Consider the following 215,258-nt stretch of genomic DNA (forward strand, 5'->3'; position numbering starts at 1 on the left):
GTATCCACTTCCAAGATTTTAGATTTGTCATGGGTGACATGTTCCCAAATTCATAAATTCTTCAATTATAGTCCCTTCTTTGACAAATGGCTAAGAAATTCTTAAAGAATATCATGATAAAGATTTAGCTATCTATATATAACATTATGTTTTCTTTTCAAAAAAAAAAAAATTCCAGTCTTGATCGAAATGGACTTTACGCACAATTTATTGTATCCCTACCTTTCCAAGATTGGTTTGAAGAAGTGATAAAAAAAAATGGGTCTGGAAGGAAAAGGGTGCATTTCGAGAAAAGAAAAGAGGACCCTCTTTTTCTCGCAATGCACCCGTTTCCTTCCAGACCCATTTCTTTTGCCTCCTCAGAACTCTCTTTCTTTTCTCCTCCCTCTCTCTCTTAAGAGGGATTGAAAGAAAGAGGCTAGATGGAAAAGTTTTTTTTTTCTTTCGAGAAGATAAAAAAAAATTTGGAGGAGGAGCAAATTTATTTTGGGTGGTGGTGGTTGTTTTTTTTAGAAGGTGATAACTTTAGTGACATTTAAAGAGACCACCAGAGGATCCGTTTGAGTCTCGACGACCTTTTCTTGACGGGGGTCTGTCTGGCAATAAGCGCTGGCATATTGTTTAGGGTAAGTAGAAGAATCCGTCATGCCTGGATGAGGCGGTATGTAGCGCACTCCCAGATTAAAGAGGGTGATGAAGGGAAATTTCTCCCCCGGATAGAGCAGTCGGTAAACGGGTTGATTGGGTACAACTCGAACCAGCGGCTGAGTTAAAATGCTATACACCCAGGCCAGAAGCTGATTATTTTTAGGATTATTTTCGGCCAGATGTAACATTTCTTCGCTGGAGAGGACATATCCCTCTTGAGAACTGCCGAGACTCTCAAGATCTTTTATTTTCCTGAAGACGTGGTGTTCGTCGAAAAACACGGAGAGAATGTCCCAGGTTCTTTTACTGGAAGTATGAATCAGAGGCAAAATGTCCGTAGCGTTCCAAAACAATCTTCCGTCATCCACATAACAGCGAATGCTCACAAACTCATTATATAAGACGCGGATCATCATCTTGAGTAGAAATATGGATACGCACAGCAGTCTCACTCTCTCTGGGAAATAGAGTCTGTCTTCCACTCGCCTCTCTATATATACGAGAAGACCACGTGATGGGCTACGTGACGGTTGACTTCTAGAAAAAAAAATCATCTTTGTCTATCTCTCTCTCTCTATGACCTTCTATTTTTTTTCCTAAAGGACACCCCGTCACCTTTTCAAAGGTCATGGGATTGAGAGGAACGAAAGAAAAAAAAACAACCATCCTTTGTATACTACCTATGACCTTCTCCTAGAGACCCCTGTCATTTTCTTCTCGAGAGCTACGTGATGAAAGCTTTTTTTTTATTCTAAAGTTTATCAACTTTGTAGACACATGACCCCGTCACCTTCTCAAAGGCCATGTCGTATGGAATGGGACCCTTTTGGTTTTTTCTTTTGAGAAAATAAAAAATAAAACAACTCTATAATCATCTCTCTATGACCTTCACAAACACTCATGTTTTATCATTTTTTTTTATTTTAGAATTCATCAACCTTGTTCCTCCTCCCCTCTCCCTCTCTCTCTCTCTGAGGAGTCTATATAAACGGATCGCCAGCGAGCTCATGTTCATATCAGACGAGTGTTTCGCCTTGAGAACGGAAAAAAAAATACAAAAGCCATGCTGCTCAAACTGGAATATAACGATGACTATTACGTGCACGCGTATGTGGATCTAGGATTCCTGTACTGGAATGCCAAAGATATCTTGACTCTCTTGCCTTCGAACGTCTCGCATACGACGAGTGTTCTCCAAGTCTTTTTTCCTAATCGACACCATTTTCTTCGACTAGGCGATTTGGACAACTACTCCAAAGAACGGGGTCAACCGAACCAGATTGTCCTCACTTCAAATGAAGCGGCCTTCGTCGCTTCGAAATCCCTGCATAACAAGTCGCTCTTCCCTTGGATGTGTAAAATATTCATGAGACCTCTGACGAAAATTGAGGAGGACGGGGAAACCTTTATCACCCTCCTAGAGACTGTGCAAGACGAACAAGAAAGGAAAAAGAGTCCTCTCTTTTTCATCACTCAATTCGGGATCCATCATCTCCCCAAAATAATCCAGAGACATCAAGCCTTCGTTGAAAAGTATCAGAAAGAGGACGATGGTGATGATGATGATGATGATGATGCGATATGGTCTCCAGTCGCTTAGAGAACGGGAAACGTTCTCCGCTTTCCCTATTCCATAGACTGGAGAGTTGAATCAGGAGACCAAAAAAATGGGTCTTGGAAGGAATGAGTGCATTTCAAAATGCATTCGATTCCTTCCGAGACCCATTTGTTTGGGCCACTCTCTCCTCCAATATTGGGAGAGAGAGAGAGAAAAGAAATTTATCATCTCCTGTCCACCCAAAAAGAAACGATGTATTTTTGTTTTTCTGGATGCGGCCGAATTTGTAGAGGAATCGTCCAGAAACCGGCCCTCAAGCCCATTTTCAGACTATTTCTATACATATTCGGTCATCAAGATGGTCCGGGGACGACTTTGTTTGGACATCATCTCTATATAGATGGTGAAATTTGTATAGCCATTTCTAAAGAATCTCAGAGAAAACTAAAAGCGAGATTGCAAAAAAAGAAATAGCCTCCAGTGAACACAATTCCAACGACAGTGGATAGGAAAAGTGAAGAGTTGAAAGTGAAAGTCGAAAAACGAAATGGGATCGGCTAGGAAAAATTTCTCAGAGCTCAGAAAAAAATTCTGAAATGTAAAAAAAAAAAAAAAAAAAAAAAAAAAAAAAAAAAAAAAAAACCACTTTTTGTTAATTTTTATCATGTCTTTTAGACATGATAAATCTTTTTGTTAATTTTTATCATGTCTTCTAGACATGATAAAAATTAACTCACCCCCCTTTTGTCTGGGAGTGTTGTCTCCCACTTTCTAAAAATAGACCATGACTCATCCTTTTAAAGAATAGAATTCAAAGAAAAGACTGGGTTCTGGTCTATTTTTAGAAACGGTGAGACAACATACCCAGACAAAAGGGGGATGAGTTAATTTTTATCATGTCTAGAAGACATGATAAAAATTAACAAAAAGTTTTTTGTCCATCAAAAAGACATTCTTTTTGTTTCTGAATGCAACCGAATGTATATAGGAATATACTAGAAAGCGCCCTCCCCTCCAAACCCATTTTAAGTATATCTCTATACAAATTCGGTATAAAATTGTCCGGGACGACTTTGTCCGGAGACGACTCTGTCCGGGGACGACTCTGTTTGGACTCAACCATGACGTCATTTTAATATAGTGGAATGTGTGTAGAAATAGTCGGAAAAAGGACTCGAACGCCCGTTTTCAGTATATTCCAATACAAAATTGATTGACCACAACATAAAAAGGACATCATTTTTTTCTTGGATAGAGCTCCATTTGTATTTGAATATACTGAAAACCGTCTCGAACGTCCGTTTTCAGTATATTCCAATACAAAATCGGGCAGGCCACAACATAAAAAAAAGACATCATTTTTTTCTTGGATGGAGCTCCATTTGTATTAGAATATACTGAAAACCAACGTGAACGCCCGTTTTCAGTATATTCTAATACAAAATAGGGCAGTCCCCAACATAAAAAAAGACATCATTTTTTTCTTGGATGGAGCTCCATTTGTATTGAAATATACTGAAAACCGACGTGAACGCCCGTTTTCAGTATATTCCAATACAAAATTGGCAGTCCACAAAATAAAAAAAAGACATAATTTTTTTCTTCGATCGAGCTCCACTTGTATTGAAATATACTGAAAACCGACGTGAACGCCCGTTTTCAGTATATTCCAATACAAAATTGGCTGTCCACAAAATAAAAAAAAGACATCATTTTTTTTCTTGGATCGAGCTCCATTTGTATTGGAATATACTGAAAACCGACTCGAACGCCCGTTTTCAGTATATTCCAATACAAAATTGGCTGTCCACAAAATAAAAAAAAGACATCATTCTTTTCTTGGATGGAGCTCCATTTGTATTGGAATATACTGAAAACCGACGTGAACGCCCGTTTTCAGTATATTCCAATACAAATAGGGCAGTCCACAAAATAAAAAAAAGACATCATTTCTTTCTTGGATCGAGCTCCATTTGTATTGAAATATACTGAAAACCGACGTGAACGCCCGTTTTCAGTATATTCCAATACAAAATAGGGCAGTCCACAACATAAAAAAAAGACATCATTTTTTTCTTGGATCCAACTCCATTTGTATTGGAATATACTGAAAACCAACGTGAACGCCCGTTTTCAGTACATTCCAATACAAAATTGGCTGTCCACAACATAAAAAAAAGACATCCTTTTTTTCTTGGATCCAGGTGGGCCCACAGCACGGCCGGAACTCAAGCGAAACTCGATAGGTTGAAATCGATCCATTAAATAACATTCTTAAAAAACAGTAAAGTTTTATTCACATCTAAAACTCAAGCGAAACTCGATAGGTTGAAATCGATCCATTAAATAACATTCTTAAAAAACAGTAAAGTTTTATTCTATTCCAAAAGGGGAAAACTTGTATCCAGGTGGGCCCACAGCACGGCCGGAACTCAAGCGAAACTCGATAGGTTGAAATCGATCCATTAAATAACATTCTTAACAAACAGTAAAGTTTTATTCACATCGAGTCGGCTGGGAAAAGTTTCTGAAAAATAAATTACCCCCCTTTTTAGTCTGAAAATTTGAAAATTGATGTCTTCAATTTTCGAAAAATTGAAGACATCAATTTTCAGACTAAAAGGCGGGTATTTTTTTTTTTTCTTTTTTTTTTTTTTTTTAAAGCTAGAGAAATTTTTCTCCGGCTCTCAGAAATTTTTCCGCACTCAACTGGATAAATAAAACATCCCCGTTTCTTTAAGAATGGGCTCACTGTTAACTATTTCAGCATTCGACGTTTCGCGTCCAATAATAACTGCCGGGTGTTCAAGAATGCAGATGCACTTATTAGATTTTCTACAGAGAAGCTTGACTGGATGGAGAGTGGATGACTTTTTCCAAGATTCTCGACTTTGGACCGTCAAGAGGTAAAGGATCTTTTTGTTTTTTTTTTTCTTTTAAGAAAATTTATGGATAGATTCATTTCTTTTTGAATGGACCTAGAAAAATAGGACAAAGTTCTTTTCCAAGATTGGATGAGAGAGGGACCCAAAAAAAATGGGTCTTGGAAGGAATCGAATGCATTTGCACTCATTCCTTCCAAGACCCATTTTTTTTGGTCTCCTGATTCGTCTCTCTTTCTCTCTCCTCAGTCCATTTCCATAAATATAGGGAAAGCGGAGAACCTTTCTCTACTTATTTCTAAAAATCTTTTCTTTATTTTTTTTTTCTCCTGAGTTTATGTATATATCAATTCAAATACTTTTGAGAACGGTCATCCCAATTCTCTGTCGTCTTTTCGGTTTCATCGTCCCAACATTCAGTGGACATAGTCTCAGTAGATTTTGGAGCATGAGTCGTCTGTTCATTGTCCCAACACTCAGTGGACATAGTCTTAGTGGATTTTGGATCATGAATCGTCCGTTCATTGTCCCAACGCTCAGTGGATTTTGTCTTTGGATCCTCTGAAGATATTTTGGGGGTCTCATGAGATTCTTTGGAAGGTTCGTCCCAACAGGCTGCTGGATCGTAATGGGGAATATTTTCAGGTATGTCTCCCCAACCCTCCGTCTTCCTCGAGTTATTGGAGGAAGTTGACGACAAAGAAGAAGTAGAAGAGCCCATCAAGTTTAAAGGCGTATGCTCATCCGGATGTTCCATCACTTGGAAACAGGACAGATTATCCCATTTCTGGATGAGGTTATCGTACGCTTGTGGGGACGGATCCTTCTCTAACTGATCGTAGGCCTTATCAAAAGCTTGCAGAGGATTGTCTGCTTCCTCCTGGATCCTCTCCTCTTTCTCCGTTCCGTCTGGATAGACGTGATTGATATGAAAATCTCCTTCCGTAATATGCCATCGATAGTTGCGCACTTTGTTTTCGGCACAATGGAAATATTTCATCCTTTGATGATGTCGGGCACATTTTTCCCGATACTTCCAAATGATTCCATCTGGCACATAAATTTCCGTCACGGGTTTTTGATAATCCAAGGCTTTAGCAAAGAATTTAGCTTTCTGACATTCCACCACATAAATCGTGGAGAAGCTGTGAGTGAGCGATTGGAGAATGCGTCCTAAATGGTTGTAGGGAATATGACCCTCGTTCCAACGAAGTCCGTGCCGGTTTCTCGTCAGCCAGGCATTCGTCTTTTGGTTTTTTTCATTCAGTTGGTGGAAGGGGTGAGGAGGAGCAAACGTCAACGATCCCACGGTCAAAAAATCTTTTGTCGCATAGCCCAATTCTTTTAAAACGTAGGTAAATTCACCCTTCTTGTGGTTGTAGGACTGGAAACCCTCTAGATCGAGCACGATAAAGTTTTCTGAACACGCCATGGCGATGAATACGGTGATGTCTTCCACAAACAGGAGCAAAAAGGAGAATCGAAAAGGTATATATGTATAACAGGGAAGATCTAGAAAGGGGGGGAAAAAACAATAAAACGTTTTAGAGTCGTCGTCTTGAAAGAGACATTTTTCTTTTCAAAGGGTTAAGAAGTTTCAAAGTTTCAAAGGTCTTTTTAAATGAAGTTATGATTAAACCATATTCATAGGACCAAAGGGACTTACCACCTCAGTTTACGTCTTCTTCTGTTCTCTGAAGAAATCTCGCGGAGGATACACATTTTTATACTCGCGCGACATCTGTCGGGATCGCGACCCCATCTAAATGTCAGGGTCATTCCAACCTCTTAAAAGGATCGGAATGAAAGAAACACTTTGATAAAAAATATATTTATGAAAAGATATGTGAGGGTCGTGAGAACATTTTCTCTCCCCACCCCCCGCCTATTTCAAAAAAAATAAATAAAAAGTCTTTCTTGGATCGTGTCAAGATTACAAAACAACTCACAGGACTTGTTTATCTCGATCTTGTCAGGGTCACCGTTTCACATAAGAAGATGGATGGACCCTGAACTTTAGACATGATAAAAATTAACTCTACCCGCCTTTTGTCTGGAAATAGGGTCTCACCGTTTCTAAAAATAGACCAGATCCCATTCTTGGAATTCTATTCTTTAGGAAAGGAGGAGTGATAGTCTATTTTTAGAAAGTGTGAGACAACATTCCCAGACAAAAGGGGGGTAGAGTTAATTTTTATCATGTCTAAGACATGATAAAAATTAACAAAAAGTTTTTTTTTTTTTTTTTTTTTAAGGCTTAAAAATTTTTCTGAGAGAGCTGAGAAAGATTTTTCCTCCCAATCTTTTTCGACGATGAAAAGGGAAAAACTACTGATCCGATCTCCCTACGCTTTAGGGAAAAAATATAAAAAGTACTTATGAAATATTCATGTGTTGAAATTGGCTATTCAAATAAGTGACACTTTGTTTCTCATTGGAACTGTTCAACGGCGAGTCCATTCGTCTCATTCTTTGGGGTAGGGGATGAAAGTACAGCGGTTTGTTGAAATCGATGATAGTTTCCTCTTTAGTCGGCGGAACTGTAAATCTATCCCGTCTTAACTCTTCTAATCTCTTTGAAAGTCTTTCCACTTGCTCTGCTAAGGTTTCTTCGGTACTCATGATCTCTCTTAGTTTAGGGAAGTCTTGACGTATTGGCTAGAGAACAGAGGGTTTTTTTCTCTCTATACATATATCATGTGGGAGCGTGTAATTTATAAATCCTTGTGAAATATTTCTACGTCTTGTGTAACTTGGAAAATTCTTCTTCTTCTCGTCGATTGGGGTGGAGTTATGGAAAAGAAATGGGATTGGAAAGAAATCAACATATTACAAAAAAAAGGAACTTTTTTTTTCTATTTTTTTTCTCTAGGGATTTACATACCATTTCATTCATGAACATTCAAGGGTTCTCTCCAAGACCAAATTTTAGAAGAGGACCACAAAGAGTACACTTGAGGATCCTCTTTCAGGTCTAGGTGAGATAAGGGTTGAGACCAATATTCTTGGGTCTCTAAAGCATCCCAACTTAGACATTTATTATTATTATTAGAAAGTTCATCCTCCTCCTACTCCTCATCGTCGCACGAGTTCTCCTGGGGAGATTCTTCCGCCTCCTCTTCGTCTTCGACAGCTTTGCTCTCGGAGGGGTAACAATGTAATTTCCGGAAAACGTAACTACCCTCCATCAAATGGTATCGAAAATTTCTCACCTTGTTCTCGGCACAATGAATCATCTTTTGGAAATATTGGTGTCGCGTGCATTTCGACTTGTTCTGCCACTCGGTTTTCCCTGGGATGTAAAACTCATAAACGGATCGCTGGCAGAGCTTGCTGAAAAATTCGGCTTTATCGTATCCATTGACGTAGATCACCTCCACATTTTCGGTCAGTATTTTCAGGATTGTAGGAAGATGCTCGTAGGAAAGACGACCCTCGGTCCATTGCAGGCCGTGTCGGTTATTTGTAGTCTGGTTGACCACAGCTTGATTGCGGGACGATAAGTCATCGTAATGGACAGGAGGGAGAAAAATCATGGATCCGCATAAGGTTAAATCGCAAGTGATGTAGCCCAGTTCTTTCAAGATGAAACATATATCTCCCGTCTTTGGATCATAACAGTGAAAGTATTCCATGTCCAGCACAATGTAGGAATCTTTGAGAGGTTTGGCACTCAAAATGTCCATCTTCTTCAATTGAGGAAAAAAAGAAAACAAAATTCTCTCTCTCTCTCGCTGTGTGTCCTGAAGGAAAAAATGGATAGCTTTCTCTCGCCGTCTCCTCTTTTATATATATAGAGAGAGAAGGTTGCACGTGACAGGTCGTATGAATTCTGGGAAAGGTCACATTCGTATATATATTTGTTTTTTGAATAATATCGTGCGTATCTCAATAAACATCCATCATAATAATAATAATAATAATAAAGGTCACCTTGGAAAGAAAAAGAAATAAAAAACATGGAACTCGTGCTCGACTTTGAAGGTTTCTACGATTCTCAAGGAGCCTTTATTGTGAAAGAATTGGCTTACGTCACATTGGACGGTACTTCTCGAGGGGTATTTGTTTTTAAACCCCCGTTTCCATGGCAAATGCTCACCGAGAAAGAAAAACGAACCGCTGTGTGGGCGAGTGATTATTATCACGGCTTGTCGTGGTACGAAGGAGAAATTCCGTACAGTTATTTTCCATGGGTGTTAACGATGTTGACGGAACCTTTTTCCATGATTTGGGTGCGAGGAGAAATGAAACGGCGGTTTTTAGAGAAATGGTTGCAAAGACACATTTATTGCATTTCGGGATCGACGCAAGAGATTCTCAAATACAATGGGATCGAACACATGAATTGTCCTAACCATACAAAAGGTTTTTTCCATTGCGCTCTACAAAAAGCAGTTCGGTATCATTATTATTTAAAGACACAGAGAAGAAATTCGCAAGGTCAATCCTGCACAATTCAATATTGACAGAACTCATTAAAAAAAATACATATATCACGTTACTTCTTCAACAGCATAGATGGTTCTGAAGCGAAACTTGGAATTTTGAAATAATAGATCAGAGAGAAATCATTCTTAAAAAAAATGGTAAAGTCTCGAATCGGCTGGGAGAAAAAAAATTTCTCAGAGCTGAAAAAAAAAAAAAAAACTTTTGGTTAATTTTTATCATGTCTTTAGACATGATAAAAATTAATGACCCTCCCTTTTTGTCTGGGAAGGATGTCTCACCCTTTTTAAAATAGATCATGACTCATCCTTTCTCTAATGGTAATCATTCCATGAATGAATCACGATTTGTTTTTCAAAAGAGTGAGACAACATTCCCAGACGAAAAGGGAAGGGGGGTCGTTAATTTTTATCATGTCTAAGACATGATAAAAATTAACAAAAAGTTTTTTTTTTTTTTTTTTTTTTTTTTTTTTGAGTTGTAGAATTTTTTTCAGCTCTGAAAATTTTTTTCCAGCCGACTCAAGACTTTACCATTTATATTTACGAATAGTCTTTGGATTATTTATTTATTTTCTTTTAAAAAGAAAAATTCTGAGCTAGACCTATCTATTGGCTTAACAGTCTGGTCATAGAAACAGTCTAGAATCTCATTTTATTTTTCGAGGCTAATGCACGGGTTCTCCAATCAAAAGGGTTACTATAAAGGGATTGGTTTGAATGCATTTATCTGCAAATGTTGTAGGATTCTGTTGTTGAGAAGGGGGTATATTATTATTATTATTATGATGATGATGATGATGATTGTGGCAGATTCGTTTTCTACATGGAAGTCTAATCTCCTCCGAAGACCTTTTCTGGGGATCGTCGATAGATGGTTTTTCAATAGGAATCGTTTCCCTCGGATCCTCAAGAGATAGAGGGGGGTCCTGTCTTGAGACATGGAGCGGTCTCTCCTCCTCCTCGAGAAGTCTTGAGAAAGGGAGAGGATTTTCGGTTCCCTTATTCTTGAGGGGTCTTGACAAATTGAGAGGTCCCTCCTCTTCGAAAGAGAGAGAAGTTTTGGTTCCCTTATCCTCGAGGGGTTTTGACAAATCGAGAGGTCCCTCATTTTCGAGGGGTCTTGATAAATGGAGAGGTTTTTCATCTTCGAGGGGGTTTGATAAAGGAAGAGGTCCCTCCTTCTCGAGGGGTCTTGATAAATGGAGAGGTTTTTCATCTTCGAGGAGGTTTGACAATGGGAGAGATTTCTCCTTCTCGAGGGGTCTCTCTTCTTCAAGGGTTTTTGAGGAAGGGAGAGGTTTTTCATCCTCGACGGGTTTTGACAAACTGAGAGGAATCTGAACAGGCTTCTCCTCATCCCTATCATTATCGAGGAGGATGAGGATAGGCTTTTGGAAAGGTTTTTTCTTTTTCTTCTGAACAGGCTCCTCTTGATGCTCGGGGAGAGGGATGGGGTAGTTGTTCCACCATTCTATTTTTTCTTGCTCGAGGATTTTTTCAAAAGTCGTGGCCTCTCTATGATGAGACAAAGGAGGAGAGTCCTCGAGAAGAATATAATATGTATTCTTCCCAGTCTTCTCGATCGAGAGAGGTTCGTGCAAACATTTGTGCAACCATTCACTAAAATGAACGAGAATCCCTTTTGTCTTCTCAAGACGATCCATAATCCTATTCATTTGCGAAACGGTTAGAAAGTGGGACGTGTAAAAATATTTGGCTCGTTTCATTAACAAAATTTGTGCATCCAAAGGTGGAATGTCACGAGCCATCAACACGTTTTCGTCGGACAAAAATTCGTCCCGCATCTTTTGATAACTCCCCACGGTATAATAACCCGCACATTTTGAAAAATCGGAGGCTTTCAGGTAAACGACTCCTTGGATGATATAAAAGGAAAGATCAACATATTTATATTTGAAAGGAATACACGTAGTGAGCTGGGGATGCCTCCTCATGATCCACTTGGACAAAAATACGACTTTGGGGCTCTCCCCTTTTATTTATAGAGAGAAAGAGAGTGTGACCTTCCCTTCCCTCCTCCTCCTCTCTCCCTGCTTCCTCTATCTCTGGACGTCCTTGGATTGGAAAGGTTGACTTTGAAAAAAAAGAAGGTCATGGTTGGATAATTTTTTGTTTATTAAATTATTACTTTCACTTCCTCATTCCCACACACATTCATCTTTTAAGAAAAGAAAAAGAGGTCATGGAGATAAGATTTCTTGGAAAGAAGAGAGAGAGAAACAAAAAAAAAACAAATAAAACGGACGTCATAGAGCCTCTATGTGTGTCTGTGTGTGTCTATATAGATATATAAAAACGCGAGAGTACTGGGCGAGATCATTTCTTTTCCATTGGGAGCCATGTCGCTATTAGACGTTTTTCCGACTCAACGGATTTCGAACGGGGAGGATTTGAAGACGCTAAAGCAAATCTCCAACTTGAAAATTTTTTGGCGTGTCATTGTGCGACATTTATTCCGCATTTACCACCTCATCAAGCGATCGTTTCTTTCAACCAAGATGTCGAATCCTCCAACCTGCTCGTTCAGAATATATACAGAAATTTATTCGAATCGCAACAAACGAAAGAGGAATCTCCCTTCTCTTGGAATCGGATGGATCGAGCTTTGAGACGGCCCATTCAAACAGACCGGCGATATACAGATCCGCGCACGAGTTTTCGGTGGAAGAATATTTTTCTCACGAAACGATATTTTACGTTTGGAGTGAGAACGACGGCTGAGGACGAAGTTCATATTGTTCAGACCACAGCCGCTCCTCTCGCCTATTACGAATCATCGTCCCCCAATCTGAAGGAAAGAAGTTTTAAAGTCAGCGACAGGATGAAATATAAGAAATATATTCTAAGACCTTTTCAAAACTATGTCGTTCCCCCGAAAACGCAATATCTCATCGTCACAACCCAGAAGAGTCTCTTTCTCGTCGATCGGTGCTCGTACTCGCTTTGGAAACAATTGAAAGAGGAGATTTCTTTCCAATCGCCGATGATGTTTCAAGAAAAAGAAGAAGAAAACCCTCCGCCACCTCTACCCATCCCTTCCTTAGATGATAAGAGGAGCTGGACCAAACCGTCGTCATGGCCCGAAACAAAATCGACCCGGCAACGGAATAAAATTGAAGTCATCACAATTGAAGATGAGGAGGAAGAAAAAAATTACCTCTTAAAAAACGGTCGACTTACCGGAACCTACCTGGCGTGCAAGTTCCGCTTCAGAATCCAGAAGCTTCTTCTTCTTCTTCTTCCCCGACTTGTTCAAACAGGCAACCTCTTTCGGACTCCTCACAGACAGAACCTCTTCCAGTATCCTCTTCTTCTTCTTCTTCTTCTCCTCCAACCTGTCCCGACATCGTAGAGGTAGAATGTCAGACGGGTCCACAAGCTTCAAAAAGTCCCGACATCGTAGAGGTAGAATGTCAGCCGGGACCACAAGTTCCAACAGGTCCAGAAATCATGGAGGCAGAATCACAGCCGGGTTCACAAGTTCCAACGGGTCCAGAAATCATGGAGGTAGAATCGCAGCCGGGTCCAGAGATCCTAGATCCCTCCACTCATCCCAAAGAGACTCCAAGTGTTTCAAGACAGCCTTGTGAGGATCCAGCCATTCCCGTATGGAATGATTATATGGACTTACAAAATTTGGTGCAACAGGAAGGAGAAGAAAATAATCATACGGATGGGTGGGTCAAAGACTGTTTAGATCATTTAACCTCGAATGAAATTGAACTGTTATGGAATTGCATTTCTGAAATCACATCGGAAATGGGATAAAAACCAAAACAAAAAAAAACAATTTTTTTAATAACAAATTGGAGGAGGGTCATGATGTCAATTTAAAAAAAATATTATATAGAGTCCAATCTTGGTGGTTCACTTCAGTTTTCCAGCATGAGGTGATCCACGTTTCCCGAAATATGGATCCCATTCCAAGAGAGATTGTGTAGAGCCTTCACTTCAGTTCTTTTTTTTATATACCAAGAGGAGAGGGTCCCCAAAGGGCTACCCATGTCCAAAGAGAGAAAGTGTAGAGCGTTCATTTCAGTTTTTTTTTCCAAGTTTAGGGGAGGGAGGTCTCAAAATGACACCCCCCCCCCATTTTCAAAGAGAGATGGTGAAGAGCGTTCATTTCTGTTTTTTCCAAAGTTAGGGAGTTTTCAAATGGCTACCCATTTCAGAGAGAGAGAGAGAAGGTGTAGAGCGTTCATTTCAGTTTTCCAAGGTTAGGATGGTGGTGGAGAATCCTCCAAAATGGCTACTCATCTCAAAGAGAGAGAGAGAGAAAATGCGTAGAGCGTTCATTTCAGTTTTCCAACATTAGAAGGTCCCAAAATACCTTTTGAATTCAAAGAGAGATCGTGTAGAGCGTTCATTTCCAGTTCTTCAAGATCAGAAGAAGAGGGTCCGCTTTTCAGAGACAGCGAAGTGCAGACTTCAGTTTTCTCCCTCCCCAAGAATAGAGGGTCCCAAAATGGCTTTCCATTTCAAAGAGAGAGGGAGAGGCGTTCATTTCCATTCTCCAAGATAGGATCGTCTGCTTTTTCCCAAAATGGCTTCCCAATTCAAAGAGAGAGAGAGAGAGAGAGAGAAAGGGTGTGTAGAGCGGTCATGTTCATTCTCCAAGATAGGGTCGTCAGCTTTTTCTCAAAATGGCATCTCCCAATTCAAAGAGATCGTAACCAATTTTTTCCAGTTTTTTCCAAGATGGGGGGAGAAGAAAACCTAGGATGGAATAACACGACACACAGAGAGAAAGAGAAAAAAAACGCCATCTTGTCATTTTCTGATAGGGTACCGGTGTTCGAATACTTTTGTGACCGACTGTACTCGACTGACAGGGTGTCATTAGCCAGGCGTGCAAGTGGTGGCACCTGTACCTACGTGAAGCGTTCGATTAAGCATCACACGACAATACCCCTTGATATGAGTATTTTGGAAGCGACAATTATTAAAATTTTCCTCCAAACTTCTCCCCTACTAACAGTCATTTCGGCATACTTACCTCCATTTTCAGCTGCGCGTGGAAGTAGTACTTTTCCTGTCAGTGATTTTGATAAACTTTTAGCAATATCAAATCACCTAATTATTGCCGGCGATCTAAATTCACGTCATACCGCTTGGTTTTGCCCTAACAGGAACAGGTATGGCATTAGTCTATATTCATTGTGCCAGAGTAACCATGTACAGATCATAGCTCCTACCCTCCCGACTTACTACCCTGTTAGAGGGTCCCCTGTAGTTCTTGATCTGGCTGCCTTTTATAATGTCAATTTTAGGCACGAAATAAAAGTGATTCAAGACCTTGACTCACTATCCAGTTTTGATCACCCTAGATTATCCAAAATCGTTACTCAAAATTACAGGAGCAAGTCTCTACAAATTGGGACAACTTTAGATTTATCTTGGAACGTACTGCTGCCCCTTATCAAAATTTCCAGCAATTCGGTTTTTGACAGGTGTTTACTAAATTTGGAATCCCTTCTTAAAGGAGCGAGAACTGCGGCTTCAAAACCAATTTTCTATCCGTGTGTCAGATTCCCAGAGACTAAATCCAAAATTAAGCAGCGAAACGTTTTGCGAAAACTTTGGCAAAGGTCGCGCGATCCCAGTATCTGCGCCCAATTTCGCAAAATACAGAATGAGATAAGGACTGAAACCCGTCTTTTCAAACAGACGGAGTAGAAACACTACATTGAGTCCTTAACGACTGAAGATAATTCGATTTAGCAGGCAGCCGCTGGAATACAAAAACAATCCAGACACATTCCGCCCCTGCAAACGACCGATGATGCACAGATGACTTACACAGACACTGAAAAGGCTGAATTCTTAGCTGACAGCCTTGCCACTCAATTCACTCCTAATAACGACGACTACTGTAACCGCCCGGTTACTCAAGGGTGCATACATTCAGGTGTTGAAGAGATTTTAACACAACCTATCATGCCTGAACTCAGGCCCACTGATCCTAAAGAGGTGATGGAATACAGCAATAGACTGAAACCTAACAAGGCTCCAGGCACAGATTCTATCTCTAATCGCATAATTAAAAATTTCCCTGTTATGTTTATTGTTTGGACTACGGTCTTTGTTAATTTTATGCTAAGGAGAAGCTACTTCCCCGACCGTTGGAAAATTGCAGCGGTCGTCCCCATTCCAAAACCGGGACAACATTTAAATTTAACCGTCAACTACAGACCAAGTAGTCTGCTTTCTTCACTCTCAAAAGTATATGAATAGTCTTACTTAATTGCCTGAATGAATTCTGTCGAGATCGAAAATTAATCATCCCGGAACAATTCGGTTTCAGACCTAAACACTCCACGGTACACCAGTTACTACGTGTAGGAGAATTCATTCACGAAGGCTTTCGTAAGCGAGAGAAAACTGGAATTGTCTATCTTAACATAGACAAAGCCTTTAACAGGGTTTGGCATGACGGACTTATTTACAAGCTCATGTGACTTGGCTTTCCGGTTCACATCATTAAAATTATTAGCTCGCACTTAGCCGGACGAAACTTCCGCGTAGGAATTAACCACGAATCCTCCTCTCCCCGTCCGATCTATGCTGGATGTCCTCAGAGCAGTCTCGTCTCACCTCGGCTCTTCAACATCTATATTAACGACGTGTCTAAGGCACCTAGTATCGATATAGCTTTATATGCAGACGATACGGCCATTCTAACTCAACATACCAACATCACCACGGTAATCTCTACATTACAGAGTTACCTTTCAGCCTTAGAACTCTGGCTTGGACTGTATAAAATCAAACTTAATGTCCCTAAATATGCTTCCACTTTATTCATACGAAGAAACATCCTTCGTTTAGATAATCTAATTTTCTTCGGTGCACCTATTCCCTGGGTTACTGCTTACAAATATCTTGGTGTTTTACTAGACTCAAAATTAACATGGCAACTTCACATTCAAAAAATCACTGCGAATGCGAAAGCTGTCAAAGCCAACCTGCCCCCCTTTTCCGCTAAAAGTAGCAACCTGCCACATGACAACAAGATCTTGCTTTACAAATCTATGATAAGGTCTATTCGCAAGTCCCATCTGGGGCTCAACTGCTCTGATTAACCGTAAACACGTTCAAAGTTTTCAATCAAAATTTTTTACGGCAGATATTAAGCGCTCAATGGTTCATAAGGAAAAATGACATTCATAAAGACCTCAAAATTATGCCCATTAATCGCTTTATACAGCGACTTTCGGGAAAAAAAAATTAAAAAACAGCCATCTTGTTGGAAATCCAGTATCACATACCCTGCCGCTATACGATTCTGCGGTTGCCTCTTCAAAAAAGCGACCCAGAGCTATCTTACAACCTGAATATGCTCAACGGTCTTTTAAACGGTGCCGTATGTGCACACAGACACCCAAGTGGATGCTTACTTCACGTTCCTAAACCTCAACCGCCCCCGCTTTAACAATGTGTAAGGGCATTGACCGGAGGAGCCCTGTTCTTTAACTCTTTAAGAAGAGTCTTTTAACGGCGCTTTAACAAGGGACAACTTATCTCCGCAGCAGCACGCGACTGCATTTAATTTCTTAATCGCTTCTTATGAGCTCCTTTTCACCGGCTAAACGGGTTGCTTTCGAACCCCCCAAGACGCGCTCTTATCTGGCCTTTAAACGTCGCACAGAATAGCGACCAAAATTTCCTCTCCTCCATCAGCTGTATACTCTGATCTGCTCCTAGAACCTCTCTCAGTTCGCCAGCTACTCCGAGTGAGTGCGAGTTCACTGAACCCGCGCTAGCTCCTTCCATCCAGAATGCTTGTTCTGAGGATTTTATTTTACTGTTGATATCAAGAATCAAGGAAATGTATTGTACCTTTTATTATTGTTTTCAAAATTTTATGAATAATGACTGCCCTATCAAAATTGAAATCTGGCCCCTTTTAGACAAATAAATTAATTCAAAATACCTTCTATGAGTTTTTACCTTTTTATCATGCGGAAGCATTATTTGAAAAGCTTTTATTTTTATGATTTAGGCTTCAAAATTTTATGAAATATGATTAGGCATAAAAAATATGATTTAGGCATTATCTGAAAAGCTTTTATTTTTATGATTTAGGCTTCAAAATTTTCTTTTATTAGATGAACCCCACTTTTGACGTAATTATTTTTATCTTTGATGATGTGAAGTTAAAGGCCTAGCCTTAGCACACTCCGTAAAATAACTTCCTTGATTGAAAATATCGCCAACTTGCAAAAGAACTTAGCTGTAAAGTGCTACAAACCGTATCAGTCTTCCTATTTTTGAAGTGCACATTGATTAATATTTATTTGCGAAATGAGTCGCGCATTATTCACACATCAGCACCATTCAGTATTGCACGTTAACGCAGGAAGAAGAATACTGAAGAACTGATAAGTTGATGGAATAGAAACAAATTTTAAGAACTAAGGTAAAACATAAATATCTTAATTACAAAATAAGCATCTTTTCGAAAATCTTTGGCATTTCACTACACACACACACACACACACACACAAAAAAAAAAAAAAAAAAAAAAAAATAAATAAATAAAAAAAAAATAAGGAATTAAAAAATAAAATACATCCGAAGATTGTAAATTGCTTATAAAAGAAGTGTACAACTTCCCTTTTAGCATTAGATGTTATCAAATTAAGAAAATTGTTATCACAAGTATTGAAAGTATACTGTAGATATGGACTAAGATTTAGTTTATGAATACATGTAAAACAAATGCACGAAGTCTTCCCTATTCAACCATTAACTTTTGAAACTGAACTATTTTTTATGTTAAAAATATCAATATATTTATTTTAATATAGTAGTGTGTGATTTCTTGTACACATGTATTAACATGAATGCAGGAATGATTCCTTTCCCATTAAAATGCATTTTTGAAAATCTTAACCTATTTTGGTTAATCTTTGGATTATGGTAACTTCGCGATTTTTTGGCGAAAATTTGGCGACCACCCCTGCTACAGGAACCTGCTACTTTTTTTTTTTTGGACACCATTTTGTTTTCATGAAATAAAGGCATTTTTTTTTTTTTTTTACTCAACATTTTTTTTTCAATAATCTGCTAGCCGAGCAATAATCTGCTAGCTGCAAAAGTTCTAGCATAAGCGTAATCGCTTATGCTAGAACTTTTATGGAACAAAAGTGCTTAATCATGACGAAGATTAGGTGGAAATTGGGAGAAAGTGCAGAATCGCCCACTGCTTGCCGCGTTTTTAAGAATTGCACATACACGGTATCATCCATGTACACGTTGACCTATTTTCACTTAAAAAACCATCCCAGAATTGCACAAGAATGGCATTGCGCACATTCTTGACTTTATCCATGTACACTGCTAAAGTCCTAGCTAGTAACCTTTATCACCTTGCAAAAATGTCGCCAAACTACCTGTTACCATATTCCAAAGATTAGCCCCTATTTTATATACATAGTCAAACATTTTAAAAATATGTTACATTAGTTTTACATTTTCTCGAATCTTATATACTAAGCAAAAACATTTTATTTGATTATGCATCAGCTATTTAATTTTTTTTTTTCTTTTTAAAATTTATAGACCCTATGCATTGTTTATGTATATGAAGCATGTATCTTTAAGTTTTTAAAAGAATTGTGTTAGGCATTAAGCTGTCTTATATTCAGGTTAATATGTTATTCCTACAACTGGGGGATAACAACATCACTTGAATATGAAACTTAATTGTTGATGTTCTAAAAAGTGAATAAAACTTTGAATGTATTTTACCTTGCAAAATGGTTTTAATCGAGATTTCTATGCTATGACAGTAAAAAATAGTTATTTATTGTTATTATGTTCAAATTAATGACTCAGTATAAAAGTGACTCGCAGACTTCAGGATACCACGTTAAAAAAAACCCACAAGCTTCCACAAACTTGTCAGTGTGGGCTGCTAATATTAGCAGCACCAGATCTGCACAAAATAAAATTGCTTCAATCATTACATATTGTGCTACTGCCTTCTCAGCCGTGTCAAAGCATATGCAGCCTGCCTTATACATGTCGACAACGTAAGTTTCCTGCAACAATAGAAGTACAGTGGCACACGCACGCTACCCCCTATACGCAAAGCTGTTGACTATATTTAACTCTGTATATAATTCAGCATTAATATCTATATTTCTAATTTGATTGTCTGTTTATCAACTGGCCATATGTTTAGCTTTTGCCCAGCTGCAATTTAAATTTGTATATTCAATGCAGTTACAGTTTTGCCTCACCCTGATTGTTCATTAGTGACTCGTGTGCTCAAGTCTTCTGCAAAACAGAACAGAATGTACTGTTATCTTTTAATAAGTTCCAAGCTACATATGGTCTATTTATCAGTCCTCATATCACTGTTATAGCTCTATTATCTTCTGACATTTTAACTCCATATGCCTAACATCCCAGTCAGAGGCCAACTCGAGCTTCAACCAGTTTAAAAGTGCTTTGTTCAATTTATCAGTTGGCATTATTATTATTATATTCATGTCACCATAAGTATAATATCCAAGTAAACATGAAAATAATCCATAAAAGTTGTCAGAATGACACTTTTAAAAGGGCATTATTTTAGTGTACACTTTGAAATTATTGTTAAAAGAAATAAAATGAGCCGATCTCAAGTTTAGCTATTGATATAAGTTTTTATTCTTTTTTTTACATCAATAGCTTAGTTTTCTAACTGCCACTGTATCAAAAAAAAAAAAAAAAAAAAAAAAAAAAAAACTGAAAGGTTTCAGATTCTAAATTAAGTCCAAACGGGCGTTTTTTTAACATTTTATGTGTTACCTTTATTTATTAAATATCATGTTCTTCGCACTTAAAACATAAAATTAAGTTCAAGAACAATATCGCAAAATAATTTTAAATTCAGCATATGTTTAGAATTTCCCATACGCAGTCTCGCGTGTTGGAGATAAAATGCTTTTTCTGTAAAATGTTGCCATTGCTCGCTTTGAAATCCTTGAGTTTGTTAATTAAAATTCGTTAAAGTTTTACAAAATATGAAATCGATAATAAAGCAAATTTCAAATTTGGGCTTCCAAAGGCCCATATTCACAGTAGAATTGTGTCATTCAAAATTTGATGGCTTTATATACTGTTGTTTTATCACAATGTAAGAAACATACATAAAACATACATACATTTATGCATATTCTTCATTATTTAATTTCTTCAAATATAATAAAAGGTGATAATATTTGGTGGCAACGGTTTGAAAAGTGAAATTGACATTCAGGGAGATTCGACACAAAATCGCAAAACGAAAACAATAGTTCCTCAGGGACAAAGCCCCTTTGGACTAAAAATATATACAGTCAAAAGTCTTTAATCCGGACACCCATAATCTGGAATGATCTATAATCCGGTCCTCAAAGCTACAAACTTTCTGCGCATGTGTCAACACATAATGCATTCACGCACGTGCGTAATAATTTTATGCATGCGCATAATACGTTTACGCATGTGCGTTTAATGTATAATGGACGGTATAAGCTAAGCTAAAATTATCTAATTATCTATTTCAGTTAATGTTGCAGATTGTGCTGTTCCTTAATTTTCGAATTGGATCCGGCTTATTATTTTTTGCAGACTGTTACAGCAATTTTATAAACGTAAGCTTGAACTTTCGATTATGTCAAAGAGAATTTCCAATGCTGGAGCTGCTGAAGGATCTACAAAGCGAAAGTATGTTTCGATGTCCATCAAACAAAAAGTGGAATTGCTGCAAAAAATGGATAAAGGCATTTCCTTTGCTTCTCTAACCATTCCGAAATCTGTTTATCAATTTCACGCTGCTCTGCAGGGGAGGAGGGGGATGTCGTGGTGCGCAATGAATTGTCAGTTGATCTGTCAGCACTATCCTTATCTTCAGGGCAGATGTTTTTATTTTATTTGGCTTATAATTCCTTACTAAATGTAGTATTTCATCTCAATGTACTCCGTTTTTGATATGATTTAAATCAAATTCCTCATCATTAAAATTTGCTTCCGATAGTGAAGAAATTACGGTTATTGAAAACGAAGAACACAGAGGTTATTGAAAACGAAAAAATTTTGATTGACAAATTAGTTGGTATTCTCGACACAGCAATTATAGGACTTGAACAGTGGAACTTTGTAATTGAACAAGAAATTATGTCTGTTTATAGAATTAAAGAGAAAGTATTATCACATAAAACGAAGCAACTTAAACAACTTACATTGAAAGATATGTTTAATAAAGTAAACAAATAAATATTAAGCTTTCTTTTTTTATAAATTTTGCTACCCTTTAGATCATAATTTTTCTGTATTTCATAAATTACGGTTTCATATTTTTAATTTTATAATTTCTGCATGCCATCTTACCAGATTTAAACTGATGATCCGAAAAAATCGATAATCCGGAATCGCCGAAGTCCCGACGAGGCTGGACTAAAGGCTTTTGACTGTATATATAAAACAGCTGTTTGGACTATCAGAAATATTTTCAGGAAAAGAATGCATGCAGAAAAAAGGAGAAGAGCAGCACAGTCACGGGTGTGTTCTCAGACTGCCAACTAAACATCCTGCATATCTGCTGTGCCAACTTAATAGAGGCAGACTTATTTGTAATTTATCTTATTCAAAATATCTATATTTTTCTGTACTAATACAGCCAAAAGTCTTTAATCCGGACTCGTCGGGACTTCGGCGATTCCGGATTATAGATCATCCGTTTAAATCTGGTAAGATGGCATGCAGAAATTATAAAATTAAAAATATGAAACCGTAATTTATAAAATAATGAGCAATTATGATCTAATGGGTATCAAAATTTACAAAAAAAGAAGCTTAATATTTATTTGTTTACTTTATTAAACATATCTTTCAACGCACGCATGCGTAAAGCATACATTACGCATAGCTGAAATTAGAAAATTGCAACCAGAAAACTATTTGATTTGTATTCATGATATTTATAATGACAAGGACTTTGATTTAAATCATATCAAAGACGGAGTACATCGAGGTGAAATACAACATTTAGTAAGGAATTATAAGTCGAATAAAATAAAAATATCTGCCCTGAAGATAGCGATAGTGCTGACAGATCAACTTCCAGTTCATTGCGCGCCACGACGTCCCCCCCCCCCCCCGCGTAGAGCAGTGCGAAATTGATAAACAGATTTCGGAACGGTTAGATAAACAAAGGATATGCCTTTATCCATTTTTTATAGCAATTCCACTTTTTATTTGATAGATATCAAAACATACTTTCGTTTTGTAGATCCTTTGGGAGCTCCAGCATTGGAAATTCTATTTGACATAATTTGTTCAAGCTTACTTTTATAAAATTGCTCTTACAGTTTGCAAAAAATAATAAGCTGGATCTAATTCAAAGATTAAGGAACAACGCAATCATCAACATTTACTGAAATAGATAATTTTAGCTTATACCGTCCATTATGCATTAAACGCGCACGCGAAAACGTATTCTGCGCTTGCGCACACGCATATGTGCAGTCGTAAGGGTCTTGCACGCACGCGTAAATGCCTATGCGCATGCGTCAACGCGGTGCATGCGCAGAAAGATTTTAGTTTTGAGGTCCGGATTATGGGTGTCCGAATTAACAACTTTTGACTGTACTAAATTTTTGCATCATCTTGCATTTAATGTTGGGGTTCTGTATGAAACAAATTTGAAGACAAGATTATTTATTTATTTCCAGTTTCTGCTGTAGCTATGAATATAAAATTTCTTGCATTTTCACAAAATAGGAAAAGATTCAATTCCATGTAACTGCCCTATTTTCGTCATATATATGTAGGAAGCAAGACAATATTTTGTGTGAAATTTCAAGGTAAAGATAAATTTGAGCTAAAGCAGCGTTAAAATATTAATATTCTCCCTCCCCACATAAAACGTTTTTATACAAAAATGCATTGTATATGTATGTAGTGTACTCTTGATTAGCCATGCATGGCATTTTATTACTCTTGCTGAAGAAGATGATAATTTAATGAAGTTCTGAAAAAGTTGACTGCATTTGATGTTGTACATAGAGCAGCAAAACCTTGGTCAAAAGTAAAATCACTTACACTGGTTCAGTCATGAAAAAAGACTCTTTGTAATACAGCCACTGGAGATTTAGCTGATTGTAAAGAAGTTGAGACAATAACCGAAGCCATATGCCTAAAAATTGGAACTCTAAAATTCTGTACAAATGTCTATTGGACAAACATCAGGGAACGCTTCAATAACTGTCGACTGAGACATGTTTTCAAGGTTTGTATTATGCAGATATTGGAACTACTCTGATATGCGCCCTCAAGTCGCCAAATATTTTTGGCGAGAAACTCCACGCTGCCATATTGCTATCTAAATTTTTTGTCTACATTTCGAACTTTAAGCCTAAAATGTCTCCAAAAACACGGTTTTCGCGAATGTAAAAACCACGTTTTGAACACATGATTTAAGCTAAAAATCCAAAACAAAAACAAAAAATTTAGGTAGCAAAATCGTGAAGTTTCTAACCAAAATTTGACAAGAGTCCATGTACACAGCGATATGTTTTAACTTAAAAAAAAATCTATGAATGGCACAATCTAGGCAATGAACGAATCTACGAACTATGCACAACTCACTTTAATAAATTAACATAACAACAATAAATTTCAAAGAATACCATGTACACAGCATCCTGTTTCAACTTAAAAAAACATCTACGAATTGCACAATTTAGGCAACAAACGAATCTACGAACTACGCACACCTCACTTTAATAAATTAACATAACAACAATAAATTTCAAAGAATACCATGCACACAGCGTTCTGTTTCAACTTTAAAAAACATCTACGAATTGCACAATTTAGACGGTACGCACTAATCAACAAAATAACTAAAATAAATTTCAAACAATTCAAAAAAACAGCAATAATGTCAGAAATTCATACTAAAAAAACAATGAACATAACATTCTACAAAATAAGAACAAGAATAAAATAAAATGCACTTACCATGAATGCTTTTTCGAACAGCAGAAATACCAATTTCATACCACCTTTAACATGCTACCACGTAATAACTATCGTATATTAGTATAATTATATATATGACAGCCAGACACACTATCCAGAAAATTCATACTATGGTTCACAAATAAAATAAAATAACAAATAATCACAAATCCCTACTTCTATCATGCACAGCCACTAAAAATAATCTCCCATACCCTCTTTCCACACCTCCAAATACCCATTGCCCTCAACAGGATGGCCACAACGATATTTCCTTTTGCCGAACTTCAACAACTTTCACCTATCTTTCCCTCCTAGCTTATCAGACACAAAGCACGGCGCGAACAAACGAACTCCAGCGAAAGATTTTTCAATGTCAACAGGGTGCCATACAACACGCAATCGTGCCAAAAACCAGCACAGAACACATATCGCCACATTTGGTGAAATTAGGGCGTATATCAGAGTTGTACCCAGATATTATTTCAAATGTCACAACAGACAGAAGAGGCAGAGAATGGTACTGGAAATATAAGTAAAGCTATTGACAAGACAGCAATGTCTTCTATGGAAACTCGTTGGACCTTGGGAATTCAAATACAATGATAAAATAGCACTTACATTGATTCTTTGATGTTAAAATAGCACTTACCTGGATTCTTTTCCCTCTAATATATATCCAACCTGAAACTGGATACATTAAAACGTTGCAGAAATTTTTGTGTGTAATGAATGAGAAAGCCACATTTCTATATGAAATATATGTTAAGGAATCTGAAAAATAAATTTAAATCATAATTATTTCTTTAATTTTATATATTATGAAGATATATATAAATTTCTTTTAAAAGAAGAAATTCAGGGCTCATATATTTAGTCCGAGCCCTCATACATTAAAATCATACTTATTCAGCATTATATTATTTTTTGGGGGTGAATGACATTACAGGAGAAAAAATAATCTTTCTTTATCTATATTACTTATTTTTCTGTATCTATATTCTTTATCTTTGTGTATCTATTCTTATTATCTTTTATCGTTCTAAAAATATTTTTTATTTCACTAAAAGGAAAATTGTACAGGTCAGAATAAATGTTTGTATCATACTCCCTGTCTGTTGTCTTTAATTTTTATTGCTTCTGTGTTCTAAATTAATTTTGGAATGTCTGTTGATCTGTATTTACATGTCAAGAATCATAATTGCTGTGCATTATTTGGGTGACAATGCAATATAAAAAAAATGTGAATGTCTTCATCTTATTAAAAAGGAAATTTAATACGAAAATACTCTTGTATCATACCATTTTTTTAATCTGTTATTTTTTAGTTTAATTTGTATTTATTTATTTATTTTTTTAAGGTCTTTTTGGAATTTAACTGCTTTTTTTTCTGTTTGCCTTTTGGTTTTCCTATTGTAATCTTTAGGTAAAAATATTTACGGGTACACCTTGGCCATTTTTGGCGGTACATGGATATCGAATTAGTGCCATTCTTTGACTTGTTATTTTGGCTTGTGTAGCACCGATTTTTGCGCCAAACATCACCGCTACACAAAGCCAAAATAACAATACAAAGAATTCCACAAACTCAGTATCCATGTACACATCGACCTATTTTCACTTAAAAAATAATCCTAGAATTGCACAAACTTGGCATTGCACACTTCCTCGACTTTATCCATGTACACATCGACCTATTTTCACTTAAAAAAACATCAGAGAACAGCACAAACTAGGCATTGCACACTCCCTTGACTTTGTCCATGTACAAATCAAACTATATTCATTTAAAAAGTCAAAGGAGCATCCAACAAAAATATATATATATAAATCAATAAACTATATTTTAAATCAAATAAATGAATAACATAAAAAAGGAAATTCATCTTTGCACTACACAAAAGAAATATCCACTTACCTTATTTATGAATTAACACGTCTTCAGTTAACAAAATTCGTTAACAGCATCCAAAAACTTTCTAAAATTATCTGAACTAGAATCTATATACTGAAGTCGTCACATAAATTCACAAAATAAGAGTCATTCATATCCTCCATAGCGGTGTATCGTCCGACCATACACATTTCCTTCCTACAAACAGGACACTTAATAATGGCTACTAAGTAAACCTTCATTTACACACCAGTCGAGTAATGCTCTTTTCCCCTTTATTTCAAAATCGTACAGAAACTTCAAATTAATCTTACCACATTCAGCCATTTTAATGTCTAAACCAGAAAACAAGCAATGTACTTTCTAACCAACACACACGACAAGCCCTTGCAAATTCACCACAATCTTGCAACCGATTACGTCATAATAGGGTTTCCATAACATTCAACTAGTCAGGCTACTGTAAATAAACCACCAATTGGCGATAAATGAAACAACAACTTTGGGATAATGCAAGGGGCACCCTTCTCTCTACTCTAACCAAGCTTTATTATTAGTATTAGTTAGTTTTAATTTGCTCTCTTTCAAATGTAATGTTTTTATACTGAATGTACATATATACATGTGTGTGTGTGTAATTTTCAAAATATTATGCTTATTCTCTCTGAGAAAATGAAAAAAGACAAATGTAAAGGACTGTTATAATGATTAAAAATATTAAGTAAAAAAAAATATAAATTAATTAATAGATTAAGCAATTTTAGATAGATTACAAAATACATTGAGGCAATATAGATACATTACAAAAATAAAATACATTAAGTTTTCTAATATTTTTTTAATTGAAAAACAATTGAACAATATTTTTTTCATAATATTAATGACAAACTGCAATTTGATTATGTTTAATATTTGAGATAGACTCACCAGGGGATAAGTATTTCAAAAATTAAGGAGTTCTGAAAATGAATTTCATTCTTGTCTATTTAAGAGAACTAAATCACTTCTGTAAAGAAAAATTAAAAATAAAATTATATGCAAAAATTTTTAAACATCTTATTCTCAAAACATCAGGAATATACCCCAGTGACCTAAAAAAAAACTAAATATGTATATACAGTCAAAAGTCGTTAATCCGGACTCGTCGGGACTTCGGTTATTCCGGATTATCGATTTTTCCGGATTATAGATCATCAGTTTAAATCGCGTAAGATGGCATACAGAAATTATAAAATTAAAAATATGAAACCATAATTTATGAAATAAAGAACAATTATGATCTAAAGGGTATCAAAATTTACAAAAAAAAAGCTTAATATTTATTTGTTTACTTTATTAAACATTTCTTTCAATGTAAGTTGTTTAAGTTGCTTCGTTTTATGTGATAATACTTTCTCTTTAATTCTATAAACAGACATAATTTTTTGTTCAGTTACAAAGTTCCACTGTTCAAGTCCTGTTAATTGCTGTGCCGAGAATACCGACTAACTTGTCAATCGAAATTTTTTCGTTTTCACTAACCTCTCTGTGACATTCTTCATGTCTTTATCCATTTTTTGCGGCAATTCCACTTTTTGTTTGATGGGCATCGAAACATACTTCGGTGCCCATCAAACAAAATGATCCTTTGGGAGCTACAGAATCTAAAATTCTATTTGACATAATCGAAAGTTCAAGTTTACTTTTATAGTATTGATCTTACAGTCTGCAAAAAATAATAAGCCGGATCCAATTCGAAAATTAAGGAACAACGCAATCATCAACATTATTTGATTTAGATAATTAGATAATTTTAGCTTATACCGTCCGTTATACATAAAACGCGCACGCAAAAACGTATTCTGCGCTTGCGCACACGCAAATGTGCAGTCGTAAGAGGTCTTACTCGCACGCGTAAACGCCTATGCGCATGTGTCAACGCGGCGCATGAGCAGAAAGTTTTTAGCTTTGAGGTCCGGATTATAGATCATTCCGAAGTATGGGTGTCCGGATTAACGACTTTTGACTGTATAATGAAACCAGAAATTACATTCGATGACAGAACATGAATGATTTGAGTATGAATGCGGCACAAACTTGCATTATTAAAATTTTCGGTGAAACAGGACTTTTCCCATGATCCACTGTGAACATAGAATAACAAAGCAGTGTAGATTCCTTCATAATTAAAACTGGCTGAATAAATGTTTCCAGATATGAATGATGAACGTGCAGATGCAAAAATCCAACTTAGAAATAAATGTTCCGTTAAGGTTAGTAGCACGTAATCCAATCCTCTATGACTAAAAATGTAATAAAAGCCCAATTTCGGAAGCACTGATGTAAGAACACTGAGATGTAGATGCGTAGAAATGCTGATTGCGAAGATACTTGATGCTTCAAACTTCCATCCATTTTGAAGAAGAACCAGTCGAGCCAGGTTTAATTCCAAATTTATTTAAATTCTCATTTGTGGTCACAATTCACTTGGGACTCTAATCATGCCTATTTCCAGAACAATTTAGATATTATTGTGATAGAAGCGAACATAGCAGCACATAGATGATTGCAGCGAAGTGTCTGGCCAAAAGGGAAGCACAAGCAAAAGTGATGCATCAGTTCAGAGGAAGAAGGGGGAGTCAAAAGTTTCAGTTTTAAGTTTTGGTGTACAATTACTTTGAGTGGGCAAGAGGTATCTCCATTAAGCGTTACATAAAATCGCATGATTACTTTGAATGATGCACTTATGGTGCTGTTTTAGACTTTAGACTTATGGTGCTGTTTTTAGACAGAGAGATGACGTACCCAAATTAAATGAAAAATAAAAGAGATTATCGCCTATTAAATTTAGAAGTTTCATATTTTTTATCTTACACACGTGTGTGTATAAGATAAAAAATGTGTGTGTGCATGTGTATCTGTATATATTACTGTATCACAATTTTTTAAAGAACATAATTATTTAAAGTATTTTTGCACAATATGCTAATGAAAATTGAACAGTAAAGACAAAAAGTAAGAAATTTAGAACCTGTTTTACTCAAAAGACCCAAAAAAGTGAAATTCAATACCAATAAGTTTCAAAATGTACTATAACTATACAAAATAAGAATTAAAAGTGAATAATAATAATTAAAAGTGAATAATTAATAATTAAAAGTGAATAATTAATAATTAAAAGTGAAATTCAATACCAATAAGTTTCAAAATGTACTATAACTATACAAAATAAGAATTAAAGAAATGTGAAATTAAAGCCTAAAAATTATGAAGATCTGAAAATATGTACTAAAACTAGAAAAATAAATAAAGCAAAGGAACTTGATTAAATCGATGTAACGTTGTCAAGAGGATGATGCATCAGAATCAATTACAATCTCCCTCCTACTGAAAATCCTTGTGTTCCCGGTATTGAATTTTTCTTTTTCGGGGTTTTTGTATAAAGCAGTGCTTTATTAAGTCTTATGTAAAGAAAAAATTAAATGTTATGCTAACTGTAGCAATTAATTGTCATTCTATCAAAAATATGCTAACTGTAGCAATTAATTGTCATTCTATCAAAAATATGATGAAATAAATTGTATCACTTAAGAATGCAGAAAGTGTTTAAAAAGTGTCACTAGTTTAAAGAGTGTCACATTAAATTGCTATTTAAAATTTGGGTTTTTTATTTCCAGTATTGAAGAATTTTAACAATTATTACATTCATAATTAGCATATATTTCTATAACCAGAAAATATGTATTACATTTTAAATACATTTTAGCATTAAATATATTTCTGTTTCTATTCCAGATGAGTTATCACTTGAAATACGTTTCATTGTCTGTACTAGTTTTGCAGACTACTGCCATGGTTTTAGTGCTCAGATATTCTAGAACAGTGCCACAGTCTGGGCCTAGGTATCTTGCTTCCACTACAATTGTTATTTCTGAAGTACTAAAGATTACATCTTGTTTAATTGTATTATTGTGTGAATGTGGTAAGTAAAATTTTTCTTCTCAAGCTTTTGAACTCGGCAGTAAATACGATATGTAAAACAGGTTAATTCTTGTTTTACTCATCATTGAAATAATTTCATTTCTTAATATTCCATTTCATATAACTGAACCTTTCTTATTGTACTAAAGATAAGCTTTCAAGCGTGAACATTCATACATTGGAGGTTACAGTTCTGCAGTTGATGCTGTTATTATGAAGCTATTTTTCTAGGAAATATTTCATTACTCTCTTTTTTTCTTCCATAAATTCCATAGCTTAAATATATAATATCTGCTCTGTTTCAGGAACTTACAGTTACTGTGTCATGGAAATGCAATTAAAACACAGAGCTGGAATAAAAGTGCTTGAAAGTAATTATCCAGCCTGTTGTATATGCTTAAAATAAAAGTTCTAGTCTGAAAATAGTGAAAGTTCTATTAAAGAATTTCTTTGTTATGTCAGAAATGATATGAATTGATTGGAAAATACATCACTTGCAAGGTATTCAAGAAAGGTGCCTATTTACTTTATTTCTGATTTATTTACATATGGACCATAGATATAAATTCTTAATGCAAAATTTCTAAAAATTAACAAGTAATAAAAACTGCAATCTGAAACCTTCAAATTGAAGTTTTACACCTTGAACAGGTCCACCAGAGCGGCCGAGCGGTAAAGTTACTGAACACTGGTAGTTTGGTCCGAGGTTCGAATCCTGTGAACGTGCTGGCTGCATGGGCGTTTTTGTGGTTTTTCCCATGTGTGACGTGTATACAAGCCAGTTTCCCTTAGAAAGTCCTCCATGAAGGCATCCCTCCCCTTAGACAGATAGCCCTCGAACAGCCTCGAACAGCTTCACTCACACACCTCGAACAGCTTAGCATTAAAGTTTCAAATTTAAAACAAAAATTTATGCATGAATATTAAATATATTAAAAAAACATAAGATAAAAAAATGATATCTAGATTTCAGTTTAACACTTGAAACAATTTTGATCCAGGTAGTTAAGTTAGGCCTCCAAATTTAGGAATTAGTTTTACTTAAATAATACATTTACTTATATTGCTTATAAATTTAGGAATTAATTGTACTTAAAACTATTTACAACATAAAACCTTATGTTTAAAATCAGCTGTTAAAAATAGCAAAGCTAAATAATAGAAAAAAATTCACTTTGATTTTCCATTATGAATTAACACCACTGGAAGAAAGTTGTGCTTATTTTATAAAAAAAAAGGTATACTTTTTTTTAATAAAATAAGTGTAACATTCTTAAAGAATTATAAAGAAATGACTGCACATTTATTTCACTAGATTGCTTGTGCATAAGGCTTACAATAAGTATTTCCTTCAAATGGCAATACTTTTTAATTTTGTTAAAAGACAAAGAAAATTCATTTTCTGGAAACCATAAACATTCTATAATGTGTTTAAAAAGAGGGGGGAAATGCTTTTTAAATGGCCGTCAAAAAGTGAAAATTACAAATAATAAACTATTTAATATGTTTTAATTAGTTAATAATTGCTGTTTCATGCCTCACTGAACCTCTTAAAGCACAAGTTTTTTTTTTTTTTTTTTTTTTTTTTTTTTTCAGAAATACTGGTAAAAAATAACTGAGTTTTTTTATTTTACAGGTGAATATATAGGTATAGTGCACATTATTTTTTGTATTGTACTAATTATTATTTGATTTGTACTAATTTCTTGCTACAGGCATTTCCAGAAGACAAGAGGCAAATTTAATATAGAATTAATTATTGCCTTTGTTTTGTAGCCTTTTTTTTTTTTTTTAAGATTGAATTATCTTCACTTACAATGTTTAGACTGTTTTCATAATATTCTGCTTCTTATTTAATTGGAAGCATATATCTGGGATCAATATTTAAGCAAGTAAGCCTAGGATCACTTTTTTTCAAACATTTTATTTAGAGGTACTAGTATAAAGATGGTAGTTGAGCTACCATCTTTGAAATGTTATTAAGATTTTTCTCTATGCTTATTATTTTGAATTCTTTTTCTTCATACTTTTTTGCAGCTTATATTAAAGGATGAAATTTTGTATCTAGTATTTTGATTAAGTAGATATTAAGATCAGGCTAATTTAAGTTATTTAGATCAGGTTTTTAAAGCTGTCTTTTTTTTATTACTATTATTATTATTTTTTTTAATCTAATACTTGCTCCAGTCAAAGCATTAGTCTCTTACGAAGAAGTAAAGATATAGTGTTAGTAATTAAAGTTTATCTATTTAATAGAAATTGTCTCTGCTTTTGATGACATTCTCTGAAAAACAGATTTGCAATCAAGATAATTTTTAAATAGAAAAATGATCTGAGTATGTAGAAAGGGAATGTGGTGCATTTTGATGATTTGCTATAATATTGATACTTGTGTATTATTCTGTTTAACCTAAAACTTTCCAAGCAGAGCTATTTAGTGCCAGTTGTAGATTAGCGGGACATATCAATGCATTCATAACATCTGCACTTTTGTTTAATATAACTTCGACTGAATCTAGATAAGCTAGGTTATGTTTTTATTGAACAAGGATACAAACTAACTGTTATTGCTGTATTTGTCCCCTTACATTTTGAAAAAAAAAAAAAAAAAAAAAGAGTAAATAAATAAACGTTGGGACTTGCCTTTTGCAGAATAACAAGCGGTGGATTATTTTTTAGTGCAATGGAAGTTATGGTATCATAATATTTAAAAAAAAAAGTGTGTATTGATAGACATAATATTGTCAACTGAAAATGGCCAACAAAACTGGATCAGAACAATTACCTGTGGAAAGTTTGTATTTATAGCATTTATAGCAGAGCTTCTATTAAATTCAGAATACCTAATAAAATAGTAGAAATAGACAAAAACCTTTTTATAAAGTGCAAAAATGAAGTGAGTCAAATACTTATTAAGAGATGTCAATTCCTTCAGAATTCCACAGGAATTAATAGCTCAACTTTAGCAGAATGTCTGCCAACATCCACAGTTCACAGGATAATATTTAAGTACTAAAATAGTTTATTTTATTACAACTTATGCAAAGTATTCAATTTAAGATAGCATACATTTTTGGAAACATGTCACATTATTTGTAGTAATATGATTTCTGTCATGTTTTAAGAACATATATAATCTGTAATCTGATAAAATATTGTCATATATTTATGAATTTTTAAAATACAATAAATGTAGTAAAAGAAATAAAGTTATGATTTAATTTTCAATTGACATTTTCAGTGTCCATATAAAGTACTTCCTTGATATATGATGTTACATTTTTCTGTTTTAATGGTCTTTCCCAGCCCTTTTTAATTAGTAATTGTTTTCTTTTCTTAATTGTTGTAGGATGGTCATTATCAGATTTAAGAAAACACCTAGTCCAGGAAATATGGAACAAGCCTGTAGAAACATTAAAACTCATTGTTCCTGCTGGGTTATATACCATACAAAATAATTTATTGTTCCTTGCTCTCTCAATTTTAGATGCTGCAACATATCAAGTGAGTTTGCTATTTTGTAAAGAACTAAATAGTTATAAATGTTAAAAAGGCTGGTTGGCTTTTAAAAGATTTTCCTGTACACTGATATATATTTTGTAAATGTGAAACTTTTGTTAAATTATAGTCAGTTCTTATTACCAGTTATTCAATTGTAAGTAAAATATTTAGATAGGATTTGGTATTAAACTAGGACACAGTTGAAATTCAGTAACACAATATTTTTTTTTAACAGAAAAACACTAACTGAAATTGAAAGGATTATTCAGGGTTTTCCATAGAAATTTACAATCTTGTAGATTGAATAGCATTATTTCTATGGTTGACAAGGCTTTTGATATCTCATGCTTATATACAACCACATAATACTGCTGAATATTATGCTTGAATATTTATTAAACACGAGGAATCATAGCTGATTTCCTGTGTTAATTATATCTGGTTTTATTTGCTTTTGTTAGTGCAAAACACTTTAACTTTACTTAGAATGTTCTTATGTATGTGCATCCAATAGTTAATGGTATTAGTTTATTTTTATAAAGTTGTCATTTGATTTTGTATTTCAGTTTAAAACTTATGTGTTTAGTGATTTATGAGACTATACTTACATGGCATCCATGTAACTTTCTCAGAGACTTTGAATAATGTTTCACAGATTTTACTGTTTGTAATATTTATTATTTGATTTTAAATTTTGTAAAATGTAGTTGAATCATTTTAGAGAATTATATATAGATTTAGTTTTTTCACTTTTTTAGTGAAATAAATTATTATTAGAACCAAATTTAGGACATACTGATGTTATTAAGAAAGCTTAACAAATGTTCAAAGTAGATTATACATATCAATCACGCACTGAAGTCCTGATTCCTAGAATTAGCTTATACACTTTGATATACTGATACGATTAAGAACATTTTCCGAAATAAGTGGTGTCTGGCTGTTTGCATTATTTGTTCACATTTTATGTACTAAATATGATTTAGGTTGTTTTATAATTGGTATTTTTATTGATTTAATTGTGTTACCAAAACCTGGTACAAAAAAAGAAATCTAATAGAAGCATAATAATATTTTTTTGCCAAAAAAGGGGGTGGTGAGCAAGAATAGGGGGGAATCTGACAGTATAGTATATTTTTTTACTTCTCTGCTGTAATTCAGTTTGGTGTTAAAAAAACATTTCTGAAATGTTCTGAGATTTTTTCTGAAATGTTTTTAAATTTTAGTAAAGAGAATTAACCGTGGAAAAAGTATTAAGCTAACAATTTTTCATCTGGGCTGTAAAAAATCTTGATTTTGTATAATGTTTATTCTGCAAAAAAAATATGGATATATACAGAGCATTGACAAAAGTGGTTACAGACTTAAATTTTGATCATAGGCATGTCTTTTCAGTTGCCTAGTTCACTTCAGCAAAAATAATTTACAAAATTTTTTGAAAACAGTTTCATTTTTTTGAATGGGAACTTTGTGTAAAATTGCAGGTATGTCGAGATGTGTCCATTTCATGACATGAGAACTACATCACTTTGTACTCATTTTTTCCTTGTAAGAATGCTGTTTGACTGTTGGTATGGAAATATAAAAATATGTGAAATAACAAGACATGAATTCATGTTATGTATCAGCAATAATTTTTACATTTGCTTATGTATTTTCTTGTTTCTAAAGGGAAGCATTTTTGGTTCTAAAAACAAATAGTCAAATTCATAAATATTAAAAACTGTTTTTAGCACCAAACCAGATATTATGAAATAAGTATATTAAGAACTAGGGAGAAAAAGTAAGCTTTTATTACTCATTTTTTATATTTTTATGACTATTTCTTAAATATTAAATTATTTATAAAGCTGGAAACCTAAATTAGTAAAAACTAATAAAAGCATATTAATTCTTTTATTATATTTTCCAAGTATGCATCATGTATTTTTACTGTGTATCAAATACTTGAAATAGTAAAGTTCTGCAGACAGATTGGGGTATTATATTAATAATATATACAGGGTTGCGACCCTCCCTGGAAAACCTGAAAAACCAGGGTCAGGGAGTTCGAAAATTGTCTAAAAAAGTAAGGGAATTTAAATAATTTAGTCAAAATCTGGAAAACTCAGAAAATTTCATACGGTGATCCCCCCCCAAAAAGTGATTTTTATGTCAACGTTAGAAGCGATCACTTTGTTAGTGAATTATGTATCGCATGAGTATCATTTGGGCAGCTGGCATAGAGCTAAATTTTGCATCTCCAATCAGATTGCCTTTTAGCAACTTTGGTATCCAGCAACCTCAAGAATCCACAGATTCACATGCACATGTGCAGTGCATGTTGAACTAAAGAAAATACCTTCCCATTTTCATATAAAACAAAATTGGTTTAATCCTGGTATACAGTACACACGGGATTTGGCAACATTATGATAAGCAGTAAAACAGACATTTATGATGAGCTGTAAACGGCTCATTTTCGTGTTGGTGACAGTTTTCAAAATCGTACCATATATTATGATTTTACAACAAAATCTTTTAAACCTTTTTTTTTTTTCTTTTTAATAAATGCCTTATTTGCCATTTTGTAATAAAATAAAAAAAAATAATGATCCGTCATCTAGACTAACCATTTAATATAATTATATTCACCAAAATATCATTGATTACTGTAATTCAGTTTTTAATCTTTAAATAATTAACTTTATTTTAATGTTATTCATATAATTTAATGTGGCTTCCTTTTAAATTTATTCATTTTCAAATTTCAGTCAATTTTCTCTGGCATACTCCTGAAACTAATTCTAGCAGTATGATGACATACCATCACAAAATTTAATGCACATATTTTTTGTTTATGGATGCTGCTAAATGAATATAAAATACCTGAATTTATTTTAAAATATCATTAAATAGATTTCTTTCTTCCATTTAGCTGCAAGATGTCTGACAAAAAAATAATAATTACCGTAATTTCCGGAAGAAACGCCGCGGCGTTTACGTGTTTAAAACATAAATTTTCAGCGGGTGCGGCGTTTCTACCCATGCGACGTTTAGGTGCACTAAAAATAAAATATTTCCTATGATGGTCATTGTACATAGTTTGGATGGCCTTGTCATTGTGCATAGATTGGTGCTGTTCCCACACAAAAGACCACTCAGTTGCTTTTTACGAACATTATTTTGTTTACGTTCTTTCCCTTGAACGGACCTACATGCCTTATTCACCCTAAACGAGATTTCAGAATAATAACATTCTTCCCCCTTTCAATTCAACATTCTCATCAGTTTGAATAGTCTCTCTCCTCTGCCATTCGATGAATCTTCCAGGACCCATCCTCTTTCCACCCCTGCCTTTTCTGCAATTTTTTTCAAAGGCGGACACGAGTCCACCTGCCTCGCAATAACGAACTCTGACGTATTTCCCCTTCAGCATGAATGGATTTTTCTTGGCATTCTGCCAAATACAGATCCCATCAGTTAGGGTACAAGTACTTGTTGGATAGTTTTTAATTAGGGAGCGGAAAATTTTTGAAAATGTCTCTAAACGGCACAGAAGCTATACATTTCTTACCTTTAATTTATTTTTGAGTTATGGTTTCATTTCATGCATTTTTCTTAGCTGGTATGTCATATATCAGGACTTAGGTTGAGTTTTTGCATCTATACAGCCCACGACGATGTCACACGCAATTTAATCTATTGCGGCGTTTATGCTCATGCGGCGTTTCTGTGTAATTTAAATTTTTTTCCCGCCATTTTTCTCGAGTGCGGCATTTACGCTGATGCGGCCTTTCTTCTGGAAATTACGGTAATCTAGATTGGGCAGATTCTAATCTCAATCTTCAGTGTAGAAAAGAACTATTATATTTATAGTAGTAAAGCTTTGGGAATAAGCTACATGTAATTGGCAAATTTTTGTGTTTTTAAGTGGTACCTCTCAGCACAGCCAATATGCATTACGTGCATGCGTGGAAAAGTCAGGGAATTTTATTCTCCTGTTTGAGTGGGTAACCCTGCATACATATAAATGTATATATATATAAAGACATAAAGTAAGAAATTTAGAACTAATATTTCACAAAGACCAGAAATTTCAAGTCGCTTATACAAGATCATTACAGTACAAAATGCCAAATAAGAAGGCATTTTTTAATGCTAAAAAACACTATTGCGGAAAAATAAAACAGAAACAGTAGAATAAAATGTATGTGAAAGCTAATGTGCACTACTGTGGAAAAATAAAAGCAAAATAGTAGACTAAAACAGAAGAATCATTGTTGGTTCCATAGAAAGATCCCAACTTTTCAAGGGGACTTGGAATCTCTCCATACATATGCTCATACATAAATTAACATTTCTCTTCTTGTATTTTAGGTAACGTATCAGTTAAAAATTCTTACTACTGCCATGTTTTCCGTGATGATTCTTCATAAAAGATTAGCTATCACTCAGTGGCTAGCTCTAGTCCTACTAATGATTGGAGTAGCTCTTGTACAGGTATATTAATAATACTGTTTGTTCTGCAATATATGTTCATCTACTTTAATTGCTTTTGAATTATTTTTATTGTAATTCTCTTAGGAATGTTGCAATGAGGAAAGGAGCTGAGGAAATAGGAATCTCGCGTTTTTGTGTTTTATGTTTATAATTAATCATTGATAATAAATTTAGATAAACTTTATATAAATTGTTTAATTAAAAATAATTAAATGTTTAAAATAAAAAAAAATAATCTTTTAATCATGTTAACATGTAGAGATGGTTCAGTTATCACAATGAGTATCAGTCATTTCATGAGAATTATTAAAATCAGTACATCATTATTAAAAAAAAACATTCATTGTATAAGAATGAGAATTTGAGTATTTTAAGTTATGTAAAAATCTTCTTATTTTGCAACAATTAAAACAAATGAGTTATGCCAGTTTGATTCACATAAGTAAATCTTTGCTTCATATGAATAAATGATTAATAGCTTGAAAATAAATGTTATTATATCAACGAGATCGTTAATTGATTTAGTTGATGAGATGGCATTCATTGTTATTTATTATATGAAGACGAGAAGCATATTAAGAGAAAGGTTAATAAATATTAACATGAACATTACTTTTATTTATATAAGAGTAATCATTCCATTATTTGGTTTTAGCACAAAGTAAAAATTTTATTATATATCTGAAAAATTGTGTTAACAGCTGTATAACATATTCCATGAACTATGTTTTAGTAAATGTTTGTCATTCAAGAAAAATACTTCATAAAAATAAAATTTTATTCATCATGTTTTTTTGTTTAAGTGGCCAGCCTGCCCTATTTTTGTTAGTTTTAAAGCTTGATATGAAAGGTTCTGAGCTTTAAGTAAATAAACACTGAACTATCTCTAAATTAAAAAAAAATAGAAGGAATAATCTGATGAACATCAAAATCACATGAAAGGAAGAAAAAGTTGGGATATGCAAATGATTAGTATTTCAGCCCATTTAAACAATGCAGGAGGGAGAAACGACATCTGAAGCACTGCATAAAAAAGAAAGTTGTGTAGTAGATTTCTCATTTGGAAAGTGCCTTGTAAGGTCAGGGTTTACTCAGAATATTGTATGATGCTTCGACTAAGAAGAAGAAATGCTTACCAACAAGTGTCGGAATTTGATAGAGGCAGGATCGTTTCATATAGAGAATGTGGATTATCATTCCTTGATATGGCTGGTCGCATTGGTTGACATTCAACCACTATCATACGAATATAGAATCAATGGAATGCTGAGGATCGTACTGAATGCCATGCAGAATCTCAATGGCCTCCCATGACTATAGCCCGAGAGGACAGACATATTGTGAGGTCATCCCTGCAAAACAGTACAACCACATCACAGACCATTAGTCAGAAAATGTTATTTTATCATGTTTTCAGCAAGCCCAGTATCCACTCATACGGTGCTTTGATGTTTGCAACAGCATAGCATAGAGAGAGACAGCGGCTCTGGTGTGCCAAACGACAAAGCTGGATACAGGAGTGGCACAATATCATGTTTTCAGAAGAGTCTCGGTTCTACATGCAGTATTTTGATAGTCGTACATGAATGTGGAGGCTCCGAGGAGACCACACGTTGCCTGTTTGCATTCGGTATCAACATAGGGGCCCTGCACCTGGTGTGATGGTTTGGGCAGCCATTCGGTACATGCCACGCACATCTCTGGTTCGGATTTATGGTAATATGAGTGCAGATTGGTACACTTCTGACATCTTATGTCCAGTGGTTGTGTCCTATCTTCGAAGCCTGCCAAATGCCATCTTCCAACAAGATAATGCAAGACTACATGTTGCAAGTTGTGTTGTGACCTTCCTCGATACACAGGGTGTAGTTTGTACCATCATTAAATTCACGAAACAGGAGTTTCTGTAGTAGCTCTTGATACACAGGGTATTCAATTGCTGCCCTGGCCTGCACGGTCTCCTGATCTGTCACCCATTGAAAACATCTGGCCATGGGTTGCTGAGAGATTGTTCCACCACCCGTCTCCAGCTAATATGGTCCGTTACACATAAACAAAAAACAAACAATAAAGTGTGGCATAGACTTGAAGCAGCATGGAATATGTTTCCCGTTTTGTTATCCAAGCCCAGTTTGACTCCAGACCTAACTGGGTATCAAAATTTACAAAAAAAAAAAAAAAAAAAAAAAGCTTAATATTTTTTTGTTTACTTTATTAAACATTTCTTTCAATGTAAGTTGTTTAAATCGCTTTGTTTTTTGCGCTAATACGTTCTCTTTAATTCTCTCTTCTCTTTATGTGCATGCGTAGCAGACACGTGCATTAAACGTGCGTGCATAAACATATTATGCACATGCGTATGCGTTTACACATGTGCATAAAGTTTGTAGCTTTGAGGTCCGGATTATAAATCATTTCGGATTATGGATGTCCGGATTAAAGACTTTGTACTGTATATAACAATATTAGGTTAATCATATGTTTTTCAAAATTTTAAGCATTCATGTTGATTAGGATTCCCCCCACTCCGTCCTGTAAAATTTACATTTAAGTACATAGTACTTTTAGCAAAGGCTAATTCAGGAATAAATTTAATGATAAGTACAGTTACAATATACATTTCAGTAATATTAAAAATATAATTTTATATAAAATAAGCATAAAAAATTAAAATATAAAAGTTAAACAATTGCAAGATGCGTGTTTACTGAAATAATTACCTGGAAAATTGCAGTTAACATTTTTGAATTAGGAAATTCTAATATCTTTTTTGTAGTAGAACTTAGAAGAGTTCATTAAATTCAAATATTTTTATTAAAGTGTATGCCTTAAGATAGTGTAATCTTTGCAAATAAGTGCCCAATTTATATTAAAATATAATATTGTTCATTGACTCTTATAAAAAACTGTGTTGTGATTTTACAGCTGCTGTGTGATAATGGTAAATATCAACTTTGTTGATCTGTTTATAATATCTTTTAACAGTGACTATGTTTAAACTGTAGCAGATTTGACTCTTTTGTAACTCATTTTATGGAAATTTATCCATATATTTTTATCTATCATTTTTAAAAATTGATTTGAGAAGAAAGTATGTAACTTCTTCCTTGAATAAATATATATTATGATATATAAATTCATTTATGTAATAACATTAAGCTTAAAGAAGAAAGTATATTCTGTGCATATACAGTCAAAAGTCGTTAATTCAGACACCCATAATCCGGACCTCAAAGCTACAAACTTTCTGCGCATGCGTCAAAGTGACGCACACCTTTACGGCTGCTTATGTGAGTGCGCAAGCACATAATACACTTATGCATGCACGTTTAATGTGTAACGGACGGTATAAGCTAAAATTATCTAATTATCTATTTCAGTTAATGTTGCAGATTGGGTTGTTCCTTAATCTTCGAATTGAATCCGGCTTATTATTTTTTGGAGACAGTTAGAGCAATTTTATAAAAGTGAGCTTGAACTTTCGATTATGTCAAATAGAATTTCTGATGCTGGAGCTCCCAAAGGATCCACAAAACGAAAGTATGTTTCGATGTCCATCAAAGAAAAAGTGGAATTGCTGCAAAAAATGGATAAAGGCATGAATAAAGTGACAGAGAGGTTAGTGAAAACAAAAAAATTTCGATTGACGAGTTAGTCGGTATTCTCGGCACAGCAATTACAGGACTTGAACAGTGGAACTTGTAACTGAACAAGAATTTATGTCTGTTTATATAGAATTAAAGAGAAAGTATTAGCACATAAAACAAAGCAACTTAAACAACTTACATTGAAAGAAATGTATAATAAAGTAAACAAATAAATATTAAGCTTTTTTTTTTTTTTTTTTTTTTTTGTAAATGATCCCTTTAGATCATAATTGTTCTTTATTTCATAAATTACAGTTTCATATTTTTAATTTTATAATTTCTGCATGCCATCTTACCAGATTAAACTGATGATCTATAATCCAGAAAAATCGATAATCCGGAATCGCTGAAGTCCAGACGAATCCGGATTAACGACTTTTGACTGTAGTATTAATATAATTATATAGTATAATGTATTATAATAAAAATTGTTTCTATTATTCTTATGCCAACAGTAGAAATGTTATCATCTTTTATGATCATTATCTCAAGTACCCCAAGCTGCATTAGCTAAGACTTTTCAGTTAAATAAGCATTAATTACTACTAAATATATAGTGAGAATGTTATAAAAATCCATTTTCAGATGCCAGCCTCTGTATCTGCTGTAGAAGAGAATGTTGATCATAGTTTCTCCTCAAAATTCTTGGGACTTTTTGTTGTATTGATTGCATGCTTTTCTAGTGGATTTAGTGGTGTATACTTTGAAAAACTTGTCAAAAGTTCTGCGCAGTCATTATGGATCAGAAACATACAATTAGGTTAGTTTTGGTTCTGAATTTACATTTGAGTTTCTTATTATATTTTAATATGAAATGTTAATTAGAAATTAAATTTTCACTAAGATCAGGAAAGTTTCACATTTGATTTTTCTTTTTTTTTCTAGAGTAGTTTTAAAATCGTCACGGACACTTAACTGACAGCAATTAGCTGAAAGACACTTAGTTGACAAGGACATTTATCCAATAAAACTTTACCCAAATTGAACAGTTAGCCAACAAGACATTCAGCCAACAGAACATTTAACCAACAGAACATTTAACCAATAGAACATTTAACCAACATTGACATTTAGCCAACAAGACATTTAGCTGATAATACATATATGTAAACAAAACAATATGCAATAATTTTTTAGTAAACAGAGTGGTAGTTTTTGTCCATACAGATGGAATTTACAAATTTTTAGAATGATTTTGGAGCTATTGAATTAATGTTTAAAAGAAAAACAATTTTTTTTAATGCTTGGTCTGATAACCTTTCTTTTGGATTGTAAGTCTGTATCATGATTTCCACAATAGAGAGGCTTTTCATAAAATTTGCAAAGAATTTCCATTCCTGTTCCACTACTTTCCAGAGCCCATCAGTCGTGATGGGTTTGTGCTTAGAAAGATGTCTTTTCAAGAGACCTAAGGCACATTAGTCCATAGGTGAAACCTTAGGGAACTTCACAGGAATATATTAAAAAGATATGTATGCAATATGTGCATCAGTCTTCAATTTTTCAAAGAATGCAGTGGTACTTTCTGAAGTAGGACTATTTGTTTTGTCTTGAAGTTCCACTGTTTGAATGTCATTGGGATTTAAAAATGGAATCTCTTCTGTAAATATTGTATGTAAGACTTTCTTTTGATTATAAGTTTTTATTTTAACATTTGAACAAATTATTTTAACACTTTTTCCCCCACTCTCCTTATTTTCGATATCTTATTGCAAGAGAATCCTGTGACAATCATACATCCCTTACTGAAACATTTTTTACACCGATAGAATCAAGTTTTGCTTTTGTTTCTCTTCATTTTCAGTAATAAGTAAACCTTTTTTTTTTTTTTTTTTTTTTGTTGCAGTCATCTAGGTAAACCCGTGCTTCATCAGGGGTCACAATGTTATACCATTTACCTCCTGCTAAAGAGTTTTCATACAGAATTCTACAAATTTTTCCTCATTGAGCCATATGTTTCAGCAAAAACTGATGCACATTCTAATTTTTAGCTTTTTTAAGTGTCAAAACTTGGTTTATTATTTTATTTATTGTGCTACAGATGTATTTAAAGGCTTTGAAATTGATTTCTGTGTTGGTGGATTTTCTGTTGTTACCAACGATTTAACTTTAGAAGCTTTAGAAACAGCACATACCTTTTTCAAGTACGCATGTGGAATCTTCTTTCCATGTGGAAGTAATGATTGATAGTTTTTTCCTTTCCTATTAAAAAGTATTGCTTATTTTGTACTTTTAAAATTTTAATACCACACATTTTGCAATGTTTCTGGATTATGGAATAGGAATATTTCTCTTCAGAAAGTGTAAAAACATATCATTCAATCTTCAGCTTGTCTATATATGCAACGTGTTGAAAGAGGAATAAATTAAAAAATAACAGATGGTATTTCTCATTTAAAAAAATAAGCTGTTTCTAGAAATTTTTATTCCAAAGCATTTGCCTTTACCCCCTTAATTTTTTTAGTGAAATGTTCAAAAATTGTGTAAACACTCTGTGTATTTATCTGGCAAAAAGCTGTTTCCAGAATATACAACAAGGTGGAATGAACTATACAGGAATTCTACTACTGCCTCTTTGACTAAACTATATTTTCCTTCCATTCCTCACAGACTCAATAATAAACACTTTTTCTGCAATTTTGAAGTTACTCAATTTCTAACTGGACATGGTAAATTCAATTCATATCTGTAGAGATTTAGATTATCTAGTACAGACTTGTGTTCATGCAGTTTTGTGGGAGGGCAAAATGTCGAACATTTGTTGTTCTATAGTTCAAAGCTCAAGGAAGAACAAAAGGAAGTCATTTCTAGGTTAAACTCTGTGAATATTACATTTCCTCCCCTTCTTCACGTATTTGTCCAACATAAAATGGCTTTCCCTTTCTTCTGTAAATTTATCTCTTATGTGTCATCTGTGAATTTGTAAGTTTATTTTATTGTGTGTTGTGTCATTGTATTTTTTTTTTTCACTTACCTCTGTAAGACTTGTGTAATAATACTATGTGAACATGGTAAATTCAATTCATATCTGAAGAGATTTAGATTATCTAGTACAGACTTGTGTTCATGCAGTTTCGGGGGAGTGCAAAATGTCGAACATTTGTTGTTCTATTGTTCAAAGCTCAAGGAAGAACGAAAGGACCTCATTTCTAAGTTAAACTCTGTGAATATTACATTTCCTCCCCTTCTTCACGTATTTGTCCAACATAAAATGGCTTTCCCTTTCTTCTGTAAATTTGTAAATTTATCTTTTACGTGTCATCTGTGAATTTATAAGTTTATTTTATTGTGTGTTGTGTCATTGTATTTTTTTTTTTTTTTTACTTACCTCTGTAAGACTTGTGTAATACTATGTGGCACACAAGGATTTAAAATTTTCAATTAGAAAAAAGTTTTATGGATAAGTAGCATATTTTTTCTTTAATTAAAGCTTAAGAAACAATAGACTTTAAAATTAGGCAGACAAGCAATCTTGTTTTGGTGTAGATTTTGAAATCAATTTCGACAGGTGCAAAACGATTTTATATGGAAAGAAATGAGTGAAAACAAATGTAATTTAATCTGTCGAGAAAAATAACATTGAAACAAGAAAAAACTAAGATACTAGAAATTTGAAAGAGCTGAAAATTTAATCTCATTAACTGGCTAAGAAAATTTTTGTTAATGTGGATCGGTTCAAAGAAGTCTAATTTTTCTAGCTGGAGAAGGTGTATGGATAATTTTTGAAGATCTGAAGTCAGAATTATGATTAAATGTCCATTTGTGATTAGCTATCAAAATTTTGCTTTTCGAACACATGATTCATGTTCCCTGATGAGAAATTTCAACACTTTTTCAGGTGGGCCAATATATATGAAACCATACTGACATGATAAGCTTTCATAAGAATTAAAATTATCTTATCTTTAAGAACTGGACAACAAATTTTTTTGATACTTGCAAAAACAGCCTCAATTGAATTTGTTAAGAATCCAAGCAACTTTGTAACTCTTAGAGAGATGAAATATTATGAAAATGTGTTGGGGAATTATTTTTAATATCTGAGAGTCATTCATAATGGGAGAAGGAACATTTTTGAAATCTGAGAGTCATTCATAATGGGAGAAGGAACATTTTTGAAAGACTTCCTCACTGTCAATGGCAGAAAATACTCTCTCAATGGAAACTAATTTCAAACAATTAGTTTCTCAGAAAGCAAGTATTCTGAGAAGCAAATTTTGGGAGTACAATATATGAAATAGTAAAAAGAGGATACTTTTTAGTTAGCAGAAGGACATGATTTTACAAGGAGAGGCAAACGAGCAGGAAGAGATTTAAGGTAAACTATTTCAGCTCTAGACCAAGAATTATGATCAATATATGAAATTTTATAATTCAGATTGGCAATTTCTACTACCCAAAAATGAAACCAGTCTTAACAAATGCTGACCATATTTGTGAGATAGAACCATGCTTATAATCTGATGAAATGTAATGTTCCTATGGCATTACATTTCATCAGATTATAAGTATATATTTATTAAGTTATAAAAAATTTTATTGTATAAATTTAAGTTATAAAAAATTTTAATGAAATATGAGGTCAGCCCTCCCTATGATGAATTCAGTTAAATACAAAACATGTGAAAATATGAAACACAGTATGTAGGAAATATTGTGAAGTAAGGTGTTTAACATTGAAGAATTTCAAGTGATATTTATGAGTGTTTTTTAGAAAAGGTGTTTTCCTTTTACTTTGCTGTTATTCATTATGTTTTGCTGCTAAGGCAGAGTAAATTAAAAAAAAAGTCAATAACTTCATTGTGTAGCTACCAGCCTTCTAACAAACTGAAAATGTGTTAACTGTAAAATTACAGGTTGTATAAATTTAATAATTTTATTTTATTCTTATTGTTATAAATGTAAAAAATTTGATTAAAATATTTATCTTAAAATCAAGTTTGATTATGCATTTATGTAGTTTGGGATATAGCTGTTCCAAATGCCAAATTTTGATAAATATTATTTTAATTTTTAAATTGTTTATATAGTTTTGAATCTTTAGCATACAATAAGAAGTAAATTTCTTAAAACATGTTTAAAAATGCATTGCAAATAACAAAAGAAAGTGTAGCACATAACAATACTTAATAGGCAACTAAAAATTCCTTTTTGTCATTATAAAACACATTCACAATTAAAAATAATTGTAATAGCACTGCCGTAATACTGTTTAGTCTTTCTATCAATTGTGGAATTGCTTGAATTTTCTGTAAGTTTCCAACCAGTTCTTCATTCAAGAAATGAACCAACCATTCAAGTCATATTTTGTCACTAATCGGCAAAACTGTTGTTCATATCATGGCTGTGTGATTTGACATCTATTGGCAGAACTGAAAGAATGTTGAAATTTTTCATCAGGAAAGGTAGAACTGCATGTCTGAAAGAAGAAATAAACTAATTTTTCATAACTAATCACAATTGGACACTAATTATAATTTTGACTTCCAGTGTACAAAAATTGTATATAAAGATTCTTCAGTTAATAAACTGGATTTCTTTAAGCCCTTTTACATTAACAAAAATTTTTCTTCTTTCGTTAATGACATAAATTCTAATATCTGAGCTTTTCCACTATTCATTATTGTTTTCCTTGACAAGTCATGTTACTTTTCTTCACTCAGTTCTTTCCATATAAAATGATTTGCTCCACCAATTGCCAAACTTTTCTTTTTCCCCTTTGAAATAGAGAAATTTATATGTACTTGACCTTGAAACTGATGTAATCTAGGTCAAAATAAAGCTGCTTTTCTGTCTAATTTTAAAAATCTGTAGTCTCGTTATCATTAAATAAACATAAAAATGTGATATTTATCCATAAACATTCTCGTTGTGTACCCCAGAAATGTCTTTTTACCATATAATATGAACTGATTGTCCCTTTTTTTTTTTTACATGTAGGCATTATTAGCTAAACATGCTGTCAGGTAAATAATGTACATGTTGGCTAAATGCCGTATCAGCTAAATGTCTGCACTGGCTAATTATCCTGCTGTCTAAATGTCCATGTTGGTTAAATGTCCTTTTTGGCTAATTGTCCATGTTGACTAAATGCACATGTCAGCTAAGTATCATGGACCCATTTTAAAACATATGGAATGAGCTTTATAAATTAATTTTGATTTAATTGTTATAGAAATATTGAATTTTTACTTTGGTTAGATTAAAATGTCAATATCTGTCATTAGGAGTAGTTGTCTGTATCACTGATTTTTTTCAGACTGAAGGTTCATAACTAAAAGTCTCTTTTTGAAAGACAATGTCCTCATTTATAACAATGGCTGTTACTTGTATCTTTCCTAAAAAAATGAATATAGCTTCACAAGTAATTCAAGCTTTGCTCCTTATTTGTGAAATATTTTCTTATACAATTTTTTTAAACTTAAAATGTTTGAAAGTGAAATTAAGACAAAGCTTATTTTATAATGAATGGTAATGAAGTTTATACTCTAAAATTTATTTTTAATATTTGATCATCTGGATAGTTTTTATTTAATTAGTATAGAATTACATTAATTTTACTTTATATTCTAATTAAAATATCAACAGTCATAATTAGGAAAGAATATAGATCAACTTCGTCAGGTTAAGCGACCAAAGTTTGCATCTTTTGAAGCAGTAATGGCCTTACTTATATGTATATAAGTAAATATGTCTTTGCAACCAATGTGATAGAAAGAATATGTGGGTCTTGATCGTGATTGTTTTGTGGGTCCTGGTAGTGATTATATTGTGGGCATTTAAGTATGGTATAAAAAGTAAGAAAATCAACTTAATGAGCAATTACTTTATTAGAACTTAGTACTGCTTTAAGAAATATTAGAGAAGATAAATAAAGATTGATGGCAAAATGCCCCATTACTGGTATATTTCATCATAAAAGCAAATTTTATTGCCAAAATAGTTTTCTTATTTGTTAACTGTTTCAGCTTAATTTTCTTTTTTATTTTCTTACTTGTTAATTATTTTAACTTTTGAACTTTACACTAAAAAAGAACACTTTGTTGGCCTGGAGAGTATCTTACTATGGGCCTTAAAAAATATTCTTAACACCTTGACTTATTTAATTCTTAATATGCATTAATTTTTTTATCAAATTTTAAAGTTTTATCATTTTCCCTATGTATATATTCTGCTAGCATACTTTATTGTGTTCCCTATGTATCTATTATGTTAGAATGTCTAACATTTTGTGTTTCTTATTCTGTTAGCATACTTTATTTTGAACTAAGTCTGATTTTGTTGATTTAGTTTCTATATTATATCTTTAATGTAACAAAAGAAAACATTTCTTTTATTAATTACAGCCTTATTTAGTATAATACTTGGGTCTCTGGCTGTAATTATTCAAGATCTGCATGCAGTTACAAATCATGGATATTTTCAAGGATATTATACTACAACCTGGATAGTAGTACTTCTTCAGGTATTTTTTTTATACATATGAATAAGTTTTTCTATACAGGGTGATTCTAAATTGTTTTTACAAGTTTAGAGGGGTGATAGTACTCATCCAGATGAGCAATAATTACCATGGAACATAGGATAACATTCCACTCGGAGAGGCAGAAAAGAGTAATATTAGAATTCCAACCTGAACATACAACAGTGTTGGGAGAAAGAATGAATGAGACAAAAAATTGCACAATCAGTTTAGTGAAAAACTCACAGAGAGTGTGCACAACGGATAAAACCGAAACTTGGCGTTTGAGTGTTAATTCGAGCTCAGACTTTGATGGCAAACTCTCAAATTCACATCTTTGGTTTGGAAAGTCTCAACCCTTGCAAACGATTTCAACAAGTTAATTATCTAAACAAGGCCTGAATGTTATCAACTAACTCCAATTCAAAGTTGGTTTGATACTATCAAGGTAGCAGTTTCCCCCCCTTCACTATCTTCTATCCTGCCCTCCTGGACTTACTGTGCTGCAATCATTCTACTTGAAGTGCCCTTCTACGGCACACAAAGTTCTGACAGCCGGAACATAGCCTGAACTTTTCATTATAATCTCGGCATACAGTGGAAGTTCGAGTTAGTCGATAATAGTCATCCCTTGATTAGATAGTTAACTTGTTGCAATTGTTTGCTAGGTTGAGACCTTGCAAACCAAAGATGTGAATTTGAAAGTTTGCCATCAAAGTCTGAGCTCAAATTAACACTTGAACGCCAAGTTTTCGGTTTTATCCGTTGTGTGCACTCTCTGTGAGTTTTTCACTAAACTGACTGCACAGTTTTTCATCTCATTCATTCGCTCTCCCAACACTGTTGTAAGTTCAGATTGGATTCTAATATTACTCTTTTCTGCCTCTCAGAGTGGAATGTGACCCTATGTTCTATGGTAATTATTGCTCATCTATATGAGTACTATCACCCCTCTTAATTTGTAAAAACAATTTAGAATCACCCTGTATATACATTATACCAAGAGTAATCCATAGCCCTTTTTTTTAATCTTGTTTTATTTGCTCAAGGAATCTATTGAGAATTCAGACCCTTCAGTATTTATTTGAATGGCTGAAGGTACAAAACACTGCTAGTTAATCCTAAATTCAGTTTTTAATATCTGAGCAAACTGGTTTCAAAAGAATTTCCTTTTAAACTAAAATTTATGTTTATCAAAATAAAGAAAAATGAATTAAGACCTATACAAGGCAAAAATACACCAAGGTTTGAAAAGCTTTTTGATACTGATTTCAGTATGAAAGAGCTGAAAACAATTTTGGAATTTTAGTGAAGGATAAGAGTGCAGGCTCTGATGTAATCTTACCTGAATTTCTTACTAACCTTAGAGATTCTGCAAAACTTGTATTATTGAAGTTTATAAACCAAACTTGGAGAAATGGTTTGTCAAGTGCCTGGAGAAAAAGCTGTGATAATACCATTCTCAAACGTAACAAAACTGTAGAGAATTTGGACAGTTATTGCTCATTTCTCAGTCTTTCTTGCAAACATTATATGTAAATTAAATGAGAAATTAGTTGCAAAACAGATTGTTTGTGTTGGACGAAGCTGGTGTGATATCTGAAAGGCAGGTGAGTTTTCAGAGACAAAGATGTACTGCTGAACAAATAGTCTGCTTATAAAGAGATAAAGGATGGCTTTCAGAGAAAGCAAGGTACCCTTACTATATACATTGATTTCAAAAATACTTTTGATAAAATTTGGAGAGCCGATTACTTAAAAGGTTGATGTTCTGTGGCATTTCTGGCAACTTTTATAAATGGATTAAAAGTTTTCTTGACCAGTTATTTATAAGTATGGTCAAAATGTGTTTGTTATTGACAAATAAACAGGGTTACCACAGGGAATGGTACTGAGTCCTATTATTTTTAATATCATGATTTATGATTTAATTGCCAGTATTTCTAGATCTATCCTAGGCATTAATATCTTGTTATTTGCTGATGATGAGTGCTATGGGATCTTACTTTGTTGGCCTGGAGAGTGTCTATCAGTGAGCCTTAAACGTTCTTAACACTTTTACTCATGAAAATAATATGGTAGTAAATATTGAAAAAACTACCTTCCGATTGTTCTTCCTGAGTACTAAATGCTATGTCTTTCATAATAATAATAAAGATCCAAACAAAACATATGATACTATTTACTTGGGCACTCATTTAGACCCAAAATTATGTTGGAAAAAGCAAATGAATGCAGTCATTGTTTGAGGCTGTTTGTGATCTATAATACTGAAAAGTCTGTCAGGTATTACTTGGGACTCGACCCAAGATGTTTTGTGTACAGTGTATACAAGTTATGTTCATCTGTTGTTGAATATGGTAGTGAGGTTATGATTACTGTCTCAGATTCTGTTAGAAACAAGCTTGATATTTTCCAAAACAACATATTGTGATTGATCACTGGTGGCACAAAATTGACTCCTATTGATGCTATGGAATTACATATGGAGCCTTTAAGTGAAAGTTACCAAAAGAATGCTATGAATCTTGTTGAAAAACTCCTAAGAAGAATAGACTTTTTTTTTAAATTGCTAGAGCCAGCGAGTGAAAGACTAAAGACTCATAGATTCTTCCTTTTGACTCTATATTATCTTTATGATACTTACAATATTCATACAGCCATATCAGGCTTTCTCACAGGAATGGAATCTTGTTTTAAATTTAGATAAGCTGGAAAAGCACCAGGATCTTGTTTGGAATGTCAGCAAACACCTTTCCACTCTGAATGAGTTAAAAGATGCTGCTCTGGTTACTATCTATTACAGGTACCCTCCAGACAACTAGTTCCATGTTTACACAGATGATTCAGCAGAAAATGTGATAAAATTGTCAATGCTGGCACTTCTTCAAGTCATTTTAGTGTTAGCTGTTCTGCTGGGAAGCACTGTGATAATTTTGATGGAGAGACAGCAGCTACAACATATGCAATTGATAAATTAAAATAGCCTAGATCAAAATATTTATTTTTTATTGATTCACAAGCTGCTATTTTCTCACTTAACAATTCTGACTATAATGAAAATACCCAAATTCGTTCTTGTAAAATTAAACTTTTTGAGCTAAGGGAAAACAGAAGGAGCATTGCCCTTCAGTTGATTCCGAGTCATTGTGATATTTTTGGAAATGAGCAAGCAGACAAAATTGCTAAGGCCGGATGCTTTATGGCCCAAGCTGATTCCCATTTACCCTGGTAATAGTAAAAGGTTATATATGATCAAATCAAAAATAGCAGAATATCCTTATATGTTGGTGCAGCAGTGGATAAGAAGTAGAATATCCGGATCAACAAAAGAAATAAAATCCCCTATTCCTTACGCCAGGATATTGAAGTTGCTTGCTTTCATTTGACAACTGGCCTTGATTATTTACAGCAACATTTACATCGAATTTCATATTGAGTTTGTTGCCCTTTGTGACATCAGGTAATATAGATGGGGACCACCTCAAGAACTGCCCTATTAATGTTTATTATAGGTTAATTTTCACCCTTGCTTTTTTACGGTCTCATTATTTTATTAGGCTGCTCTTCGATGAATGGCAGATGTGCCTAAGATGGGTGTAGGATTTAAAAACGAATATGTTAGAATTTGGCATTAGTGAATTAGTGAATATAGTCTGTTTGGATCTTTTTTTTTTTTTTTTTTTCTTTATAATTATATTATTATTTTAATAATATAATTATAAAGAAAAAAAATCTTTTCTTTATAATTATATTATTATTTATAATTATATTATTATTTTTTCTTTATAATGTACAGGAAACAACTGTAAGCATGTATATGCATGCACACATTATGTGTGTGTGTGCGTGCCATGCATATACGGAGAAAGAGCTTTTGTAATGTAGCAGCAAATTTGTTAAAAGAAAGAGAGCAAATATTAAAAAATAAATAAATAAAATAGGAGTGAAAAAGAACATCTAAATTCATTATTTTAGAAGATATAAAAAATTGTTGATTGAATTTTATCTTCTGTATTTTTCAGTATTTATTTGTTTTAAAAAATATAATTTCTGTGGATCTTTTTTGAATTCCATAGAAAACATTAGATTTAATTTCTCTGTTTAAAAATATATGCATATATACTTCTATGATTTAATTTTTAAAATCAATCTTTTTTGTTGTGAGAATTAAATCACTGAGAAAAGATCCATGGAAAAAGTATCCTTCACCTATACATTAATATCTGTTAATTGTACATTTATACATTTAAACTGTGAGTCTATTATATTCTTATCTGGTATTTTTTATTCTCATACAGGCATTTGGAGGTTTAGTTATTTCAACTGTAATCAAATATGCTGATAATATTTTAAAAGGATTTGCTACTTCAGTTTCAATTGTATTATCAACAGTTTGCTCATACTATTTATTAGATGACTTCACGCCAACAAAGTAAGCATTAGTATTAAAATTATGGTTCAAAACATATGTTCGCATGTTTTTGAGTGGAAGGTCAATTAAAATTTATGCAACTTAAATGCGTGTACTATCTATTTGCTCTTATGTAAAGTTTGGATACCTGTTCTGTCCTTTGTACATTCTGTAATATTCAAAAAAATTATACTGTAATAAAGGTAGGGTACAAAGTATGGGATCTGGAATCATTAAGACATTGGTGATTCTGGATTTCAGAAATTTGTAGATTTTAAATCGTGTTTAAATATAGTAAGGTAACTTTTAGACATGGAAACTTTGGGACTTATTTATTGTTTAGGTCAGAGGAAAAAAATGATCCCTTTCCCACAGGGCCAGAGCAGGAGTCTGAATTTAATGATGGTAAAAAATTTAGAATTTAGAGAAGCACCAAGCAGCAAAATTTAAGGATGGCTGAATGTATAGAATTTAGGATAGGCACTGGTACGGGCCCAGCCCCTGCCCAACAACCGCTGAAGAACTTAATTGCGATTCTAGACATTATTAATACAGCATTAATCAGCCCATTGTTATTGGACACCATGTAACTTGCTAAAAATGACATATAGGAATCTCTGTAACAAAAGAGGCCACTTTTGTTATTATACTCTCCCTTCCTAGACTTATTAAGGATGGATATTATTATTATTATTATTATATTATTATTTTGATTTTGACTGGTGCCTGCTAATAGATATATGGATTTGGGATTTTGTGCTGTATATTAAATTCTAGTGGTCCTTTAGTTAATTGGGCTGGCTATATCTTTAGAAAAGTCTCAAATAACAAATTGTAAATCCGCTTATTTAGGACAAATGCTATTTAATTAAGTGCCTCATTCTAAGTATCTGATGGTTTTGGAGTTTGAAAGAAATTGTAGCGTCTAAAAGGTTAGTTAACCAATATTAACTATAAATATTAAAAAGTAAAATTAATTAAAATTTTTGATAAGGTAATTTTAACCACTTCATGTCGAAATGATGATGATGATGATGCATGAATGAATGGCTTAAGATGGTGCTCTGAAAAGCATTATATTATTAGCAATGCTTCATATCAGAAGATAATTTTTTTCTATATTAACTGTTTTTATTATTGTTATTTTTTCGCCGTCAGTTAAAAGGAAATGGCAAAATAAATGCTTCAGAAGTTTATCTAGTAATCATTCTTCTAAACAATAATGATTAGTTTGTGTTATTTTTTCGTTTCTTTTTCCCCTCCCCCCTTTTTCTGTTACATTAAATGTTTGAATGAAACTTTTTCTTAAATTTTTTTTATTTTTTATTTTTATGAAAACTATATTTAAACATTTAGGAGCAATGAATATACATTTGTGTAAGTTGCTACATTGTATGGAACTGCTGAAAAAGAAGGAAAATAAAAATACAGCAACAGAAGCATATTTTTTCCTACTGAATGCATACATTAATTTGAAAAGTGAGTCACTGTAACTAGAATGCCATATTATTGGATTACAATTTTAAAATCTTGGTATGTCACATTATACAAGAATCAATTGTATTACATTCTAGTGAACATTGTTTTTATCTTCTTCATGTCATTCATGCCAAAAATTTTCTAAAAAATAATTGTTTGAGGAATTTTTTTTTGGGGGGGGGGGAAACTATTATTTCTATATCTTGATTTGTCTGAGATAGCATGCACTTTAACTGGAACAACATTCTCAAAGAGCAAACCACAAATTCATTTATTTGGGGCAAAAGTTATTTAATTACAAAAAAAAAAAAAAAAAAGTCTGTAAATATATGATAATTTCAGAGTTTGAAAGAAATTCTAGCATTTAAAGCTTAGTTAGCGTATCTTAGCTATATCTTGATTTATTTGAAATAGCATGCGCTTTAACTGGAACAAAATTCTCAAAGAGCAAATCACAAATTCATTTATTTGGTGCAAATGTTATTTAATTACGAAAAAATTCATTCTAAGTATCTGAAAAGAAGTTCTAGCATTTAAAGCTTAGTTAGCAGACATGTAGTGTCTCGCAAAAATGATAGGCCACTATAATTTTTTTATTTTTTTAAGTAATAGGAAAAAAAAAAAAAAAGCTTTGAAATAAAATAATAAAGAATACTTTCCTTTTGAATAGATATTTTCTTAGCTCTCTTTTTGAAGTAAATAAAATTGAAAAAATTAAATAATAAATTTAAAAAGTAGCATTTTATGCTAAAATGGGGAAAAAATATATATACCACAAAATTAATATGACATTTTCATAATTTCTAATTAAAATCATCTGCAATAAATACAAAACAAAATTTTATGGAATTAGTTTGGATAAAGAAGCTAGGCAAAATATAAAAATCATTTGCTTTTACAGTTCAAATTTTCTTTTTAGAAAATATTCCTTATTTTAATGTTTTCTTGCAATGGCTTGGTCATGAAAGGGAAACATCATTAGAACCTCGCAGTTTAGTTATTGATTTACATCAAAAGAAAAGGAAATCTATTAGAAAAATGCCCTATTTACATAATTTAAGTAATTCTACAGTTTTTTTTATTATTAAGTGTTATAAGAAACAGAATCATATTCGAAAGAAAAGAAGATCTGGAAGACAATCCAAGTTACTTGATGGAATGAAACACTTTATTCTAAGGAATATTAAAAAGAATCCAAGATTGAATGCTCTTAAACTTGTTGCAGAAATTCATGAATTATATGGAATATGTGTAAATCCAGAAACTGTGAGAACAGTAAGGTGATCTGTAGTATATCAAGAAAATTTTTTGTCAGTAAAGAAAACTGAAAACTTTGCCTCGCTTTCACAAAATCAATGAAACAAAGGACACCCAACTACTGAAAAAAAGCATTGTTTGCTGATGAAAGCAAATTTAACATCTTTGCCTCATATGGACGAATGCTGGTGTGGAGAAAACCCAAAGAAGAATTTTGGAAACAAAACTTAGTACCAAGTGTTAAACGCATCTGAGGAGAAGTTACGGTATGGGGATATGTGACACATTCCAGTGTTGGTAATATAGAGTTTATAGATGGCATTATGGATCAGTTTAAGTACCTTGACATCTTGAAGCAAAATTTGCCATCATCAGCACAAACCAGGATAATGATCCAAAGCATACTGTGCACAATGTTAGACTCTGGCTGTTATATAAGTGTCCAGAAGTAGTTAAGGCACTATTCCAATTGCCAGATCATAATCCTATGGAACATATTTGGCAGCAGCTAGAATCGAAAATTTGAAAACAGAGCATATCTTTGTGCAGCAACTGAAAGCAATGATTCATGAAGAGTGGTATAAAATAAGTCCAAAAATAACAAGCAAACAAAAAAAAAAAAAAAAAAAAAAAAAAAAAAAAAAAAAAAAAAACCTTGTGGAGATAATGCCTGAAAGATTAAATGAAGCGATCAAGTGTAAAGGTAATCCATGGAATAATAAGATGGAAATGTATTTACTATCAAAAATTTTTGAATTTGTATATAATCAAAATAAAAGCCTTTCTTTTTGTTTTGATTTATTTTAGTTTTTATGTTCATTAAAAAAAAATTTCAAAGTGTTCAATCATTTTTATGGGTCACTGTATACTATAGATTTGGAACAAAAGTCTTCTTTGACTTTTAAATAAAAGCTTATTGTATAGAAACTTTTTTAAATTTCTTATCATTTTAAACTTAAGAACACATTATCAATCAAATTATTCAGTAGAAAAATCATTTTGGGATTCTTCAGTTATGAATTTTTTATAATATAATGTTTCCCACTAAATCTACATGGACTTCTGTTTGAATTCAAAAAATGAATATATATATATATAATATATATATGTATATCTTTTTTTTTTAAATTTTGGCTTTAAATTTACTTTTTTACTTTTATATGTGTTTGTTAAAATTTAAATTTAATTTGTTTAAATTTAATATATATATATATATATATATGAGACATCTTACAGAAAAAAACAAAGTATAGAATATTATTTCCCTTTGTTACATGTGAAAAAATTCATTGAATAAAAAATAATCTAATCATCATCTACAACTTATATCATAAATAAAATTACAAACATAAGGTATCCTTCATAAATCTATGAAGGTGTAGAGTCATTAGGATATTTTGATTCAGGAGACATGAAAAATGAACAATGCCGTCGCCGGGAATCGAACCTGGACCTCTCGAATTTGTGCCGAGTGTGCTAACGATTACACCACAAAGACATGCTAGAAGGAGGGAGAAAATACCTTATAAGGTAATGGCTTATTATTTAAACAATGCAATTCAGTTAATAGATTTTATTGTGTAGGAACTCAGGCTTTTATCGTACATGATATGAAATTGTAGATGAATTTTGTAAAGAAGATTATTTAATGTTTTTTTCCCATTAAACTATAAGATAAATTATTTTTTTAATTTTAATTCGTTATTTTATAAGTAAAAGCTTATTTTACACAAACGTTTTTAAATTTTTATCTTTCATCTTTCTAATCTCTAGGACAAGGATTCTTGAGTAGAAAAACATTTTTTTCTGCAGTGAATAATCAGTTTTTTATTTTTTCTGTTATGTCAAATGCTCAAAAATATCCAGTGGTTTTACCAAAAAATTAAGTTAAAATTCCTTTTGAAAAAAAAAAATTCCCATTTCTATATCTGATGGTGTTGTTTGTTCATTAAACAAAGATTTACATTTTTGTTTTCATTAAATGAATATATGTGTAGCACATTGTTATTAAATTTTAAATAATTTGAATCTAATTTTGAAAAAAAAATTGCTTCACATTATATTGCTTCCACACTGAGTATGCGTGCAGAATTTGAGCTTATTAGCTTATTGGGGAAAGCTGATCGTGACAAGCACCATGAGTGAGTTAAATGAAAGCTTTTAAAAAGGCAGCTAACTGAAAAAAAGAAGGCTAATTCATCTAATTCAGTGGTCTCAGATTCAAATTGCATGGGTGCCGAATGCATGATCTGAAAACAGCTAATGGGTCAGATTTTTTTCCTCCAAAAATTAACCAAAAAAATTTTTTTATAACAAAGAAAATATTTTAGCTAAATTCAAAATTTTAGTTACTAAATACTATATATCAAAACATACATAAACAGTAATTATAATTAAATATATAAATAAAAATAAAAAATGAATTAAATAAATAAATGAAAATGATTGGCAAGAACATCTAGGAATTCTGGAAAAGGAATCTCAAGTAATATACAATGTATTATTTAATGATAGCTGATATTCAGACATATAACTAGATGCATGGAATGTCTTTAAATGATATAGGACTTAATGTTAAGCTGATTTAGTATGATATAGGCGGTTTTGGATTATGAAGATAAGAATCTTATCGTTTGTATCATGCTGGTGGATAATTTGCAGCAGATAGTGTGCAGCAACTTCATATTTCATAAACTTCATTTTCATGGTAACTCACTTTATTTAGCCTACTGATTTTTTAGTGGTATGGTTCTATATCACTAATTAACTAAATAAACTAGCAATATTGTATATGGATTGGTTCATATCACTGTATCTCTTTTAAAAGTGCAGGAGTTTATTTACTTACATAATCATTTTTATTGCTCTTTTATAAGTTTATGAGAGTTTAAGTTTTAGGATAAGTTTTTTTTTAACCTTTTTATAGATACCATGCCAATTGTATACATACATTATGTAAGCATGGAGTGCATATATGTTCATACATACATATGTTTTGTTTTAATTAATCCATTCATTTTATTTCTTTGGCTTTTCTATAACTTCTATCAGAATGCAAATTAATTTAATGTGTGCATATGTTTCTGTTTGCTAGGTTTTTCAAAGAGCATTTGGCAGAGTTAGACTGGCCATTATTCTGCTTTAGATTTTCTGCTTGTTCAGTTAAATGTCTCAGCAAATGCTTTTGCTTGCTGGGATTTGTTTAGTTGGATGAGCCAAGGTTTAGTCTAGGCTTATTAATTTTCTACACTGTCTTTGAACATATATTTTTTACAGCAAGCTAGAAGAATTTAGTTTCTGTTAAAATTTCAATCAACATGTTAGTAAATAGCTATACTTAAATTTGTTTTGTGGTACTTCTGATTAGTGAACATATGGAAGAAAAGTCATCTGGTAGTCTATTATGGTTACGCTTGTGATTTTGTAGTTTGAAGTTAATAGTGTAACTGTACACAGTGGCAGTATAAAATAACATACAAAACATAAAACAGCATTGCAGTTTCTCATAGCTGTTGTTTCACATACTGAAAAATTTTTGTAAATAGTTAATAAATTGCAATAAGATATTAAGAAAAAAGGAATCTGTATTTGTACGAAAGTCACAAAAATTTGTTAATTTGTTTTTATTAGTTATGTGATTGAGGTTACTTATTAAAGTTGGCTTCACTAAAGCAGTTTTATTCAACTACTGTATTATAATTTTAATCTCAAGTAAAAAATGATATTCATTATATCATATACATTGTGTTATTTTATCTCTGCATAAGACTGTTTGTATTTAGTTTATTAATTACAAATTTGTATTTGAGATGAATTATTAAATATGAATTTTTTCCAGCACATTTTTCATGGGAGCTACAATTGTCATAATTGCAACGATGTTATATGGGTATCCTGTGAAAAAACCAGACAGATATTCATCTAATATGAAAAACTCAGAGAAAACAATAGAGAGATAATTCAAATTTTAATTAATCCTGGTGAATTAATATTTTAAAATATTCTTATTTATAAAAATGAATACTTAATTTATATTTTTCTTTTGAGCTTTTTTTTTACTGTTATTAAAAACATTTATCTGGACATTATGTTCCAAGCCATTCTGTATTATATCTTATATTGAAATTTTCTTAGCATTTTAAAATTGAAAACATTAGTGTCAATTGTTCTTTTATTCATCTGTGTGTAAATTTAGCATGATCACTTAATTTCCAAAAAACTTTAATGTTTGGAAAATGTTGTGATTTATAAATAATCATATATGTGAAAAGAATAATTATGAATATATAATCAGAATCTGTCTCTTGATGAAGAATGTCCATATGCTTATTTTAAAATATCTGTGTTCTTTTTATAGTAATAATAAAATAAACAAAATATTAAGTAATTTATTTTGATGAATTATGCTACTTTGTATGTATATGTGTTTATACATATATGCAGAAAATTTTAAATTGCATTTTTTGTCGTTACTTATCCCATTCATATTGCTGTCGTCTTTTAAGAGTATCAAAATTCTAAAAAAGGCAGAATTTTCCCATTTTTCTGTCTGACTACTCTAGAATAAAATGGAGCCCTTTTCTCCTTATCTAGTTTGTAGCTAACTGCAAAGCAATAAGTGTTAAAGTTATATATTATTAATAAGGGGAGAATGTGATCTTGGTCATACCATTTTCATCCAATTTCTACATAATTTGGAAGACCTTAAAGTGTATATATCTATGAACAGTAAATGCACATTTCTCTGAAATAGTGAGAAAATCAAGGCTAAAGTTGTAGGTTACATTCATCTTATTTAAATTCCTCTCTTATTTGCAAATATAAATAATATAGACAGTATTGCACAGAGTTACTAACAAAAAGTCCTCATTTCAAATTCAACTCCATCAGTGTTTTTTGTATTGGTATTATTAATTATTTTAATTTACTTTTAAATGAAAATTAATTTGAAAATATTATTTGAAAATAAAAAAAAAAAAAAAAAAGAAAAAAAAAAAAAAAGAAAAAAACAAGAAAAAAATATACTACAAAAATTGCTCATTTATTTTTATCCTGCTTGTAATTTTCAACAAATTTACTTCCAGTTCAAATATACAGTACTGACAAATATACAGTACTGACTTTATTTAAGTGCATTAAGTAAATAATGGCTTATCACAATTTAAATTTGTATTTATGATATGTGCTTATGAAATATAAAATTGTAGTGGAGAGAAGTATGAAATTATTAATACTGTAAATGATATATGGAAGAAATTTTGGGAAAAGTTACTATAAAAGAAATTTGAATTGTAATAAAGCATCATTTTTTTATGAGTTCAATGTCTGTGTATTTTGAATGTTTTTATGATAAATACCATCTATCAAGTACAGTAAATTAGAACAAATGAAAAATTGGGTTTTGTAAAAAAAAAAAAAAAAAAAAAAAAAATGACAAAAAAACAAAATCTGAAATATTTCAGATTTTAAATTACGTCCAAAGGGGCGTTTTTTAACATTTTGTGTGTTACCTTTCTTTATTAAATATCATGTTCCTCGCACTTAAACCATAAGATCCAGTGCAACAGCAATATCGCAAAATAGTTTTAAAACGAGCATATCTTTAGAATTTCCGATACAGAGACTCACGCGCTGGAGATAAAAATGTTTTTTCTGCACAACGTTGCCATTGCTCGCTTTGAAATCCTTGAGTTTGTTAATCAAAAATTCGTCAAAGTTTTAAAAAATAGGAAATCGATCATAAAACAAATTTCAAATTTCAAATTTGGTCTTCCACATGCTCATATTCGTTGGAGGATTACGTTATTCAAAATTCGATGACTCTATGTACCGTTGTTTTATCACAACACGAGAAATATACATACATTTATGCAGATTTTTCATTATTTAATTTCTTCAAATATAATGCAGGACTCTAACATTTTGTGGCAACAGTTTGAAAAGTGAACCGACATTTATGAGTCCGACGCAAAATGCCAAAACGAAACTAATAGTCCTTCGGGATTCAAATCCCTTTGGACTAAAAAAAAAAAAAAGGGGGGGTATTAATTTTCTAAAAGTGTTTTCATGACTAAGTATTCTTTCAGAATAAAATAATGTTAAAGAACTAATGACATCAATGGACATCATGACATCATGGGAGGTGGCATTTGGATTAAAATAAAGGACTTCTTGTTTATAGCTTCATCTGATACCATCCAGACTATTAGTGCTCACTTGTAAGATAAAATTTAAATGATAGAACATTGTTTAGAAAATGTAGCCTTTATTTTTTTCACTTCTTTTTGAAAGATATGTGCTGTCTCTTCATATATATATAAATTGTTTGAGATCAGTAGATGTCTAAAATTTGAGCCAAATCAGTAAGACCAAGATTGTGTACTCTCCATGTAAATCTAAAATAGGAGATTAAAGATAAGTACAGTCAAAAGCCGTTAATTTGAACACCCATAATCCGGACCTCAAAGCTACAAACTTTCTGCGCATGTGTCACTTTGGCGCATGCGCGTAAGACCTTTACGGCTGCGAATATGCGTGTGCTCTTTAATGTATAACGGACAGTATAACCTAAGCTAAAATTATCTAATTCAGTTAATGTTCCAGATTGCGCTATTCCTTTATATTCAAATTGGATCTGGCTTATTATTTTTTGCAGACTGTTAGAGCAATTTTATAAAAGTAAGCTTGAACTTTCGATTATGTCAAATAGAATTTCTGATATATATTTACTAATATGTAAAGGATCTACAAAGCGAAAGTATGTTTCGAAGTCCATTAAACAAAAGTGGAATTGCTGCAAAAAATGACCTAACCATTCCGAAATCTGTTTATCAATTTCACGCTGCTCTGCGGTGGGGAGAGGGAAGCCGCGGCACGCAATGAATTGATTGTCAAAGTTGATCTGTCAGCACTAACCTTATCCTCAGGGCAGTTGTTTTCATTTTATTTGGCTTATAATTCCTTACTAAATGTAGTATTTCATCTCGATGTATTCCGTCTTTGATATGATTTAAATCAAATTCTTCGCCATTATAATTTGCTTCCGATAGTGAAGAAAGTGACACAGAAGTTATTGAAAATGAAAAAATTTTGATTGACAAATCAATCGGTATTCTCGACACAGCAATTATAGGACTTGAGCAGCGGAACTCTATAACTAAACAAGAAATTATGTCTGTTTATAGAATTAAAGAGAAAGTATTATCACATAAAACGAAGCAACTTAAACAACTTACATTGAAAGAAATGTTTAATAAAGTAAACAAATAAATATCGAGCTTTCTTTCTTTTGTAAATTTTGATACCCTTTAGATCATAATTGTTCTTTATTTCATAAATTACGGTTTCATATTTTTAATTTTATAATTTATGCATGCCATCTTACCAGATTTAAACTGATGATCTTTAATCCGGAAAAACCGATAATCCGGAATGGCCGAAGTCCCGACGAGTCCGGATTAACGACTTTTGACTGTATTAAATTTTCATTGCGTGTATGACCAGAAAATGAAGGCAATAATTTGTATTAAAAATATAAAAGTCTAGTATTATGTGAAAATAAGCTTGATTTTAAAAATAAAATGAATGAAGTTTTTTTTATTTGAATACTTGAATTTCTAACTCTTTTAAGTTTTTATTTTGATGCTATATTTGAGAGATTCTGTCACGATATTTCAGATCAGGACCCATGTATCTTAGCAGAAAATTAGCTATAAAATCTCTTTGGGCATGCATTGTGTCATATACACTATGGAAAATGAAATTCCGTGGCTAAGAAGAAGTCAGTCTAAAGAAATGAAATCTAGGCAAAGCATTTGTCTAGGTAACATACGTATTTGATTAATCTTTCAAGGTCACAGGTTAAAGTATGTATAAGAAAAGTCATTTCAAATGTGAAATGGTGGCTACATTAATAACCACTGTAGTTATCACAGTGGTGAGTACAATCATGCAGATGGGCATGCATTGTGTCATACAAGATTCGTATGTCATTTTGTGGGATGGGGTTCCATGCCTTTTGAAGTTGGTCAGTCAAATCAGCAACAGGCTGTACTGGCAGTAGATAATGCTGGATTTGTCATCAGATCATACCCATACATGCTTAATGGGAAAGCGTTCAGGAGATCTTCCAGCCCAAGGCAATATGTCGGCACTCTGTAGAGCATGATCGTTGATAGAGTGTTACAGGGATGAATGTTATCCTGTTAGAAAATGTCCCCTGGAATACTGCCCAAGAACAGCATCATGTCTGGTGCAGTCACCAGTCTGAAATACTAATTTGCTATCAAGGTGTGTATGATTATGACAAAAGTACTCTTGCTGTCATAGGAAATTGCTCCTCAGACCATAATTCCTGATATAGGTCCACTGTGTCTATGCCACAACCAGCTTGGTTCCAAGGGCTCACCTGGCATACTTCTAACCAGCATATGGACAACACTGGCACCAAGACAAAAATGGCTGCCATCTGAGAACATATTGGATCTTTATTCCCCCTCTAGCCCTTTGACGCGCGGTGGTCTCGCGCCCTGAAACCACCAATTTTCGAATTTTTTTCTCCTCTTCTTTCCGAAATTTTTGAGTGAAAATCAATTGATTACTGGTCTTTTACCTCTAAATAACTCAAAATGACTGCAGAATCATACATGTTTTAGGTCTTAGTATTTCAAATCGGATGCCTTTTAAAATTTGTTTCCAATGAGACAAAATAACTTCCTTTTATTAATATAAACAACTTTAAATTTCAAAAGTTATTCATTGCACACCATGATTTCTATCATAAACAATAAAAAATAGCAATAATTAAACTGTATATATATATATATATATAAACCTCTATATGTATGGCATTTGCTTTGTGGTTTCAGGGTATGACCACACAATACTCTAGAAGCTCGGTGGTCGCACCTTGAAACCACTGCTTTTCACAATGGCGTTTGCTTGCTTCTCAAATAGGAACATTTATTTTTACCCGGATATAGATAAGGTGTTTTGAAACCACAGAGTTATTTTATTACTAAACAATACATGCACCTGCCCAGTAAAAAGGTCTTTCTTTTCCAGAGACTTTTCCCTGACCTCAAAACACTTGCTCCCCAAGCTAGTATTGTGATTTTATAAATTTTTTCCTGTGGTTTAAATTTAATGTAAATATACTTTGCTACAATTAAAAATAGAAATCGCGTAAAGTTTTGTTTAAATTAAAAATATTTTCTGACTATTTTGGGATGAAATCCGAAGGAAATAAGTATGAATGAGAAACGAATGATCTGTACCAAAGCCAAAATAACCAAGCCCTCCCCCTCATCAACATTAAAAACCAAAAATTTCATGTGCCAGATGAAAAGAAACTAAATAATACTGGTTATATACCAGTGAAATTTAGATCCAGGCAGTGTACATTTTGTAGTACAAGGAAGAAACCTCATAGAAGATAATGTGCAATGTAGGTCTATGCATGTACTAAAAGGGCAAAACATGCTCTGAACAGTATTGCAAAAAAAAAAATTTATCCTTTGAAATAAAAAAAAAAAAAAAAGAGTCTTTTTTTTTAAATTCTTATTTTACTGAGTTTTTTTAATTCATTTAGCCAAACGTCCTTATTATATAGGTACTTATATTTTCACTGCTATAGAAAAATTACATAAATGTTTATTTTTTAATTTTTTCTGATGATTTACTTTGTAAAATAATTTAAAAAAAATTATATATAATGCAATTCTTACATACATTTTTTAAAATTCGTAAATTTTGTCATTTATTGGAAACGCGCATGGAGAAAGGTAAGTTTTTTTTTCCTACTACCTGATCCAGTTTCAAAGGCCTAGATGCATGGCAGTTTCACAGTGCGACCACCACCCACAGAACAATGGGCAAGAGTAGATTTTTTTTAATTCATATATTATTTGTCTCTAGGATCATAATTTTCAATTTCTAGAGTTTTTAGTTAAAAAATTATTAAAATAATATTGCGCGCGTCAAAGGGCTAGTGAGTTCTAGCGCCACCAAAATTGCGGATGATGGTGATTTGGAGTTAGTGTATGGCCACTGCAGGGCATCTGTCTCTGAGCTGTCACTCAAGTAATCAATTTATTATAGTTTGTTGTGTCACTATAGTGCCAACGAAAGCTCAAATATCTGTTGCAGACGACATTACTGTCCTGTGACCACTGCTACCAACACACATGCACATTGAATGCATTCCTGCCAGGTCTTACTGCAATATCATAAAAAACAAAATCTTGTAGCCATATTACACAGCTCAAACTCAATAAGCTGCTAATGCTGCTTTCTCAATTTCATTCATTCATCAAAGACATTCTTGCTCACATTGCCCAATCCAGAAGATACATAAAGTACACGAAGTTTACATTGAGTTAAATGATTTGCATGTGCAAAGTGGCATCCCTAGCACCACACTTATTTGCCTAATCACAATTTGAATAGATGTCATTATTCAGATGTACAGACATGTATCACAAACTTTGTTTATCTAGTGCAACTCCTTCTTGGTGTTGAGATTTCATTTTCCATCAGTATAAATATATAAATACCTTGTTTTTGTGTATAAAACAGATGTATCATTCATTATTAAACATGTTACTAGTGTTGCCTTTAAAACTGAAGCAGGTTGCTTTGCTGCCGTATCATTTAGTTTAAAACAAGAATTATATTTTGTAATTATCATAATTGGAAACTTTAATTTCATAGTGAATAAATGATGCTCCAGGACAAAAACCAACTTTTTTCGATAATTCGTCTGGCAGAAATAATGACACGAATACTGCCCATTCTGCACCTTCCTTCCCTTAAATCTTACTTCACATGCATTGGAGAGCTGCGCATTTCACATCATTCACATAACTCAGTGACGTTCGTCTACTCTAAAATTTGCATAAATTTCTGACCACTCCTTGGTGTTGCATTTTCAATGTCAAGCAGTTATTTTTATATTTTCAATAATTTGCTCTAATCTAAGGTGTCACCTAATTATCCTTTTGAAAAACTTAATATGAGGGAATTTAATTTGATATAGTGTATCTAATTTAATGTAGTGTGTATAGTGAATTTAATCTGATAAAATGTATTTAATTTAATACAATATTACTTGTATACACATCTAACTTTTGAAGTCTATATGTAAAATATAAAAGACATTTAATTGGCAATGCACTTTTAAATTTCTAATTTGAATTAAAGGACAAACTCTTTTGCTTGTGCACTGATATCACTCTTTTTGTGCAGTATTGCTGTAGATTTTCGCCTGAGTGCTGCTCAGGATTAAACAAGCGTTCCAATTTTATAAATATTGCCAATTACTTACTACATCTCTCTTTTGCTACTTGCTTGTGCCTAAATAAGCCATGTCTCTCGCTTGGCTATGTTTCTACATTGCCTAAAAAATGTATTATGTCATAATTAAAATTGCAGATTGCCCCCGTTGTGCTGTACCAATCAGGGATTTGTCAGAAGAAATTAAGATGCAATTGAAAAGCTATTTCAAGAATAAATTATATGCTGAACTCAGCACATCTGTCTGCAACTCCATCATTTCATCTACTACACAGTAACTTCAAGCTGTATCACTCATACAACCATTACTGTATATGGTTAATTTTAAACATATAAAAGAAATAAAAAATATAAAGTATGGTAAAAAAATGCCACTTGCAGAATACTGAGAAACTATATTGGATAAACTTCATGTGGGAATTTTTATTATTAATTTGAGTAAGAACTACATTTTTACAGCAGAAATGTACAAATAATCTTTTTTAGCTAACCAATAATTTGTGTACTATTCTCTGTTTTGCATGTTAAAAGCTCTCAATTATGAGCATTAGTTGTCAAACATGTTCTTCTAGGCTTGTAAACACAGAATATAATTTTTTAAAAAGATTTTTATTATTTAAAATAAAATGTAATAAAATCCATGCATGAGAACTATCTAAAGGATTAATTTAAAGATATTATAAGCCAGAATTATATAGACTCTATATCAAACTCTTGATCATCTGGTTACTTTGTGATTCAAGTTAGCACATTAAAAGTTATCTATAAATCCAAGTAAATGCTAATCTTGTGATAAAATCATAAATAATAATAATTTATTAACCTGCAGCTACTTTTACTTATATTGATCATATTCTTATGCACTGAAATTAAATAAATTTTTATTCATGACTATATTTTAAAAAATAATGCATAATTTTCGAAATTAATAGTTTTCAAAAATCGTGCATAGTTTTCGAAAAGTCCTAATACCGTATTACATTGATAAATTATTGAATAAAAGTTCGATGTTAATATTATAAACTGTTTTCCCTAAACTAATGGCAGTGTAAGAAAAATTATTTGCACTCTAATACCAACTAGTATATGTTGTGTGATATACTAATAAAATATTTTTTTAGTTCAGTTTAATGCATATTATCTTATTTTCTAGTATAAATCAGATTTATATTAATAAAACTTAAAATAGTTATTTGTATAAAATACTTAAAAAATACTATGTTTAAAATATAATACCAAATATTTTATATAAAATGTAGTATTCTCTGGTTTTTTGTAATTTTTCAAAAGAGACAGATGAAATAGTAGTCTTTTATGTTGTAAATAGTGTATTTGGTTTTTAAATGTTTATATTGACATTTATTAGAATATTTGGAATGTTCCTTCAATTTATTGTCTAAAAGAAGTACAAATCTTCAGAGTGATTTACTTTGTACCAAAAAATTTTTCCATGGGGGAAAAAACTGTTATATTAAAGATTAAAATTTTATTATGTTTTTGTTGATGACTTTTAATAAAACCGATTTATGCCATGATTTAATAGTTTTAACTACTGTAAGACTTTTATAATGACAGTAATAACATTACTATAATTTCTTCACTAGAGTTTTATAATGACAGTAATAACATTAATATAACTTCTTCACTAGACTTTTATAATGACAGTGATAAAATTAATATAAATTCTTCACTCTATACATTAAGAAAAACAACAACAACAACAAAAAAAACAAAACAAAAAAAAAAAAAAAAAAAACAAAAGAAAAAAAAAAAACAGAGTTTTTTAATAACATGTAGAGAAGATTTTATTAGAGTAGTTTCAGCACTTCAGATAAAATGTTCTTGAAAATGTAAAATTTAACATTTGATATTTTTACAAGTGGCATTTGTTAATGTATTACAAAACAAATTTGCTGATTTAAATGATTGTTTGATAGTACATATTTTTGATCAAAATTAAATGTAATGAACCTATTCAAGACAGCCATTGCACTTTCAGATTATTTGAGTCTTCTGTGGGATTGGTTATCTTCAAGAAGTGATATTCAGTACTAACATTTATTTCAATGGCGAAGCTAGGGTGGGGCAAGAGGGGACATCTGTCCCCGGGCACAGCATCCAAGGGGCGCCAAATTGATGCTTTGAAATTTTTTAATGAAATGTTTTCCATTCTTGGCACACAGAAGGAGCGCAAATTCTTCAGTTGTCGCCCAGCGCTGCAAATTCTAGCTACGCCCGATTTATTTATATCTTCAGTTATGAAAAGTTTTTATAAAATAATTTATCATAAAGTTTAATGGTGTGAAATACTAAGTAATTCTCTTTACAAATTTTATATCACAATTAATAAAAGCATTAGGCACCTTTTGTAATAATTAACAAATAATTGTTTATTACAGTTATACATATTTAATAATTGATTTCACATACTCTGAATGTTTTGAAAGTAATTTCATCAGGACATTTTGTGGGAAATTCTCATGATTTTTCATGATGCCCTCTATTAATGAAAATGTGTTATATATTTGGGATTTGGAATTATTTTGTTTAAATTCTATCATTTAAAGCATTCAGTCTGCTTGTCTGTTGAAACATTGTTTTATTTCAGTTTGCATAATGTTTGTAATTTTCAGCATATTTTAATTTTTAACTTATTTATTATATATTACAAGACTAATTAATCAAAAACACTTTTTTTTTTTCATCATATTATTTACTTTTAAATTTTCTGGCATTTTCTTGGAGGGCCTTTCTAGTTTCCAACATACTCTGAATTTTAACGTATTTCTTATATCTTCTCTTCATAATGACGTTTTCTGTAATTGTTGCATGACTGATTTTAATTAATTTACTTCATTTTACACAGATTTTTGTTTCCGTATTTCAACTTATATTATTTCATACATTTTCTGAGCATTTATGTGATTTTATTTAATTTTTAACATTTATAAACTTCAACATAGTCTAATTTTTAACTTTTTTATTATATTTTTCGAGTGTATCTATTCAAATCTATAATTTTTGTTTATCATACTATTTAATTTTAAATACTACTTTTAACACTCTGACATTTTTCTTTTTTTTAACATTTCTAGTTTGCAACATACTTTAAATTTTAACTTATGTATTATACTTTTCAATTTTAATAATGCTTTTAATTTTACTTATTTGCTATTTCACTTAATTTTACATGATTTTTTCACATGTTTAAATTTTTTAAACATACCAAGATTATGAAGTGAAAATTTTTATTTTACCACTGTTAATGATTATTCATAAGTTATATATTGAATAGTCCATATTTTATAGTTCTATATTTCAATTTACTTCAGCAATTTTTCACTCTGTAATAGTCTTTCTTACATTTACTAATTCTAGAATTTCATATCATTATTTATTCATTCGCATTTTCAACCTTTATTCCTGCATATTTAGTTATTTCTTTATAATTTTTAATATCATTTATATTTGAATACATGTTTTCAAGCTCTTTGATGTTACCAATGTTTAGTTTCAAACCTTGATCATTTTTACACCAGTGAGATATATTCTGAATTTTTAAAATGAAGTCTCAACTTTTATTCCTAATTTTAGAATCATACGGATTGTTTCATGCACTCGTACACAAATTTTTCATGCTACTTCTAACATTTAGTACCTCTTAATTCAATATTTTTTGTTAATTTTCTCAATTACTTTTACATTTTGGGTGAAGAAAATATGCTAATTTGACCTTACTATGTTTTTTCTGTGCTAAGTAAATATGGTTGTCTGCCTTTGAGGATAACTTTTAAAAGGAACTAGATTGAAAATTTACTCTAAAAATTTTAATTAATAACTATCTATAGCAACAATGTTTGTATAGTCTCTTAAAAATCTTTGATTAAGAATATCTCGGGTAATTTTAATCACATGAGGATGACTGCCTTTTGTTTGACTAATTCAGCTATATAAAGTACTCAACCTGCCCTCTCCCTGCAGGGCCTACATAAAAATTACTATATTTATTGGCTATAAAAAATTAAAATAATAATGGTGACTGTATAATTATTTTTATATTAATGAAATTAATGGCAAATACACAATCATTTAAAATCACTTCAATATCTCCTTTTATATTTGTTATAAAAATATGCAAGAAAATAAAATAGTAATGGTGAGGGTTGGGTTATCTGAATATGACTGAAATCAACAATAAATACATAATTAATTTTTAGCAACAAAAAGTATTGGAACACAAACAAACCTGTAAAAAAAAGTTTAATGAGTTTCTATCAATTTTTCAATATTCTGCTCATTTTTAACATTTTCAAATCTCTGTGATCTGCAGTCAGTTTCATTTTTCAGTTATTGAAATTGTTATTGCGCAGAACCCACTTCCCACTGGAGAAGATAAAAAGTCTATGAGAAATCTCTGTACCATAAACTAAGTTTTGAGATATCCTAATCTAAATTAAAATTTCAGCTATTCATTTATTTTTAGCTTAAAAATTCTTTTAAGGTTAGAGAAGCTTTTGAAATCAAACAAAAAGTGGGTTTAAATGGCTCAGGATTTCTGAAGTCCAATTCCACAGATGAAGCCAAAGATGAAGAAAGCCAAAAATGAACTGAAGTTCATCTGTGTTACTTTTTCATACAGTTTACAAATTTGTAATGCAGTTAAAGTCTCTCCATTCCAAGTTTCTTTTATGCATTTAAGCTTTGCCACAAATGCAGAAATTAGACAAGTCATCACCTTGAAGCTGAGGCTTCCAATCATTGATTTCATTAAACACTCTGTCATATCAGCAATAACTGTTTCTGATTTTAGCATTTGTTATTAAAGCAGCATTTTGCCTTCCAAAAGTTTTAGAAAAGAAGTTGGAAAAACAGCTCAATTTGGAGTAGATACTGTATAAAACTCCAACAATTTCAAACACGATCACAGACACAGTTTACTATGCTTCAGGAGAAATTTGTTTTTCCAAACTCACGAGAATGACAAATATTATATATATATATATATATATCTTAAATTCACTAAGTGCAAAATTGAGTTATTCTTCTACTTGCGCAATTGCTGCAAAGTAAGTTAATAATTTATTTACTAAAGAAATATTGATTATATTATCTCATATATATAAAAAATAGAAGCAAAGCAAAAATGAACATAGTGCCAGCCCTCAAAAACAGCAATGAAAAACTACACACTGCAGAACTTTGATTCTGATATTACACTTACATATCTAACCAACTCTCCCACAGATTTTAAGCAAATAAAATCTCAACCTGATTGCATATGCAAATATCGTGACATATCAGTGCAAATATTCAGAATTGTTTATTCATGGTGAAGCACAAACTGTAACTTTTGTTGCTAGAATTTTCATAAAACACAAAGTGTTTATAAATACACTGTATATATAAGATATATGCTGTTTTTTAGTTTCTTAAATGCTCTCGATAACTCCCTTTTACCTCAAATTTAAATACTTACAATAATCTTAAAATATTAAATCAGGGTTAAAAAATATAACCAGAGTCAATATTTTTCTCTCTGCTTGGGATTCATTGACCATTCTTAACTAGTTTTTAACAAAAATCATGTGACAAATCAGGACAACAAATGCAATATGTTATGATGAAGGATATAAGCTGTATATGTCCTGGAAACACAGGTGGAGAGATGACTTGAATAGTTATTCAGGTCCAATGTAGTCGTGTCTGAGGTTGACCTCTTTATGTTTCTGAAGTTTTTCCGCTGCAGCTTTAATTTTGATTGAACTGGGACTTTTAGGCCCATGACGCCTATTCATATTACCATTACATAGTTGATTTGCGATAATATAGACAGCACAAAATCTTGCATGTCTCGTAGTGTGTCAAAGCATGTCTCGTAATTTATCTTACGAGGAAGAAATGCTGCAAACGTTATTAGGTGTATCAATTGGCGAAGAATGTATTAAAGAAAATGAGAATGGAAATGTTAATGAACTATTAGTTGACATCATACTGATTCAGAAATTGATATAGATTCTGAAAATGAGAGCATGACATAAATTGCTTTATTAGAAAAAATTTATTGAAAACGAAAAAAAAAAAAGATGCAGTCTTTGTCTAGTGAAAAAGCACAGAAAAACGAGGACACACTGTGCCAAATATTTGTATTTGGAACATATGACAACACTTTATTCAATGTGCTCTTAACATTTGTTGTCATATATTTTTTTCTGCATCTATATTGCTAATAAGAATCGATACACAATAAAACTATACTATTTTCCCCGTATACTAATATATAATACGATTTTCTATTCTTTTAAGAAATTTTATTTCACAAAAGCATTTGGAGAAATTTAAAATTTTAATGCAAATATTTTAATAAGTTTCATTACAAAATCTATTATTGGCATAGATATAACACTTTTTTCTAAAGATTTACAATATACAAGAACTGGGTCTTTTGGACTAAGTGTGCGTGCTCGTGTAACTCATATAAGCGTGTATACTCCTGGATAAAAAGTCCACAATGATGGCATAGTTCCTATTTCAAGCAGACTATGCATGCTCTGTGATAGTCAAATAATCAACCAACTACACCAACATTTATACATGAAGTGAAAAAGATTTTATTCAGTGTTCATTATTAAATCATAATCCAAATATCTGCAGTCCAGGAAAGATGCTTTCTTACAATCAGATATAAGTGCGATAGGGTTCCGAATACTAATCAGAATTACAAATTTTATAAGCCATGGTAGTTCTGACAACAAAATAAAGAGGAGTAGTGATGATACAGCAAATTCAAATACGAGAATATCAGTTCCGTTGTTAAAAAAATGTACAATTACTGATGCAAAGAGAGTTCGAGACTGTAAGAATATTTACACTGTTCAGTCAAATTTCAAGTACAACTACCATCAGAAATTAATTATGTATCAACTAGTATTTTTGAAATATCAACAATGGGCTTTCTGTGGATGTTCACAAGAAATATACCTTCAAAAGAAAACAACACAGAATTTCATTATTTAGTTGTAACAAGCACAAATCTTTAATAATCAGTGACTTTCCAACAAAATTCAATGACACTGACTAAGCTTAAAAGACTCTTGCTAAGCTATTATCCTCATTTGTACCAGAACAGGCATTTCCATTAAAATAACAGCTATTTGAAAAGTTCACAAGGCTAGTATATTTTGTATACTTGAAATCAATATTACACTTATATATTAGCATACAATATGTTTATTCTTTTTCCCAAACCGTAAAATGTTCAAAAACTAATTTATTTTGCTGCAATTAATTTCAGAATGTGATTAATATCCTACAGATACAAATCTTTTAACAGAATATATTAGTACTTTTCTGCTATTGGGACCAGATATGTATGGATGCATGTATGTTTTACATGTGTGTGCGAGCACATTCGTACCTACATACATACATTTCTGAATCCGGTCCCGATAACAGAAAAATACCCATATTTTTTAATTCCAGTGAAAGGACATCTTACATACATCAAAATGTGTCTTTCATCCGCAGAGAACCCATTGGCGCCGTTGCATTTTTACTCGCCAAGCTCGCGTCTCATCGAACGTGATATTTTGTAAATGTGGTTTTTAGTGTATGTAAATTCAAGTCAGCAGACAATGTTAGTAAAAATTCACAGATAATAAGTATGTAGATGTAAAACTAACAGGTTAAACGTGATATACGAAAATAAATTTGTATTAAATTCAAGTTAGCGCAGAAAACAATGTATTAAACATAACATGAAGTAAAAATTCATTTAAAAAATAAAAATTAGTATTCTTATACTTACGTTTACATTATTATACTTATACATATTTTCTCTAATTCATATAGAATACTAATATTTCTATTACAAGTGTATTTTTTCATTATTAAGAACTTTGCCTGTTGATTGATTTATTTCGGTAAGAACCATGCCGGTAAAATCCTAGTTTACGGTGCAGCCTTGGCGAGACTTTGAAAATTATCGCCAACACCAAAAATGATCCAAAGAACGTCTATATACATACTATACACACATAGTATATATATACTATATACATAGTATATACTATGTTTACCCAAAGTCAGAGAGGCTACATACTTGGGAGTTCGTTTTAACGGCTCGCTTACATGGGGTCCTCACTCCTTATTTTCCAGCACTCAGCTATTCCATTCAGGGTAGTACTCTTTATAATCATACTCCCTAAAAGGCACATCATAGGTTAGAAGTCCATAAAATTTGGCTTTTTCAATAGCAATTTGTAATTGAAATAATCTTTTTTGGCAAATATGAATCTTCCTTGTATCGTATATTTCACCAGTATAAGGGTTAATAAACTGTTTGAGAAGTTCCACATTTGTATAATGAAGAACCAAATATTCATCCCTACATATGGGGCAGGGACTGCCAGTTGTTATTACACCTCCTCTAATACAAGTTTTGCGAGTTTTCCTTGGAGTAAATTGACCCTTAAAATTACGCCGATATTTTACCCATACAGGTTCATCCATGACCATCGGGAAAGCCATAGGAGTCTCTAGGAAGCTCTGAAACTTTCTTGACGCCTCCTCACCACTGGATCTTGCTCGCAAGAAACACATTTACACATCAATATTAAGACCCATCCTTACATATGCCTCCCCTGCATGGTGCTCTGTTCCCCCCTTCCGTATTAAATAAATTGCACATTTTCCAAAACAACTACTTACGAAAAATCACAGGAGCCCCCCGGTTCGTTCGTAATGAACAGCTACACAGAGACCTTAAACTCCAAAATCTGGCGTTATTCATCAATAAACTAAATAATAATTTTTTCAAGAAAGCTATCACCAACACGGAGGTAAATTATTCTGACAATTTTAAGTATATGCTCCTAGAAATTGACATCAATTTAAGGCCCTATGCAACCCACATTTATCGGAACCCCCCATAAATACTCCTAACTTCTGCCAGCCAATTTTTGAAGTTTCAAGTATGACTTCTTCATTTACACTGGCCTGGGCCACATCTACACAATCTTCCTGCAATCCCTTATCAAGGTATTCCTGCGAAGCACTGTATGTTATGTCTCCTCTACCCAGGGTTATTCGAGGTGCCTGTTATAGCGGGATATAATTCCTTCTGAAACAGGCATATCAAAAGTATCAAAGTATACTATGTTTAACTACAAATTTTCTTTGAATGACCCGTTAATTACTCATCATATATGTCCCATTTTTACTGCTCATCATAAAGTCGCCAAATCCCATGTGCATCGGATACTAGGATTAAACCAGACAGGCCTATGTAATAAATTAATGAATGCATGACGTTTAATACATCCATCTTACATAATTTTCAGTATTTTTTTTTCAAGTTACTTGCATACAGCTTAAAGCATTTTACGCTGAAACAAATACCTGTCCTGTTTCATAATATATTTCACAATACAAATAACCTTCAACAGTAATCAAATTTTCTTCAGTAGCATTGTTGATAAAACTAGAACTTTATACTTTTATTTATATTTATTTTTTTAAAATTATTATAGGGGTTGGAAAATTCATGGTTCTGCATGCTTACAGCTGTTAATAATTATGAACATAACGTGAACAGCCATGTTACAAATTAGCATTCACCCCTCCCGCCATATTTTCTTCCTTTGATCCCGAACTGACGAGCCGAGAACCGGCATCTTTCGACAAAAATTTCTTTAATTATGCGAAAATATTTCTATTTGTTGTTAAAAAATTCAGAAAAAATAATAATAAATAAGAGAAGAATAATATAAATCTCCAAATGCAAACGACAACCTTTGCACAAGGGAATGTGATGAATTAGCTAGGTTACCAGGTTTGAACTATTATCGCCAAAGTTGGTGATGTTTACATTTACCGGGTTCTCTGTGGAAGTGCTTCCGTAAAAATTTACTAATGGTAGATAATAATTACAAATTGTTTACATAAAGCCATATTAAGTTTTTTACTCTTTATGAATTTAATATGTGGAACATGCTGATATCAAATTTCAAACTATGCAAAAATTACTTTTAAATTAAGATTTTAATAATAATAAAAAAAATTTCTAAAAAAAAAAAAAAAACAATGTTAAACTAAGTTTGAATTTGGGGCAGGTTAAAAATTTAATATTAATTGAAACTATATTAAACTAAACCCTACAATATGTTAATTTTTTATCCTTATTTCTTATAGCCTTAAATATTAAGAAAGAGATAATTAATTTTAATTCTTAGATATAATATCAATGACAGAAGAACGACTATGTCATTAAAAGGGTATTCATACAGTTATAAATCTGTCTGATTGATGTTTGCTACAAATGTTACTAAATATCAACAGCTAATATACTGTTTACCCACACTGTATGGTTATATTACATACTTTCATTGAGTGGAACAGACTCTAATCATAGATTTTTATTTTCCAGTACTCAGCTATTCCATTCAGGGTAGTACTCTTTATAATCATACTCCCTAAAAGGCACATCATAGGTTAGAAGTCCATAAAATTTGGCTTTTTCAATAGCAATTTGTAATTGAAATAATCTTTTTTGGCAAATATGAATCTTCCTTGTATCGTATATTTCACCAGTATAAGGGTTAATAAACTGTTTGAGAAGTTCCACATTTGTATAATGAAGAACCAAATATTCATCCCTACATATGGGGCAAGGACTGCCACATGTTATTACACCTCCTCTAATACAAGTTTTGCGAGTTTTCCTTGGAGTAAATTGACCCTTAAAATTACGCCGATATTTTACCCATACAGGTTCATCCCCGTAAGTAGTTTTATATGCTTTACTTTTCATATAACGAATACTAGTTTCAGGAGAAATAATTTTAGTTCTGTCTTTCGATGGATCGACTGCGGGCTTCTTTTCTTGATCATTCTCTTCCTCAACACCTTCAGCACTTTCTGAAAACAACTGAGGCCAAATCTTTATTGAACGCTTTGGTATTAAACTTTCAGGAGCAACTGGTAACAAATACCGAACATTCTGAGCTGAGCTTGTATAACCTGAACGTGACAAAATAGCAGAAGTCATATATTTGCTATTAGTTGCTTTATATTCACAAAATTTATGCAGAAAACGTCTTGTAATTTTTTGAAAAATTAAACTTGACTGCATGATCAAATTTTTATCTACGTCTAACAGATAAAATTAATAAACTTAAATTCGTTCAGCTTAAATACACAAACATACAATTATCAAACTTTAGCATCATTTCAGTTCAGTTCTCCTCAAAACATCTCCGGATCCAGCTGACAATTTATTTATTATCTTAAAATGTTACCAAATGCAAATTAAAAGCATATCATTAACTACATTATTTAGTTAATTTTTAAAACAATTATCATTATTTAAAAGACTTAAATTTTAATTTTATATGCTATTCATTTAGTAAATATATGAAACAATCAGTGCTATTAGTTCTCAACGCAACTCAACAGTAAGTTTCTCCCTGTGAATGAGGGTAAATGTTTATGGTGCAGATTTTTTTGTTTCTGGTTTCTCAAATTATTTCGTAGTTAAGATAAAAACAGCGATCTTATTTCCTACATTATATGGATCTAGATTCTGACAAATTTCTGAGACGGGCTTACAAAAGAATTAATGAAGCTAAAGCTAGAGCTAGGCCCGGTAAGCATGCTGTACATTCGTATAAGTAATATAATTACGCAATTTCAAAACTATTTTCCAACTTGCGATTCTCGAAACATTTCTTGCATTTAGTTCATGTTGGGTGTTTTCTCTATTTAAAAAATAGAAACATTTTAATAGTACAATAAAAGGCCTAATTTTGTTAATTTAAATTATCCTACTCTTTTTAAATTATTATTACTCTTTTTAAACTTATCATCAAAGAAAATGATGATATATACTGTTTCATAATATGTTATAACTTTCTTAAAAAATACTTATCGTTACATAAGTTAAGGATGTTATTTATTTGAATAGCAATGCATTTAATTTGTATTTAAAAAATTGAATTAATTTTAATATACTGTTATTGTACAATTTAATAATTAAGCAAATTGAAGTGTTACGTTTCGATGGAATCAGCATGGAATTTTTTTTTTTTTTTCCCAGTATTAAAGAAAAGATTGAAAGCAACTGTAATGAAGATTAGAAGTTTAAAGCCATATTATAAGAATAAATATTTGAGGTAGCCAATAAAAGTTGAATGTAAAACCTTCTCTGTCTATTTTTTTAAAGAACTACTCTGATATGCGCCCTCAAGTCGCCAAATTTCTCGCCAAACATTTTTGGCGAGAAACTCCATGCTGCCATATTACTATCTAATTTGTTTGTCTACATTTCGAACTTTAAGCCTAAAATCACGTTTTGAACACACAATTTAAGCTAAAAATTTAGATAGCAAAAACGTAAAGTTTCTAACCAAAATTATTTGACAAGGTTCCATGTACACAGCGATATGTTTTAACTTAGCTTGGAAGAAGGCAGCCCCATCTATAAGTTTTTGTGATGTACTATGTTACACTCTTTCAAGGTATATACTGAGTATCTGTGTAAAATAACTCAACTATCTTACACATAAAATATCCAATGTGTACAAAATCTGATAGTAATGAAAGCCTGTTATTATTTCTAATCTAAGTGCAAAAACAATTAAAAAGTATTTAATTCTAACTAATCTGTTTTAACAGTAAGAATTATTGTATGCAATTATTTTTAGAATTGAATGACAAAGATGGAAATGGATGGTCAAAACTAAATTATGCTGGCACTTTTGAGCTTAATTTAAAGTCTGTTAAGGATAATGTGGAACGCATCAATGTGAAAGATGTACCTCCAGATGTTTTCATCGAAAAGTATGAAAAATTATACAAACCAGTTGTAATTACTGGATGCACGGATCATTGGAAAGCTCGTTATAAATGGACTTTACAGGTATTTAAAATATCATCTGGATAGTATATAATTTTAAGTCCATATTATATGAATTTGTTAACTGTGTTAGTCATTTCCCTTCTCCCTTCCTCCCCCCTTAAACCAGACACTTGAAGCTCTGTAACTCTAAAACAGGAACAGAGTCATTTTCTGCCTCCCCTCCCTGGCTTGCATTTAAACTCTGGGATGACAGCTGCAGTCACCTAATTTTTCCCTTCAACCCATTTCTGCTTAGAGTGTATTATTTCATGAAAAATACACAAATGAAGGCTCGGCTGACATGAACTGCAGTCTCAGATGAGGTGCAGAAAATAAGTGCTGTGCCATGATGATGACATGCATTATGGTAGCAAATGGAGAGGGACAGGTAATGGCTTTGAAGTACCTGTTTTAAAGAAACAGATTTTAGTTAAGTATTTGTAAGCAGTGGTGAATCGTTTGACCATTTTGCTGTCTCATCACGAAGATGTTGCTCGGGGTGCACCATAGAGGTCAACTGAATTAATAGCTCTGAGAAAGGGTAAGCTTCATTTCATTTTTGATGGAAAACAGTCCAGGTATGAGTCCAAGACTCTTCTACCTCTTTTATCGCCCACTAACCTTCGAATGGACTTCCATCTTGCCAGTATTTTAAATTCTCAAATGTCACAAGGACACTATATTTATAAGCATCTGTGTCATCTTTGGGATTCAAATCTAGGCTCAGCAGCCAGCTTCCTTACATTCCAGCAGAGAGGCATATGTAAATTTTGAAATGGGAGATAAATATTTTAATATTTTCCTTTGTTGATTTAAAAAAAGTAAGTGCAGTAAAATTTGGATTCAAGTACTTAGGCATAATCTTAATCATAATACTGGGAGTTCGAGCAAGGTTCTATACCATGCTGGCCGCATGTTTGGTTTTTGATATTTCTTCCAAGTGTAATGTTATAGAGATGGTTTTCATTATGAAGTCCTCTATTAAGGCATCCCTTCCCTTAGACAGATAATCCTCTATATGCTTTGTTGTATTTAATAACTTACGTACCTTTCAGTGTAAAGTGAAATCTTCTGTTTAACTGTGATAAGCTTATGATATTTGTTTTGTTCATTTTTCATCTATTATATATGAACTGGATATGTAGCCCTGTCGGTTGATCTTTACAATATGGTAACTGGTAGTTTGGCGACATTTTGGAGGCGATAAAGGTTACTACCTGGGACTTTGGTAATAATGTGAGCAGTACTCAGTTCCGATTACGCATTATTTTGTGTGAGGGAAATGAGAGATCATGGGATATGTCATGTGATATTAATGGACAAATTACGGTTCTTGAATCGGAAAAAGGGGGAAATCTGGAAATTTTGTATTTGGTTTATTCTGTGTTGTGTGAAACAGTGTTTGTGAATTTTTGGATACCATGGCCGTAGCTAAAGAAAAGTTTATTGGACACGTAATCAAGATTCTGAAGAAGATTAGGTAAGTTAGTATTTTTAATTACTTGAGGATATTATTTTTATGCATTGTTCTAAATGTAAGGTGGAAGTAAAGGAATTTGGTATTATTGGGAAAATTGTTATTAGCAATGATTTAGTTTAAAGTAATTAGGATTGTAAGGTAATTTTTATTAATTTAATGTATGTGCTCATTTATATTTTAAGTAGTGTTTTTGAATTTAATTATATTTTAATTAAATGATAGTTATTTTGTGAATTTTATGTTTGTAGGAATTTGGTATACGTTATCAGGTAATTTCATATATGTTCTTTTTACCGGGTTTAAAGATTGAGAAAATTGTCATGTATTTTCGTGAAATTTTTCTAATTTATGAGAAAAAAGCAGTGTACATGGATGTAGTGAAGAGTGTGCGCAATGCCATTTTTGTGCAATTCTGGGATGTTTTTTTAAGTAAAAATAAGTCGACGTGTACATGGTTTAGTGATATTTTAATTAAATGATAGTTATTTTGTGAATTTTATGTTTGTAGGAATTTGGTATACGTTTAAGTTGAAGTAAACGTGCATGGAAATAATTTAAATATTTGATATTAAGTATTTGTAATGCTTGCGGTATGAATTTGTTGGTGACGTGTATAATGTAATAGATGATTTGGAGGTAAAAGTTTTTGGATATTTTATTTATTTTATATGTGGAAATGTTCATATTTGGAAAGGTTAAATACTTTTTCGCGATCAGGTAATTTCATATATGTTTTTTTTACCAGGTTTAAAGATGCAATGCCATTTTTGTGCAATTCTGGGATGTTTTTTTAAGTAAAAATAAGTCGACGTGTACATGGTTTAGTGATATTTTAATTAAATGATAGTTATTTTGTGAATTTTATGTTTGTAGGAATTTGGTATACGTTTAAGTTGAAGTAAACGTGCATGGAAATAATTTAAATATTTGATATTAAGTATTTGTAATGCTTGCGGTATGAATTTGTTGGTGACGTGTATAATGTAATAGATGATTTGGAGGTAAAAGTTTTTGGATATTTTATTTATTTTATATGTGGAAATGTTCATATTTGGAAAGGGTAAATACTTTTTCGCGATCATGTAATTTCATATATGTTCTTTTTGCCGGGTTTAAAGATTGAGAAAATTGTCATGTATTTTCGTGAAATTTTTTTAATTTATGAGAAAAAAGCAGTGTACATGGATATAGTGAAGAGTGTGCGCAATGCCATTTTTGTGCAATTCTGGGATGTTTTTTTAAGTAAAAATAAGTCGGCGTGTACATGGTTTATGTGTATGTGTTATTTTGAAAAACGCGTAAGGAGTATGGTATTGTGTACTTTTTCCCAATTTTGCAGTGAATATTTGTCATGATTAAGTAGTTTTGTTAGATAAAATTTCTAGCATAAGTGTAATTCGGCTAGTAGATTGTTGGAAGAAGTGTTCAGTAGATAAAAAGAAAAGAAACATGTCTTTACTTCGTGAAGACAAAATGGCGGCGGGGAAAAAAAAATGGAGGGTTGCTGTAGGAGAGTTGGTCGCCAAAAAAACGCCAAGTTACCATAATGTAAAGATCAACCGCTCTGTCTTTTCTTAGGAAAGGATGCCTGCTTTAAAAGCAATTGGGTTGAGTTATTCACTATAAACTATTGCCTGTTTTGTGAGTTCTCTATAAACTATCTTTTTGAATATATTAATTTTTATTTCTGTAGCAAGGGTTCACATTTTTCAATTTTGCACTAAGTGCAAAATTGCCAAATCTATAGAATGCTATCGTAAATGCTATTGTAAATATCTGTAATTGTTTAATTACAGATATTTACAATAGCATTCTATAGATCTGTAATTGTTTAATGTACAATAATAATATGTACGTTAAAAAGATTTAATGTACATATTATTATTGTAATATTGTAGTTTAAACTATTTATTTATTTATTAGTTGCTTTTAGAATCATAATTTTAAGGTCTATGTTTAATCAAAATGTGGCTATATGTGTTTTCTGTATAAGAGTTTATTTGAGGTATAGAATTGTAGATATTTCAATTCTGAGTTCAACAATGCTTAAAACTGTAAAAAAAGGCTCAAGTAGAATAAATTATATAGGCAAATACTTTCCTGATAGGCCTTGACAAATATTTTTTCACCAAATTGGTGACATTTGGCAGTTGTTGACCGACCTTGGCAACTTCCAAAAAATTTTAGAAAAATACATTTTGAACTGATTCTTCCTGATACATTTTGAACTGATTTATGACTGATTCTTCCTGAAACTTCAGAACCAAGTGCTGTACTTTAAACATGGTTCAAAGAGCTAGGATAAATTGTGATTTGGCTCTGAGATTCTTCAAAGAACATAATCGAATTATGATTTAGAATTTACTTTGTAAATGATTTTGGAAATTGATGACATTTCTCATCCTCTAAGAAGGGATTACTTAACATTCTTGTTTTTCTTTAGCTATTTTTCATGCAGCGAGTCTCAAACTTTTATAATAAATTGTGAATTTCTCCCTGCTTATCTGATCATTTAAAGAGATAACAATTAACCCATAGGTCACAACAATGTTGTTAATTCTATGGTGTTTATAAGGAAATGGGAATCAAGAGAGAAAAAAAGAAACATGTCAAAATGGAACTTAAAATTAGGTAAAACTGCAACCATGTGTTTCGCATAGATTTTAATTGAAACTCTGTTGATTTCAAGAGGGGCCTGTACTTGTTTGCCTTTGAAATTGAAAGAGTTTATATTAAAATTTATGCCAGATGATCAGTAGAATTGAAATTGGATTTGGGCTGGTTTATGAAAATTCTCACATATATGTCTTTGTTACTTAAAACTAGAGATTTGTTTTGTAAAAGGTGGATTGTTATTAAAAATAGTTCTATTTCACATTTTGTTCAGTGCGAGAAGCATATAACCCTCCAGAATGTCTTAGTAGATATCAAGCTTTGAAGACCCACTATAAAAAATTAAGGGCCCAAATCCAAGCCAGAATAACGCTGCAAAATTGACTTAATAGTCATGCAAATAACATTTTTAGAGGTCTGTCATATCTAATTATTTCCATCATCATAATGTTCTTAACAGAATCAATATTAATAGAGTTAGTTCAGTGTTGTATGTGTGTATTTTCTTCTGCCATGAATTTTATCATGAAATGAAATTCATATGAGCGCATGACCTTGGTGCTACCCTGCCAAGATTTCAGGGTTGATCTTTACATTATGGTAATTTGGCGATTTTTTGGCGAAAATTTGGCGACCAACTCTCCTACAGCAACCCTCTATTTTTTTTCCCAGTGAAGACATGTTTCTTTTCTTTTTATCTCCTGAACACTTCTTCCAACAGTCTACTAGCCGAATTACACTTATGCTAGAAATTTTATCAAAGAAAACTGCTTAATCATGACAAATATTCACTGCAAAATTAGGAAAAACTGCACAATACCATTCTCCTTACGCATTTTTCAAAATAACACATACACATAAACCATGTACACGCCGACTTATTTTTACTTAAAAAAACATCCCAGAATTGCACAAAAATAACATTGCGCACACTCTTCACTATATCCATGTACACTGCTTTTTTCTCATAAATTACAAAAATTTCACGAAAATACATGACAATTTTCTCAATCTTTAAACCCGGTAAAAAGAACATATATGAAATTACATGATCGCGAAAAAGTATTTACCCTTTCCAAATATGAACATTTCCACATATAAAATAAATAGAATATCCAAAAACTTTTACCTCTAAATCATCTATTACATTACACACGTCACCAACGAATTCATACCGCAAGCATTACAAATACTTAATATCAAATATTTAAATTATTTCCATGCACGTTTATTTCAACTTAAACATATACCAAATTCCTACAAGCATAAAATTCACAAAATAACTATCATTTCATATTAAAATATCACTAAACCATGTACACGTCGACTTATTTTTACTTAAAAAAACATCCCAGAATTGCACAAAAATGGCATTGCGCACACTCTTCACTATATCCATGTACACTGCTTTTTTCTCATAAATTAAAAAAATTTCACGAAAATACATGACAATTTTCTCAATCTTTGAACCCGGCAAAAAGAACATATATGAAATTACATGATCGCGAAAAAGTATTTACCCTTTACAAATATCAACATTTCCACATATAAAATAAATAGAATATCCAGAAACTTTTACCTCTAAATCATCTATTACATTATGCACATCACCAACGAATTCATACCTCAAGCATTACAAATACTTAATATCAAATATTTAAATTATTTCCGTGCACGTTTATTTCAACTTAAACGTATACCAAATTCCTACAAACATAAAATTCACAAAATAACTATCATTTCATTAAAATATAATTAAATTCAAAAACACTACTTAAAATATAAATGAGCACATACATTAAATTAATAAAAATTACCTTACAATCCAAATTACTTTAAACTAAATCATTGCTAATAACAATTTTCTCAATAATACCAAATTCCTTTCCACCTTACATTTACAACAATGCATAAAAATAATATCCTCAAATAATTAAAAATACTAACTTACCTAATCTTCTTCAGAATCTTGATTACGTAGCGGATACACTTTTCTTACTTCTGTTTCAGAATATTTAAAATCATACTTATATTTCACAGCAAGATACCAGATAAAATAAATAACATAATAAAACATCTTTATTTCTCTCTCGCACAACCTTAAAAAACATTTATTACTATCCTTTTCAATACCACTAAATACCCATTTCAAATTCACTTTAGTTACGGCCATGGGATCCAAAAATTCACAAACACTATTTCACACAACACAGAATAAAGCCAAATACAAAATTGCCAGATTTTTTCCCGATTAAAGAACAGTAATTCGTCCATTAATATCACATAACATATCCCATGATCTCTCATTTCCCTCACACAAAATAATGCGTAATCAGAACTGAATACTACTCACATTCTTAACAAAGTCTAACTAACCTAATCTTCTTCCGAATCTTTCTTACATGGTAGATACACTTTTATTATGGATTCAATAAAATTACTGAACGATTTTTTTTCCGAATTTGATAGAATTTGATAAAAAAAAATTCTCTTTATCACATCTACAATTCACTTTAGACAGCGCCATACAATCCCAAAATTATTCAACCCTACTTCACACAACACACAATGAAACTTAATACAAAATAATATACATCCACAGATACTTGTCCAAATTCCCCCCTTTTCCGATTAAAGAACCGTAATTCGTCCATTAATATCACATGACATATCCCATGATCTCTCATTTCCCCCACACAAAATAATGTGTAATCGGAACTGAGTACTGCTCACATTATTACCAAAGTCCCAGGTAGTAACCTTTATTGCCTCCAAAATGTAGCCAAACTACCAGTTACCATATTGTAAAGATCAACTGATTTCAGTTTTGATATTCAGAGTATCTGACAAGGCATTTTTGTATGATAACATACAAAAAGCAATTCATATAGATTTGGACTTTGTTTGGAAGGATGGTAACCTTGTGCTGATCTAAATACTTTTTTATTGCATTACAGTGTTTATTTTTGCTTCTCATGTCATTTTTAAACTTTTATTCATAGCATTCACCATATTAAATTTTTATTTAAATTTCAGAGACTTGCTCGCAAATATCGGAACCAAAAATTCAAATGTGGTGAAGATAATGAAGGATATAGTGTAAAGCTAAAAATGAAATATTTTGTGTATTATATGCAGCACAATAAAGATGATAGCCCTTTATACATATTTGATAGTAGTTTTGGAGAAGTAAGAAAAATTTAATAATTTTTTTATGGAATTTCATAAAACTTTTATGAAATTATATGTACTTATCTCTATTGTATGTACTTACCTGAATAACGATTGCTGATAACTTTATGGATACTTTTCCATTATGCACCTGCTACGCATTTTGACAGTTTTTTTTTTTTTTTTTAATTGTAAACAGTTTCTAGTTGTAAGAATAGTTTATAGATAGCAATTTGTTATTACAAATAGCATTTATCATAACAAAGAATTTTTTTTCATTCTCAAATAGTAAAAAAAACATAAACTGAAATGTGTGAGGACATTAAACGGGAAACAAGTTTATATATCTGCTAGTATGGCAGAAAACATTTTTATCTTCGGATGTAGACGGCACCACATGAATTCTACTAAGTAGGAGTCAAAATATTGATAGGCAGTGCCTCTTTGGAATTTTATCCACCTTTTAGCATTACCCTTGAAACATTCAGTAGATTAGGCCAATAAAATTAAATGGATGCTTTATTATGAAATGATCATGTCCTGCAGCCTTCAGCTTGGATGAAATGTAACCTTTCCAGCAGTCCAAGAATATAGTTCAATCTGCTATATTATTTTCTATTATGTCCATTAAAGTCATAGCAGAATGTCCTGGAATATAGCGACTAGGAAGCCTTCTCCTGTTTCTCGACACAAACCTCTGAAAAGTTTCTGTGAAGGTAGTATGCAACCTATGTTATCTTTCCTTTCATGAACAAATTATCGTAGATTTCGACTATTTTATCAGTGCTGACAATCTTAGTTTTAAGACAAGACATCAAAGATTTGCAACAAATCACTCAGAGATAATTGTTACAGTGCACTGTGTTGTGATTTAATTGAATCTATCATTCACAAAAATTGATGTAGAAGTCTGCTCTTTGCAGCACAAACAAAAAAAATCATTGACTAATGAGAAACAGAATGAGTGAATTCTCAAACCACATTCCTTTTCAGGTGCCTTTCTCTTCTGTGCTTCTCATTTCCATGAAGACCACAGTGTGATGGTATCCATTGCATGGCAACTTCTTTGCCATCCTGAACTGAATTGTGTAATAACTGCTGACATTTTAAAATGTCAACAGATATTGGTGATTCAAAAGAAGGAATGGCTAGAAGAGCAGCTTCAGAATCAGAGAGTAGGACAGCATTTGAAAAATGTTCAAGGTGACATTCAAGTTGGGATAAGGCTTTGCGTATGGCCATAATCTCAGCATCAGAAGCAGTTCTGTTCCAACAGCACTGTAAAATGGAAAAAAGCTTTCAAACGACACCATTGCCTGCGTTAATACTGTTAGCCAGCATAGAGCCGTCCATGAACACATGTAGCCATTCACTCTCAAAGCATTGTTATTTCAAAAGACATAGATTTTAAAATTTGGTCGTTTGTTTCTTTTTTGAGGATTTCATATAACACATTAATTCTGACAACATATTCTCTTTTATCAGTTGGATATAGTGACTTCATAAAATTTTCAGCTTCCTATCAAAGACCTATGAGATGATGGAAGTTGTTGGAAAAATACTGACTGAGGAAAATCCTTCCGAGTTTTAAGGTTTCTGTCCTTCGATAAAAGGCAGTAGCTCCACAGGGAGAAACTGTCTAGTTCTTTTAATATTTTTTCCTGTAGGATTAGTGCTGTCTCCTTCATAATGGATTTAATGCACATATCGTGTGGAACTAGTAAAAGTGCATCACCTGGGGTGTTTTTAATAGCACCAGTGATATGCCAGAGAGTTTGGTTGTGAAATCTTTTGACTGTATTGATTAATCACTTGGTTATATGTCACAAGGGGTCGCAACAGTAAGTAATAAGAGGTAGAATTTAGGAACTGTATGTCAAATCAAGAATGGTTCTAGAATGACCTCTTTTAGATCCAGCAGTTCTCTTCATTAAAGTTAGCCTCTAAGTAGCATGTTTAAAATCATTTCAGAAAGCTCTTTACAAGTCAGTTTACAGTTGAAAATAACACCCAAGTATTCAAATCCCTGTACCAGTGAACCCTAATATAAAAGGTGTAATTGCAAAGTCTGATGAGTAAATAAAAATGTTTGATAAACCATTTCTCTAAATTAACTTCCATATTATGAGTACAGCACAAATTTTGTAAAATTTTTAGAACCTGATGTAAAATAACTATGAATTGTTTACAGTTAAAAAGCCTGAGATTTTTTAAATACCAATAATGATAAATATATTTTACAATTTGCTGTGTATTCTAATGTCTGTGATAAGTTTTTTGTGTTTCTTTTGACCTCGCTCTTTCTTTTCACCATTGACAGAACAGCTGGTCCACATGGTTAGGTGCTTGTCAGCCAGTTAGAGTTTTATTGTTGTTATTTTAAGTATATTTGTTATTTTAGGATATACTATCTAGGCTTTAATATAACATGATCCATCCTTAAACTGTACTTTATGTAAACCTCTCTCATCTTATATGTATAGTGTAACCTAGGGGTCAGCAACCTTTTTTACTAGGAGGGCATATTTCAGAAATGCAGAAGTTCTGCAGATACTTTGGGGCAGCTATAGTAATAATAAGTATATAATTATATCAAAAGAAAGTTAATTTATATGGATTGCAAAAGTTCTAATATTTTAACAGTTTGTTTTTTATTGCAAAAACCTTAAAATTGTTGCTAACCAAGCAAGAGAACCTGCAAATTGTTGTAATGCAAGTGAAATAAGTTGTTGATGCAGAACAATTGGCTTAAAGGAAATTTTTTACTTTTTACCAAGCATTGTTTTTTTACAATGTTACCTTTGAATTTGAAGAGAAGAACATGTACTGTGCTTGCAACTGAAAATACAAATTTATGAAATGATTAGTTTATATATGAACAAAATTTTCACATGTAAAGCATAGCATATTGTGGTTGGGCACAGTATACGAGAATAGTGGAAGCAGAATATACTGTATGCAGAACTAGATGTTTCTAGCAGTTGAAAAGTGATTAATCTAGTGAGATAGTGTTTTCTAGATGTCGCTAAGATTCAGTTTCTGTCAAAAATTTAATTGTGAAGTTGATAAAATGTAAATTTTTATTAAAATTATTCAATATGAGTGTTTGCTGTCTAGATATCTAAAATTTAGAATTTAAATGTACAAACATCCAGCATTTTAAATATTTTGTGGGTAATGGGGTGCCAACACCTTATATAAACATTTAAAAAAATGTATTAATGGAATTTACTGCTGTAATTTTGACATAATTTAAAAAGCAAGTAGTATTTTTATAATTACATGTCCAGTGTTCATATTACTTGAAATGAAAATCTTTTTTTTTTTTTTTTTTTTTTAACTACTAGCTGTACCCGCCCGGCATTGCCCGTGCATTTAGAAAATGCAGATAAGTGAATAGCGCAGGAATAGTAGTGTAGGACATGTAGACTGTCTCTCTCTCTTCCCCCCCCCCCACAAGCTACAAAAAAGAAATGAATTGTAATTAATCGATTTAATGTATCGTCAAAACAGCAAACTAACGCTAGAATAAAGAAATCAATTGTTACAATCGAACGTTATTTGAAAACAAATAATAATATCAGTGAGTCAAAAAAACCGTCATTAATTAATTATAAATAATTTTTTTAAAATTTTTCTAATTCAAAAATCGAAAATCGGGCTTCGAGGTCTGGTGGCCAGCCCCTTTGTGCTTCCGTATAAAAAATTCCAGGTCCCTGCGTGCGATAGATTTGGCTGGAGAGCTCGGTCAGACAGACAGACAGACAGATAATTAATTATAAATAATTTTTTTAAAATTTTTCTAATTCAAAAATCGAAAATCGGGCTTCGAGGTCTGGTGGCCAGCCCCTTTGTGCTTCCGTATAAAAAATTCCAGGTCCCTGCGTGCGATAGATTTGGCTGGAGAGCTCGGTCAGACAGACACATTACACTTGCTTTTATTATTATAGATTTCTATTGGCCCTCTGTGTACTACATATTTCTCTCGGTACTATTTAGCATCCTAGGAGAAAAAAGTTGCTGGATGACTATGACATACCTATCTATTTCCAAGATGATCTTTTCAAATATGCTGGAGAAGAAAGGCGACCTCCTTACAGATGGTTTGTAATGGGATCTGCCAGATCTGGGACTGGCATACACATTGACCCACTGGGAACAAGTGCATGGAATGCTCTAATTGAAGGACATAAAAGGTACATTTTAAGGATATTTGTAATCCTCATATACATCAGTCTAAGAATAAAATTATTAAATGCAAATTATAATTCATGAAATTAATTATTTAATGAATTTTTTGGCAAAGAAAAGGATAAGTATTTTAGTACTAAAATAATAGTATTGAAACAGTGTCAGAGAGCATTTATCTTGATCTGTTCATTTGTGTGAAACTAAAAAGGGAGGAAGATGAAAAGGAGCTGGAATATGCTTAGTTGCAATCTGAATGGCAGAGTAATAAAATAATATTTATATTTATAGCATAAAATATTTTTAATTTCTAGGAGTATATGTGAAGAATAAATTGGAAACCTTTATGGCTACATAAAATTCATAGTTACGTTATAACCATGCCAGGTGTTGTAATGCTGAAGAAAAGGCTCACATAGTTTTCAGTATTATAGGTCGGTCCCTCGTATGCCTTTGTGATATCTAAAAGTTTAATGGCACATTTTGAGCATCATGTTGTGGCCATGATTATCACCATCAGTGATTCCAATCAGCATATTAAACATTTCCAACATCAGTTGCTTTTTTTAAAAAACAAATATTTTCCTTCCCCCCTTGCCTCAGTTTCCCTAAAATTTCGGTCATAATTTGTTTATTCAAGATGTATTACTTAGAACTCAAATCCTTTTTACATAGGGAAGTATACTAGCCATTTGCATTGCCAACCTAAAATAGAAATTAAATAAATAAATAAAATTTAAATTTAAAAACTAATAAAAAATATTGATTTCAATGAGCCAGCTAGTGCAGTTTCATAGGGTATGTCCAATATTATTCCTTAGAAAGATTTAATGATTTTAATAATAATACAAAGTTATTGCTTTTTTATTACACTAATTTAATCATTTGTTGTTCCTGTACAGAACTGTGGATGCAATAGAAATTAAACAATGAACTGTAAATGTAATTTCTTTGACGTGATAGCTACTTTTAATTATGCTCTGGAAAAGACTAGAATGAAGAAAATGTTTTAAAGCGGTTTATTTTTTAATGCATTGAAATGTCTTTGCATTGCTATGGCATCAACATAATACCAAGTAAGAAATCTTGCCCTTAAAATATCCATGCTTGAAGATGCATGTGCTTAAAATGTTTTTCAGTTATTCTGTAAGTTTGAGTAATAAAGTGGGATGTTGATCAAAATGGCAAGATTTCCTTAAAAACTTCATTACAGCATGAAAGTATCTTATTGTTTAACAATTAAATACAAAGAATGAAGTATAACTCATTATTTCTTTCTATCAGACCTGCTTAACTATATTTGCCTTAGTTTTAGTAGGTTATTCTATTTTTCAGTATATATTGACAGTACTGATGTTAGCTGAAGTATCTTTTATTTTGTTGATTTATTTATTTTAGTTAAAGAATTTGATGATAGGGAACAGAGTAGTCAGTCCTATAGGTATTAATAATTTGTATAATTTTAATTTTAAAATTCCTCTTTTTCTCTAAACCTATGCAGCAAAATGTGGCAAATCTTTCTCAGGGAGCATTGGAAAAAATCAAGAAGAAGCTTAAAAATGTCACCAAATGTAAACTAGCCTGTATGGATTAAACCTAATAAATACTGAAGAATTTCTTTACAAATTATTAGCATGAATACACCTAAGCAGAACAGTTGCATCTAAAGTGTTTGGATTACAATATGACGTCTCAAAAAAGAATTTAACTGTGAAAAAATTTAAAAGGCCATAAAGTTTTAACACCCTACTCCCCATAAAAGAATTCTATATTGCATACCATATGGCATCAGAAAAACCTTTTATAAATAATTCCCGCCTCTCAACTTAAAATTTTTCTTACCACAAAATTGTATAAAATTTATTAACACATTCGCTGCCACTGATGCGCTGGCGCGTCAGCATGGCGCTACCTCCCATGCCGGTGACACTCTGGGGCGACAATCGAGTATGATAAGTAAACTGCTTTAGTTTTAGTTCGGATTTAGAGGTTGAACGATGAGGTTTTTGTGGCACGTTAGTGAAGCATTATTTTTATATTTTCGGTGCGTGGTTTTTAAATTTTGTGTTTAAATTTTTTTTTGTGCATTTTTAAAAATGGCAGACAGTACAAGTATTGCAGGACCTTCACAGCCTAAGAAAAGGAAAGTAAGTAAAAAACTGACTGATGCCGAAATATTAGAATTACTAGAAAAGAGTGATCTTTCTGATTATGACAGCGTAGACGATGAAGATTACGGTTGGGATTCTACGAGCGAATCGGAAGGAGATAGTGATGTCGCTGTGGATAACTTAGAAATGTCGGATTCTGACACAGAAGATCAACAATTACCGGTAATCCGACAGGTTGACTGGAAAACAGATTCAAGTTGCATGGTAAGTCATACATTTACAAAATCTGAGTCCTTGCTAATACAGCCAACTGAAAGTACTCCTATCGGATATTTTCGCCTTTTCCCCACTGAAGTATTTCTGGAAAAAATAGTCGAAGAAACAAATCGTTACACATTAGAAATACAAAATAGCGATAAAACGAAAGAAAAGTCACGAATAATGCTTTGGAAAGATTTAAAAGTGGATGAATTTTTAGTTTTTTTGGGAGCATTCTTGCAAATGGGGACAGTAAGAATGAATAGACTTCAGGACTATGGAAGGACCCATTATTTCATAATGCAGGCATTGCAAATAGCATTAGCCGAAATCGGTTTTTATTAATTTTACGTGCATTACATTTTGCAAAAAATAGTGAACCTGGAGAACCTCAACCTACAGACAGGTTATATAAAATACGCCCTGTTATCGATTTTTTTAACGAAAGAATGTGCGAGATATATTATCCTAATAGAGAACTTTCTTTGGATGAATCTATGGTTCTCTGGCGAGGTAGATTATTGTTTCGCCAATACATAAAGAATAAAAGACATAAGTACGGTATAAAACTTTATATTTTGAGCACATCAAGTGGAATAGTGCAAAAGATTGCCGTGTATACTGGTTTATTAGATGACTATGGAGGGCAAAACCATACACAAAAAATTGTTTTGCATTTACTGAATGAAAAATTAAATGTCGGTCACCATGTTTTCATGGACAATTATTATAATAGCTTTGACTTGGCCAAGTTACTGTTAGATAAAAAGACACACTGCACAGGCACATTGAGAACCACTCGAAAAAACACTCCAAAGAATGTTCAAACTACTAAATTGCGAAAAGGCGATACTATTGAAAGGTATTGTCAGGGAGTAATGATCGGAAAATGGAAAGATAAGCGTGAAGTGTCTTATATTTCTATGGAATACAAAAATGAAATGGTTGACATTTTAAATAAACGAAATGAAATAAAGCAGAAGCCTCTGCCAATCATCAAATATAATGCATTTATGTCTGGTGTAGATCGGCAAGATCAAATGCTGTCATATTATCTCTCGGAGAGAAAATCACTACGCTGGTATAAAAAATTGTTCTTTCATACTATTGAAGTAATGCTAATGAACATGCCCTTTATAATAAATATTCCGGAAAAAAATATCACTTTACGAGTACCGACTGAACGTTGTAAAATCACTTTTGCCATCAACAGACGAACAAAAGCCGACTCCCAAGAATCTCAGACATACTCTTCAGAAAAGAGAACTTGCACCTGGTAAAACCAAAATACAAAGAAAAAGGTGTACATCTTGTTCCTCTCAAGGCAAATGCACGGACACTACGTATGAGTGCCGTGACTGTCCCGACAAGCCAGGATATTGCTTGAATTGCTGTGAAATATACCATAAGTGATAATATATTTATGCAGTACTGTTCTACACTGACATTTTGTTTGTAATAAGTTTAATTTTTTTTCATTTTCTATTATGTTGTTTATGTATATTATACAATATTTGTTACATTTTATAATCTTACATTTACATTTATACATATTTATGTTTTACTGTTACATTTTATAATTTTTCATAAATTTCACTTCTCTTTATCCAATTAAACGTTTTATTTCTTTTAAACTGTGACTTTATATAATGTGTCAATAATTTCGCAGAAAAATGATGAGACGCGCCAGAGCATCAGTGGCATACAGATAATAAGTTGAACGTGAGGTGCCACTGACGCTCTAGAGCGTCCGAAATTTTTTTACACTAAACACGAAAATAAAAGGTTTTTCTTTTTTTCTGGCTTTACTATCAAAATATTAGGAACGTTTTTAATCATTAAAACACTTTTTTTTAATTCGGCTTCTGAGGATGGATATATAAATTTTGGTGGCAGCGAATGTGTTAATTAAATATATAAGAACTAAATCGGTACTTTTCCGTTTTGCCGGTGCAGACGATAAAGTCGCCAATAATGGTACAACCGATGCCAAACGGAATATCCTCGCTGGTAACCTTTTACTCCTCATTTTCAAAAGAAGCCACAGCCATTTCTTATCAGATTGATTGTTTCTTTCAATACTGGCATACAATTGCATAGAAGTTTTATAGTTCAATTTTATGCCCTATGGCCATTCACTGGCGGTAATTGCATTGATTAGGATGCAATCACACCACTCATCTGATGGCGAAAATATAGGTTAGGTTAGGTCATTTAATTATGGCAAAGCCTCGAGGGCTATCTGCCTAAGGGCAGTGATGCCTTCGTGGAGGACTTTCTAAGGGAAACTGGCTCATATACACATTACACATGGGGAAAACCCAAAAACACCCATGCAGCCAACCTGTTTGCAGGATTCGAACTTCGGACCGAACTACCAGTGTTCAATGACTTTACCACTCAGCCGCTGCGAAAATATAGAAAAGGAAAAGTCAAGGATTAAGTTCATCAATTCTAATGAGAACGCACTTGTGAAGTAAAGCACTGCGGTTTTACATAATTTCTGAGTAAGCTATTCGTAAGAATTAAATGAATTGCATTTAAACTTCTATTCCATATTAAGATTTAACTTGAAATTAATGTAGATCATTACTGAGAGAATTAGATTTTTGTAGCGTTGTTTACATGAGATGAGAACACCTTGCATCACGTTGATCAGGATGTTGTACCGTAAAAGTATAGTAAATTTTTAAATTAATGTCTTTTTACAAATTTATTGTCTTTATTTATTGGCTTTTTTACAAAATTTGAAACGACATTAAAATGTTTATATCTTCAAAGTAAAAAATTCTTAGAACTAATATTTGTAAACATTTTTTTACATGTATACTGTGTATTGTTGCCAATAAAGTCTGCTTGGCAAGATTTGGACCGGCGAAACAGAAAATTACCTGTAAGTCATTCAGATTAAAGGGTTTTAAAAAATTATTCGAGCTGCAGTATTTCTTTAAATCTCCTAATTTTTAATCAATAACAAACAGATTAAATGTGGAAGATAACTGATATCTTATCCTTTGCCAAATGAGAGCACACTTTAGGTAGAAGATAAAAGGAATTTATTTCATGTAGTATCAATAAATTGCTTTTAAATGGATCCATGACACATACCAGACACGGATAGTTATACGACAGGAACATTTAGTCATTTAACCGACAAATTTAGCTAACTGCATGGTTAGCTTACAACGCTTATGTGAAAACATCTAACAGTGTTTTAGTAAAATTTGTTCATATTTATCAGATAAAAGGCTGTTTTCAGGGATACATGATGGGAAGGTTTATGGACAAGTACCACATTTTTTTTTTATAATGCTAGAAAGTCCAAATTTTAAAAATGGACAGAAAAGCAACTTCATTTTGGCAAAGATTTTGAAATCCATTTCCAGAGATAGGTGCGAAACGATTTTATGTGGAAAGAAATTAGTAGAGCAATGCGAAAACATGTGCAGTCTATCGAGGAAAATAATAATGAAACGTGAACAAGCTGTTGTATTAGAATTTTGAAATGGTTTGAAAGATTGTCATTATGTCAAAGAGTTAAAAAAAGTACAGTTTACTTGAGAAGCTCTCTGTGTAATTTTTGTAGATACAAAATCAAAATCATGATTAAGTGTCTAATTGTGATTAGGTACTAAAAATTTCTTTATTTCTCCTTCCAAACATATGATTTATGTTCCTTAAAGAGAAATTTCACCACTCTTTCAGTTTAGTGGATCTATGTCAAACCTCATAGACATAATAAGCATGATTCGTAGACCTCATAGACATGATTCATAGAAAATAAAAATCAAAGATGGGATAACTGCAAAATGGAACTATTTATTTTTTTAACAATTGCTTTGTTTCAACAGCAAAACATAAGAGATGTAGCAGTGTATGAAGTAAAAGTAGAACTCTTTTCTGTAAAATACCCATAAATATTATTTGAAATTCTTCAGTGTTAAACATCCTATTTCACAGTAATAACTATGAATGATACATTTGATTTTTCATTGATGGCACTTGCCTCATATTTCATTAAATTCATCGGGGTTGAACTGAACTCATATTTCAGTAAAAAATTTTGTAACTTATTACTTAAAATCCTATTTACATAAAAGCCTAAGGAATATTACATTTCATTATTTATAGGCATGTTTCAATTTAAAAAAGGGGGGATCTCCATTTACTAGACAACTTTCATTTTCAGGAAGTAGAAATTGCCAATTCGACTTCAAATGTTTCACATATTGGACATAATTCTTGGTTTAGAAACAAAATTGTTTACAACAGGGTTGCCACGCTACCTGGAAAACCGGAAAAAGTCAGGGAATTCATAAATTGACCAAAAAATTCAGGGAAAAGTCAGGGAATTTAAGTGTTTTAGTCAAAATCTGGAAAAGTCAGGGAATTTCATACAACGATCCCGCCAAAAAAGGCGAGTTTTGCGCCGACGTCGGAAGAGATAACTTTTTTGGCGAATTGTGTATCACGTGAGTGTCATTCTGGCAGCTGGCATAGAGCCAATTTTCGCAACTCCTTTTTAGAAAGGCAAAGCAAGTTTCGTATCGTATACTAGGATTTTACCGCAAAATCTTTTTTTTCTTTTCTTTTTAATAAATACCTTGTCATTTTGCAGTAAAATAAAAAATAGTAATAAATCATCTAGGATAACCATATTCGCTAAAATATCGTTGATTATTCTAATTAAATTTTTAAGTAATTATATTTATTTTTATGTTATTCATATCATTTAATGTTGCTTCTTCCCTCTAAATTTATTTATCATTAGTAAATAATCTTTCCAAATTTCAGGAAATTTTCTCTGGAATAATCCTGAAATTAATTCTAGCAGTACGATGACATCACGAAATTTAATGCACATATTTTTTCCTTATGTATGCTGCGAAATAAATATAAAATACCTCAATTTAGTAAAAAAAATCATTAAATAGATTTCTTTCTTTTGTTTAGCTGCAGAATGTCTGCAAAAAAAAGCCTTATTTTATTCCAGATTGGGCAGATTCTAATTTCAATCTTCAGTAGAGAAAACAAATCCTATTATAATTATATTTGTGTTTTCAAGTGTTAAGGTGCTTTTTAAGAATACACCTCACACAAATTAAATTTACCTAAAATCTAACCTAACTTTTAGCATTGCATTGTGATTTATAAGAACCGGATTAGCCTCGTGTTGAACTGAGGATGATCATGAGTAATAATTAAATAAAACGTACATTTGTTATCCAATGTATATATCTTAAATTTTATTAAGTTTTTTAAGTGGAAAAGTAAACAAAATTATCAAACAAAGTGTACCAAGTATAATTAAGAATAAATGTCCTCTGGGATTTATTGAATAATTAAGTGAATTTGCTACACAGTACAAGTAATACCATAATTAATTTACCTCTTAGCAGAGCCAACGTACATTACGCGGATAGACTAGAATTTTCTCGAAACATACCTGGAAAACCTGGAAAAGTCAGGGAATTTCATTCTCCTCTTGGAGTGGCAACCCTGTTACAAATTTGTACACAAATTTGTTTCTCTTTGTTTGCTTTTTCATGCAAATCTTATCACACTGTCAACTGAATATCTCTTTTCTAATATTACCTGTATCGTGCTCCCAAAATTTACTTTTCAGAATACTTGCTATTCAAGAAACTAATCATTTGAAATAAGTTTCCATTGAGACGGTTTTCTGCCACAGACAGTGATGAAGCTTTTCCAAAATATTCCTCTTGCTCTCATAAATGACCTTCAGCTGTAAATAATCATAACAATCTTCTTGTCATAATGTTTCATCTCTCTTTTAGTTATAAAATTGCTCAATTTAGTTGCAGGATTCCAAGTGAGTATTTAGGTTATCTTTGCAACCATCAATAAATTTTTTTGTTTAATTCTTAAAGATTCCAGCCCTGGTTTCAATTCTTGTAAAATTTTAAAATATGGTTTATTACCTATCTTGTGGAATTTTGACTTAACACAGTTTGTCATATATCCACAAACTGAAAGAGCATTGAAACATATTGTTAGGGAACATTCATCATAGGTTCGAAAAGGAGAAACAAACAAAATTATGTCAGCTAATCACAATTAGATGTTAAATCATAATTTTTGACTTTTGATCTACTATTTTCCATGATAGATTACGTTTGCTTTCACTTTGCTGCACTCATTTCTTTCCATATAAAATCGTTTCATTCCAATGTGTAATTGTTCTCGAAATTGATTTAAAAAATCTTCGCCTAAATGGGGTTACTTTTCTGTTAAAAAATCCACAGACTCTCGACTCTCTTAACTGTCTAAGCAGCAAGGCCGTATATATACGGCCTAGAATATTTTTTGTGATATCTGTAAGAATGTATATATACCTACATATTAAAATATGTCAAATAAATTAAGGAAATATATCAGAAGAAAATAAATCCAGGTATGAAATACCAGGAGAGTTTTTACATTAAAATAAAAAAATAATAATTTGTTCTCATAGTAATTTTGGGAAACTTGTGCTTTATTAGCAAAAACCCTGGCCGCTCAGAGGGTTAAAGACAAAAATGTGGTACCTATCCATAAGCCATTTTATTGTGTACTCTGGAAATATCCTTTTGTCAGATAAATGTGGACAAATTTTACTAAAATATTGTGGCATTTTGTTTTATCTATCTGTATGCATGGTCAGCTATTATTGCACTGTCAGTTAAATGTAGTGTCAGCGAAATGTCTGTATCAGTTAAATGTAGTGTCGGCTAAATTTACCTTACTGTAATAAATGTAGCTGTCAGTTAAGTGATCTGTTAGCTAAGTGTCCTGCCATCTAAATGCCTGTGTTGGCTAAATGTCTTTTTAGCCAACTGCTGTGGACAGAGTGTCTTATTGCTGAAGTGTCCATGACTGCTTTTAAATAACTAAGTTTATTGAGTAAATTTGAACAATAAATATTTTAAGCTGTGTTGAATGGCATGACACCAGATAGATGTTAAATATAAAAATTATATTGTGGGCACTGTCAAGACATTGTTTTCAGATTCCTGAATTTTTTAATCAAAAATAAGTTTGTACAAAGCTTAAATAATTCAAAAAAACAAATTTGGCTTAAAATTTGGGCTTTGAGTACAGGACTTTGCGTGCTCAAAATTTGGTGACTGTTGGTGCTGTCATCTTTCCACAGTTTGATGAGTACACATATAGATTTTTCATTTTTTAATGATGGAAATTGCTTATTGTCTGTAATATTTATGTGGATGATTAATGATGTAATTGTTTAATGATGGAATATTTATGTAGTATTCAGATTTTTATGGACTTAACTAATGAGTTGTCTGTCTGTAAAGTTAGTAATTGTGTGCATTTAAATTAAACAGATGGTGCCTTTTTCCCACACATACGCCAAAGGAGATGATTAAAGTTCGTCCAGAAGAAGGAGGTAAACAAGGTGATGAAGCAATAACATGGTTCCGATATATATACCCACGCACACAAAGGTCCAGTTGGCCTATTGAATGTAAACCTGTGAGTAGAGTGTTGAAAAAAACTCATTAACTCTCAGTGCTTTGATTCCTGTGCATTGTAAACGATGCATATTTTAAACCTTAAGTATCTGTATTCTGTAACACTTAATATAATTATTCATTTATTGTCTACTCTCCTTTTACATTATATTTTTTATATCAGTGTTTAACAGACAGAACCATTTTTAAATGGAAGTATCGAGTTTTGTTCATTTTTAAAAGTTGGTAGATATAATAATAGAGGAAAAGCTGCTGAAAGATTACTTTTGTTAGATAAAGAAAAAAATATTATTGTGTCGTTGGGGAACATTCTTTTAAAGTTGCAAAAACTGCTAACAAAATAAAAATTAATCTTCAATTGATATTTTTGTGTACAATATTTTTGGGATCAACTGCAATTTACTTTTCTATCTCTCTCTTTTCTTTTCTTTTTTTTTTTTTTTTTTGATGTTTTTGTTGAGGGGGGTGAGTGTGTTTCTGTTAGAAATACAATATGCATTTCTCTTTTATGGTAAAATAAAAGGAAGAGGGAGTTGATTATAGGTGTAAATATTGTTTTGCAATGCCTGTAAATTTTGCTTTTTATTTTTTAGCTTGAAATTTTACAAAAACCTGGTGAAACAGTATTTGTGCCTGGTGGTTGGTGGCATGTTGTTTTAAACATGGATACAACTATTGCTGTTACACAGAACTTTTGTAGCCTCACAAATTTTCCAATAGTTTGGCACAAGACTGTTCGAGGGAGACCAAAGCTTTCTAGAAAATGGTATAGGATTTTAAGAGTAAGTCTGATGTGTAATTTTTTTATTAACATTTCAGTGGCATACAATACTTTTAGCAAAATTTCATTAGATTATATGCTTTATTAGTACATTTGTACCAATAAACTATATGTACTCTAATTAGCATAGCTTTATTAGCTTTTATAGAACTTTTATTACTGTCATTTCCAGGTTAAGCTTTTATTAAAAAATTTATATATTTGACTTGTATGTTTGAAACTGATTGAAGAATCTATTATAAGATTCTTAATATATATCTCAACACTGAAGTTATTTTGTTTAAGATAAAAGTAAATACAGAAATTTACTGATATTAAGATAGTTATAACTTCAAAACCATTGAGAAGGAGATATTTTTCTTCAATAAACTTTAACTTACTATGCTTTTAAATCATCGGGGGATTAATATCAGATTTTCAGTGACATCATAAATTATTGCTCTATGTACCAATAAACTTTAGTATATTAATTTTTTTTTAATATTGTTAAAATATAAAGAATATTATCTTCATATTACAAATTTTTGACTGCATCTCATTTATGGCTGAATAATTTGGTACCCACATTTAATTATGTGTTTAAAATCTTGAGGTTAAAATACTACATACTTTCTAATTATTCCTACCCCATTTTCAACGTTTGACAGAATTGCTCTGTTTTAGGCATATTTTTTAGTGTACACAAGTGAATAGCTAACCCATGCTTATGTGTTGCTCGGAAGTTTTGGAGTACATGTAGGTTTATACACTGTATATTTAACTGAATAGTATCCACTGACTGTAAAATATATGTTGAGATTTTTGTTTTTTTGTTGTTAAGATAGCCAAACAAGTGGTTTGGTTAGTTTATAGTCATCAGTGAATTTGCAGCTTTCTTTGGGGATGTGAATAATCAGAAAATAGCAAATATTGATATGTGTTTCTTCATCTTACAATAAATGCCTGTTTTTAATTTCCCTGTTTTAATTAATGTACAGCTATGATTTTAACTTTTATATTTATTCAGATCATTGAAAAACACTTCAGTTTTGTCATTGGTCATTTTAATGAGTAAATTATACACACAACAATAATAGACTTTGAAAGTGCTATGTAATCCTTCATTAATATTATTCATAAACTAATATTGCTGTTTAAAATATAAGCATTTTTAGATATAAGCTGTTCAGGAATTTATTATTAAGGTATTTGCAGAATTTTGAGAAGATGCTGTGCAAGGAAGGTAACATCCATATTATAAAAGCAAAATAAAAATATCTATGACTTTTGACCAATTTGGTGATATGTATAAGATGAATATATTCAACCTTGACCCACACTATTAAAAGGTCAAATTGCTATAATGCATTAAATAAATCTGTAAGAATTGTATTTCATGCTATTCATTCCTTTTTTTTTTAAGCATATATTACACTAGTCATCAAAATTAAAGGCTAATAATAGAAATAAAATGTAACTGATACTTAATGAAAAATTATTGGTAGAAATGCCTATAAAAGCATTCGTTAATATTAATTACAATGTTTGGCAGTTGATTATGCACAAAATATTGAAATTATTATGATCAAATTTATGGAAATTGGCAAATGATAGAAAAATTAAATCGCCTCTTGTGGAAAATTTTTTTCTTTAATATGTTGTACGGTCACCTTAGACAGATATGCATACCTCACATCTTGCCTTTATAGACTTTGCCAAAGTGTTGATGAAGTCTTGTGGAGTTGCACACCACTCTTCTGAAAATACACTTTTCATTTCCTGGAAAGTGCAAGAAGAATTAAGTGTGCTAAGGTGCCCTGAGGCATCCCACACATGCTCAGTCGGCTTTCAAGTCAGGTGAGTAAGGTGGGCAGTCCATTCGAGTAATATCTTCTGTTTGCAAGTATTCCGACACCATATATGCTTGGTGAGGCCAAGCATTGTCATCCATTATCAAAAACAGGGCCAACAGACATCCCTAAACAGTCTAACTTGGGGGTTCCAATACCTTTTCTTCATACTCACAGCAGTCGCAGAATCTCCTTGAAAGATATGCAGCTTGGTGTGGCTATTTGTCATGATTCCTCTCCAAACCATTAAACTGTGGTTGCAGATCCTTTCTCTCTCTCTAGATCGAAACATATCTGAAATCACTGTTCATGTATCTGGATTTGTCAGTAAACAATACTCGGGTCCAGTCACTGCAGCTGCATTGAACATTACGATGGCACCAGTTTAAATGGGTCCTTCTAGAAGCTGGATTGATTGACTGAGACACAAACCATTGGTTTTCTTGAATACAGTCCAATCTCATGAAGCCTTCATACAGCAGTAGAACAGCTAATTCGAGCTCCTGTGGCAGCCTGAAGGTCTAAAACCAAATCTCCTGTAGCCACTTCATGGCTTCTCCGAGCTGACAATGACAGAAGTCTTCTGATGCGGTTCTTGCTCACACTTTATTAGGCTATCTATCAACTGATCCAGTGCTTAAAAAGCAACTTCAAACTATTGATATGACACTTTGAGAGAGATTCAAATCTTGGACATCTGCCATTTGTGTTTGACCTTTCTCGATTCTACCAATCATTCGCCACTTTTGACCATCACTTAAATGATGCCTTTGTGCTATAACTACTTGAATATTGATCACTGTCAGAAACCACATTCACTTTTAACAATATTAAAGATCAGAATTCCAACATGCTTCCATGGCGCACCACATTCTCAATCATCAAATTTGCACTTTTCCGGCACAAACATATGCACAGAAATGCAATTTTGTGTTCAGTAGTATTTATGTAACATTTTAGAGCATTGGGCATTGATTGCTTAGTGAGCACGTGTTTTCTCATTATCCTTTAATTTTGACGACCAGTGTATATATACCTTTTTCACAGGTGCTATATTATGCAAGTTTCTAATTATATGAAATTTCAATAGCTAAAATACTCAATAACTCATAATTTTAAATGTATACATACACTGTTTTAGACAATTAAATATCCAAATTATTATTTTTGGATTCTGTGTTTAATAATATATTTTAGTGTAAGCATTGCAGGCTGTTCTTCCATTTCAACAATATTGTAAGTTTTCAGTTATTTAATATGTCACATATTTATTTTACTGACAGTTTGAATTACAGATTAATTTTTATGCAGGAAAAAAGGCCTGAATTGGTAGCTATTGCTGATCGTATTGATGTGAATTCTAAAACAGGAGTTGCATCTGACAGTTCAAGTGGATCTAGTTCCTCCTCATCGTCATATGAATCATCTTGCTGTTCAAGTTCTGAAAGTGATGACTCGGGGAAAGAAAGCATTAGTGATCGTAAGAGAAAAAGGTGCTGTACACACATCCTTTTTAGAAATAGTATTTAATGCTTTAACATCTGATGTCTATTGGGTTCAGTCTGCAAGTAAAAAGATGATTGTTCTCTTTTGTAAGGGTTAAAGATGTCAGAACTTTGGATGTCCTATGTGTAATTTGATAGCTGATGATTCACTGAATGTGAGCATGACTAGGCTGTGATGCATAGGCCACATGCCCGATTGCTACTCCTTGTTATTAGCAGGCGAGTGTGTGGTTTTCCAAACACTGTTTTTTCTTTTTGTTTTTCTCTCTTCCTTTATTTCTGTGACATATTGAATAATTACCAGAGTTTGACCAGTAGAAAACTTAAAATTATCTTTATGAATCTCTTTCAGATGTATTACTGCAAAATATCTTCAAATAATAAATTACAGAATGGAAGAAAAATTTGGTTAATATTTGAAATATATTAAAAGGAGCTGTATACTGTATTTTAAACAAAGAAAAATTCTCTATACTAAATGTATGAAATGAAATTTTCAGTCTTTTGAAAAGAAGCCTGTATGAGGCATAATGCAGAATTACATGCTTTTTCTGTAGTTAAGTCCTCTTAAGTAATTTAGACTAATTAGACAATTATTTCAAATTGAGAAACTTTTGTTACTAAGAATAATGTTATTTTTAAGTTTTGTTTATAAATAATGAACTTGTGAATTTAAGTGATGAAAACAGTTAAAGGAACAGTGATAAAAATGAATGTGTAGCTTAAATGATTTTGTTGCTAAGAACAGAATTTGCACAAGATCTTTATCGTGCCTTTCCAAATCTTGAAAATCTGGAAATAATTATTTCTGCAAAAAATAATTGTAAATAAGAACATAGAAAATGTGATATAAGCTAGGGTAGGTTGAGTTGTTGGGTTACAACTTTTTAAACATTAAAAAAAAAAAAAAAATAATAATAAGTGTGATCACCTCAAACCAAAATTTAAGCTCTACAGCAATTTACCATTTACTGTATTATATTGTTCAGGAGCTCCTGGGGTAACAAAGTGTATCTATAATAAATGGAACTTTAGAACTTTTGGAGAGTGCTACATCAGTGTAATAATGTGTTCCACTCATGTTCTGTCAAATTTATATCTAGAGAATATGTAATCTACTCCAGTTAGATTCTTTTGTCCTTAAGGTAATTGGTCACTAGTGCAACCCAATGGGGTTAAGCATTATTGCATATTAAAAGAATATTATTATTGATTGCCTCCTAAAACATTTGAAGTCATAAAACTCAAGAACCCATCTCTGTATATTTTGACATTCATAGTTGCATTGATAAAAATGCAACTATGAATGTCAAAAATGGTCAGTCTGGCCATTCAAAATGATGCCCATTCTTACCATAATTCTGCCAACTTTCATCGATTCCCTTTGTGGAAAGTAGTCAGGCTTACTTCATGTTTTGCTTCTTCCAGATTGTAACACATCTGGAATTGCTTTTGTAACAAAAATGAGATTCATCAGTAAGGGTAACTCTGCTGTATGTCTTGTAATCCAATTACAATGATCACTGCACTACTGCACCATGTGCATTTCAGAGCCTGAGTTCATGAGGCACAAATCATGGGTTTCTTTGCACACAGCCCTCTTTGATGCAGCCTGTCATTTGCTGCACATCTGGGTAGTTGTACCCTGTAGCTGCAGTGAATTCTGTTACAGTCTGTGATGATATCAGTAGTGTATTTTTTTTCAACGATCATTGCTAAATAATGATTTCGTTGGGGCATATTTTTTACCTTGATCTAATTATTAGCATACATTGCCAACATCTTTAAACAGTTTCCAGATTCTTGACTTTCAAGCATTTGGCAACTTTTAGTTGTCTACAGAGCTGTGTCAATATCATTCCTTCTTCCATTCTTGTAACATGCCTTTTCTCACAATCCATCGGATGCCTTTTTCAATAATATGTTCCCCTTCCACATATGAAAATTTTATCCAGCATCTCAAATATAAATCTGAAGCAACCCCTTCTTGTTCTTTCCACATATGCTGAAAGAGTGGACTCAAAATATGCTTATTTCTCTGTAGAAGGTGAATCTCATTGATGATACTGAACTGCTAACTAAGACGGGTGAATATACAAAAAAGATTTTATTACCAAAAGTAATGTACAATACAGGTTATTTCTCTACATAATCACCTTGAGGATTGAGGCATTTGTCATATCTGTGAACAAGCTTTTCAATACCCTCTTCATAAAATGTCCCCGCCAATGATTGGAAGTGAGTTGTGATGGTTTCTTTCAGCTCTATGTCATTTTGGAAGCGCTTTCCGCCAAGCCAGTGCTTCTTCAGTTCAGAGAACAGATGAAAGTCACTCGGCACTAGGTCGGGACTATATGGTGGATGTTCGAAAATGTCTCATTGAAATTGCTGAAGGAGCCGTTGGGTTACATGAGCGCTGTGAGGACGGGCATTGTTGTGGATCAGAACAATTCCAGAAGTCAGCATACGTCTTCGTTTGTTTCGAATAGCTTTCCGTAAGTGTCGCAAAGTTTCACAATATGAATCTGCATTAATTGTTGTTCCAGGTTGCATAAACTCCACAAGCAACACACCTTTTTGGTCCTAAAAAACTTCCATAACCTTACGGTTGTTAAAGGATCGTTTGAATTTTGTGGGTCTCTTTGGAGAATTTGTGTGCATCCATAGTTGTGCTTGTCGTTTCGTTTCGGGCATGTCATACTGAACCCGTGTCTCATCACCTGTCACAATGGATTTCAAAAACTCTTTTCCGTCAGTATTGTAACGATCAAGAAACTCAAACGCTGCAACCATTCGGCGAGTTTTGTGGTCGTCAGTCAACATCTGTGGGACCCAGCGAGCGCAAACTTTTCTGTAGCGCAACTGTTCAGTAACGATAGAGTACAGGGAAGATCTTGAAACTTCCGGAAATTTCATCGATAATTCACTTATGGTAAACCTTCGATTTTGCTTAACCGCTTGGTCAACTCGTTGAGCAATGTCGTCTGTAGCGACAGACTTGCGTCCTTGACGCCCTTTATCATGCACATCAGTTCAGCCATCTTTAAACTTTCGACACCATTCACGAACAACGCCATCACTCATAAAGCTGTTTTCATACACTCGACTCATTCTTCGATGAATTTCCGCTGCACTGTTCCCTTCTGCCTGCAAGAAATGAATAACAGCTCGCAATTCACACTTGCTGAGAGAATCAATATCGACATTATCAATAGTGATCTGTGGAGGAGGAGATGCGCAGTTGCCTACTACGCACACCAACCACCTGCCGCATACTTGGCCATCATACTATGTGATCGGAGGTTGAAAAAACAAACAACCTATGTACACCTTCCTTTCTGTAGACTTCACATAGTAGAATTAACATAGAGCACCTTTTTATAATTGTTCCTTTAATTTTTCCTGCCAGTATAGTAACTTGCCACGTATTCAGTCTTAGAATATAATTGTTTTTAATTCTGATTAATAATGCATTTATCACTAGCATTTTTAATTCAAATGTTATACAAACCATGCAATTTCAGTATGTATCATTGTATAAAATAAACCTGACAATCTGCAAAAATTGTGAGATTTTAGTATGGAAAGTTAGAAATTAATTAATTAATAATGAGCATATGTTTAATTTACTGCTTCAAGTATATTGAAATAACAAAAGAATAAGAGTTGCCTGCCAAATACGAGTAACTTAAATGACTGGGCAGTTTATGGCTTTCTGAAACAAAGAAAGGGGACGCCTTAATCACAGCTAGAAGATTTGGATTTCTTTTTTTCCCTTATAATTTTTATTAATATTGTTTGAATTCACTTTTCTGAACATTAATGTCATCAGATGCTTGTTTGGCATAATTGTTTACTTCTCCACATCAGACATGAATTTCAGGCACCACTCTCTATTGTGGTAGAGACAGTTATTAGACATTTCTGAAATGTAGAAGGTTAAAATGTAAAATTAAAAAACACAAGGGGAAGATCCAGATTAGGTAGTTTATAATATTGTATGTATACATAAGATCATTTGTGCTTTTAAAGAAATGTATTACAGTCAATAGTCATTAATCCGGACTCGTCGGGACTTCGGCAATTCCGGATTATAGATCATCAGTTTAAATCTGGTAAGATGGCATGCAGAAATTATAAAATTAAAAATATGAAACCATAATTTATGAAATAAAGAACAATTATGATATAAAGGGTATCAAAATTTACCCAAAAAAAAAAAAAAAAAAAAAAAAAGCTTAATATTTATTTGTTTACTTAATTAAACATTTCTTTCAATGTAAATTGTTCAAGTTGCTTTGTTTTTTATGTGATAATACATTCTCTTTAATTCTATAAACAGACATAATTTCTTGTTCGGTTACAAAGTTCCACTGTTCAAGTCCTATGATTGCTGTGTCGAGAATACCGACTAATTTGTCAATCGAAATTTTTTCGTTTTCAATAACCTTTGTTACTTTCTTCGCTATCGGAAACGAATTATAATGAGGAGGAATTTGATTTAAATCATATCAGAGTACATCGAGTTGAAATACTACATTTAGCAAGGAATTATAAGCCAAATAAAATAAAAACATCTGTCCTGAAGATACGGATAGTGCTGACAGATCAACTTCCAATTCATTGCATGCTGCGGCGTTAAAGATAAACAAAGTTTAGATAAACAAACATTAAAGTTTAGATAAACAAAGGATATGCCTTTATCCATTTTTTGCAGCAATTTTACTTTTTGTTTAATGGAAACATACTTTTGCTTTGTAGATCCTTTACATATTAGTAAATATATATCAGAAATTCTATTTGACATAATCGAAAGTTCAAGCTTACTTTTTTAAAATTGCTCCGACAGTCTGCAAAAAATAATAAGCCGAATCCAATTCGAAGATTAAGGAACAACACAATCTGCAACATTAACTGAATTAGATAATTTTAGCTTAGCTTATATCGTCCGTTATACATTAAACACACATTCGTAAACGTATTTTGCGCGCACACACACGCATATTCACAGCCGCAAAGGTCTTTCGCTGATGCATGCGCAGAAAGTTTGTAGCTTTGAGGTCCGGATTATAGATCATTCCGGATTATGGGTGTCCAAATTAATGACTTTTGACTGTAGTATGCAATTTAAAATATTTAACCCTTAAGTGGCACAATTTGTAGGGTTTCAATTCACATGGAAATGAAAAATGTTTTAGGAACAATTATCTAATACAACTTTATCAGATAGGAGATCTTCACTACATGTTAATGAGATCTGTTCTGCACCATTTTTAAAAATGTAACTTTTTTATCCCTCTTTTTAGGACTACAATTGCTCTTTAAAAATAAATAGTACAAATAAGAAATCATTACACTGTGTAGTTGTACATTAATCATTAGTTATATTTAAACATTTTTATCAAGCTTGTGATATTTTCATGCTTCTCATTGAAGCTGGAGAAGAGTAATATTTATTATGAGTGAGGTGTTACTAATTTCTTTTGCAAAATGAATATTTTTCTTCAGAATTCGATTCTCTTCATAAAAAATCCTGTTTATTTTTTAAATGGTTTAAATGCATAGTTTCTTTTATATGTATTTCTTTCATTTGCCTCACAGTAATAAAGACGGTAAATTATTTTTATAATGTTCACAGCTATTGTAATGTATTTTGTAATAAATATGTAAAATTATTCATGTACTCGTATTTACTTCAGTAACTAGTTATGCAGTCAGGAAAATTGTTCCATTTAGTCATGGAAAATTAAGGAAATTAAAATTTCACTGGGAACCTTGAGTTTACTTTTCACATGCTTTTCCATACTTTAAATTCAGAAAAGTAATTGCATTACTTGAATAATAGACTATGGCTTCTTTAGCTCTAAAATGAGTACATTTTTTTTTTAAATCTCAAATGAAGAATAAATTGCTGTAGATAAATTTATTTTTTATAGCAAAATAAAAAATAATAATAATAATAAATAAAAAAAAAACTAATATAAATTTCCCTTTTGATCCACAGGAGATATTCTAGTCATGAAAATGAACGAGAAAGCCAACGCTATCGCAGGTAACAGTCAACATAAATTAGTGGAAACAATTTAGTCACAATTTTTTGGATCAACAATTTTAAACCACCAAAGTGTACTGGAGAAACTGCAAGTGCTTTGTGAGCATGTGCCTAAATGTGCTATTTCCAAAGTGAATTAATTTAAATAAAAATGACTGCATTTTAGTATTGACTGCAGTAAATTATTTTATGTAAAAAATATTTATCATTTGTATTGACTTTAAAGGCATTTTATATCTGGAGTAATATTGTAACCATTATCATGTTAATCCAGGGAGCCTATGAAATAGTGCATGGTACGTGTTGCATGTTATATAATATGTAGATGATGTTTGCAAATACTTTTCATGTGATTTTAATGTTCATGATTTTAATTTGGGATGTTAATGAAAATTTAATTTATGAACTCATATTTCTTAGCTCTATTTTAGATTTTTTAAGACATTTTCCATTATGACAAAAATAAGCGTGCCAATGTTTGTTATGGATTAACATTGACTACATTAATTCTGTACAGGTTACTTTCTATGAACACTTTTGTACACTGTTGTTAAACTTGTTTGCAGTGAAAAATAAAGCATGATTTTTCATAAGTTGTATATTATATTGCTCAAATGCTCTTTGCTAGATGTTTAAAACTAGGATTTGCTAAATTAAGAATCTATTCATATTTAAGAGAAAGAGTGCATCTATTTAAAATGAATGAAGGTTCTTATGCATTTTATGTATATCAAAGTTATATTTTAGAGAATATTTTATACTTTTTTAACTGCTTTGAGTTTCTGTAATAAAAGTGTAACTTAGTGTGGAGTAAAACATTTTAATAATTTTGATGAAATTTTGAAACTTCATTAAGAAGTTACCTGGGCATAGCTGCCAAATCTCTGGTTTTACCAAGAGACTGCTAGAAAACTTGTTTTTCATTTGGTTTCCTGGCAAATCACCAATCTCCTGGTTTTTAACCTTACTTATGAAAGTGTTTTCCAGTATTCAATTAAACTTGAGCAAATTTTAATCCTCTATTGTTATGATTTTCAGCATTAATTTTTGTATTTAATTTCAAATTTTCACATGAATTGTCTTTTCTAGACATTTGTAAAACTTCATATGAAGATTCAACTAATATGAATCAGTAAATATATATACTAATACTAATCAGTAAATATCAGTTAAATATTTGTATTTTTTAATTTTGTTTTGCATCAATATGCAGTACATTATCAGGTTTACCCACCTAATAGTCTGTAAATTATTTATTATTTTCAACTCGTGTAAAAGTACTTTGATAAATTAAAGCTTTTCTTCCCTAATCAAGATTTGGTCAGTTTAAAAATGTAAGAAAATTGCAAAATAAAGTTAATGAAAAAACATAAAATTAAAAATATCTAATTAAATTTTAAATATATTTTACATCAAACTAATATTTACTTAAGTATTAAAATGTGAAAAACTTGATTTTTTGATATTTTATAACAAGAGTTTCCTCCTTTTACAATGAATTTCTTTGGAGGCATGTGGTTGCAAAATAAAATCATTTCTTAAATGTTAAGTATTTGAATAACCAGAATTTTGCATTATAAAGTCAGTTTGGAGTTTTACTGAAATTGTATAACTGTGCAGTTCGAAACCGTTCCAGAAACTCCCACTTTTTCATATTTCATGGTTGAAAGCTATGCTTATGCATTACAAAATATTGCTTGTTAATAAAATGTTTCAGGATATCTTAAAATCTTTTAAAAGTGAAATTCATTATTTTTTATGTCATTGGCAGGATTCATTGTTAAGGTTATAAAAATTCTCATCATGAAAAGGTTTATTTTTGTATAAAGGGATATATTTCTTAACTGTTAACATTAAGCTTTCAGCTTCTGAATAAATATTTACATCATGCAGGCTTATTTTACAGTCATAAACCATATTAAAATTATGATACAGTAAATTTACTATTGGCAATGATACTTTTTCATTGATTTTCTAATTACATAATATATAAAATAATTCTGATGGATAGAATATCGGAAGTCACTTATAATGTAAAAATGTTTATTATTATGATGGCTTCTTTTAGTTTATTACATTTTAATAGATTAGGAATATTTTAAGACTTGATAGATATTTATTCAAACAGCTGTTTAGAAAGATTTGACTATTAATAGAAAACACTGGTTGTTATGAAACAGAAATTTATTTAAGCATTAAAATGTGAAAATTTTGATTTTTTGATACTTTATAACAAGAGGTATGTTTTTTAGCCCTTTTACAATGAAATTCTTTGGAGGCATGTGCTTGCAAAATAAAATTATTTCTTGATTTCAATGTCAGAAATATCTTCAAATAGATTATGAAATGATGCTATGATAATATTTTTTGCAATTTGTGTCAAGTTTTTCTGAGTTTGCAGTTTCATTTTTGAAAATTTCATATATTATTCTCTCTTGAATATCTCATGATCATTAATATATCCTTAGCTTTTTTGCATCATTTAATTAAGCTACACTCTAACTTTTTATTTTAGCATTAAAAGCATATGTTATTAATAAGGTTTGTCAAACAAGGGAAAATATTTTTTGAAAATATTTCTTGTTTTACCATATTTAATAAGTTGTTTATATATCAATTGATGCAATTTGGCAACAACATGCATTCAGTGATGCTCATCTCTCACTATTACCTCTAGCAAACACTGGTAGTTGAACTTGGGTTTGAATTCCAGATAAACAGGCTCGCTGCACTGATTTGAACCAAAAAGAGGCTCGCTCCCCATGGCATGGATATGAGCCAGTTTCCCTTGGAAAGTCCTTCACAAAGGCATCTTCCTCTTTAAACAGATAGCCCTCATGTACTTTGCCATAACAAAACAAACCAATATTTGTTAATTGGAAAGATATACTGAAGTGAAATTTTTTTTTTTTTTATTGATATGATAAAAACAGGTAAGTTTCATTGTACTAAGCAGAAAATAATGGCTGTATATAATTTGGATCCCAGGAAAATATTCTAAAGTTCAAGAATGTAAAAGATAGGGTTTTTTTTTTTTTTTTTTTTTTTTTGCCCACGCAAATCTCGCCAAGCAGACTTTATTGGCGACAACACACAGTATACACATAAAAAATGTTAACATATGTTAGTCTTAAGAAATTTTTATTTTGAAGACATAACATTTTAATATCATTTAAAATTTTGTAAAATGACAATAAATTTGTAAAAAAAAACATTAATTTACTATGCTTTCATGGAACAACATTCTAATTCACCATTTCATATCATGTGACCCCAAGTGGTCTCATCTCACGTAAACTACGCTACAAAAATCTGATTCTCTCAGTAATTATCTACATTAATTTCAAGTTAAAAGTTAAATCTTAATATGGAATAGAAGTTTAAATGCAATTGCATTTAATTCTTATGAATAGCTTACTCAGAAATTATGTAAAACTGCAGTGCTTTACTTCACAAGTGTATTCTCATTAGAATTGATGAATTTAACCCTTGACTTTTCCTTTTCCATATTTTCACCTTCGGGTGAGCAGTGTGATTGCATCCTAATTGGCTTAATTATCACGAATGGCCTTGGGGCATAAAAGGTTATGTGGTAAAAACCTTTTATGCCTATAGGTTATGTGGTAAACATTCTATGTAATTATATGCCAGTTTTGAAAATGAGGCGTAAAAGGTTACCAGGGAGGATATTCTGTTTGGTATTGGTTGTACCATTTTTGGCGACTTTATTGCTTGCGCCGGCAAAATGAAAAAGTATCCTTTTTTTTTTTAATATAAAATTATATTCAACGTATATTCCTCTATAAAAATATCAAAAGGAATTAATTGCTTTTATCTGATTTTTTTTAATTTAATGTAATTTTAAATCTTTTTAAGATAAAGCTTCTGATTTTTTATTCATGACCTGAAATTTATATAAAAAAATTCACAGACCTTCAGTTCACAGGTTATATGAATTTTTGGTTTTCTAACTGTATTATATTTTATTCTTTTAAAGAGCACTACTGGTCACCTACCTCATGCACTTACTGCACATTTACAGGAACCAATCTTCATCTATTGATTCCAAAAATATGCTAAGCAAGGGTGCTTGTATTTATATATATGTAACATAAAATATGTCTGTAATGCTTGTGAATTAATGGGAATTTCTAATTCCAGTATCTTTGAACAAAATATGGTGCACATCTAAAGCTATAATTAATAAAGCTTTATTTTCTTTTAAATAAATAATAAATGAATATCTAGTTAGATAAACAGTTTGAATATTTTGGAATTAGTGAAGAATAAGGTCATCCATTTATGAGTTTTTAAATGAAAGACTTTTTTTATCAATGACCAAAACAAAAACTGACATGATTTTTAAAAATATTTCCTTATGTGAATTCAATTCTACTTTTTCATAAAATATTTTTAAATAATTAAAAATTATGAAATATTTGGTATATTTTAGCATAAATTTTCTGTTGTTAACCTTTAATCTTTTTTTTTATATAATTTTATATGAATGCTATAAAATTTTATTGAAAAAATTGATAAATTAAATTGATATTTTCTGTGCTTTTTCATATTTATTTTTGAAAATTAGTGTATAAATTGTGCAATATATACTCATTAAATATAGCAGAATCTGTCTGTTTAATTGGATAATATGTTGCAATTTAAATCTTTGTTGAAAGTTTCACGTTGTACATAACTTTGAGTATTAAATTTTTTTTTTACCTGTTTACATATGAATTGAGAATATACAGAATTGTTTTGTATTTTATTCCTACATATTAAAAGCAACATTTTAACTTTTATGGATCGTAATGCAGGAAATAACAGCATAATTTTAATATTTATCTCTAGCTAATATTAGTTCATTATTAAGTCCAAAAACTCCTTCCAGAATATTTGTTAAAAAGTTTACTTTTAGAACTTTATTTAATTGTGAATTTATTGAAATTGTTAAAGCAGCAATATATTACAAAAATTATGAGTTAGAATAATTCATAAATTAAATACAGATCAAAATTATTTCTGAATTATTAGTCATTTTTTGATACAAACAAATTTAAGATACATATTTTTTTCTATTACTGAAATTTTATTTATTATTAATTTTTTCAAATTTTAAAGTGCTTATTCTGAAAGCATATATGGCAGCTACACTTTTTTAAATATACTACACTTGGTATAAATTAAACACTTACAATTATTAAGTATTCAGCATTTTGTTATGCATATTTCATTTTAGGGAGTAAGGTTGCAGCAGTAATAGTAAGTTGAATCAATATACTAAAATTAGATTTTCTAATAAAAATGTCTCTCTCTCCCTTTTTTTTTAACCAGCATTATTTGATAATAATGTATTAGGATGTGAGTGAGTATTGAAGGTTTTGAATTTTAAAATAAATCGTTTTAAACGTGGTAGGTTATTATGCAGTTCAAATATTTTTATGATTTTAAAATTACTTTGTATATTTTGTTTTATGGAAGAATAAGAGTTTTTTTTTTGGGGGGGGGCTTATGTTTAATCAGATTTTTATTCTTGCCATGTTCTTTTGTGACATTTGTGTATTTAAATTATAATTATTAAAATTTCATCCCATGTAAAATGATTTTCTTCACTGATTACAAATAATGTTTGGGTCTGAAAGTGAAAAAATGTATAAAAAAAATTTCACAATTTGTCTTATTTATTTATTTTTCTTTGGTTACAGAAATTTTGAATTTTAGTACAAATTCTAATATCCTATACTGTTTATAATTGTTCTCAACAGACTGAAATTAAAAATGTCATAAATTACTGTGTCTGATTTTTGTACTTTTGAAGTGATTTTAAATCGTAGCTGCCAAACTTGAAATATCAAAAACTGCGAGTTTCCAGAGAGAGGAGAACTCAAAATTTATTTAAACTCACTCCTATAACATACGAAGTTTCAACTATTCATAATTATTTTGATATAAAACATCTTAATAGTTAATTATTATTAATTAAACATATTATAAATTTTATATTCTCTGGCTAATTTTATTTTGAGTTTTCATTCTAAAACTTTTATACTAAGAAAATTCTGACTATGGAAGCTTTAATTAATCATAATTTTTTTAAATATAGTAAAAATAAAATTAATAATTTATGTACATGCCTGTTTTATGGATAAACTTAGTAATATACTATATATTTGCAAGATGCTTTTTTCCTCCTTACCAGTGCCTTTGTGATGTAATTGGAAGCACATCTGACTAGTAATCAGGGGCTTGGACTTTGAATCCCAGTAAGGGCATTGTATGTTTTTTACATCTCCTGCGTCTAAAAAATTACTATAGTGGCACAAACGAAAATGTGATGGACAAAAATTTGTCACTACCAGGATCTGGTGACTAGGTTCAAAGCTCCCTGTACCTTCACATTTTAATTGGAAGTACATCTATCCGGCTAGTAATCAGAAGGACCAGAGTTTGAATTGCTGTGAAGGCATTGCATATTTTATGTTTCCTTTTCAGAAATTGACCTAATGACTCGACATATTGATTAAAGAAAATTAAATACTGATTGAATCTTCCTGTAAAGTGCTATAAATGTCTACAGTAGATTAAGACAATTCATATCAAACAGAATTTAATAACAAAGGTTGCGGGAATGAAATTAGCACAATTAAAGCTTCATTAGTTCAGAAATGAAACTTAAACAGTGCAAATTTTATAACTGAAAAAACATTTTCATTAGTAAAGGGTAAAAATTAAAATCCGGGAGATTTGGCTCAAGAGTTGTATTAAAAAACCAGGAGAGTTAGTAACTAAGTTAAATGCATTTTGAGAATTAATAGCTAAGGAATATTTTGTAAATATGTTTGGAAAAGATTAGTATATGTGTATCCTTATGTTAATTACATGTGATGGAATTACATTAAATAGTGGTATCTTAAATTGCTCCTCATATTTTTTAACTTTGTTTTCTTTTAATTTTAAATATTCATATTTGCATCATTGCTTTTCTGCATACTTTAAAAATGCATGATTATTATGTGCAAGTTGTTTTATAGGAGGGGAGTTTACTTTTTACCACCTTTGTAAATGAAAAAATGAAGAGAGTTGGGAGATATTTTATCAGTAGAAGTTACTTTAGTTGCTTTGCTTTCAGCTTGCAGACAAAAAATCTATTTCAGAATTTTGAGATTTTCTAGCAGTATCTAGATTTCTTTAAATTAAATATATTTCCTTTAACAATAACTTTCAAATAATTCAAAAACAAAAATCAGTTTATTTTAGCATGTAAGTTGTTTTATACATTTATAAACACCTTTAGTTTAATATCAGTACAGTAGATATTCATTTAAGGCCCGGTGGCACAATGACTAGCGTGCTGCGCAGCTATACCATGGTCCATGGTTCGATTCTCGAGCTGGGCAAAGTTGACTCAGCCTTTCTTCTCGTGAGTGGGTCGATAAAATGAGTACCAAGTTCGCTTGGGGACTAAACACCAGGGGTCCTGCGACAAGTTGACCACTTGTCTAGGGTAGATCCTCATGCACCCCAGAGCCCATGATCTAGAAAGCAGGTATCAGGGCACTGACAGCCATGGTTCTCTAAGGACTGCAGCGCCATGAGTTTAGTTTTTTAGATATCATTTACCGTGATCACGGTAGATTCAATGATGCAAAATCATGTATAATCATTTACTTATCCACATGGTCTTGTAGACTGTGCAAACTATGTAAATAATTTATAGAGCACAAAAAGTAAAACAGTACATACACCTGATTTCAAATTTTTAGTCTCAATCTTATCTTCTTTTTAACATGTTTAAAAAATGCCACAGCATAAAGGTCAGTATTGTCGCAGACATAAAACAGTGTTTATGCCATTTGAAGACAGGCCACACATGTAAATCAAATTATCCCAATGCCAACAAGATATGCTTACTCCAGTGGCTGAGAGATAAAGCTGCTGAAGACGTTTGACTCTAATGTTTGAAAGGCTGGGTATTTAGTTTGAATGTAAGGCAATTCTCTTAAACTGCAAATTTATGAAGGATACAGGATGTGTACTTTTATGATTATGATTGATTATAAAAAGGTAGACGTAAAATCTAGATTACTTTTGTGAGAGTTTGCAAGCTCAGTTTACATTCCTGTCACGAAACCTCTTGATGTAGCCAAAAAACTTCTCATGATCCATTTCAAATAGGATTATGTGTCTACCTATATAATTTTACCCCTTCTCTTATAATAACTATTATTTTTCTAAGCTATGTGTAGGTCTTCTCTTTCGAGATGCACCCTTCAGTACTGAAAATGTTTTATTCCTAAACAATTATTTTTCATTATGATTGCATTATTTAAGATTTTCAGGACACTTGCTATTTTATGTAAGAAAAACAAAATGATTTCTATGAACAGTTTGTCGAATGATGACATAAATCTGACAAATTCGTGGTATATTTAGAAACAAAAAGGGGGGGGCAATAAATTATTTGAAAATTACTGCTGTATGTAAAGGAAGAGTACTTGCGCATTATCGTAACGAGTTTAGCAGAAATCACCAAACTCTAGTAACTATGTACATACAAACCTCATTTTGATACAATATGTTCTTTTTGTTGTATTCCAAGTTCCATTGGTTGTATGAATAAGTTGTGATTTCCCTCCCCCTTAAACTTGATTTAAAAATATGTAAGATTTCCTTATGATAGAAAAAATTGCAGAAATATAGTATTTTATGCCAAAATAACTGAAGGAACAATGCTTCAAATCCTTTTATAAAGTCATCGCTATGAAAAAAACACATTTGTAGGAATGGTGACTGTTCTTTTAAATAAATAGAGTTGCAATGTAAAATATTTATGTTGCACGTAATTTTTTACAATAAAAAGGGTTTTTTTTTTTTTTTTTCGTAAAATATGCTAGTCTGCATGCACCAAAGTGATTGCAATAATACACAAGTACCAAAAAAAGTTAGATGAACAGTGACATAAGAAGCTAAAAAATGGCAGATACTGACTAAATTATTCTTCAGCTTTCTTTTCAACATTAAGTATTTCCATAGTCTTTAAATGTATGTGTCAGATGTACTCGATTTTCAAATGCACATCTGTGAAAATAAGGCTGAATTTACTGAGGTTTATTTTCATATATTTTTTGAAATAGCAACGTCTAGAGCATAAAGAGTTTATTACACTTAAATTTTGTAAATATTGTATTCTAATTTCACAAGAGTTCTTATTTCTCTCCAAATAATTTTGATGTTTTAAAATTGGAAAAAAAAAATCATATTTCATTTTCCTGTCTCCAAAAATATTGATTAATTAAGATAAATTAAGATTCACACATTTTTTTTTACCAATTATTCTTATCTATATATGGTTATAAAAAACATATATAGAAGGTTTTCCCACCATTTTCAATTAAAAATGAATTATCATTGGATACAAAACAAGCATTTCTGAACAAAAGACAAGAATACTTGTCATTGTCATAAACAAGAATTTTATGTGTTTTGCTGAATTTCACGATTATAATTAAATAATAAATCAATTTAGTCAATGAAATCTTTTAACCATTTTAAATATAGCTACAAGTCTCAAATGAGATAACAATAATTCAGTGTCAAAAATTCAGAATTCTCTCTTGCATCTGCCTTCCAAAAAGAGGTGATTAGATAAGATGAAGAGAACAGAAATAACCTCATTTGAAGTTCTATTATGTAAATTTCATAGAAGGCACATCATCAGGACTATTTTGAATGAGGTTTGCTATCACAGAATTCATCTTTATCTGCTGTGTCTAGCTATTATCAGTTAAGTTTCTTTAAAAAAAGTAATATACAAGAATAATTCCTGCACAGTATTGATGCTCTTTGTCATAATTATTATCAAATGACCTCACTTAGTATTTGTTATATGTAAAATCTATGCTAAATGAGCTATCAGATTATTGAACTATATTTGAAATAAAGTATAAATCTTTTTAAAAATAACAAGCCTATTTCACAAACATGATAAAAGTTAGAAGCTGACACTTCCAGGCACCTACCCCAAAGTACAGGAGCCAACTAACTCTTTTTTCGATATTTATAATCCTTATGTGCATGCCATATGTGCTTAAGTTCATCCTATTTAAATACAGTACTGTCAGACGATCAGGCTGAAATAATTCTACTCCATTACAGTGTCGAAGATTAAAAAGAAATTTAATAAACATCAATTTTTTTAAATGCAACTTAAAAAAATAAAGTATGTTTAAATTTAAGCCACACACACACAAAAAAAAAACAAAAAAAAAAAAAAAAACTGACAATATCAACAAAATAATAACAATATTTGGGAAAAGGCGTATTTTCATCTTTCTAAGAGATAACCTAAATATTATTCATTAAAAATAATTTTATTTAACAGATTGAAAAAAATTAAATGATGTATTTAATTGCAATTTTTGAAAAAAATTAATCATGATATAAAATATTTTATATTTAATGCAGTAAAGCTTAATATCTCTTAGGAATTGTAACATTTTCTCATACATACTGTCTTAAGTGGTTGGTTCTTAGTAATTAAAAAATAATTGATTGGAGTCCCGTTGAAAGTACAGTTAATATTTCACATTTCTTTCCTTGAGAATCATTATAGTCTCTATAATTTCATTCCACTACTTTCACTTTATAAAGCAGTTATGAAAGTCCTCTACACAGACATTAATTATTTTTAAATAAAGTTTCAGGATTTACAGTCAGATCTCCAAATATATGTTGAAACCTGGATAAATTTGCTGATGATATTACAACTTCCAAAATCAAATAATTTTCATCTTTTGTGTCTGCCATAGCATCTCTTATAGCAGCCTCTTTTAAAAGCCAACTGTAAATATTAAAGGAAAAAATAAAACAATTTTTTTCCTTTCTAAATACTTAAAGCAATGTTCAAATACAATAAAAGATCCTCATACTCTGAACTTGAAATCATCCAACATGGAACTATTGGGAAGCTTTCATGTGAAATTAAAAGATAAAACAAATAAAATATTTAAAGACATAATACAAAATTTTGAAAACATAAAAAAGAGAAAGAAAATGTCGTCAAATGTAAATATATCAAAATCTTTCAGGTAATAACATATTCATATTACTGTCACATTAAATATGAATTGCATAATTTTCACTTATGTTACGGAGTTGTCCTGTATGGCATACAAGTCAAATAGAAAAAGATAAGTTAATGTGCAATATAAATTTTTAATATTTAGAAAAACATGTACACTTACAAATGCAAAGCATCAGCAATAATTTTAGATTTTATTAGAGTGTGGGATACTTATGCATGTATTATCCCTGGACTGTGAAACTGTTGCCAAGTAGTGCGATTTAGCATTAGGTATGGGTAAGTGTGACATAACAACACGCTCATAATATCTGTGCTTTCGTCTGATGTAACCCAGATTGATTTTCAATACACCATCTCTTGTTTTCATGAAAAAGAATAAAAATTAGCTATCAATGCTATATTTTTCCACAGAACAATAAGCAGTGGATTTTTTTAAAAGTTATGGCACCCTAACTTAAAAAAAAAAAATGGTCATGATATAGTCATTTGAAGATGATTGAGAAAATAGTAAAAGACTGGAACTGGGAAAAGCCTGTATGGAATTACTCACAGCATTCTGAACAGAGCTTCCAATAAACTTGGAGGGTCTAACAAAATATCAGAATTCAACAAAAGCCTTTCTACAAAAAAGATGGTCAAATACTGACTGTTTATTTCATAAAGAGGTGTTTATTACTTCAAAATTTGCAGGAATGATCAGCACAATTTCTACCAACTTTGGTGGTTTGATGATAGCTAACTTTCATGGTCAATGGGATAACAAGTAAGTACTGAGTGTTTGTTTTAAATTTAATCTTGGAAGGAAAGAAAAAATAATCATTAGTAGAAAATAATTAGACTGAATTTTGCCTTCCCATCAAACAAGCACTTGAAACTTCATGCACCTTTATTTTGGAAATACTTGTTCTCTTCTCAGGCCCATTTATTGTATTCAGTAAGTTGGTTTATCCCATCTGCTTCATTAATTAAAATGTACACCAGGAAACAAAATTGATTAGGGCACTCAATATCTGATGATGGTAGATATACCTCTTGAAGCTTGTCAAAAAAATTATGGAAAATGCCACCAAAAAAGAAAAAGATTATAGTAAAGGCATCTATTTACCAAATGCATTCCATAATTATCTCAATAAAGGATCTTGAATTTTTTTCCAAATTTCAATTTAGTTGGAAAGTTATTCAAGTATTAAAGAGTCAAAATAAAATAAAAACAAAACAAAATAATCTAGGTTTCACATACTGAAAACTGCATTTAAACATTTTAGTACAAAGTCCGAAATCTGGACTTGTCGGGACTTCGGCGATTTTGGTTTTGGAATTTTTCCGGATATTAGATCATCAGTTTAAATCTAGTAAGATGGCATGTAGAAATTATAAAATTAAAAATATGAAATAATGAAGTATTTATGATCTAAAAGGTATCAAAATTTACAAAAAGAAAGCTTAATATTTATCTGTTTACTTTATTAAACATTTCTTTCAATGTAAGTTGTTTAAGTTGCTTTGTTTTTGTGCAAATACTTTTTCTTTAATTCTGCAGACAGACATAATCTCTTGTTTAATTACATTGTTGAAGTCCCGTAATTGCTGTTTCGAGAATTCCGACTAACTTTTCAATCGAAATTTTCTCATTTTCAATAACCTCTCTGCCACTTTCTTCACTATCGGTAGCAGTATTTTCTAGATCTAGAACCATATACAGATTTCACCATTCATTAATTGATTGATGATTGAGAAGCATTGTCATCACAATGAAAAACTTCTTTTATATCATCTTCATTTATTTCCGCTTCTCCACATTTCTTTACAAAATCCGTTGTGTGGAAAATTTCACCTTTGTTTTGCGATATCTGAAAACCTTTAAAATTAGCAGCCATCATCATCAAATTTAGCTATCTTTCACTATACATATTTTGCTATGCATCATGAGCTTGCCGACTAACGACAAGTTGTTCCGTTAAATTTTATCTTGCCTCTTTCGCACACTGAGACCATTAAGCCTGAATAGCATTAGTTTTATTTATTATACTTATGTCTATTTCTTGCATATGCTTAAGGCTTATCAGAGTTCTGAATAAATAAATTCCCACATTTCTCCTCGTCAACACGTTTTAGTGCATTTAACTTAAATCTGTAATCATCGCCAAGCGTAATGTTAACATAAAAGGTTACCATACTCCTTTATTATTCAATAACTAACATAATAAAATTGTTTAGGCGTCATTACTCAAGTTGTCATGTTTTGATAAACATCCAGTGATGAAAGTATAATAAATAATGATTTGCCTGGTTGGCGTCAGATCAATGATGTATCTATGTGGAATGTTTCGGTTTAAGATGTGTCTGCCAAGCAGATACACAGCAACGGAGCGAAATTAATGATCGTACTAATTTATGCTAAAATGATTGTTTCTTCAATAACAAGGTATTTTATTTAGTGTCAAAGTGAAATTAAGAATCGGGACTCTCCAGATGTTTTATTACACATGGAGGGGGGAATCAAATGTGCATGAGTAAAGCCTATGAGAAAAAAATGTTGTTGGTGGTTTTAAGGTCCGGATAATGGACGTCCAGGTTTCGGACTTTCTACTGTACTAAGATCCAATCCATTTCATCAGCAGGAATATAAATAAATGGCCAATCATTTTATTGCTGTTTTGTTCTAACTTGCTGCATTTTTTAGAATTGATGTCTACATGTACAGAAGATTAAAAGGAAGGTCTCTATTGCAACTTCATATCGTCATAAAGTATATGGCCTTTCTAATTTTAAGGTTGGTTGCCAGGGTTTGGTGACCCCCCTTTTTTTTCTTTTCAGAAAAAAAAATCAGTCAACTGCATACTATGACCATCTTTTTATAAGATGTTTTAGATTTTAAAAGAATTGAATTTTAATAAAACTTCTTTACTTCACATATAAATAGAGATAAAATTATTAAATATCATGTTTTTCCTTGAAAAGTATAGAAGAAGTTAAGTAATAAAATAGCAACTACCTCAAAATTGAATGAATTACTTTATTTTAAGCTTTATTTTAAGCAAAAGTATGAGGTGTGTTCGAATGAAAAGTAACAAAAAATTGTAACAACTAAACCGGTTGAAATTTAAATATGCCGCTTTGGGATAATGTAGTGAGACATATAGGGATGTGAGTATGTTGTCTGGCATGGTTGTGTGCCTGCACATAAAACAGGAAAGAAGCAAGCAGTTGCATGTTCTGTCCAATTGAAGCGGCAGTATGTTTGAGAAGAACATGGCATTCATATGTGCACATCATATGCAAAATGTTAGTACAGTCGAACTCCATACATAACGAGCGAACCTTTTGGTCTTGTCCAATTTCCTATACACCTAAATGTTATTCTATACTCCCATACTGAACCTCTAAAGGTATGAAAATCGGATACAGTGAACTGTATGGATATTTTTGAGTGAAACTTGTGTCTTTTGTATTTGTTTCAGAATTTCTGGAAGTTTAAGTGAAAAATTATTACCCCTTAAAATCATCCACATTTAAGTGTTAGAATCCACATTTCATTCTTAAAAAAAAATCTATCTTCATCCCTACTTTTCTCAGTGTTATATACAAAGACTCAATAAGATAGGGGTGAACGCAGTTCTAGGAAAATGAGGATATACTAAGCATATCGTAGGACTATGGTATTACAAACCATTGTATCAAAAACACAAATGGGATCCTTGATTTCATTCACCTTTGACAACTCTATTCAAGGCTGATACTATAATGGAATTTTGAAATTTTCTACATTAAGGAGGTAAAGCAGTGAATCATATAAGCTTAAAGTCATATAGTTAATTCACCTCTGATGGAATGAGGTTTTGATCTGTATTGGTTTGTTTTATTTCAGTATAAATGCTCTCCAAGTTATGTCCTTCAAATAAGAGTTTTGCATTTGTTAGGTCTTTTAAAAGATATGGGATACTTTTTTTACAAAGTTACTTAATTTTTGCTTTGCAATAATGAATCAAATTTTCTTTTAATCTGGTTCATGGCAGCAGAAAGTTGCAGATTATTTATGTATTTAGAAGCTAAAATAAAAAAAAGATAAATTTATCAATATTTGTGTTATTTATTTTTAGTGTTTTACATTGTTATGAATGAAATAATTATATTTAGAGTGATAAATGGGTAATGTGAAGAAGGATCAGTAAAGTTATTAATGTATAGCGAAACTGGAAAAGAGCAACAAACATTTAATAACTATCTTAACATGACTTTTATAAATTAGATATATTATCAACTTCTTTTGATAGATATAACAATGTTAAAAATTTTGGGGAAGAGAAGGGGTGGCTATCACTTAATTTTTACAAATTTTTGTGAGATAATCAATTTTTTTATCAGATCGGATATAACAACCCAATGGTTATAACAGACTAAATTTCTAGCCCACTGAAGTTCATTATAGCTGGGTTCAACTATAAAATGAAACTGCACATTTTTTAGAACATGCATATTAAAGAAATTTGGCAGAAAGGAATTCTGATTTTGTTTAATTTTTGATATATGCTCATAACATTATGAAAAATTTTTTTAAGTAATGTTTAGTAGATTTTTATGAATAAAAAACAAATACCTGTACGCATCTCCACCATTAGGCACTCTTACTAAAACTACACTGTGACCAGTGTTTTCAAAAAGTTTTTGTTCTAATACTTCTAAGAGATCTGGTAAACCTGTACCATGTACAGCAGACACAAGAAGTGCATTTGAATCCATTGTATCAAACCTGTCATAAGGTTAAAATAAAACATTTATTTAAAATAATTGCAGGCACAGCATGAAAGAAAATCAAATAATATAGCATATATTTGTAAAGACACCTACTTGCATTGAAAAGATGTATAACATAAATGTTAATAAATTAAAAGGTGTTTGGGGGGAAAATATTACACACTTTCAAAAGAACTAGGTACTATAAAGTCCGAGATCCAAAATCATCAAGGCCAGAAGTTTTGGATCACCTGTTTAAATTTAGTACTTGTTTAAATTTAGTACATGTAAAAATTATAAAATTAAAAATATGAAATAGTTTTTTATGAAATAATGAAACATCTATGACCTTAAGGGAATTAAAATTTACCAAGAAAGCTCAATATTTACTTTTTTTTTGTTTTGATTAAACATTTCTTTTAATGTAAGCTGCTTCATTTTTTTTTAATTTCAGAGATAGGCATAATTTATTATTTAGCTACTAAGTTCCATAATTCAAGTTCTGTAACTGTCATGCTGAGAATTCAGAACTAAAGTATCAATCAAAATCTTTTAAACTCAAAAACCTCTTTGTCACTTTCTTCACTATTGCTAGTGATATTTTCTGAATCTAAAAACCATACAACAGGTATCATCATCTGTTAGTTGACTGCTGACGGGAACATAGTCATCACAATGGAAAACTTCAGTTACATTATCTTCATTTATTATAATTTCTCCACATTTCTTCAGAAATTCCATTAATTGGAAAATCACAACATGAAATCATGATTTCAACACAGTAAAATCTGTTTTCCTAACACTCCTGGGCACATATTTTATCTCTAGCATTTTTCCAAATAAGTATATATTAAGTACTTAGAACCAATGGCACAATGAAAAATTTCAACATCAGACGCAAATGGCAAAATTACAAATTTTAAATTCTTTTTAAATCACCTTCACATTAATGTCTGATTTATTAGACTTAAATTTTGAGCATTCTTTCATTTTTTACTTGAAGCATATGCCTCACACAGCCTAATTCAGCACAGTTTAGTCTAGAACACGAAGGAAATAAGAATTTAAATTTTAAGAAATAAAATAACTTCAATGATCTATATAAAAAGTGGAAAGGAGAATGCAGAGAAAAGGGAAGGAGAAATGGTCAATCAGAAAGCTATTTGGATCTTAGCTGACCAAATGGTTAGGTCATCAACACAACCTTTAACAGAACTGAGTTAGCATTGATGTAATTTTAAGAGTTTCAAAGTTAATTTTTTGTAATTCCTTAGAACAACTCTCCCCTCCCATCAATATATATATATATTGAGTTGAAAGTTATGATAATCAAACTTTTTTAGCAATAATTCATAAAAATTGTATACCTGTTGTATATTGTTTTAAATTAGTGCCTGAGTTACTCTAATACATTACAGACATGCATAACAAGTTATACTTACTACATATAGATACAGAAATGATAAACCAAATTTTAAAATCCTCAAGTACAAGGAATTAATTTCAAAATAGCAATATAAAACATAGTTCCTAACATTTCTCCAGATTACATAAAAAAAAAAAGTAAAATATACCTTTCAATTAAATCCACTTTATTTTGAACTTCTATTACAGAGTCCAGTAATTTAGATGGCAAATCTAATTCTGCTAATGTTTTCAAGACAGTTTCCTTTTGAGCTTCTGTGTCAGGATGGCTTATGTCTCGAACATGAACTACAACATCCTTTAACAAAATTTTGAAATTAATAGATGGGAAAAATATGTAAATGGTTTTTAAAGCCACAAATAAACACTGCAACAGAAAATTAAATTACTGTAATATCATTATATATATATATATATATATGGACACAGACATTGTTATATTGCATTGTGTATATAGATATTGTTGTAAATTTTATAAATATTTATGACTATTTAAATGTATTGGTGTTCGCATTTATTGTTTATATTTAGCTATCTGTTTATTTGTTGCATTATTAGGTAATGATTTTAGGTTGCATTTTCTGTGTAACTGAATTTGTGGCCACAAATTTTGTACGAGTGCTTATTTCTAATGTAGAATTGTATGTAGATCTTTCAATTCTGAATCAAACAACATTTGTATGATTCAAATAGCTCAACTATGGGCAGAAATAGTCCTTAAAAGTCTTGGTGACAAGTTTTGCCACCAAGCTGGCATCATTTGGCAAACTTTTGCCAACTCTGAAAACTTTATGAATGATTTTCAAAAATGCATTTTCAAATAATTTTTCCTGAAATTTCTGGAAGCTTGAGCAACACCATATTAATACAGCTTTGGCAGCCAGCAAGTAGTTAGTTCTCAGAAAGACTGAGGCTCAAAGAGAATTGGCTGAATTGCATTTTACAGTTTACTTCATGATTTATATCAGGAGTTTATGATGTTTTCCATTTGTTATGGAGGATTTGTCTGATATCTGTATGCTCTTTGAATTATTTATAACTATTTATTTTGCTGTAATGGTAAAATTAATTACAAGAAATTGTTAATATCTTCCTGTTCATCTGGAGTGATTATTGGATCTCTTTTGTAAACTAGAAAAAGTGCAACTGTAGGTCTTTTGTCAAAGTAAGTGGTCATAAGGCAAGCTTTCATAAAGGAATGAATTCCTCAAAAAACCAAAACAAGCACCTTTTGTATTTTAGCAGCTCTAAATTTGCTGAAAAGTCTTGATATAAAGATCTTGATGATCAAAAGTCTTGATAAGAGGCATATGAGGAAAAAACTGAAGTCAATAAATTCATCCCCAAACTTTGCATGTACAGAAATTTCTAGCTAATTAAAGCATAACTAATAAAGATAGTTACTAATTTTATTTCCTGGGCACCACATAGAAAGTTTGATGCTCTTTCCTCTTTCTACAGAATTTTTCCTGTTCACAGATTTTAAGAAACTTTATATTTAGAAATATACATCTAGGATTAATAGTTAATGAAATTAAGTCAGAAGGTGCCTCTTCAAATTCCACGTACATACAAGTGTGAAAGAGATGTAATTATGAATTGAAGTTTAGCTAACATAATAAAAATAAAATCGGTACCTACTAGTTACACAAACCCTGGACATACACACGCTTTACTATAAGTAGCAAAATGATGATATGTCACCCATAAATTGTCTGCCTGCTTGTTGTAACTATAGCTTTAAGATTCAGTATATAACATAATAAAAATGAAAATGAATTTTCTCCATATTTGGGCAAGCAGTGGGTAAAATACAAGTTCAGAGATAAAAAATCAAGTCGAGGAGACCATCATCACAGTCAGCTTTGCTACTGTAAATGATTAAAATATCTCCAGAGTCAGTATAACTAATAAGCACCATGATATTTAATAACAAATGTAAAGACTTACAATTTTTAAAATAAGAACAATTCAAGAAAAGTTTGCATATTTTATTTATACTAACCACTGTTAATTCCCTGCAGCTTAACTGCCTGCTTTATATATTCATCTAAAGGAATTGTATATAGAGAATATCGAAAACGTCTTAGTATTGAATTTAATCAATCAACTTAGTGAAGCTGAAATACAATAAGTGGTGACAATGGTTACTAACAAATTTCTAGTTACTTCCATTAAAATAACACTTGTGGCAGAAAGAGATTTGAAAGTAGTAATTATTTATTTGATTTTATATAGTCAAAAGTTGCAGTACAATATTAATGGTTAAACAGAAAGAAGGGAGAAAGTCTTTCATTCTTTTTTTAGGGGGGGGCATAATGCAACTGTTGACAATCTACTTATCACAATCAAAAACATCACTCCATATCTGCAGATTATTTTCTACTCCCTTAAGTTAAATCTGATCTTAAAAGTGAACATTTTAAGAGCATTTCAGGAATTCAGAAAAACTATAATAATGAGATAATTCTGAAAATTCATGTCTATGAAACACTCTGGAAGTTCGATGAATGAACCAAAAGACAGAATATTAGAAGGAATATATGTAAGTGGATAAACAGATATCAGATGAGCATTAAAAAAAAAAAAGCAAATTTTACTGTTTGCATGTAAAATCTTTATTTTTTAAACATAAAAAATACACTGACATCACCTAATACAGAAAGAAAGTATAAGTTTGCTGTGTCGAACATGCTACATAGATATGCCTTTAAGTTTCCAGCTTCAAGTATAAAAAAATTATTTGGCAGTAAATTCCTCTTGCAGATATGCAGTGGCAGTATTAAATGAATAAATCTAAAATGGCAAGCATTCTTTCTTGATTGTTTATGATGAGATGATGAGATACTAGATATGAAATGTTTAAAACTGAGTATCGTTCTGCACTCAAATCTTTGACTAAAGAAGATCATAATCCTGAAGAAATGAAATAACACTTGCATCATGGGTATGGCGATTCATCTTTTTATTCCACAATAAAGAATGGGTGACATTTTACAAAGGCCAAGAATACACAGATGATGATTCTAATGAAGGTCGACCATTGGAGGCTTTGAAATTGCATGACCACTGCAGGCACTGGCATAAAAAATATTGCTCAAGGTCCAGAAGAAAATATCGAGTGATGGGAATAAGAAGATAGCAACAAGACTGGATCTATCTAAAACTGTTTTGCACATTTTACGTGAACATCATTATATGAATAAAATAGTTAAGAAATTAATAGCTTCCAATTTCTTTCAGCAATTTGAAAACAGCAACATGTCAAGTGAATACAGAAATAGCAATGTAAGTTTAAGGAACCAACTGCTTTCTTTACAACTCAGATTTAGCCTCAAGTGATTATTTTCTAGTCTTCAAATAGCTATTTTACCATCATGAGAAAAGATTTAATGATGATGATGAATGGCATGAAAACAGCAGCATGGAACATTGTGAAGACAAACCATCAGCAAACCTTACTTCTTTAGGGGCATATAGTTGCTCATTAAATAGTGTGAAAAAATAGAAGGATATCATATTTAAAAGTAAACTATTAAAATTTTTACCATTTCTTTTAGAAGTACATCAGTGCAAGAAACTTTTGGCTCAACATTTATATGTATGTTCTTGTTTAATCCTATGAGTGACATGGCTTTTTGGATCTACTCATGAACACGTATATTAAAACAGATTTTATTAGCGAAATTTTTACAATTACTTATGTCAGTTTCTGTTTTCATAAACTTCCATTCATTGAGATGATATTTACATTAAAGACAGTAAGAAAATAAAATATTTTAAATTATAATCTAATATATAGCAAATGGTAAAAAATCACATGACCAGATAAAGATGGCCATGCCACCTAGAAGGTTAAACACATCAAAATTACACAGTTTTGCGTTCCTGGCAGGTTACAGCTGTACAACATATACAGAATGCACTACTGCAAGAAGTTGTTGCTTAAGTTCTAGTAGCATAATAGATAAATAGTGCACACATAACACCTCTGATGAACCCAGAGGAAAAAGTACCAGGCAGAGAAATATTTAGGAAATTTAGTCTGGAAAGCTTGGAAACAATCATCTTGCATTGCAACTGATTCAATGTTGAAGAATAGTTATGTTGAAATAAAATACTTAAACTGGAATTGAGGAATATAATCTTTCTTCTCACTACAAAAAAAAAAAAAGGGGGGGGTAGAAAAAAAGAACACTTTCTGAATTTTTATTGGTGCATTAAGAGGTTAACACAATTCAAAATATTTTAATTATACAATTGCAATCATTAAAAATCATATATTCATTGCAAAGCACATAATAATTTTAAAGTGGAAATATGAATAAGTAGTGATTTTTAGTAGACATATTAGAAGTATGCCAACTCTAAAACTAAGTAAAATTCAAATTAGACTAGTAATCATTTTATTAAAAAGTTCAATACAATTTGAAAGAAACAAATTTAAATGAAGATGTTTCAGAAAAATGAGCTTTTACGTACAGTGGCTCACAAAAATAATCAGACACTTTAGGTTTTTATATTCTTTAATAAATATAAATCTAAAATAATTTAAAACAAAAAGAAAGGATTTTATTTTGATTATATATAAATTATACACTATTTATAGTAAATACATTTTTGAAAAGATAAATTCAAAAATCAATATTGTTTGTTTAATGGGGAAAAATATTCCCACAAAAATAATTGGACACCTTTTAGAAACAGCCAAAAATGAGAAACATTTGGACTGTTTTTGCTTCTTAACATCTTGTGAGATTACTTTTACACTTGATCACTTCATTTAATCTTTAGGCATTAAATCCACAAGTTTTTTTTTTTTTTTTTTTTTTTTTTTCGTTGTTATTTTTAAACTTATTTTATGCCACTTCTCTTGAATCACTTCTTTCAGTTGCTGCCGGGAAGATATACCCTTTTCAAATTTTTGACTCTAGTTCCTGCTAAATATGTTCAATAGGATTAAGATCTGGTAACTGGAGTGGTGACATAATTACTTCTGGACACTTGTATAACAGCCAGTGTCTGACATTGTATACAGTATGCTTTGAATTATTATCCTGGTAGAATTTAAAACTACTTTGTATATTAAGTTTTCATGCTGGCGATGCCAAATTTTACATCAGGGTACTTATACTCATCCATAATAACATCTATAAAGTCTATACTACCAACACCGGAATCTGCCATAGATCCCCATACCATAACTCCTCCTCTGCTGCATTTAACACCTGGTATTAAGTTTTGCTTCTGAAATTTTTCTTTGGGCTTTCTCCTGTGCCAAAGATGTTAAATTTGCTTTCAGCAGCACACAATACTTTTTTTCAGTAGTCAGGTGTCTTTTGTTTCATTGATTTTGTGAAAGTAAGACAAAGTTTTCAGTTTTCTTAAAAATTTATTTATTTATTTATTTATTTCACTGATATAAATTCTATTTATAAATTCTAAATATTTCTTCTTGCTACTTGCCCATGATATCCTGCAGATGGCATTTCTCTTCTTACAGTTTCTGGATTTACACATATTCCATATAATTCATAAAGTTCAGCAACAAATTCAGAAGCATTCACTCTTGAATTGTTTTTAATATTTCTTAGAATAAAGCATTTCCACTTCATCTGATAACTTAGGTGGTCTTCTAGGTCTTCTTTTGTACTGAATATGAATATGCTTCTTATAACACTTTATATTATCAAAAATTGTAGAATTACTTAAATTAAGTAAAAGTAATTTTATTATAGGTTTCCCTTTTTTTTATGCAAATCAATAACTAATCTGTGGGATTTGTGTGTTTCTAACTATGTTTCTTTTCATGGCTAAGCCATTTCAAGAAAACATTAAAATATTGAATATTTTCTAACAAGGAAATTCGCATTATAAAAATAAACAATTTTTAGATTTTTGCATAGCTTCTTTATTGAAACTAATTCCACAAATTTTTAATGCAGACGATTTTAATTAGAAATTATGAAAATGTCCAATTAACTTTTTGGTATCTTTATCTTCCATTTCAAGTAAAATGTTATTTTTTAAATTTACAATTTTATTTTGTTAAATTTATTTAGTAGAAAGAGAGAGCTAAGAAAATATGTATTCAAAGGGAAAATATTATTTTATTTCAAAACTTTTTCGTCTATTACTTGAAAAATACAAAAATTATAGTAGCTGATCATTTTTGTGAGACATTGTAAATATATAAATTGATGCTTATTTTATATTATCTCAAAAATACTTCATTTTTCTATAATTAATAATACCAATCTAAGGCTGAATTTAATTTCATTTAATGTTACTCCTCTATTTTCAAGTACAAAGGAGACTAAAATAATACATTAATTAACTTTTCTGCTCTATGTATTTTTTCTGCAATAAATACACACAAAGCAAAAGTATTTTATTACTTCTTTGCAATAGATAATAAGATGTTTGTAATTTTATGATACAAATACTCTAGGATCTGTCAAATAATAAACGATGAAATTTTCATATCCACAAAGGTTTAAAATCAGATACACAAAAACCTTCACTGCTGGAAAAATATCTTGTAAAAGTTATCTTATGAGTTACTTACTGCTAAAGTTATCTCTTCTAACGTTGATCTAAATGATTGAATTAGGGCAGTTGGAACATCAGAAATGAAACCTACAGTATCAATGTAAAGGACTTTTTGATTTGAAGGAAGCATCCCAGCATGGAATGTAACATCTAATGTAGCAAACAATTTATCTTCTGGTAACAAGCGTTCATCATCAGTTAATGATTTGATTAAAGTAGTTTTACCTGAAAATAAGCCCATCTTTAATAAAGCTAACCATTTACATACACAGCTAACAGCATAAAGCATTTCAACACATTTTTCATTTTTAAGATATTGTCATATATTTTCAAAGTGTCACACATTTTCATAGCAGTTTCCAGTAGTCATATTAAAATAACACATTAAAAAAAATCCCATTAGACTTATAATTTTTATATTTTACTACATGAATATTTTTGATTACTTAATGCTTGCAAACTTTTACTTAGCGTATTATTTTTATATGTTCTTTATAGTTTTCAATTTTTAATGTGATTTTGCAGCATATAACAAAGATAAAGAATTGTTAGCTTAAATTTGATAAAAGAAATGCAAAAATTATATGGTCCCAAGCTAAATATTTTTTACACCTAGTACATTGTTCCTATACATGCATCAACTATGAGTAACTGCTGAAACTATTTCATATTATTCTTGAAATTAATTAAAATGACTAAAATAATTGTATTTATTCATTTTATTTACACATGATAAAGAAGCAATTTAATATAAGATAATTATTGCATATTCTTATAACACTTTGCTAAAAACATTATTATTTTTTTACATGCTAATACAAATAGAGTAAAAACCCCAGTTTACAAATTTAATTTGTTCCTAAAGGCTGCTTCCTGAAATGTCTTTAAAGTAAAACAGTTTTTCCAAGAGGATTAATATAAAATTTGCTTCATTTCTAAACTATAGGTAATTGCTTATTTAAAGATTTAAAAGAGTAGTTTGTGCCCAGTTTCACAACAAAAGTTCCAAAAATTCACAGAAATCATTAAATTTATGATACACAAAATACACATAATATGAAACAGATTAAACATATGAAAACTAGCCTGTACAGAAAAGAACTGATGGCATTACATGGAAGATGGAAAGAAAGTTAAAAGAAAGAAATGTTACCCATTGGATAGGAGTCCATCAATAACTGTCTTTCTGGGATTTCTTTATCTCTTAGTGCCACTTGAACCTGCTTGCGATTTACTAAATGTGTCCAATGTGATATTTTTTTTTTTTTTTCAAGGAGGTTAGAATAGAAGAGAGAGTAACTCAGAAAGTGAGTCCTCACCTCTGTGTTTTGTCATAGTAATTTTTATTTTTTATTTTTGAAATAAGGGATCTCATATTGCATAAAGATATACAAAGAGAACATCTAAAGGGATTCCTATGATTATTTTTCACACATTAACTTTTTCACGTTATTTGGTAAACTGTTGAAAAAAATATCTCTGCATCATGTATTTTCTATTCAAGATGTAAAAATAAAAAAATTAAAAAAAAAAAAAAAACTTAATAGTAATCAAATTATATTAAATACATTTTTCTGTTCTTGTTTATAATTGATATCACTGTTCCTTAACATGTAGTGATATATGCTAGGATTTAAACTATGTTATTTGAACACTTTAAAGAATTTGCCTGATAATCTTCATGAAAAGTTAGAAACTGATTTTTATGAATTGTAAAAGTGTTAAATAAAGTGAATTTAATTTATATGCATTATTGATCAGAGATTTTTGAAATATTGTGAACTATTGCAAATATAATTTGTGCATTTGTTCACGAAAAACTGTTCTATAGTCATAAATTGTTTATATAAATGTGCTTATGCTGAAAGCTTATAAATTTCTATTCAATTTAGCAATAAAAGTACGTAAACTTTTTATCAAAATTGAGCATTTGAAAAGATATATCCAAAAAATAATGCACTTTCTTAAACTGAGCTTGAATTCAAGCAAGTTAATTTCTTTTACTGAGATTTATATATATGAAATATGGGTAAAATTAAGACACTGAATTTTGATAAATCTATTTAATTTTGTTTTAATATTTACTATTTACTGATGCTATATTACTTATATGAAACTATGCAAATATTAAAAATTATGTGAATTTTCATTTTAGTATATTATGGCTTAAAGCTTAACTATAAAGCATACTAAAACAAAACAACTTTCCTATTCCTGAAATATTTTTTATTAAATTATGATAATATTGTGAATAAATTAGAAATATCTGTTCTTTAAAGAAAAAACTGGAAAATAAAACTTAATGGATAATTAATAAAGCCTAAGTAAGTCTTTAAAATATGCATAAACATCATTTTAAATGCTATACACATGCATTTAGCCTTCTCAGTGTTTCATGATAAATTCCTGTACATGGTACATCATAGATGTCAACTTTATTGCTTTAAAACAAAATTTTAACAGCATCACAAAATTCCCCTGTAAACTTAACACATTTTTCCTTCTATTCTAACCTTCCAGGTTTTTGTATGTGTTTTTAAAACATTTCTAAAGTGAGAGAGGGCACTGTTATTGAAAATGCTTATGTTGTTGCTTGCTAATGTTTTAACATCATAATCTCATTCAGTGCTACTCTGTACTTCCCCCTATTTTACACAACTTTTGCAGATCGAGGAATTAGAATCATGTTTCTGTATTTCTTTTCCCTCTAAAGACATTACCTTCACAATCGCCTTTTACTGCTGCTTCTAATACTGTAGCAGTTCTTTCATACTAAGCTCATTCTTTTCCCCTCTTATAAACTCCTTCATGTCTTCATTGTTAATTTTCAAGCCCATAGTTTTACCTAGGAACACAATATTATAAAGCCTCTGTTTTCAATATAATCTGCCCATAATTTCTTCCAAGCTGAATTCATGACACTATAAGTCACTTGCTGCCACGCTTTATCAATCAAAAATTAAGCAATGGAGAATATTAAAAAAATATTTCCAAAAATCTCTGAATGATAGTTCTGTGTCACTTCTCAATGTTTAGATCATTTTCAACATAATCAAATCAATCCATCTAACTGGGGATCTACCCCAAGGTCTGGTTCTCATGGTCTTTGCCAGAAAGATTTTCTTAAAACACTCATTTTCATGTATTCTGGCCAGATGAAAAGCCCATTTTAGTCTGTAGTTTAAAGAATTTTACTACATCATGTTGTCTATAGATTGTCTATAGACCTTATATAGCTCACGATTAGATCTTCTCCACGATCGATTCACATGGACCCTACAGATCACATCACTTAGAAGAATATTATATATTCAAATAATTCCAAGTAAGGAAGCATTATCAAATTACTGCTTTTTATGCAGGAGAGAAGTAACAGTCCATAAAGGGAAGATAACATAAACATAAAAATTTTGGTTAAACAACTTTGTTTTAATTACCTAAAAGTTTATCATGAAACTGCAGTACTTCACTTGGAAACAATTCATCACTGATATCAATGGCTGCAGTAGTAAAAAGAACAGAATACTATATCACTGAAATGGAAATTTATATAGTGCAGTGGGTGATTGGTTAACGAACATAATCTGTTACAACAAGACTAATGTTCACTATCTGAATTGTTTGTTAACCAATCATCAATTTACCACAGGTTTTTTTTTTTTTTTTTTTGTGTGTGTGTGTGTGTGTGTGTGTGTGTGTGTGTGTGTGAAATCTGTTGGGTAGAGGCGAGCGAATGTTTTTTCTTATACGCATGCGTATTAATTATGATGGCGTAGCTGTCTCTTCTACCGACGCATCCGTCATTCGAGCGTATGGAGATGGTGAGATGTTACTTGCTGTGTGATGGTCAATATGATTTCCTGTATGACCTTTTTATTCATTATTCGTGTAAATAAAGTGTGTTGTCATACGATGGCTTCTTTACTGTAAATATTGGCCTCTGAACAACAAATGGTAGCAGAGTGTGGTTTTGTCAAGAAGAATTGGATATAAGAGACCAAGTCAAAACCGAAACTGTCTTAGTGGAAGCCAAAAATGGAGAAGTGGAACGTTCCCGAATTAACTGGAGAGAACTATTTTATTTGGTCATTGAAAATTAAAGCTGCCTTATCACTGAAAAGACTTGACTCGGTAATTTCAACAGTAAAACCAGAAAATTTAGACGAGAAAGATGAAAGATTGTGGAATGAGAAAAACGCTGACGCCGTAGCATATATAAAACTTTCACTATCGGATCAACAGGCGCTTCAGTTCTCCACAGAAGAGAATGCAAAAATTCTTTGGGAAAAAATAAAGTCAACATTTATGGGACAAGCCGAAGATCGAAAAATAGATGCTGGTAATGAGTTAAAAAATTTAGAAATGAAGTTGCATGAGTCAGCTAATGATTATATCGCAAGAGCGAGAGGAATAGCAACTAAGTGTCAATCGCTAGAACTAGATGTATCTCCTCGGGAACTGGTGTTTTACACAGTCCGTGGACTTCGTGGAAATTCTCTCGAATTAGGGAAATTGTAAAAACTCAGCGTGAAAAAACAATTGATGAAGTACTCGAAATACTCCGTGAGGAAGAGTCTGTTCACAATTCAACGAATGGGAAACGACCTGATGGAAACAACGCAGAGGCATTCATATCAAGAAGGAATAAAAACTATAAGCCAAGAAATTGTTACATTTGGCGACGACCTGGTCACATCGCGAAGGACTGCTATTACAGAAACAAGAATCCAAGAAGTGAGTTATCCAAAGGTAACAAGGAAAGAAAGAAGTCACAACCTACAAGTGTGAACGTTTCATCTCGTTCTGATGAAAGAGAAAGTGATTTTGCTTTTCAACTTACGCGTGAAAAAAATGATGAATGTGATAAAATTTGGTTGCTGGATAGTGGTGCAACTGGACACATGGCAAAAGACATCTTTTGGTTTCAGAATATTACACCAGAGGTGAGGGAAATTTACCAGGCAGGTAAACACTCAAAAATATATTCAGAAGGTATTGGTACTGTTAAAGCAAAAGCTATAAATACAAAGAATTCTAGTTTTATTAATTTAACTATTAGTAATGTTAGTTATATTCTTGATTTAAGAAATAACTTATTGTCACTCACTGCCTTAATGGATAAAGGATGTAAAATTGAATCAAGGAATAATTCTGTATTAGTTTTTAGTAGGTGTAATGAATTACTTTTTAAAGCATTTAAGAATAACGGTAGGCTTGAAGTTAATTTAGAACCATATTATAATTCTGAATCTTGCATTGCTAATGATTGTACTGGTAATAATTATGAGCTTTGGCATAGTAGATTGTGCCATTTAAATCTAAAATATATGCTTAAAATGAAAGAATACATTGATATTAATGATGTAAGTGATTTTAAGTGTGAAACTTGTGACATAAGTAAAATAACTAGAAAAAGTCATCCAAATATTGACATTAATCAGAGTTCAGAAATTTTAGAATTAATTCATTCGGATCTATGTGGCCCTGTTCAAACTGAATCAATTGGTGGGTCTAAATATTTTATGATCTTAGTGGATGATTTTTCTGGAATGTATTTTACTTATTTTCTTAAAAGTAAAAGTGAAGTGATTGACGCATTTTGTAAATTTAAAGCTAAGTATGAAAGTTAACTGGTAAAAGAATTAAACGTTTGAGAACAGACAATGGTTTAGAATTTGTAAATCAACAATTAGATAATTATCTTGCTAATTCAGGTATTTTTCATGAAAAAACAATTCCATATAATAGTGAGAGTAATGGGAAAGCTGAACGGGCAAACAGAGTTCTTTTAGGAAGAGCTAGGACATTACTACATGAGAGTGAGCTTCCGGTAAAATTCTGGGCAGGAGCAATTAATTTTAGTACTCAAGTATCAAATTTAACACCCCGGAAAGGAAAAGAAAAAATTCCTTTAGAAATTTGGACTGGTAAAAACCCCAAATTAAACTATCTAAAAAGGTTTGGATGTGTGGCATACTTTCACATTCCGAAAGTGATGCGAAACAAATTTGACATACCAGGAAAAAGAGGGATAATGTTAGGATATGCTAGAGAAAGAAAAGGATATCGTATTTATGATATAGCAAGTAATAAAATAATTGAAGAACGATCAGTTAAATTTAACGAATCTTTAAAGGGTAGTAATTATATGAGAAAAAATAAAACCTTAGAAACTTGGGATACTGAAGAATTAAAAGGAAGGGGAAACGAAATAGATCAAAAACCACACCTCGAATTGGTTGTTACGGAAAATACCCAAGCAAGCGAATATGACGACTCATCGAATTTCGAAATCGCCACCATAAGCCGTTGTAGCGGGGGTGATGACAGGGGGAATGAAGTCCAAACATCTGATAGCTATGAAAAAAGTAATAAATATGGAAATGAAATACCATTAAGATGATCCGAGAGGCTCAAATCAAAACAACTAGCATCAAGTATAATAAGTAATGTTCCGAATGATTTTTCAGAAGCAAAACAAAGTGCTAATTGGTATGACTGAAAATCCGCAATGGAAAATGAATTAGATTCATTACATAAACACAAAGTGTGGGAAATAGTAGATAGGCCTCAAAAAACAAAATTAGTAAAAAGTAAGTGGGTGTATACTTTGAAGGAAGGAGCTCTGGGGAAGTAAAATATAAAGCGCGATTAGTAGCGGCTGGGTTTAATCAAATAAAAAATAAGGATTATACCGAATCATATTCACCAGTAGTTAGTATTGAATGTTTTAGATTATTGCTTGCACTTTCAGCTAAATTAAACTTGACTGTTAAATTTTATGATGTAAAAACAGCGTACTTGTACAGTGACTTAAACGAGGATGTGTATATGACTCCTCTACCTGGTTATGAAAAACTGATTGGAGAAGGTAAAGTATTTAATTGAAGAAAAGTATTTATGGGTTGCCTCAATCCGGTAGAAATTGGTATATGAAAATAAAAAATGAATTAGAAAAACTTCGGCTGGTACAGTTAGCATCTGATAATTGTATATTCATTTATAATGATACCAAAAACATTTTTATATTGTGTTTGTATGTTGATGATTTAGCTGTATTCTGTAATAATAAAGAAATGCTTGAAAATATTGTTTCTAAAATAAAAAATGTATTTCAGTTACATGAAAATACTAATTCAAAATTTTTAGTAATGCAAATAGAAAAACTTGAAAATGGTATATGTTTGTCTCAAACAGAATATATTGAATCTTTATTGACTAAACACAATCTGCAAAATTCTAAAGCAGTAAAAACGCCAATCGTTAAAGGGGCAGATAAAGGTTTTTCATGTACAAATGAAAAAATTGAAGCAATTTTGTATCAGGAATTAATTGGGGAACTTTTATATTTAGCGAATAGAAAGGGTCCTGATATATCATTTGTAACAACTTATTTGTCACAATTTAATCATGTACCAGAAAAAAGGCATTATCTTTTGGCTAAAAGGGTATTAAGGTATTTAAAAGGTATAAAAAATAAAAAACTTTTCTATAGCAATGATTTTGGAGTTTTAAATGCATATGCTGATGCTAGCTGGGGAAATGCAGAAAATGGTAAGTCATTTTCTGGTGGTACTATTTTACTAGGTGATTCATTGATTTCTTGGAAATGTCGTAAGCAGAGAAGTGTTAGTCTGTCTACTTGTGAAGCAGAATTATTTTCTATTTCTGAAATTTGTAAGGATATTATTTGAACTGTAAATTTATTATCAGAATTAAAATGTAAACAATTTTTGAATGGTGCAGTGGTCTTGAATACAGACAGTCAAGCTGCCATCCAGTGGATCAACTATGCAAGATCTTCTACGAAATCCAGACACATAAACTTACGTTTCCATTTTATGAAGGACTTAACAAAGGACAATGTCATTAAGTTGGAATATTCACAAACTGATAATATGATTGCAGATTTTCTTACTAAGAGTGTTAGTGAAGAAAAATTAATGTATACATTGAAAGTAATTTCCTTAATTTCTTAATGTAATGTGTTATATATTGTTTGTATTTCATTTTTGTATTGAAAAAATGTTGCTCACAGGAGGGGTGTGTTGGGTAGAGGCGAGAGAACGTTTTTTCTTATAAGCATGCATATTAATTATGATGGCACAGCTGTCTCTTCTACCGATGCATCCATCATTCGAGCTTCGAGCGTATGGAGATGGTGAGATGTTACTTGCTGTGTGATGGTCAATATGATTTCCTGTGTGATCTTTTTATTCATTATTCATGTAAATAAAGTGTGTTGTCATACGACGGCTTCTTTACTGTAAATATTGGCCTCTGAACAACAAAATCAATTAATTTGTTCTGGAGACCCGATGTATAATTTCTTAGTAAGTTTATTAACAAAATAAAACATAAATATAGTCTTAAATATTAATCAGTCCTTTTGATTTTTTGTTTATGGGGTGTTAAAGAACATGTCTAATGCTAGTTGCTTTTCTCTCTTTTTCAGGATTTTTCAGAAATGATTAGTAGCATTGTCACTGTAAAGATCCCCAACCGTACTGACATCAGCTTGGTTTGGGTGCTATTCTAAAACCAATGTTCTGACATCCTCCCACTTCTTCAAAAGATCTTTAATGGCAGATGTAGGCATTGGTCCTCTTTCCTCTTCCTCACACACATTTCGCTGTGTTTCTTGGTATCCTTCATTCAAGATTTGATGGAATTCTTCTGTTGTCAGTTCATCTTCATGTTCCATTATGAACTCTTCTATGTCATCCTCATTCATCTCTAATTCCAGATCTCTAGCAATTGTCAAAATTTCATCCATAATTTTAGAGGTGTCTCCCTGATCACCTCTGTCTCCTTGAAAGAAGGATGAACACAGATTTTGCAATTTTTTTTTTTTTTTTTTCAGTATAGTACTTTGAGGTTTAATAGGCAAGCAACATAATTCAAGAGAGATGAAAAACAATTTTTGCTCTGTTGGGTATGGCAAACCTGCACATTATGCTCAAAGAGCCTGTTCATTAGAATTCGTTTTAGTTCATTATCCGAATATGTGTTCATTGTCCGAACACAAAAATCTTTCGCGAAAGTGTTCGCTGTCCGATTTGTTTGCTGTCCGAACTGTTCGTTAATCGATCACTCACTGTATATGGATGAGCCACAATTCTACAAAATCCTGCATAATATGCAAATATGCAATAATATCCTTTATAATATGCAGGATGCTTAGGAAATTCTGTGTATTGAATATTTTGTTTTAGAATGTACTAAAGAATGCTTTACTTAAGATTCTATTAAACTTATTTATATTCATACTGAGACATATCTGAAAACAAAAATATACCTCATTTTTTAATAATTTTCTGTGTCATTTGTTATAGAAAAAAAAAAAACTGTACAGCCATTGTGACGTTCAATTTGCTCAGAAGACACCACAATTTACTTGACATGGAAGATAATAAGATACATCATTAATTAAAACATATATTGAATATAGTCACTTGTTTAGAATTTCATCAAGCCTTATTATTATCTTCTATGGATAATATTTAAATATAAATAGAAAATAAATGGAATGAAATTTCACAAACAGTCCTCTAGAATCTTCACAGTTCAATGCTATATTATAAGGGTGATATTATTACAGCTCATGTTACACATGTTTGATTCTACGCATTGTCTTTTTTTAGCCTGTGACTTAAGCATATCTCAAAAATCATGCTCAATGTATTACATGATTTGCTCATTTATTTTTCAGTATATTTACATACCCTTTACATGATTTATTCAGTCTAATAAATTTTCTTTTATTAAATCAAATTATGTCAATCTATTAAATAGAGCAAATGCCAATAAAATGTCTCATAAACTTTATTTTGTTGCCATACACTTTTATTTTATGCTGCAGTTTTTGGAAATAGCAGTCTATAATTCTTTCTAAATTAAATATTACTAGAGTCATACATTTTAATCAATAGTAATAGAATATTTAAAAAATACATTACCACAATTTGTATAACCAACAATAGCAACAACAGGTAAAGAATTTCTTCTATCACTCCTCCGCAAAAGCTCACGTTGATTTTTCACTTTTTCAAGTGCTTTCTTCAATTTTATTTCCCTTTCCTATAAAATAATTGTTTAAAAAATTAAATTACAAAAGTTAAACTATTTTAATATAAAATTGAAGTACTAAAAAAATTATGTTTGAATAAAAAGGAAAAATGTTTAGTTTAGTTAATATAATAACAGCTAGAGTTACTATATCATCAATACTTTAAAAATTAGAAAGCTCTTAAAATACTTTCATATTATTTATACAAATATGATATAAACTACATAATTTTCTAAGCTATTTTAACCATTCAAAATATCTGCATTAAATAAACATTTTGCCATTTTTATTAGTTTTTTAAAAATTAATACATTTTATTACCAGGAAAGAATATTATTATTAAACATACATTTAATAGTCGTCTACGCATCTCCATGTATGTTTCTCCATCACCACCCACGTGTTCAATGCCACTAAAATAACTAGTATTTCTAGTATAAGAGTAACCAGAAAGCTTCACTCTAAAAAAATAAATAAATAAAATAATTCTTAATGCCAAACAAAATGTCTATTCCAAAATGATATTTTTAATTTTTTCTGGATTTAGTCACTTTACCGTAGATAAGGAATTTCAGCTAAAGCAAGCTGTAGTTTAGCTTCCTTTGTATGGGCATGATCATGGAATATTTGAAGAATGATCTGATACCTGTAATGCAAATTAACAATATATTTATGAAGTAATTATTTAAATTAGAAACACGCACAATGGTTTGAAAATAGTTCCGCAGGTAATATATTATTACTATATATTTACTAAATTAAGATACAAAAAGTTACATAGTATATAAAACAATTGGTAGTCATATGTGATCTGCAATTTTCTGTTAGTTATTACTTAGACACGAAATTAAAACACTGCTTTTAAACTGAATGTGAATCAGATGAAAAGAAAAAGAAATGATTAAAACAATAACCTAACTTGTGCCACCGTTTAAAAAGTAACTAACTAACAAAAAGTGGTATATCGCATGCTACATGATTATGCAACAATCTACAGGGTGTTTATAAAGTCCTGAACCCATTTTGATGTTTAATAACTCATAAAATAATGAAAATAGAAACAAACTTATGGCATTTATTGATGGAATAACTTATATATTTTCCTTTTCAGGTTTAAATGTCTTTGCTTTTGTAAATATGGTCTGTGCGTGTAGTTAATTTCAGATAATTTCATTTTCCAGTCTAAATATCTGTACTTTTCTAAATATTGCCTGCTTATTAATTGCAATTTTCTCTCTTTCGTTTTTGGCAACTATTGCAATGTTACGTTCTGATATAACGCTGCTGGAATTTTTCCTTTGGGGATTTGTAAAGGACAATGTTTACAGGCGGAGAGTGTTGAACACTGATGACCTAAAAGCCAGAATTAGAACCGCAATAGCCTCTGTGGATGCCGGCATGCTTGCCGATACCTGGCATGAAATTGAATATCGACTTGATATTCTTCATGCAATGAAGGGGGCACACATGGAAGTTCATTGGTAAGGCTCATGAAACTTTTTGAGTCTATCTAACCATTTACGTTATTAATTTTAATCTATCTTTATTATTTTATGAGTTATTAAACATCAAAATGGGTCCACGACTTTATAAACACCCTGTACAATAACATACCTATATTGTATTTCTAAAAGTCCTTATACTGCATTAATTTTCACAACTATCAGTCATAAACACATACTTACACAGTCACAAAATTACAATGTTTATACAGTAGTTTAAAAAAGGAAAATACTCATGGTATAGCATTTTTCAATTTAGAAAATCAACTCTGTAGAATTACAAAACCTAATTTTTTTACACGACTTTCTGCATCCTATAGTTATATTTAGGAAATATTTATGCAATGGAATATCAGATCATGAATGCCACTCATTATGGAAAATTTGGTTTACAAATAAATTATCTGAATAAAAGACATATTGGGTGATGAAGACTGTCTTGAATTATGAAGGCAGTAACAAATGATTTTAAAATCAGGGCGAACTCTGCTAAATATTTCAGGTTGAGATGCATGCCAAACAAAGATAACACATTATCAATTATACAAATTTAAACTAATAAATGATTGTGTTTAACACAAAGATGTTATATTAAGTGAACTGAAATTAAGAATCAGGAGCTTTCATATAATTTATTATAATAAAATATCAACAATGCATTCATGAAATATTATGCCAAGTCTAAAGTGAGACACTACTTTTGAAATCTAATTCTTTCTCCCTTTCTGAACAAAAAAAAAAAAAAAAACCTGACAGTGTCTAGGAGGTCTGGATTTCAGACTTTGTACAGTACTTCTAACAAGCATAAAAGTAATCTAAGATTGAAATCTGTATGCACTTTCAAAGAATATGTGATACATTTTTAAACCTTCATGTACATAAATTCAGAATACATTTCTACTACAAGATGGTAATGCTTAACCATACCAGATAAAGCTGATTATAAAAAAAACTATCATACTTATACACTTGTTCTTTAAATATTCAACCTATCAAACACAATTTTAATACTTTTAACTGCAATGGTAACCTTGCAACAGATTTGGTTTTAAAGAGCTTTGCAGAAGGCCTTTCTTTTTACATTCAAGATAGCACTATAATTATATGAAAATGCATTGTAACCACTACAGGACAAAGTCCGTAATCTGGAATCGTCAAAGTCTCGACAAGTCCGGATTAGCGGTTTTTTTGGATTATAGATCATCAATTCAAATCTGGTAAGATGGCATGCAGAAATTATAAAATTAAAAATATGAAAACGTAATTTATGAAATAAAGAGCAATTATGATCAAAAGGGTATCATAATTTACAAAAAAAAAAAGCTTAATATTTATTTGTTTACTTTATTAAACATTTCTTTCAATGTAAGTTGTTTAAGTTGCTTCATTTTTTGTGCTAATATTTTCTCTTTAATTCTCTTTTCCATAAACATACATAATTTCTTGTTTAGTTACAAAGTTCCACTGTTCAAATCCTGTAATTGCCGTGTTGAGAATACTGACTAACTTGTCAATCGAAATTTTTTTGTTTTCAATAATAATAACATTTTGTTTTCGTTCTCTGTCACTTTCATCACTATAGGAAGTGCGCATGTGTAAACGGTTTACTGGCTTTACGCGCATGCGTAGTGGATGCGTGCATCAAACTCGCATGCGTAAGTTTGTGGCTTTGAGGTCCGGATAAAGATCATTCCGGATAATGGAAGTCCGGATTACGGACTTTGTACTATATTGAAAAGACAAAAAACACACACTCACCATTTTTGCTTTCACTGTGCCTTAGTTTAAGATTATACATAAAAACAAATGGATAAAAATTATCAGAGAAGATTTTTCTTTGTGAATTTCTTCACTTTGAGACGAAGCAATTTTGATCTTACTTTCTGAACTAATAAACTAAGACATGTACTAATTGTATAAAAAAAAACATATCAAATTTCAGGTGAAAGAGCATTATTATTATTATTTTCTGTTATAAGAGACTGTCTCTTAATTATGTTACAAAAACAACAACAAATTTTAACCAGCTCTTATTTACATGCATCTTTTTATTTTAATAAACAGATTTATAGAAGGATTTCATTTATAGATCTAAAAGAATTATCATTAATACTTTCACATTTCAAGCATATTTTATTTGATATTTGTTTATGTCGTAAGAAATTAGCACAAGAATGTGAAAGTTGATACCTGTCAAAGACTTGCATTTGAAAATATTTCTCTAATTCTGAATTCTGAAGGGCAGTCATTATATCAATACCAATGAAAACAGCACTTATGGAAGGATTTGATCGAGTAATATTTTTTAGGTTTTCTAGATTTCCTTTACCAAAAATCAACTTTGACTTCAAATTTGTAGCTCGGATAACATACTGAAAAATACAGTTTATTTTATCATACATATAATACTACAAAATTAAGAAAAACTTTTATTTCATCACAAAAAAAAGGGGGGAAATGTACTTCCTTATTATAGTGGTTCCCCACCTTATTTGGCAACTTTAGGATTATGCCAAGATCACAGCTAAGATTTCACCCAGCTCATGAAGCATGAATGTAAAATTAAACAATAATAACTATAATACTCACATGTTGTTTCTTACAAATATTTTCAATAACTGTTATGAGAGTTCATATTTCCGAAATTGCTTTCCCCAATTCATTAAAAACATAATTTTTCCAATGTACTTTCTCCACATAAATTCCAAAAGATATGATTTCAGGTGATGCCAAGCCATGCCCTGTTGTTTTTAATGTGTGTAAACATCCATTGTTGGGTCTACAAACTTGTACTTATGATTTACAGTAAAGTGACCAGTAACCAGTTTCTTCAAGTTGCTCCATTTTATATCCCTTTCAGCAGTCTGAATATATTGTTGATCCACCTTGCACATGTTGAATAATTTTCACCCAAAGTGTACCGGGATCTCTATTTGAAATTTGGATAACAAAGCTCTCACCATTTTCCCAGCATATTCCACCAAAAATTCACTGTTATATCAGACAAACAAATTTTCATCAACTACTTTATTGGAAATGCCTATTCCTCCACTAAATCTTTGCATCAGATATGGGAAGACACTTCCTGCATGCAATTATTCTGATCATCTGCAACATTTTTACACATATTAAGCTGTTTGTCTTACCATTTGATGAGCATCAGCTTCACTATCAAAGAATCATAAACCTAAAAGCAGTGATGAAAAATTTTCTAGAACCACTGAAACAATTTCCAACATGGGAGCTTTTCTTCTTTTCACAATTTTAACACTGCACTTCTAAATTGTTTCATCATTAACATATAGTTTCATGTTGTGGCCATTTTTGTATACTTGTTTGTCAGTTAAAAGATCTGTTTCTTGAAAAAAAAAATATGGCATCCACCTCTTTATTTGGTAAATCAAAGACTGTTAATTGTATATGCATAAAAAGGCAAGGAATATTTTTTAAATACCACTGCGAATTTGAAAACCTTACCAAAAATGAAATAGATTGATAATATAAGAAAATGTGAAATACCTCAGTTGATTAGCATTCAGTCTTGGGATGCCCATAATATAAGGAAGTACAAAGAAATTAACAGATATAAAATCAGTCAATCTGAGAAAATATTCAATAAAATTAATATATTGAACACTTATATATACATAGTGACAAAGAAAACAAATAAATGAAAAAAAATTAAATACATAACAAATGTCCAGAAATGCATTCACTTAGCCCTGACTTAATAATGAATAAGGGGGTGTGAACAAAAGTATTTAAACTCCATGGTTCAGGCAAAAATTTAAATAATTTTATCATTTTAGCAACCTTTGTCGTGTTCTTTCCTTTTTGTATTTTAAAATAGTAGTTAGAGTTTGCATTCTGAGCTGAGTAAAATGCAGAGATGTTTACAAAAACATAATTTAAACAAAAACAATAATTAAAATTCATGATGAATTTTTATTACTTAATTATTATTATAATTTTAGTTTTGAGAATGTTGAAAACTTGAAATTTATGCATAATAATCAAAATTAGTGTTTAAAGAATAGTGCAGTGCAAATATTTTATGTTATGTATGTAGAATAAACTATGTTATACAGATTATCTTCTGATTCGAACTGAGTTATCTATTTCTTCCTGTGACATCTGACATCTATTGGACCGGATTCAGAAATGTATGTATGTAAGTCTATATGCATGTATTCAAGTACGTGTGTATGCATATACGTACACACATACACATACATTTCTGACTTTGGTCTCGATAGCAAGAAAGTACAGTTCAAGTTTACATATAAAAATTTATAAGATATAAAATATACTATTTTACTATAATGATACAGCTTAACACACATCTTCTTCGTATACTGTACAATTGTTGTTTAAAACTATATGGAAATTTATTCAAATAGGTCATCTCTCTAATAATGTGCCTAGCAAAATATAATGATTTCTCAAGCAGCTTGAAGTCTTTTCCTGTGAAAAATGTATGGAAATGGTTAAATGAAGTGGAAAAACAAATACATACAAATTAATTTCTATTTGGGAATTCTAAAGATGTTGCTAGACTATGGAATTTGGTGTCCCTGGCAAATTGGCAATTTATAATAATTTCAGTATCCTTTAAAAAAGTTTTACTAATGGAAGATTTCAAGTTAAAGAAATTTAACTAATTGAGAAACATTCAGACTAATTTTAAATAAATTTTGTTTAAGTTAATCAAAATTTTAAGTAATTAACAGTTCAAAACTTGCTATCAAAGTACCACTAAAGAATTGCTGAGCAACCAATATTAAAACTGAGTTTAATTTTGATATTTATGCATCATGATTTCCTCTTTCAGCATCACTTGTAGATTTTGTTTTCGTATCAGGAGACTTACATTCATTAAAAAGGGGGAGGTAAAGTAGCTATAAAGCAACACACACCATAATTTTATAGCATTTTTATTGTGCATTTTTATGAACAGAATCCATAAAAATGCACAATTTTAAGAATTTCTCTGCTAAAAAAGGTTAACAAATTTTCAAATATTTCAGTTTTCATATATATTCATTAAAATTATCTGTTATTTAAATACACCAAAACCTAATAAATTAAATTTACTAATATAAATAATACTACTAAAATAACTAAATCATATTAGATCATGGGCAAATTACATGAAAAAAAATTTGCTGAATGGAAGGAATGCCTTCTTAGGAGAAATTAGCTTGTAGTCACATTTCACATAAGAAAACACAGAAACTTCCAACCAGTCCATTCAACAAAATTTAAACTTAGGTCAACTACAAATGCTCAGCAGTTTTACTACTTGGCTGTTCCTGTGTTCTACAAATCAACTAATGATTGCGTATACTGTTACATACAGGCAATCAAAAATGTACAATGATAATGAAATGTAATCTTTTACTTTTTCTACAACATTCCAATCAGGCAAGGTTTTGACAAGAGCTACAGCTTCATCTAATTTTCGTTCACATGCAGATATGCTTTCTCTCTGCGGACCTCTACCTCTAGGCTGAATTAAAAGAATATTATGACCTACTCCAGGATGTTTATATAAATGTTTTGTAATGTCGGCAAACTCTGAATGTTCTAAGAGTGATTCACGTTCGATTTTTTCTAAATTATTTTTTTCATTACTTAAACGAGAACTACAAATTATAGTCCTCATAAAAAAAGTATGATATTTAAACTGTTTCAGATAATTCTGGTTAAATTTGAATTGAGGTGTTTTAACCAGCAACAAATTCCACGTTTCGGACATCGCTTTTGAAAACTGGCGCCTTATATAAATTGTGTGCTTTAACGACGTATACGCCATTCCTTTTACGTATATGTCTCCAAAAATATTTAACTTCTTCATATTTCTTATTTCAGCTGCACAGTCAAGCACATAGTGAATGCGGAACATAAATTGCAGCGACTTATGCGAGTCGAATATGCGAGTTCTGGGAGTCGCAGTAGAGAAATGTCTTGTTTTGCACCCACTAAGTCCTTTTACCCGCAGCGCGAAAAATCAACTTTACCAGCGAAGAAAAAGTTGATTATATGTGAAGCATCGTATTCTTCTATATCTTAGAGATAATTTTATTAAATGAATTCTTGCACGCAAATCAATGCTAGTTTTCGCATTCGTATCTTATTGTGCATGATATTTGTTTTCCAAGTTCAGTATATCGATTTAGCATTTTTGTATGTTTTGTGTACTTATGTTTGGTATATTTTGCTCTCTGTTTGTATTTTGTACTATAGATTATTAATGTGCTCTTGAAGTTTTATGCTAATCTTTTACCAGTTAAATTTCCTAGTCTAAAAATACATGATTATTTTCAGTAAATAAAATATTGGTATTATTCTATATATGCGAAGATATCTTTAACGATTTTATCCCCCACTAGAAATAATTAATTTGTAGAACACATCATTCAGTTATTCGCATTAGTTCCTGTTTTCATAAATTTTCTAATATTGTGCGTTGTATTGCGTAATTTTTGGTGTATTTTTTGAAATTTTCCTTTTGCCTTTCAGTTACAAAGACTTGCCAATGTGTTTGACATGGAGGTTAGACTGTATTCTAACCTCCTTGGTGCTTGGTTTCTTAGAGTCCTCGTCTACTCACCAGCTTTACAGCTTTGCCTCTATTTAAATGAGGATATAATTTTCGAAACGTAATTTATAAAATGGGTGATTTTTTTACTTTTATGAAATAAATAAAGCATCTCATTGTGAAAAGTTGCTAACTTCAAAGAACATCAAGGTGATGCATGTAAAAAATGCATGTAAATGTTACATGTATGTACAATTAACAATTATATTTTCATTTTAATGAATATGTTTGTACTAATCATTGGTACTATTTCATTTTAATGCATCACTCAAATGCATATAAAGAAAGATGTATATTGAAGGCTTTGCAAGGAGAAAATGAGTTAAGATTAAAATTTGATTCACAGTAAATGACCATACAAATTTCTGTAAATTTACAGAGCGCAAAGGCCACGTAACAGCTTAATATAACGTGAAGTACTTTGGGTATAACATTTATCTTCCCTGCAAAAAATTGGGCCATGTGTAATAATTAAGTTACTACTTTTTTAAGGAATAATGAAATGAGCAATATTGAAATTGGCAACGTTCTTAAGGCAGCTTCTGGAAAAGTGAGTTGAAAATCTGGCAGTATTATCGGAGACGTCTGCCGAAAGGAAAGGCGTTGGTCATATATTTATGATAAAAATTTCCGAGTGAAGTATTTAGTCTGAGATTAGTTACAAAATAAAATCGTCCTAGGAAATCAGCAGGATGGCTGCTAGTTTCGACCCTTATGATAAACACAGGTGAGCGGCGGATTTAGAAACTTCCTTCTGTGGTATTTGGGGAATGTAAAGTAACCGGTTCCTTTTTTTTTCCCCCAATTAGCGAAAGGCCTTGACATAAGCCTAAATTTTTATTAACGCTGTTAAATATGAAATTTTTATAATGAGAGTTTGTGCCAGATTAATTACGTATTGTACATTTTATTGCTATGGGCGTTATGAATAAAAAATACTTCAGCGTAATAAAAATGCGAGTGTTTTATTATTACGTTATCACTGATTACTCAGAACTGAGATTTGAGTAAAATATTTTTATACTACGGTTTACGAATTTTTTTTCTTTTTTAATTATAAAAGAAATATATTTTCTGATCAGTTTAAAATATGAAATTTTAACCATAACCTCCAAAATTTTTTCCATGCTCTAATTTTTAAGCTATATTTTTCATAATACTGTACATTTTAATATTATTGTCATTATAAATAAATTCTTTAGTGCAATGAAAGTTTGAACGTTTTTGTATTGCATTATCAGAAATTACTCAAAACTAAGACTGTAAATAAAATTTTTTGGTACTGTAGCCAATCATTTCTTTGGAATGTTTAGAAAAAAAGTTGCCTGATTTAAAATGTGCAAATTATAGACTTATTTTTTGCATGCATAGACATATATTTTTTCATATAGTGAGTAAATGTCGTGTTTTTCATTTACTAGATACCAAGTTTAATTAAAGTTGATTATAAAATCACCATTTTGTTATAGCAGAACAGCATAATTTTGTAAATATATATTAATATTATGATTCTGTTAAATAATACATTTCTGTATGAATATAAGCCAGTTTTCCTTAAATTACCTCCATGAGGGTGTCTCTCCTGTAGGCAGATAGCCATTGTGAGGTTTTTTTTTATATTCAAATAATTAAGCTTGTTGAATATTAATGAAATTTTGATAAACTATGCTTTTTAGAAAGGTCACCAATATATACAATATTTTTTTTACTGGTTCCTTTATGCTCTGTTTGTTTTTATGTGGTTCTCTTTTTTTGTATTATTTTACACATTTCTCAATTTTAATTGATATATAAAAGTTTACAATAATTATAAGAGTTTTAATTAAAATTAGAGTGAATTAATTCATATATTAGAAGTAAGTACTGCTTAATTTTTTCCCTTCAAAGTATTAGAATGTAACTTTTTGTGCAAACTTTATTTTAAAAAATGTTAAATATATCAACAATGAAACTGTGATAATTAATAATATGAATATTTTCCATGTTAACAAATTTTGTATATAGGTTATGAACAACTGTCGTCCTTAGTTTGCTATGTCTTCCTGTCCAGTTTCCTATACACTTAATGCTACATTCATTATATTGTTATACAAACCTCCAAGAGTTTGAAAACTGGATGTAATGAACTGTATGGATATCTTCAATTGAAAAACTTTTTTTCCCTAGAATTCCTGCAAGTTAAAATCATTTATGTTATGGATTTTGGAATTATTCCATTAAAACGCCTATGCTATTTTTCTTTTATAGTCACTTCTATTTTTCTCTTTATTCTAAATAACGTTCGTACAAGTGCCTATCGAAAATGTAGATTATCGTTCCTTGATATTGCCGCCACACTGATTGACATCCAACCACTGTCATGCAAATATGGAATCATTGGATAGCTGTGAATTATACTGAATGGCATGTATAATCTCAGCACCTTCCTATGACTAACGCCAGAGAGGACAGACAAGACATGTTGTGAGGTCAGCCCTGCAAAACCATAGCGCCACATCACAGAGCATTATTCAGGAAATGGGCATGTTTGCAGCACGCTCAATATCAGCTCGTAAGGTGCGTAGACCTTTGTAGCAGTTTGGACTATCAGCAGGGCGACCATTACTTCCCTTGACGATGCAGCATAAAGAGAGACAGTGACTCTGCCAAACGACAAAGCTGGGTACAGGAGTGGCACAATGTTGCCTTTTTAAATGAGTCCTGGTTCTGTGTGCTGTATTCTGATGGTTGTATATGTGTCTGGAGTGTCCAAGGAGACCACACATCATCTGCTTGCATTCGATATCAACATATGGGCTCTGCATCTGGTTAGATGGTTTGGACAGCAAATGGGTACATGACACGCACATGTCTAGTTGCATGGTCTCCAGATCTGTCACCCATTGAAAACATCTGGTCATGCGTAGATGAGAGACTGGTCCACCACCCCTCTCCAGCTAATACAGTTGATGAAGTGTGTCATAGACTTGAAGCAACATGGAATGAGTTGCCCATTCTGTTGTCCAAGCCCAGTTCCATGCGTAATGGGGTAAGGCAAGGTTCTTTAATATTAAAGGTTAGGCCAGGAAAGGAAAAAACATGCCATTGGTTGCTGGTAGTGACTTCACCCGGGTGACAAGACAGATGGGTCGCCGCGTCTGCTACAAGATTTTGGTAATGAAAAAAATGTAAACTAAAGCAAAATGATCATTTTATATGTGATAGTTATAATAACATACCGGAAATAGTGGGTATATACTTTCTGATTAAGCATTTTGTTAAAGCAAATGTTTATTTTATGCGCAGAATTCGTATGAATGCTGAAAATAATTGTAAACATTACATCCTTTTCTTAAAGGAAAGCATAAGAAAATGAAAAACGATATTTCAGTTAGTTAAAGGAAATGAATGTAAAACAAGGTATTTTTTCATATTTTTGTGTTGTATTGTCTTATATGCATACATACATATATAGACATACATACATTTCTGAATCCGGTCCAATAGACGCATTAAATAAATCTTGTTGAATAGAACACATGAGGGAATAACTGCTAAAACCATGGTAATAACGTAATCAAAAAGTATTTTCTTATTTATTTTCATTCTATTTATTTTCATCTTATTTATTCCTCATTCATATTCATTCTCATTCATTTTTTTAATACAAATGAACTTTGACATTCCATCAAAAATATATGATCGTAATTTTCAGTTTAAATTACATAAGCAAAAATATATATAAAAAGATTTAAATCAATAAATTCGTGTTTAATTACCCTAAAATTCTACAAATTTCTTAATATCACATCCTTTATACTTTTAAATAGCCTTATCGCATTCTTTTAAAGTCACTTACTTATACTGATTCACTTCAGATTTCAGCAGAAGTGCATATATTTTCAGTATTATCTAAAAGCGCTCTTATAATCCCTCACACTCCTAAAATTTCTATATAAAATTTAGGTTAATCTTTGGAATATGGTAACAGGTAGTTTGGCGACATTTTGGTAAGGCGATAAAGGTTACTACGTAGGTCTTTAGCAATAATCTGAGAAGTACATAGTTCGAATAGCAGATTATTTTGTCTCGAAGAAATGAGAGATCATGTGACATTTTCCGGAAAATTCCGATCGTGATTTTAGCTAATAAGCATAATTCGGCTAGCAGATTGTTGGAAAAAATGTCGAGTAAAAAAAAAAAAGCCTTTACTTTGTAAAAACAAAATGGCATCCCCCCCCCAAAAAAAAAACTAGCAGGGTTGGTCGCCAAAAAATCGCCAAGTTACCATAATCCGAAGATTCACCAAAATTTATGCTGGCGTGTTTATTTGCTATAGCAAATAATCTTCTATTTTCATGCTCTATTCTTCCCTTCATACATTAAAAATTGAATAATTAAAATACATTTCTTACACATAAATGCTGTATTCAAATTAAATATTTTTAATTACTAATATATTTATATCAGGTTGTTTCTTAAAATTTTTTTGTTATACTTAAAATAGTGTTCAGTATATAATTATTTGTCTTTCTCTTGTAATTAAAAACAAATTATATGGAATCAAAATTAAAACGTATGCAGCAATTAAATAACACTGAAGAGAATATCTTGCTTAATCTTTCGCTGTTTGTATTTCAGCACAATACACAGATCTCTTTTCCTTCAGGGTCAAGCATGTGTAAGTTCACTTAGTTATATCAATTAAATTACATCAGTTAAATAACACTGAAGGAAATATGTCTCTCACTCATTCGATGTTTGCATCATAGTGTGGTCGAGAAATTGTTCTTTCCTCACGGTGTAGCATGAATCAATTTACTTAGTTCGCAATGCTCAACCCAGACACTGCTTCAATACATAGAATTACATTTGGCATGTAAAGAAAGTAATCAAAACATGTGAATGAAGTTGGATAAGCGAATTTATCAACTAATCATTCAGGTACTAAGTACTGGTAAACATGATACTGAGTTGAAATATCTCACTTTGATATAAGTCTCATTCACAAAGTGAAGAATATGATAAAATATGATTTAAAATGAGAAATTTTTCAATTATAAATGTAAAATAGCAGTAAAATGAAAAATAAATGTAACATTACATCACAGTTATGTATGAAAACTATGTAAATGCATTAAAAAAATAGTCAGTTTTTTTATCTGGTTGTAAAGAGTGTTTTCCGCCAAAAAACGTACTGGCATGTATAATTCTGACACAATGCTATAGCACAATTTGCCACTTCCGACTAGGTATAAACTGTTGATGCAACAAATGTAAACAAACACCAAGAACTAACGACTGTCACCCATGGACCTTTTTCTTACAAGGTCCATGCTGTCACCCACATGACGTCATGCGCATGTGGCATAATTTTCTCCCTGCACTACGCATCGCATTGCTCTTGAGCCAGTTTAGCTGCGAGGGAATGCAGCTGTTTCTACTAATTTCAGACATTATTTTGCCTTCATGGCCATACTGCTTATGTGCATTAAATATCTTTTTTGTATTTGCTTTCCTTCATGGTGTTGTAATTTTAATGGCCAGCAGTGTAGTTTAAATACCATTTTACTTACAGATAGGTTCCTGTTTTTACTGTAATTTTGTTCTGAACTTTGGTAGGGTCTTCTGATTGGGTATTTCATCTAGAGAAATTACAAAATAAAAGGAAGTTTAATACTCTAGAAGACATTATTAGAGTTTAAACGCTAAATAAATAATGCAGGTAATTACTATATATACAAACTGCATAAATACTGCTAATTGCAACCACTTTTTAATTTTCTAGTTGGTACTTTGGACCACTGACAAGACAGGAAGCTACTGATATATTGCTAAATGAAATGGAAACTGGAGTTTTTCTTGTCAGAAACAGTTCAACTATACATGGTGATCTGGTGTTATGTGTGAGGTAATCGATTTGATATATTTGTGATGTTATTGTGTAATTTATTTTAAATAATGGGGTTTATATTTTCTGTTTTAAATAATGTATGATTTTATTCTAATATTTTGAAATATCAGTTTTTTCAAAAAGAAAAAACTAGAAAGCTATGTCAGAAGTTGAGGAAAGAGAAACTGTAAAAACCAAAAACTGTTTTGGTATTCTATGGTTTGTGAAATGAAATGGCTGATCTTTGGAATATGGTAACAGGTTTGGCGACATTTTGGAGGCGATAAAGGTTACTACCTAGGACTTTGGGAATAATGTGAGAAGTACTCAGTTCCGATTACGCATAATTTTGTGTGAGGGAAATGAGAGATCATGAGATATGTCATGTGACATTAATGGACGAATCACTGTTCTTTAATCGGAAAAGGGGGTATATTTGTAAAAATATCTGCTGTACTTTATAGCAGTAGTTTCATTCTATGTTCTGTGAAACAGTGTTGTTTAATATTTGGATCCCATGGCTGTATATAAAGTAAATCCGAAATTTTTATTGCGGTTATGTGCAATTGAAAAGAATTGCTTAATTGCGGATAAGTATGAATGTCTAATATGTGGAATGAAATGAGATTGTGTGAAAGGAAGGATATTACAGATAGTTTGAATGGTGGTGCAAGAAACCTGGTGAAAATGGACATTTTGTGATCCGCCATGCACTCAAGATTCTGTAGAAGATTAGGTAAGTTAGTATTTTTAATTATTTGAGGATATTATTTTTATGCATTGTTCTAAACGTAAGGAGTAAATAAATTAATATGGTATTATTGGAAAATTGCTTTAGCAATGATTTAGTTTAAAGTAATTAGGATTGTAAGCTAATTTTTATTAATTTAATGTATGTGCTTATTTATATTTTAAGTATTTTTAAATTTAATTATATTTTAATTTAATGTTAAAGTTTCGTGGTTTGTTTCTCATAATCTTGTTTGTAGTATTTTGGAATACGTTTGAGTAGAAGTAAATATGCATGGAAAGAATTTAAGTATTTGACACTAAGTATTTGTAATCATTTTTAATGTTTTGTTATAAATTCGTTGGTGACGTTTATAATAGATAATTTAGAGGTAAAAGTTTTTGGATATTTTATTTATTTTATACGTGCAAATGTCCATCTTTGGAAAGGGTATATACTTTTCCGCGATCAGGTAATTTCATATATGTCCTTTTTACCGAATTTAAAGATTCACAAAATTTTCATGCATTTTCTTGAAATTTTTCTAATTTATGAGAAAAAAGCAGTGTACATGGATATAGTGAAGAGTGTGCGCAATGCCATTTTTGTGCAATTCTGGGATGTTTTTTTAAGTAAAAATAAGTAGACGTGTACATGGTTACTGTGTATGTGCGATTTTGAAAAACGCGGCAAGGAGTTTGCGATTCTGCACTTTTTCCCAATTTTGCAGTTAATATTTGTCATGATTAAGCAGTTTTGTTCCATAAAATTTCTAGCATAAGTGTAATTTGGCTAGCAGATTGTTGGAAAAAGTGTTGAGTAAATAAAAAGAAAAGAAACATGTCTTTACTTCGTGAAGACAAAATGTCGGCGAAAAAAAAATGGGGGTTGCTGTAGCAGAGTTGGTCGCCAAATTTTTGCCTAAAAATCGCCAAGTTACCATAATCCAAAGATCAACCAATGAAATTTTTAAATTGATATTTTAAGTATGGAAGAAATTAAAACTGGAAATATATAACAAAACTGGAAATAGAAACTTGATCTTAAATATGTATCTAAATTGAAAATAGATTCAAAAGTTTTACTAGAAAAGATTTTGAAAAAAAGAAACCTTAGACTGGAAATTAGAGTTACGGGAGTTAGTTACATTAGATGAATTAAGAGATTAATTACAGTTGTTAAAGAACTTTAAAGAATAACAGAATATTTTAATAAAAAAATAGAGGATATTTTATTATAAATTTCAGCTTACCCTTAATAAAACACATTTTACAGCTTTTCGCAATTTTTACAAAACACAACTTTTTCAATATTAGAAGTGCATTTTCCACACACATAATATGAACGTTTTTTACACACATCACTTGTTTTGTTGTTGTTACAAAGTCCAATCTGGCATTGATGTCTTTTCTTCAAGAGTCTATTGCTAGATTTGGAAATTTCCTGGGGCAATTTTGCGGTTTTACTTCTGTTTAAATAAAGCTCTCTGAATTCCTCTGCTAATTGAAATAGGAAGTCGTGCCTTGTAATATATTTATCACTCAATTTATGGTAGATAATGTAGGCATTTGTCCCTGCTAAATCCAGCATATTATAGAAAACATGCACAGGCCATCTACGTGAAGCAGCCCGAACAGAATATTTACGTGTCATCTCGTCAATGATATCAACTCCACATTTGGTTTTTTTGTAGAACTGTACTGTTTCTGGAAGCTTTTTCTTATTTTGTGAGTCTATATTTACACTTTGGATGTAAGGTACTTAGTAGTAGGACATTTTTATTCCTTTTTCTGTGATAGACAGTGAGCGTAGTTTCACCATTCTTTAGCAAAACTGTTTCAAATAGCCGGGTTTTTGATTTCCTTACTTCATGCGGAATTTCTTGTCGATGTCTTCTTACTGTGCCGACAAAACTTGTGTTTTTCATTTTAAGTCTTCTAGCTAATGATAGTGAGAAGAAATAACTGTCCGTTGTCAAATTTCGACCTGAATTCAGATAATGGCTTAGAAGACGCATTACTACATTTTCAAGAAGACTTTCAGTTTCACTTCTCGATGTGTTTTTTCCAAGATATGGAAAAGTTTTCCCAGTTTTCTTCATTGTTCTAAACTGCCTCTGCTTCCGTGCGCTTTTTAATATGTCGTAACATCGATTCATCCTCAAACAACCTTCAAGCACTCAACACATTGTCCCCAACATTTCGTTTTGCATAAGATGTTGGACCCGGCATTTCTTTTAGGACATTTTGAGCTCCATATTTCCCAGCTGTAGTTTGTGAAGTAGATGTCACAGTCCACGAGGTTCCATCTTTTGAGACATATATAGAGCCTTCTTCGTGGTTTTGGAAAAGATATCCTCTTCCTCGTGTGTATCCTGAGTTAGGTAAATCATGTTTTTGCTTTGATCCTATACCTTGTGCATTAGCGGAACCTAAAAAAATAATATATATGTATATTTTTTACAATAAATGACTCATCACATTTTAAAAAAATTCGAGTACATCAGAAATTGTCAAAACAAAAATAACAATACATAAACAGAAATATTTCTTACCTATTTCAGTTGATGTGGATGCTGCAGTTACTGATGACGAAATATTTGCTGCATAAATATCGATGGGCTGAAAACCTTGGCCCAACGATTGCTCTTCCGTGCTATCTTCAGATTCACTAGAACTATTATTTCTCTCAAAGTTTTGTGGAGGCTCATAATCCATATCATCATCAATATTATGTTCTGCAACATCAGATTTCATTTTCAGATAAATCCTGTAAAAGTTGTACAATTTCTTCTGGACTCGGATATCGCGGTCTTCGAGCTGCCATTACCATGTGCTCGAAAGAACGAAAAGTCATGAAACAAACTGACTGAACTACTGAAAACTAAGGATTATATCATTTCGCCAAAAAGGGGTGGACCGTTGACAAGGAGGTAGAGAAGTATTTGATGTTGTAAATAAAGAGAGAGCGAAAAGGAATGTGTAGGCCAGATGTTTCTCCAACAAAAGGGATTTTCTGAGCGGAAGGGAAGTATATCCTTCTGTAAATAATCAGTGAATGAAAGGAATGTATATGTACGCCAGATGTTTTTCCAAGAAAAATATTTTGAGCGAGAATACCATATAAATTTACCCAGTATTACTAGCAGTCATTATGACTGTTCGTGGCGCTTTTAGGTATTACTAATAATATCTCCGTTAATTTTAATCTCATTCGATTTATATTTGGTACCAATAATTTTTGACATATTTTAGGATAATACCAAAATTTGTGACTTCTTAAGATAAAGGGTTTTTAAGGAATCCAAGGTCAAATGACGAAAGCAGTCAAAATGACTGCTCTGTCGCTTCTAGTGTTAATAAATGCAAAACTGTTTCGTCTTTTTCTCAAGTAAGAATTATGACAGAAAAGCTGTTTATTAAAACTGAGTTTAAGTTATTCAGTTGTTAATTAAAAATCAGTAAAAAAATTCTGTCAAGTTTTAAATTCACTTTTGAAATTGGAATGTATAACAATTCTTATAAGATATAAATCTTATTTCTTATCTTATAATTCTTGTAAGAGTTTTACAGTCTTACTTGAGAAAATTGCTCCCGGATACTTTCTCCTTTGATTATATTAATACAAGGCAAACTTTGTAAAACCAATTAAACAAAGAACAGCTGTACAAAAATATGTTCTCATAAGACTAAAATGAAACATTAAGAATGTATGAAAAAGAGAATTTGCACACACTAATGTTTATGAAAATCTCATCAGTATGCAAGAGGGTGGGCTTTCATATTGAACAATCTCGGCCCGCAGGCAGTGTAATGCCACAACAGGGATGCGTATTTGGAAGAAATCAACAGAGGATCCCGGCAGTGGGGCATGCAATAGTACAATGGCATAGGATGGCAGATACCTCATCCACATGGCTGTGATGGATCGTACAGTGTCATCTCGTGTAATAGCACAATGTTGGGGCACGGCTACAAGTGTGTTTTCTAGCTCTACCGTTTGTCGTTGTCTGCTGCAGCATGAACTGTATGCAAGGGTTTCTGTACGCAGGATTCCCTCACCGCTGAATCATAGATGCTTCCGACTTCAGTGGCACATTAACACAGTGCGTGGCATGCTTTGTGGCAACAAGCTGTTTTCTCCAATGAATCTTCCTACAGTGTGGAGTACAGTGATGGCAGAATATACGTCAGATGTTATGGAGGAGAACTTCTGCTCCCGCAGTGTGTTATCCAGCGTCATACCACACAAATGCCTGGCATCAAGGTGTGGAGTGCTATTGGGTATAATTGGCGATATCATCTAGTGCAGATTGCAGGCAACCTCAACAGTGATCGTTACGTAAGGGAAGTTGTGGAGCTGGAGGTCCTCTCATTCTTCGATGTATTCTGGGCATCGTATTTTAGCAGGATAATGCCCATGCACATATTTCTCAGACTACACAAGCCTTCTTTAGGACACAACAGGTTTTACTACTTCTGTGGCTTGCTTATTCCCTGGATATGCCGTCCATTGAACATATGTAGGAGTTCATCGTACAGCAGCTTGCTCACACAGCTGGTAAAGCACACGCTAAAACTGAACTTTGGTGTCAAGTCGAAGCCATATGGAATGCCATTCCCCAGGATTAGATCCAGAACCTGTATGATTTATTGCTACGGCGGGTACAGGCTTTCATCTCTCAGCGTGGCAGACACATTGATTTATATTATTCCTTTTTTTGTGTGTGTCTTGTAAATTTTATCATTTATTGGTACCATTATTAGTAATGTGTGGAATAAATTTTATTCGTTTCCAACAATTCCTTCATGGTGTTTGTCACAAATATTAATGTATATAATTTCTTTGGTTAACTTTCTTGATATAAATCTTTTAATTTAAAAATAGGTATAGAAATTTCAATATTGTGCATTTAATTTCAGAGAAGACAGCAAAGTAAGCCATTATATAATCAACAGAATACAACAGGATGATCAGACAAGATTTCGAATTGGTGATCAAATGTTTCCAGATGTACCATCACTTCTCAATTTTTATAAACTACACTTTTTAGATACCACTGCATTGGTAAGGCCGGTAAGTAAATTATTTCTTCAAGAGGTTATCAACTTTCATTAGATATTTTTTATTGATATTATAATTTGCTGTTATTCTTTCAGTATTTGTGTATATTTTATAAACTTATTTATTTTTGTATTGGGATACTTTCAATTGATGTGATAGGTTACAATTTTTTTTTTCAGTAATTTTTTTCCCCTTGTATATCTTATAGGCTCCCAAGAAACTTGAAAAAGTTAGAGCTAAATATGATTTTGATGGGAGTGTAAGTGTTTACTAAATTTTCATTTTCAGTAAGCTCCATGTTTTATTAGTTAATATTGTATGAATAGTTTTCTCTGAATAATATATTAAATGTTGATATTTTGAAGCATTTCTTTGTTTCAATGTTGTGTTTTTAAGGAGTTTAATATTTTTGACATTATTGCATATGTAGCTGCTACTGTTACATTTATATATTTAGAAGGCTTAATGTAGAATAATTTTATTTCATTAGTCTTTCATGGTGTTCAGAATAGTATTTCACCAAAATATGTGCTACTTTTAGTTTGAGATCTACGTTAGTTTTAGGGAACTTTTTAATTTGATTTAAATTGACATATCAAGAATAAAAGTTAGTTAAAAGTTGTTGTCATGATTTTCCTATATTCTAAGTGAGAATCCGTTCATGTTAAATATATGTATTTTTGCAAAAAAAGGCCATCATCCTATTTGGTATAATAATGAGCTAAGGATTAAGAGTTGTAGATAAGATAGGGTGTTTTACACTGTAGTAGCTTCATAATGAGAAAACTCTTCTGGTATGTCAATTTGGTACTTTTGTTGAAAGTTCAGTGATAGGAAAAGCAAGAAGACTCGTGTGTTCCATATTCCATGTTGCTTTGAGATGAAAACTAAGGATAAAGCTTAAGCTGATAGCCCTTGTATGTTTTGTCAAGGTGTAATAATCTTGATTCTTAAAATGTTCAGTGATATCTAAAAAAAGTAGCAATTGAGAAAAAGGACAGAATTTCATTTTATTTAAGTTCTGAAACATGTATGAAGACTCCATGCATAAAAACTATGGTTGTATTTTACATGTTTTTGAAATCACTTTCTAAAAAAGTACTAGGAACTTTTAAGAAAAATTTGTGTTAATGTGGTAAAAATTGTAAATTACTTTATATGGGACATTATTACGTATTATGGTTAGGATTTATCTGAAACATGATATAATGATTTAACTTATATAGTTGTTAAGGATTGAATATTATGTTAATGGGGGGGATGGAGAATTTACTGACCCTGTGCTAGCACTGAATACAAGTATATTGGTTTCTTTTTATTCTTTGTTTACTCCACTCAAATTTCTCATTAGTATCTGTTTAGCTAAAATTTTAATCCCAGCACTTCACCCTTTCCCAGGAAAAAGACTCCTTGATTTCAAAATAGTCATCAAATTGTATGGGTTAAATGTGGGCTGCTTAGTGTTTTCCAAAATCCTAGAATGAAGTGAAAATAAAAAGAAGTGATTGACTACTAATTTGTCATTTTTGGATCACCCCTTCTTCCCTTTGTATGATAAGATCACACAAAGAAAAAGCTTGCTTAAAAATATGGGAAATAGAAATGCACTTTAGGCCTATCTCTTAGTGTAATGAAAAAACTGATTTGAAATCATGCTTTTTTCTTCGTCTTTAATTTCAGATGAGAGACTAGGGAACACAAGAGAATTTTTCACTCTAGGTGCACCATACAAATAGATGGTTTTCGAAATAAATTTTCACAGTTGGTGAATGGAGGAAAAATATTTAGATGCAAACCAAAACTTATCCAAAAGTTGAAAAGGGGCTGAAAATCAAAATAAGAGCTTTGAGGTGTATCAAATAATAAAATCAATTACTGGCGTTTCTTCCTAACACAAAAATATATTACAACTTGTATTTGCAAAAAAAGGAAAGAAAGGGGCCCTTATAGGCCTGGATAATCGAAAGAGTGTGTGTGGGGGGAGGAGTTCTTGGTATCATAGCATGAAGCATAGTCTTTTTATATATTATCTAAACCGTGAAATATAATAACTTAAAAAATGTAACCTACTTTTTCAGCTGAGTCGTAGTGTTTCATTTTAAAAATTTTTAAATTTTTGGCTGAGTTACATATCTTTGTAACATGATACTAAATTCAGTTACAGCATGATACGATTTACACATGGAGACACAATATTTGCTAATTTACACACACAATATTTGCTAATTTTTTTCATAAAACAATAATATTGAATTTAAATCAGTTTCAAAAGCTTTTTACCCATATTTTACACAAGTATTTTCAGCTGGGTTGCATCATCAAAGTGCATAAAAACAAATTTTATTTTTTTAATTTCTAGCAAAATGTTAAAAGCTTTTTTGTCTTCAGACTTACATAACTATATTCAAGCACCCATCTGTATAGACGCATATCAGAAGTATGCAAAATGAATTAAAAAGGACAAAAATTAACAATTGCAGCTACCTGGAAAAAAGTGTCTTAGAGAGGCACCGGTATAAAATGTATATTGGCTTTCAAAATTCAGGATTTCGCTCGAAATTTTTTAGTCTCAATTTTATGTTCTTAGGGTCCATAAGTTACAAATTCATGCAAAATTTCACCACAATTAAAATTATTTTATATACTGCCTCTCAAAAGGTTAAACTAATTGAAAAAAGCCATGTTCTGTGATATGAATTCATGAGAATTATTGTGCAGAAGTTATAGCTAGCTCATTAGTTCTTAAAATCAAGCATCTGCCAAATCTTTAATTTTTTTTCAAAGTGTCTGCATATAGTTTTGGCAAGGTTGTAATGAAATGTGAGTAATGTAAGTTTCAGTTTTAAAATTGTATAATAAGTAGTGCTTACTTAGTTATACACTAGTTATTTGCATTTCTGTTTTGTGTTGGTTGGACTCTTTCCTTTCCTCAGTGGCTGTGCTTGTTAAATAATGTTATCATTTTATATGCAGCAATAATTAAAACTGATTGGCTATATGGCCTTTCCTGTTAAGTCAGGCTTTTTGGTGCACAGAATGAATGGATAAAAGCATATTAGATATGAGACTTCTAAGAACAGCTACTTAAGCATGACTTTGAGTTAGAGGCAGATTTAGGGGCAGCTTTTACAATCTGGGATATGTTTATATAACATGACTTTTAGTCTGCTGAGTACTCTAGTGCAGTATTTTTCAGACTTACAGCATTTGTTCTTCATGTGTATAAATCTCAAAGACAGAGGAAGAGAAAAACAAAATCCAGAAGAAAATAATGAATTGATGGGCTAGTAATAAATTATATATATAATCAGGGTTCGTAGGGGTTCTTACAAGTGCTTATAAGTTCTTATATTTGAAGATAAAAAATAAAAGCCCTTATAGGTGCTTACTTTTTCTCTGAAGCACTTTTTTTTTTTTTTTTTTTTTTTTTTTTTTTTTTTTTTTTTAGTGCTTATTTTTTGCTTTTAGTGCTTTTTTTTTTTTAACAAAAACACATTTTTTCCCTGTACCAAAGCTGAAACTAAATAAACAACTTTTCTTCCTTATATGGATTGTCAGATGGTGAATCATACTCCCAGAAATCACTTTTCGCCCCTTTCTCTGCATAACATAACCTTTGTACACAAGTACAGATAGGTGCATGTCGTTCTATTAGTCAAAGAATTGCGAAAGTGGTAGAAATTCCGGTAAATACTGTATTGTTTTGCTCCCACCCAATACTACACACATTTGAATTTCTATCAAGATTTTAATAATTTACATTCTCGTTCCACGTGGTCAGCTCATATTCGCATTTATTATGATCAGTATGCTTATATTATAAGCATATGTATGAATATTTATAATATATTTACAGTAACTGTTGAAGTATACATAAACTTCAAAAATGGGTGTGTTTTAACACAGATTAGTTTTCTAAGGAATAATATTCAGAATGGCATAAATAAAGTAAAAGTAATCAAATAGTCAAAATAGTTTTTTTGGGGGGCAATGCATTAAGCATTACGCAAATTGGGTGTTCTCCTCTTTCTCCACAAAATCTCGAATATTAAAACCGTTACAGTTCGCAGCAAAGCAAACAACAGACTTTTTTTTTTTTTTTTTTTTTTTTTTTTTGTCGCTTTCCAACCTGGATTGAATAGGACTAAAGGTTCTGCGGTCTACCAATCCAAGCAAAGAATGATTTTATTCTGGAAATTTAATGCAGCCTGTTCAAAATTAGAATGAAAAACACCACATATTGATAAATCTCTTTATTAATCAATATGAGTGTAGTATGGATATTGCGCAGAGCGGCGACATGTCCTGCTCAGTGATAAATATGCCGCATGGGCGCATGACGGTCCAAATACCGGCAGCTGTTAATTCTGATTGCATAACAACACGTGCGAAAGAATTAAAGCTCACGTATTGCGCAATAATGTTTGCCATATTTCGCAGAGATAAAACACTTTTACTGTACTTGCTAAGCGGATTATTTTTCAGTTCCGTTGGACTATTTTTTATATAATTCACATATTGAAATGTCAAAAGCATTATTTAGCTAAATAATCTAAAAAACGGCTACAATCTGCCCCCCTTTCCTCTTTTACCAGTTACGCTCGACTATCCAGAATTTTCAGATATTCAGCAATTTCCGAGTATGCCGGTTAGTTAAGCTTTTACTTTTAAAGAATGACTGCATGAAGCAATTTCCCGCCTTCTGATTTCAGAAAAGTTTCTTTTTTTTTTTTAACTTATTTTTACTTAAATTACTTTGCTTGCAATATCTGTTAAGGAAAAACTGTTATACAATGAAAATTTAGAAAATTTTCAGAATTTTGATTTAAGTTAAATTATTTAAATATTAATAGGATTGGAAAAAATAAATTGTATTTATTTTTAGGTGCCAAGCTAATATAATAAATATGGCTTTTTATTATTTATTTTCTCTATTTTGAACTTAAATTCCATCACTAAATCTTGTAATATAATTTAGTTCTGGATAGTTTTTTCCCGTTCTCATTGTAAACTAGTTTTGTAAATTGAACCGTTATTTAAAATAAAAACAATAATGTAATTGTTTTCCATGGTTGAGTAATTCTCATTCTCTCGTAATAAATATCGAATTTCTCATATTTTAAATTACATGTCTAATTTTTCTTTTAAGGTTATGCAGTTGTGTATATGTAATTAGACAGGTGCTTATTTTTTTTCTTAAAATGTGCTTGAAAAGTGCTTATAGGTGCTTATTTTTTTAACTAAAATGTGGCTACAAACCCTGATAATGTATCAGCAATATATGGTATGACAGCAATTATATGCGTAACAGCGCTTTAAACTCTACTCGATAATCCCTAATACCCAAAAATATCTGAACCAGTACTTTGGGAATCCGTACTGTAAAAGGCATCTTTATCTTTTGACATGAAAAATCAAATACATCATATAGATAGTGACTGTGTCCTAAACAGCAGTGCAATTTATCAGAAGAATTATTAGATATATCCAGGGGGCACAGTTATCCATGAACAGGTAGAGAAGCATGACAGTCTTCTAAGCTGTTTTCTTTGTTATTAATTTCTTAGATTGAATCTAATTGGTAACTTAGTTTACTTATTTGAATAACTGTGAGACTATCTTAATCAGTATTTAAGATAAACGGATGAGCCTAAAAATTCATGAGACCTCCAAGAAGCATACATCTCTTCAGGGTTTGCTGATAAACTATTATGGCATTCTGCAAGTTGAGGCTTATTCCCACAGCTTTGCTTAAATTCTTACTCTCAGGAATGACTTCTATTAGTGTTAGGTAGATGGCTTGAATATATAACTAGATTTCATATGTATTTAACAGAATTTGATAATAGAATGATCTTTCACCTTCAAATGACATTTGAAATTTAGAAGTAATTTTATTTTTTGCTTTGATGCTAAGATTCATTTAAATTAAGTTCACTTAAACAATAGTCTTCAGATAGTATTTGATTATTATTTACAGCTTTAATTATGTACTGAAAGCCCTAATTAAATGGCTTTTCTTTTTACAGGGAGATCCTGATGATTTACCTTTCAAAAAGGGAGAAATACTTACTGTGATTTCTAAAGATGAAGACCAGTGGTGGACAGCAAAAAATAGTTTGGGCCAAACAGGATCTATACCTGTTCCTTATATAGAAAAAGTATGTGTTAAATTGTACTTGGTTTCATTTGCCCTTACAATTAATTTCAATAACATTTTATTTCATTGTGTATAGCATTTAATCATTCATGCATATAAAGCAATTCATTCATGTAAATTGACATAAATAATTGGAAATTATGCATTGCCCAGGCATAAATTAATGTGCTGGTACCTGTTTTTCAGTGTGTTGCATTATATCTGGTTGTAACAAAAGTTTTCTGCCAAAAAACATTCTTAATAAAGTTAGGAAAACAAAACATGAAAGCAGTACCTTTAGTGCAGATATTAATCACTCCAAATCTCTGATTTTCTATGAAAAAAGTAGAAGTCTGAAGGAGTGCTGTCAAGGGTAGGTGTAGTAAAAGATCCCATTCGAGTTCATATAGAGTCCAGCCTGTAAATGCAGACATATGAAGTCTTGCATTAACTTGATGGAAAATTACTTTTTTGTGCCAAAACTCGGTTCAACGTTTTTCTTTGATAGCAGTTTCAACACGGATTAGCATCTTGCTGTACACCTTACTGTCGAGGGTTTTAACTTTTTCCAGATACCCTTTATGGATAATACTACAACAGTCTCGCCTGATGCAAAGCATGATCTTTTTGTTAGTTGAATTGTGCTCTGCAATGCTGCCAGTGGGCTCACCGAGCACAGACCAACCCCCCTTTTCAGCCTGTGTTGTTGAAGTAATACCACTTTTCATCACAAGTGACAATCCAATCCAGAATTTTGTTCTTGCATTGATATTCAAGCAGATTAGTGTGGTCCCAAACAACATGTATCCTTATCGGCTTGAGTAAGCTCATATGGCACCCAGCTATTGAACTTAGTTTATGCAATGCATAGCACGACTAATGGACATGCCGCTAACGTCTAACTCTTTAGCAAGCTTTCAAGTGGTTGCATGCTGATCTTCTTCCACAAGTTCTCGCAGACAGGCCTCATCAACATCAGTAGGCCGGCCAGAGTACTCTCCTTCTTGAATGTCGTAGTTCTTGTTTTTTGAACTTTTGGTACCAAACCTTTACAGTGTTATATCATACAACATTACTACATAAAGCTATACATATGATTTGATGATGTTTAGTAGATGACTTTTTGCAGCAGAACTGGAAGTAAATGATGATTCTAATTTTGTAGTGTGATAGTTTCAGACACCTTGTACTGATAACTATACTTTTTTTACAAATTTCACAACACAGTGTTCAAATGCAAGTCTCTTTCTTTCAATTGCCAAAAATCGTTTGACAAAATGTGTTTAAACAGACCAACGTGAGTTGTTTGTGCAGATATTTGCAATGGCGGAAACTTTTGTTAAAAGCTAATATTAAAAGAATAATACTAAACTTTTAGAATTTTCAAAATCGTTTATGCTAGGTTATTGTTAAGGAGGAAAATGCAAAAATGTTTATAATTTGTGTTTTTAAGATATAATGCTTTATTTAAAAATATTTCCTTCCTGTAATGACCTGAAATTATCTTTTTAAATGGAACTATTAATTCAGTTTAATATTTTTTGAAAAATTTTCCAACATCAAAAATATGCTATTTTTTGGTAGTTTTAAAATAAATATTTTAAGTAGAATAGTGTATCATTTACAATGGCCGTTTTTGATAAGCCAGTACATTAAAGGGTTTGATGGATAAATAATAAGTTTTATATTCTTTTTACACTTTTTGTCAAATTAAAAGTTATTTGCAGACTAAAACTTAGCAGGAGTATAGAACATTGTGGTTAGTATTCACAGTTTAATTATAGCTGTGTATTCTAATAATGCACTTCTTTTGGTACTTTTCTGTTATCGGGACTGCATTCAGAAATGTACATACGTATGCATGTATGTATGTATGTGTTCATGTATGCTTTCTATATATGTACTTGCATATATGTATATATATATACACACACACATATATGCACATACCTATATACAAATGTGCATGCATACCTTTTTGAATAGTAATCATTACTTTAAATTATGAAAAGAAATTATTAAATTACATGCTCTTTCTTTTCATTTTTAGTCCAAAGGGGCACTTCCCAGAAGGACTATTAATTTCATTTTGGCATTTTGCATTGATTCGCTCAAGCGTTGTTTCACTTTTCAAATTGTTGACACCAAATATTATTGCCTTGTATTATATTTAAAGAAATTAAATAATGAAGAATCTGCATAAATGTATGTTTCTCGCATTGTAATAAAACAACAGTACCTAGAGCCATTAAATTTTGAATAGCATAATCCTCCTGCAAATATGGGCATCTGGAAGCCCAAATTTGGAATTTGTTCTATTATCGATTTAATATTTTGTAAAACTTTAACAAATTTTTGAATTACAAACTCAAGAATTCCAAAGCGAGCAGTGACAGCGTTCTACAGAAAAAACATTTTTATCTCCAGCGTGCAAGACTGTGTGTTGGAAATTCTAAAGATATGCTCATTTTAAAGTTATTTTGCAATATTGCTCTTGAATATATATATATATATTGCTCTGAATTTTGAGGTTTAAGTGTGAAGGAAATGATTTTTCATAAATAAAGGTAACACACAAAATGTTTTTAAAAAAATGCCCCTTTGGACATAATTTAAGATCTGAAACTTTTCAGATTTTCTTTTGTCTCTTTCTCTCTCTCCTTTTTTTTTTTTTTTTTTTTTTTTTTTTACCAAAATTTTGTTTTCCCTAGGTTGATGACAATTTTTTGCCTGATGGAGTGCAAAATACACAACCTCCATCTTCTGGTCAAACACAGAGATCATCTACTGATCCTACACGTTACAATACTCCTAATATACAGGTAAGAATAAATTTTACTTCCAGAGCAGATTAATGATCTTAATTTTGTATATTTTTTAAATTCATCTATTCATTCAGGTCTGTGGAAAGGATTCATTATCATCCCTGAATATATAGCCAAGTTTAAATCCCAGTCTTTCTTTTGCAAATAGTATAGTTACACAGCTTGTTAGTTCAGTATGCTGCCATTTGATAGAGAAATCAAGAGATTGCTCTTTTTCCCCCCAATCTGATTTTTAATTTGTCTCTAGTGTGTCATATTTAAAGTATGTCTGATAAATATATCTCTACTGATCTGTTTTAAGTACTTTCCTCTCTTCAGATACATTTAAGTAATGATGTAGTTGAAATTGATTTTCTGCTTTTTGGCATTTAACATATAGTATTGGGGTTCTCAACCAAGGAGTTTCGGGGGGGGGGGGATTGGGTCAGCCTTTTAGCCTTTTAGTTAGCTGTTAAGTATTTAGTTTTAGTATATGAATTCAAAATGCTACTTTTATTCAAGCTTTGTTATTTATCAATATTTTCCACATTCTTAGTTGTTTAATTTATAAGACATGTTAAAAAATCATCTACATCTAGATAAATGTATATATTTATTGTCTGAGTTTTGGAAATAAAGGAATGATCACCTAGCAGTGGTGAAAGGGATGCATGGAGCAAGTAAGATGGAGAATCCCTGTGTAGTACATTCATTTTGAGTGGCAGTACATTTTTGTTAATGATTTATTATATGTTATTTTATTAATCAGTATTAAAATTATTATTAGTTTTTGATCTGTCATTCTAACTGATTATGTTTATTGCAAGTGTCATAGAATTGCGTTTAGTAAGTTTTTGTTTTAATTTTGCATATTTCAGTTCACTAAGTTTTAAACTTCTAATTTTGTTTCCATGTAAGTGTAACTCTGTTTTCTGAAGCTTGCATTGATAAGCCTTGGAATTACTTCTTGAAAATCTATGACTGATAGATTTAAAAATTTAAGCATCCTATTTGAATTAATTATTGTTGATAAGATTATTATGTATATAACATTAGTGGCTCTAGCATGGCTTGGGAGCCATCACCTTAATGAATATAAGTTTATGAAAATAGACTAAACTAAATAATTACACAAATTTAGGTAGTAAATGTTGTTTAAATACAGGTCTTCATGGTATATCTGAAATCCTATGCCACTCAAAGAGTTAATATGATGTAAATGTGGACTTGTGTCCTTTGGAAAATCTAGTTGCAACTCTTGAATTTGCCTGAATTCCAAGTCGTAAGTTAGATATTAGTAGTAGTCAACTAATACTGGCATGAAGTTTGGCCAGCCTTGATATGTAACTTACTGCAAAATTATGTAAACGAATTTAGAGTTTTTTAATAGAAAATAATTTCTTTGGAAATAAAAAAAAAAATTAAATGAATTTTTTTTTGTAAATCGATTGAGAACGTGTTATACAAAATGTTTTATTATTTGGCAATGAGGAATAAAAGTCTTTAACCCTTTGATGGGTGCATCCCACCTTTTTTACAGTTTTTATCTCTCAGATGAAAGTTGCAAAATTCCATTTAAAATATATACAATTACGCCTTTTAGTTCTCTAAATGTATAATAGATCGCAGCACTAGTATTAATTCATGGAAATAATGTAAAATAAAAATTCTTTGCAGGTCTAATTTTGAAGCAGTTTTTTAAATTTATTTCTAATGCAACTTAAATCGTCTGAACAACAACTTTTGGTTTTAGAATGCGTATTTTTATGTGAAAGTTTTTCTTTTTCTAATTAAAATTATTATTTGAATTCATATATATTAATTAAGAATGGTTGAAATTAAAAGGTGGAATCAAATACGTCTCACGTCGCATGTAGGAATTACTGCTACTAGATGGCAGCAACATTAAAATATTTTTAAATTCAAGTATCATGTTCGTTTTGTATGTTGGTAATGCAAATTTATATTTTTTAATAAATTGCAATAATGTTAAAACTTGAAAAATATTTAGTATTTTTTCGAAAGAAATGAAAATATAACTCTGTAACATGAAATATCATTGATAACTGAATGGATATGTGAGTGTGATTCACCATAGAAAAATATCCTAAGCAGAGAAAAGAGAGGTGAAATGTAAATAAACATGACAGCCTTCTAAATATCTTCCTTTTCAAACCTGTAGCAAATAAAGTACTGGAGCAAAAATCTTCTATTTCAAATCTATTACGAAATCATTAAAAAATATCTAAAATGCCGTACAGAGAGCAATTTAAAAATGTCAGCAATTTTTTATTTCGCGCATAGGATCAATATTTTCTAGATAATTATTCAAAAACGTTTTTTATATCTTGCATTTTCATTTGGTTGCTAAAACTAGCATGTTAGGAGAATTTACGGAGGCAAAGATGCTATTTTACTGCTCTAGATGTGTGGGGTACAAGCAGTATTCCACCACGTCTATGAATTATCTTAAAGGTTTACCTTTTTTTTTTTTTTTTTCCATGAAATAATATTGTATTAGGGGCTAATTATCTATGTCTAAAGTTATTTTTTCCAAAAAAAAATTTTTATGCACCGTACCTCAAAGGGTTGATGTAGTATTTTCAGGTACTTATGTGTTATTCAGAAGTAGGAATGAATTGCAACCAGAGTATTATTTATTTCAATTTTTGCAGAGTAACTATGCTGATGGTCTGGCTAATGTTAAAAATTTTCTAGTAAGTCCGCTTGTGCCTACAATGTGCAAAAATATTTCATTAAGAGAAAAAAAAAATAATTCTGTCTGAACTGCTTAGTTTCAAACTGATTATCGTTAATAACCCTTTATCTTATCAACTGCAGTGTCAAAATCTTGGGAGACTTAACTTTCTGAAGATTAAGCACACGGCTGAAGCAGGGAAGCAGGCATTAATCATTCTTGATATTTCCCATAATTCCTGGGTCCAAAATAATTTTAATGATTTCTTCTCATACATGTTGAAGTATCAAATTATATTAACTGCTGTGATTTATAAAAAATAGTTAACTGATGTTTATCTGAGTGTCCCTTTATTAGTAATGAAGAAAAGCCATACTGAATAATAGTTAAACACTTTTTGATTTATGCAAATTTTGGAAATATGCCTTTTCTCCCTGCCAGATTTTTTTTATTTCTTCTTTGCCCTAAATGTATGAAAATACTTTTTGAGGATTATTTTATGTGTATTAATAAATTTGTGATATCTTTACAGAGAATGTTGCCTGCATTAGCAAGAGTCAAACAAGCTAGAGTCCCTAATGCTTATGATAAAACTGCTCTAAAGTTAGAGGTAAAGACTATTTTTGCATGTTTTCTTAATTTAAATAGTTGCAGTTATTTGATATCAGTTTGTTGATTGAACTTTTCTGTTTATTGAGTGTGCTTTTTTTATTATTTTTAATTTCATTCTTTTATCTGTTTGTGTTTGGAAAGGGATAAATATTTTCTTTTCTGCCGATTTTCTAACAAGATATTCGAATAAAATATATATTCGACATATTCGAATATATATTTTATTGTTGTGTGCACAAAGGTTCATAATGGATTGAATGCACACAGAACCAATGATAGCTTGATAAAATTTATTTTACAAATCTGGAAATTCCCACAAAAATACTAGTAGAGCTGTTCTCAGTATCACAGCCAGAGTGTTCATACATTCCTTAAAAGTCCTTAGTTTTTTTTTTTTTTTTTAATGATATTTAGTCCTTAAAAGTCCTTAATTTCAACCAAAAACTGGCAGAAGGACATTAATTTTACTCAGCTGACATTTTTTAATGATTGCCATTTTGAGTGTGAATTAACATGGCCAAGTAGAGCCGTAAATTATATTTACAAATTGAAAAATACCACTAAGCACATCATGAAAGTGGTGTCACATTGCACTCTTTAGCATTTAAGTTATTTTGTAATAAAAATATGCCTCAGATGCATAGTACTAACGTCTTGCACTATGCATATATGCTGAGAATAAGGTCGTGGCATTGCATCTATTGTACAAATAATGTGTTTTCAGTATAGTTCTTTTTTCTACCATAGTTTTATACCTGATTTCTAAAAATTTAAAGCCATGCACCATTGGAAAAGTTCTTGTATTACCTGCTGCTATTAAAATGGTAGAAAAACTTCACAGAAATAAATATGGCTATGAAATTACGAAAATACCCTTTGATAAATGACACTGTCACAAATAGAATTTCTGGAATTAGCAGCGATCAATTCAAGTAACTTACTTGTAGCCAGAATTTCTAATTCAGTTGGACGAAACAACTGATGTTTAAAAAAATAGTTTTGTTGATGATATATGTCAGATGCATTTATAAAGAAATCGATAAAGAACTGTTTATTTTGTCATCATTTGCAAGAACCTACCTGAGGAGAAAACATATCATAAAGGTGAATTTTGCAAAATTGAAGGTTTCAAATGGACAATGGTGTATGTAAATATTGGTTTTAAATCATTTGTTAAAACTGCTAATTATGATTATGTAATTTTTAAGCCATGACTTAATCCATTGAGACTCCTTGCAACAAAAATATTAGCAGTGGAATTTAACAGTGTGTTTCAGAGTACTGTCCAAATTATAAACTACATTAAAAGCTGTGCCCTTAACAGCCCTTTACTTTCAAATCTGTATAAAAAGGTGAACTTCAAATAAAAATTTATTATTACACACAATTGAATGTTGTATTGAAAAGATGAACATTTGCAAGAATAGGATGGAAAATGATATATTTGAAATGTTTTAGACTGTTACGTTGAAATGCTATAATTAAAAAAAACTAAACCTTAATTTCAAAAATTACTACAGATCTCTTAAAACCTTAGAAACATAATTTAACAAATGCTTTACATTTAATTTTTATTTCAAAAAGTTGTCTTATGTTCAAATTCATTTTTGATTTATTGTATTGTATTCAAACCCATTTTTATCTTAATGAGAATAATTACCTGCCATGTGAAGCCGAAGAAGAATTTGTTAAGCTGTTGTGTGACTCAATCGTAAAACTTGAGTTTCCACAAAAATCACTGAATTCTAAATCAGGAAAAACTGAATTTCCCACAATTTTTGAAATGGCATTAAATGTTTTTCTGCCATACAGCACCACATACTTATGCAAAGTGATTTTAAATCCAAATATCATTCAATACTGAAAAACATTGAACGTGCTTTATGTCCAGTATATTGCTTCAAGATTTAATTTGTCATGCAAAAGAGAACAAACACACCCTTCTTACTAAAAAGTGATTCTTTTCCCATGAATTTTTGTATATTTGAAACAATTCTAAAATTAAGGAATAAATTATATATGTGAAAATATTTAATTTTATATTTTTATTTTGTATTTACTATCTGGGGTTTCCAAAAAAGAAAATAAACTGAATCATATAAAAAGGGGTCATGAATGAAAGTTGAAGCACTGATCTAGTAAATCCATTTCCAGTCCATATACAGCCAAAAGTCGTTAATCCGGACATCCATAATCCGGAATGATCTATAATCTGGACCTCAAAGCTACAATCTTTCTGCGCATGTGTCAACGTATAATGCATTCACGCATGTGCATAATACGTTTACGCATGCTCTTTTAATGTACAACGGACGGTATAAGCTAAGCTAAAATTATCTAATTATCCATTTCAGTTAATGATGCAGAGTGCGTTGTTCCTTAATCTTCGAATTGAATCTGGCTTATTATTTTTTGCAGATTGTTAGAGCAATTTTATAAAAGTAAGCTTGAATTTTAGATTATGTCAAATAGAATTTCCGATGCTCGAGCTGCTAAAGGATCAACAAAACAAAAGTATGTTTCGATGTCTGTCAAACAAAAAGTGGAATTGCTGCAAAAAATGGATAAAGGCATACCCTTTGTTTCTCTAACCATTCCGAAATCTGTTTATCAATTTCACGCTGCTCTGTGGGGGAGGGGGATGTCGCGGCATGAAATAAATTGGAACTTGATCTGTCAGCACTATTCTTATCTTCAGGGCAGATGTTTTTATTTTATTTGGCTTATAATTCCTTACTAAATGTAGTATTTCATCTCGATGTACTCCATCTTTGATATGATTTAAATCAAATTCTTCGTCATTATAATTCGCTTCCGATAGTGAAGAAAGTGACACAGAGTTTTATTGAAAACGAAAAAATTTTGATTGACAAATTAGTCGGTTTTCTCGACACAGCAATTATAGGACGTGAACAGCGGAACTTTGTAACTGAACAAGAAATTATGTCTGTTTATAGAATTAAAGAGAAAGTAATATCACATAAAACGGAAGCAACTTACACTGAAAGAAATGTTTAATAAAGTAAACAAATAAATATTAAGTTTTTTTTTTTTGTAAATTTTGATACCCTTTAGATCATAATTGTTCTTTATTTCATAAATTACGGTTTCATAGTTTCAATTTTATAATTTCTGCATGCCATCCTACCAGATTTAAACTGATGATCTATAATCCGGAAAAATTGATATTCCGGAATCACCGAAGTCCCGACGAGTCCGGATTAAAGACTTTTGACTGTAAATAGAAATAACTTACAACAATGTAGTTTCAATCACCAAAACTGAAAAAGTGCAAACATACTTGAAGATTTAAATGTGTTTGCAGTGAGTGTGATTGATGGGTTCTGTTGTCTAAGTAAAAAAGTTGATTTTTCATTTATCATCAAGTGAAAATCTGTAATTTTTGAATTTTTATAAATAGGAATTTATATTTTTAGAAGTAAAGTAAATTCTTTTTGTTTTTATATTTCCATTGAAATTTATTTAAAAAGTACTTCCTTATTTTTATTGTTTATTTATTCTTCTGTATGTATGATGCATAAATTTCAATATGTTTTCTTTGTTGGTTTTAACCAGTAACGAAAGTGTGAAGTACTGACAGAGGATAATTTCAGCTATCAGATTAATAGTTTACTATAATTCGTGTCCATAAGATCACTTTGTGTGTGGTTTATACCTGCCTGGCCCACTATTAAAAGTGTAAATTTTTATGTTTTATGTTTTTATGCTTTCTGTTGAAGATTTAATAGCATGCTTGCCTGCTAAGAATAATACTTTTTCCCCTTAAAGTATAATTATTTGCAGGAAATCAAAATAGCTTGCAAAAATTGCCTTAAGCTTATGTGTTGTATGACAATTTATTATATTTTTCATAATGCATAAAAAAGTGCTGAATCGCACTTTAACTATTCATTTAGTTTTGTAAAAGTTCACTTCGAATTTTTTTTTATAATAGAAAAAAGTACTATTACTATAAATTTTATCTAAAAATTAATGATCATTTGATGTCAATATGCATATTTATGTAGTGTAAGAAAATCTTACGAGTTAAGTTTTTTTTTAAAAAAAACTTATAAGTTGCTTATAATGTTTAAGTATAATAATATTGATATTACAGCTTATGATTTGAATTTTTGTATTCTGCATTATGATCAACACTGTTCATGAATTTAGTTTTTGGTACATGCTATTTTGGTTTATATTCACAGTGAATTACAGATGTAGACCAGTTAAAATATATCTCTTTATATGTGATATTTTATGTGATGTTGGTGGGTACATCTGTGTTGAAGGGGTAACTGTAGTTCGTTACCAGAACAGGAAAATTTAATTGCTAAATTTATAAGATGTAACTTTTAAATATCACCAAAGGCTTATATGGTGGCCTCTTTTAAAAAAAAGTATCTAGTGATTGTGTTATATGACCTGATGGTATTTTCTTATGTATAGGATCCTTTTGTTGAGTCTTGTAGGTGGTATTACATGTTTTCTACAAATTCTCAGATTTGTCAAATTTAGTTGGTTTTTATTGATAGGAATTAAATGATTTAAAATCCTTATCTCTTTCTTTAATACAGAACTACTAGAAATTTGTCATATTAAGTTAATTCTCTGTATTTTCATGAAAAGTAATAAAGAGCAATATTTTATGCCTCAGCAGTGACTGAAATATTTTGTTTTAAATAACATTAGTATGTTAATATTTTTTCAAAACACTATTTTTTATGTACTCTGTCTGCTATAAAGCTTTGTTCATCCATATATTGCTATTGTTTTTTCAATGTAAGTAATTGCTAAATACTGACTGATATATAGTCATTGCTTTCATTTTAAATGTTATACTGCATTATTTTATCTTTTGTTACGAATGCATGAAAATTAAAATTTGGTGAAATTTTAATTTTCATGCATTCGTAACTTAGTTTATATTTTGTTTCCAAAACCCCCTTCTTACAAAATGTCAGGATCTTTTAAAAATAAAAATTAAATGACGAAAAATTTGAAAATTATCCAATTTATTTACTATACAAAATGATAATTTGGTAATTCACTATTGCCATGACAATCCTATCTTAAAGACGAAATTCAAATTAATGATTATATTATATTCCTTTTGTGAAATTTAGCTATACAAAATGCTCTTAAAAATGAATTAGTTCGTAAAGTTGAGTTATTCTTGTAGATTATTTCTTACAGTTCATTTATCTTAAATGAACATTGCATCAGTATATTGTGTATTAGACAGTTTTGAATGATTTTATGTTAATGTTCAAATTTCTAGGTTGGTGATATCATCACAGTTACAAAAATGAATATTAATGGACAGTGGGAAGGTGAACTTCGAGGCAAAGTAGGCCATTTCCCATTTACTCATGTTGAATTTCTCGATTCAGATAATCCTGATGAAGAAGAACCATAAGAGCAAAATATTGATGTTTGACAAATGTGTTGCCAAAGAACCACTGTGAGAAACTTATATTCACATTACACACTTACCCTTTACAAGACTTTTTGAATTGTCCTTGTAAATATGGAGTGGATTGTGTTTTTTCATTTCTTAGCTCAACTTTTGTTTACATAATTAGCAAATGATGAAAGCTATTGTGTGGCCCTGATCCTGCATGCACGGAGACAATCTGCCAATTTCCTAAGTTTGCCATTTTATTATATGAAGCTAGTCAGTAAAAGATATGTTGTTGTCAGGTGTACACACCCAGGGACAGGCTGTAAAAGTGTTGAGGTGAGTAAATGTGATAAAAATGTGGTTGTATTAAGGAATTAAAAACCAAAGTATTTTGCTCTCCTCGGTGTGGAATTATTGCTTGAATTTTTGAAATTTTTAGTGTATAGATTTGTTTTTCAAATAATATCTCCCCTTCAAAATTTAGAACTTATTTTTGAATTCATATCAGTACTGTAGATTGTTATTTTATGATGCTTGTTGACAAGCCATTTTTCTGCAGACCATTATTTATATAAGCAATATATTTTCAAGGATCGATGCAGATTCAGAGCATTGCCACTATGGCAAAAAGTTTCAGAATATTTCTTAAATACTCTTGGAAATATCTGACTTCCATTTCAGGAAGGTACTTTGTGATATTGCTATTTTTTTATGTATGTGTACGTACTGGAACAAAATAAATTCTTATGAGAATCAGTGAGGCAGCATAGGTCAAATGTGAAATTGTGTTCAGCAGAGATGTCATCATTGTAAATAATCTGAAGTTGACTTTCTAATTTCTAGGTTTATTTGGGAAGGACCATATAACTTCTAAGATCACAAATCTGTGTTTTAACATGATGATATTGATGTAATTTTATTTTAAATATAGTTCAATTTTCAATGGGTGATGATGATAGACTGAATTTTAAAATAAAAATGTATTGATTGCATAGGATTTTTGGGAATTTCAGGGAAAATGCACCAAGAAAGTAAGTTTGCATTTTAGATGATCCTTTTTATATATTATTTTGTGCATATTTAGCTATGCGTTTCCCATGTTTTCAATCACAGCAATAAAAATTAAATTTGAATTGTGTATATTTTTTGTTGTAATTTCACATAAATATTAGTTATTGACGAGATATTAACCAAGACAACATTTACTTGAAATTGATGATATCTTTGTTGAAAATAATGCTTTTGATTCTTGAAGTTCTTTTACCTCTGTACTTGAATATTGTTTAAAATCAGTCAGAAATTCTTATTGTATAATTTTTATTTGAGAAATATTATTAATTATTTGAAGGCCAAAAAAAACTGAATTTGTATGTGAAATAAACTTTGAGAATGCTTTTTGAGTGATTAAATGTCTCGGTGGGGGAAAAAAAAGGCCTGTCTCTGAGGTTAAAATTATTTCTTTTCTGTACTGAGACATAAGTTAATATGATGTCATGCTTATTTCATTACATTGGAAGTGGTTTTATGGCTGTTTTCGAATGTTGCCGTTCCCTAGCCCAGAGTGGAACATGTATGCACAAATGAATTTTAATGCTCACTGTTTGTATAAATATATATATAAATATAAATATTTACTAAGAAATGATATATTGATTGTGATGTGCAGATGTTTCTCTGGTTTTAATTATGTTAAATATTGCAAAATTTGCAAGCAATTAATTTTTTCTTCTTCAAAATGTATAATTTTGTGTAAAATATGTAAACATAAAGATATCTGAGTATGAAAGGCAGTGTCCAATTTGGTGCATATGCTTTAATAAGAAATACATCAGTTTTCCTTATATTTTGCTTTTTTTTTTTTTTAAATTCTAATGTAACTACTAAGCTCCTTTGTGAATAACTGTATCTTGATTGAAAAATAAAGCAGTGCTGTGACAGTCTTTTAAATCATGTGAACTTAATTAATCATGTAATATTATTCTGTACATTTTCATGTTAGCACAGTGTTTCCACAAATCTTTTGAAAATTTTTTTTTGTTTGCAAAATGTTTTTCTTGAGCATTAATTAAAAAGTAGGATTTTAAATATATGCAGGGGGGAAAAAAGTGCTTTCTGATTATCCATATCCCCATTTCAACTCTAGGGAGAATTCACATGTTTTTGGCATTTTTTTTTAAGTGTTCACGTGACTATATCTAACCCTGCATGCACTTTTTAACACATATTTGAGTATGCATGGATTTATCTTTTGTAGTTAATTATCACCACTAAATATCTTTTGGCTGTAAAAATGTAAATATCCAGCCATAGGTTTTAATTTTTTCTCAGAAAATTTCTTGTTTCTTATAAAATGCTTTGTTCTTTTGTTATTTATGAACAGAGCAATACCTGTGAGAAGAAATGATAGACAAATAAATGTTTTTTCCTAATTCAGAAAATCGATAATGAATTGACGAGTTGTTGTGATGGTGCGGGTAATCAAAGTACCCCCCAAAAGAAACATTATAATGTATTTTAATTTTTAAATATGAAAGTAAGTTTGAGGAAAGTGAAATAATAGTTTTGCCTGATTAATGTTTTATATTAGTTTGTGATGAAACTGCATATCAAATGAAGGAAAATTAAAACTTGTTTTTCAACATGCAAGTTATCTTTTTATTTAAATCAGGAAATAAAAGTATTACTGTTGTTGCAGTTATTTTATTTATGTAAAGTTTTGTATATTAGCATTACATGTTACTAATATACTTTTTTCTGCAATTTATATTGAACTTATAAAAACTTTATATTTTATCTTGGAAACACTGAGTTAACATGTAGTATATCTGTATATATGTCTATATGCTCTTTTCACTGTTTTTACAGTGGTCTGTCAGTGTTGTTTCTATTTCATTTGTACTTTGAATGATTTTCATTCAACGATTGTATTATACTGTTATTTGATTTCTTTTCCCTTTATCATAATTTATGCAGCTGTTTTATGCTTTTATTAATTTTTTGATGTTTGTAAAACTTTGAATTTTATCTCTCTTTCTTTTTGTAAATAGGATGATATAATTTACTTTCATAAAGTGCACCAAGATTGGCCATGCATTTGGACTTTATTTCTGCAACTTTATTTGTGTAGTACTTAAGAGTGTACCAGAATTTTTTTTTTTTTTTTTAAGGAAGCCTGCTGTAGGTCAAGTTTTGGTGTTTTAATATGCAAGTTATAAATAAAAGGATTATTTTTAAATATCATTAGATGTGTATGTCATGGTATGCAAAGCAAGTGCCTCCGATCTTACTACATTTTAAGATGTGGTGCTTTACATTTTATGTCATCTGAAATTTAATTCTTAAGATTTAATGTGATTTTTTTCGGGGGGGGGGGTATTCTAGCTTGGCCAAACTGATGTGTTCCTGTCTGAAGTGTTATTTCTTAATGTGAATTTAAATTACAGGAGATTGAATATTGAAAATTCAGTCTGAAAATAATTTCATATTGAAAAGTTTTCATGCATAAAACTGTCTTTAAGTATTGCCACTAACCAGAAGAAAGTAAATATTAAAAAATACTTTCTTTTGCATAAGTTTTTACTTATAAATCTCTCTGGATTGATCTTCATTATGAAGAAAAGTTTTCTGGTATTAAAATGTTGCTTAATTTTCTAATTCTACAATTATATATATTTTTATAGCAAAATATTTTACCATAAATATATACTGCATCAAAACTTAATTATGCCCTTGTAAGAGAGAGTTACATATTACAAATCTATTTCTGTCTAGTGATTTCAAGTTTCAGTATTCTAATACAGTACTTAAATATGCTACTAAAAATTGCTTTGTGCTCCTTTATCTTTTGCTGTAATTGAACAGAGAGTCATCAAGAATAAGTATGTAGCATAAACTGAATTATTGTGTAAATTTTCGTGTATCTTCCGAAAGAATTGAAATCAGATAAAAAATGTTTATTGAAATTTTGTATTGAATTACTATTAAATTATATGCTAAATTAACAAGTTTAGAAGAAAAATTATGAAGTTTTGTGAAACTACATATTTGTTTAGTTACCTTAGTTTAATCTGAAGACTAGAAGAACTAAGGTTTCCTATGTAATCAGAATATAAAGGAACACAATTTTTTCCAAATATTGTTAGGAAAATTGTAAGATATCAAATGTTAATTATATGGACTGGAATCGGTACCACATTTAGTACATTAAGTAAACAATTAATGTCAGATAGTAATTTACATGGATTTTGTGTAAATTTTACCTGTTTGCAGCATAGGAAAACATTTACTTTTGGAGCAAGTTTGGCCGCATATATATTATCTTTGATTTAAGAAGTCAAATGAAATTTTCTATTCTAGACAAAGCAGGTTTATAGTAAAACTGAATTTTTTTTTATACTGCATATTCAAGCTCAGTTAATAAACATTTTCATTAATATCAATGTATATTGAAAAATTGTCATAAATTATAATACAAAACATATATTGATTTAAAATAAACTTTTTTATGGACTATGTATTTTAAACATTTTATGTAAACTCTTTTAAATGTAGTTGTAACCTTTTTTTACGTGTAACTTTGTTAATTTATTTTTAAATAAAGCAAGGAAAAATATTTTTAAAATAAAATTGTTTTAAGACATGAAATATTGTTTTATCACTATTTGATGTTTCATATTTCAAAAAATTATTTTCTGATAAAAAGTATTGTTTCCTTAGTTGAGAGAAATCACCCTGTGTTCATACTTTGCATATTAAGAGAAAGGAGTTTCATTTACCTCATAATTATGTATTGTTTTTGTGTAATTTAATGAGAATTTGCTGTTGTGTGAATAGTTTGCGATTTTGTTAACTAAAATCGCTATTAAAAAGTATTGTTTAAGTTACGATTTTATAGTATGATACACTTGATAAATTTTTAGCATTTTTGCAATCAAAAGAAAATGCAATATACTGTTATTCAAGTATTTAAAATATTTTTAGTATTAAGAATTCAAATCCTGCTTTGATCTTAAATATTGTTTAACATATATGACACTAATTTGTACTCCAGAAACCACATATATGACCAGTAGGGAAAAGTAATAGATTGCCTGTGTTCTTAGCAAATAAAGCTGTGCTGTGTATGTTGACGATATATTCTGAAAATATTTATACTTGCTCATTCACAATGTAACTTAATACATAATTCTGTATTACCACAGTTAAGTTTTGTGGGAAAATGTCTAAAATGCATTCAATAGAAAGTAATATTTAGCCTTCATCAAACATTGTATGTGGCAGTTCATTTTAATTCATATAAGTATAGCTTTTCTCCTACCTTATGAAAGTTGCTTTTCTTTTTACATGCAATTTGTTGTAGTAACAGCAGCAAGTCTTACTCACGAATTTTGGGCTTAAAGTCTTTGTAAGAGAGAGATTTACATGTTACAAAACTATTAAGTGCAATGAATTGCTTCATATTGGCTTCAAATTCCATGTATAGTTCATGCGTAAATTATCCCTGCAAGTAATATGTTTCTGTAATACATAAATGTTTTTGTGTACAAAATTTAAATTGTATGTAAATACAAGGTATTTTAAATATGGCTGTTTTTTAAATAAAAATAATTTTTCAGTAAGTATTTTCAACATTTTATTTGGTATTTTAATTTTTAAATTCAAATGTATAGGCTGATATTTAAACAGATGCTTGAGAATAAATATTACTAGTTTTTAGACTAGTTAAATGTATTTATTCTCTTGACTTATCTTAAAAACTTTTGGTAGTTGTATCATAAATCTCTTTGTGAATGAGCTTGTATTGAAGGACAGTGGTACATAATTCACACTGCGTCATAATAAATTGTACTATGTATCAACTTTAGAAATCTATGCATAATCATTAAATATATATGCTGATACATGTAAACGGAGAGAAAGGCTGTGTGAATTAAAATTGAAATGCAGATTTCATAATTTGCAGTAAGAACGAAGTGCTGTAGTATAAATTATGTTCTGATGTGGGTGCTAAAAATGAAATGGACATTATTTTTTTGTCCTTTGCCCTCCACATTTTGATGCTTTACATCCACAGTGAGTATCTTTATTTGTGTATTTTTAAAGTGTGTTTTATAACTTGTAGTTGAAAGTGTGGTAAATGTGGATACCTGAAATTCTGTTAATGAATGAGATCGTAAAATGTTATTTCTTAGATCTTCAGGTATTTAAGTTATATTTTATGCTTACTGCTTTGCAGACATTAAATTTTTGTGCTAAGCAGCAACTTCCATAATTTAATTTTTGTAGATATATTTTAATTGCAAATTAAGAATAGTAACTACTGCTGTTATTATTATTACGTATCGTAATTGAATTTCCATTCATGCTAAATATATTATTAATCTTTAAAAAAGATATTGTACTGTATCTGAGATATTCTGGAATGTTATTTTAAAAATAACAATTACAATGGTGAGTTAATGCAAATCACTATTTTCAGAAACAATTTTACAAACAAAATAAATGAAAAATCATAGAAAGAATTAGAAGTAGTAACCACAGTTAGGAAAGTAATAGAAACAAAGAAAATTTTTGCTCCTATGAGAGTGATATGAATTGTATCCCTAAAATTTCCATAGAAATTCACATAGTAGAATGATAGAAATAATAAACCTGTGTATAAAATCAAATGTTAGGTAACCTAGAAATTTATTCTTCTAAAATAAGTAGTTATTGCATGAAGAAACAGAAAATTATTTGATACTTTTAAATTAGTGCATTTACTATCTTTTCAACTTTTACTTCAAAATTATTAATTTTCTAGGGGGGGAGAAATATGTACACAGTTATTTGCACAGTAATATGTAGATTTAATATGTTGAAATCATAATGACTTGAAATTTCAGCATTTACAGTAGAAGTATATATAAAATTTAAATAGTAAGTGATACTTAATGCTTTACATATTTAAATTATTTCAACTGGAAATGCAGCAAACTGGTTTCCTGGATATTGACATAAAGTCATGTTATGGATCTTGCTGCTTTGTATATCATATTCATTTTAAATAAATAAAAACTTTGATTTCTGTTGTATAACTTTATGACTGTTGATTTAGTGCAATACTGTGATGTGTAGAGTTTTACAGATCTGAAATCATTGGTTGTATGTTAAAAATAAATTGTAGATTTTTATGCAGTATATTTAATATATTGAAATATAATTTCTGAGAATAATTTAATTCTGAGCATTGTGTTGCATTTCATCATATATATTAAGTCCATAATTCATTTGATTTTGTAAAATAAATGTATGGTACGAGAGGTGCGTACATGTGTAGTTTATTGTGGTGTAAGTAGATATCAAATCAGTGACAATAAAATATATTAATGTGAATTTAGATTTATGCAATTTCTTTTTAAATTAAGTTGGTGTATAAAACACTAAATTCTATGAAATACAGTAGGGATGTGTGTTTTTGTTCATATCCTGTTGTATTAATAGCATACATTCCTCATTGCTATATGCTCATTATAAATAAAAATCATGCTCTAAACCTGATTTTTTTTGGGGGGTGGAACTTAAATTTAATAAGTGCACTATTTTTTTCTGAAATCCAAAAAATGTGTGATAATGTAAATATGAATTCTTCAGTACAAAATACCCTCCAGAAATTGTCCAGTAGCTTCCCCAGTAGCTGACGTAATTTTGTTTTCAAGCATTTGCTTTATTCATTGAGATCTTAGAACATGTGAGTATTCTGTGGAAATTAAGGTATGGTTTGTGAAGGAGGTTTGTGACTGAGCATATGAGACACCGTTACTTATATGCTCAGTCACAAACCTCCAGTAGAACAATAAAATAATTTCTATAAGAAAGAGTAATTGTATTTTCATAGTATTTACAAACAACTTGTCAAAAAAGAATATGTAGTTTAGGCAAAATCTGGACTAGAATTGCTATTGATTTAACAGAATTGTATATTTCAAGGAACATGCAGTGTCCCTCAAATAGAATATTCCTTGTTGTAGACTAGAACTTCATCAAATGAAATTCATAATGTCTGACTTGGAGAAACAAATCTTCCATGTCTATGCACTTGATCCCTTAATCATTTTTATGTCTTAAGGTTCATAAATATTATCCAGAAAATTTCTTCGGTTAATAGAATAATTTTTTAAAAATTTCCACATTCAGAAATCATGACATAAGTTAATTACAAAGAAAAGGTGTTGGGAAGAGCAATAGCAGGTCGTTTGTAGAGCAATTTCCAAAATTTTTGTGACTAAAATTTGCAGAAACAATTTTTCAATGATTTTTGTGACTCGTTTTGCAGTTGAAAGTAACTCTAAAAATTTTATCTCAGAATCAACATTTCAAAAAAGGGTCTGTTTGATATGAAGAATTAAATAACTAGTTTCTGTGGTGGAGGGGTCAATAATGCCGTACTAGCGTTTAACAAATGCACATTACATTATGTTTTAAAATTGATACTTGCAAACCAGATTTCCAAAGACTTCATGAAAATAGTATCAATAATGTCTCCAAATCAAATAATAAAAGTCGTATATAATATTGTTTACCTAAAATTCTTAATGGTGTAGGTTGTTAATTTAAATAAATAGTCAATCTAATTTTAAAGAAAGATTTTTTAAGTATCAACAGAATCTCGGGTACAAATATTCACTTACTCATCAAAATAAACTATTGGACTACCAGCTTATCCTGGGCTAATTAAATATATTCTAAAATATCATTCCTGTTTGAAAATGTATTTGGATCTTAAATGGAACATCTCTTTTATGAATAGCAAATATATTTCAAGCCTACTAAACATATTTTTTGCTTTTTCTCAAAGTTTTTTTTCGTGTCCATGTTTCTATTTCCAGGAAACAGTATTCCTGTAGTATGTTTAACGATTGATTTAAAGTTAGGATCTTTCTTATTGCTCAGAAATACTTACTTTTTTACTTTTGCTTTCTTACTGCGTCTTTAAAGATGCAGTAAAACTCTAGGTAATCAATTGGTTACCTAAAAGCTCTTTAGGCTTTTTTTCGCTTAACTTTCAATTTTTTCTCAAAATTATGGTCTTTCAGAAGTTTTCTAATGCCAGGTCCTGTAAAGGCAGCTTCTTTTAGTTTGGCTTTTGATAAGGTTGAAAATTATCATATGTATTTAAAACACTGACCTTTTGATAAGGCTTTGGTGCAAGGAATTTATTCGAATCTGTAAGGCTTTTAGAGGACACTTTTAGTTCTAGATTCTAATGAAGCCCCTTTAGAACAATCTTAATCCAGTGTTTTTTCTGTATATCTGCTATCCTATTCACACACAAAAATAAGGAACTTGTGCACCCTCCTTGCTGTTCTTGAAGCATTGGTGATATCATTTTAGAATCGCCGCAAGTAATCCACTTATGATCGTCATATTTAATTTTACCGAGAGTGAATTCCAAATCTTCGTAATGCTCTTTTGAATGGGCATAATGTCCAGCGGGTATTGATATGTATCTCCAATCTCTGTGTTTTTATGCAGAATGTGAAATTGATTCAAGAGTCCACGTACATCAATAGAGAAGACAAAATTTCCATCTTCTGAAAAATATGGAAGAAAATTCTGTCTGACTAAACCAGTAAAATGAGTTCTCTTTAAGCTTCAAGCCAAGGAATTCTGAAATTTCTTTGGTCAGATGCAAGTCTCGAACCAAATCTCGTTTAGTTCAGATTGTGAAAAAAGCTCTGATTCAACAGATTCGTTCTCCTCGATGTTATCTTCATTTGAATTACTTGGCGAAACCGTCTATTTTAGGTAAATTTTCTGGTAGAATTGGCACTGGAAAGTCCGGAACATGAGGGATGTTGTGTAGCAAATTCACTTAATTATTTTAATTACAGCTTATTATAAATTTAATTCATTAATATTCTAAATTTATGCTATGCAACGTGTATTTTAATTAATATTTGTACTGATTTGGTTTCATTTTAATTGGAGTTTGGTTCGAAAGATTTTGCAAATTCTTTTCACTCGATACTTGTAAATGCGCTAAAACACACAATGCAATTGGGTGAATTTCTAAGTAATAAACTTGATTTTATAGTACTTAAGTTTAACCTTCATTAATTAATGTCACTAGAGGCAGAAAAATTAGCTCCTTAAGTTAAGATCACTTGCAAGATTCTACCTTTAATAGCTTTTAAGTTATAGCAATTTATTTAAGGAACATTATTGTGTCATTGTCAAAAAAATTAGTGGGAATGAAGTCGCTATAAAGCTCAGTTTTTTAACAGAATTTTTCGTTCTTCGCCTACACTGTAGGTGATTTTCGGCGGGGAGAATTTAGGTTTGTTATCTTGGCCTTGCAGCTGCTCCAGGCTTGGCGAGATTTAGGTTCGTTTTTAGTTCAACACTTGAAAAAAGGAGAAAATTTACATAGCGTAAGGCGGTGGTTTTAACATCTGGGTTTTGTCACAAATTTGAGCGTGTATTGGCGTCGGTGGTAACCTTGCGTGGTTAAAACGGGATGATTTCAGGGTGAAGAACACCCATAGATTCGACCGCTGAACTCCGAGAGACGAGGTCGGATTTTGGACTCCTGGGGTTATCGCGCATATCGTTATTCCGATAAGGATTTTGCGAAGTTTGGCGGATTGGAGCACCTGGGTAAGATCTTTTTGTTTTCTTGAGTATGCATTACTGAGCCAGATCAGCCATATAGCAGTAGATTAGGTTAGGAGACGGCCATGTCGGTAAATTACGAACATGAGGTACGAAAGTATCTAAGTGAGGAAGCTATTCGAGCTTTAACGACAGACAGGTTTAGTGAGATACAGGATTTGATTTCGGAAGAAAGCAAGACCAGTCACTGAGAGAGTCAAGCAAATTGCTGATCAAATAGGTGAATTTAAAATTGATGCAAATACACAAAAAAACCCTAAAATAAAGAGAACTAATTCTAAATCTAAAAAGAAGGAGCTATTTTAGCTATGTTTCAGAGCAAGAGTGTTCCCTTCCATAAGCTTAAGCTAAACTCCGAGAGATCCCTTAAGGTTGTAATAAAAAAACCTACCGAGAACTACGAAAGTTGAAGCTATAGAGAAAGAACTCACGGATTTGCAAATTCCTGTTTCGAAAGTGCGTCAGCTAACGAGCTATAGAAGCGGGCAAGTTGTAAAATTACCTTGTTGTTCTTCTTCTTCAAGCTTGGCTTCCCTTTGGCGCCTTATGCTCCAACTCAAAATACTCTTGTTTTTAGTAGAAACTATACGGAATGAATCAGGAAAGAATATCTGGGATATTGAAAAGTTACGAAGGCTAGACGTTGCAATGAAGCATTATAAGAAGAAACTGGGGCCGGTACAATGTCACAAGTGCCAACACAAGGGAGCTTTGTCAGTATAAAGCTCGATATATGAAATGTGCTGATTGGTACGAAACCTTTACCTACAAACCTCCAAAGGAAAAATTACCGGCGCGCTGTGCCCTCTGCGATGGAAGTCACGTTTCTTCGTTTAAAGGTTGTGAAAAATACCCCAAACTTAAAACTAGTGAACTTGCACCAAAAGCAAACTCGCAAAAAGAAAAATTTAATTTGGATAGAATGACTTTCCCGCTCTACCGGGCGCTGAAAGTAGCAGAAACGCTAAAACTAACCCTAGTTGGACGAACGGAGAAAAGTCTGAGATGAATATCTTTGTTTGGATTAAAACTCAGCTACCTAAAGTGAAGGATCTTTTTATGAAATTTAAAAATAAATCCCTAATGGGAAAGTTAGAAGTCGACATGGAAGCCTTCGAGTATATTTCAACCCTCGATTATGAGTTTTAACGCCCAAAGGAACTCGAGAGATTTGATAGACGCAAAGCATTTGTACCTCAGGATCTCCTTTATCTATGCAAACAGCATCCGCAATCATAAGCTTGAGTTAATGAATTTTTTGTCAACTCATAATATAGACATAATGCTACTGAATGAGACGCACATGCGGCCGAGCGACAAATTTAATATTCCGGGTTACAACATCAACCGTGCAGATAGACATAGATGCAGAGGCGGAGGTACCGCTTTCGCTATAAAACACTGCATTAAGTTCAGCACCATTAAGCTGCCTAGGACTACTCGTCTCGAGTATACTGCTATCCTCGCCAGAAGTTTGACAAACGAAAATTATTTAATTATTTCTGCTTATAACCGCTCCATGATATCAACACTCAACATAAATATTGTCATGTCTACTAATTTCCCCACTATTGTGGCCGGGGATTTCAATGATAAAGATCGCTCCTGAGGAGCTAGAAGAAATAATAGGAATGGTAGGCTTCTCAGAAATTATGTCTACAGCAATAATATTAAGATAGTTGCCCCAAGCATTTATACGTACCACAAGTCTAACGGTGACATTCTCAACATTGCTCTGTTTAAGAACATCACTTAGACGCCGTACTTAGAAGTCAGGAAAGAACTCTCGTCGGATCACTATCCAGTCGTGTTTGATCCCAGTCGTCTCATTATCCAATCGTATGGATTCTACCCCAACCCTCCAAAAAATATCAAGGTTAACTGGACCAGTTTTACTGACAGCAATCCACCCCTTAGAGACTGCGGAGATATCGAAAGTACCACATACTCTCTTACCACTAAGATACAGCACGCAATCAAAAATTCTTGCTACGCTTACCGCCACTCCAATAAGAGTAAACTGCCAGATGAAATCCTCAGTAAAATTAAAGAGAGCAATAGAATCCGGAAAAGACTTAGTGCTACCCAAGACCCCTCCCTTAAAAGACTTGCCAACTATTTAAATAGGAAAATTAAAGAAGACCTTAACGAGCATCGCTGTAATACTTCGGATAATCTGCTTGAGAATATTAATGATGACACTAGTTTTCGATTTGGAAAATTGCGAACGCCATGAAAAAAGAAAGGATCTATCATATTGCGCCAATCAATCATATCATAGGGGAGTTACCCACTACTTGGAGGAGGAGATTGCCAACGTGTTCGCCAATAAGCTTGAAGATACGTTTAGGCTAAACCCCACTATCGACTCAGAGCATGAAGAAGAAGTAAAGAACACAGTCAATATGCTCAAAAATAAGGGAAAATCAAGGCTTCATCGATTTCATTTCTCCAAGAGAAGTGCAAGATATAATAAAACATCTTAATGTCAAGAAAGCCAACGGTTATGACGGCGGGAATAATCCATCTGATGCAGACAGTTATCGGCAAATAAGCCTGCTACCGCCCATCGGGAAAATATTTGAAAGAGCGTTGAATACAAAAATCACTAATCATCTAGAAAGACTGGATTTAATTGACTCTGCCCAGTTTGGCTTCAGAAAATATCATAGTATCACCCATCGGGTGCTCAACCTTGTTGAATACATTGCGGAGGCTTTCTTCCATAAAACAGGAGTTGCGGCTTTCTTCGTTGATCTAGAGAAAGCCTTCGACAAAGTTTGATACGAGCGCCTAATTTACAAACTGAATAATTTCATGTTCCCAGTCAGACTTATCAAACTCATGATGTCTTACTTAAAAAGAAGGACTTTTCAAGTTCGTGAAGCAGTTCTCTCCAGCAGGAAAATTATTGCCAGTGGGGTCCTGCAAAGTTCAGTTATCGCCCCGAAATTATTCAATATTTTCATTAACGACCTGCCAAATCCACTCAATTCGAAGCTATTAAAATACTCGTAATGCTGACGGCACTGTGATTCTTGCAAGATCTCGGCACCCGAAAATTGCACTAAATAACCTGCAGATCCACGTCAATGTTGTCGCCGCTTGGTGTCAGCTCTGGAAAATTAAAATCAACACAGCGAAATGCAAAATTGTACAGTTTCGCCGTTATCGAAGGAATGTGATCACAAATAACGACATCAAACTAGGTGACGAAATTATCCCAGTAGGATCTTCAGCAAAATATTTAGGGATCATTCTAGATGATGAAAGATTGACTTTCAAAGAACACATAAACGAGCAAGTCAACAAAGCGAATGGAGTTCATGGCTCTTTACGGACTAATTGGAAGAAAATCAAAGTTAAGCATTAAAATCAAACGCACGCTGTATCTCATGTTAATAAGACTTGTTATGCTTTATGCAGCCCCGGCGTGGGCGATTGAGAACAAAACTGAAAGGAAGAAATTAGACCTTTTACAAAACAAAATTCTGAGATGCATGACCAACGTGCCGTGTTTCGTCAGGATCTCGATCATACACGCTGATTTAAAATCCAGTCCTATCTCCGAGCGAATCCTTATGGTAGCAGATATTTTTTTTTTTGAGAAGATGGAAAATTTCCAGATTAGTACATTACGTGAAATTGCTAACTATGACCCTACGATAGAAAGTGTTGTGAAGAGACCTCAGTCTATTCACCATAACGTTAAATCAGATAACTTCAAAAATGATGCATGCCTTACTTGACTTTCTGGTAATGCAGAAATCGGTGATATTAAAAAATAACACATTTGGATATTGGACTTCTTAAGAATTTCGCATTTGAAATCCAATAATGTTACCTTAGGATACCCAACAACATCCGTGAACCAGCATGAAAGTTCTTCTGGTATTCTGACATAACCAACCTTTTGACGGCCTGATGTCCACCTGGTAAAATAACTGGATTTTTATAATCCTTTGTACCCTTCTGAAATGTAATCCTTGTTTCAGTCTAATAATTTGTTGTTCATCCTTGGTTGTTGTCCAAGATTAAATTTTCTCTTCTTTTGTATTAAAAACATGATCTTCTTTCTCTAACCTTGAATTCTTCGCAAAATAACTCTCCAATATTTCGTGAAGATCTTACATTTAGACACTATCCAAGAATCAACTGTATACTTTGTCGTTAGTTTCAAAAATAATGATGATATCAATTTTATCCATAGTGTCTACATTTATTATTTTGCTCTTCATCAGTTCTGCAGCTAAAAGTATAGAGCAATAGAAAAGTGCTCAGAAGATTCATTTTCCTCTTTTCCTCATATGAAGAATATTCATCAGAAATATGTTTTCTGATAGGCCACTTAATTACGAATTCTTATAACCAACTGGGTCCATCTTCACTATTTACTTGAAAGCAGTTCTCTAGTGGATAACCCCGCGAAGGCAAATCAGTCGAGTTCGTTATTAGGATCCATTAAACTACTTATTTCATTCCCTTCGTTGTTCACAAATACCGTCAAAGTTTCCTTACGCTAAATTTACCCTAAATCAGCCGTGGAATCGGTTCAGTGATTATCAAGACCTTTCCATTGAAGCCTTTTTTTACAACTATGCACAATCGAGCTCCCACGATAGTAATAATCAATTTCATTCGAGGGATAGCCTTGGGTTTTACTAAAAGCACTCTCTCTTTGGCCGCTAGTAAATGAATTTCGACATTCTCAGAAGTTTCCATACGAACAAAAACAGCTGGTGCAAAGGCTGAATGAATAGCGTCACAAAACGAATACAGGTAAACATATGGCCTGCTTGGATTAATTGAAAAACACCGCTTACAGTCATTGATCTAAAAAAAAAATTAAAATTAACAAAGTTTTCGCGACAAGACAGGACGTATATCAAGTTGGACATATTTCAAAGCACATGTATACCGAGGTATCACTGGACTCGTTTTCTTCCGGCGCGACCAGCCACATCTGCACCAGTTAAAAGATAAGTAGGTCGTCATAAATCTTCAGTGTCGTAAAATGTAATTCAAGAACTGACGCTCTTTAACTCATGGGGAGGTTAAGACAGAAGATACAACATTACAAGTTGTATTTTGTTCATAGGTATTAAAAGTACAAACTAAATCTCAAAATCACCCTCTAGCTTTTTCACTTAGTTTTGTAGCTATTATGTAAATTTTCTGGCGTTCATTTTTCATGGCTCAAAATCCGTTGCCTAGAAAGTATGACGCCTAGAGTAGAAGTTAAATCCTTTCTTAAATATGATTTTTGCAGTGCTGTGTCATGTAAAGCTAGAACACAAAATGTATAATTATTTCCAACTAATTTCACTTTCAGGGTTTGCAAAAGAATTTGCTGTGAGTTAATGACACTGGCAAGATTCATCGATTTTTCTTCCTAGCTAGTTCCTTTTTCACTGATGTTTAAAATAAGCTTCTAAACATTTGTTTAATTTTTAGGTAGACCAAATACAGAATTATGCTGTGATTCTTATGGCAAATTGCGCATTTAAAGGAATTCCTGCATTCATTAGCAGAGTTATTAGCCTTTAAAGAGCGAAAGAAGTATCCTTTTCTTTTGAAGCTTTTGCCTTTCTGCTTATAGCATTTTTTGAGCTTTAAATCAACTAAACAAATTATGTTTTTCACTGAAAAACACGCATTTCTTAGCAGGGAAAATCAGCACTCAACAGTCTTCTTGCCTTTGAAAGACGTTCGTGATAACAAATTTCGGCCTACCAACCAAAACAGCTATAGCTAAATTTATGCTTTCTTCTGATTTAAAAAAATTAATAAACTTTCCTGTTTACTACATTTTGGGTCTGGACAACGGTCAACATTTGCACCTCTTTGATAGGCTCTTAAAAATCTTCTGGTTCGCCAGATTCAACTAAAGGATAAAGAAGTACAGCACTTTTATCTGTAGTAACACCAAACGTTTCCAAAGCCCAAATTTGTTCTTCTAAATTATCATATAATGTATATAAGCTACAAGAACACTTCTTTAATAGCTCTTAAGAAATCTAGTAAGCAATACTCATCTAAAGGATAACGAAGTGCAAATAGTAGCAATACCAAGCTTTTCTAGAATCCAAATTTGCTCTTCTAAATTATCATATAAGGCACATAAGTTAGAAGAATGATTGGAATTTGCTTAATTACCAGTTTTAACAATACTCCCACATAAACATTAACCTGCAAGCCATTTCGACACTAACGAGTCTTCAAATATTCTATGGCTTTAAGAAAATTAGCAGCTGTTGGAGGGAAACATTTTAAAATCCCCTTTGCACTCGAACTTTCAACAGTGGCTTGTAACAAATATCAAAATTTATCAGACTCTTGGTCAGTTTTTTTCAAACTGACTACAAAAACAGGCATTCTTAAATTTCTCTTTCAAATTTTGGAATTCAAGCTTTGAAACTCTAAATGTACGTTTACATAAATTTTTGTTGACATATTCATTCAAAATCAAATCTGAAATACTTATATTCTGAAGATTCTTAAGAATACTTTTCTCTGTAATTTCGATTCTAACGCCTTATCTGCTTAGTCTACAACAGCAACAAACTCTGCTTCAATTTCATCTTCGGTTCAGGTGCGATGCAGACGCTTTCTTGGGTATCCGTGATGACTTTCTCTATCCCAATGTAAGTAAGCTTAAAGATTTTCGAACACGTATGAGTTCATAATTCACTTAGTGATTGGAGAAGTCCAAACTCATGGAGGAAGCAATTACAGAATATCGAGGTAATCCAGTGAAAGCTCAAACGTCATAGTTCATTAGTGATGTATGAGAACACAAACGAAATTTCGCTTTAACACCAACTGTGGAATGTCCAAATCAGGGAAATGAAAAATACGAGGTAGCGCATAATAGGTAAGGTGCGAATTATCAGTGTCAGCAGGTTATAAAGAAAGGCCAGTGATTGTACAAACCTAATCAAACAATTAATCAGTAACGCTAAATTAAATTATTACAAAGGCAGTTAAAAAGTGGAAAATACAAAAACAGAAGAACATGGTTGGTGTAACAAATAAATGAGGGCAGAAAAAATGAGACACATAGATTATATACACAAAGTGACAGAGAAATTAAGTAATATGCTTTAACACGGCCTTCGGCCTTTTTATGAACAGTAATCATAGTTTAGTACAGGAATAACACTCAATTTCTTCTTTGGTCAGTATGCTGAAAAGGGTCTAAGCTTTTCAGCCGCCGCCATTTGCCACCGTTCTTTTGCCGACAGGACAATACGTCGGCAGCTGATTCGCCATGGGTCATTTCGCTGTCAAATAGAAATAAAATACGTGCGAATTTTTTCTCTTTTTCTGCTGTCTCCTATCCCTAGACCAAAGAAAACCACGAAGTTGCTATTTCTTAGCTGAAGTGATTGCAGAATGATGGAACGTTAACTTTTGCAAACATTGCCGTATATTAAAAATAGGGTGGGTTGTGTGGGTTCCATATCGAATCAGACTGAAAAATATATGTTAGGTTATTTAATTACGGCAAAGCCTCGAGGGCTATCTGCCTAAGGGGAGGGAGGCCTTCGTGGAGCACTTTCTAAGAGAAACTGGCTCGCATACACGTTACACATGGAGAAAACCACGAAAACACCCATGCAGCCAGCCCGTTCGCGGCATTCGAACCTCGGACTGAACTACCAGTGTTCAGTGACTTTACCGCTCGGCCGCTGGTGAGCCGAAAAATATATGACTGTGAATCGTACTTTTTTTTGCATCGTTAGAAGGATTACAGCGTTATTGTTCTCTCTGCTGTTAGATACATTACTCTCAATCTAACTTAACTGGCATCGGGTACTTTCAATAGTATTTTAGTAAATCTAGAAGATATGTTTAATTACGAAAGCTTTGTTCTTTTCATCGCTATTGGCAGTTGCCTTATTTATCTTCATTTTGAACGCATGTTTAGACCAGGGGTCTGTGATCCTATGCATCATTATGCCCGCCGCCAGTTTTACGTGTGCCTGCTGCAGTGCGACTACGATAAAAATTTTCAATTAAATGTTATATGCATTTCTTAGAGTTAGTAATTAATTAAATATAAACATGTTTGTTTTAAAATCATTTTTTATAATTAGTATATATTTATCATTTTAAATGGGCTTTCCACACGTCCATGTTTGACCACGGATGTCGCAATTTGAAAGCATGGTGCCAGTGTCCCAGCCAGTTTGTCGTTTGTCCCAATTATTTGCTAAACAAAAAAAATCAAATACACACGCATTAAAAATATTTTTTAATGCCTTCCCGTACAACTGTACTATATTCCTCGTACTGCGAGTGTACTGTACATGTACTCTTCGTACATGGCTGCATACACAGAGCGTTATTGTTTGTTCTGTATTGTGGTACCAGAACCAAACTTTGGAGCACAACTTCACCCACTTAGGAGTTCTGCATTGCAGCGCCAAGTCTAAATTACCCTCAGTCAAATGGAATGGTTGAAAAAAGTATTCAAATTATTAAGCGAATGTTAGAAGAATTAAAAAAATTAACTTGGCGAATTTTTTTCAGTTTGTACCAAGAATAATTCACTTGGCGAACTACTTAATATATGGCAACCTGTTTGCCTTTCCCTTCCATTGTGCAAGAGCGGAAAAAACCTCGCATCGTTCCTACTTTTTTACATTGTGGATGAGCGGAAAAAAGAGTCACATCCTTCCTACTTTCAAATAATTTTAACAAAGTGTCTAGACCACATTTGATATTATTATCGCTTTCAACAAATATACCAAATTTTAAAAAGCGCCAATATATAAATTCATGTATCTCTTCGGAAATTTTGAATAAAAATTCTAAATTTGTGCTGGTATGCTTAGAAATACTATAAGATGATGGCAAAACTTTTATAGTTTATAATTCAAAATTTCTTCCGAAAAATTTATAAAAATTATTGAAAAGTACAAATTTTAGAAATAAATCATAAAAAATTGGCAAATATTATTTAGAATGAACCTAAATTTCGAAATGTGAAAGGAAGAACCAAATAAATTTGATAAAATAGAGATATTTATAAATATATACCAAACTCAATTAACATTGAGCAGTTACAATTTTGAGGGCTACTTTTTTGAAAGCTACTCGTGGGATTTTTACAAAGCTTGACAGTTTGGCGTAATTTGAGCCGTAGAATTGAAATATGGAAAAAAATTGGCATGTCATTTCAGAAAAAGTCCGATTTTGTGTCGAAATACCTATATTAGATCAATGCTATAAATAAATCTAATACATATCCTAAGTCGCGCTTTCGAGACATAAAAAACGCAAGTTAAATTTCGTCATTCGGCCCACTAGAACGGGAAACATAGAACTGCCCCCTTTTTTTTAACAGTGTACCTATAAATTCTCCACTCAGCGGAAGTGTTGTGTCACAAAGTTCTGAAAGAGGTGTTGCTAGATTCTACAAACGGACATAACTATGTTACTCGATTTGGTAGGACTATAAAAAAAAAACATATTATTTAAAAGAGTATATATAGTCTTTTCATTCCTGTTAAATTCCCGATGTCACATTGTAAGGATCTTAAGTTTTACTAACGTTTATTTTATTTTAAATCTTTACTATCACTTCTTATTTTCTACTTCCGGCCAGAATTATAAGCGTTAAAGTATTTATTGCAAAATTTGTCTGGCGAACGCCAAGTATTTAAGTTGTGGCTTTTTGCCAAGCGAGAAAGAGGAAGCAGTGAGTCGAAGCAGGCCGCTTACCTTAGAAGTTTTACGCAGTTGCTGGTTGCCTTCCAGGCCAGAGGTTTTAATCCTCTTGATAAATTTTAAACGTATTGTAGTGTTCACAGTTCTCTGTACTACATACGGCTTCCTGTTAATATAAGGCCAATCTTCCACCTTTATTATTTTAAAGTTAAATTAGAGTTTAGTTCTACTTTTTATACTTTTACGTTTTGACCCCAAGTAGCGGGTCGGTGTATTCCGAAGTACGGAAGTCATTGTAAATAGAGAAAAATAAAGGGTTTTGTGTACCCTTCTTGTGTATCCTGTTTACTTCCCACAGTTTTGAACATAGCTTTAGTAAGCTCTCTGTTCCGAGTCAGGTCCTTGCATGTTCCCGAAGAAGGTTAGACGGAACATTGATCCTGATAGTGGTGCCCAACGAAGAAGAATAACCATGGCCGAGTTTCAAGAAGAACCTGTGCTGCCTGCAGAAGCGGCTCAGAATCCAGAAATGCCAGCTGCCGCCCTGGAAGGATTTGGTTACATCGTCCAGACCATGCGCGCTTCGATGAAACCAGAAGCAACATTTAATGGAAACTCACCGGTAACCAGTTTTTTGGAAAAATTGGATGACCACTTCATGCTCTACCCCGTGCACGAATTTCAAAAAGTTACCTTAGCTACCAGCGCTTTGAGGGGCCAAGCGCTTAACTGGTTCAAATGTATAGGCAGAAGTCTCTTGGGTCAAGCAGGAAGTCCCACCTATACTTACGAGAATTTCAAGACTGCCCTACTAAAAGTCTTCCCTGTCGTAAGGGATCGGGCGAAATTAGAAACGGAACTTTTCAGCATATATCAACAAAGAATCGAAAATCTCTCAAGCTTTATTTTAAGAAACATTCACGTCTTCAAACTCTTGTATGGAAACCGTCCGGATCCTGAGATAATTCAAGTGATTTTGCCGAGGTTACTGCCCCAAGTGCAAGACTTTATTGAATTAAGAAATCCGACTACACTGGAAAAGTTATTTGAGCTAGCAATCCAGTTTGAAAGTAGAAGAACGGCGGACGTTGAAAGAAGACGCCAATATCAACAGCGAAACCAATTTGGTGCGCCAAGACTACAGCAAACTCAAGCGCACAGCTACGGAAGCAAAGCGAATCAGTGGGCAAGGAAACCCGAGCATTAAAAAACAGCCGGCGAACGTCGACAGTTCAATAGCAATCCAGGAAAAAAGTCTCAAGGTCAGTGGAAAAAGAAGGAAAGCACGGAAAAGAAAAATAATTTAAACTAAAACGGATTTCTGCTGACGAGAGGGTGCGGAAATCCGAAGGCCACGAAAACCCCTCTTCCTTCAAGTTAAATACAGTAATGGTGAAAAATTTGACTCTTCCGAAGATTGAAGTGTTGGTGAATAATATCCCAGCCACCGCACTCCTGGATACAGGTGCGCAGTGTTCCTGTGTGGCAGAAGAATTTTTTAGGAAGTATTTTCGCAAATACCGCATATATAATTCGGATAATACGACAGTGTTAGCGGCGCAAGGAGAAAAATGTAAGTGTATAGGTAAAGTACCGCTGTATATCCGTATCAAGGACGAACAAGTAAAGGTGATGTTTTTTATAGTAAAGAATCTGCAAGCACATATAATCTTAGGAATAGATTTTCTTTCAGAAGCACAAGTAACGCTGGATTTTAATGAAGCGTCCCTTAAGCTGACAATGAAACCAGTACGTGCAGAAAAGGCTGAACCGCCGATGTTAAATCTTGACCACCTGCCTAATGACGAGCAAGGAAGAATCCGACAAGTGGTAAGTGAATTTGCTTCGTTATTTAGTGATATTCCAGGATTTACTCAGGTTACTAACCATAGTATTGACACCGGAGATTCAATGCCAGTTCGCCAAAAAGCATACCGGTATGATAAGAATAAGGAAAAAATATAGAATGGCATATTACCGATATGCTACGTAAAAAGATCATAACGCCTATCTCAAGTAGTTATGCTAGTCCGGTGGTTTTATGTAAGAAAAATAATGATTATCCTTTGGAGCATCCAAAAAGGTGGAGATTCGCTATTGATTAACGTAAATTAAATTCCATAACGAAATATCCGGTATATCCGTTACCGATCATAGAAGAAATTTTAAGGAACATAAAATCAACCAAATTTATGACGACTTTAGACTTAACGAATGGTTATTTTCAAATAGGGGTTAGGCCTGAGGACGTGCCTAAGACTGCTTTTATAACCAAGTCTGGCACTTATGCATTTTTGCGTATGCCGTTTGGCCTTTCAGGTGCCCCGGCAACATTTCAGCGATGTATGGACATTGTGTTAAGACCTGTTCTTGGAAAGTCCACATTTATCTATTTAGACGATATCATTCTTACTAGTGATAATCTCGACCAACATGTACAGGATTTAAGACAGGTGTTTTCTTTATTAAATGAGGCCGGTCTAAAAGTTAATGTCGAAAAGTGCAAATTTGCAGCCCCTGAATTAAAATATTTAGGTTGCAAGATATCTCAGAAAGGAATAGAGACAGACGAATCAAAAATAATCGCTGTACAAAAGTATCCGACTCCAAACACGGCAAAGAAGCTCTCTTCTTTTCTAGGACTTTGTTCATATTATAGGTCCTTTATAAAAGATTTTGCAGCTATCGCTAAGCCATTGTTAAAATTAAAAAGAAAAAGGCAAGATTCTCGTGGACGGCCGAAGCCAATAGTGCTTTCGAAAAATTAAAACAAGCATTAACGCAAGCCCCTGTGTTGAAATTTCCTGAAAAGGATGAGAATTTAGAAATTTCAGCGGATGCTTAGGATTATGCGGTAGGAGCGGTACTTTCGCAAAATCAGCAGCCCGTGGCATTTTTTAGCCGAACTTTAAATCAAACACAAAGAAACTATTCCGCGACCGAGAGAGAGGCACTTGCAGTTCTGTTAGCAGTGCAAAAGTTCCGAGTCTATTTTGAAAAGGCGCCGATAACAGTGTACTCTGATCATGCGGCGGTAACTAGATTGTACTCAGGGAAAAACTTATCCCCAAGGTTAATAAGATGGGCACTCAAGCTACAAGAATATAATCTGGTAATCAAGCATACCCCCGGAAAGGAAAATATCGTAGCAGATGCCCTATCCAGAATTAAAATAGATGAAGAAGTTAATACCGTAAAGGTGGCAATGCTCACAGCATGTACAATAAATTCCCGAGAAACTGTAATAACCGAACTGGGTAAGGATCCTGAGTTTGGAAGCATTTATGAGTATTTAAAGGATTCTGAAAATTTTAGCCACCAAGATATTGTGGCGATAAGAAATAGGGCGGCCCATTACGAACTAATAGATGGTCTATTATTTTATACAAAAACTACGAATTCCAACAACGAATTTCGACCTGTTATCCCAGCTAGTCTTAGATTAAATATCCTGCAGGAGCTCCATGACAGCCCTTTAGCTTCTCATGCTGGTATTCGAAAAACTATCCAACGCGTACGCGAGGCAGTCTATTTTCCTGAACTGCAAAAGTTAACAAGGGCGTATGTCCAGTCCTGCCCAACATGTCAAGCAGTTAATTATATTAATTTCCGCCCGGCCGGGTTTCTAAATAGTATTAAATCCGAATTTCCAAATGAAATAATTCGCATCGATTTATTGGGCCCTTTCCCAAAAAGTCAGTTAAATAAAAGTCGCTATCTCCTTGTTATGGTTGATCATTTTAGTAAATGGACCGAAATTGTTCCCTTAAAACGAGCCTCCGCGAAATTAGTTACTGATTCTATTTTAAATAAATATATTTTAAAATACGAGTCGCCCCTAAAAGTTATATCGGATAATGGTCCTCAATGTGTAAGTAATATATTTGAAGACATGTGCCAAAAACTGGGCATACGTCATTTAAAAATGGTCCCGTATCGGCCGCAATCAAATATAGCGGAGCGGGTCAACAGACATATAGTGAAAATTATCCGTAGTTATGTTAAAAATTTTCATAAAAGCTGGGATAACTATGTCAATGAATTTGCTTTCGCCCTTAGGACCGCAAAACATGATACAACGGGCAAAACTCCTGCTGAGTTATTTCTAGGCAGAAAGGTTATAACACCGTTAGATAAACTATTTTATGTGCAACAAAGAGCCCCAGAATTTAAAATGGGTGATATAGAAAAACTAATAAAAGAAGCAAAAAAGAATACGGAAGTAGCACAAAGAAAACAAAAATTGTATTATGACTTGAAACGACGGGAAGTAACTTATAAAGTAGGGGATGAAGTACTAAAAATTAAGCATTCACTTTCTTCAGCACCAGAAGATAGAACTGCCAAATTTTTTCCTCGCTTTGAAGGACCATATGTTATAGAAAAATTAACTCACGCTGTTGTAGTGTTAAAGGCAAGAAATGGTGAAACCTGTTCCGCAAATATGGATCAAATCAAGCCCTACTTCGATCGTAATAAAATGCAAATCTTTTCAGATCTTTTGCAGAATCCGGTACGGCAGACACCGCAGGTACAAGTTCCAGAGGTGGGAAAACGACAAGTACAAGGGCAAGCCAATGAGAGACAGAAGCAAGTGAAAAGAAAATTGCCCCGCGGAAAAATTGAACGTAGCAAGAAAAAGAAGCCGTTCCACCGTTGAGAAAAGAGAGTTCATGAACACCCCCAGAATGAAGAAGGGAGAAGGACGACGTATGCAAAGAGAACCAGGAGAAATAACGGCAGCTATAACCCGGCTCTAAAACGGAAGATCTACTGATCGGACGGGACTCTCCGCAGCAAATGTCGCCGAACTGCGGAAGGGCCATCAGCGGCGGAGGAAAAGTTACAAGGAAAATTTGAACGGCCAGCAACGAGGTCCAAGCAGGAACACGAAAGAAGTTTCCTGGTTCCGTCAAGACCAGCTGCCATCAAACGACCAAGACCACAGGGAGAAGCGAAAAAGAAGGTATTCAAGGGTGACCGAACTGGAGAAAAAAGAAAGCATCTAGAGGAAGGCACTGAAGGGCGAGCCCGTACAAGAAGGAGGATAAATCAAACAACTATCTGCACTACCTTTAAGGACTGGGCCCAGAAAAGAATGTTTGAATATCACAAAGATAAGTAAAATTTTATGTTACTTTGCAAACTTAAGTTAATCTTTCATTCTTACTGCAAGTGGCAGATTTCAAGAAGTTTTACCTCATGCGAGGTCTACCTTTATCGCCAAAAGGACGAGAAATGAGTTGTTACCGATTTTGGTATTATGTTTTCAATTACTCGCGCGTAAAACTAAAGTTGATGTATAATAGCGTTGTGTAAAGACTTAAATATTGTAAAAAGTTATTGTATAAATATTATTTAAAACATTCTGGCAAGAAAGAAGTTTTAGTCTGAAAGACTTTTTGAAATGTATTATTTCAATGTAGAAAGAATTGGCACTTGCTTTGAAAAGAATAGAAGTTAACAATGTACTACAAATGTATGTTTTCAAATGTGTAAAATTAACGGCATGTTAATATGTTCTTATATACAATGTGAACTGTTATTTTAAATGTTAAGAAATACCGTGATATGGTAAAAGTGAATGTTAAAATTTTTTTTATTCGTGTGACTGTAAAAAGACTAAATCATGGTGAATATGTGTTAAAGGTTGAATGATGTAGTTAGGCTCTCTGACGCTACACTTCAGAGTTAGCCACTTTCAGAATAGTACCTCAGGGTTTAGAGTTGAAATTAGGGTGTGTTACGAGGTCTTGGTATGTTGAATTTTAACACGTTAGTGTTTTGATTGTAGGAGGAAGTGTTGAACACATAGACATAAACACATTCGTGTTTGGTGTTCTTTCACAACACATGTGAGAGATCACGGGGAGAGATAACTAAAATAGTTATGAATGAAATAAGAATGTTAAGAGAAATATAATTATACATGTTACTTGCCATTTCATTGTGTAACATTTCATTAAACTAGTTTTCCTTCCAGATCTCTGGAAGGAACCAGATTTGAATAAAAGCTCCTCTTTAGATGCAGTACATATGTAAAAAATTGTGTGTCCTGGGAGCTGCTATTGTAAAAACAAAATTTCTTTCTTTTAAATTTCTAGTTTCTAGCGAAAAATGTTTGTAAAAGATTGGTCTCGCGTTAGATTCTAGAGCTAAAAGTTTTCAACAAGGTCGTTTTAGACCTCAGTTTCAAACTAATTAACTCTGGCGGGAAGTATGTAAGGATCTTAAGTTTTACTAACGTTTTTTTATTTTAAATCTTTACTATCACTTCTTATTTTCTACTTCCGGCCAGAATTATAAGCGTTAAAGTATTTATGCAAAATTTGTCTGGCGAACGCCAAGTATTTAAGTTGTGGCTTTTTGCCAAGCGAGAGGGAGGAAGCAGTGAGTCGAAGCAGGCCGCTTACCTTAGAAGTTTTACGCAGTTGCTGGTTGCCTTCCAGGCCAGAGGTTTTAATCCTCTTGATAAATTTTAAACGTGTTGTAGTGTTCACAGTTCTCTGTACTACATACGGCTTCCTGTTAATATAAGGCCAATCTTCCACGTTTATTATTTTAAAGTTAAATTAGAGTTTAGTTCTATTTTTTTATATTTTTACGTTAGACCCCAAGTAGCGAGTCTGTGTATTCCGAAGTACGGAAGTTATTGTAAATAGAGAAAAATAAAGGGTTTTGTATACCCTTCTTGTGTATCCTGTTTACTTCTCACAGTTTTGAACATAGCTTTAGTAAGCTCTCTGTTCCGAGTCAGGTCCTTGCATGTTCCCGAAGAAGGTTAGACGGAACATTGAACCTGATAACATATGTAACTGTAACATTATATACATATGCAACCGCAACTGTAGTATAAAATTCAGTCCTCGGTAACATACTTTAGATAAGGGTGAGGACTCCACTCACTATGCAAGTACTCTTTTAATCTAGGGCAGAGGTTCTCAACCTTTTGACTAACGTGTATCATCTAAACAAAAATTGAAAAACTTTAGTACCACCACTATGAAGTATTACTACCACCACCACTCTTGAACAAAGCTCAGATCGCATAAATTTACGAGTGTTAGAAAAAAACCTCAATCAGGATGTTGGGTTTTTTTTTTTTAAATTTAATACTTAAAAATACTATGCTTCTTTGCGTACCACCGGTTGAGAACCCCTGATCTAGGGAAAAGATTTGAAGACTGGTAGATTCCTGTATAGATCTTATGACAGGAGAAATAAGGCGTTGCATTCAAGGAATTAGCACATCTGTCACAACATTTGTATGTAGGTTATGTGTATTGGCTTTCAAAAGAGATTGGCCGTTGCTAGGCAAGTCAGATCATTTTATGCATTTTTCTATTACAATTATGCAACATCTCATAATAATATGCCGCAGTCACAATTTTTCCCAGCGCAAATTTATATTTCTGATAATTTCTTTGTAATCCTACACAGACGTCATCATTTACTTCCTTTGATTGTGCTTGCCGAAATTTTTGGGGTGGCAGAGAGTTCATCCAATTCAATGGCTGTAGTTCAATCAGTGGAGTCAGTTTCAATGGCTGCTGCTCGTGCTTGGTTGTATCGCTTATTTTATTCTTTCCGAAACAATGCGCATGTAGTATTTGTTCTGCCATGGAAAGCTCTTTTACATTATCATATTCGTGAAAACATTTCAATTTACTTCTGCTAAAAACCAGTTAACTATTACATACGTAAAAAAGTAGAGTTTTCAGTTTGAAAAAAAGTTAAGATGCATTGTACAATGCTTTAAAATTTATACATCATAAGATTATCTTTCTATGATGATATAGCAAGAAAAATAATTACTTAATTGCATTCATATGTGCAATGAAAAAAAATAAGTAAAAATGAATTGAATGAAAAAAATTGCGAAATTCGTATTAATTTTTCAAAGTTTATTTTTTCCCCTGTTTAAAACCTATTTTCCCACTTTACTACACTTATCAACGGCCGAGCGATAAAATCGCTGAACGCTGATAGCTCAAACCTGGGTTCCAATCCCGGCGAATGGACTGCATATAAGCATTCTATACCGCGCCACCTGCATAGGGAAAATCCGTGCTTGTGATTGGACATACTTTCCGATGACATCATTCTCTCTTGGCGTATTGACGTTTAGGAGGGATTCTTACGGTTTTGTTTTGTTGAATGGCTCGCATGAGTGACACGGAAATGTTAAAATTATCATTTGTTTTCTTTTAACGATAATGCCAGATGAAAAGGTTTACTTGCAGCGTTCTGCAGATGGCTTCCAAATGTATGGAATAATACAATTATAAAGTCCTTTAAAGACACTGTTAACACCAGACGCAAACTTGAGCGCTTAGATTATATAAATAGCAAGTTCTAGAATTCAGTACAAAAACCAAAACTCGTTGGATAACTCGACGATTTTCGACCTAATTTTAAAGGCAGTGTGCGCTCGGAAGTATATTATTATTGCAATTTTGTTGCGTTCGTTTCCTTTCACATTACAGCAAATATTTCCTTTGCAACTGCATATGTTATTTCCATGTTAGTATCCATGTTTTTTCCCTTTCTAACATTCTGTTGCTATAAATGAAAGAAAAAAGGGCGTTCAGTGTTGTTGCTGAATTTAATACACCTGTATAAGGAAAGGAGTTTCCTTTTCTGATAAACACTATTTTTACACAAAGGTACGAAATATATTACACATTAAAAAGGGGCAATATTCATAAAGTAATATTATTCCATTTAAACATACGTATCTTTATTTCTCTAATCCAAATTTATAGTAGTCTAACTTCTTCTTCCTGAATAACTACAAATGTAATGAATTTACTGTGTACTATGTTAACTCACAATATTTTTGCTAAAACTGACTTGTCTCATATTTTCGGAGGTTACATTTGCAGAGAATGGGTACATAATGAACATGAAATAATGAATTAATAATCACCACACATTTACTATGAACGGTTTTAAATTAAGAAAACATTTATTAAAAATCTCTGCACGTAATATTAATACATATTTACGGATTTAACACACTAGAAGAAATAATACTTTTTCTCTCTAGGGCGAAAATTCACTAAATTTTTAAACTTAATTCACCACACTACAGTGCCGTAAGAATGTCATCTCACGGCGCCAAAAATACAGCGCACGTCAATAACAATAATAATCTTTTTGATGCTGATATCAAAATGTAAACAAATAGTATGGAGGTGTACTCTCGAGCCTAAGCACAGGCTTTCTAAGCGTAGACAAAATGATCTCATCGGAAGCCATGCCCAATCTTGAGGATGTAATTTTCTCTATGCGCGTGGTGTGGTACAGAACGCTTATACTCGAACGGGATGGCTGAATGGGTGTTTTTCTGGTTAGCTCTACGTGCAATCTCAATATGAACCGGTTTCCCTTAGAAAGTCTTCTAGGACGGCATCCCTTCACTTAGGCAGATAGGCTTCGAGTGCCTTGCAATAATTAAATAAACGAAACCAAACCCTTCCTTCTTACTTCTGCACTACAATGGGCTATATTTAGTATTGTTAAACTGCAATTTTCTTCTGTAATGAATAACATACATTTCTGATAACAAATGATAGACGAATATGATTTTAATTGAATTAAATGTAAGGATTAAATTGAAGGAATTGGGCTCATTGTAAAGATTTTATTGTTACTCTTATTAATAAGTACTGTAGAGACATTAGGTTATTTTTTTAGAAGCAGGCAAGATGAAAAACTAGCAACGCCTTCGCCGGCAATCGAACCACGGACCTCTGGAATACCGGCCCAGCGTGCAGAACCACTACACCACGAAGGCATGTTAGGAAAACGGGAGAAATACCTTATAGCACAAAATCTGTGCTTATGCAAATAGTTTGATTCATTGAATTTAGGACTAATCTGAATTATTTAGATAACGGCAAAGCATACGGAGCTTTTTAAGGGGAATTGGCCCATATAATCGTTACGCATAAGAAAAACCCTGAAAACTTCCACTCAGCTAGTTCGCTTGGCGGCATTTGAGCTCGGAATGCGAGTCAAATTACCAGTGCTTAGTGGTTTTACCATTCGGGCGTTCATTGAACTTCGACAGAAATTATATGTATGGCCTAGTTTTGATAATATTATATGTACTGGTGGCAGCTGAAACTAAACTCAGTTATTATAGTAACTTTGAAAGATTTTTAAAGTAGAATTGCAGCCCAGATGGTATAGTGATTAGGGAAGCCGACTGCGATACCAAAGGGCCCTAGTTCGAATCTCATGGCATTTTTGTAAATATCCGTCCCTTCATAAGAGGCAAAGGTCTAATAAAGATGGCCCATCTATTAGGTGCCTCCATAATAAAGTGACTACCGCTTCTGTTCTTAGTAGCGGCCAACGTTTATGATGATGACTGGTGCCCGCCGTTGGGGCGGGGGAAAGTATAATTTCGTGACAAGTGCCACTGAAAGACCATAAGAGCACAGTTATTAAGATATCCCTTTATTTTGCATTCCTTCACTAACTGTCCATTTTTCTCCCATTACACGTCTCCTAAATATCGTTAACTTGTAAAGCATAGGATATGTTTATGATGATCCAGCATAGAAATTGATTCTAAAAAGGACTCCGTGAGTCACTGGAAACTGTTACTGTATAATCATTTAAACAGAATGTAGGATTATTTGCATGTTCTACCGAGGAAAAAAATAATACCATAATATAAATTTATCAAAACTGTGAAATGTTTTACTACATGATTTTATTAAAAAAAAAAATAAGTTAGACAGTAGAAACCTCTTTCTCTCTTAGTTTTTTTCTTCTGTACAATTAGATTTTTAGATAGTTTAGATAGCATTTTTAGATGGCACAAGTCTTAATTTTCTTTGTCGTAGTTTTCTAATGTTTTCAAATATAATTATATTAAGAATGTTTAGTTTTAAATATTGCACTTTAAAAATTTTCGAATTGTACACTTATAGGCTGTGAATATATAGCCTTTCTGAAGAAATATATCAGTGATAACTTTCCTTCTATGATTTTATGAAGTTTGATATATGTTTTGGCAGTTTTCTATGGATGTAAATATGATCTTTTTTTACCTTACAAAGTCTCTACGAAAAACCTTCGCTTCCAAGGTAACCGGTAATAAATTATCTGTGTTTTCTATAAAATTTAATATTAAATTATCTATTCATCTTAGTTCTTGGTAGGTGTACATTATCTGTTCAGCTGCTACTGACACAAAATTTAATAAATTTATTATTATAATTTTGAAATAAGCTCTAATACTTCTGAAAAATCAGAACAAATAAAATTTTTATGTACTGCACAATTATATACTTTCGCACAAACGAAATTT

At 31.6% G+C, this 215,258-nt stretch overlaps 5 protein-coding genes across 7 annotated transcripts; 3 read left to right on the forward strand and 2 right to left on the reverse strand.

Annotated features, from left to right (window-relative positions):
• The first annotated feature begins 17,789 nt into the window (after positions 1 to 17,789).
• LOC118185798 (UDP-N-acetylglucosamine transporter-like) lies at positions 17,790 to 62,097 on the forward strand. Of its 2 annotated transcripts, XM_085823378.1 has the most exons (8): positions 17,791 to 17,976; positions 30,223 to 30,409; positions 33,758 to 33,912; positions 38,269 to 38,391; positions 42,624 to 42,798; positions 49,385 to 49,503; positions 53,802 to 53,935; positions 60,489 to 62,097. In XM_085823378.1, the coding sequence occupies exons 2-8, from the start codon at positions 30,223 to 30,225 to the stop codon at positions 60,607 to 60,609; spliced, it is 1,014 nt and encodes a 337-aa protein (XP_085679504.1). In that variant the 5' UTR covers positions 17,791 to 17,976; the 3' UTR covers positions 60,610 to 62,097. The 2 variants fall into 2 exon arrangements, with proteins under 2 accessions (XP_085679505.1, XP_085679504.1); XM_085823379.1 differs by lacking the exon at positions 53,802 to 53,935 and having other exon boundaries at positions 17,790 to 17,976.
• Positions 62,098 to 78,339: 16,242 nt separating this feature from the next.
• Positions 78,340 to 79,171, reverse strand: mRpS18B (mitochondrial ribosomal protein S18B). The gene has a single exon (XM_085823380.1). The coding sequence runs from the start codon at positions 79,068 to 79,070 to the stop codon at positions 78,369 to 78,371; it is 702 nt and encodes a 233-aa protein (XP_085679506.1). The 5' UTR covers positions 79,071 to 79,171; the 3' UTR covers positions 78,340 to 78,368.
• Positions 79,172 to 79,387: 216 nt separating this feature from the next.
• JMJD6 (Bifunctional arginine demethylase and lysyl-hydroxylase PSR) lies at positions 79,388 to 112,914 on the forward strand. The gene is made up of 8 exons (XM_035360745.2): positions 79,388 to 79,583; positions 80,641 to 80,855; positions 87,964 to 88,116; positions 92,098 to 92,294; positions 102,002 to 102,149; positions 102,742 to 102,930; positions 106,070 to 106,251; positions 112,268 to 112,914. Exons 1-8 carry the CDS (start codon positions 79,508 to 79,510, stop codon positions 112,317 to 112,319), a joined length of 1,212 nt encoding a protein of 403 aa, XP_035216636.1. The 5' UTR covers positions 79,388 to 79,507; the 3' UTR covers positions 112,320 to 112,914.
• LOC118190053 (putative GTP-binding protein 6) lies at positions 110,053 to 153,638 on the reverse strand. 2 transcript variants are annotated; one of them, XM_035360744.2, is made up of 9 exons: positions 153,082 to 153,638; positions 149,871 to 150,052; positions 146,735 to 146,824; positions 146,528 to 146,639; positions 146,069 to 146,189; positions 136,126 to 136,334; positions 129,707 to 129,855; positions 127,996 to 128,148; positions 110,053 to 110,187 (listed from the first exon to the last, which is right to left on the reverse strand). In XM_035360744.2, the coding sequence occupies exons 1-9, from the start codon at positions 153,583 to 153,585 to the stop codon at positions 110,178 to 110,180; spliced, it is 1,530 nt and encodes a 509-aa protein (XP_035216635.1). In that variant the 5' UTR covers positions 153,586 to 153,638; the 3' UTR covers positions 110,053 to 110,177. The 2 variants fall into 2 exon arrangements, with proteins under 2 accessions (XP_035216635.1, XP_035216634.1); XM_035360743.2 differs by lacking the exon at positions 110,053 to 110,187 and adding an exon at positions 122,748 to 123,155.
• Positions 153,639 to 154,843: 1,205 nt separating this feature from the next.
• Crk (Crk proto-oncogene, adaptor protein) lies at positions 154,844 to 190,978 on the forward strand. The gene is made up of 8 exons (XM_085823381.1): positions 154,844 to 155,008; positions 160,049 to 160,171; positions 165,806 to 165,959; positions 166,156 to 166,206; positions 171,977 to 172,108; positions 174,798 to 174,908; positions 178,121 to 178,198; positions 183,482 to 190,978. Exons 1-8 carry the CDS (start codon positions 154,974 to 154,976, stop codon positions 183,617 to 183,619), a joined length of 822 nt encoding a protein of 273 aa, XP_085679507.1. The 5' UTR covers positions 154,844 to 154,973; the 3' UTR covers positions 183,620 to 190,978.
• Positions 190,979 to 215,258: the final 24,280 nt, after the last annotated feature.

The sequence above is a fragment of the Stegodyphus dumicola genome, chromosome 9 (assembly GCF_044657685.1).
Source record: "Stegodyphus dumicola isolate Sdum_Otavi_A_Nest chromosome 9, ASM4465768v1".
NCBI lineage: Eukaryota > Metazoa > Arthropoda > Arachnida > Araneae > Eresidae > Stegodyphus > Stegodyphus dumicola.

What these genes read in the sequence shown, in the direction of transcription:
- LOC118185798 (XM_085823378.1), top strand. Translation starts at nt 30,223, where the DNA reads ATGAGTTATCACTTGAAATACGTTTCATTGTCTGTACTAGTTTTGCAG. An exon ending in TGTATTATTGTGTGAATGTG is followed by an intron (nt 30,410 to 33,757) that starts GTAAGTAAAATT and finishes TAATTGTTGTAG; the next exon opens with GATGGTCATTATCAGATTTA. An exon ending in GATGACTTCACGCCAACAAA is followed by an intron (nt 53,936 to 60,488) that starts GTAAGCATTAGT and finishes AATTTTTTCCAG; the next exon opens with CACATTTTTCATGGGAGCTA.
- mRpS18B (XM_085823380.1), bottom strand. Translation starts at nt 79,070, where the DNA reads ATGCAGTCAAGTTTAATTTTTCAAAAAATTACAAGACGTTTTCTGCAT.
- JMJD6 (XM_035360745.2), top strand. Translation starts at nt 79,508, where the DNA reads ATGGATCTAGATTCTGACAAATTTCTGAGACGGGCTTACAAAAGAATT. An exon ending in GTTATAAATGGACTTTACAG is followed by an intron (nt 80,856 to 87,963) that starts GTATTTAAAATA and finishes TTTAAATTTCAG; the next exon opens with AGACTTGCTCGCAAATATCG. An exon ending in GGCCTATTGAATGTAAACCT is followed by an intron (nt 102,150 to 102,741) that starts GTGAGTAGAGTG and finishes TTTATTTTTTAG; the next exon opens with CTTGAAATTTTACAAAAACC.
- LOC118190053 (XM_035360743.2), bottom strand. Translation starts at nt 153,585, where the DNA reads ATGTTCCGCATTCACTATGTGCTTGACTGTGCAGCTGAAATAAGAAAT. An exon ending in GCTGAAATTCCTTATCTACG is followed by an intron (nt 146,640 to 146,734) that starts GTAAAGTGACTA and finishes TTATTTTTTTAG; the next exon opens with AGTGAAGCTTTCTGGTTACT. An exon ending in AATGGTGGAGATGCGTACAG is followed by an intron (nt 123,156 to 127,995) that starts GTATTTGTTTTT and finishes TAATATTTACAG; the next exon opens with TTGGCTTTTAAAAGAGGCTG.
- Crk (XM_085823381.1), top strand. Translation starts at nt 154,974, where the DNA reads ATGGCTGCTAGTTTCGACCCTTATGATAAACACAG. An exon ending in GACCCTTATGATAAACACAG is followed by an intron (nt 155,009 to 160,048) that starts GTGAGCGGCGGA and finishes TTAATTTTCTAG; the next exon opens with TTGGTACTTTGGACCACTGA. An exon ending in CTGTTCCTTATATAGAAAAA is followed by an intron (nt 172,109 to 174,797) that starts GTATGTGTTAAA and finishes TGTTTTCCCTAG; the next exon opens with GTTGATGACAATTTTTTGCC.